The sequence below is a fragment of the Erinaceus europaeus genome, chromosome 13 (assembly GCF_950295315.1).
Source record: "Erinaceus europaeus chromosome 13, mEriEur2.1, whole genome shotgun sequence".
NCBI lineage: Eukaryota > Metazoa > Chordata > Mammalia > Eulipotyphla > Erinaceidae > Erinaceus > Erinaceus europaeus.
The window spans coordinates 70,886,346-71,131,327 of record NC_080174.1 but is presented as its reverse complement, the minus strand read 5'-3'; the positions used below and the strand labels follow the sequence as shown (position 1 = coordinate 71,131,327).

The 244,982-nt window shown below is 41.2% G+C and overlaps 3 protein-coding genes and 1 pseudogene across 11 annotated transcripts; 3 read left to right on the top strand and 1 right to left on the bottom strand.

Moving 5' to 3' along the window:
• Window positions 1–30,053: 30,053 nt before the first annotated feature.
• On the top strand, window positions 30,054–158,635 carry TUT4 (terminal uridylyl transferase 4). 8 transcript variants are annotated; one of them, XM_016193134.2, is made up of 31 exons: window positions 30,054–30,109; window positions 30,475–30,643; window positions 58,703–59,573; window positions 67,936–68,099; window positions 77,768–77,884; window positions 91,887–92,064; window positions 96,147–96,235; window positions 99,387–99,438; window positions 100,558–100,627; window positions 101,807–101,933; window positions 107,307–107,426; window positions 108,343–108,555; window positions 110,731–110,905; window positions 115,098–115,795; window positions 118,548–118,698; window positions 123,578–123,664; window positions 127,532–127,635; window positions 130,773–130,830; window positions 130,911–131,014; window positions 132,233–132,322; window positions 135,192–135,305; window positions 141,333–141,410; window positions 141,573–141,750; window positions 144,044–144,091; window positions 144,468–144,550; window positions 148,270–148,385; window positions 149,942–150,147; window positions 152,045–152,145; window positions 153,404–153,857; window positions 156,355–156,513; window positions 157,999–158,635. In XM_016193134.2, the coding sequence occupies exons 3-31, from the start codon at window positions 58,796–58,798 to the stop codon at window positions 158,085–158,087; spliced, it is 5,001 nt and encodes a 1,666-aa protein (XP_016048620.2). In that variant the 5' UTR covers window positions 30,054–30,109; window positions 30,475–30,643; window positions 58,703–58,795; the 3' UTR covers window positions 158,088–158,635. The 8 variants fall into 8 exon arrangements, with proteins under 8 accessions (XP_016048620.2, XP_060062193.1, XP_060062190.1 ...); XM_060206210.1 differs by having other exon boundaries at window positions 157,910–158,635; XM_060206207.1 differs by having other exon boundaries at window positions 149,930–150,147.
• A 7,271-nt stretch (window positions 158,636–165,906) lies between these two features.
• PRPF38A (pre-mRNA processing factor 38A) lies at window positions 165,907–181,545 on the bottom strand. Its single transcript, XM_007534474.3, has 10 exons — window positions 181,369–181,545; window positions 180,553–180,712; window positions 176,633–176,754; window positions 174,805–174,890; window positions 174,164–174,274; window positions 172,347–172,459; window positions 169,649–169,675; window positions 169,444–169,541; window positions 167,548–167,596; window positions 165,907–166,409 (listed from the first exon to the last, which is right to left on the bottom strand). The coding sequence occupies exons 1-10, from the start codon at window positions 181,496–181,498 to the stop codon at window positions 166,367–166,369; spliced, it is 939 nt and encodes a 312-aa protein (XP_007534536.1). The 5' UTR covers window positions 181,499–181,545; the 3' UTR covers window positions 165,907–166,366.
• A 320-nt stretch (window positions 181,546–181,865) lies between these two features.
• Window positions 181,866–216,884, top strand: ORC1 (origin recognition complex subunit 1). Of its 2 annotated transcripts, XM_060206211.1 has the most exons (17): window positions 181,866–182,017; window positions 186,058–186,157; window positions 187,095–187,222; window positions 189,450–189,632; window positions 195,819–196,133; window positions 201,089–201,458; window positions 204,058–204,162; window positions 204,930–205,131; window positions 205,950–206,047; window positions 207,111–207,212; window positions 207,619–207,790; window positions 208,626–208,733; window positions 209,475–209,624; window positions 211,204–211,323; window positions 213,521–213,687; window positions 214,182–214,269; window positions 216,514–216,884. In XM_060206211.1, exons 2-17 carry the CDS (start codon window positions 186,063–186,065, stop codon window positions 216,703–216,705), a joined length of 2,595 nt encoding a protein of 864 aa, XP_060062194.1. In that variant the 5' UTR covers window positions 181,866–182,017; window positions 186,058–186,062; the 3' UTR covers window positions 216,706–216,884. The 2 variants fall into 2 exon arrangements, with proteins under 2 accessions (XP_060062194.1, XP_060062195.1); XM_060206212.1 differs by lacking the exon at window positions 181,866–182,017 and having other exon boundaries at window positions 186,044–186,157.
• A 10,161-nt stretch (window positions 216,885–227,045) lies between these two features.
• Window positions 227,046–232,722, top strand: LOC103123807 (coiled-coil and C2 domain-containing protein 1B-like; annotated as a pseudogene).
• The last annotated feature ends 12,260 nt before the right edge of the window (window positions 232,723–244,982 follow it).

Here is a 244,982-nt window from a genome sequence, read left to right as displayed (position 1 = left end):
CCCTAGTTCAAACCCCAAATCCCCACCTGCATGGGGGAAGCTTCATGATTGGTGAAGTAGTGTTACAGGTATCTCTCTCTCCCCATGTATCTCCCCTTTCCCTCTCAATTTCTGTCTCTACACAAAGTAAATAAAATTTAAAATAAAGTGTTTTAAATTTTTTTGCAATGGGGCCAGACGATGGCATACTCTGTTAAGTGCACAGATTACTAAGCACCAGGACCCAGGTTTGAGACACACCCCCTTCTTCAGGAGGAACGCTTCACAAGTGGTGAAGCAGATCTGCAGAGTATATCTTTCTCTCCCTCTCTCTATCTCCCCTCCCTTCTCATATTCTCTCTGTCCTACCCAATTAAGAAAAAAAAAAAAAAGAGTGGTCCAGGAGGTGGCACAGTGGATAAAGCACTTGATTCTCAGCCATGAGGTCCTGAGTTCAATCCCTGGCAACACATGTACCAGAGTGATGTCTGGTTCTTTCTCTCCTCCTCTATCCCCATCTTTCTCATAAAGAAAGAAAGAAAGAAAGAAAGAAAGAAAGAAAGAAAGAAAGAAAGAAAGAAAGAGAGAAAGAAAGAAAGAAGGAAAATGACTGCTGCTGGGAGCAGTGGATTTTAGTGCCACCAACTGAGTCCCAGTGAAAACCCTATGGCAATAAAACAAACAAAACCAAAATAAATAAATAATCTTTGCAGCCATCAGCTAGATGTTCTAGCTCATATGTGAAATACAGATAATTGAAACACACGAACTTTAAGAAAGAGAAAAAATGGGTTAAACAGCCTCTAATACTGAGAAGTATGGTGGTTATGGGTGGGGCACACAACTTCGGTGAAGGGTGGAGCTCACGCTGGTGATCTTATAATATTTTTTAAAAAAAACATTTATCTGGGGGGAACAGGCAGTAGTGCAGCAGGTTAAATGCATATGGCACGAAGCGCAAGGATCAGCTTAAGGATCCCGGTTCAAGTCCCAGCTCCCCACCTGCAGGGGGATCACTTCACAAGTGGTCTGCAGGTGTCTATCTTTCTCCCCTCTGTTTTCCCCTCCTTTCTCCATTTCTTTCTGTCCTGTCCAACAACAACAAAAATTGAAAAAATGGCCTCCTGGAGCAGTGGATTTGTAGTGCAGGCACCAGGCCCCAGGTTCCAGCAATAACCCTGGAGGCAAAAAAATTTTTTCTTTCTTTATTATTGGATTCAGACAGAGAGAAATTGATAAGAGAAGGGGGGAGAGAGAGGGAGAGAGAGGGAGACACCTGCAGTCCTACTTCACCACTAGTGAAGCTTTCCCCTTGCAGGTGGGGACCGGGGGCTTGAACACAGGTCCTTGTGCACTGTCATGTGTGCGCTTAACCAGGTACACCACCGCCTGGCCCCCATAATCATATAATCTTATAAACCACTATTAAGTCACTAATAAAATTATATTTAATTAAAAAGGAGAAATGTTTTTGCACAGCCCAGGAGATGGTGCAGTGGATAAAGTATTAGACAAATTCTTGAGTTCAGTCCACAGCATCATATGTGCCAGAGTAATGCTCTAGTTCTTTCTTCTCTTTCATTTCTTTTCTTTCTTTTTTTAAAATTTTATTTGAAAAGACAGAAGAGACTGGGAGCCAGTATAATGGTTATGCAAAAGACTTGCATGCTTGAAGCTCTGAGTCCCTAGCTTCAGTCCTCAACTCCACGACATAAGCCAGAGCTGAGCAGTGCTCTGTTCTTTCTCTCTGTATTTTCCTCTCTGTTTCTCTCATTTAAAAAAATATATGTGTTTGTAATTATTATTATTTTAACCAGAGCACTGCTCAGTTCTGGTTTACGGTGGTGTTGGGGATTGAACCTAGGACTTTGGAGCCTCAGGTATGAGAATCTCTTCGCATAACCATTATGCTATGTACCCCCTACCTATATGTTTATGTTTATATTTATGGGGCCAGGTGGTGGCACACCCAACTAAGTATACACATTACTATGTGCAAGGACCCAAGTTGGAGCATGCAGTTGATACCTGCAGGGGAGAGGCTTCATAATCATGGAGCAGGACTGGAGGTGTCTCTCTGTCTCTCTCCTTCTCTACCTCCTCCTCCCCTCATGAGTTATCTCTGTCTCTGTCCAATAAATAAAGAAAATATTTTTAAAAAAAAGAAAGAAAGAAAAAGAAACTGAGAGAAGTGGAGATAGAGATCATGAAGTGTCTTCCTTGCAGGTGGGAAGGTACCACTCAAACCCGGGTCCTTGGGCATGGTCATGTGTGCACCACCACCTGGCCTCCTCCCTCTCTCTTTCATAAATAAATAAATCTAAAAAAATTCTTTGCATTGCCAACAGTTCAAGTCTCTTCTTCAACAGGAAAACTTTAAAATTTGCCTAACATCTCTGAAACCAAATTTATTTTTCTGATTTTTTTTTTTTTTTTTTAGAGAACAATTTCCAGGGACTGGGCAGTGGGGGCAGTGGCATATATCACTATGTTCAAGGACCCAAGTTTGAGCCCCTACCCCCTACCCACAAGGGGGATTTTTTTCAGGAGCGGGAAGCAGGTCTGTTTTTCTCTTCCTATCTCTAGCCCCCTGTCCTCTCTCAAATTTTCTCTGTCCTATCTAATAAAAATTAGGGGAGTTAGCGCAGTGGGTTAAGCGCACGTGGCGCAAAGCGCAAGGGCCAACATAAAGATCCGAGTTTCAGCCCCCCCCCCCACCTGCAGGGGAGTCGCTTCACAAGCGGTGAAGCATGTCTGCAGGTGTCTTTCTCTCCCCCTCTCTGTCTTCCCCTCCTCTCTCCATTTCTTTCTGTCCTATCCAACAAGGACGACATCAATAACAACAACAATAATTACAACAATAATAACTACAACAATAAAACAAGGGCAACAAAAGGGAATAAATAAATATATATTTTATTTATTTAAAAAAGGAGACATTAACAAAACCATAGGATAAGAGGGGTACAACTCCACACAATTCCTACCACCAGATCTCCATATCCCATCCCCTCCCCTGATAGCTTTTCTATTCTTTATCTCTCTGGGAGTATGGACCCAAGGTCATTGTGGGATGCAGAAGATAGAAGGTCTGGCTTCCGTAATTGCTTCCCCTATAAACAAATATATTTTTTTAATTATGGGAGGGGTGGAGGTAAAACTGGCCACCTGTAGCAATGGATTCATAGTGCCAGTACTGAGCCAGCAACAACCCTGGTGATAAATAAATAAATAACAATAAAAAAATAACAATTCCCACCTCCAAAGGTTGTTCTGAAATGGAAAGAAAATGTATGTGAATTTCCTAGCACTTATATTACTATTATCAATAAATACACTTTGGAACCAAAGGCTCAATTGTGCTCAGTTTTTGACTCAATCTTGACCACAATGGCAGCAGGCTGTCCTACCTTCAACACCAGGTGGGACTAAGAATTAGACTCAGTTCTGGAGAAGCCATCTGTAATCCTGGTTCAGTTTGTACAGCTGGTCTTCAGCTGTAGTTCTCCCACTTAATACACCTAGTTGACCCACGGTTGTCTGCCTGAGTAAACCCTGCTATTCCTAACCCAAGGAGGGAGAAGATATAGGTACTGCTCCTTATTTTATTTTATTTTATTATTGTCTTTACCAGAGCACCACTCAGCTCTGATTTATGGTGGTGCTAGGGATTAAACCTGGGACCTCAGAGCTTCAGACATGAAATCTATTTGCGTAACTATTATCCTCAGTTTAGCCACTAGCTGGTCTAGACCTCTAACTCGAATGATAACTCTGAACCACAATATTCCTCCCATGAGACACGTAGCAGAATGGATTGTTAACTAAATTCAGACTACCCTGTCTACTGACTTGGAGTTTCTTGCCACTTACACAACCCTACCTTTCCAGAGCATGTCCAAGCTCCCGACATGTTGTCATCAGGACTTCACTGTTCCAGACCAAAATTTTCAGATAGAGAGAGATGGTGCTAGGGAAAGACACCATAGCACCAAAGTTTCTCCCAGTGCTGTGGGGGCTGGGCTTAAGTTTAGGTTGCCTGCATGCATGGCAAAGTTGGCAGCCTCCCAAGTGAGCTATCTTGTTTCACCTTTATGACATGCTAAATAAACACTGTGGATTGGCATAATAAAATCTTCAGCTTTCTTATTAGATCTCTACTTCTGTCTCCTCATAATCTAAGAACTAAAAAAAAAGGGGGGGAACTAAAATTTATTAGACAGATTATAGCTTTATAAATGTATTCTTTGAAAAAAAAAAAAAAGCTGCTGGGAGCCGGGTGGTAACGCAGCAGGTTAAGTGCTATATCACAAAGCGCAAGGACTGGCATAAGGATCCCAGTTCGAGTCCCCAGCTACCCACCTGCAGGGGAGTCGCTTCACAGGCCACGGTGAAGCATGCCTGCAGATGTCTATCTTTTTCTCCCCCTCTGTCTTCCCCTCCTCTCTCCATTTCTCTCTGTCCTATCCAACAACAAAGCAACGTCAACAATGGCAATAATAACCGCAACGAGGCTGCAACAACTAGGGCAACAAAAAGGGGAAAAAAATGGCCTCCAGGGCCGGTGGATTCATGGTGCAGGCACCGAACCCAGCAATAACCCTGGAGGAAAAAAAAAAAGATGTATTTATTAATATGCAAGGGAGAACCAGAACATTGTGTGATGCCAGGGATCAAACGCTGGACCTCATCCTTTCAACTCCAACACTCAAGCTACTGTGCCGCCTCTCATGCCTCTCTCTCTCTCTCTCTCCATATATATATATCCTTAGTTTAGTCCTAATAACTTCATGAGTAAGGTAATTTTTTTTTATTTATAAAATGGCGATATGGACAAGACCATAGGATAAGAGGGGTATAATTCCACACAGTTCCCACCACCAGAACTCCCTATCCCATTCCCCCCACCACCACAACCAGAGCTTTCCTTTTCTTTATCCCTCTGGAAGAATGGACCCAAGGTCATTATGGGGTGCAGGTGGTGGAAGGTCTGGCTTTTATAATTGCTTCCCGGCTGAACATGGGCGTTGACAGGTCGATCCATACTCTCAGCCTGCCTCTGTCTTTACAATTACTTAAAATTAGAAAGTTAAGGGAGTCAGGCCGTAGCGCAGTGGGCTAAGCACACACGGCGCAAAGCACAAGGACCAGTGTAGGGATTCTGGTTCCAGCCCCCCCAAAATCCCCACCTGCAGGGGCGTGGCCTCACAAGTAGCGAAGCAAGTCTGCAGGTGTCTATCTTTTTCTTCTTCTCTGTCTTCCCCACCTCTCTCGATTTCTCTCTGTCCTATCCAACAACAACAGCATCAACAATAACAACAACAACAATGGGGAGAAAAGGATGGCCTCCAGGAGCAATGTATTTTTTTTTTTAATCTTTATTTACTTATTGGATAGAGACAGCCAGAAATCAAGAGGGTAGGGGGGGATAGAGAGGAAGAGAGACAGAGAGACACCTGTAGCACTGCTTCACCACTCGTGAAGCTTTCCCCCTGCAGGTGGGGACCGGGGACTCGAACCTGGGTCATTGCGCATTGTAACATGTACGCTCAACTAGGTGCGCCACCATCTGGCCCCCGAGCAGTGGATGCTTTTTTTTTTTTTTTAATATTTATTTATTTATTTTCCCTTTTGTTGCCCTTGTTTTATTGTTGTAGTTATTATTGTTGTTATTGATGTCATCGTTGTTGGATAGGACAGAGAGAAATGGAGAGAGGAGGGGAAGACAGAGAGGGGGAGAGAAAGATAGACACCTGCAGACCTGCTTCACTGCCTGTGAAGCGATTGCCCTGCAGTGGGGAGCCCGCGGCTCGAACCGCGGCCTTGCGTTTTGTGCTACTTACGCTTAACCCGCTTAACCTGCAGCGCTACAGACCAACTTCCGCAGTGGATCCTTAGTGCAGGAACTGAGCCCCAGTGATAACCCTGGAGACAAAAAAAAAAAAAAATCACAGAATTACAACTACTTATTATATTATTTCCTAGAATTTCTGCATATCTGGAATATGTCACTAAAAGTTGCATATATAGTTAAATGCCAAAATGAATATTCGTGATAAGATTTTCTATTTCTTTGGATAGACTTACCACTAAATAATATCCAAAATGTGAGTCAACCTCTCCTTGCCTTAAGCCTTTGACTTAAGGCCCAAAAAATGAGTTCTGGGAAGAATATTAGAAGGACCTTTAATACTTGTACTTTATTCTGAAAGAAATGAGAAATTGTTCAATGTTTTCAGCAGGGAAGGAACACAGACTTATGCTTAAAGAATATCATTAGCTACTCTAGAGAAAGATTAAATGAGAGTTGAGAACTGTAGATAAACTGAGAAGCTATTGCAAAGATTCCAGAAGAGAGTGTGTGAAATCCAAACCAAGACAATGGTGACAGGGATAATGAGAAAGGAAAAGATATAAGAAGCTAAAAAGGATATAAAAGCAGAAAGTCTTGGACAGTGTTTAGATGTGTAGTAAGAATGAAGAATCATGATGATGATTCCTCTGGATTTCCTCATAATCCTCTTTCCATATTAAAATTATTTGAGACTTAAGCATGTATGATGTGCTACAGTTACTTTGCTTTTTGTAGTCATTCATTATCTCATTATCTAGTTCATTGATGACAGAAAATGTCTTTTCTCTGCCTCCTCCTTACCACCTAGACCCTTGCCTGTGTCAGAAAAGTAAAGTGGTAGGAACCAGACAGGTTCTGAGTAAATGATTTGAAAGCAGAAACAATAATATTCTGTTGCTATGGAAAACACTGAGGAAAGATTAATCTTGGGGCTGGCCAGATAGGGAAATACTCAGAAGAATCTAGGAGGACCTCGAGTAAGAGATGAATTAAACACTGTTATAGGAACAGTAAGCTCTGAAGAAAATTTTGGTAGCAGAGACAGGATCACCAGACAGTGTTCAAGAACAAAGGAAAGAGAGCATTGTGAGGAGAGGTTCATGTATTTTTTTTTAATTTTAAATAAGGTGTTCTTCAACTACTTTTGTGCAGAGCAACAACCCTGATTTCTCTTTCTTTTTTCCATCCTCCTCTTCCGTTTCCTCCTCCTTCATCCTCCCCTCCCCCTTCTCCTCCTCTTCCTCCTCTTGAAGTGTATGTGTTGCCTGGGTCTTGCGTCTGCATGATTCCACTGCTCCTAGACTAATCACATTTTCCATTCTTCTTTGTTCTTGTTGCCCTCTGGGCTTCAATGCTCCAGGACAATTTTTTAAAATATTTATTTCCTTTTGTTGCCCTTGTTGTTTTATTGTTGTAGTTATTATTGTTGCTGTTGTTGTTGTTGGATAGGATAGGATAGGATAGAGAAAAATGGAGAGAGGAGGGGAAGACAGAGGGGGGGGAGAGAAAGATAGACACCTGCAGACCTGCTTCACAGCCTGTGAAGCGACGCCTCTGCAGGTGGGGAGCTGGGGGCTGGAACCTCAATCCTTATGCGTGTCCTTGCGCTTTGTGCCATCTGCGCTTAACCTGCTGCGCTACTGCCCGACTCCCAGGACAAATTTTTTTAGATAGAAAAAGATGTACAGAACAAAGAGACAGAGATGGAGAGGAAAAACACCATGGCACTAAAATTTCCTCGAATGCAATAGGTGCTGGGATAGAAACTGGGTCATGTGTATGGCATAAAGGACACATTACCCAGGTAAGCTATTTTGCTAGCCCCTTTTCATTCTTTTTATTTCAGAGAGATGCTGGGGGAGATAGAGAGATACTATAACACCACACCACCATCCATGAAAGTCACTCATTTCTGGTGCCATTCATGAGCCCTGTCTGGTGATGGGGATTGAACCTGGGTCCTTGAACATGGTGAAGTTCACGGTCTACTAGCGGTCCTATCCTGGCCCAACAATTTAGAGCTCCTTAATCCTAGGTCCTAAATAGCTCATCAGGTAGGGTAGAGATACTAACAATGGCTGTCCAGTATGATAAATCAAATGAGAGCAGTAAGATATTTTCCTGGTAATTCACAGGGTGGACACTTAAGAAATATAATTATTTGGGGAGTCGGGCGGTAGCGCAGCGGGTTAAGCGAAGGTGGTGCAAAACGCAACGACTGATACAAGGATCCCGGTTGGAGCTCCCGGCTTCCCACCTGTAAGGTAGTCCCTTCACAGGTGGTGAAGCAGGTCTGCAGGTGTCTATCTTTCTCTCCCCCTCTCTGTCTTCCCCTCCTCTCTCTATTTCCCTCTGTCCTATCCAACAACAACAACTACAACAATAAAACAACAAGGACAAAAAAAAGGAAATAAATATTAAAAAAGAAATGTAATTATTTAATTGTATTTTCATTTAGATTATCTTATATTCTTACACACTCTTTTCGATCAGTCAGTTGTAAGACCGAGTTTAGATTACTGCCAAGGGGATAGCATAATGCTTTATGCAACAGACTTTCAAGCCTGAGTCTCAGAGATCTCTAGCTCAGTCACCAGCACCACTATAAGCAAGAGCTGAGCAGTATTCTTCTTGAAAAAAAAACAAGACTAAGTTTAGATTGATATTACTTTTAGACATAAAAACAGTTGTTGAGGGAGTTGGGTGGTAGCGCAGCGGGTTAAGCACAGGTGGTGCAAAGCACAAGGACTGGCGTAAGGATCCTGGTTTGAGCCCCTGGCTCCCCACCTACAGGGGAGTCACTTCACAAGTGGTGAAGCAGGTCTGCAGGTGTCTATCTTTCTCTCCCCCTCTCTGTCTTCCCCTCCTCTCTCCATTTCTCTCTATCCTATCCAACAACAAAGACATCAACAAAAACAACAATAATAACTACAATAATAAAATAAGGGCAACAAAAGGGAATAAATTTTTTTTTAAAAAAAGACATTTGTTGACACATGTACAATTTCTCATCTCACTGTGATAGGTGTCTACAAAGTGCTCTCACCCCCAACCTAAGTCATTTTCTACCATCATGCACTAGCACCCCAGAGCCCCATCTCTAACCACCCCCAGTTCCTTCCCTTCTCTCCTTCCCCAGGGTTCTTTGCTCTGGTACAGTACACCCAGAAAAAATTTAAATATTTGTTTACTTATTTATTGGGGGGTGGGGAGAGAAAGGGAAAGGGAGGAGCTAGAGGACTACTTGGTGCCAAAGTTTGAACTTGGGGGCTCAAGGATGCACCTTTCCAGTCCTTGCTCAGATCTTTTAAGATGCTACTGAACTATATTCTCTGATCACTTTACTTCAAGTAGAATTAGAACTCCCCCCCTCTACTCCCCTAGAAGGCCCTAGCATATAACCTATCACAATATAACTGTTTTTTGTTTACTCCCCATGAAATGTGCTCCCCTGTTAGACTTCTTAGACACAAATTTGCTAGGCTCGTTCTTCAGCCATTCAACAAATATTGATCCAGTGCTTACTGTGTGCTGGTCATTGGGCTGGGTGCAGCAGATTCAATAGTGAGCCTGATACACTCAATCCTTGTTTTCATAAAGCTTATAGTCTAGTGTAAAAGGCAGATGAGTAAATGGACAAAAATAGTGAGGATGACAAATGCCACAATAAGAAGTATGTAAAGTACTATGGGGAGCCAGAGCAAAGGTACTTTACTTGCTTTGGAAGGATAATAAAAAGCTCTCAGAAAGAAGTAATTTTTGCTAAGTGAAGGATAAGAAGGAGTTAGTCAGACAAAGTGGTAGTCCTAGGTCCAGAGGTGAGAGGAGGTCATAGCACATTTTAGATGCTGAACAAAGTCATACATCCGGAGAGTTCGGTGGGGACAGAGTGGAGACTGGTTGTGGCACAGGGGGAAGGAGTGCAATCAGATATGTCTAATATGATGGCGTACACATAGCAAGCACAACTGAGGTGAGACCATTAGGAAAGTTGATTTTGTATATTGTTGTCTCCTTGTGGGAGACAGTGGAGTGTGTTGATTAAAAATCTGGACTCGGGCTTGAACCTGAATTCTTATGCATTGTAACATGTGCACTCAACCAAGTGTGCCACCATTCGGCCCCATTCTCCCCTTTTTTTGATAGAGGCAGAGAGAGAATGAAAAAAGATTACAGCTTCTTTCAGTGTGGTGGGACCCGGGCTCATACTTGGGCTGCACACATGTCAAAGAAGCACACTATCTAAGTGAGCTATTTTACCAGTTCTGTAGGACCTTTAAAAATTTTTTTTTGGGGTGCTGGCAGTAGCACAGTGGGTTAAGTGCACATCACGAGCACCACTATAAGCAAGAGGTGAGCAGTGTTCTTCTTGGAAAAAAAAAGAAGACTAAGTTTAGACTGATATTACTTTTAGATATAAAAACAGTTGTTGAGGGAGTTGGGCTGTAGCACAGCGGGTTAAGCGCAGGTGGCGCAAAGCACAAGGACGGGCGTAAGGATCCTGGTTTGAGCCCCTGGCTCCCCACCTGCAGGGGAGTCACTTCACAAGTGGTGAAGCAGGTCTGCAGGTGTCTATCTTTCTCTCCCCCTCTCTGTCTTCTCCTTTCTCTATTTCTCTCTGTCTTACCCAGCAACAATGACAGCAATAAGAACAATAATAACAACAACAATGATAAAAAGAAAAAGGTCAAAAAATGGGAAAAATAGCCTCCAGGAGCAGAGGATTCATGGTGCAGGCACTGAGCCCCAGTGATAGCTCTGGAGGCATACATATACTATATATTATATATATTTTGTGGGAGGGGGTGACCCAGGATGTGGCACAGTGGCTAGAGCTTTAGACTTCAAAGTCTAAATTCAATCCCTAGCATTTCATATGCCAGACTGATCCTCAAGTTCTCTCCCTTAGATAAATACATATATATTTTAAATTTTTATTAGTGATTTAATATTGATTTACAAAATTATAAGATAGCAGGGGTATGATTCCACACCTTTCCCACCAAAGTTCTGTGTCCCAAGTCCCTCCATTGGAAGCTACAGTAGTTCTCCCAAGGTTGTAGATATGGGCTGACTATTATTTCTATCTATATTTACATTTTTTTTCTTTTTTAATTTTTAAATCTTTATTTGTTTATTGGATAGAGACAGCCAGAAATTGAGAGAGAAGGGGGTGATAGGAAGGGAGAGAGACAGAGAGAAACACCTGCAGTCCTGCTTCACGACTTACAAAGCTTTCCCCTCCCAGGAGGAACTAGGGGCTTGAACCCTGGTCCTTGCACACTGTAACATGTACACTCAACCAGGTATGCCACCACCACCATCCCCCTTTCTACAGCTCCACCTTCCTTTCTAAGTCACACCTATTGCTTCTGAGTGTCCTTCCTTTTTTAATCTTCTGTGTCTGGGTCCTGATGGAATTGGAGTTCAGAGCCCTCTGGTCACTTTCCCCTAACATTTACCCCACTGGGAGTATGAACCAAAATTCTTTATGGAGTGAAGAAGGTGGAAGGTCTGGCTTCTGCAATTGCTTCTCTGTTGGACATGGGTGTTGGCAGTCCGATTCATAACTCCAGCCTGTTTCTAACTTTCCGTGGTGAATAAATACATATTTTTAAAAGCTAATTTTTGAGGAAGAGTTAGTGCCCTACATTGCTATATGAAGTGGAGATTACACGTTTGATTGACAAGCTAGCTAGTGTTATAGCTATGTGTACCCTCTATGCACATGCCTATAAGGCATACAGAAAACTGGGTGGGGGAGCAGGTGGTAGCGCAGCGGGTTAAGCGCACATGATGCAAAGCACAAGGACCGGTGTAAAGATCCCAGTTTGAGGCCCCGGCTCCCCACCTGCAAGGGAGTCTCTTCACAGGCAGTGAAGCAGGTCTGCAGGTGTCTTTCTCTCCCCCTCTCTATCTTCCCCTCCTCTCTCCATTTCTCTCTGTCCTATCCAACAACAATGACATCAATAACAACAACAATAATAACTACAACAATAAAATAACAAGGGCAACAAAACAGAATAAATAACTATTTTTAAAAAGTATTGAAAAGGAAAAAAACTGGGTGGAGGAGTGGGAAGCACAAAAACTTTAATGCTGATTTATTATAACGACATTATAATGAAGTGCAGGTCATTCTGGTACTTGGTCTTTCTGCAGTTGCAACAAAGGTAGATTTTCACAGATGGCTACACATCCTGCTTTGTCAGGGTATGCTGGATCACAGTCCATCTGAATTTGGGGAGGGGGTCTTAGATGGTAGTTGGTACTTCCAGCTATCTGGCAGCTAAACCCTGTCCCTCCATTTTGTGGTTGGCACTTCTAGCTGTCTTATAAGAGGAGTACTCCCTAAATTTCCACCTGCTCACTTGTAGATAGTATACCTAGTCTAACAAGATAAACGTAGACAATTGCATAAGCTGTACTGTGTCATTTCCCCTACATAAGATAACAATACTTCAGAGCATTGTTGTAGAGATTAAACGCGTTAATATTTGTAAAGCACTGGAACAAAGCCTAGAACTAAACACTGTGTAAGTATTTGCAATTATTAGTCCTCCATTCATCAAAACATTCACTGAGGGCCAAATACTGTGCTAGATGCTATGAAAATAAGATGTAGCTCCAGCCACTGAGAGGCTCATAAAATCTGGTGAGTGTGTGTGTGTGGAGGGGGGAGTCAGGCGGTAGCGCAGCGGGCTAAGAGCGCGAAGAGCAAAGAGCGCGTGGTGCAAAGCGCAAGGACCAGCATAAGGAGCCCGCTTAGAGCCCCCCCCCCCCCCCCCCCCCCCGCTCCGGCTCCCCACCTGCAGGGGAGTCGCTCCACAGGCGGTGAAGCAGGTCTGCAGGTGTCTGCCTTTCTCTCACCTTCTCTGTCTTCCCCTCCTCTCTCCATTTTTCTCTGTCCTATCTAACAACAGGACATCAATAACAATAATAATAACTATAATAACAACAACAAAAGACAAGGGCAACAAAAGGGAAAATAAAATTTTTTTAAAAATATGGTGGGGGAAAGATTAATATACACAATACAACACAATATAATCTAGGGAGATGCTAGTGATGAACACTGCTGAGTTGAAAAGATAATGACTCATTCTCTCAGAAGAAGCCAAGATGTTAGAGCGAAGGCTGCATTTCAGCTGAGTGACACAAAAGGAATAGTTTGCCAGCAAAGAAAGGCAGTAAGAGTTTATCCAACCAAAGATACATGTTGCAACTGAGCCATGTTGCAAAGGTTTTTAGTAGCTTGCAAGTCATATTTTGATAAAGCACGCTTAGCAACTGGAAGGATACAAATGTAAGAGGAATTTGAACATCTATTATATTATAGGATCTGTGCTTCACCAATAATAATAATGGCTATATTATTATTATTATTATTATTGCCAGGTTTTCTCTGTGGCTTTGTACCTGTACAATTTCCTGCTCTTGATGCCTGCCTGCTAGCCTGACTTCCTTCCATCCTTCCTTCCTTTTTTCCAGATAGAAGATGAGAGACAGAGAAGGAGAGAGAGAGGCAGAGAAAGTAAAACTCTACAGAACCCATTCATTGCTCCTAAAGTTTCCCTGCTACGTGGTGTTTACCCAAGTCTTCAAGAATGGTGAAGTGTACACTCTATGGGGTGAGTTATCTCCCAACCCCCATGTACTTGGTAATTTATATAAGTCATTTATTTTACTATTAGCCTATGCCCACTCCTCTTGATGTTTGGATAGTACTCATTGTTGCAGGCACATTACTTAAATAAACTCATTTAATCCTTACGACAATAGTGTTTGACTCCAGAATTTGTGTTCTTTAACCGTTGTTTTATTCTTGCCTCTTCCCCTTTAACTCTCACTCACTAGTTGTTGTTTAATTTGTTTGAGATGTGGAAACTCAATATCTAACCGTGTTGGAACTGTACATAAAGTATGGGTGGAAAGTCACTTCTGGGAGAAAAGCGCATGAGTCTACAGCATGTGCACTCTGCAAAAGACTGAACATAAAGTGCAAAAATAACTCCTCCCCACCCCTGCAGTTGCTGTAGCCAGCAAATTTGGGGTTGGGGGTGGGGTGAATATTTATTGGATTACACAGGATGTCTGAGGCCACTCATGTTTCTCTGGGGTCCATTTTAAACTTGTATTCTCCAACCAGCAAGTTGCTCTATCTGGAAACAAAGTGTAAAATACTCCCCTCACTGTAGGGGAGGACAAAAGTGGGTGGAAAAATGTAATGCAGACAAGACACATGACAAAGAGTTAGGATTAACTGAGCTAGGCAGATCCCTATTAGTTCAAAAAGGGAAACATCATTTTAGGGGACAATAAGGAAGACAAAGGGAGAGTTTTGCAGGCATACTGAGAAGCAAAATTGCTCAGGGAAATAGATTGGTTAGGTCTGTACTTAAAGTGAACTCTGAGCAAATGCAACTATGGAGATTTTTATTAAGGGTTCCAGATAAAGGAGAGTCAGCAGTATTTGGGGAATGGAAGAAGGAAAATTGGACCTGAAGAATTCATACCGGTTAAAAGATTTTCCCTAATATATATATATATATATATATTTATTTATTTGGATTTATTTGTTAATTTGGATTTTATTTATTTATTATATATAATATATAATTATATGATATATAATTTAATAATTATTTGTTTATTTGGATTTATTTATTAATTTGGATTTATTAAATGGATATATATATATATATATATATATATATATATTAGGAAGGAGGAACTGAAAGTTTAAACCAGAACCTACTGAACCATCTTTATACAAATTCATGTTTAAGTCAACCAGTACTAAACTAAACAGAGTATGGTTACAGTCTTTCTCAGTGAGCCCTTTTATCATCTTCATAAAGTCTCCAACTAAAATGCTATATGTATGATCTATAGATAGCAATCTGAATGACTAGATGGAAATTCTGATTCCCATAGTGGGTCAAATAGGAGAAAAATCTTTTTCAGCCTGAATATAATTTATAGAACAGAAACTTCTTGACAACTTTGAGAATGTTCAGATTTCTTCTGAGAGCTAGACTGTGAATAGGTGGAATTTAAAACATTATGATCCAAGTTTTCCACGACAGCCCGTATATCAAATGGGCTATCTTTTAAAAGTATTCTTATAAACTTGTGCTCTCATGTATCCTAATTTGGATAAAGAGGAAAGTAAGAACTAAAGACTTATAATCTTCCTGATGAACTTTATAATAAGGTTAAATACCAGAAGGAAAATATACATTGACTTAGAGGATCACAGTAGTCTCTCTCTACCAAGAGCACTCTTGGGTAATAGGGTGTAAGTACGCTAGTTCTGGTGGTCCCAGAAGTGGCAAGTGAATAAAACACTGGACTCTCAAGCATGAGATTCCAAGCTCTATCCTGACAGCACATATATCAAAGCAATGATCTGGTTCTCTTTCTCTCTCCTCCTCTTCTCTCATTAATATATAAATAAAAACTTAAAAACAAAACAAAAAAGCTAGCTCTGGTGTGAAAGGACCAGGGAGAAATTCCTACTTGAGGATGTGTGGGGGCCATTTGGAGAGAACAAAAAGTCTAGAGAAATGTAGGGATAAAATAGAGAAAGACTATTTCTAGTGAATGTCAATGGTCTCCTCTTTGAAGAATTGGAAAGGGGTGAACATTTGCAAGGACTAGAAATCAGATGTGGGGAGGAGAGAATGAGAGTGAGTAGCATTAAAAGAGACATTAGAGAATAAAAGGGTAGAGCCAGTTGGAGAGAAAGGAGAAAAAGACAATGAGAAAGGAAGGGGGTAAGTTAAAGCAAAAAAGTTCTCATGAGCTAGAAGACAAAGGGGAAATGTGATAATTTCTCCCTCAGTTGTAGAAATCTTGAGGGCCTCAGAAGTGCTGAAAAAAGATCTAAGACTGGGAAAGGATTTTGGAGCTGGATCAAGGGTTGTCCAAACAAGAAAAATTCAGAGCTGCATAGACCATCTGCTAGAACTGGCTGTCCCTCTGGGGATGGCTTAGAGAGTCTCCCCAAACCCAAAGCTGTTAAGTGATCTTGGTCATATTTTTTTTTCTTTTTTGCCTCCAGGGTTATTGCTGGGGCTTGGTGCCCCACAAATCCACTGCTCCTGGAAGCTATTTTTTTTCTCCCTCTTGTTGCCCTTGTTGTTTTATTGTTGTTGTGGTTATTATTATTCTTATCATTGATGTCATTGTTGTTGGATAGGACAGAGAGAAATGGAGAGAGGTGGGGAAGACAGAAAGAGAGAGAAAAAGACACCTGTAGACCTGCTTCACTGCCTGTGAAGTGACCCTCCTGCAGGTGGGGAGCTGGGGTCTTGAACCAGGATCCTTCCGTAGGTCCTTGTGCTTTGCACTACGTGCACTTAACTGGCTGCACTAACCGCCTGACCCATTTTGGTCATATTTCTAAGATCCAGCAAGATATTTGTTGATATTGTGCTGACTTGTGGGAATCTTTCTGAAGTATCATTGGATTATAAGCTGATGATGATACTTAGCTTTTTAAAAGGCATGTTTCTCAGATTTTTTATCTTTATATATTCATTTATTTGTGAAGAGTTCATCAAAGTAAAGTGTGGCTTGTCTTCCTCTTATCAAATGTGGAATTTCTATGTTACCATTTGTATTTGTTTTTCAAAGAAAATTAATTTGTAGATAACATAACCATTGCTTAAAGATTCTGACAAATCTTTTTTATTTATTTTACACTATATTATTTTATTTTATTTTTTCCTCCAGGGTTATCGCTGGAGCTTGGTGCTGGCACTATGAATCCTGGCAGATGTTTTTTCAAATTTATTAGAACAGAGAAAAATTGAGAGAGATGGAGGAGATAGAGAGGGAAAGAGACACAGAGACACCTGCAGACCTGCTTCACCACTTGTGAAGCTTCCCCCCCTGCATGTGGGGAACTGGGGGCTCAAGCCTGGATCCTTGCACAGGTGCTTGCACTTAGTACTATGTGCACTTAACCTGTGTGTGCCACCACCCAACTCCCCTCTTATTTTGTTTATTTTTTTTTTGTTGCTGGGTTATGGCTGCATATAATCCTGTGTTCAAGCCTCCTTGCTCTCACCTGCAGAGGGAAACTTCATGAATGATGAAGCAGTGCTGCAGGTATCTCTCTGTCTCTCTTTATCTCTCTCCTCCCCTCTCAATTGTCTGTCCTATCAAAGAAAAAAAAAAGTGGCCACCAGGAGCAGTCGATTCCTATTTCAGGAACCAAACCCCAGAGACAACCCTGGCAGGAGAGAGAGAGAAGAAGAAGGAGGAGGAGAAGAAGGAGAAAAAGGAGAAGAAGAAGAAGAAGAAGAAGAAGAAGAAGAAGAAGAAGAAGAAGAAGAAGAAGAAGAAGAAGAAGAAGAGGAAGAAGAAGAAGAAGAAAAGAAAGGGGAAAGTGGTCTGGGAGAGGTGGCGCAGTGGATAAAGCATTGGACTCTTCAAGCATGAGGTCCTGAGTTTAATCCCCAGCAGCACATGTACCAGAGTGATGTCTGGTTCTTTCTTTCTCTCCTCCTATCTTTCTCATTAATAAATAAATAAATAAAATCTTTTAAAATATATTTTTTTAAAAAAAGGAAAGAAAAAAAAATGACATTTATACCTGAGGCTTTAACGTCCCGGGCTCAACCCCCTACACCACTACGATAAGCCAGAGTTGAGTAGTGCTCTGGTAAATAAAATAAATAAATATTTTTTGTAATATTTACTTATTTCATTTATTTTATTATTTGTATTTTTTTTTATTTTCATTGCCACCAGGGATATTGCTGGAGCTTGGTGCTGGCACTATGAATCCACCACTCCCAGTGGCCATTTTTTCCTTTTTTTTTCCTCCTAATTTTTTTGTATTATTATTATTAGATAGGACAGAGAGAGATTGAGAAAGGACAGGGAGATAGAGAGGGGGAGAAAAAGATAAGACAACTGCAGACCAGCTCCACCGGTCACTCACGAAGCAGAGCCCCAGGTGGAGAGTGGGGGTTGAAACCTCTGTCCTTGCTCTTGGTTCTGTGTGCATTTAACTGAGCACACCATCACCCAGCCTCCTACTTTTTATTTTAATAAACTAGACAATGACTTCTGGAAACACACTTGTGTTATAGAGACTGTACAACTTTAGAAATGTTATCATTTAAGGTTAAATGTTATCATTTAAGGTTAAACAAAAAGAGCCAAAAGTTATTAAGATTGCACCTATTCAATTTAGCTCTTAAAGCAATGTGTTTTATCCTGACATTCTGTAGCCATCTGGAAAAAAGGTATTTCCATATTCATATTGTTCTCCAGCAGTGACTACCTCTTGAACCTCTCTACCTTTACACTTTTGCTTTTTGTTTCCTCATTTCAAACACATAATTTTGACTTGGCTTTCATTTAATTCTGCTTGGCTCCTGCCAAACTATGCTTAGAGACTAGTTTGGGTTATGCCTCTCCGTGTCCAGAGACTTTCCTACTAGTATAGGTCAATTGTGTCAGTTGTAAGGGCAGAGACTGATAGGAAATTCAGCAGAGTAAAACAGTAATAGTACTGACGTGGGATTATGGACAGCTTATGTCACTTTAAATTTTTTATTATATATTTATTCATTTATTGGATAGAGACAGCCAGAAATAGATAATGAGAGAGACAAAGAGACGCCAGCAACATTGATTCACCATTTGCAAAACTTTCTCCCTGCAGGTAGAGAATGGGGGCTGGAACCCGGGTCCTTGAGCACTGTAACATGTGCACTCAACCAGGTGCTCCACCACTCAGCCTGCTATATCACCTTTTGTAGGGTTAATATTTTTAATTAATTAATTTATTTATTAATGAGATAGGGAAAGAGAAAGAGAACTAGACCTCACTCTGGTACGTGTGCTGCTGGGGATTGAATTTGAGACTTCATGCTCAAGAGCCCAGCACTTTATCCACTGTACCATCTCCCAGACCACTGTAGGTTTGAAATTTTGTGGTGTTAAGCTTATTAAAAAATAAATTTTCGGGTAGGGCAATAATGCAGTGAGTTGAGCGCACATGGCGAAAAGCACAAGGACCAGCGTAAGGATCCTGGTTCAAGACCTTGGCTCCCCCTCCTGCAGGGGAGTCGCTTCACAAGCAGTGAAGCAGGTCTGCAAGTGTCTATCTTTCTCTCCCCATCTCTGTCTTCCCCTCCTCTCTCCATTGCTCTCTGTTCTATCCAACAACAATAACAACAATAATAACCACAACAATGATAAAACAACAAGGGCAACAAAAGGGAAAAAAATAGCCTCCAGGAGCAGTGCATTCGTGGTGCAGGCACCCCCAGCAGTAACCTTGGAGGCCATAAATAAATAAAATAAAATAATATAGAATTAATTAATTAATTAATTAATTTTCATGGGGAGTGGGTGGTAATGCATCGGGTTGAGCACACATAGTGTGAAGCACAAGGATCCCGGTTTGAGTCCCTGCTCCCCACCTGCAGGGGTGAAGCAGGACTGCAGGTATCTGTCTTTCTCTCTGCCTCTCTTTCTTCCCCTCCTCTCTTGATTTCTCTCTGTTCTATTCAACAACAACAGTGGAAAAAAATAGGGCCACCAGGAGCAGTGGATTCATAATGCAGGCACTAAGCAATAAATCTGGAGGCAAAATAAAATAAAGTTTCCTGATCCCCATCTGCAAGGAGGATGCTTCATGAATGGTGAATCAGTTCTGCAAGTGTCTCTCTCTTCCTCTTTCTCTAATTATTTTTTTAAATATTTATTTATTACCTCTTGTTTCCCTTGTTTTATTGTTGTAGTTATTATTGATGTCGTTGCTGTCTCTGTTGTTGGATAGGATAGAGAGAAATGGAGAGAGGAGGGGAAGACAGAGAGGGGAGAGAAAGATAGACACCTGCAGACCTGCTTCACCGCTTGTAAAGCGACTCCCAGGCAAGTGGGGAGCCGAGGCTGGAACCAGATCCTTACACCGGTCCTTGCGCTTCGAGCCACGTATGCTTAACCCACTGCGCTACTGCCCGACTCCAACTCTCTTTAATTATTATCTTTATTTATTAGATAGAGACAGCTAGAAATCAATAGGGTAGGGGGAGATAGAAAGGGAGATAGACCCATGTTCCGCAGGGAAGCAGTTACAGAAGCCAGACTTTCCATCTTCTGCACCCCATAATGTCCCTTGGTTCATGTTACCAGAGGGATAAAGAATAGGAAAGCTATCGGGGAGGGGATGGGGCAGGGAGTTCTGGAGGTGGGAATTGTGTTTTGCACCCCTCTTATCCTATGGTTTTTGTCAGTGTTTCCTTTTTATAAATAAAAATTATATATATTTTTAAAAAAGAAAAGAAAGGGAGAGAGAGGGAGTTGGGCAATAGTGCAGTGGGTTAAGTGCAGGTGACTCAAAGCACAAGGACCAGCCTAAGGATCCCGGTTCACAAGCAGTGAAGCAGGTCTGTAGGTGTCTATCTGTCTCTCCCCCTCTCTGTCTTCCCCTCCTCTCTCCATTTCTCTCTGTCCTATCCAACAATGACGACAACAATAACAACAACAATAATAACTACAACAATAAAACAACAAGGACAACAAAAAGGAATAATTAAAAAAAAAAAAAAAAGGACAAAGAGAGAGACATGCAGCATTGCTTCACCTCTAGTAAAACTTTCCCCCTGCAGGTGGGGACCAGGAGCTCAAACACGTGTGCTCAACCATGTGTGCCACCACCCAGCCTCTCTCTCTCTCTCTCTCTCTCCCTTCCCTCTCAATTTCTCTCTGTCCTATCAAAAAAAAAAAAAATCCATTGGGAGCTGAGGATTCATAGTCATAGTACTGGCACTGAGCCCCAGCAATCAGCCTTGTGGCAAAATAAGGAAGGAACAAGCGAACGAAAAGAGAGAAAAAAAATTGAATTAGGGGTTTCTCAGGTAGCTCACTTGTAAAAGTGGCTGTTTTGCCATGCGTGTCACCCAGGTACCAGATCCTGGTACACCATTTGGAAATACTATAGCCTTGGGGGAACACTTCATTGCTATGTTGTCTCTCCTTGTCTTTCACTCTGCCTGACTATCTAGATAGCTAGCTATCTAGCTATATCACTCCAGAACAGCGAAGCTCTAGCAATGACCAAAATAAAAATAAATAAGCAAATAAAGTTTGGATTAGTTTCTTGTATACTACTTTCACAAATTTTCCTTTCTTTCTTGATTTCCAAGAGTGGATATAGAATTGCTGTTCCTTTCAGCAAGGACATACTGGGTCTGAGGATTTATTTGATTCAGAAAAACTGATTTCCATCCATCTCTCTTCAAATCAGGTCCTAGGGGCTGGGCAATAGCACACCTGGTAGAATACACATAAAGACCTAGGTTCAAGTCCATTCATAAAGACCTAGGTTCAAGTCCCCACCTAGTCCCCATCAGCAGTGGGGAACTTCATAAGCTGCAGAGTAGTGTTTCATATGTCTTTTGTTCTTTTTTCCTGTCAACCCCCCCCCCATTACTGTCTCTTTAAAAAAAAAAAGGTTCATGAAGGTACTAAACCATGGCAGTAACCCGTGATAATAAAAATATTAAAAAATATTTTAAAACAAAACAAAAAAAGAGGTTCTGCACTGCCCAAGACATCACATTAAAACTGGATATTCCCCAGTACCTGCTGGATCATATCCAAACTTTTTAATATGACTCCTATTACCTTTCATAATTTATTTTCTTTGTTTCATAAGAATTATTGGTAACAGAGTTCCCAGACTCAAAGAATAATCTAATCAACAGAAACATTCCACATGTGGATTGTGGGGAAAACCTATAGACCTTTAGTTCTTTTCCTATTTTAGTACATCTAGTTCACATCCTTATTTTTATATATAAAAGAGACCCAGGAACCTTAGAACCCCTCATTTGACAATACAGTCCGTGCTCTTTTGCACATAGCCCTTGGACTTGAGTCCCAGGACTACATGGAAATGCCATAAACTGTACCAGAAGAGCCCTGTGGATAGTGGAAGGGTGCTGAGGTGTCTCCATCTCCTCCCACCTCCCACCCACACCCACTTTACCCTTTCTCAAAAAAAAAAAAAAAATGAAATTGGACCAAGGGAGGCCAGGCAGTGAGCACACCAGGTTAAACGCACATAGTACAAAGCTCAAGGATCCCGGTTCAAGCCGTGGCTCCCCACCTACGGGGGGGGGGGGGGGTCACTTCACAAGTGGTGAAGCGAGTCTGCAGGTGTCTATCTTTCTCTCTCCCATCTTTATCTTCCCCTCCTCTCTCAACTTCTCTCTGTCCTATAAAAAAAAAAAAAAAGGCTATAGGAGCAGTGGATTCATAGTACCAGCATGGAGCCTCAGCAATAATCCTGGTGGCAAAAAAAGAAAGAAAAAGAGAAAGAGCGAGCGAGAGAGAGAGAGAGACAGAAAGAGAGAAAGAAAGAAGAAAAGAAAGAAAGAAAGAAAGAAAGAAAGAAAGGGAAAGGAAGAAATTGGACCAAGTAGGTTATTCAGTGGTCTCACATAGGCATGAGATTCTAAGTTCACTCAGTGAGGTCAGAATTATCAACCGATAGACATAACAGAAGATTTTCAGTTCAGAGATGGAGAACTATCTAGTATCTAGAATAGACTCATAAAGGAATGAGCTCTGTTGTAACTACAAATGTTCAAACAGAAGTTAGATGGCCTGGTGGAGGGAGATAGCATGATAGTATAATGGTTAAAAACACTCATGGTAAAGCAAGTACCCTGCCAGGTAAGCTAGCTAACCAACCCTGAGTTCCTCCTGTTAGAATGGTACACATGACCTCTATGATACAGTTTTAATTACTTTTAAGGGATCATCTTTTGCCATGTATCTATATTCTTAATATATCCAACACTATGAATTCTTATATCCTTCATAACTCTTCAGGTCTTATTCACAGCAAAGGGAAAAAAAAAAAGACAGATAAAAAGAAAAAGGAAGAAAAGAAGGAATGGTCCAGGAGGTGGTGCAATGGATAAAGCATTGGACTCTCAAGCCTGAGGTCATGAGTTCAATCCCCAGCAGCACGTGTACCAGAGTGATGTCTGGTTCTTTCTCTTTCTCCTCCTGTCTTTCTCATTAATAAATAAAAATCTTAAAAAAAAAAATGAAGGAAGGAAAGGAGGAAGGAAGGGAGAAAGGAAGAAACGGCAGGGATAGATAGCATAATGGTTATGCAGTTATGCTGAGAGACTATCTTGCCTGAGGCTCCAAAGTCCCAGGTTCAATCCCCTGTAGCACTATAAGCCAGAGTTGAGCAGTGCTCTAGTTAGGGAAAAAAGAAGAGAAAAGAAAGGAAAAGAAAAAAAAAGAAAAGAAAAGAAAGTAAAAGAAAAAGCCTGACTGCTTCTACACTTCAAGGAAGTCAAAGGGTGTGGTTAAAGTTTAAAATTCCATACATAGAATCCTCAGAACAAATTGAATGGAATCAATGGGTAGCAAGTACACACACGTACTAAAGTGAATGTAAGGGCACAGGAAAATCAAACTGGGACAGATGAAAGCAAACTTGATTTTAAGGAGAAAGTGAATTTGTTTCTGTTGAATATTTATTGTGGATTAGGTATTTTAAAAAAAAACACATCTTGGGAGTCAGGAGGTAGCGCAGTGGGTTAAGCGCACGTGGCGCAAAGCTGTAAGAACCTGTGTAAGGGTCCTTGTTCAAGCCCCCGGCTCCCAACCTGCAGAGGAGTCCCTTCACAGGTGGTGAAGCATGTCTGCAGGTGTCTCTCTCTCTTCCCCTCTAACTCCCCCTTCTCTCTCAATTTCTCTCTGTCTCTATCCAATAATAAATAAATAAATTTAAAAAAACCACATCTTAGCTTGTTTAATCTTAAGAATGTAGACTTTAACATATACCTAAGGAGCTTTGGCATCCTGTGCTCTTGGCAAGTCACAAAAATTTAAACTTTTTTTTTGTTGTTGCCTTCAGGGTTATCGCTAGGGCTCTGTGCCTGCATTACAAATTCACTGCTCCTGGAGGCCATCCCCCCCCCCTTTGTTGCCCTTGTTTATCGTTATTGTTGTTGCTGTCGTTGTTGTTGAATAGGACAGAGAAATTGAGAGAGGAGGGCAAGACAGAGGGGGAGTGACAGACAGACACCTGCAGACCTGTTTCACTGCTTGTGAAATGACCCCCTCCCCCCTCTACACCCCCCCCCCCGCAGGTGGGGAGCTGGGAGCTCAAACCGTGATTCTTAAGCGGGTCCTTGTGCTTCATGCCATGTGCACTTAACCCTCTGCGCCACTGCCTGGCTCCCCATTTTAAGTTTTCTATAAGGCAGAAGCTTACATTAAAAGTTTAAAACTGGGGGAGTCAGTTGGTAGCGCAGCGGGTTAAGCACAAGTAATGCAAAGCTCAAGGACTGGCATAAGGATCCTGGGTCGAGCCTCCAGCTCCCCACCTGCAGGGGAGTCTCTTCACAGGCAGTGAAGCAGGTCTGCAGGTGTCTATCTTTCTCTCCCCCTCTCTGTCTTCCCCTCCTCTCTCCATTTCTCTCTGTCCTATCCAGCAACGACAACAATAATAACTACAACAATAAAACAAGGGCAACAAAAGTAAATAAATAAATAAATATTTTTAAATAAGTTTAAAACTGGGGGGCGGGTGGTGGCGCTGTGGGTTAAGTGCACATGGCATGAAGCACTAGGACGGGTGTAAGGATCTGGGTTAGAGCCCCTGGCCTGTGGGGGCGGGGCTGGTCACTTCATAGGCTATAAAGCAGGTGTCTTTCTCTCACCCTTTATGTCTTCTCCTCCTCTCTCGATTTCTCTGTCCTATCCAGCAACAATGACAAATGACAACAAGAACAACAACAAAATGGAAAGAAAAAAACTGGCTGCCAGGAGCAGTGGGGACCAGGTGGTGGTCACCTGGTTGAGTGCACATATTACAATGCATAAGGACCTGGGTTCAAGTCCTCAGTCCCCACCTTGGGGGGGCGGGGTGCTTCACAAGTGGTGAAGCACTGTTGCAGGTTATGTCTCTCTCCCTCTCCCTCTGTATCTCCAGCTTCCTTTCAATTTCTGGCTATCTGAAAAAAAAAAATCATGAGGCATAACACAACTGCTTACAAAACAGACTTCCATGCCTGAGGCATCAGTAATCCCAAATTCAATCCCCAGGATCACCATAAACCAGGGTTGAGCAGTGTTCCAGTTCTTCTTCTTCTAGCGTTTGCCCTTCTTCCGTAGCCAGTCAACAGCGTCAGGTTGAGCCTGATGTAAAGTTTCGAGACCTCCTTTGAATCTGGAGAGGTGGCAGTCGTTGACTATGTGGGTCATAGTCTGTCTGTAGCCGCAGGGGCAATTCGGGTCGTCTCTGGCTCCCCAGTGATGGAACATAGCGGGGCACCGGCCATGGCCTGTTCGATAGCGATTGAGGAGGGCCCAATCATAACGTGCTAGGTCAAAGCCGGGTTGACACTTGCAGGGGTCTGTGATGAGGTGTTTGTTCTTTACCTCAGCTGACTGCCAACTCTGTTTCCAAGAGTCTGGAACAGAGAAGTTCAGTGTAGGCGTAGGGGACCAGATTGGGTGATGAGACGTCAAGCGTTGGGCAGGGTGGGCGAAGACATCCGAGTATATTGGCAGGTCTGGTCGAGCGTAGACGTGGGAAATGAACTTAGATGATGCCGCATCCCGACGAATATCTGGTGGGGCGATGTTGCTAAGAACTGGCAGCCATGGAACCGGGGTGGAACGGATGGTTCCAGAAATTATCCTCATGGAAGAATATAATTTGGAATCGACCAAGTGGACATGGGGGCTACGGAACCATACTGGGGCACAGTATTCTGCAGTGGAATAGCATAATGCCAGAGATGATGATCGCAGTGTGGAAGCCCTCGCGCCCCATGAGGAGCTGGCCAGTCTTGCAATGATGTTATTCCTCGCGCCCACCTTTGCTGCAGTTTTTATGAGATGTTCGTGAAATGACAGAGTGTGATCGAGAGTAACACCAAGATAGACTGGCTGGGCTTCATGCCGGATTCTCGTATCGCCAAGCTGCACATTAAGCTCACGCGAGGCCGAGGCATGGTGTAGATGGAAAACAGATGATACCGTTTTTGCAGTGCTAGGGATTAGTCGCCATTTTTACAGTAATCAGATATCAGAGACATGTCTTTCGTGAGTGTTTCCTCGAGGATGTCGAACTTGGATGCCTGAGTTGCACAGCAGATGTCATTGGCGTAGATGAACTTCCTTGAAGAAGTTTCTGGGAGGTCATTGATGTAAATATTAAATAGTGTAGGAGCCAGAACAGAGCCCTGGGAGAGGCCACTTGAGACAAGTCTCCATCTGCTAGACTTGTCACCCAGATGCACCCAGAATCTTCTGTTTTGGAGAAGAAACGATATAGTGTTGGCCACCCATGGAGGCAGGCATCTTGAGATCTTGACTAGGAGACCACGGTGCCAAACCGTGTCATAGGCTGCTGTGAGATCAACAAAGACAGCACCCGTCTTTAAATTCTTCTGGAATCCATTTTCAATGTAAGTTGAGGCCCTCTCAACTTACATTGAAAAAAGTGTTCCAGTAAAACAAAAACAAAAAAAATCAGACCCCATATCATGGAAGTGATGTACACTTTTTGAATGCAGCTTTTTGCCATTCAGTGACTATAAAAGGTTACCAACTACTAAATTTTCTCTCCTTGATGAGATCAGATATATGAAAAATATAAAGGGGTGGGTACAAGCAGCAGAGATAAATTTTAGCAGATCTGATCACATCTCTCCCTTGCTGATATATATATATTCAGTGACTTGCCATTAGCACAGGATAAAGCTTGCTCTCCCCATCAGCTGCCCCAAGAGTATTCATGACCCTTTATGATCTATAAACAGATCTACTTCGCTTGAGTAGATTTATCTTGGATTTACTTTTCTTATTCCAATCTAATTTGATTATGTAATCACCTTTACATTTAATGATTATTTTTGTACTAAGCTCTCATCACTGAAGAAGTAAAACATGAATATTGATCCACTAGACAATTATATTTCTCATTGTATATAGTGAAATACTTTTTTCTTTTTTTTAATCAGTGTACAGTTAAGTTCCAGTTTATGTAGGGGCTGGGGAATGAACCTAGGACTTATGGTGCCTCAGACATGAAAGTTTTTTTATTTAAATATTTATGAATTTAATCCCTTTTTGTTGCCCTTGTTATTTTTATTGTTGTAGTTATTATTATTGTTGTTACTGATGTCGTCGTTTTTGGATAGGACAGAGTAAAATGGAGAGAGGAGGGGAAGATAGAGAGGAGAGAAAGATAAGACACCTGCAGACCTTCTTCACAGCCTGTGAAGCGACTCCCCTGCAGGTGAGGAGCTGGGGGCTCGAACTGGGATCTTTAGACCGGTCCTTGCGCTTTGCGCCACCTGAGCTTAACCCGCTGAGCTACCGCCCGACTCCCAGACATGAAAGTCTTTTTGCGTAACTACTATGCTATTATTCCACCTTATCTATAAATTTTTACCTGAATTTCTATGAAGTTGAGTTCCCTGACTAGAAAGTTAACTTTGGTGACAACTACACTACTGTGATTTTCCTTGAAAATGGGAGATATAGGTCCTCAGGGTGGTTTAACGGAACAGTCAGACATTATTTATTTGCCTCCAGGGTTATTGCTGGGGCGTGGTGTCTGCACTATGAATTCACTGCTCCTGGTGGCCTTTTTTTTTCTTCTTCATTTTATTGGCTAGGACAAAGAAAGATTGAGAGGGGGAGAGAGAAAAGTAGACACCACTTGAGAAGCAACCCTACCCACCCAACCACACACACACAGATGTGGAGTCAGGGGCTTGAACTCAAATCCTTGATCAGGTCCTTGTACTTTGTACTATGTGCGCTTAACCCGGTGCCACACCGTCCAACCCCTGACATTATTTTAGTTCCTAGTAAGATGTGTTTGAGTCAATGGAAAGAACACAGGACAGTGTAACTTACATCATGACTGCAGTTATTAATTGTATTTCTTGTGCACAAAGATTCTTCATTCCTGATGTAGGAATAACGCTATACATTCTTTGCTGTGATGGGAAATAAGATCATAGTTGCAAACATTTTCAGGCATTATGATGAATACAAACAGAATGATTTGTTCTTAAGTTTATTATATATTGTGGTCATACCTATAAAATAACATGTAGAAATTTCAGAGAAAGTAGGAATCAAGCTCAGTGGGGTGGGGAGAGATTGGAAGATTTAGTAAAGGTATAGAAGTTGAGTTTCAGTGAGAGAGGTGTTACAAAGGATAAGAGTACAGAAACACTAGGACTCTCTGGCTTTTGTTTCCAGACTCATTATTTGCTACACACACCAGACAAAATGATCTTCTCTTAATCACAGACATATATCTGGCACATAACAGACAAGCCTACAAGGTCCAGCTGTTCTACACTTGCACTGAAGCCTCACCCAAGTGAAATTTGTGATATTCTCCTCTGTATTTACCTCTTTTTATTTATATGACCTACTACTTTCATTGAAGTTCAACAGATTCACCTTCCTTGCCTAATAGTCAGCTTTTTAAAGACAGGAATCAGGTTTGTTTTTCTATCTGCAGGCACTTAGCTCAATGCTTTTTGCTCTAAGTAATCTATTTTATTCAATTGAACTTGCTCTAAGGGCACTGATATCACTCACTAAAGTGAAGAACATGTTGGTACCATTGTAATGTACTTAAAAGCTTTAAATTGGGGGTCCAGCGATAGCGCAGCGGGTTTAGCGCAGGTGGCGCAAAGTGCAAGGACAGGCTTAAGGATCCCGGTTCAAGGCCCCTGGCTCCCCAACTACAGGGGAGTCGCTTCACAGGCTGTGAAGCAGGTCTGCAGGTGTCTATCTTTCTCTCCCCCTCTCTGTCTTCCCCTCCTCTCTCCATTTCTCTCTGCTATCCAACGTTGAAGAACATCAACAACAACAAGGCTACAACAACAAGGGCAACAAAAGGGGAGAAAAAATGGCCTCCAGGAGCAGTGGGTTCATGGTGCAGGCACTGAGCCCCAGCAATAACGCTGGAGACAAAAAAAAAAAAAAAAAGCTTTAAATTTTGTATCCTGCTGTTTTCCTTATGCCATCCCTTTGAAGTATGTTTTTACTTTTAACAACTTGAGATGAGAATAGTAGATGCATTTGCCCTAAGTTATTCACTTGATAGGTGCTAGAGCCAGGGAGACTCTTCAGACCCAAAATTCACCAGATCACCTGAACCATGTGACACCAGACAGGTTGGGGGTAAAATGTACTTCTTTTTCTGAACTCTAGGTTTTTCATTTACAAATGTGAGCAATAGTATGGAATTGGTATGAAGATTAAGTGCTAAGATATGTGATTCCCTTGTTCAATAGCTAGCAGTTAGTGGGGAATGGCTCATTCCCTTCTCAGCTTCAGATTGGGAAGCAGATGGACTATGCAGAGAACAATACCCCTGTGTAAACTCTTACTAGCTCCAGTTTCTGAATCATAATTTATAAGGTAACATCTAAATGCCTAAAATTTAGCATCTTCCTTTCACCTTCGTGTCCACTCTTGCATCTTTTTTTCTGCCTAGCTTGTGTCAAATGCATGAGTTGTAGTTGTGTGATTTGTCCAGCTTTGAGGTCAGAGGTTGGTTTAATCATGTCCAGAACTTGGTCTTAAACCGTTAAGTTCTCTCTGACCTGACCGTGTGACTTTCCCAGGAGAAATCTAACACAGTAAAAGCAAGAGTCGAGGAAGGGGCCCATGGACCGTACATAATTTCAAATTCGAGTGTAACTAGAGAAAAGATTACTAAAATCTTTTGCGGGGTGGGCAGGGAGATTGCTCTTGATATTGTTCCGCTCAGCTCCTTAACTCCTAAATGGGCCACATGTTTAAAAGACTCCTGTGGGCTCGGCGGGCTGGTGGCAAAAGGCAGGAGTCCAGCCCAGTCCTGGAGAGGCTTCCTCCATGCGGCCTGGGGGTGAGGCCAGAAGGTCACGTCCAAGTCCCGCTTCCACCCTGGGTCCGGGGTGCACAGCTTTCCAAGAGGGGAACGGAGGTGGCTTTCGGGGGTCCTCGTCCCAGCAGCCAAGGAGCCAGACCCGAGCGGCACAGGCCGGCCCAGACCCCGGCCCTTCTCCCGCAGGCTGAGATCCCCGCGCCGTCCGACCGCGAGGCCCCGGCTGGCAGCGGGACCTGGGGAGCCGCGAGGGAGCGCCGCGGAGACTCGAGTCCTCCCGCCCCCCCCCGCCTCCCGGGTCGGGGCGGGGGCCCCCGCCCCCTGCGCAGGCTAACGAGAGCCCGCGCGCCCCTTCCTCCGCTAGAGTGAGTGCGCGCCCCCCTTTTGTTTCTCCTGGACTCCGCACCCCTCCCCCAACGCCGCCCCTCCCCCGCTGGCGCTCACGCCCCCTCCCCTCCCGTCCCCTCCCGTCCTCCTCCCCCTCGCGCGGGTTTAACCTGCATGGGCGGGAGGGGGGGGCACCCTCAAATCCTCCCCTCAGCGTTTCCTCAACTCAGCCTCCGCGTCCGCCCCCGACCCCCCTCCCCTCGGGACTCCATTCCCAACTCCGTCTCCCTTCTCCCCTCCCCCTCTCCCCCGGCGCCCCCTCTGCCGCGTCCCCCTCCCCTCAGCGGGTCCTCCTCTTTCTCTCCCTCCTCCCCCTCCCCATCCCTTCCCCCCCACAATGCAGTTCGCGGCGCGGCGGACATGGCGCTGGAGTCTTGAGCTCGTCGTGTCCCGGCCTCCAGCGGCGGCGGCGGCGGCAGTGACGGCGGCGGTGGCAGCGGGAGGCGGAGGGGGAGCGGGAGCCACTGAGATGAGGAGGCGCCGCGCGCGCCTGTAGCTCGCGGGCCTCGCAGGTACGGAGGCTCCGGCCGGCCGTCGCGCAGCCCGGGGTGCCGAGGGGGTGTGCTCGGGCAGGCCGGGCGGCCCCGGGCTCGCTCTCCTCAGGTGTCGCGCCCCGCAGGTGTCGGGGGCCCGGCCCGGGGGCGTCGCAGCCGCCCCCTTGGGGCCTGACACTTCTTTCTTTGATGTGACGGGCTTCGGGTCTCCCGGGGGGGAGGCGACAGATGGGGGTGGCGGGGGGAGGTCTGAATGCCGGCCTGGGCGGCCTGGGGAAGAGCATTCGGGCGCTTTGGGGGCCGAACTCCATCGCGAGGATGGGGCTCCGGAGCCCGGGCCGGAACCTGCAGACCCGGGCGGGAGAAGGGGCGGGGGGCGTGCGGATCGCGAGTTAACGGGATCGTCGTGAGCGCTGTCTCGGGTCCGGTACGACGGCCTGTCATGTGCCTTTTCTCCCACCCCTGCTTTAGAGGGGGACGCGCGTGGTGAGAACACACACACACACACACACACACGAACACACACACACACATGAACACGCACACACACGAACACAAGAACACGCGGGTCAACACACTGTTTGCTTTGCGCTCGGCCCTTGGCTGAGAGAAGACACAGAGGTGTCCGGATTTGGTTTCCAGCTCGCCCGCCTTCTCGGCGCTCCCGCCCCCCGCACCCCGACCCCCAGTCGAGCGGCGGTAATGAAAGCTTTTGACGTGGGAAACTGTGCGATGCGTATTTGTAAACAGACAGCGCTCGCCGAGCGTGGTGCACGCCTCCGCAAGAGGTTTCAGGTCCGTGGTTTTTTGTTTGTGTGTGTGTGTGTGTGTTTTTGTTTCTTTCTCTCTCTACCGCCCTCCCTCCCCCGTATCCGGATTGCGAAAGAATGTGATATTCAGACCTGGAAGAAGCGCATCAGTCAGGTTTTCTGATCGTACCTGAATCAGACACGTTGCTGTTATTTATCCTCGTTCTCTGTGAACATTTTTCTTTTCTGGAGGTTATCAGATCTTCAGGCAAATTTTGCACCTTGAGCGAGATTTCAGTTTCGGTAATACATATATATACATTTTTGGACACAAAAGTAGTTCCTTCTTGCCCATTTGCTGTTCTACTCTCTTTTGGGATCTTGGTGTCCAGAAATTTAATTTGCATTGTGTGTTGTTGGCATGCGTTTTTCAGTAATTAGCGGGAGTGGATCAGATTACCTTTTGTTTCCAAAGATTCCCTCCCACTCTCAAGTCTTGTAGTAGCAAAATGTGTGTAACACTTGGGAAAGACAACATAACCTGTTCCTGCTTTTAATGTAATGAAAGAGAGATTAGCAGATAAAAAGGGTAATCCCAACTGTATATGATAATTTAGAGAGAAGACCATGCTAACGTGGTGGATTATGGGATTTTAAAAATAAAAACAGGACTTTTTTTTTTTCTTTTATCAACGTTGTATGTATGAGTAAATTGTACGCTGAAAATTTCTTTTGGCTGGAACCGTTGTGTGTCTCCTTAGCAATTATTACACTGCTCTGCATTTTATTACTTGGTCATAACTTGTAAAATCATTGATTCATTAGAAAGCTGTGCTTAAGACAGTGAATTTACTCCTGTCAAGTGTGCCGTGATGCTTTTACAGATAGATTTTAGAATATTAAAATCGAAATACTTTGGGGAGTAAAAAAGTTAAATGATTATGTAAATAGGTAATACATATATTGCATGTCAACAAAAGGAAACTAGAAAAAGCGTCCATTTAGATAAAATTCCGTGCTGTTCCCAGTGTTTCCTTTGATAAAGATAAAAGATTTCTTGAAATTATGCAAAAGTGGAAGTGAAAGTTACTAACATTTAAAAACAAACATTAAAAGCAAAAAAGAAACTAGAGGTTGTTCATTGTCCTAGGGTAAGTTATGAATAATATAGGCAAATTAAAATGTTAATGTGCTTGTAAGTTCAGTTTAGTTTTGTAATTTCTAAATTACATCTAGAATTATATTTATTTTAATCTACCGAGAACAATAGTGTCTGCATCTTAATTATAGACTAAAGTAAAATTTTATAACAAAACCATTTGTTAAATAGAAAAACTTTACAATAATTTTTATTAGCTCAGAGCTGATTCACTTTACTGAGAAGAGCTTTTTAAAAAACATTTAAAAAAATCTTATTTATTGGATATAGACAGCCAGAAATCGAGAGGGAAGGAGGTGATAGAGAGCAAGAGAGAGAGAGACCTACAGCACTACTTCACCGCTTGAAAAGCTTTCCCCCTGCAGGTGGTGACTGGGGACTCAAACTTAGGTCCTTGCGCCACCACCTGCCCTGTGAGTAGAGCTTTTTTAACTTTAAATTTATCCTTTGACATGCATTAGGTTATGCTCTTTGAAGAATGTCAAATATGAATCTGTAGAGAAAAGCATTTACATTTAGTTTCTGCTTTCAGAGAAACAATTAACAAAACTTCTTTTAAAAAATATCTATTCCCTTTTGCTGCCCTTATTTTTTTTATTGTTGTAGTTATTGCTGTTGGGTAGGAGAGAGAGAAATTGAGAAAGGAGGGGAAGACAGAGAGGGGAGAGAAAGACACCTACAGACCTGCTTCATCACTTGTGAAACGACCCCCCCCCCCCCCCCCCCGCAGGTGGGGAGCTGGGGACTTGAACTGGGATCCTTATTCTGGTCCTTGTGCTTTGCGCCACCCGCTGTTCTACTGCCCGGCTCCCCCCTAAACAAGACTTCTAAATGCTGATGTTAATAAATTTTATCCTTCAGAAATGTTGTAACAATCAACCAATTAGTCCTGTTACTTTTTTATTTATTTATTTATAAAAAGGAAACACTGACAAAACCATAGGAGAAGAGGTATATAACTCCACACAATTCCCACCTCCAGAACTCCGTATCCCATCCCCTCCCTTCTTTAAAGAATAGGAAAGCTGTTACTTTTTTTTAAAACAGAGAACTGATCAGATCTGGTTTAAGGTGGTGTGGGGAGATTGAACCTGGGACTTTGGAGCCTCAGGCATGAGAGTCTGTTTGCATAACCATTATGTTAACTAACCCCGCCTTTGTGTTACTTTGTATAGTAAAATATAAATGCCTGAATTTATAACACTGGTGCAAAGTTCAGTTAAATTATTGCAGATAGAAATATTTTCTAAGCAGAGGAGATAGCATAATGGTTATGCAAACACAGACTCACGCCTGGGTCTCTGAGGACCATAGATAGTGTCAGTCCCCCTTCCCCCTCAGCCAGAGCCAGTAAGAAAAGAGGAGAGAGTTCTGACAGTGGTGTTCCTGGTGGAGCGCACACACTGCCCTACAGGAGGCCCCAGTTCCCCACCTGCAGGGGAAGCTTTACGAGTGCTGCTGGCACCTGCCGCCCCTCACACACACCTCTAGGTCTGTCTCTGTGTCCATTCCTCTTTTCCTCCCTCTCAAATTCTGTCTCTATTAGAAGGAAAGAAGAAATCTGTTCGAAAATGTGATTTTTAAGGAAGCCAAAATAGATAAGGGGAAAAGACTAGACTAAAGTTGAGTACATAGACTTAATCTTTGAGGAATTAGGATCTTTTGCATACATTCAGTAGCTCTAATTCTAGTTTCCTAATTAATTAATTAATTTGGGGAAATGTTTAAATAAACAACAGAATGCCCCTAATTGAATTTACAAATCCAAAATGTTTAAATGTATAAAGATGAGTACTTTAATTATTTTTCCTTAAATGAGAGATTTCATTTGTGTTGTAATGTGTATGGTTTCCAAATTGTTTTCATCTCATGTTATCTCATTGGATGCTCATAATTACATTGTGAATTAAAGGAGAAAAATGGGAACTAAAGTTTATTTGAACACTGATTTTATTCAGTGAATTGTGCTAGACATCCTCATATGTTTCAAAAAAACCTCTGAAGGGTCTTTTTTCTCTTAAACACACACACACACACATCTGATCCCTCTAGGTTTTAGAGATACAGGGTTATTGAAGGTAATTTCTTTCCTTCAGAACTCAGTCTACATATAATGCTGATACATTACATCATACTAGATTTTGGAAGTCTAAAGAGATGAGTGATGAATAGGAGTTTGCTAGGTGGAGAGGGGAAGAAATTCGAGGCCATTTTGTACCTCAGATGATGTTTGGGGATGTTGCTATGACTGGATGTATAAGGGGAGAGTGAGGAACTCAATGTGGCAGACATTCCTCTATTTTCATTTTGCCTCCAGGGATTATATGCTCGGTTCCACTGCTCCTGGCGGCCATCTTTTTCCCATTGTTGCTGCTGTTATTTATTTTTTTATTTTTTTGCCTCCAGGGTTATTGCTGGGGCTTGGTGCCTGCACTATGAATCCACTGCTCCTGGAGACTAATTTTTTTCCCTCTTTTGTTACCCTTGTTTTATTGTTGTTGTGGTTGTTATTATTATTGTTATTGATATTGTTGTATAGGACAGAGAAATCGAGAGGAGGGGAAGGTAGAGAGGAGGAGAGAAAGACAGACTCTTGCAGACTTGCTCCCTGCAGTTGGGGAGCTGGGGGCTCGAACCGACATCCTTATGCCGGTCCTTGGCGCTTTGTGTTATGTGTGCTTAACCCTCTGCACTACTGCCCAATGCTCTGCTGTTATTATTGGTGGATAGGACAGAGAGAAATTGAGAGAGAAGACAGAGAGGGGGAAAGACATTTGCAGACTTGCTTCACCACTTGTGAAGTAACACCCCCACCCTACACCCCCCGCAGGTGAGGAGCTGAGACTCGAACCTGGATCCTTGTGCTTTGCACTACGAGCGCTTGACTTGGTGCTCCTCCCCGTGGTCCCTGACATTGAGGATTTATGGATAGAGTGGAGAGAGAAATTGTTGAAAGTGCCTATTAAATTGTGAAGGTTATTATGTATATTAAGTCATGATATAAATTTTTGTCTTTTAAAGTGAGATCACTAAATGTGAGTGGTTGGGCTGAGATTGGAAGTATGCTTCCTGTGGTTGGGGAGGTGGTGCAGTGGATAAAGCATTGGACTCTCAAGCATGAGGTCCCGAGTTCAATCCTCAGCAGCACATGTACCAGAATGATGTCTGGTTCTCTCTCTCTCCTGTTTTCTCATTAATAAATAAAATCTTGTTTGGAAAAAAATGTATGCTTCCTGAATGTGTAGATAGCATAATGGTTATGCAAAGAGACTCTCGTGCCTGATGCTCCAAAGTCCCAGGTTCAGTCCTCTGTATCAACATAAGCCAGAGCTCATCAGTGCTCTAGTAAAAAAAAAAAAAAAAAGCATCCTTCTTCCTCCTCCTCCCCCCCTCCTTTTTTCTTCTTTCTTTTTAAAAATATTTATTCCCTTTTGTTGCCCTTGTTGTTTATCATTGTTGTTATTATTGTTGTTGTTGGATAGGACAGAAAGAAATGGAGAGAGGAGGAGAAGACAGAGAGCAAGAGAGAAAGGCACCTACAGACCTGCTTCACCTCTTGTGAAGCGACTCCCCTGCAGGTGGGGAGCCGGGGGCTTGAACCAGGATCCTTGCGTTGGTCCTTGGGCTTTGCACCACCTGAGCTTAACCCGCTGTGCTACCTCTCGACTCCCTTTCTCTCTCCTTTTTAAAATATATTTTATCGGGAGTTGGGCGTTAGCACAGCTGGTTAAGCACATGTGGCGCAAAGCGCTAGGACTGGTGTAAGATGTAAGGATCCTGGTTCGAGACCCAGCTCCCCACTTGCAGGGGAGCCGCTTCACATGCAGTGAAGCAGGTCTGCAGGTGTCTGTCTTTCTATCTTTTTCTCCTCCTCTCTGTCTTCCCCTCCTCTCTCCATTTCTCTGTCCTATCCAACAACGACAACATCAATAACAACAACAATAACTACAATAAAGCAAGGACAAAAGGGAATAAATAAATATCAAAAAATACATTTTATCTACTGAATAGGGACAGAGAGAACTTGAGAGGGAAAAGGGAGATAGAGAGGGAGAGACACCTGCAGCACTGCTTTACCACTCCTTAAGTGTTGCTGAGGAATTATTCTGATGCAGTCTCCGCCCCCAGGTTTTTCTACACCCCACAAAATCCTAGCAGTGCCCCCTTCAACCAATCCTGGCCCCACACGTCACCCCTGGTTGTCGCTCAATAAAAAGCCCCCTCACCCCCCCCCCCCCCGGGCTCTCAGCTCCCCCTCTCTCAGATCTCGCCCCCTTCTCTCCCCCCGAGGTCAGGTAGTGGGGACGGCCATTGCCGGCTGGCTCCACGTGGTCTGAACCAAACCCCCCCCATCCTATAATAAAGATTTGTGTACTCCTTTGCTCTGGACGTCCACTCTCTTCTCCGCAGTGCAGCCCGACACCAGACCGCCGCAACAACACTTAAGCATTCCCCCTGCAGGTGGGGGCCAAGGATTTGAACTTGGGCCCTTGTTCATGGTAATGTGTGCTGAGCCGTGGTCTGGTCTCCTTCTCTCCCCTACCCTATCCACCCTCCCTCTTTTCCCTATCCTCCTTCTCTCCTTTCCCCCTCTTCTTTTCCTTCCCATTATTTATATTACGGCATTGGGTGCTTGGTCTTGAACTGACTTCTTCATTTTCAGAAAGGGAGACACAGATAGCATTCCATCATTTGTGTAGTTTTCCACAGTGCTATGTTGCTCCCATGTAGTTCTGAGTAAAGCACAGGTGAGCCATACCCTGACTTTAAAGGTATGTTTTCTGACTCCTGGTTTTCTTTTGTCCTCTATTGCTGATTGGATATTGAGAGAAAAAGTCAAGAGGGAAGGGAGAAATAGGGAGAGACACCTGCAGCACTGCTTTACCACTTGTGAAACTTCCGTCCTGCAGGTGGGGATTGGGGCTTGAACTTGGGTCCTTGTGCATTATAACTTGTGTACTCCACCAGGTGCACAAGCCACCACTTGGCTGGCTGGCTTTCTTTCTTGCACCTGGGTTCTTGTACATGGTAATGTGTCCTCAGTCAGGTGTGACACTGCTCTGCCTTTTCTTTCCTTTTCTTTCCTTTCCTTTTTTTTTTTTTTTTAATATTTATTTATAAAAAGGAAACACTGACAAAAACCATAGGATAAGAGGGGTACAACTCCATACAATTCCCACCACCAGCACTCTGTATCCCATCCCCTCCCCTGATAGCTTTCCTATTCTTTATCGCTCTGGGAGTATGGATCCAGGGTCATTGTGGGATGCAGAAGGTGGAAGGTCTGGCTTCTGTAATTGCTTCCCCGCTGAACATGGGCATTGACAGGTCGATTCATACTTCCAGTCTCTCTCTGTCTTTACCTAGTGGGGCAGGGCAGTGGTGAAGCGGGGCTCTAGGACACATTGGTGGGATCGTCTACCCTGAGAAGTCAGATTGGCATGGTAGCATCTGGAACCTTGTGGCGGTGATTTGGTGGGTTCACAAAGTCGTTCTAGTCCTGTCTTGTTGCGGTCCCAGGTGATCTCCTTTGATATTCCTAGTTGACCTGGGAAAGGAGAGGAGAGAAACACAGCTGCTGCTGCTCCATAGCCCCGCCTCCAGAAAAACTCCGCTCTGCCTTTTTGATTAGTGAATTAACAGTGGTTACGAGATTATGCGATTGTAGGGGCATAATTAGTTCCACACCAAACCCACCACCAAAGTTTTGTCCTCCCTGCCCCATGATAACTGCCTTAGCTCTCATAAAGTCTTAGGTTGGCTATTTGCTTTTTAAGTATTGTTTTGCAAGTTCATATGTTTTGGTTGAAACAAAAATACCTCTAGAAGGAATCACCTTGTTGTGGGTATTCAGGAAACCTTTCCGCTCACATCGCCCCACTTTTAGGTACTAGAGGGTAGTAAGATAGGACATTGAGGGGTGTGGACTGGACAGAGGGAGAGACATTCTTGCAAGCTTGGTGTTCATCAGTAAAGATTAACCAAATATTTTTTAAAGGAGGCTATTTCTGAAAAGTAATAGGTAAGCTTTAAGTTGCACAATAGCCTGGTAGTTTTAAATGTTTTATTTATTTTTATTTTTATTTTAAAGATCTTGTTTATTAATGAGAAAGATAGAAAGAGAGAGAAGGAACCAGAAATCACTCTGGTACATGTGCTCTGGGGATTGAACTCAAGATTTCATGATTGGGAATTCAATGCTTTATCTACTGTGCCATCTCCTGGACCACTGTTTTTATTTATTTATTTATTTTTTAACATTTTAATTATCTTTATTGGATTGAGACAGTCAGTAATTGAGAGGGAAGGAGGAGATAAATAGGGAGGGAGAGAGACAGACAGACATCTGCAGCACTGCTTCACCATTTGCAAAACTTTCCCCCTGCAGTTGGGAACTGGGGCTCTAACCTGGATGCTTGTGCATTGTAACATGTGTGCTCAACCACCTGGTCCTGCATATTTGATTTATAATGACAATACATAACAACTGGATAGTTATTATGTACTAATGTTTTTCTGAAAGATTAATTTATTACATATGTTAAGAGTTTCCCATGAGGCAGAGAGGGAGAGAGAAATAAGTCAGAGCACCACTTTGGCACACGTGGTGCTGGGGATCCAACTGGGAACACAGACATGAAAGTTGAATGCAGGAATCGGGTGGTAGCACAGTGGGTTTAAGCGCAGGTGGCACAAAGCGCAGGGACCGGCACAAGGATCCTGGTTCAAGTCCCCAGCTCCTCACCTGCAAGGGGGGCTCGCTTCACAAGCGGTGAAGCAGGTCTGCAGGTGTCTATCTTTCTCTCCCTCTGTCTTTGCCTCCTCTCTCCATTTCTCTCTGTCCTATCCAACAACAGTGACATCAATAACTACAACAATAAAACAAGGGCAACAAAAGGGAATAAATAAATATTTTTTAAAAATCTTAAAAAAAAGAAAGTTGAATGCTCTATAGTTGAGCTATTTCCCTGCCTGCCTTTCTGAAGATCATAGATGTATACTCACAACAACCCTTTATATATATATAAAATTATTTACAAGTGAGGAAAGTTTCTCCTCTCACCTGGAATGCAGAGTGGTTTCTACAAGGTAATGTGGAAGTAGTATTACATTGGTAACTGATGGGATATAGTAGTTTATTTTTTCTTTGAGATAAGATTGTAAATCATAAAAGCAAACCCTGTTAAATTATAGAGTCACTATATACTTGTAAGACTGTGTAACCATTCTTAATAACTAATTTCTGGGGGCCGGGCAGTAGCGCAGTGAGTTAAGCACACAATGGCGTGAGTGCAAGGACCAGCCACTTAAGGATCCCAGTTTGAGCCTCTGACTCCCCACCTGCAGGGGAGTCGCTTCACAAGTTGTGAAGCAGGTCTGCAGGTGTCCATCTTTCTCTCCCCTTCTCTGTCTTCCCTTCTCTCCATTTCTCTCTGTCCTATCCAACAACAACAATGATAAACAACAAGGGCAACAAAATGAGAAAAAATAGCCACCAGGAGTAGTGAATTCACAGTGCAGGCACAAAACCCCAGTGATAACCCTGGAAGCAAATAATAAATAAATAATTTCCAGAACATTTCCATTTTCTCCCAAGAATCCTTGTGCTCATTAGATATCATTTCTTTTTTCTGTGTCCCCCAGGCCTTTGATGGTCACTAATTTGTCTTTTTATGATTTTGTCTATTCTGAGTATTTCATTTAATGGAATCATACAGCATGTGACTTTTTGTGTCTGACTTCTTTCACAAAACATATTTTTAAGGCTTATCTGTATTCATCATGTTTTAGCATGTCATGTCATTCCTTTTCCTGTCTAGGTAATGCTACATTCTTTGGAGATACACATTTTGTTTAGTCATGCATCATTTGATAGGTATTTCAGTGCTTTCTGCTTTTTGGCAGTTAGGAATAATGTTGCTGTGAATATACATGTAGAAGTTTTTATGTGAATGTATAGATTAATTTCTCTTGATTATATACCCAGGAGTGCAGCTGCTGGGTATTGATAAACTTATGTATAACTTTAAGTGACAGTACCAATTCTCCACAGACTATTGGTTTTTGTTGCCCTTGTTGTTTATCATTATTGTTACTGCTGTTGGATAGGACAGAGAGAAACGGGGAGAGGACAGGGAAGACAGAAGGGGAGGGAAAGAGGGACACCTGCAGACTTGTTACACCACTTGTGAAGCGACCCCTCCCTGTAGGTGGGGAGTGTGGGGGTGCTCAAACCGGGATCCTTGCACCCGTCCTTGTACTTTGCACCATGTGTGCTTAACCCGCTGCACTACCGCCTGGCCCCCAGACTATTGTTTTTTTTTATTATTATTATTCCTATCAGTAGTGATATAAGGATTCTTCACCAGTATTTTTTATTCATTTAAATTTAGCTTTCCTAAGTGAATGAAGTGGTATCTCATTTTGATTTTAATTTGCATTTCCCTAATAACTAGTGATGTTGAGCTTCTCTTAAGATGCTTTTTGACCACTAAGATTCCTGATTTGTAGAAATATCTCTTCAAATACTTTATCCATTAAAAATTAGACAACCCCATCAGTGTGTCCTGGAGCTCCACTTCCCCAGAGCCCCACCCTACCAGGGAAAGAGAGAGGCAGGCTGGGAGTATGGATTGATCTGTCAATGCCCATGTTCAGCAGGGAAGCAATTATAGAAGCCAGACCTTCTGCATCCCACAATGACCTTGGGCCCATATCCCAGAGGGATAAAGAATAGGAAAGCTATCAGGGGAGGGGACTGGATACGGAGTTCTGGTGGTGGGAATTGTGTGGAGTTGTACCCCTCTCATCCTATGGTTTTTGTCAGTGTTTCCTTTTTATAAATAAAAAAAATGTACTTTTTTTTTTTTTTTTAAATATTGTTTGAAGAGTTCTTCTCAATGGGCCAGACAGAGGTGGTGCATTGGACTGAGAAAGATAGGAGGAGAGAGAAAGAACCAGACATCACTCTGGCACATGTGTTGCTGGGCATTGAACTTGGAACCTCATGCTTGAGAGTCCAAAGCTTTACCACTGCACCACCTCCTGGACCACAGATGCATTGGACTGAATGTTGAACTGTCAAGTATGAGGTCCTGAGTTTAGTTGATGGCATTACTTGTGCCTTACTGTTTCCAGTGGCCATATTTGTTCATTCCCCCCCCCCCCCCCGCCTAAAAGCTTTTGATAGAGACAGAGAACAATTGGGGGCCATATTACAAGTGCAAGACCCAGGTTTGAGCCCTGCTCCCCACCTGCAGGATTTCTACTTCATGAGAGGTGAAATAGGTCTGCGGGTGTCTGTCTTTCTCTGTTCCTCTCTAGCTCCCTGTTCTGATTTCTCTGTCATATCTAATAAAAATTAGAAGAAGAAAAACAAAGAAAAGAAAAAATGGCTTCAAGCGTGGTGGGGGACTCATACTGCTGGCACTGAGTCCCAGCGATGTGCGTGTGTGTGCGTGTGCGTGTGTGCGTGTGCGTGCGTGTGTGTGTGTGTGTGTGTGTATATAAATTTTTTTTTTTTTGCCTCCAGGATTGTCGCTGGGGCTCAGTGCCTGCACCATGAATCCACTGCTCCTGGAGGCCATTTTTTCTTTTTTATTTGACAGGACAGAGAGAAATTGAATGAGGAAGGGAAGATAGGGAAAGAGAACAATAGACACATGCAGACCTGCTTCACTTGTGAAGTGCCCCCCCTACAGGTGGGGAGCTGGGAGTTCAAACTCAAATCGTTGCACTTGGTACTATGTGCTCTTAACTGGGTGGGTGCGCCACCGCCTGTCCTTGTTTTTTGTTTGTTTGTTTTAATTGGGAGGCTAATGGTTTACAATTGTTGGCAGATGGGTACAATTTCTCACCCAGTTTGCAGATGACTTTATAAGTATCTGCAAAAAGCATTCTCGCCCTCAGCCTAGGTCCTTTTCCATCACCATGTATGAGGATCTGAAAGGACCCTTCCCCCCCGCCCCCAACAATCCTCTTTCCCTAGAGTCCTTTGCTTTGGTGCAACACACAAAACTAGTCCAAGTTTAACTCAGTGTTTCTCCTTTCTGTTCTGCCCATGGGTGAGATCATCCCATATTTATACTTCTCTTTCTGACTTACAGACTTGAAAAAAATGCTCAAAATCACTGATTATCAGAGAAATGCAAATAAAGACAACAATGAGATAGTACTTCACTCCTGTGAGAGTGTCATGCATCAGAAAGGGTAGCAACAATAGATGTTGGAGTGGTTGTGGGGTAAAGGAAACCTTTTACAGTGCTGGTGGGAACGTATGATAAAGTTTTCCAACCCCTGTGGAGAATGACTGGAGAACTCTCAGAAGGATAGAAATGGACCTGCCCTATGACCCAGAAATTCCTCTCCTGGGGATATATCCTAAGGTAGCAAACACTCATCTAAAGAGATCTTTGGGGGGTCGGCAGTGGTGCACCAGGTTAAGCGCACGTAGGATCCATCACTCAAGGATCCTGGTTCCAGCTCCTGGCTTCTCACCTGGGGGGTCGCTTCACAAGCAGTGAAGCAGGTCTGCAGGTGTCTCTCTTCCCTCTCTGTCTTTTCCTCCCTTCTCAATTTCTCTGTCCTACCACCCCCCCCAATTGAAAAAAATGGCCACAGGGGCCAAACCCCACTAATAACCCTGGAGGCAAAAAAAAAATTGACTTGGGAAGGCTGCTCAGTGGTGATAGGACTCATTTGCAAGACCCTGTGTTCATTTCCTGCACCATTAATTAATAACTGGACAGTGTATGTAATGGGTAAAGTGTTGAACATGAAGGCATGAGAACCTGAGATTAGTCCCCACCATTCACATGTCTCAAAGAGGTGCTCTAGTTTTTTCTCATCTCTTCTCAACAAATAAATAAAAATCTTTAAAACATTATGGTAAATGTGTTACTTATTTTGAACATATAAGATGCACATTCGTTGATTATTAATATTTTGCAACCATCACCATCATTTATATTTAGACTTTTTAGTGAATCAAACCCCTTTACCCATTAAGCAACAACTCTCCATTTCCTCTCTCCCAGACTGCCTACTACTTTCAAGATGTTATAGCACTGTAGCATGTATTAGAATCCCCCCCCCCAACATAAAAAAGAGACCTAGTGGGAAAGACACCACGACACCAAAGTTTTACCTGGTGTAGTGGGGATCAACTTTAACCTGGGTTGCATGCCTGACAAAGCAGTCCTAATTGGAAGCATCCTCCCTGCAAGTGGGAGCTGGGGACTACAACCCGGATCCTTGCTCTGGTCCTTGTGCTTTGTACTATGTGCGCTTAACTAGGTGCACATTCCCCCTTCTTCCATATATACAAAGAAATAGAAGAGGAGAGGTAGAGCTATACCTGCAGCACTGCTCTACCCTGCATGAAACTGAGATCAGGGCTTTGAACCCAGACTTTTGAGCATGGCAGTGTCAGTTTTTCTGACTAGCCACTGCCCAGCCTCAACTGAGATGTATTCTGTTGTATATGTATACCACATTTTGTTTATCTGTCTCTCTCTTTTTTTCTCTTTACCTGAGCAATGCTCAGCTCTGGCTTATGGTGGTGTCATTGACTGAACCTGGGACTTTGGAACCTCAGGCATGAGTTTCTTGGCATAACCTTTATGCTACCTACTCCCACCCTTGTTCATCTGTTTCTTAATAGACGCTTTAGTTGTTGCTGTTTTTTTGGTTATTGTGAAGTAATGCTGCTGTGAATGTAGGTGTAAAAATCTGTTCTAGTTAGTCCCTTTCACTTTTTTCTCATATACCCAAAAGTAGAAATGCTTGATGATAATTAATATTTAATTTTTGAGGAGCTGCTATTTTTTTTTGTTTTACTATTTTTGAAACACAAGTTTTCAGTTTTGATTGATTTATATATATATATATATATATATTTTTTTTTTTTTGCCTCCTGGGGCTTGGTGCTTGTACCATGAATTGACTGCTCCTGGAGGCTTTTTTTTTCCCTTTTGTTGCCCTTGTTTAACATTGTTGTGGTTATTATTATTATTATTGATGTCATTGTTGTTGGATAAGACAGAAATGGGGAGAATAGGGGAGGGGAAGACAGAGTAGGAGAGAAAAATAGACACTGCAGACCTGCTTCACCACTTGTGAAGCAGCCCCCCTGCAGGTGGGGAGCTGGGGGCTCAGAGATCCTGCCGGCCCTTGTTCTTCAGGCCATGTGCACTTAACCCATTGCGCTACTGCCTGACCCTCTTGATAGTCAAATTTATCTATTTTTCCTTTGATTATTTATGTGCTTTGTGAGTCATGCTTAAGAAATTATTACCTAACCCAAGACTACCAAAATGCTTTCGTCTAACACTTTTATAATTTTAGCTTTTACATTCAAGTCTTTGATCTATTTAGATTTAATTTTATATTTAGTGTAGGATAGAGGTTCAACTTGATTCTTTTGCATGTTGTCCCAGTACCCTTCATTGATAAAATCTTTCTTTCTTTCTCTCCCTTTTGTTTATTGTTTATTATATAGAGACAGAGAAATCAAGAGGGAAGGAGAGCTAGAGAGAGAAATACCTCCGCATTGCTTCACCTCTTGTGATGCTTTCCCTCTGCACATGAGGGGCCAGGAGCTTGAACCTGGGTTCTTGTGCATTGTAGTGTACTCAACCAGGTGATCACTGGGCTCCCTGATAAAACTGTTCTTTCTCTTGTTAAGTGGCTTTGTTGCCTTTATTAGAAATCAGTTGACCGTAAAAGATTGTGTATTTTTGGATACTCAGTTGATTCTGGATTCTCTATGGATCTATCATATGTGGCCTTATGCTAGTGCTGTTCAGTTTCAATTACCATAGCTTTATGTTGTTTTTGAAGTTCAGAAATGTCTTCCTCTTAGTTGCTTTTCAAAATTTGACTGTTACTAGAGTCTCTTGTAAGTTGCTATGGATTTTAGGATCAACTTGTCATTTTCTGCAAAATGGGAGAGCTAGAGATACTGTTAAAAGCATTTTTTTTACATTGCCCTGGGGCATGAACTTGAGGCCATCTGTGTCCTCCCCTATCTATTTGTTGTCCCTGGTGCTTCAGTGCTCTGGGCTGGCTTTTTCAGATAGAGATAGGAAGGAAGAAGGGGGGGCGTGCTATAGTGCCATGGGCACATGGCATGAAGCTCAAGGACCCACATAAGGATCCCAGTTCAAGCCCCTGGCTCCTCACCCACAAGGGGGCCACTTCACAAGTGGTGAAGCAGGTCTGCAGGTGTCTGTCTTTCTCTCCTCTCGATTTCTCTGTCCTGTCCAATAACAACAAAAGCAATAACAATAACAACAATGATAACAAAGCCTCCAGGAGCAGTGGAGCAGTGGATTCGTAGTGCAGGCACCGAGCCCTAGAGGCAAAAAAAAAAAAAGGAGGAAAGATTTATTTATTTGATAGAGACAGAAAAATAGAGAGGGAAAGAAAGGAGAAAGGACTCCTACCCTCTGCAGGTGGAGGCTTGCACCTGGGTCTTCCTGCATTGTAAGCTGTGCACCACCACCTAGTTATTACATCCCCAACTTTATATATATGGTGCTGAAGAATAATAAATTTTGACAAATCATCTTTGTTGAAATAAGTTCTAGATTTATTTTTTGTCTACCTAAACAAATGCAGGTTGACCTATATAACCTGCTTAATGAAATTGTTAAAACTCTTGTTCATAAAGCCAAAACAAGTGTCATTAATATTGCTAAAATATAAAGCTTTTTTTTATTCTGTGGTCTTTCTCTTAAATTTGTTTTGGAATTGTTACATTTACCACCACCCCCCTTTTTTTGCCTTCAGTTGCTGGGGCTTGGTACTGACACTATGAACCCACCGCTCCTGGTGGCCATTTTCTCTCTCTCTCTCTCTCTCTCTCTCTCTCTCTCTCTCTCTATTTTTAATCAATAGGACAGAGAGAAATTGAGAGGGGAAGGGGAGATCAAGAGGGAGAGAGAAAGACAAGACCCCTGCAGACCTGCTTCACCCTTTGTGAAGTGTCTGTGCTGCAGGTGGGCCTGCCCCCCCATAAATTTACTTTTGAATGTCATCTAAATTATTTAAATTACTAAGTGTAAATTTTACTGTTTATCTTCATATTGTGCAACACCAGTTTTAAATTCGAAAGTGAGAACATTTGATTTCATGTGAAATTACTGGTATTTCACAGCTTGTACATGTATATTTTATTCTTATCAGAACAAACACTGCATAAAACTAACAGCTATTTTCTTCACTGCACAAAACTAACTCAACTATTTTCTTCCTTTCCTCCCTCCCTTCTTCCCTCCCGTCCGTCCGTCCTTCCCTCCCTCCCTCCCTCCCTTCCTTCCTTCCTTCCGACACCAGGGTTATGACTAGGGCTCACTGCTAGCACAATGGATCATGGAGACCATTTTTTCCATTTTATTTTTACTTTTTACTTTTTATTTATTTATAAAATAAAAAATAGAAAATATCGACAAAACCACAGAATAAGAGGGGTGAAATTGCACACATTTTCCACCACCAGAGTTCCATCCCCTCCATTGGAAGCTTTCCTATTCTTTATCCCTCTGGGAGCACGGACCCAGGGTCATTATGGGGTGCAGAAGGTGAGAGGTCTCTGTAACTGCTTCTCTGATGGACATGGCATTGACAGTTTGATCCATACTCCCAGGCTGTCCCTATCTTTCCCTACTGGGGCAGGGCTCTGGAGAGGTGGGGTTCCAGGGTACATTGGTGAGGTCATCATCTAACTGGGTGAGTCAGGTTGACATCATGGTAGCATCTGTAACTTGGTGTTTGGAACCTGTATTCCTTTGTTCCTCCTTTCTTGTGGGACTCAGTTCTTGATTATGGCAAATTCCATTAGTTCTTGAATATTTGAGAAAACCTTTATTTCTCCCTTATATTTGAAGGATACATTTTCAGGAAACAATATTCGGGGCTGGAATTCCCTCTCCTTTAGAACTTTGAATATGCTATTCCACTCTCTCCTTGCCTCTAGAGAAGAGAAAAGAAATAAAGAAAAGAAGAGAAATCTGATGAAATTCTTCTAGCTCTGCCTTTGTATGTAACTTCTTTCCTTTCCCTAGCAGCCAGCAAAATTTTTTCCTTGTCATCAACTTTTGATAGTTTTATAATAATGTGCCTTGGCATTTTTATTTTATTTTATTTTATTTATAAATCTGGGTGATAGTTATGCCTCTTGAATGTGAATGTTCTGATTGTTTCCTAAGTGAGGGAAGTTCTCAGCTAAAATTGCTCTGCAAATGGACTCTGGGCCTTTGGCCTTGTCCTCCTCCTCAGATATACCTATCACTTTTTAAAATTTTTTTTCAAAGAAAAATATATTTATTCCCTTTTGTTGCCCTTGTTTTTTTATTGTTGTAGTCATTATTGTTGTTGTCATTGTTGGATAGGATGGAGAGAGGAGGGGAAGACAGAGGGGGAGAGAAAGGTAGACACACCTGCAGACCTGCTTCACTGCTTGTGAGGCAACTTCCCTGCAGGTAGGGAGCTGAGGGCTGGAACTGGAATCCTTATAATGGTCCTTGTGCTTTGTGCCATGTGCACTTAACCCACTGTGCTACTGCCCGACTCCCACCTATCACTCTTATATTTGATCTCTTGATGGAATCTGCAATTCCACAGAGATTTGCTTCCGTCTTTCTGAACCATTCCTCTCCCTCATCTTTGAATTGAAAGAGTGGGCTGGCCGTATCTTCTAGATTGGAGATTATTTCTTCTGAATGTATGAACCTACTTCCTAAGCCTTCTACCTGGGAATGGATTGCAGTTAGAGTGTCCCTAGAGTTCTGACTGAAGCCCTTTCAAGATTTGAAGTTTCTTAGTGAACTCTTACAAATTCCTCTCTTGTGTGTTTTAATTCCATAATAACATGCTCTTTTAATTCTTGCTTAAATTTTGGAGAGTCCTCATAGTGAGCTTTCTGTAGTCTGTCTCTCTGAGAGTCTCTCTAAGTTTGTAAGTCCTTGGACTTGCTGTTTCATTTCTGTTTGGCTGATACAGTACACTTGGCTGTTTCTCTGCTTGCACATTTTTTTTGTGCAGGTTATTGATGGCCAGCAGGTGGTGCTATTGTGATCTCTAGGTTTTTCTTTTTGTATGATCTGCCTTGGGTGGGATGGGGTGGGGATTGCTTTGGGCTGTCTTGTGATCAGAACGCCCTGTTTTATGTTGTATCCTTGCCTTAAATCCAGAAGGTTACCTCCCCCCCAGTCAAAGACTGAGAGGTTTTAAGCCCCTCTCTTTTCTTCTGGCACTAGGAACAATATTAGTTGATTGCTCTGCTTAAAGTGAAATTGCCAGAATGGCATAGCTCAGTGCTGGTGCTGCCCGGAGCTCTGATTAGACTTTGCTGTTCTTCAGTCCGCACCCCTTTTCGCGAGCACCCACCTGAGGCTGCAGAACTTTCAGCTGTAGATTATGACTTCAGTTGGGTCTCTTGTATTTATTTTTTGTTTTGGGAGGAGAGGCTATTTGGTCCCAGTTATTTCATGGCCATGCCTCCCGGATAACTGGCCATTTTATTTTTAAATTTACTTTTACTTGACAGAAATTGAGAGGAGAAATATAGAGGGAGAGAGAAGATAGATACCTGCAGGCCTGCTTCACCTGAAGCTCATGAAGTGTCCTCCCTGCAGGTGGGGAGTGGCGGCTCAAACCTAGATCCTTAAGCATGGTGATAATGTGTGCTTAACCAGGTGCACCACTACCTGGTCCCCACAACTCAACTGTTTTCATTTTATTTTATTATTATTTTAAAAAATATCTTATTTATTAGATAGAGAGAGCCAGAAATTGAGGGGGTAGGGGGAGATAAAGGAGAGACACCAGCAACACTGCTTCACCACTCACAAAGGTTTCCCCCTGCAGGTGGGAACCATTGGCTTGGGCATTATGACATGTGCAGTCAACCAGGTGTACCACCACCCAGCCCTGTTTTCTTTTTCTTTTTAGATAGATACTGGATTATTAGAAAAAGCATGATGTGTTTTTCTATTTTCTTTTTTTTATTTCTTTATTGGGGAATTAATGTTTTACATTCAACAGTAAATACAATAGTTTGTACATGCATAACATTCCCCAGTTTCCCATATAACAATACAGCCCCCACTATGTCCTCTGTCATCCTTCTTGGACCTGTATTCTCCCTACCCACCCACCCCCACCCCAGAGTCTTTTACTTTGGTGTGATACGCCAATTCCATTTCAGGTTCTACTTGTGGTTTTTTTTTTTCTTTCTGATCTTGTTTTTCAACTTCTGCCCGAGAGTGAGATCATCCCATATTCATCCTTCTGTTTCTGGCTTATTTCACTTAACATGAATTTTTCAAGATCAGCTGAAAATGGTGAAGTCACCATTTTTTACAGCTGAGTAGTATTCCAGTGTATATATATACCACAACTTGCTCAGCCACTCATCTGTTGTTGGATGCCTGGGTTGCTTCCAGGTTTTGGCTATTACAAATTGTGCTGCCAAGAACATATGTGTACACAGATCTTTTTGGATGGATGTGTTGGGTTCCTTAGGATATATCCCCAGGAGAGGAATTGCAGGGTCATAGGGTAGGTCCATTTCTAGTCTTCTGAGAGTTCTCCAGACTGTTCACAGAGGTTGGACTAATTGACATTCCCACCAGCAGTGCAGGAGGGTTCCTTTGACCCCACACCCTCTCCAGCATTTGCTGCTGTTACCTTTTCTGATGTCTGACATTCTCACAGGAGTGAAGTGGTATCTCATTGTTGTCTTGATTTGCATTTCTCTGATAATCAGAGACTTGGAGCATTTTTTCATGTGTTTCTCAGCCTTTTGGATGTCTTCTGTGGTGAATATTCTGTCCATGTCTTCCCCCCATTTTTGGATGGGGTTATTTGTTGTCTTGTTGTTGAGTTTGGCAAGCTCTTTATATATGTTGGTTATTAAACTCTTGTCTGATGTATGGCATGTAAAGATCTTCTCCCATTCTGTGAGGGGTCTTTTGGTTTGGGTAGTGGTTTCTTTTGCTGTGAAGAAGCTTTTTAATTTGATGTAGTCCCATAGGTTTATACTTGCCTTAGTCTTCTTTGTAATTGGATTAGTTTCATTGAAGATGTCTTTAAAATTTATGCGGGAATGAATTCTGCCAATATTTTCTTCTAAGTATCTGGTAGTTTGTGGTCTAACATCCAAATCCTTGATTCACTTGGAATTTACTTTTGTATTTGGTGAAATACAGTGGTTCAGTTTCATTCTTCTGCATGTTTCAATCCATTGTTTCCAACACCATTTGTTGAAGAGACTCTGCTTTCCCCATGTAATAGTCTGGGCCCCTTTGTCAAAGATTAGAAGTCCATAGGTGTGGGGGCTCACTTCTGGGCTCTCAGTTCTATTCCACTGGTCAGTGTGTCCAGTACCAAGCAGTTTTGATGACAATGGCCCGATAATATAATTTGAGATCTGGGAGTGTGATGCCTCCAGTTCTGTTCTTTCTTCTCAAAATTGTTTTAGCATTTCTAGGTATTTTTCTATTTTCGACAGACAGACAGACACCGAAGCACTGAAACTCCTTTTAGTGAGATGGAGGCCAGACTTGAAGCTGGGTCTTACATGTGGCAAAGCAGAGCACTGTCCAAGCCAAGCAAGCTATTCCACTGGCTCTCTTTTGAGTATTTTTAAAAAAATATGTTGTTTTATTTAATATGATACACACACATATATGGAGACTGCAATTACTTCTGTACTTAAACTAAGTTATGGTGTCTAACTTTCTCTCCCCCTCTCTGTCTTCCCCTCCTCTCTCCATTTCTCTCTGTCCTATCCAACAACAACGACATCATCAACAACGATAATAACTACAACAATAAAACAACAAGGGCAACAAAAGGGAATAAATAAATAAAACATTAAAAAAAAAAGATATTCATAGGCCCACCAAAAAAATTGAGGTGTGTGATTCATGAACTGTTGTGGTAATAGAAAAATGAGAATACTCTGTTGCATCTTGCATCACAGAATTCTTAATATAAAGAGAGTTCTTGCTTGGTTATTTTTTATTTTACTTATAAAAAGGAAACATTGACAAAAGCATAGGATAAGAGGGGTACAACTCCCCTGGAAGCAAACCAGGTGTCCAACAACAGATGAGTGGCTGAACAAGTTGTGGTCTATATACACAATGGAATACTACTCAGCTGTAAAAAATGGTGACTTCACCGTTTTCAGCCGATCTTGGATGGACCTTGAAAAATTCATGTTGAGTGAAATAAGTCAGAAACAGAAGGATGAATATGGGATGATCTCACTCTCAGGCAGAAGTTGAAAAACAAGAACAGAAAAGAAAACACAAGTAGAACCTGAACTGGAATTGGCATATTGCACTCAAGTAAAAGACTCTGGGGTGGGTAGGTGGGGAGAATACAGGTCCATGAAGGATGATAAATGACATAGTGGGGGTTGTATTGTTAAATGGAAATTTGGGGAATGTTATGCATGTACAAACTATTGTATTTACTGTTGAATGTAAAACATTAATTCTCCAATAAAGAAATAAATTAAAAAAAAAAGAGGGGTACAACTCCACACAATTCCCACCACCAGATCTCCATATCCCATCCCTTCCCCTGATAGCTTTCCTTTTCTTTAACCCTCTGGGAGTATGAACCCAAGGTTATTGTGGGATGCAGAAGGTGGAAGGTCTGGCTTCTGTAATTGCTTCCCTGCTGAACATGGGCATTGACAGGTTGATCCATACTCCCAGCCTGTCTCTCTCTTTCCCTAGTGGGGAAGGGCTCTGGGGAAGCAGAGCTCCAGGACACATTGGTGGGGTCGTCTGTCCAGGGAAGTCTGGTCGGCATCATGGTAGCATCTGGAACCTGGTGACTGAAAAGAGAGTTAACATACAAAACCAAACAAATTGTTGAACAATCATGAACCTGAAGGCTGGAATAGTGCAGATGAAGAGTTGGGGGGTCCTCCGTTTTGTAGATAGCTAGTAGGCATATTTTAGTTATATTCCAAAGGGCTTGTGGCTATACTAGTTTTTTTTTTTTTCTTTTTCTTTTTTCCCCTGAGCCTGAAATCTGATATGCAGGTAGATCCAAGTTATTGCCTGAGGAGATGATGTCATGGCTGGAAAAGGACCAGAAAGTTGGATCAGGGAAGAGAGTAACTCCCTAATATGGGAAAGGGGTATAAATATTGTTGTCTGTACACCCCATCGATTTGATTTGGTCTGGGGCCCGTATTCAGCTTAGGAGCCTCTGTGACCTCTGCATCACATTCTCTGGTCATGAGTAGGAACATTCCAAGCTGCCCCAATATCGACCCATCTTCCTCAGGTGTAGCACAGAGTATGTTGTCCATCCTCCCTTCGGAGGATGAAGAACATTCTCTACTGTTGTTGATCTAAGTTGAGGGCAAGGTTCTATGGGGCGCACACAAAGTGACTCTTTTGTTGTTCCTGGTTGGTTATTTAGATAAAAAAAAGTAAAGTGTGGGTTGTGTAATTTGGCAACCCAGATGAACTCATCAGAAGGGTTGGTAGACTTAGGCTGTTATAACCAGCAAATTGCTTATGAAAGTGTTTGTTTGACCTTTGCCAGTGAATAAAGTGACCAAAATTATTTATCCAGATGAACCAGAAAAGATTTGACTAACCCAGAAACCTAGATAAGCAGATTTTGGGTGAGCATCTAGGTAATTTAATTTGAAATAATTTCTATTAACAAAACTAACTTAACATAAAGAAGACAGTTCCATTTACTCTTTCTTCCTTATTTATCTGAGCAAGAGGAGAGAAGGAAAACCAGATGATGACTCTTGGCATTTGCAATATCTGCTTGAGAGGTCAATGTCTTACCCACTGTGCCACCTCCCCCACCAGCATATGCAGTGTCTGGTCTGGAACTCAGGACTTCATGATTGCCAGTCCTGTGCTTTTATCCACTTAATCAACTCCTGGGTCGTTCTTTTAAACCTCTCACTGTCTTTTTTTTTTTTTTTCCAAATATTTATTTATTTCCTTTTGTTGCCCTTGTTGTAGTTGTTATTATTGTTGTTATTAATGTCATCATTGTTGGATAGGACAGAGAGAAATGGAGAGAGGAGGGAAAGACAGAGAGGGAGAGAGAAAGACAGACACCCGCAAACCTGCTTCACCGCCTGTGAAACGACTCCCCTGCAGGTGGGGAGCCGGGGCCTTGAACTGGGATCCTTACACCGGTCCGTGCACTCAACCCACTGTGCCACCACCCAACTCCCACCTCTCACTATTTTAATGAGAGTAATTAACATAGAGCTTGAGTTTCTGGGGTTGAATACAGGACTTGAAGGTGTGAGGTCCCAGGGTTGAGCCATGGTATCACATTTGCTAGAATGGTTTATTTTATTTTATTTTATTTTATTTTATTTTATTTTATTTCTTAAGTTCTGTGGTATATAAACACAATTTTAAAATGTTTATTTATTTTCCTTTTTGTTGCCCTTGTTTTTATTGTTATATTGTTGTTATTGATGTCATTGTTGTTGGATAGGACAGAGAGAAATGGAGATAGGAGGGGAAGACAGAGAGGGGGAGAGAAAGATACTTGTAGATCTGCTTCACCACTTGTGAAGTGACTCCCCTACAGGTGGGGAGCCAGGGGATTGAACTGGGATCCTTGTGCCAGTCCTTGGGCTTTGTGCCATATCCGCTTTACCAGCTGTGCTACCGCCTGACTCTACACAATTTTTTTTTAAACTAATCCATTTTTAAAATGTTTAAATTCTTTGTGTGTGTGTGTGTGTGTTTGCCTCCAGGGTTATTGTTGGGGCTGGGTGCCTGCACTACGTATCCACTGCTCTTGGAGGCCATTGCTTTTTCCTTTTTGTTGTAGTTGCCCTTGACATTATTACTATTGTTATTGTTGTTATTGCTGTTGTTGGATAGGACAGAGAGAAATTGAGAGAGGAGGGAAAGACGGGAAAGACACCTGCAGGCCTGCTTAACTGCTTCTCTATATTTCAACCTAATTTTTCCAATACTATTTGTTGAAATGACTTTTCTCTCTCTCTCTCTCTATATATATATATATATTACCTATTTATTTATTCCCTTTTGTTGCCCTTGTTGTTTTATTGTTGTACTTCTTGTAGTTGTGATTGATGTCATCATTGTTGGATAGGACAGAGAAAAATGGAGAGAAGAGGGGAAGACAGAGAGGGGGAGAGAAAGACACCTGCAGACCTGCTTCACCACTTGTGAAGCAACTTCCCTGCAGGTGGGGAGCCAGGGGCTCGAACTGGGATACTTCCCCGGTCCTTGCGCTTCGCTCCACCTGCGCTTAACCCACTGCACTACTGCCCAACTCCCTGAAATGACTTTTCTATCTCCATTTGATGTTTTGGGACCCTTTGTCATATTAGTTATATTTAGGTGTAGTGGCTTATGTCTGGACTCTTAGTTCTGTTTCACTAATCTGTGGGTCCATTTTTGTTTCAGTACCAGGCTGTTTTGATTATAATAGCCCTATAGTATAGTTTGAGGTCCATGAATACATGTCCTTCCACTTATGAAGACTTTGTTTTCAGTTACATTTTATAGTTTTCATTGGACAAATATTTTGTTATTTTAAATTTATTCGTTTTATATATTTTATTTACTATGGGATAGAGACAGAAATTGAGAGGGGAGGGAGAGATAGAGAAGTAGACAGAGAGACACCTGGAAGTAACCCTACTAAACCACTTATGAAACTTTCCCCCTGCAGGTGTGGAGCAGGGGCTCAAACCCAGGTCCTTGTGCACTGTAATGTGTGTGCTTAATCAGGTACACCACTGCCCAGGCCCCAAGCACACATCTTACTGTGCATGAATCCTTAGGATCCAGTCCCAGTACCACATGGAGTCACTATGGATGATTTTGAATAGCTCCAAGTATGTGGTAAAGTAGAGCTGTGGTATCTCTCTTATCTTTCCCTCCCATCTCTCCCCCCCAGTAAAGAAGTAAAATAAACAAAAAACACTGGAGAAGCTGCTTAGTGATGGTATCCCATGCTGCATGAGGGGAGGAGGGTAGACAGGCAGCTAGCATAATGGTTACGCAAAAGGCTTTCATGCTTGAGGCTCCTATGTCTCAGATTCAGTCTTCAGCACCACAGTAAGCCAGAGCTGAGTAGTGTTCTGGTAAATAAACCAACCCTGGGAGGTGATGCAAGTGGCTTTAAGAGTGCTGGACTTGAAGCATGAAGCGATCAGTTTAATACCAGGTATCACATTATAAGAACAATGCTACGGTTCTCTTTCTCCACTGTCTTTAAAATAAATAAAAATTTTAAAAATGAAAGGCTTGCTCCTTGGTGTTGATTCTATATTCGTTGGTGGGACTTTTTTGTTCAAAGCTGAGTTTTTCTGCTAGAAAGAAAGAAAGCACCAAAAAACTTCCTCTAGTGTGATGGGGGCCAGACTCAAACCTGGGCTGTTCATGATATAAATCAGGCACACTATCCAAATAGCCTATTATATTGCTTGTCCAAAGTTTCTTTCTTAAAGAGAGACATTGGCATATCTAGTAGAATGCACATTATAATCTCAAGGATCCCTGTCTTCTCCCGTGGGTATGGGGGCGGGTCATGAGTGGTCAAGCAGTACTGGTGGTATGTTTCTCTGTTTCTATCCAAAATGCCTAACAAAAAAAAAAGTGAAAGAGAGATAGAGACATCAGAGTACTACTCTAGCACACGCAGCAATGAGGCTTCAAGTAGAGCTGTCGGCTTGCAAGCTCTGAGCTCTACCAGCTACATTCATTTACTGGTCACACAAAGAAAAGTCTGATGCCTTTCTGTAGTTGCCCATCATTTACAGTTGGCAGGCTGTCTTACAAGTTCTGGGACCTTAGACTTTAAAAGAACTGGTAGGTACAGGAGCTAAGACAGTTTACCTGAACTAACTGTTGTATGACATAATACAGTAGCTAGGGTGGGTGGAGTGATACTCATAGAATCAGCTCCCAAGGATCTGGAGATTGAATTTCAACCTAGTCTTGGGGTCAGGGTGTTGGTGCAAGAATTCCAGATCCGAAATCCGGTTTCCCACCTGCAGGGGGGTTGCTTCACAAGTGGTGAGGCAAGTGTTTAGGTGTCTTTGTCTCTCTTCCTCTCTATTTCTCTCTTTCCTATACCACCACCACCCACCAAAAGAATTGAAAATACAGCCACAGTAGCAATGGATTCGTAGTGTAGGCACTGAGCCCCATCGATAACCCTGGAGGCAAGAAAAAAAAAAATCAACTTAGTCTTTACCAGCCCAACTTGCATGATTGCAGAGGTCATCAAGAAGACTGCTGGTTTGAGTTTACCACTAAATTTATAGCATATACTGGATTTTTGGAAAAGTCATGACATACTGTTTTCTATGTTTGTTTATGCAAAGATACGTCATGATCTTTCCAACAACACAGTAGTTTCTTGCCTCTCATTGCCTTGTCATAAGTAAAAGATCATAATGGTGGCTGTATGCTGAAAGTTCAGTATAATCTGACCTCTTATGCCCCAGAGTAAAGACTCACACCTTAGAGATCACTTCTGCTTGCAGACTGTTGTTTTACAGAAGGGTTTCATCTCTGGAGGAAGCCATCTGTCTGTCCCCCACCACCTAGATGGCTGGCTTTACCTCTTGTAGAAGATCTGCTGGATTTCAGGTTTATTTCTGTTCCATAAATTTGTGTAACTTTGCTATTATTGTTGTAGGATCTACATACAGGTCTTCCCTATTTGGACACTTGGACTCTGCCCCAGGTCACATTTTTTTGTTTTGTTTGTGTTAATGCATTTTAAAAATTTTATTTATTTTCATTTTTTTAGCTAAATTGATTTTTTAAATATTTATTCCCTTTTGTTGCCCTTGTTTTATTGTTGTAGTTATTATTGTTGCTATTGATGTCCTCGTTGTTGGATAGGACAGAGAGAAATGGAGAGAGGAGAGGAAGACCCGGGAGAGAAAGACACCTACAGACCTGCTTCACCGGTTGTGAAGCGACGCCCCTGCAGGTGGGGAACCAGAGGCTCGAACCGGGTTCCTTACGCGAGTCCGTTGTGCTACGGCCCGACTCCCTTTTTCATTTTATTTTATTTTTTTGTCTTCAGGGTTATTGCTGGGGATCGGTGCCTGCACTATGAATCCACTGCTCCTGGAGGCTGTTTTTTCCCTTTTGTGGCATTTGTTGTTAATCATTGTTTTTATTATTGTTGTTGTCGTTGTTGGATAGGACAGAGAGAAATCGAGAGAGAAGGGGAAGACATAGAGAAGGAGAGAAAGATAGACACACCTGCAGACCTGCTTCACTGCATGAAGCGACCCACCTGTAGGAGCGGCAGGTTGGTCCTTGGGCTTGGCGCTTTGTGCGCTTAACCCCTGCACTCCTGCCCAGCCCCCTTTCTCCATCCTTTATGGGATTGGGGGGGTGGTGCATAGAGAGGCAGATGAACAAGACGCACTGCTGCCCCTGTCCACCCTCATTGGTGCTCCCGTGTACCCAGGATTGGAACCAAAAACCTTGTGCAAGATAATAAATCACATGTGAACTCTCTCTTTTTTTAGCTTTGAGATTTTATTTTTAGATTTATTTTAGTTGAGAATTTTCATGTTGGTTTGTATATCAGCAGTAGAGAAAGTTTGTTATATCTTCCCATATTTATAGAGTTAAATTTTATAGTAGGTTTACAACATAAGTCAGTGTTTAGTGTTAATTTTATGTTCATAGGATCTTGTCATTTAGGTTTCTGTGTACTGATACCCTATGCTGCATATAGAATTATTGTGTCTTCTTTTTCCCATTTCCTTGTATTTCAATTGTGGTACATCAGTTCCAAGTTTTACATCCCTTTTATTTGAAAAAAAATTTTTAAATTTCTTTATTGGGGATTAATATCTTATAGTCTACAGTAAATACAATGGTTTGTTCATGCATAACATTTCCCAGTTAGGTGAAATTTTTACTGAGTAATGGAAAATACATTGTACTTCTAAAATTACTAGTTTTAATATTGTATTATCATAATTAGATAAGAATCTCCATTCTCAGCATTTTGCTATTATTTTCCAGAGGAATTTAACTCATTTAGTTTTTAGCATTTTAATGTTATAAGTCTTTCATGACATCAATTTTTCAAAAAATTGTTTTACATTTTTAATAACAGATTTTCTTTTTAACCCAATAGTTTTATTGCCTAAACTGGATTTGAAACAATTGAAACAACTGAAGATCTGACATTTTACAATATCACAATTGGGAAGAAGCAGGTTTTCAAATAATGGAAGAATCTAAGACCTCTAAAAATGAAAATCATGAACCAAAGAAGAATGCTTGGACTATTTCTGAAGAAAGCAAAGCAGTTAAAGTTATAACTAATCAAACTTTGAAAACTAGAAACGATAAATCCGTTAAAGAAATTGGGACCAGCTCTCCCAGTAGGAATAGTAGTAAAAAAAATAAACAAAATGACACTTGTTTAGAAAAAACAGAAGTTAAATCATGTAAAGTAAATGCTGTCAGTGTTCCAGGCCCTAAAGACTTGGGGTTAGTTCTTCGAGATCAAGGTCATTTTAAAGCAAAAAGGACGCCTAATTCACCAGTGAAGGCAGAAAAGTTACCAATTCTACAGGCAAAAGAAAAGGCACCCTGTTTATTAGCAAAAGCAGAAAAATCACCAAAATTACCTATTTTTCCAGTGAAAACAGAAAAGCCATCACAGTCAACAGCAGCAGAAAAGACACTTAGTTCACAAAGGAAAACCGAAAAAACTCTCAGTTCTCAGATGAAATCAGAAAAGGTGTCAAATTCACCAGCAGAAGCAGAGAAAGTGTCCAGTTTGCTATCGAAAGAAAATATGAGACAGACAGAATTACAACAGGTTGGGAAAAAAGTTCCAAGTTCCTTTACTTCAGTGGACAAAGTGAATATTGATGTTTTAGAGAGAAAAAAATCTCTAGAAAACTTACCACAATCTCAGAAACGACAAGCATGTACAGATAATACTGGTGACTCTGATGATAGTACTTCAGGAATTGAAGACATATCGGATGATTTGAGTAAGTACAGATTAAATTACTCCTCAAGTTACATTTTGGGGAAAAAATTTCCCTTTTGTTATTTAAACTATTCCTAGTTTTGTTTTTTTTTTAACTGCTTTATTTATAAGGAGGACATTATAGCTTTTCTCTTAAGTGGGTGTAGATAGCATAAATGTTATGCAAAGAGACTCTCATGCCTGAGGCTCCAAAGTCCAAGGTTCAATTCCCTACCACCACCACCAGCCAGAGCTGAGTAGTGCTCTGGTCTTTCTCTGCATTTTTCTTTCATTAAAAATAAATAGGTGGTAGCACAGCGGGTTAAGTGCAGGTGGCACAAAGCTCAAGGACCGGCATAAGGATCCCGGTTTGAGCCCCCGATCCCCACCTGTAGGGGAGTCGCTTCACAGGTGGTGAAGCAGGTCTGCAGGTGTCTATCTTTCTCTCCCCCTCTCTGTCTTCTCCATCTCTCTTCATTTCTCTATCCTATTCAACAACAACAACAATAACTACAACAATAAAAACAACAAGGGCAACAAAAGGGAATAAAATAAATATTTTTTAAAAAGTTATAAAAATAAATAAATAAAATAAAGAAAATAAGTTAAAATACAAAGGAAAAGAAATATATATATCTCCATGTGTGAAAGATGCTCAGGAAAGGAGAAAGCAAAAGTCAGCAACACTGTGCTTGCATCTATCTATCTATCTATCTATCTATCTATCTATCTTTCTATATCTCTCCTACCTCAGTGTCAAAAACTCAGGGTGTTTGCAAGGCTAATGCTGATTGGAACTAGTCCATTTTCTCTGGAGGACAGTTTTGCAGTTCAGTGCTGAGCAGTATGACTTATTAATTTACTTTTGGACCCTGCAAAACTCCCACTTCCAAGAATCTGTTCATATAACATGTTGGCAACATTCAAAAAGATTTATGTATAAGTCTACTCACTGCAACACCCTTTATAATAACAAAAGATTGGAAATAAACCAAATGATCCATGGTAAAAATGAACCATTTCCTTTAAAAATAAAGATTCCTGATGACAGATGTTTCAGGTCCTGGGGGAATTGGGGTTCAGAGCCCCCCTGATCATCTTTCCCTCTCATTTCTCCTCTCTGGGAGTATGGACCAAAATTCTTTTTGGTGTGCAAAAGGAAGGAGTTCTGGCTTCTATAATTGCTTCTCTGCTAGACATGGATGTTGGCAGGCTGATTCATACCGCCAGCCTGTTTCTCTTTCCGTAGTGGGGTATGGCTCTGGAAAGGTGATGCTCCAGGACACATTAGCAAGGCCATCTGCCTAGGGAGATCAGAGTTGAAGTAGCATCTGCAGCTTGGTGGATGAAAGGCAGTAAGATATAAAGTGGGACAAAATGTTTAGTAAGTAGAAACCAACAAGTAGGAATAGAATAGATGAGAATAGGAACCCTTGAGTGGAAAGAAGCTAGGAAGTCTGTTTTAGGTATGTTCCTAGGGGCCAGTGATTTTAGCAATCCTTACTTGAGTTTGATAGCTAACATGAAGGTGGACTAGAAATACTGTCTGGGAGGATGGTGTCAGAGTTGAGAATAGAACTTGAAAGCCTGATTTGGTGGCAGTTAAAAAAAAAAAAAAAAGGAGGGGGTCTGGCGGTAGTGCAGCGGGTTAAGCACATGTGGTGCAAAGCACAAGGACCGGCGTAGGGATCACGGTTCGAGCCCCCAGCTCCCCACCTACAGGGGAGTCACTTCATAGGTGGTGAAACAGGTCTGCAGGTGTCTATCTTTCTCTCCTTCTCTATGTCTTCCCCTTCTCTCTTTATTTCTCTCTGTCCTATCCAACAATTAATGGCATCAACAACAACAATAATAACCATAACAAGGCTACAACAACAAGGGCAACAAAAGGGGGGGAGGGGAAGAAAGGAGGACATAGGAAATGTTACTGGTGTTTCTGGTGATAGTATTTCAAATTTAAATTGTCACCAAGAAGATAAGATTAGAACAAATACTTGCAGAGATGAGAGAATGAGTGAGCAAACCTGTGAATATTTGAGGGGAAGGTATTTAGATGTATCTCATAGGTAGGTGTGTGTGGGTGAGTGGGTGTGAGAGAAAAAGAAGAGAGGGAATCACCTGCAAAAAGTATCAAAATGCAGATTCCTGGACTGCAGTTTCAGAGATTTTTGATTTAGAAAGTTTAGAACGAGGTCTGAAACGTTGGATTTATAATAAATTCCTCCTTGAGGTTGATGTCACTGTGCAGAGTCATGCTTTTGAGTAGCAACATTTAACTAGTTCATCCCTTTCAATTATACATTTCCTTCATTGTTTTTTAACATAGCAACCGGAATGATCCTATTAAAATTACTTAGGTCATGTTACTACTGTTCAGAATGCTAGCAGTGTTCTAAGTGTTCCCCATACATCAGAGTACAAGCTAATATTTTTATAATGAATGACCTGTAGGTCCCTGTATAATCTGTGACACTTTTTACATTCTCCCTTAAGTGTAGAGTCAAATGTCTATCTGTTGTCCTTCGCATTTCTTTTTCCCTTTCCTAGAATACTTTTCCCCAGACGACCATGGCTGTGTTACTTTTCCCAGCTTCTCAGTGAGAATTTTGTTAATTCATTTATCTAAAACATATAATCACATTATTCTCACCTCTGATACTCCTTTTATTTGTCTATTTTTACGTAATAGTGGGTTACGATGTTTTAAGATCACAATATATAGTTGTTTTTTATTTTTTTGTTTGTTTTTTTGCCTCCAGGGTTATTGTTGAGGCTTGGTGTCTGCACTACGAATCCACTGTTCCTGGAGGCTATTTTTGTCCCCTTTTGTTGCCCTGGTTGTTTTATTGTTGTTGTAGTTATTATTATTGTTATTGTTGGATAGGACAGAGAGAAATGTAGAGAGGAGGGGAAAACAGAGGGTGAGAGAAATATAGATACCTGCAGACCTGCTTCCTACAGGTGGGAAGTCAGAGGCTCAAACCGGGATCCTTAAGGGGCTGGTCCTTGCACTTCGCGCTATGTATGCCTAGCCTGCTGCGCTACCGCCCGACCCCCACAATGTATAGTTTTTTTTGTGTGTGTTTTTAATATTTACTTATTTTCCCTTTTGTTGCCCTTGTTCTTTATTGTTGCTGTAGTTTTTGTTGTTATTGATGTCACTGTTGTTGAATAGGACAGAGAGAAATGGAGAGAAGAGGGGGAGACAGAGGGGAAGAGAAAGAGAGACACCTACAGACCTGCTTCACCACCTGTGAAGCGACCCCCCTGTAAGTGGGGAGCCCGGGGGCTTGGACTGGGATCATTACGCTGGCCCTTGCACTTTGCGCCACCTGCGCTTAACCTGCTGTGCTACCGCCCCACTCCCACAATGTATAGTTCTGTGCCACTCTGTACCACTCCACCACTAAAGTTCTGTGTCCCCTACCTTCCCAGCTCCCAAAGATTACCATATAGTTTTCACAAATCTTCGAAAAAGTTTGATTGTGTGTGTGTGTTTGCAAGTTCATGTGTATCATCAGTTCTTTAGGTTCCACATATGAGTGTAACTATCCAGTAGTTGTCTTTCTTCTCTCTACCTACTTACTTCACTGAGCATACTCACCTCCAGTTCCATCCATTTTGTCCCAAAGGACAGTATCTCTTTTGATCACAGGGTAGTACTCCATGAAATACATATCCCATAACTTGGTTAGCCAGCCATCTGTTGCTGGTTATTTAGGTTGCTTCTACTCTTTGGCTATTGTGAGTAATGCAGCTATGAACATAGGCGTGCGTATGTCTCTTCAAATTAGTGTTTGAGTGCCCGTTGGATAAATGCCTAAGAGTGGTATTGATGGATCATAAGGTAATTCCTTTTTTTTTTTTTTGATTTAAGGACTCTACAGTTTTCCAAAGGAACGTGCGCGCACCGGTTTACATTCCCACCAGCACTGTGTCAGAGTCCCTTTTCTTTTCTCCACCACCTACCTCTCTACCACCTACCATCTCCCACTTTGTTGATATAAGCCATCCTCACAGGTGTGAGATGGAATCTCATTGTAGTTTTAATTTGCATTTCTCTAATGATAAGGACTATTTCTTCATGTGTCTGTGGGTCACATGTATCTTTTTTTTTTTTTTAAAGAAAAGTTCCTGTTTTGGCTGGGCAGTGGCGCACTTTGTAAAGTGCACATATCACTATGCGAAAGGACTTGGGTTCAAGCCTCTGGTCTCCATCTGCAGGGAAAGCTTCATGAAAGTAGTGAAGTAGTGATGAAGTAGTACTGCAGGTGTCTTTCTGTTTCTCTCTCCTTCTCTAGGCCTGTTCCGTCCCAGTTTCTTTCTGTCCTATCAAAGTTTTGTTTTTTTTTAACAAAAAGAGAAAACTGTTTGTTTATTTATTTACTTTTTTTGTGCCCCCCCCCCCCATTCTTAAGTTGCCACTGGGGCTCAGAGCCCACAGAGCCTGCACAACAAATTTCCCACTCCTGGCAGTCCCCCCCCCCCCCTTATTTGATAGGACAGAGAGAAATTGAGAGGGTAGGGGGTGGTAGAGAGAGGAGAGAGACACAGTGCTCCACTGTTCCTGAAGTTGCCTCTAGTGCCATTCATGGTTCACCTATATGGTGCTGGGCGCTCAAACCTGGATTCCCATGCATAGTGAAATGTGCACTCTACCAGATGAGCTATTTCCTGGCTTCTGTACTTAACTTTTAAAATTCACTCTTTCATATACTAGTTGTGTATGCATATGAGCCAGAGACTTAACACTTGTTTAATTTCAGTGCCCCAGGCCACTTTTTCTTTGAGTTAGAGAGACAGAGAAGGAGGGAGAGACATGAAACACCAGAGCTGCTTCAGTGCTATAGCACTTCCCTTGTGGTATCACAGGTTGAACCTGGAAATGTAAGGCAGCTATCTTTCTAACCCATTTATTAGTTTAATTGAAATACAATTCAAATACTGTAAAATTTGACCTTTTGAATTGTACCATTCAGTGATTTTTGTATATCCACAAATTCATTTAGATATTGCTAGCATATAGTTTCTAGACATTCATCATACTCATGTTAGCAATCACTACTCATTACCCTCTCTTCTTCCTCCTCCTCCTCTCCCTCCTCCTCTTCTTTTTATTGATTTAATAATGATCAACAAGACCATAGGGTGATAGTACATTTCCACACAATTCCCACCAATGGAGTGTCTGTATCCTAGCCCCTCCATTGGAAGCTTATCCTATTTTTTTTTTATTCCTTTAAGACCATGGACCCAGGATCATTATAGGGTGCAGAAGGTGGAAGGTCTGACTTCTATAATTGCTTCTCTGCTGGAAATAGGCGCTGGCAGGTCGATCCATACTCCCAGCCTGCCTCTGTCTTTCCCTAGTGGGGCAGGGCTCTGGAGAGGTGAGGTTCCAGGGTATATTGGTGAGGTCATCTGTCCAGGGAAGTCAGGTTGGTGTCATGGTAACATCTGCAACTTGTTGTCTGAAAAACATTAAGATACAAAGCAGAACAAATTGTTTAATAATCAGGAACCTAAAGGCAAGAATAGAGCTGATGAGATTTGGGGTCTCCATTTTGGAAAAAGCTAGGAAGTCAATTTTAGGTATATTCCAAGGGGCCCATGACTTTACTAACCTTTGCCTGAGCCTGACAGTTAACATACAGGTAGGCCAAAGGTATTATGTGAGGAGATGATATCAGAGTTGGAAATAGAACTAGGTAGTAGTGGGAGTCGGGCTGTAGTGCAGTGAGTTAAGCGCAGGTGGTGCAAAGCACAAGGACCGGCATAAGGATCCCGGTTCAAGCCTCAGCTCCCCACCTGCAGGAGCGTTGCTTCACAAGCGGTGAAGCAGGTCTGCAGGTGTCTATCTTTCTCTCCCTCTCTCTGTCTTCCCCCTCCTCTCTCCATTTCTCTCTGTCCTATCCAACAACAACAACAATAATAACTATAACAATAAAACAACAAGGGCAACAAAAGGGAATAAATAAATAAATAAATAATAAAATAAATTAAAAAAAGAACTAGGTAGTAGTGTCAAGGAAGAGAATAGCTCCCAAATATGAGAAAAGTATATAAATATCTTTAACTTCGAGCCTCCAGCTCCCCACTTGCAGGAAGGTCCTTTGCAAGCAGTGAAGCAGGTCTGCAAATGTCTATTTTTCTCTCCTCCTGCCTTCCCCTCCTCTCTTCGATTTCTCTCTGTCCTATCTAACAACAATAGCAGCTATAACAATAAGAATAACCACAACAAGGGCAACAAAATGGAAAAAATAGCTTCCAGGAGCAGTGGATTTGTTGTGCTGGCACGGAGCCCCAACAATAACCCTGGAGGCAAAAAAAAAAAATAAAATAAAAAAAATAAAACCTCTTTAACTGTAAGCCCCATTGATTGAATCAGGGACTTATATTAAGTGCAGCAGCCTGTGTAACCTCTCATATTCTGTGGTCATAGGTAGGAACATTCTAGGCTGCACTCATTGCAGTATCCATCTTCCTCCAGAGTACCATCTCTTTTTAGCTCCTGCTAATCACTAATCTACTGTCTTTGTAGATTTGATTATTTTATACAAATAGATCATACAATAAAGTGACCTTCCATATCTGATTTCACCTAACATGATTTCAAGAGTCACCCGTGTTGTAATACGTATTGGTAGATCATTGCTTATTGCTGAATAATATTCCATTTTATAGATATATCACATTCTTAAATACTTATATCAGTTGATATATATAGGATATATAGGTATATATTAGAATATATAGATATATAGGCGGAGGGTAGGTAGCATAATGGTTATGCAAATAGACTCTCATGCCTGAGTCTCCAAAGTCCCAGGTTCAATCCCCCGCCCCACTATAAGCCAGAGCTGAACAGTGCTCTGGTAAAAAACAAACAAAAAAAAGAAAACATTTTTTGGGGGGGTAGATAGCTTAATGGTTATGCAAAGAGACTGTCATGCCTGAGGCTCTGAAGTCCCAGGTTCAATCCCCCACACCACCATAAGCCAGAGCTGAGCAGTGCTTTGGTGGTGTTTCTCAGTGTCTTTCTCTGCATCTCTCTCAAAAATAAAAATAAATACTTAAAAAAAAAAAGAGTATATAGAGTATCACACTGTCTTCTGAAACAGCTGATGCTTAAGCTGAATTTTGTAGATCAGATAAACATTTATTTTTTTCATTTTTACTTTGGTATGACAAAGTGATTTTATGACATTACAAGATTTCTGGAGCATACTTTCATGTCCGTGTGTGTGTTCGTTCTCCTCCCACTCCCCACGCCACTCATAATAACCATAATTCTCACAAAGTCAGACAGTTTATTTAATCAAGCAGACGTAATTGAAGTGATGTGTGCCTTGATGATGAAATGCCCCAAATGTCTTGGGCGATAGCAGTGATCCATTCTGGCATATTTGATTGAGTGATATGATAATACTTACTATAACCTGGAAGTACTGTATTTATTGTCTACTGCAATAGTAAGGGCAATAACTGTATATAACATGCTAGAGAGTTTAAACTTTATTCTTTGAAAACCTTTTAAGCATTTTAATCAAGAGATTAACACAATTTGAGTTGGATTTAAATAATCACAGTGACTGAAGCTTCTTGTATGTCATATATAGACACTGCTGGTTGCTGGAAATTCAAAAATGAAAGTTCATTTTCTTCTCCTCCTCCTTCTCCTCCATCTCTTCTCCTCCTCCTCCTCCCTTTTTTTTTTTTTTTTAAAACCAGAGCATTGTTCAGCTCTGGTTTATGGTGGTGTGGGAGATTGAACCTGGGACTTCTGAGCCTCAGGCACGAGAGTCTATTTGCATAACCATTATGTTATCTACCCCTGCCTAAGAGTACTTCTTTTCTTTTCTTTTTTTTTTAATTTAAGAAAGGATTAATTAACAAAACCATAGGGTAGGAGGGGTACAACTCCACACAATTCCCACCACCAGAACTCTGTATCCCACCCCCTCCCCTGATAGCTTTCCCATTCTCCATCCCCCTGGGAGCATGGACCCAGGGTCATTGTGGGTTGCAGAAGGTGGAAGGTCTGGCTTCTGTAATTGCTTCCCCGCTGAACATGGGCGTTGACTGGTCGGTCCATACTCCCAGTCTGCCTCTCTCTTTCCCTAGTAGGGTGGGGCTCTGGGGAAGCGGAGCTCCAGGACACATTGGTGGGGTCTTCAATCCAGGGAAGCCTCGCCAGCATCCTGTTGGCATCTGGAACCTGGTGACTGAAAAGAGAGTTAACCTACGAAGCCAAACAAATTGTTGAGCAAAGAGTACTTATTTTCTACATAGCAATTGAATGAATGTTTTCTGTAGTAAAAGTTTTTTTTTTCCTTAGCTATATTGATGATGATGACTAAAAAAATGATTCCTTCCTTTTCTAGGTAAAATGAAGAATGATGAATCTAATAAAGAAAATTCTTCAGAGATGGACTATTTAGAAAATGCCACTGTGATAGATGAATCTACATTGACACCTGAGCAGAGGCTAGGCTTGAAACAAGCAGAAGAACGCTTAGAAAGAGATCACATCTTTCGACTTGAAAAAGTATACTATGTTGTTTTAGTTATTTGAATGCAGATACCTCTTTTTTCAAATTTTTTATTTATATAAAGGAAACATTGACAAAACCATAGGATAAGAGGGGTACAACTCCACACAATTCCCACCACCAGAACTCCGTATCCCATCCCCTCCCCTGATAGCTTTCCTATTCTTTACCCCTCTGGGAGTAGGGGCCGATGGTAATTGTGGGATGCAGAAGGTGGAAGGTCTGCGTCTGTAATTGCTTCCCCGCTGAACGTGGGCGTTGACAGGTCGGTCCATACTCCCAGCCCGCCTCTCTCTTTCCTCAGTGGGGCAGGGCTCTGGGGAAGCGGAGCTCCAGGACACACTGGCGCAGATGCCTTTCTTAACTTTTCTTTTCCAAGTACATCTCTTTTAACTTTTTTTTTTCCCTTTCATTTCTAAGGCAGAGATAGCATTCACTTTTCTCTACTTCTCTCTTCTCTCCCTTTATTTTTTCTTCTTTTCTCCTGTTAAATAATTTTGTGATTCTGACTTCATTCATTCCAGGGTTGTTAAACTGTGTGATCTACTGTTTTGTCTTTGTTTTAGATTATGGTAAAATACACCTACTTCCTTGTTTTTAGGACATAGCAATGTCTGTTTGTTCACATATTGTCTGTGACTGCTTTGCTATTACCATGAGAGAGTTGAGTAGTTGCTTCAGAGACTGACCTTTGCTGATTCCTGACTTACTTATTCATCAAATAGATACTGTGTATTTTGTTATTATTAGGCATTGGAGGTATTTTGATGAAAATGGTACAATCTGTTTATTAGAAATTAATAGTTCATTTGAAGTTAGAAACAAAATATATAGCATTATTACTAGACTATTCATCTCCCCTTCTTTTTTTCTCTCTCATTCTTTGTAGAGGTCTTGCATGTGTGCAGTTTTACTGCTCCTTGGCCAGCTTTTTCATTCAGATACAGAGGCAGAGAGAGAGGGAGTAATAACACAGCGCTGTAGTTATTCCCAGTGCCATGGTCTTGTATGATGCTGGGGTTCAAACCTGGGCTGTGTGTGAGGCAAGGCATATGCCCTAACTGGTGAGCTGTCTCTCTGGCCTTCCTCTTTTTTATTTTTCCCCCTCTCTCTTTTTCTCACATATTTACAAAATACCTGTGGTTTGTTACAAACTACTCTATCCATTGATACTTTGTTCATGAGTAATGAAAAAAAAATTTTTTTTGCTTCCTTTTTTTTGCCCCCAGGTTTATTGCTGGGGCTTGGTGCCAACACTATGAATCCACTGGTCCTGGTGGCCATTTTTTCTATTTTATTGGATAGGAAAGAGAGAAAGTGAGAGGGGAAATGAAAATGGGGAGAGAGAGAGACCTGTAGACCTGCTTCACCGCTTGTGAAGTAACCCCCCTGCAGGTGGGGAACTGGGGGCTCGACCTAGGATCCTTGTACAGGTATTTGTGCTTCGTACTATGTGCACTTAACCTGGTGCACCAATGCCCGACCCCATCAAAATTTATTTTTTCAAATAATTTTATTGTGGAGATAAAGGTTTGACACATGGCTATAGTTCCTCCTCTCCTACGATAGCGGAGACCACTCCCACCACCAACTTAAGCCCCTCTTCATCATATATTGGATCTTCCTTGCTGACTGATGATTTCTTAACCTAGAAATACACATTCCTAGTCTTAATACAAGCACTGATAGGTGTTGAAGGAAAGGATAATATGTACAGAAATTGGTACTTGGGATATTTGTGAGTATGTATACAAGGAAATAGGTCATTGTTGATACTAAATAGGAAAGAAAGAAGTGGTGTGATTTTGTGTAATTTAAAAATGAGATCATATCTACACTGAAGAAGATACTCCTAGGTCCATACTCCCAGAGGGATAAAGAAAGGAAAGCTATCAGGGTATAGGATGGGATATGGAGGGGAATTGTGTGGAGTTGTACCCCTCTTATCCTTTGGTTTATGTCAGCGTTTCCTTTTTATAAATAATTTTTTTTAAAAGTTACGACATAGCTACCCTAGAAAAATAGAAAAGAATATCAGTATGTGGTGGTTTATAGTATAGGGATGAGTTTAGGTTATATATTCAGCCTTATAAGAGTCTAGTTAGGGGAGTCGGGCAGTAGCACGGTGGGTTAAGTGCACGTGGCGTGAAGTGCAAGGACCAGCATAAGGATCCCGGTTCGAGCCTCCAACTCCCCAGGGGAGCTGCTTCACAGGCAGTGAAGCAGGTCTGCAAGGTGTCTCTTTCTCTCCCCCTCTCTGTCTTCTCTTCTCTCCATTTCTGTCTGTCCTATCCAACAATGACATCAACAACAACAAAAAACAACAGGGGCAACAAAAGGGAAAATAAATTTTTAAAAAATGTGGTCCCTTAGAAGAGTTGAATCTATACATGCAAAAGGTCCCAGTTCTACAAAAAATAAAACAAAAATTAAAAAAATACTCAAATTCTGGGCCATAATTTATATGTATAAAATAAAATAAAATAAAAAGTCTAGTTAGGGGGACCGAGTGGTGGTGCATCCAGTTAATTGCACATAGTTCCATGCTCAAGGACCCAGTTCTAGCCCCCCATTCCCCACCTGCAGCAGGGTGCTTCACTAACAGTGAAGCAGGTCTGCAGGTTTTCTCTCCCCCCCCCCCCCCCCGCTAAATTTCTCCCTGTCTTATCTAATAAAATAGAAAAAACAGCTGCTGGGAGCAGTGGATTCATAGTGCCTGCACCAAGCCCCAGCGATAATCCTGGAGGCAGTACAATAAAGAGTCTAGTTAAAAGGAAATCTTTCATAATTTGCTGTTTTCCCTCTATATTTTCTCTCATTTTCTTTCTTAGTTTTCTTGATTCTGTGTATTATCAAATAAACAATGAGTACTCTTTTTGTACCTTGACCTGGTGATTAAAAAGTTGACCCAAGGCATGTGTGGCATTTTAAAATCAAGACACTGCTTTCTTTCTTTCTTTCTTTCTTTCTTTCTTTCTTTCTTTCTTTCTTTCTTTCTTTCTTTCTTTCTTTCTTTCTTTCTTTCAGGGCCATTAATGGTCCTGACAGAGCAACAATTTTTTAGTTTTTCTACTGCCACCAGGTTTATCTCTGGGGCTTGGTTACTGCACAATGAATCCACTGCTCTGGGCAGCTATCCCTCCCTTCTTCTCTCCCCACCTCCTTCCCAAACTTCCTATAGGACTGAGAAATCGAGAGGGGAGAGGGAGAGAGTGAGGTACTTGAAGCCCTGCTTTATCTCTTGTGAAGCTTGCCTTCTGCAGTTAAGTACTGGGTCTTGAACATGGTACTGTGTGTGCTCAACCATGTGTGGCACTAAGAGGACACAGTACTGCTTCTTCTAAGCATTTACTAATCAGAGAAGAATGTTAGCACATAATACTTTTAACAGCAATATTGTTTGAAAATTGGATATTAGACAAAGGTGTGACTAACGTTAGTAGAGCTATAGCGGCATCAATTTTGGAGATGTCATTGGAACTGAATATAAAGGAATAGCCTAGAAGTTGACCAGGGGGATTAGTAAGAGTGTGAATATAAATGCATAAAGGAGACATGAAAAATATGTTTTCAAGAATAATAAGCAAAGGATAAGATAGAGATGGACAAGATCAAGATGCACAAGATAAAAAACAGGAAAGTGCATTTTGTGGGAGAAGGAGGAATTTGGGGATAGATAATTAGTATACAAAAGCACAGCCTGTGGTGAAAGAAAGGCTTGAAAGCATGGAAAGCATTTTGCTTAATTTAGACAGCTCTGATATGAAGTCAGGACACCAGTATACTAGTATAAGTTCTCTCGTTTCTTTGTAAATTTATGTATTTTGCCACCAGGGTTGTTGCTGAGGCTTTGTGTCGGCACTACAAATCCATCTCTCTTGGTTGCCCCCCTTCTAATTTTTATTATGACATAGAAATTGAGAGGAAAGTAGAGACAGACAGACTCAGGGCTGGGTGGTGGCAGATCTTGTTGAGTGCACGTGTTACAGTGCACAAGGACCCAGGTTCAAGCCCCTGGTCTCCACTTGCAGGGGGAAAGCTTTGTAAGTGGTGAAGCAGTGCTGCAGGTGGTGAAGCAGAGCAGTGCTCTGTCATCCCTTTTCCTCTTGATTGCTGGTTGTCTCTAATAAAACTAAAAAAAACGTTAGAGAGAGAAAGACAGACTTCTGCAGATCTGCTTCACTGCTCTTAAAGAGTACCCCTGCTGGTAGAGAGTGGGGACTCCTTGAGCTTAATATGTGCTCGTAACCAGGTGTACTACCTCTGGCCCCCAGTGTTCTCTAATTTCTTTGCTTTCTGATATCTCTTTGTTTCTTATGCCCTCCAAAATATCTGTCCTCCCTCTCTCCCTCTCTTCCCTCCCTTCCCTCTTAGATTTATTATACTTGAGAAAGTTTCACGTGAAGGTAGAGAAAACTCCCACCTGCAGGCGGAAAGCTTCACAAGTGGTGAAGCAGGGCTGCAGGTGTCTCTCTGACCCCCACTCTCTATCACCCCCTTCCCTCTAGATTTCTGGCTGTCTCTATCCAAATAAATAAATAAAAGTAATTTTAAAAACGATAAAGGAGAAAGGGGCGGGGTCGTGGTGGTGCCCCTGGTTGAGTGCACACATTACATACAGTATGCAAGGACCTGGGTTTGAGCCCCTGGTCCCCACCTGCAAGGGGAAAGCTTTGCAAGTGGTAAAGCAGTGTTTGCAGGTGTCTCTCTCTCTCTCTCCCCCTCTCTGTCACCCCCTTCTCTCAATTTCTGGCTATCTTTAGCCAATATATATATATATATATATATGGAGAAAGACACAAGCCAGAGCACCGTTCTAGTGCATGTGGTGACACAGATAGAATTGAGAGCCTCAGGCAGCAAGTGTCATGCTTTAGCAGCTGAGCTATTTCCACACCTGGTAAAATTTAAATGCTTTTATTTTCAATTCAGTATGCTCTTGATTATTTTTCTTTATTGACACTTTAGATACTCATTAAGAATACATATACGACAACAAGGGCAACAAAAAGGAATAAATAAATAAATATTAAAAAAAAGAATGCATATACCAAGTTGCTTTTGATTTCTTCAAGTCCTTTGGTTCATAGTGTACCCAAGATTATCTTTTTTTTTTTTTTTTTTTTTTCCTCCTCCAGGGTTATTGCTGGGCTCGGTGCCTGCACCATGAATCCACCGCTCCTGAAGGCCATTTTTTCCCCCTTTTGTTGCCCTTGTTGTAGCTTCGCTGTGGCTATTATTATTGCCCTTGTTGACGCAATTCGTTGTTGGATAGGACAGAGAGAAATGGAGAGAGGAGGGGAAGACAGAGAAGGGGAGAGAAAGATAGACACCTGCAGACCTGCTCCACCACCTGTGAAGCGACTCCCCTGCAGGTGGGGAGCCGGGGACTCGAACCGGGATCCTTACGCCGGTCCCTGCGCTTTGCGCCACTTGCGCTTAACCCTCTGCGCCACCGCCCGGCCCCCCCCAAGATTATCTTATTGAGATACTGAGATGTAGATTATTTTTAAGCCATGTTCCAAAAAAGGAGTAAGTCCCAGTTATAGTATCAGTAATAAAATTTCCTATAATGAATGATAAATATCAGCTAAGAAATACTTAGCCTTTCCATGACCAGAAATTTTTATTCAGGTAGGTCGTTAGAACTGTTAAAAGGTGTGGTCTGGAAGGTGGCACAGTGGTAAAGTATTGGATTCTCAAGCATGAGGTCCTGAGTTCAATCCCCAACAGCACATGTACCAGAGTGATGTCTGGTTCTTTCTCTCTCCTCCTATCTTTCTCATTAATAAATAAAATCTTTTTTTTTTTTTTTTAAAAAGAACTGTTAAAAGGTAGCCCTGTTGATCACACACATTATGCCTATGAACCCAGGTCCCAGCCCAGCTCCCCACCTACAGAGGGAAGTTTCACAAGCAGTATAGCAGGCCTCTCTCTCTCTCTCTTTCTCTCTCTCTCCTGCTCTCATTCCCCAACCCCTAATTTCCCTTTTTCCTATGTAATAAAGAATAAAAGGAAAAATCACGTCTGGGAGCAGCGGATTTGTCATGAAGGAACTGAGCCCCAATGGTAACCCTGTTGGCAAAAAAAAAAAAAGTTAAAGATTTATTAGTGTGTGTACAGTTGTAGAATAAAATCATCTAACTATACAAAAGAATTGTTTAAACATTTCTCACATCTCGTCTGTGATACTAGACACTTACCAGTGGTGAAATTATTTTTCCTTTTATATGTCATTGTTCTTAATACAGTACTTTGATAGTTGACTAGTAACAGAAATAGTGTGTTTAGTGCCTAAGTATATGGATTTTGTCATATAGCTGTGACACATACTGGTTTGACAACACTGGATAAGTAATTTATCTCTTTAAACCTCAATTTATTATTAAAATGGAGTTTGTAAAATAAAAACACCCTCACTGAGCTATTAAGGAGACTGACTAAGATAGTACTAGTATCCTCAGTAAAGTGATACTGGCGACGGGGAAAAATTCACACAGACACACACCAGCACTAGTAAAGTTCTTGGCACAGTGACTGCTATTTAGGTGATTATTTAGTTGATGTACTAAATAATTACCTATATAATTGAATTATTATTCCACAGAGGCATTTTTATTATTCCATTTTATAATGAGAAAGAAGTAGGCTCTCGGGGCCAGGTGGTGGCACACCTGGTTGAACACACATCTTACCATGTGCAAGGGCCTTGTGTTCAAGCCCTCCCCCCACCCCCTACAGAGGGGAAGCTTCATGAGTGGTGAAGCAGTGCTGACTGTGTATCTTCTCCTTCCCTCTCAATTTCTCTCTGTATTCTCAAAAAATTATGTATACAAAAATATTTAATTATAAAAAGCAAGATTGCTTGATATTCAGTGAGATGTCATAGACCTTCTGACAGTCTTATACTAAGCTTTTTCTTACTAAAAGAATCCAGACTTGTCTTTGCTAACACTTTACACTTGGAAATTTATTTTGATGGCTCCATTAGTGACCTTTTCAACATTTATCCCTCTAAATTATTTTATTTAATTTATTTGCCTCCAGGGTTATTGCTGGGTTGGTGCTGGCACTATGAATCCACTGCTTCTGGAAGCCATCCCCCCCATTTTATTTGATAAGACAAAGAGAAATTGAGAGAGAAGGAGATAGAGATGGAGGGAGAAAAAAAAGAATACAGTTTTCATTTGTGAAGTATCTATCAACATTACAACAACCTGATAAAAAACAAAGAAATTTAATCCTAAAGCATTACTTTCCCTAAACCAACAAATAAGAAAACTTTGCTCCATGTAGCCGTTCCAATTCTTTGTACAAAAATTCTTTTAGGGGCTGGGAGGTAGCTCACCTGGTAAATACACTTTACTATATTTGAGGACCCACCAACACTCATGGGAGTACCACAAAGGGCACCAAGAGAAGCTCCACAGATCATTCATTCTTTTATCAGTGATTTAATATTGATTCACAAAACCCTAAGATAACAGGGGTATAATGTCACACTGTTCCCAGCACCAGAGTTCCTTATCCCCATTCCCTCCATTGGAAAGTGGAGTAGTTCTCCCAAAGTCACAGATACAGGTTGATATATAATATTTGATGATTCTAGTAAGGGTTGTCAGTAATTGTCCTTTAGTTGATACAGTGTATTCATTTTTAGCTTGTGCTAAAACTGTTGCTAAATTTGAAGTTTGTTTCTTACTTAAAGAAAATGATACATTTTGAAGTAAAAGAACCTTTTTGTCAGGAACGATATAACCTATTTGAAGATTAGCCTGATGTAGAAATTGAATATGACTGCAATTTAAATATAAGACACTAAGTCAATGTGTTCTGGTTCAGTATTTCTTGTGTTTATAATTTGTGTGTATATGTGATCTTATGGGTAGAGAGCTGACTTTCAATTTAGAAATGCATGAATTTAAGTTCAGCATCTCTCACTTAATGTTGTGTCCTTGTGAAAATTGTAGGAGGGCTGGGGATATAGCATAATGATTATGCAAAAGACTTTCATGCCTAAAGCTCTGAGGTCCTAGGTTTGATCCCCAGCACCACCATAAGCTAAAGTTGATAAATGTTCTAGTATCTGTCTCAGTCTCTATCTATCTCTTTCATTAAAATAAATAAATGAATAAATAATAAAAAAGTTGTAGGCTCTGTGAGCTTTTTTCTCATCTGTAAAATTAAGGTTTTATTATATCTTAAATTGTATCACATTGAATTAATTGATAGGGGAATTAAATTTGTCTAGCATAGTGATTGATAATACAGTATGCATTTGAAAATCACCTCAAGAATTACATGTATGAATTATAACAGTACTGTGACTAATAAATTTTGTGTACAGCACTGTTCTCTTCAGGGTTGTTAACTGAGGAAGTTATCTATTATCATGAGGTTATGACTGATAGAGGATTTTTAGAACTCAGCTTTTGGGAATACCTTCCTTAATTGTAATTTGTTCTTTTTAAAATTTTACATTTACTCTTTGAGTTGCTGGGTCCTTATGTAGGGTTTTACTACTTCTTGGACAACTTTTTTCATTCTATTTATTTTAGATAGAGTGTGAGACAGGGAGAAAGGGAAAGATATCCCAACACTAGAACTTCACTTAGTGCCATGCTATATCCTATGTGTAATGGGACTTGAACCTGGGCTGTTTGTATGGTAAGGTCCACACTGTAGAGGGGTGAGCCACCTCTCTAGCCTTTGTAATTCACTCGCTTGCATTCCCTGTTTGAGGATAGATACTTCCTTTTTGAGACTGAAATTAAAATAATTTTTGGTAAGCATTACAGTAAGATAAAATAATGAGACTGCCTTTATCTTATTTTTAAGATTATCTTTATTTGATAGAGACAGCCAGAAACTGAGAGGAAGGGGGCTATAGAGAGGGAGAGACTCAGACACCTGCAACATTGCTTCATCACCCGAGAAGCTTTCCCCCTGCAGTTGGGGGCCAGGGATTTGAGCCACATTCTTTGCACATTGAAACTTGTGGGCTGAGCCAGGTGTGCCATCACTCAGCCCCCCCTTTATCTTACTTTTTTAAAAAAAATCTTTACTGGGAGATTAATGCTTTACAGTTGACGGTAAATACAATAGTTTGTATATGCATAACATTTCTCAGTTTTCCACACAATAACACAACCCCCCACTAGGTCCTCTGCCGTCCTGTTCTAGGACCTGAACTCTCCCCTCCACCCACCCCAGAGTCTTTTACTTTGGTGCAATATACGAACCCCCTTTTATCTTATTTTAATTAATTATTTTTTAAAAATAGAGTCCTTATCTTGAGTATGGTAGTGCTGGGAATTGACCCTGGGACCTCTCAGCCTTAGGCATAAAAGATTTTTCCATAACCACTGCTACCTCTCCAGCCTTCCTTTTAGTTTTTAATCTTGCACTGGATTCTAACAACTATGTTGTAAGTATCAAGCATGTTTAATAGTGTTATGATAGTGTTGAAAATTTTTTATTTTCATGATGACTGCTTTGAATAGGTAAGCCATCTTTTGGTTATGTAAGTTATGATTTATTTACTAAAATCTTTTCCCTGATTGTCGATTTTATGTCATGTTTACATAATTACATTATTCACTTAAGTAGTTATAATTTTACTTCTCTGTTTTCTGAAGAAAATGTATTTGTAACTTCTTTTCAGCGTTCACCAGAATATACCAACTGCCGTTATCTATGCAAACTTTGCTTAATTCACATTGAAAACATTCAGGGAGCTCATAAACATATAAAGGAGAAGCGACATAAGAAAAATATTTTGGTAAGTTCGTTTTACAATTATTTTTTCAGTGATAAAACTATACTGTGTTTATTAATATGTGAAACTGAAAATGAGATATTTGTCCAGCCTTAAATAAGTAGCTGAAGTTATGATACTGCAAACTGGAATTGTCCTTCTTGGGTAGTTTGAAAGGAAACCTTTGCATAGATCAGTTTACTCCCCCTGAATGTTTAGTACTAATCTTAAAGCTATAAAATACAATTAGATCTGCTGATATTTATTGAGTTATAGTATGCTAGATCTGGGCAGTGGTGAATAAGATATCCTTGGCTACTACCCTCAGAATTTCTAATTTATTGATGAAGGCATGTCAATATGGATTTTGAGTATGATGAATTTCCTTAAGTGTGTGTAGGAGGGGGGGCTGTGATAGTAAAAAAGTGTAGAAAGATTATATTTAGTCTAGGTCTCAAGCATTTTTTCTTGGAAAATATAAATCGAACCTGGAAGTAGTAATTAACAAAGAAAAAGGTGTGTGGCATAGAGGTTATGGTGATAGTGTTTTGTACTAAAAAAAATGAATAAAGGGGAGTCGGGCGGTAGTGTAGTGGTTAAGTGCAGGTGGCACAAAGCACAAGGACCGGCGCGAGGATCCTGGTTCAAGCCCCCGGCTCCCCACCTGCAGGGGAGTCGCTTCACAAGCGGTGAAGCAGGTCTACAGGTGTCTATCTTTCTCTCCCCCTTTCTGTCTCCCCCTCCTCTCTCCATTTCTCTCTGTCCTATCCAACAATGAAGACATCAACAACAACAACAATAATAACTACAATAATAAAACAACAAGGGCAAAAACAAAGGGAAAAATGAATAAATAAATATTTTAAAAAATGAATAAAGGTCTCTAAATCAGGAAAAGATATGGTACGTGTCAAATTAAAAAAGGCTTGAGTAATTGGAACAGAGAAAAATAGTATAAGATGAAACTCACAGAGTGCCTTGCCTTGTAAAATTTAGATTTGGGAATCATATTTAGTTATTTTTAAAACATTTCATAAATATAGTTATGATTAGAGTGCCTTTCTGTTTAAATTAGTATATTGAGTATTGATTTTTTTTCTTTTAAAAAACATAATGTGGATATGATATGCTTTTCCTATTTCTGTGTTTCTGCTTGTATATTTTCTCTGAGAATTACTCTTGCCTGACCTTCCTAACATGTTTGGGTTAGCCATGCCTCTGTGCTTTCATAGCAACTTAAGCGGAGAATCAGCGCACCGTATTAGAAACGTCTGCCTCCATTAGCCACCAGTATCTAGTGATCCAGAGAGCAGATTTCATGCTTTCTTTTTGTTTCTGCATTGCTTAGGACAATGGTTAATAGATTGGTATATAATACTCCCCCCCTTTTTTTAATGTAATACCAAGGATTAAACCTAGAGCTTCATATATGAGAGGCGTGCATTCTGCTGTTGAGCTGTTCAAATGAATGCATTGAAGAATCACAAAGATACCTCAGAATTTATCAGCCTATTATTTTGCTTTATCTATTGGTTAAGTCTTACTTGTTCAAGAAGACTTACTTGAAAAGAGGCAACGTAGTAGTAAGGAGATAATGATAGATATTTTCCAGAAATGGTGAAAGATGCTGATCGTTAGTTCAGGGGGCTAAGGGAACTAAAAAAATACATACTACAGACATTATAGGGAAATTAAAAAAAAAAAATCTTTAAAAGTAACCATAGGGAGGATGTTGACTTTGAAGTGACTAGATTTGCCTGGATACAACAAAACTAAAAAGATAAAAAAGGAAAAACAGTGTATTTGCTTTGGATCACTTGAGGAAATACTGGTTTACAGGATTTTTGTTGTCACGAGGTACACCTTATCTCCCCAAGATAGGTTAACAGTGCCTTTTTTTTTAGGCAGTGAAGGGCAGGCAGTGTGTAAAAAACAATGAAATAAGGCAACTTGGAATGTCTTCTTAGCCCACACTATAGGGAGGTGGGGTGACCTGGTTGACTACCAGAGTTGAAGAGAATGAATGACTTGGTCCAGAGCTCAAGGTGACTAGAATTTGTAGGACAGAATTACAAAAAGCAAACTGTTACACAGAAAAATCCAGAGCTCTATGGACATAGACAGAGTACTTATCCAGTATTGATTGTCGAGTGCATATGAAAAATTTGCTTGAAGAGAGGGAAGTAACCATGTGACTGAACTTGAGAGAACAAATTTCAGTGGCCATACATGACTGGGAATAAAACCTTCCTGCTACTTACAATGGAGTCCTGTGTACTTTATGGGGACATTGGGTAGAGTACTCAGAAGGTACTTGTTTGATTAGTGGATTCAGTTTAACCCTAAACTAAATGTAGAGTAATCCTGACTAAAATATTTAAAAGGCAAATCCCAAATGATAAACTTTTTCCTAAATATTTGATATCATTATAGAATAAGAGTTTGAAGAATTTATAGAAATACAAAATAAACCAGAAAGATAATTCATGTGATGTGCATATCTGAAGCCTCAGAGGCTCTTTAGACTCAGTCCTTGATACCATCATTAATCAAAGCTAAGCAGTGGTCTGGTCTTTCTTTCATAAGTGCTAGTAACAATATTTTAAATTTTGATTATCAGGAAAAAGTTCATTGATACTCAGATTATCAGGCAGAAAATACTATAATGAAAAATTAATCAAAAATGATCTTAAACCAACAGAGTAGGGACTGTGTTGTAGTTGATGTAATACATATACAGTTAGTTATTTATTTGATAGGACAGAGAAATTCCAAGGGGAGGAGAGATAGGGAGAGAGACCCCTGCAGCATGCTTCAACACTTTGTGAAGCTTCCCCTTCAGGTGTGGACTGGGGGTTTGATCCCAGGCACTTGCACATGGTATTGTGTGCACTCAACCAAATGTGCCACTGCCTAGGCCAAGATGATTTATGTTTTAGGAGTGTGATTTTTTAAAAATACTTACTTCCTTTTTGTTGCCCTTGTTTTTATTATTGCAGTTATTATTGTTGTTAATGTCATTGTTGGATAGGACAGAGAGAAATGGAGAGAGGAGGGGAAGACAGAGAGGGGGAGAGAAAGATAGACACCTGAAGACCTACTTCACAGCATGTGAAGCGATTCCCCTACAGGTGGGGAGCCGGGGGCTCGAACTGGGACCCTTATGCCGGTCCTAGCACTTTGCGCCATGTGCGTTTAACCTGCTGCGCTACCGCCTGACTCCCAGGAGTGTGATTTTACACCTCTGAAATGTGACTACATCACTGTTCCCACCAAAGTGCCAGTGCTACTCCGCCACAGTCCATTGGACCGCTCTCCTTTCATCCTTCTCTCTACTTTGCCAGCCTCAGATCTGTGGTTAGAGGTGTTTTTGTTTGAGTCTTCTCCCTTACTTTTATTACTATTATTATTTTAAAGATTTTATTTATTTATGAGAAAGACGGGAGGAGAGAGGAAGAACTAGACATCCCTCTGGCACATGAGCTGCCGGGGATCAAACTCGGGACCTCATGCTTGAGAGTCCAAAGCTTTATCGCTGCACCACCTCCTGGACCACGCTTACTTTATTTTTTTATAACTTCTTTATTGGGGGATTAGTGGTTGACAGTCGACAGTAAAATACAGTAGTTTGTACATGCATAACATCTCCCAGTTTTCCACATAACAATAGTTATTTTTTTTTGTACTATATGTTTGAGTGAGATCATCCAGTATTTTTCTCCTTCTGCCTTATTTTGCTTAGCATGCCCCTCTCCAGTTCTATCCACGTTGCAGGAAAAGGCAAACTTTCATCTTTTCAAAGAAAAACATATCGATCCATACCTGTATGATATTGGAAAGAGTAACTCAAAATGAATTGCAGACCTAAATGTAAAGCCTAAAAGTATAAAATTTTAGGAACAAAATACAAAAGAAAATTGTTGTTGTTGCTCCCTGCCAGGAACTCATGCATATATGATTCCTTTGCTCCTAGCAGACTTTTGTTTCTTTTAATTTCAGATAGAGACAGAGGAAGAGAGAGAGAGAGGAAGAGAGAGAGAGAGAGATACCCTAGCTGTTTTGCCAACTTCCCCTGGTGCTGTATATGATACTTCGATGTGTTGCTGGGAGCTCGAACCAGTGTCCTTGAGCATGATAAAGTTGTGGGCTCTACTGGATAACTTATCCTGGTCCCAAGACAATCTTTATGATAATTGGATTAGGTAAAGAAAAAATGATTGTGCCATTTCCTCAGAATCATAAACTCTGGGGTGGGTGGGATGGAGAGTACAGGTCCTGGAAAAGGATGGCAGGGGACCTAGTGGGGGTTGTATTGTTATGTGGAAAACTGGGAAGTGTTATGCCTGTACAAACTGTTGTATTCACTGTCGACTGTAAAACAGTCCCCCAATAAAAAAAAAAAAAGACTCAGCTGTGGTGGTTATTTCTGGGAGAATAGGGACACAGAAATTTGGTGGCAGATACAGTGTAGAACTATATCCTGTAATCTTACTGTCTTATAACCTACTACTAATTATAAGTAAAAAAAAATCATAAACTTCTGCTTTTATTTTTTCTGTAATGTGTTGGGAAATAAACCCAGGGCCTCATATTTGGAAGGTATGCACTCTACCACAGAGTCACCTCCCAGACCCTAGAATTGCTCTTTGAATGATGCTGTTAAAACAGTGACAGTATGCGGCACAGACTGTTAGAGAATATTTGCAAGTTATATCTTTAGCAAATGTTTTGTATGTGTAATATAAGCAACTTTTCAAAACTCAGAAATTAATAAACAGACAACCCAATAAAAATATAGGTAAGAGGTGGTCCGGAAGGTGGCGCAGTGGATAAAGCAAGGGACTCTCAAGCATGAGGTTCTGAGTTCAGTTCCTGGCAGCACATGTACCAGAGTTATGTCTGGCTCTTTCTCTCTCTTCCTATGCTTCTCATTAATAAATAAAATCTTAAAAAAAATATATAGGTAAGATATTTGAACTTAGACTTTGTTAAAGAAGTTACACAGTAAATCCCCCGCACCACCATAAGCCAGAGCTGATTAGTGCTTTGGTTAAAAAAAAAAAAAAAAAAAAAAAAAAGCTGAAGAAGTTACACAGCTGTTATATATAACACATGAAAAAGATGCTGAACATTATTTGTTATAAATTATTATACTTACTAGACTAGTTAAGTAGAAAAAGTTTGACTATACCAAGTGTCAAGTTTCAGATACTTGTGAAAATGTAAAATAATTAATAGTATATATACATATATATATATATATATATATATTGTTTGCTTGTTTTTGTTTTAATGCACCAAGGGTATCTATGGGGTTTGTTACCTACATGACTCCACTATTCCTGGTAGCCGTTTTAAAATTTCTTTTTGGTAGAGAGGGAGAGAGTGACAGAGAAGGAAACACACCCACAACAGTGTTTCACTACTCATGAAGCTTCCGCCTTGCAGGTAGGGACTGGGGACTTTAATCTGTGTCTTTGCACATGGTAATGTCTGTGCTCTGTTGGATGAGTCACAACTGTGCCTCTCTCTCTTTCTTTATTCGTTTATTTATTTATTTTAGGTTTTAGGTTTATGCTATTATGTGGTGCCAAGAAGTAAGCCCAGGGCTTTGAACACATATAATACTGCTGATTAGCCTCTTGGGATGAATTTTTTATTTTATTATTATTTTTTTTTTGTGAGAGGGAGAGGTGGGTTCAGGGAGGAGTGACACCTAGCACTGATACCTTATTTGAGTCTTTGCTGGTGCTGCCATGTGGTGTCCAGACTTGAATGTATGGCCTCACATAAGACATACAGTCTTTCAGGTGAGCTATTTCCTGGCCCCTGTAGCTTTTTAAATTTTTGTTTTTTGCCGTCAGAGTGTGCTCAGTGCTTGCACAGTAGCTCCATCATTTCCAGGAGCTGTCTTTCTTCTTCTCTCCCCTCTCTTTCTTCCTCCTTCCCTCCCTCCCTCCCTCTTTTTATTTCTTTCTTAACATTGAGAGGGACAGCTCTCTGCCTAGGTGAGCCTACTATCATGTAAGGGTTGTAAGATTCTCTCTTTCTTCCTCTTAGCCCACATGTATTCCAACATGTGTGTGTTCTCAATGTTCCTGAATAAAGTTTAAAATTCCTGGGAAAAAAAAATAGAGGGATAGTGACAGTTAAAAGGAGAAATACCTGCAGCAGTGTTCTATTGTTCATGAAGCTTCCCCCCTGCATATGAGGACTGGGGGCTTGAGCCTTGGTCCTTATGTATGGTAACATGTGCTCTACTGGTTGTCCCTCCTCCTAACCTGCCCCACCTTCATTTTTTTTTTTTTTAACCAGAGCACTGCTCAGCTCTGGTTTATGGTGGTGTGGGGGATTGACCCTGGGACTGAGAGACTCTTTGCATAACCATTATGCTATCTACCCTCTGCCCTTGAATTTCCTTAAATTGAAATATAATTGACATCTGTATAATGAGTCAGTATATGTATATATACTGTGATCACAACAAAGTGATCACAACAGTAATTCCTAATTTTTCTTTATATAGTGCAAGTACTATTAACTGTAGTCATTATGATGTGCATTATAATTCAGGACTTTAAAATTTTTTTAAATTATCTTTATTTATTAATTGGATAGAGACAGCCAGAAATCAAGAGGGAAGGGGGAGATAGGAAGAGAGAGACACCTGCAGCCCTGCTTCGCCACTGGCAAAGCTTTCCCCCTGCAGGTGGGAACTGGGGGATTGAACCTGTTCCTTGTGCATTGTGACATGTGCATTCAACCAGGTGCACCACCATCCGGCCCCCAGGACTTATTTTATAATTGGAAATTTGTACTGCTTGACCACATTTGAATTTACCTGTTTTTCCCACTTGGATCTCAAAATCACCACCAGTATGTTACCTGTATCTTTGTGTATTTTTATTCCACATGTAAGCAAGACCACAAGATAATTTGACTCTGACTCACATATTTTCTTTCTACCTTTTTTCCCCCTCCCTCCCTTCCTTCATTTTTTCTTTGTTTCTTTCAACTTCTTTTTAATATAGCATAGTAGTATCCTCAAGTTCTATTCGTTGTGTCACAAATGTCAGAATTTACTTTGTGGTTAACTGACATTACTATTCTTGTGTGTATGTTTCTGTGATTTCCTTTATTTTTCCATTGATAGTTGCTTAAGCTGTTTTCATGTCTTGATTAAAATATATATATAATTTAAAAAATTATCTTTATTTATGTATTGGGTAGACAGCCAGAAGTCAAGAGGGGAGAGGGAGAGAGACACCTGCAGTACTGCTTCACCACTTGCAAAGCTTTTCCCCCTGCAGGTGGGACTAGGGGCTCGAATCCAGGTCCTTGCACATAGTAACATGTGTACTCAACCAGGTGTGCCACCAGCCAACCCTTGTCTTGGTTATTATAAATAATGCTGCAGTGAACATGGAAGTTCAGGTATCTTTTAAGTTGTTGTTACTGTTTTATTTGAATAAATACCTAGAAGTGGGATTCTGGATCATAATATCACTTTGAAAAGCATTGTCACAGGCTTTTATTTGTTTGTAAAGACAAACTGAGATGGAAGGAGAGAGACACCTGCAGCACTGCTCCTACAATCATGGAGCTTCCACCTCTTGCATTTGGGGACTGGGAACTTGAACATGGGCCTTTTCCCACCACCTGGTCTCCATTTGGACAGTTAAAAAAAATTAAGCATATGGACACCAGGATGTGGTCACGCTTGGTTGAATGCACGTATCATATTCAAACCCCTGTTCCCCACCTGTGTAGGGAAGCAGTGCTGCAGGTTTCTCTCTCTCCCTTTCTACCTCCCTCTTCTCAGTTTCTTTTCTTTTTTTTTTTTTTTTAAGATTTTTTAAAACTATTTAATTATTCCCATTTTTTAAAATTGTTGTTGTTGATGATGTCGATGTTGTTGGATAGGACAGAGAGAAATGGAGAGAGGAGGGGAAGACAGGGGGAGAGAAAGATAGACATCTGCATACCTGCTTCACCACCTGTAAAGCAGACTCCCCTGCAGGTGGGGAGCCGGGGGCTCGAACCGGGATCCTTATACTGGTCTTTGCACTTTGTGCCACCTGTGCTTTACCCACTGTGCTACTGCCCGGCTCCCCTCAATTTCTATCTTATCAGTTAAAAAAATTAAGCATAGGTAGTCGGGCGGTAGTGCAGCGGGTTAAGCGCACGTGGCACAAAGTGCAAGGACCGGCTTAAGGATCCTGGTTTGATCCCTCGGCTCCCCACCTGCAGGGGAGTCACTTCACAGGCGGTGAAGCAGGTGTGCAGGTGTCTGTCTTTCTCTCCCCCTCTCTGTCTTCCCCTCCTTTCTCCATTTCTCTCTGTCCTATCTAACAATGACATAAATAACAACAACAATAATAACTACAACAACAATAAAAAAACAAGGACAACAAAAGGGAAAATAAATAAATATAAAAAATTTTTAAAAAGAGTTAGAGGAGTTTTTTTAATTAAGCATATACCTTATATGCAATTTAGCTATTTCATTGCTATGTATTTTCCAAAGAAAACATATGTTGATACTAATAATTATAAATGAATGTTCCTAGAACTATAAGGCATAATATTTAGCCCCAAATTACAAAGCCAAGTGTACATCATTAGGTGGATGAATATACAAATTACTTTTCAGCATTAAAATTGCTGGTGTACATAACAATATAGATGAAGCTTAAGATAGTTATCTTGAGTAAAAAACTAGATAAATGAGAATGTACTGTGTGATTCCATTTCTAAAGAGTTCTCGATAACGTAGACTAATCTGTAGAAAGCAGATTATTGTTTGCATGAGTGATATGTGTAGAGGAAGGAGTGAGTAGAAAGAGATGAGAACATTTTTATGTGATTACTACATTTACTATCTTGATATGAGTGGTAGTTTTGTGGTTGTATATATGCACACATTTTAATATGTGTAGGGTTTCTGTCACTCATATCTCAGTAAAGTTGTTTAAAAAAGTTAAAGGTAGTGTAACTCACAAAGGGGCAGCAGTTGGGAATGTGCATAGCAGTCATAGAAGTCTGAAGACAGTTGAATAATATCTTTAGAGTAAAGAAGAAGAAAAAAATCTGTCAGATTGATTTCTATATCCAGAGTGAGATTACCTAAATAATGAGCATGGATATATAGATAAATAAGTGGAATATGGTAGCTTACATGCAAGAGACCCATCATAAAGAGAGTTCTAAAAGATGTATTTCAGATTGAAAAACTGATCCTGGCTCTTAAAAATTATAGCCAGGTAAAGAAGTGGAAATGCACCTTTACAGAAGAGAAACCGGCATGTGCAGTATCACTGAAGAAAGAAATGCCAAGTTCTGCTCAGGTAATAGTAGCTTAGAATAACTGTGACACAAAGGGAAGGCGGAAATACACAATTTTAGAAAGTTGGGTCAGAGCCTAACCTTGAATAAATATGTATACTATGTGAGAGTCTTTTATTTTGAAGTTTTTGTAGCTTAATGATCGTTATTTTGGAAGACTGCTTGCCCTAGTATTAGCATGGAAGAGACTTGAAAAGTTTGAGTTAAGGACCCGTTAGTCTTTCATGGTAATCTAGTCAGTGATGAGTATTTAGTATGAAGAAGCAGTTAGTGAAAATAGAATTCAGGTGAGGGCTTTAGGATGTAAAATTGTCCACGGAAGCCTGGAATGTCTAGAATGATAAGGTATTTGACTTGAGATCTCACAGGTCATGCCCCTGTTCACTTAGAAGAAACGTTAAGAAAAATACTTTAGTATGCACTCAGTTTGAAATACTTGGACATTTGAAGTAAAGATTCAGCAATAAATTGAATATAAAGTTATTTATATTAAGGAATGGAGATTAAGATTTAATAATTTTATTATTTTTTTAATATTTCCCTTTTGTTGCCCTTGTTTTTCGTTGTTGTAGTTATTATTGTTGTTGTTGTTGATGTCATCGTTGTTAGGTAGGACAGAGAGAAATGGAGAGAGGAGGAGAGAGAGGATGAGACACCTGCAGACCTGCTTCACCACCTGTGAAGCAGCTTCCCTGCAGGTGGGGAGCCAGGCGCTTGAATCGGGATCCTTAGGCCAGTCCTTGCTCTTTGCGCCACGTGCACTTAACCCGCTTCGCTACCGCCCGACTCACGAGATTTAATAATCTTAAGCATACTCAAGTCATTCATGTTGGTGCGGTATCTTCCAGGGAAACAAGAAAGAATATCAAAGAACCAATAAACAACTATATGGCACAAAACTTGAGGATCAAAATTGCTGGATAAGTTCTTAGAAACACAACCTCCCAAAGTTGAACCAGAAGAAACTAAAAAACAAATAGACCAGTTAGTTACAAAGAAGAAAATAGAAACAATCACTAAAAGCTTCCCAAATAACAAAAGCCCAGGTCCAGATGGCTTTACCAATAAATTTTATAAAATCTTCAAAAATGCTACTTACTGTTGTTTAAATTTCTTCCAGAAAATTGAGGACAAAGGTATACTGCCGTGGCTGGGTGGTGGCACACCTGGTTGAGCACATATTACAGTGCACAAGGATCTGGGTTTGAGCCCACGGTCCCCACCTGCAAGAGGAAAGCTTTGCTAGTGGTGAAGCAGTTCTGCAGGTGTCTTTTTGTCTCTATTCTTCTCTATCACTCCCTTCCCTCTTGATTTCTGGCTGTCTCTATCCAATAAATTAAAGATAATAAAAAATATTTTTTAAGTTGTCTTAATAATAATAAAAGGTGTACTGCCCAACACTAAGTAGGAAACTAACATTACCACCCTGATACCAAAAGCAGACAGAGTTGAAACAAGAAAATTAGAAACTAACCCTGATGAACATAGATGCTGAAATTTTGAACAAAATTCTAGCAACCCACACACAACAACGTGTTAAAAAGATAGTACAACACTGCCAAGTGAGATTTCCCAGGGATGAAAGGATAGTTCAACACAAGAAATTCAGCAAGTGTAATTCATCATGTTAATAAAAGGAAAAATAAAAACCACACAATGATTATTTTAATCGATGCAGAAGAAGCTTTTGACAAGATCCAGAGCCTTTCATGATCAAAAATTTTTTAAGAAATGGAATTTGGGGGTCAGGCAGTGGTGTACCCAGCTAAGTGCATATAGTAAGTACTAAAGTGCAAGGACCTTTGTAAGGAGCTGGGTTTGAGTCCCCGCCTCCCTCCCCAGGAGATCAGCTTCACTAGTGCTGAAGCAGGCCTGCAGGTGTGTTTCTTTCTCGCTCCCCCCTCTCTTTTTAAAAAAATTTATTTCATTATTATTTTTATTATCTTTTTCATTTATTGGATAGAGTCAGAGAGACACCTGCAACACTACTTCATTACTCGCAAAGTAATGCTGGGGACCAGGGGCTTGAACCTGGGTCCTTGTACATTATAACATGTACACTCAAGCAGGCGCGCCACTACCCAGCCCCCCTTCTCCTTCCCTCTCTATCTCCCCCATCCCTTTCAAATTCTCTGTCCTATCAAATAAAAATGGAAAAAATTGCCATTAGGAGCAGTGGATTTGTAGTACCACTACAAACAGCAATAATGCTGGAGGCAAAAAAAAAAAAAGGAATTTGGGGCTGGGTGGTGGCACATGTGGGAGAGCACACATTAACATGTTATCTTATAATCTTGTAAATAATATTAAATCACTAATAAGAATAATAAATAAAAATGGGAATTGAGAGGCCTGGTGATGGCGTGTGTGCGTACACATACACACTCCTCCCCCACCCCACCCCCTCTCTGCAAGGACTGGGGTTTAAGGCTTGGTCCCCACCTGCAGTAGGGAAGTGTTGCAAGGAGCAGTGCTCTGGATATCTGTCTATCTTATCTCCTCCTTACCTCTAAGTTTCTCTCTGTGTCTATCCAACAAATAAAAGGGGGTAGGGAGGTTGATGGAAAATTCCTTAATCAGGGCAGGGTTAGATAGCATAATGGTTATACAAAGAGTCTCTCATGCCTGAGGCCCTGAAGTCCCAGGTTTATTTCCCTGCACCACCATTGGCCAGGGCTGAACAGTGCTCTGATAAAATAAATAAATGAAAACAAACAAGAATTTCTCAATTTAGTCAAGACTATGCATACCACACCCACCACCAGAAGAAACTGGAAGTTTTTCAAACTCCTAGATTGGGTACAAGACAGGGCTGTCCACTGTCACTGTTACTATTCCCCAGTCTTGGATATCCTCACTATAGTAATTAGACAAGGGAAAGGAATAAATGGATACAGATTGGAAGAGAAATGGAATTGTCACTGCTTGCGGATGATATAATAGATTCAATTATGTTTAAATCAAAGAACATAATGAAAATTTAGGTGCTTTTTTTACTTTAGCATTTTTCTGAAATTTCATGTAGCTTCTGCATTTAATATGGATTTTTCACATTAGAAAAATCTTTTTAAGAGTCATTCTTCAGATGTACTACAGTTCCTCTATAGCTTCTTGGTTTAAATTGGCTTTCAAACTTTCATCAAGGGATGTGAGGGCAATCTGGCTACGACATCTGGCTATTGATCACCATGCTTTATTCGACTGATCGGGCTGACTAGGCAGGTGTCCCCTCCACTCTCACTGCTCCATGTATCTCCTTGAAGCTGCGTATTTGAAGAGGACAACCTTCTCCCAGGAGAGATGGGCTGGCCTTTGGTCAGGGGTACATGAGTAGCTGCACTCTCCTGCAAGAACCTCCAAACAGGCTCTCAAACTTCTAACATAACAGAGGTTGTTTTTGAACATTTTGCTTAGTGTTGGGTAAAATAATGGGGAAATCAGTTACTAATGCTATGTAGTATATGAGATGTGATGACAGTGTCTAGTAATGATTGTTGCAGTAACTCAATGTAGAAATCTTTGGTGCCTTAGAAGATAGAATTCAGCTGCCTGCCAGAAGTGAAAGTAATAAGCAGAGGTGTGTGTGTATGTTTGTTTCACCACAAGCAAGCAATAAGCAAACAAGTTTAGCAACCCCAACACAGGTAGTTGCATTCTATAAACTTGCTGTTTTAAGGGCAGGAATACTCACGTTCTTTTAAGGGAAAGGGGTTTGATTTGGGGGCTTATAGACAGCCCGTTATCTGATTGGCAAAGTTCAGAGGTTGCTGCCCTGTTTGTAAGCTATCACGGTGTAAGTGGGTATGGTTTCTTCTATGTTGATATGTTAATATGTTGATATGATAACAAGGGCTGGAATTACTTGAAGATTGCTTTGTGGTTCCAGCTTGAACCATGTTTTGCTAGCCCCCCCCCCTTATTATTTTGGATGGAGATTGAGAGACTGAAAGGGAAGGAAGAGGTAGAGAACCACCTGTAGCACTGCTTTGTCACTTGTGCAGCTTCCCCTCACCCTCACAGGTGGGGACTGGTCCTAGTGCCTAGTAACATGGACACTCTGTGCTTGCACTATCACCTGCTTCCCTTGCCCCATTTTTCTTTGTCGCCACAGTGTGGTGACCCTTACCCAGTTGTTGCTTCCTGGCCCCTGCCATATCTCAAGGGGTTTTTCTGTGTCTTTAAATTGAAACTTTCTATTTATGGTGATTCAAGGCTGGCTAATGAATGGTGGGGGTAGGGTAGGGTAGGGGACATAGGACTTGGGCAGTGGGTGCTGTGCAGTCACATACACAGACCATGAATGGATGTGAAACTTTATCCCTGGAATTTTACAATTTTGCAAGCCACTATTAAATCACTAACAATAATAGATTTAAAACAACTGCTGTGTATAAAATAATCTCTTTGCAACAAGATTCAGGTATAGAGTATCCTGACTTTCCCAATTTCTGCAGACAATAAAGTAGAATATGTTTTTTAAAATGGTTAACATCACTCTGTCACCTTTCATTCTTTCATTCCTCCTTCACAAAAGCAGAGATCTCTATTTCTTCTGTTCAGTTCATATTCTAGGAGGCACATTGATGGTGAGTATTTGTTGAGTTAGTATGTATCTGTCCTTCCATCCTTGGTACAAGGACATTAGAATTAATATTTTTGTTTTTAAATATTATACTGATAGGAAAAACAGGAAGAAAGTGAGCTTCGTTCTCTGCCACCTCCTTCCACTGCACACGTGGCTGCCTTAAGTGTCGCAGTTATTGAATTAGCAAAAGAACAAGGAATAACAGATGATGACCTCAGAGTCCGTCAGGAGATTATGGAGGAAATGTCAAAGATTATAACGGCATGTTTACCAGGTACATGTACATCTTATGGTAATAACCTTTTAATTGCCACCAAGATGATCCCTAGAGCATGATTCCCTGCACAAAGAAACCACCGGCAGCCTTCCCCTACCCCCTTTCTTTTTTGCTAGGGCCAGAGAGACCGTAGGGAGGGAGAGATAGAGATAGAGAAAGAGAAAGAGAGTTGCTTGGAGCACTGCTTTACCATTTGTGAAGCATCCCTCTTGCGGGTAAAAACCAGGGTCCCTGTACATGTGTGCTCTGCAGGGTGTTCCACCACCTGATCCTGTAATAATTTTATAAAATCACACAACTCTTTCCCTTGCATTGCCTTGGACTTAGGATAAAATTTCTTTTCTCTCTCTTTTTTTTTATATTTATTTATTCCATTTTGTTCTTTTTTTTTTAATTTAATTTAATTTTATTTATTTATTCCCTTTTGTTGCCCTTGTTATTTTATTGTTGTAGTTGTTATTGTTGTCATTGTTGGGTAGGACAGAGAGAAATGGAGAGGGGAGGGGGAAGATAGAGAGAGGGAGAGAAAGATAGACACCTGCAGACCTGCTTCACTACTTGTGAAGCGACCCCCTGCAGGTGGGGAGCCAGGCCTCGAACCAGGATCCTTATGCGGGTCCTTGTGCTTAGTGCCACCTGCGCTTAACCCGCTGCGCTACAGCCTGACTCCCCTGTCCTTGTTTTTTTATTGTTGTAGTTACTATTGTTGTTATTGATGTCGTTGTTGGATAGGACAAAGAGAAATGGAGAGAGGAGGGGAAGACAGAGGGAGAGAGAAAGATAGACACCTGCAGAACTGCTTCACTGCTTGTAAAGCGACTCCCCTGCAGGTGGGGAGCTGGGGGCTCGAATCGGGATCCTTACGCTGGTCTTTGCGCTTTGCACCACATGTGCTTAACCTGCTTCACTACCATCCAAAGATTTACCTTAGGGTAAATTTCTTTTTTTAATAGTATTCTTTTTTTTATTTTTTATTTTTTAATATTTATTTCCCTTTGTTGCCCTTGTTATTTTATTGTTGTAGTGATTATTGTTGTTGTTGGATAGGACAGAGAGAAATGGAGAGAGGAGGGGAAGACAGAGACGGGGAGAAAGACACCTGCAGACCTGCTTCACCGCTTGTGAAGCGACTCCCCTGCAAGTGGGGAGCCGGGGACTCAAACCGGGATCCATACACCGGTCCTTGCGCTTTGCGCCACATGCGCTTAACCCACTGTGCTACCGCCCAGCTCCCCAGGGTAAATTTCTTAATGTTTTCATTTTGTTTCCTTAAAAAGCAAGATACTTTGTTACTTAGTGGGGTCATATTTTAGAAAGGAAAATGGAAATTTAAATCATAGCATAATTTTTGTAGTAAAGGAAAAATGATATTTTTATTTGACAGATTATTATTTTGCAGTACCATTGATTTCTGAAAGAAATTTTAGTTAATATTTTTCGTATGTGCATCCCAGTTATCACTTGAGTAAAATTCCCATGGCCTGATGGTGGGGAAAACTTAACTTACTTTAAGTAGGGGTGGTAGGGATAAAGTTTCTACTTTCATTCTTTTTTTTTTTTTTTTTTTTAATATTTATTTTTTTATTATTTATTTATTCCCTTTTGTTGCCCTTGTTGTTTTATTGTTGTAGTCATTATTGTTGTTGTCGTTGTTGGATAGGACAGAGAGAAATGGAGAGAGGAAGGGAAGACAGAGAGGAGGAGAGAAAGATAGACACCTGCAGACCTGCTTCACCGCCTGTGAAACGACTCCCCTGCAGGTGGGGAGCCGGGGTTCAAACCGGGATCCTTATGCCGGTCCTTGTACTACTTTCATTCTTGATCCTGTTTGTTTTTTACACAAAACTTAGGTGGAGCCAGGTGGTGGCGTACCTGGTTGAGCACATGTTATAAGGGACAAGGACCTGGGTTTGAGCCCCCTGCCCCCACCTGCAAGGGGGAAAGCTTTGCAAGTGGCGAAGCAGTGCTGCAGGTGTCTCTCTGTCTCTCTCCCTATCTCCCCTTCCATCTTTATTTCTGGCTGTCTCTATCCAATAAATAAATAAAGATTAAAAATTTAATAAAAGGGATTTAGTATTAAAAAAACTTTAAAAAATAAAACAGGTTTTGAGTGTGAAGGGGAGTTGGGGCAAATTTATTGTAGACATTTGTGTATACATTATTAGTATAGCACTCCTTTTTCTTTTTTTTTTGTATCAATGTTGAATTTAAGTAAATGTGTATTAAATATTTTTTATCAAACGTATTTTGAACAGTTGACAAATTACACTTTTCATACATCCTCGTTGTGGGATTTATAAAAATGAATTTGAAATTTAATATGAAAAACTTTTTAATTTCTCTTTGTTACTTCTGTAATAATGTGTTTACCTAAAATATACCTAAAAATAATGTGGTGTGGGAGGTGGCACAGTGGTTAAAGTGTTGGACTCTCAGGACTGAGGCCCTGAGTTGTGTCCCTGTCCGTGCATATACCATAGTGATGTCTGTTTTTTTTTTTTTTCTTTCTCTCCTATCCCTCTCACTAGTAAATAAAACCATATATATATATATATATATATAGAGAGAGAGAGAGAGAGAGAGAGTGAGGCTAGGTGGTGGCATAGCCAGTATTGTGCACATGTCACCATCCCCAGGGACCCAGGTTCAAGCCTTCCTCCTTGGCCCCCACCTGCAGGGTGGAAGCTTCATGAATGGTGCCTCTCTATCTTCCCACTTCCCTCTTAATTTCAGTTTCTTTAAAAAAAAATAAAGACAAGTGGGAGCGGTAGATTTATAGGCAACAAGTTCTAGCAATAACCCTGGTAGCAGTATATATTGAGTATTCATTTAAAGTATACATCAAAATAATATTACTTTAAGAATAAAACTTTTGTGATATTAGTAACTTGTATGGTTTTCAGATATTTTATGAACATGAAAAGTAGACTTGGGACCAGGTGGTGGCGCACCTGGTTGAGCGCACATATTATAAGGGGCAAGGACCTGGGTTTGAACCCCTGTCCCCACCTGCAAGGGGGAAAGCTTTGCAAGTGGCAAAGCAGTGCTGCAGGTGTCTCTCTGTCTCTCGTCCTCACTATTACCCCCTTCCCTCTCAATTTCTGGCTGTCTCTACCCAATAAATTAATAAAGATAATTTTTTTTTAAAAAAGTAGACTTTCCACCCATATCTGTGATCTTGGGGGGGACTACTGTAAATTCCAGTGGAGGGGATGGGGACACAGATCTCTGGTGGTGGGCCATTATGTCATAATTTTGTAAATCAATATTAAATCACTAATAAAAAGTAGAATTTTATACATACAATTAAGTGTGAAGTACTTCTTCTTCTAGCATTTGCCAAGTGTGAAGTTAGACTTTAAGAAACTAAATCTACCTGATCAGTTCCCATCATGTTATTTTTCAACTTGCTTTCCATTGAGATCCATTTAAAATTTGTCTTACAGTTTTGAAGTAACATATTTGTCTGATAAATGTATGCATAGTCTATTTTTTTCTCTGAATTCTTGAAAACTACAGAGAATTGGGTTTATGTTTATCATGTAAACCAACTTAACTTTGTCTTTGTAAAGAAAATTTTTTTTTTTATTAAAGATAGAGATAGAGAGGAGAGAGTCAGAGCATCAGTCTAGTACATGCAAACTTGGGACCCCATGTCTGAGAGTCCAATGCCACCTCCCAGGTATGGTTTCACTTTGCATTTTTTAAAATCATTGGTATTAAATGTCTTAAAGTGCTGTTTCTTAAGTAAATATAAATATGTAACAGCAAATATTGTGTGACAAACTATAGCAAGCCTAGTGTAATATTTACTGTTAAATTTTAAATACTAGATGTACTTCTAGTCACTCCTAAATTAACTGTTAATAAGATTTTATTTAAACACAACTTTTATGAATGTTTCTTTTTATATTCTTAAATCTCACAGCTGAGAAATATTTTTTTTAATTTGTAGATGACTTCGAAAGGATGTCATTGTCATGTTGTACTTGAATTTAAATACAACTTTCCTATTATTTAATTTTCTTTATTTGTACACTGTTTCATACTTTGATTTTTTTTTCTTTTTTAATTTTCAGAGTGTTCACTTAGGTTATATGGCTCATCTCTGACTAAGTTTGCTCTGAAAAATAGTGATGTTAATATTGATATAAAATTTCCTCCCAAGGTAAGTCTTTCCTTTGTGATTCTCCTCCCCTCTTATTTGATATGAAAGAGAAATTGATAGAGGAGGGCGGAAATAGAAAGAGAAACACCTGCCTTATTACTTCAGTGTTTGTGAAGCTTCCTACCTGAAGGTGGGAGCCTGGGCTTGAATCCAGATCTTGGTTCATGGCAATGTGTGTGCTTAGCTGAGTGCACTACTACCTTCCCACCCCCCTTGCGGTTCTTAACTGATACTTTTTATTACCATCCTTTTAGAGAAGGCATCTACAAATCTCTGGTTTGTAGAACTTAACATTATGAGTCCAAAAGTGCTTTTGGAAACTATTGATGTGTCAGGTACAGGTGGAATAAAATAAGAAATAGAAAGAAAAACGTAGAAGACTATGATGGTGGTGAGAGGGAGAAAAAAGAAAATAGAGAATAGCAGTTTAAAAATATGCTTTTATTGACAGTGTTGAAGAGTTCTTGATTACTTAGTTAAGCACTATAGAAAGTGATAAGAACTGTGAAACAGTATTCTGGGTTGAAATCTTGCCTACAGTGAGCAAGTGACTTGATCTTTCTGCACATCAGTTTTTTAGCATCCAGAATACAGATAATAACTTTTATATTAAATAAGATGATACATATGACAGTTTGCTATAATCATTGTACAGTGTGGATATACTTAATAACTATCATCATTAGCAAAAAAAAAGCAGTTTAGCACTGCTAACATTGCTTATTTATTAATATAATCAGTTGATATTTTATTTATTTATTTTTAAAGATTTTATTTATTTATTAATGAGAAACATAAGAGAGAAAAAGAGCCAGACATCACTCTGGTACATGTGCCGCCGGGGATTAAACTCAGGACGTCATGCCTGAGAGTCTGATGCTTTATCCATTGCACCACCTCCCAGACCACTGATAATTTATTTTTTAACTTTTTGTTGATATTCAAGCACTATTGAGTAAAAATTTGGTGTTTTAATTTCTAGCATGAGAGTCATTTACTTATAATTACCATATGGTCATTTATTTATTTTATTGAGAGTATTGCTCAGCTCTGATTTATAGTAGTTTGGAAATTCAACTTGGTACTTTGAAACTTTAGGTTTCAAACTTCTTTTTGAATAGCGTTTATTATTTATTTATTTATTTATTTATTTATAACCAGAGCACTGTTCAGGTTTGGCTTATCATGGGGGGTTGTGAGCCTGGGAGCTTGGGGCCTCAGGCATGAAAAACTTTTGCCTCTTACCCTCATTTAAATATTTTTTATCATTAAATGTCTTTTAAGAAGCAGTAAAGTATACATTAAATTAAATAGCTGATGGTCTTGGGAGACAGCTTTACAGTTATACAAGAGACTACTCAGCTTGAGTCTCCACAGCCCCAGGTTCAATCTTTGGCATTGGCACTACTATAAGCCAGAGCTAATCAGTGCTCTGGTGGTAGTGGTGGTGGTGGTGGAATAATAATACTTAACAAACAGTTGATAAGCTTGTACTAAATGTACATGAAATAGTATTTTTTTTTTGAGCTTTTTGGTCAAGCTACCAGTTGTCAGAATTCCTTAAATTTCTGATCTCAACACCTTTATCTAATAGCTGTTTTACTTGTCTTGCTTTGAAATTCTAGAACTTTTTAAAAAATCTTTATTTATAAAAAGGAAACTCTGACAAAAACCATAGGATAAGAGGGGTACAACTCCACACAATTCCCACCCCCAGAACTCTGTATCCCCTCCCTCATCCTCTTTTCCTGTTCTTTATTCCTCTGGGAGTATGGACCCAGGGTCATTATGGGGTACAGAAGGTGGAAGATCTGCCTTCTATAATTGCTACCCCGCTGAACATAGGCATTGACAGATCGATCCATACTCCCAGCCTCTCTTTCTTTCCCTAGTGGGATGGGGCTTTGGGGAAGCGGAGCCCCAGGACAAATTGGTGGGGTTGTCTGCCCAGGGAAGTCCGGTTGGCATCATGTTAGCATCTGGAACCTGGTGGCTGAAAGAAGAGTTAACATATAAAGCCAAACAAATTGTTGAACAGTCATGAACCTAAAGGCTGGAATAGTTCAGATGAAGAATGTTGGGTGCAGGGGGGGGTCTCCGTTTTGTAGATAGTAGGCCTATTTTAGTTATATTCCAAAGGGCCCATGACTATACTAGTTTTTTTGTTTGTTTGTTTTGTTTTTTTCTTGAGCCCAACATCTGTTATGCAGGTGGGTCCGAATTATTGTCTGGGGAGATGATGTCATGGCTGGGAAAAGGACCAGAAAGCTGCATCAGAGTAGAGAGTAGCTCCCAAATATGGGAAAGGGGTATAAATATTGTTGACTGTAGACCCCATTGATTTGATCTGGGGCCCATATTCAGCTTAAGAGCCTATGTAACCTCTGCATCCCTGTTGGTCTGAGCTCACATTCTGTGGTCATGCGTAGGAACATTCTTAGTTGCCCCAATATCTGGACCCATCTTCCTCAGGTGTAGCATAGAGTATATTGTCCAGCCTCCCTTCGGAGAATGGTATATTCTCTACTGTTGTTGATCCATGTTGAAGGCAAGGTCCTATGGGGGCCCACAAAGGGGTCTATTGTATTGTTTCTGATAGAGATGACCGGTAACCATGGAGAGAGGGATTTATTCAAGGTCTAGGCCCATCATATCTGTTTGGGAATCTCAGGACTCCCTGACTAGGGCCCAGCTGATGGAGTGGCCTGATAGTGACTAAAGAGTCATCATCAAAGTATGCCAGTCTCTTGCCCTTATTCAGCTTTTGCAGTCCTTACTTTGATAAGGTTAACTTTGGAGTGACTAAGGGAAGTATAATAGGAAGTAGGTGAGGAGGGTATCTAAGTCTAAGTAGACACTATTTCATTAGGAACTTTATGGTGTCTTTTTAGGTCTTTCTACTTGCTTGCTGCAGAAATTCTAGAACTTTCCCTCTAAGAATTTAGTGTTACTGGAATAGTAGTATTACATCATATGTCAGTTCTGTCTCCATGAACAATATTTGTTACCATAAAGTCAAAGCAATATTCTATTTTTACTACTTTAAAATACAGAATGATTTTATCTAATTGATAAAACTGAATTCTCTTTAATGTTCTGCAACCTGAATTTTGAAATTAGTGTGTTGATTTAATTTGAAATCTTTTTTAAGATGAATCACCCAGATCTTCTGATACAAGTACTTGGAATTTTAAAAAAAAGTGGTGAGTTTCTTTTAAATTTGTCTTTCTAAAGTCAGTTTTTCAAAGTTACATGCATTGTGTGGTTAATATAGGAGTATACAAGTTAAACTAAATTTAGAGTATTTGATTCATTGTATTGCATGTATGTATATTTGTTCAATATTCTAGAAAATTTACTTGTTGGTTAGGTCAAAGGTGTATTTTAAACTGCTATGTAAAAATGACTGCATTTAGGGTCGTTTAAAAATGTTTTGAGTATTTGGGGGGAATTTCTTGTGTAAAATAAGACATAAAAACAGTAATTATTAGTAAATCATTGATGAAGGAGGACTAGGGAGAGACTTGGGAATAAAATGACTAATTTTTACATCCTACTTAGTATTAGCTTAATGTGTTCATTAAATACATTAACCAAATCATACCATGTCTTTCTGGGTTGCTTTTGATGGAAACAGGACATTCATATAAGGAAAGTACATTTTAAAAATATATTTCTTATATTTAATTTATTATTTTATTGGAATGAGGCAGAAACTGAGATGAAAGGGGAAGATAGGGACAAAGACAGATATCTGCCACAATTGAGCCCTGGGTCTCAGGCATGTAAGTGCAGGTTCTACTTCCGAGCCTTTTCAGGGCCCCAATTTTTACTTAGGCATTTTGTAACTTATGTGATCTGCCAGATTTGCCATTATGTGGCCCCTACTTAGGCATTTTTGTTTCTTTCTTTGTTGTTATTTTTTGCATGTGATTTACCTTGGAGTTGAAAAGAATAATTTTATAATGGAAGTCTGTCTCACTAGTTAATTCTACCTTAGGAATTGAGCAACTCTTAGACACCTATCTTTGGCTGAGAAATTTAGAATATAGTGCCTTTCTTGGAAATGTAGAGAAAAGAGTTCAGAGTGGAAGTTATGCTTCAGTCTCTTAGTTTTTTCTTAGGAGCTTTGATTGGGCGGACTCTTCCTGTACTGTCAGGAACTGGGGCCTCCCATGTTAGCTCCTTAGCACAAGTGATTTAAAAGAACTAATGTCAAGGCATTGTAGGTGTTATTTAAAAGGAAACTGAGTATTTACTATAGAGTAAATATTTGAGAGACATTGACATCAGCTTACTTGTTTATTTTTCTCTTTTACTAGTATCATATGTAGATGTGGAATCTGATTTTCATGCTAAAGTTCCTGTTGTGGTGTGCAAAGATCAGAAAAGGTTGGTACCACTGAGGAGAACATGAAATATTAAGTGAAATAACCAAATATGCAGTGAACATCTCTGATTTTTAAAAATATTTTTCATGGGGTTAATGTTACAAAACTAGTTTCTGTTTATTATTAATTAATTGATTAATTAATTAAGTCAGAGCACTCTTCAGTTCTGGCTTATGGTAGTGCCAGGTATTAAACCTGGGACATTGGAGCTTCAGGCAACGAGAGTCTCTTTGCATAACCTGTATGCTATCTATCCCTGCTCTATTGTTTTTATTTTTAAAGATTCATTTGCTTGTTAATGAGAGAAAACTAGGAAATCAGAATTAAAATTGAGTTCTAATTTAGTTTTCTTTCATAACATTGGGTCAGAATCTCTGTGTGACAACACGCATATGTTTTCCTTGTACCATAAACATCTTTACAGCTCTGTCAACCTGGTTAATGTAGCTACAATTTTCACTTATATATGAGTATTACTTGGGGGTTTAAATGTAAATCTTTTCTAATGTAATCTGAAAATAATGTATTAATAAACCCATGAAAACTTGAATAGGAAAAGTTATAGGTAAGTTATATAGCTATTTAGTTCAGTATTTGATATTTTGACTTCATCATATGCAGATAAAAGCATGAATTAGGAAGATTTCTTATACTGTTTGGTATAATTGACATTACTATCCTTTTTTTTTTCTTTTAATATTTATTTATTCCCTTTTGTTGCCCTTGTTTTATTGTTATTGATGTCGTTGTTGTTGGATAGGACAGAGAGAAATGGAGAGAAAAGAGTAAGACAGAGGGGGAGAGAAAGACAGACACCTGCAGACCTGTTTCATCGCTTGTGAAGCGACTCCCCTGTAGGTGGGGAGCCAGGGCCTTGAATTGGGATCCTTATGCCGGTCCTTGTGCTTTGCACCACGTGCACTTAACCCGCTGCGCTACCGCCTGACTCCCAACATTACTATTCTTATGTAAACCAAATTTTGGTGAAGTGAAATTAATTTTGGAAGTACAAGTTTATATTTAAAACATTTTTAATTTCTATAGAATGCCAGTGATGGAAATGCAGTTTATTTGAGCATTTGCTTTTATGACTTAGATATTAAAATAAGGTGACTAAATTTGAAGTATTTTGAATTATAAGGTATCAATGGAATGAACTTTGTTTCTTTCTCATTCGCAGTGGTTTACTTTGTAGAGTGAGTGCAGGAAATGATATGGCATGCCTCACTACTGACTTACTTGCTGCTCTTGGAAAAAAGGAACCTGCCTTTACACCCTTGGTATTAGCTTTTCGCTATTGGGCTAAGGTATGTGGAACAAAAGGAAAAAAGCACTTAACCTTTAAGATAACTCAAGACTATGACTTCTTACACTAGCAACAATGAAAAACAACAAGGGCAACAAAAGGGGAAATAACTAAATATAAAAAAAAATAATGTGACGGCTTCCAAATGTGGGCATTAATATAGTTTCATATTGACATATTTTAGAATTTTTAATTGTACTTTAATCTCCTTATTTAGTGTAGAGACACATAATGATACCTTAATATAATACAAAAGCTCAAAATTTCATTCCTCTTATTAAATATGTTAGGTATGCTTGTGACCGTTAACAGTTTGCTAATTTTCCTTTCTATCTTGTAGACCATTTTCTCCTTCTCTCTACTTTATTGTTAACTTGTGGTTATTTATTTATTTATTTATTTTGTTACCAGAGCACTGCTCAGCTCTGTCTTATGGGGGTATGGCGGATTGAACTTGGGACTTGAGAGCCTCAGGCATGAAAGTCTCTTTACATAACCATTATGCTATACCCCCACCCAACTTGTGGTTATTTCTAACTAGGTAACTGCTGAAGCTTAGTTATCTAAGTCTCCCAAATCAAAATTAATTTATAATTTCAAAAGATTCATTCCCTACTTTGCTCATTTCTTTGATATGAAGATACAGAAGAGTGATAGTTTACAATATTAGCTTAAATGACTAAAGATTTTTAACTTTAAAAATTTTCTTAACCTATCAGAATAATATATATCACTTCTTAAGCCAGTGATGAGCAAATTCCTAGTTTTTCACAAAGAAAAGGTTTTAAAGGAGTAGGAATGGAGTAGAAAGCTGAGCAGAAACATCTGTAGAATTCTCCTTGGAGGGAGTCGGGCAGTAGCGCAGCGGTTAAGCGCAGGCGGCGCAAAGCACAAGGACCGGCATAAGGGTCTCGGTTCAAGCCCCCGGCTCCCCACCTGCAGGGGAGTCGCTTCACAAGCGGTGAAGCAGGTCTGCAGGTCTATCTTTCTCTCTCCCTGTCTCCCCCTCCTCTCTCCATTTCTCTCTGTCCTATCCAACAACAAAGGCATCAATAACAACAACAATAATGACTACAACAATAAGACAACAAGGGCAAAAACAAAGGGTAAATAAATAAATAAATAAATATTTTTTAAAAAAGAATTCTTGGAATTTTCTGTATGGTCTGTGACAAGTTAGTCACCCATTGTAGGGGTAGAACTTATAAAGGATGGAAAAAAGAGAACATCTTGAAAATCAAGGAATATTCAGAAAGCCTGTAGTGGTTTTTTTTTTGTTTGTTTGTTTTTGTTTTTTGCCTCCAGGGTTATTGCTGGGCTCGGTGCCTGCACCATGAATCTACAGCTCCTGGAGGCCATTTTCCCCCCTTTTGTTGCCCCTGTTGTTGCCCTTGTCATTGTTGTTATTGTTGCCATTGATGTCGTCATTGTTGGATAGGACAGAGAGAAATCAAAAGAAGAGGGAAAGACAGAGGGGAAGAGAAAGATAGACACCTGCAGACCTGCTTCACCACCTGTGAAGCAACACCCCTACAGTTGGGGAGCCCGGGGCTGGAACTGGGATCCTTACATAGTTCTTGCGCGTTGTGCTATGTGCACTTAACCCATTACACAATTGCCCGACCCCCATATGGTTGGATTTTTGTTTGTTTGTTTTCCGTGCTCAAGCCCTTTCATTTTCTGTTCCTTTCAGCTTTCTTTTGAAATTTATCCTCATTTTTGAAATGTTCTTATCCCATATCCAGGATGGTTCACTCGTTTACTCAAGTTTCTGTGCAAAACTTATTTTATTGGAGCTTTTGTGGCTACTCTATTTAACACATTGCTCCTGTTAACTATTTCTTTGCTCTACTTTATTTTTATAACACTTAACTGTCACCTCGCATACATATTTGGTTTTATCTTTTGTTGTTCTAGGAATTTCTGAATTCTATGAGGATAGGGATTTTAATCTATTTTATTCATTGATTATTGGACCCTAATGCCTTTTTTTCTTATTGTGCCAACCAGCACATAATAGGTATTTAATATATATTTGTTGGAATATGTGACCCAGGTTATTCAAAAAGGAAATTTTTGGAACCCTACAGAACAAAGATTTTTTTTTTTTAATTTTACTTATAGAATGGAAATACTGACAAGACCATAGGATAAGAGGGGTATATTTCCACACAATTCCCACCACCAGAACTCCATATCCCATCCCCTCCCTTAGAAGCTTTCCTATTCTTTATCCCTCTGGGAGCACGGATCTAGGATCATTATGGGGTGCAGAAGGTGGAAGGTCTGGCCTTTGTAATTGCTTCCCTGCTAAACATGGGCTTTGGCAGGTCTATCTATACTCCCAGCCTGTCTTTCTCTCCCTCCCTCCCTAGTAGGGCAGAACTCTGAGGAGGTGGGGCTTCAGGACACATTGGTGGGGTCATCTGCTCAGGGAAGTCAGGTTGGCATCATGTTATCATCTGTAACCTGGTGGCTGAAAAAAAAGAGTTAAAATATAAAGCAGAACTATTGTTGACTCACCATGAACCTAAGAGCAAGAATATTGCAGATGAAGATCTGGAGTCTCCATTTTGGAAAAAGCTAGTAGGTCTACTTTAGGTATATTCCAAGGGGTCCATGAGTTTACTAATTTGTGCCTGAGCCTGACATCTAATATGCAGGTGGACCCAAGATATTGAGGACAAAGATTATTAGCCCTTAGAAATGGTAAGCTAGGCAAGGGAAGATGAATATCTCCTTTTACTTACCTCATTTTACTCAGTGCCTAGCATAATGCCTAACATACTATAGGAATTCAGTGCTATGAAATTAAATAAACAAATTCCAATTCATTTCCATGCTAAAATTTACATGATTTTAAGTTACAACCTGCCTGAGCCTTAATTTTTTTTTTTTATCTTAAGCAGTTGTTTCAAAAATAATGTTATGGTGCCCATGAAAGTACTCGAGATTCTTAAGTGCCTGTACAAATATAAAGAATGAAGGAATTAAGAGCTACCTCTGGAATTGTATTTCCTTACTATGTCCAGTATTTTGTCATAAAATGTGTTACTTTGTTTCATAGACATTCTTAAAACTAGTTAGTTGTAGAAGAGTACAAATACCACTCATATAAGTTATTGTCATTTGGAAAAAAAATGTAGCCTTTAAATTTTCTTCACTAAGATGACTTTAAGGCAGAAAAGATTGTTCAAATTTATATTGATTGTGGACATAACATAAACATATTCTTTTTTTTTTAATATTTATTTTTGTCACCCTTGTTTTATTGTTGTAGTTATTATTGTTATTGATGTTGTTGTTGGATAGGACAGAGAGAAATGGAGAGAGGAGGGGGAAGACAGAGAGAGGGAGAGAAAGATAGACACCTGCAGACCTGCTTCACCTGTGAAGCAACTCCCCTGCAGGTGGGGAGCTGAGGGCTTGAACCGGGATCCTCATGTGAGCCTTGTGCTTTGCGCCATGTGCACTTAAACTACGGGCCTTGTGCTTTGCGCCATGTGCACTTAAACTACTGCGCTACCGCCTGACTCCCAACATAAACATATACTAAACATTGAAGAATACTAGTGATGACATGACAAAGCCTATGGTATAGTTACCCAGCTGAGTTATCTTACTAGCCTGTCTGCAGTATTTTTATTAGAAATTAAGGATATCATTTTTAATCTAGACAGTTTTCTTGAAAATAACCACCAATAGTTAGGAAATATGTATAACAGTAAATATTACAGCATTGTTTAAGATGGCAAAAGCTTAAAGTGTAAATGTTTTTGATTGATGTGTGCTATTAAGTATACATCCAGATCATAGACTATAATTTAACTGTGTGTGTGTGTGTGTGTGTGTGTGTGTGTGTGTGTGTGTTGAATCTGTACTAATAGATTTAGAGGGATTTTCTTAGCAAACTGTTAATGGGAGAAGAGTATATAGAGCGATGTCTAAAATAGACATTCTCTAATCTTGAAGGCAAAAAATATTAAAAATAAATAAATAAAATAGACATTCTCAGTAAAACTGTTTTAAAAAGTATGCCTGCATTTACATGGAAAACAATACACATGAACCAGAAGGTATGGGAGAGTATATACAAGGCTGTTAACATTAAAGTAGCAGTAGAAAACAAAAAAGTCTTTTTAAAAAAAATTTTTTTTCAGTAAACTGTATGATATAATTTCACTTAACTTAAAATAACTTTAATTGCAACAAAGAAATTCCTGGGGAGGCTTGCAGTGGTACACCTGCTTGATCTCACATATTACAGTGTGCAGTGACCTGGGTTCAAGGCCCTGGTCTCCACCTTCAGGGGGAAATCTTCACAAATGATAAAGCAGCGCTACAGGCATCTCCCTTATCTACTTCTCCCTCCTTCTCAGTTGATCTCTGCTCTATTCAGTAAGTAATAAATAAAGTATTTTAAAAATAGGGGCCGGGTGGTGGCGCACCTGGTTGAGCAACATGTTACAGTGCGAAAGTACCCAGGTTCAAGTCCCTGGCCCCCACCTGCAGGGGGAAAGCTTTGCAAGTGGTGAAGCAGTGCTGCAGATGTCTCTCTGTCTATCTCTTCCTCCCCTCTGAATTTCTGGCTGTTTCTATCCAATAAATAAAGATGATAATAAAAATTTAAAAAGTATTTTAAAAATAATGTTGGGGCCAGGGAGTTGGGTGGTAGCACAGCAGGTTAAGTGCAGGTGGCGCAAGCGCAAGGACTGGCGTAAGGATCCCAGTTCGAGCCCCCGTTCCCCACCTGCAGGGGAGTCGCTTCACAGGCGGTGAAGTAGGTCTGCAGGTGTCTCTTTTTCTCTCCCCCCTCTGTTTTCCCCTCCTCTCTCCATTTCTCTCTGTCCTGTCCAACAATGACAGCATCAACAATAATAAGTACAACAGCAATAAAAACAGCAAGGGCAATAAGAAGGAAATAAATAAATAAAATTTAAAAAGAAAAAAGAATAATGTTGGGACCTGGTGGTGGCGCACCTGGTTGAGTGCACATGTTACAGTGCACAAGGACCCAGGTTCAAGCCCCTGGTCTCCACCTATAAGGGGAAGGCTTCACGAGTGATGAATCAGGTCTTCAGGTATCTCTCTGTCTCTCTTCCTCTCTGTCTCCCCATTCCTTCTCAATTTCTGGCTGTCTATCCAATAAATAAATATAATGATAATTTTTTTTAAAAATAATGTTTAAAAAATCAATGGAAAGGTGGTCCACAATGTGTTGTTAGTTATTCACAGCGGATATATTTTCAGGTCTTGAATTTTCACTGTTTGAACTTTTTGTAATAGTTTTGACTGGAAAAGAGGGACTATTATTGTGAGGATAATATAGAAAATTAAAGAAAGGTAAATTATTTTTTCCCCTTCTGTTTTGCAGTTGTGCTATATTGACTCCCAGACTGACGGTGGAATCCCCTCTTACTGCTTTGCTTTAATGGTGATGTTTTTCCTACAACAAAGAAAGCCCCCTCTTCTTCCTTGCTTACTTGGACATTGGGTAAGCTTAAGTTTTGACATACATGTTCATGTTTGTATATATTTTATTTTTACAAAGTGATTCCTTTACATATTTTAGTCTGGAATTTAGGTTTGTGTTTTATTCATTCATTTATTCATTCATTTATTTTGCCTCCAGAGTTATTGCTGGAGCTTGCTGCCAGTATTACCAATCCACTGCTTCTGGATGCCATTTTTTTTTCATTTTTTTACTGGATAAGACAAAGAGAAATTAAGAGAGAGGGGGAAAGAAAGACACCTGCAGACATGCTTCACCACTTGTGAAGCGTCCCCCCTGCAGGTGGGGAGATGGGATCTCGAACCGGGACCCTAGCATAGATCCTTATGCTTTGTACATTGTGTACTTAACCTGGTGTGCTACCATCTGGCCCCACTTTTAACAAATTTTTGTACTGTCACCAAGGTTATCATTGGGGCTCGGTGCCAGCACTATGAATCCACTGTTCCCAGAGACCATTTTATCCTTTTTTTTTCTTTCTAAAAAAACTTTTTTTTTTCATTAGATGGGATAGAGAAATTGATTAAGGACAGAGAGAGAAAGGGAGAGAAATCTAAATACCTGCAGACCTGCTTCACTGCTCATGAAGCAGACCCCCTGCAGGTGAGGAACAGAGACTCGAACCTGGGTTTTTGCACTTGTTTATATGTGCCCTTGACCAGGTGTGTCACCACCTGGCCCCCAGTTTGTGTCCTTTCCAGCTTTTCCCTTAAGATTTTTTTCTACTGGTGGCCAGGAAAGTGGTGCAGCAGTATAGCACACGACCTGTAAGTATGATGTCTGAGTTCAACACCATCATTGCAGATGCCAGATGATGGTCTCGCTTTCTCTTTCTTAAGTAAGTAAATCTTTTGAAATTTTAATTTCCACTAACAATTTGGAATGCCTTCTTATACAGATTGATGGCTTTGATGTGAAAAGAATGGATGACTTTCAGCTGAAGGGCATAACAGAAGAGAAGTTTGTAAAGTGGGAATATAACTCAAGTAATGCAATTGAGAAGAACTCGGTTGCAGAGGAAAGCAAAACGAAGGCAGATCAGCTGAAAGATGATGCTAAGAAGACAGAAACAGGCAACCAAAGTAATGCCATGAAGGAAAAGCATGGCAAAGTAAGTTTCTGGTTTTGTCTTTGATTTTCCTCTGTAAAATTTATAATTTCTTTGATTGAAGCTATTTTTAATAGTCAGCTGACTGATGTAGAAAGAGTTCTTAACCTTGTTTTCCATGTCTATGAAACAAGCGATTGATTTAGTTCAGTTTTTTTAGTACTGTGGTTTCCTAATAAATTTATACTTCCAGAGTATTGGGACACCTACATTGTTTGAATCATATCAAGTTATTTATTTGCATTTTCAGTGTGCCCCCCCCCCCAACATTTCTTTTAGGATTTGAGCATTAACCAGAACTTCAGTTATGTGGAAACTATATTGCCTGATTAATAGCACAGCTAAGGCTCTTTGTTCATTTTGTTCTAACAGGTGTGGGGAAGCTTTTTTTTTTTTCTGAGAAGGGCTATTTGTTTTTGCATTTCCTTCCCTCCCTCTCTCTTTTGTTTTGTTCTTTTTTTTTTTTTTTTTGATAACGACAAATTGAGAGGGAAGGGGGTACTAGAAAGAAAGGGGGTTGGGCGGTAGGGCAGCAGGTAAAGTGTAGGTGGCGCGAAGCACAAGGACCAGCGTAAGGATCCCAGTTCAAGCCTCCTGGCTCCCCACCTGCAGGGGAGTCGCTTCACAAGCAGTGAAGCAGGTCTGTAGGTGTCTGTCTTTCTCTCCTCCTCTGTTTTCCCCTCCTTTCTCTGTTTCTCTCTGTCCTATCTGGCAACAACAACATCAATAACAACAATAATAACCACAACAATGATAAAAACAACAAGGGCAACAGAAAAGGAAAATAAGTGATTCTCTAAATAAGTGACTCTCCTATTTTTAGTATTCACACAATTCTAGAGACATAGTAGGTGTTGAATAAATGTTTGCTGAAAGAAGGAATTAGTTTTTTAAAAACTTAGGGCATTTACTTAGATTTATTTTATTTTACTTTATAAGACAGAAACTGAGAGGGTAGTGGGGGTAGAATAGAGAGGCAGAGAGAAAGAGAGACACCTGCAGATCTGCTTCACCACTTGTGAAGCTTCTTGCCTGTAGGTGGGAGCAGGGGCTCAGACCCCGTCCTTGTGTGGTGGTAATGTGTGCACTCAACCAGTTGTGCCACAGCCTGGCCCCATGTACTTAAGAGTTTTACCATGAGAAGTTATAGTGCTTGTTATTCAGTAGTTTATAAATTTGGCTGAGGGGCAAGGGAGACAGCATAATGGTTATGCAAAGGACTTTCATGCTTGAGGCCCTGAGGTCCCAGGTTCAATCCCCCACCCACCATAAGCCAGAGCTGATTAGTGCTCTGGTCTCCCTCCCTCCTTCCTCCTTCTGTATCTTTCTCTCATTAAAATAAATTTAAAAACATTAAAAAATTAATTTGCCTGTGCATGAGAATCACTTAGGAATTATAAAATTCCTATGTGGGAATGTGGTGGTGAGAGTGGGTGCAGCACGTGGTGGCACACCCAATAGATAACACACATTACTGTGTCTGGCAACCTGGGTTGAAGCTTCTGGTTCTAACCTGCAGAGTAGTGCTGCAGGTGTCTCTACTTCTCTCCATCTCTCCTCCCCCTTCTCTGTCTCTCTTACTTTCTGTCAAAATAAAGATAATGGCACTGAGAATGATGGAGTTGTGCAGGCTTCAAGCCCCAGCCATAAGCTTGAAGGCACAAAACAAAAACAGACAGACAAAAAACCCAAAGTGATTTTAAAGGTTGTCCAATGGGTAAAATGTTGAACTCTCAAGCCTGAGGTCCTGAACTCAGTCTCTAGCATCACGTGTGCTAGAGTGACCCTCTGATTCTCTTTTATTAAGTAGATAAATAAATCTTTAAAAAGTAAAAATAAAAACTCAATGTCTAGTCTGAAGCTGCTATAGCTGAGGTCACAAGTCAAAATCCTAGGAGGGAGCTATAGGAGGTAGGAATAGTATAGTATTTTAGTGCCCTCACTATGAGTGTTGTGTATAGCCAGTGTTAGGAAGTACTGCTTTAGTGGGGGAAATCTTAGAATTACCCAAGTATATGTACTTAGTGGAACTCTGTTCCCAGCTATGTTACCAACTGCTTCTTGACATCATACTGCTTTATGCTTTAAGTTTGAAGACATGATCTCTCTTGTCTTTTTAAATTGAAATTCAATATAGTTTTGTGAAGCTTGAGTGGAATGAATTTTTTTCTTTTCCAGTCACCTCTGACTTTGGAAATACCAAATCAGGCATCACTGGGACAATTATGGTTAGAGCTGCTAAAATTTTACACACTGGATTTTGCTTTGGAGGAATATGTCATATGTGTACGGATACAAGATATTTTAACAAGAGAAAATAAGAACTGGCCTAAAAGACGAATAGCCATTGAAGGTGAGATGACGTATTTCATTTGGAGAATACTTTTGTGTGTGTGTGTCACTTATTGTCTGTTTCCAATACATGGTTATGAATTTCAACCCTTTGTGTGCTGCCAATGCCATGAAGTTGTGATTATATAGTTCATAGAGTTTTTTTTTTTTTTTTTTTTTAGCCAGAGCCACTGTTCAGTTCTGATATATGATTATGATGGTGTCTGGGGTAGAAATTTTCCTTGGAGCCTCAGACATCTAAATTCAAAGGTTTTAAATCTATAAATATTGCCTAGGGCTACTAGGTTATTTGTATGCCTTCACTTTTATTTTTTGTTATGAAAATTAATATAGAATAAAAAACAGTTGTAGATTTTTAAAAATATTTTATTTGTTTTTTAAGATTTTATTGATTGATTGATGAGAAAGATAGAAAGAACCAGACATCTCTCTGGTACTTGTGCTGCCGGGGACTGAACTCAAAACCTCATGCTTGAGAGTCTACTGTTTTATCCACTGCGCCATCTCCTGGACCACTAGCTGTAGATTTTTAATAAGTCTGTGCCATAAAGTTACATCTATGTATATAGTTAAACATACAGTTTTGACATCAATTTTTCGTTGTCACATGAAGTACTTCATATTTTAAATTTGACTAAGCTAAACAGAGAAATACTAATTGATGCAGATTGAGTTTCACATCAGATGCTAAGAATGTTAAGATCATTAGAGAAGTTACTAGAATGACTTTTAAATTCTGTACAAAAATAGCTAAATTTAATAGCATTTCAGACATCCTTCATAAGTAGGAAGAAAGTTGAATTTTTTTATATTTATAAAATGGAAATATTGACAAGATCATAGGATAAGAGGGGTACATTTCCACACAATTCCCACCACCAGAACTCCGTATCCCATCCCCCTCTTGAAAGCTTTCCTATTCTTTATCCTTATGGGAACATGGACCCAGGATCATTATGGGGTGCAGAAGGTGGAGGGTCTGGCTTCTGTAATTGCTTCCCTGCTAAACGTGGGCTTTGGTGGGTTGATCCATACTCCCAGCCAGTCTCTTTTTTTTTCTCTCTCTCTCCCTCCCTAGTGGGGCAGAGCTCTGGGGTAGTAGAGCTCCAGGACACGTTGGTGAGGTCGTCTGCCAGGGGAAGTCAGGTTGGCATCATGGTAGCGTCTGGAATCTGGTGGCTGAAAAAGCATTAAGATATAAAGCAGAACTAATTGTTGAATAATCAGGAACTTAAGGGCAAGAATATTGCAGATGAAGATTTGGGGTCTCCACTTTGGAGAAAGCTAGTAGGTCTATTTTAGGTATATTCTAATAGGTCCATGACTTTACTAGTTTTTACCTGAGCCTGACAGCTAACATGCAGGTGGGCCAAAGGTATTGTCTGGAGAGATGGTGTCAGAGTTGGAAAAAGGACTTGAGAGCGGTGGGTAGATAGCATAATGGTAACTGTAACCCCCATCAATTTGATCTGGGACCCATATTCAGCACAAGAGCCTGTGTAATCTCTGCATCCCTGTAGGTCTGAGTTTGCATTCTGTGATCACAGCTGGAAACATTCTGAGCGGCACCAATTTCAGGACTCATCTTCTGTGAGTGGTAGAGTATGTTGTCCAACCACCCTTCGGAGAATGGAACATTCCCTACCTTTGTTGATCCACATTGAGGGCAAGGTTCCATAGTGGCCCACAATGGGGTACATTATGCTGTTCCTGATAGAGGGGACTGGTGACAGTGGAAAGAGGAATCTGTTAGAGGTCTGGGCCCATCATGTCAGTGTGGAAATCCCAGGACTCCCTGACTAAGGCCCTCAGGTAATGGGATGGCTTGGTAGTGACCAAAGAGCCATCATTAAAGTATGCCAGTCTTGGGGCCCTAGCGGTGGCATAGCGGGTTAAGTGCACATGGTGCATAGCGCAAGGACCAGCTTAAGGATCCCTGTTCGAGCCCCTGGCTCCCTACCTTTAGGGGTTTTATTTCACAAGCAGGTCTGCAGGTGTCTATCTTTCTCTGTCCCTCTCATCTTCCTGTCCTCTCTCGATTTCTCTCTGTCCTATCCAACAATGACAGCAATAACAACAGTAATACTAACAACAACAATAAACAACAAGGGCAACAAAAGGGAAAAAAATAGTCTTCAGGAGCAGTGGATTCATGGTGCAGGCACCGAGCCCCAGCAATAACCCTAGAGGCAAAATAAATAAATAAACAAACAAACAAACAAATAAATAAAGCATGCCGGTCTCTTGCCCTTATCCAGCTTTTGTAGTCTTTACTTTGTCTGACAAGGTTAGCCTTGGAGTGATTAAGAGAAGTGAAATAGGAAATAGGTGAGGAGGATATTTAGGTCTAAGCAGAGACTATTTGATTAGGTACTTTATGGTGTCTTTTTTTTTTTTTTTAGGTCTTTCTACTTGCTGCATTTATTGACTCACTGCCAACTATTGTGCACTTTTGCTTTAAGATAGATGTTTTCCACTAACTTACAGATACATGTGTACATATGCCCTATCTAATGAGCCCTGGTCTATTTATAGGTTTTGAGGCTTTGTTAGAAAGTGTGCTATGAGAAATGGAATTAAGGAGTCCTACGAGCTAGGAAAGGTCTCACCAGAGTAATGAAGCTGGAGGGTTGACATTCCATGCCTGATGTCTCTGGACAAAATCCGAAGTGAAACATGCTGAGGTGGTACTGGTTGCATTGATTAGGTTGAGACCAGCAGGTGCAATATCAGCTGGTATGAATTGAGAGAAGCACGTAGGAAAGAGGTTCCAGGACTGGGAAAAATATGGGTTATATAGATAATGGGGAAGGTTTCTGCTGCCTTAGTGTTTAAGAAGGCAATAGACAGTTACTGTTATAATCAGATTATTTGGAAATTGGATTGACTTTGAAAACCCCATTGTCAGGATTCACTGTATCATATAGCTGTATTTTGTAAAGTGATGCCACCAGTTGCTTCTGTTCTCCCTGGACTAAGATTATAGGGGATTTAATATCTCAAAGAAAAAAATCATTATTAGAAATGTATTAACAATTTGAACCCATTGTTAAAAATTAATTTTATTTGTTTATTGGATAGAGATAGCCAGAAATTGAGAGGAAGGGGGAGATAGCTAAAAAGAGAGACACCCACAGCACTGCTTCACTACTTGTGAAGCTTTTCCCCTGCAGGTGGCGACTGGTGGCCTGAACCTGGGTCCTTGTGCATTGTAACATGTGCCCTCAACCAGGTATGCCACCACTGCCATAATAATAATAATAATAATAGTTATTATTTTTTTGTCAGTAGGGTTATCTCTGGGACTTAGTGCTGGCACTATGAATCCATGACTCCTGGCAGCCATATTTATTTATTTATTTATTGTCCTTTCTATTTTTGACAGGCCAGAGAGAAATTGAAAAGGAAGAGGAGGGGAGATAGAGGGGGAGAGAAAGCCGGGCACCTGCAGAGCTGCTTCACTGGTCATGAAGCATTCCTCCTGCAGGTGGGAGGGGAGTGGGGACTCAACCCCTATCCTCACACACAGATACATGTGCTTAACTGGGTGCGTCACTGCCTGCCTCTGGAAATCGAATTCCTTTTTTCTTTTTTTTTTTTTTTAAACAATTTATTTATTTATTCATGAGAAAGATAGGATAAAGAAAGAATTAGACATCACTCTGGTACTTGTGCTGTCAGGGATTGAACTAAGGACCTCATGCTTGAGAGTCCAGTGTTTTATCTGCTGTGCCACCTCCTGGACCACTGGAAGTTGAATTTCTATCCATAGTTTTATCTATCTATTTATTTATTTTATTTTGACACTGGGAACAAAAACTGCATGCTGAAATCCACCACTCCCTGGCAGACTTTCTCATTCCTTTCATTTAAGACAGTCAGGGAGAGACAGCATAGTTCAACCATCTGTGGAACTTACCCTGGTACCATGGTGCTCCTCTGTTCGTTAGGGCTGAAGGTTTTGGTCTTGATCATAATAAAGTGTGTGCCTTGCCAGGTATGCTAGCTCTTATTCCCTTTCTATCAATCATTTAAATCGATTTAGATTACCAAGTTTATTGTTTGTTCAGTTTTCTGCTGGTCTTCTCTACTGGGAGTTGGATCCACAAATATTGTCATATGCTCAAACATATGTCTTGTACTGTCTTACATGTGGTAGATGGGCTCTGATTGTCATTTTCTTTTTTTACTAGATCCATTTTCAGTCAAGAGGAATGTTGCACGGAGCTTAAATAGCCAGCTTGTTTATGAATATGTTGTGGAAAGATTCAGGGCAGCATATCGTTATTTTGCATGTCCTCAGAGGAAAGGATATAAATCAACAGTGGGTTCCTTGAAAAAAGAAAAAGGAAAAATAAGCACTAAGAAACCAGTGAAGTCTGACATTATATCATCTGATTGTTGCATTCCACTTGGGAAAAACACAGAAAAAATAACTGTAGAAACAAGCCAAACTGGTAACTGTGATGAAACAGAATGTATGTCACAGAGATGTATTACTGAAAGTGACAGTTTGTTGATAAGTGAACTAGATATAGCTGAACATGGACAGGACTCATCATCGGTTTCTACCAGTGAAAGCAGTGAATCAGAACCGAAATCAGTTCAGAAGCAAGATGGTTTAGCACCTTCAGAAACTGGTTTTAAAAAGGAGCTCAATCAGTGTAATTGCATTAATTATAGATCTCTTGATTCTGATGGATCTGCTGGTACAGACTGCGGGTCAAATTTAGAAATAGAGAGTTCACATCAGACTGTGTGCTCCACCACTTCTGCTACCTCTTGTCACTGCAAAGCTACAGAAGATGCTTCTGACCTTAATGACGATGGAAACCACCCCACCCAGGAATTGCATTATGTGTTTGATAAATTTATTTTAACCTCTGGCAAGGTAGGTACAGTTTCTAAACACTCCACTGTGGTGGTTGTATAGGTTTTAGATTCAGAAATGTAAAAAATCACCTTTGTGATGACACTTGTTGTAGAGTGATAGTTTTCATGAAATCAGTCTGACTGAAACTGCACATGCTTTCAAGTCTGAAAGTCTGCTCGTTGTGTTAATGTGTTCTGCGACCTCACACCTACGTGATGCTACTGCTCCCACAGTCTTTTTCTTCTTCTTCCCTCCTTTCAGTTTCAAATAGAGGTGGGGGTACAGAGAGAGAGAGAATGAGAGACACCACAACACCACTCCAGCATTTATGGTGCTTTCCTTGGTGCTGTGTTTGGTACTCCCATGTTGTTCTGGGAGCTTAAGCGCAGGTCCGTGAGCATGGCAAAGTGTCTGCTTTACCCAGCCTCGAGGTTGCTTATTTTTTTTTATTTATTTATTTATTTATTTATTTATTTATTTATTTATTTTGTTGCCCTTGTTTTGTTGTTGTAGTTATTATTGATGTCGTTGTTGGATAGGATAGAGAGAAATGGAGAGAGGAGGGGGAGACAGAGAGGGGGAGAGAAAGACAGATACCTGCAGACCTGCTTCACCGCCTGTGAAGTGACTCCCCTGCAGATGGGGAGCCGGGGGCTCGAACCGGGATCCTTCCGCTGGTCCTTGTGCTTAGCGCCGCCTGCGCTTAACCCGCTGCGCTACCGCCCAACTCCCGAGGTTGCTTATTTTTATACCTTAGTTTAATTTTTCCCATGAAGGAGAAAGTAAGTTTTATAAATTCTAATAGTGTTATATAAGTTAACACCCCCACCCTTGAGGTGAACAGGAGTGGGGATAGAACCCTGCTAAAGTCACTTGAGTGAAAGTTACAGTAAACTAAACTAAAGTAGAAGATTTAGGGCTTAGTTCTGCCACTGAGCTGCAGTATATCCCTTGTAACTTAGAGGAATCATAACTTTTCTATTTTGAAAAGGATAGCATAGATTTTAATTTGGTATATTGTAGAAACACCCCCAATGAACAGAAAATAAGTGTCAACTAATCTGTTATCAATAACAAATTTTTAGTTGTTATGTCACTTTAAATGTGGTGTTCATAACTGAAATATCAGTACCGAGGATGAAAAATGACTATGCAGATTATGCCTAAACCAACTGGAGAGCTGGTGAAGCAGCTCACTTGGATAGTGCACTGCTCTGTCAAGTGTGCAGCCCAAGTTTGAGCCCAGCCCTGCCCCATTAAAGGAAACTTCTTAGGTGCTGTGGGGGTCTCTCTACCTCTCCCTCCCTTTATCCCTCTATCCAATAAATAAATAAATAGAATACTAAAAACAAACAAACAAACAAACAAAACCTGGAGGGAGTCTGGCGGTAGTGCAGCAGGTTATGCACACATGGTACAAAGTGCAAGGACCGGCTTAAGGATCCCAGTTTGAGCCCCCGGCTCCCCACCTGCAGACTAGTCACTTCACAGGTGGTGAAGCAGGTCTGCAGGTGTTTATCTTTCTCTCCCCCTCTCTGTCTTTCCCCTCCTCTCTCCATTTCTCTCTGACCTATTCAACAACAACGACAATAATAACTACAACAATAAAACAACAAGGGCAACAAAAGGGAATAAATAAATATTTAAAAAAAAAACAACCTGGAAAGCTAATTAGTTTTATTTTGTAAATAATTATAAGCTTTAAACATTTTAACCAGGAGTTGGGCAGTGGTGCAGCGGGTTAAGCAGGTGGCCCAAAGCGCAAGGACTGGTAAGGATCCCGGTTCGAGCCACCAGCTCCCCACCTGCAGGGCGGTCGCTTCACAAGCCGTCAAGCAGGTCTGCAGGTGTCTTTCTCTCCCCTCTCTGTCTTCCCCTCCTCTCTCCATTTCTCTCTGTCGTATCCAACGACAACAACATCAATAACCACAGCAATGTTAAACAAGGGCAACGAAAGGGAAAATTAAAAAAAAAAAAAACATTTTCGCCTAATTATTAAGCATTGTTTCTTTATGTTTTATGGATATAGAATAGCATTTAAGTGCACTAAAGTAATGTTTTATTTAGGTTACAGTTTTTAGAGAATGAGAACAATGTGAGAAATTAATGTGGCCTGGTAGGCACACTGAGTATAGCACTGGACTTGTGGTTATAGTCTCAAGTCAGATCCCCTGTACCATATAGCCAGACTAGTGCTTTTGTGCTCTCTCTTTCCTTTTCTTGTCCCCCTCTTCTCACTAGTAAATACATAAGAAATGATTATTGTGGTGCAACAGATTGAACCTGGGATCTCAGAGCCTTGGGCATGAAAGTCTTCTTCCATAACCACTATGCTATCTCCCCAGACCTAAAAATCTTTTTTCCATTGAAACAGAGATTGAGACACCAAAGCACTGCTCAGCTCTGTCTTATGGTGGTGTGTGTGTGGGGGGCCAGACTGAACCTGGGACTTGGGAGCTTCAGTCATGAAAATCTTGCGGAACCATTATTCTATCTCCCAGCTTGTTTTGTTCTATCATGCATTCACTAAAATAGAATTTTTGATAGAATCGTTTTAATGGGGTAAGGAAGTTAAAGTGGTTGGCTCAAAATTTGGTTTTTACTTTTAACACTGTACTTCATTAACATGTCCCCCCCTTCCTTGAATCTCCTGAAGACATAGCTTATCAGAGCTTCCAATAAGCTCTTTTTGGACACATTTACTAAGTAATGAGTATGCCCCTCAGTAGTTCATTAGATTATTAGTTCTGTTTTGTTTTACTTTGCACAGCCACCAACAATAGTATGCAGCATCTGCAAAAAGGATGGCCATTCAAAAAATGATTGCCCAGAGGATTTCAGGAAAATTGATCTAAAACCTCTACCACCTATGACAAATCGATTTCGGGAAATACTTGATTTAGTATGTAAAAGGTGTTTTGGTAAGTTTTTTTTTTTTCCTAGAACTGCTCAGACTAGATTCTTGCTTAAATTTTGATAATTTATTTTCTTGTTAAAAAACGATTTTTCTGTTTTTTGCTTTGATGGAGGTTTTTGAACAGGTTATCGACCTAACCACAGACACTGACAATGGTATACACTAACTGCTGGTCACTATGGCAAATGGCAGGCAGAATACAGAGGGGAGTTTAGATCAGACCTTTGCTGTCTACTATAGTCACCACTAGTATGTGTGCCGTTTGAATTATTAACATTGGGGCTAGGCAGTGGTGTCCCCTGATAGAACACACACCTTAGCAAGTTTGAAGACTCAAGTTCATCATCGCTTGCATGGGGAAAACTTCATAAGCAGAGAAGCAGTGCTGTAGATGTCTGTTGTCCTCTCTGTCTCTCCCTCTTTTCCTTTTGCCCTATATGAAAATGGGGGGGGGGGGAATCACTGGACATGGTGTTGTGTACATACTAAATCCCTGTAGTGACCCTTGTGGCAAAAATAATTATTATTAAAATTAAGAATGTTAGTTTCTCAGTTCTACTAGCCGTGTATCAAATCCTTCGTAGCTATATATGACTGGTGGCTACTGACAATATTCTAGACAGAACATTTTCATCTTTGCAATGCCCTTGCATAGCTCTGATTTAGGTAACTCTATAAGACAGGAAAATTACTATAATGGAAGCAGCATGTGTTGCCGAGTATAGTAGATGTCAACAAAATACGGTGCAAACACAATTTTAATGGGGGCAGATCAGAATACTTAAAATTGATGTGATATTTGAGATGGTCTTTGAACTGTATTTTTGGATGTAGGAATTTATACATATAAACATAGAGTTTAATTTCAGTTTTGATGACAGTTGCAATTGATTTGGTGGTATATGAAAGAGATAAGGTTATAAAAGTAGTTTGGAAAAAGAAAAACTTTTTTTTTTTTGCCTTCAGGGTTATCGCTGGGGCTTGGTGCCAGCACTATGAAATCCACTGCTCCTGGAGGCCTTATTTTTTTTTCTTACGGTTTTTTTTTTTTTTAAAGATTTTATTTATTTATTAATGAGAAACACAGAGAGAAAGAGCCAGACATCACTCTGGCACATGTGCTGCCAGGGATTGAACTCAGGACCTCATGCCTGACAGTCCGATGTTTTATCCACTGTGCCACCTCCCGAACCACCTTATTTTTTTTTCTCCTTTTTTTCATTTTATTAGATAGGACAGAGGGAAGTTGAGAGAGGGAGGGGAAGATAGAGAGGGAGAGAGACACCTGCAGACCTGCTTCACCACTTGTGAAGTGACCCCCCACACACACACCTAGGATACTTGCAGGTGTCCTTGGCGCTTCATACTACGTGCACTTAACTCGGCGCCTGACCTCCCCCAAAAAACTTTTAGGTAGCAAGTAACTGTGGTGTAATGGGTGAAAAATTTCACTCAGAGCAAGTATTACTGTATTATTTGTGTCTTACATAAGATGTAATTTCTTTTTTTTAATTTATTACTATTTTTCATTTATTTATTGGATAAAGACAACCAGAAATCAAAAAGTTGATAGAGAGAAAGAGAGACACCTGCAGCACTGCTTCACCACTTGCAAAGTTTTCCCTCTGCAGGTGGGGTCTGGGGGCTTGAACTCAGGTCCTTGCACATTGTAACGTGAGTTCAACCAGGTGTGCCACCACCCGACTCCAAGATGTAATTTCTAACAAAATAGCATTTGCTGTCCTATTATAATACCTCCTTCCTGCCCTTTCTTATCTGTCCCCATTTCTTGCAAGGTAACTATCTGCTTTTGTTATTATAAATTTTGTAGAGATCTATAAAATAGAATCATATACATAGGATTTTTCCTCTGTGTGTGTGTGTGTATGGTGAGGTCTGACTTTTACTAGGGTTTTCAGCATTATTTTGAGATCATCTATGTTGTGTATGTCAGTGTTCTCTCCTTTCCTCCTTTGTCTTTCTCTACCCCTCCCCCACCATGGATATTGCTAGGGCTCTTCAGGCACAACAGCTCCTCTGCTCCTGCTGCCATCTCTTGCTCCCCCCCCCCCATTTTTTTCATAGAGGATTAGAGGGAGGGAGAGAGGCATAAGCAGCTCTGCTTGACTACTAGTGGAACTTTCCCCTGCTGGTGGAAGCCAGGGACTTGAATCCAGGTCCTCTGTGCATGGTAATACGTTTGCTCTACTGGGTGAGCCACCATTCGACCCTTTTTCTTTAATTCTGGTCATTGTGTATTTGGCTTGTTTCTAATTTTGTTTTCTATTACAAGTTTGCTGTGTACTATCATGGATGTGTCTGTGTAAAGATAATATGCTTTAATTTCTCTTTGGTAACTAAGTAAGAGTATAATGATTTGATGTTGGCAATTTTTTAGCAGCTTTATTATGATATAATTCACTAAATTTGTCATTTAATCCTTTATTTGTCTCAGAGAGGACTTGTTACTATTTTAGGTTTTGAGTAATACCCTGGTACTTCAATATTTTGCTCAAATTGTTCCACGTTTAACTATTGTAAACTCTTCCAGTTGGTCCCCATATCCCTTTGATGTGCCCTTATCCATGTCGGAGGCTTTTGTCCATTTTTGTTTTTATTTATTATTTTTATGTTTTATTTTGTTCTCAGCTCTGGCTTATATTGATACTGGATATTGAACCTGAGACTTAGGAGGCTCAGGTTTGAAAGTCATTTGTATAACCATTATGTTATTTCCATGGCCCATCCTTACTTTTGTGTATTACGGAATTCTTCGGGCTTATTGTGTTTATTTCCTGCCCTGCCTTTTGAATTATTGCCCCAAAAGAGCACTAATTTTTCTTATTGGAGAATGGTATTAGAAACCTGTGGTTACTCTGGTACTTGTTGTTATGATATATCATTGCTTCTGGTCCCTCTCAGCAAGAAAATGTTTATGTACACCAATCTATATTTGTATACACATACACATGCATATATATAATTATGCATACCAGTTCATATGTGTGTATATATTTTTATATCACCGTGACTACATTAAGCTAAACATGACTTTGTATCATTACTGTCTCCTAATGTATTACCACATAACTATTCTAACCCTTTTCCCCTGATACATGTACATTTCCCACTGCATCTGTGAAAAACTTGGCTCCTACCACTTGTCACTCAGTTAATTAATTGTTCCACTTAAGTTCATGTGTATAGCATTATTGAAGTTGGAAAATGATTAAGAGTACAGTATTGATGTGCAGTTTGTTTTTTATTTAATCTTAGATACTGCTCATTTGCAAGGTTAGGCCAGCATCATTTCCCCTGTTCCCTTGAGTGGTACTTGTTATTATGAGATGTCATTGCTCCTGGGCCTTCTCAGAACAAGAAAATGTATTTATGTACGCCAATCTATATTTGTATACCAATTAATATGTATATCTAATTATGTATATCAATTTAAATATGTATATATTTTATATCACCTATATAGTAGAGTTGGATTAATTTGTTACAATCTATATTTCATCCTGAGAGTCTCTAAACCTCCTTGATTTTTAGTATTTACATAAATACAATTCATATTTTTCTATGGCAATGTATTGTGGGGTTTGCCATATGTATTGTATCTTGTATTACCACTTATCCTATGGTCTTGTCAATACTTCCATTTTATAAATAAATAAATTTTAAAAAAGAAAATTATACAGAATAATTTCATCACTAAAAAAAATCATCTGGGAGGCCAGATGGTGGCACACCTGGTTAAGTGCACACATTACAGTGCACAAGAACCCAGATTCAAGCCCCTGGGGCCCCCACCTACAAGGGGTAAGCTTCATAAGTGGTCCAGGTGTCTCTGTCTCTATCTCCCTCTTCCCTCTCAATTTCTCTCTGCCTCTATCCAGTAATAAATAAGTAAATAAAAATATTTAAGATTTTTTTAATTACCTGCATTTCAACTATTTAATTGGTATCCATCTTCTAAAAGTAATGATACTACATTTGTTTTTCAAAAGCTGAATATTTAATTCATTATAGTGAGTTACTACTTTATTCCTATTTCCTTAAGGTGACTCTGGAGGAAGAACTACGGGGGAGAGACTTATGTTATTGTTGGGGAAAATGAAATGAAAATAAATGGTGTAACTATAAAATCTAAAAAGACTGTGTGATGGTTGGTGAGGTAGCTCATCTGTTAGGGTGCCTGCCATTCCATGTTCATGACCCAGGTTCAAGCCTCTATACCACATGCGAGTTGCCATGACATTAGGAGAAGCTCTAGTGCTATGGTCTTTCTCTCTGTGTCTCTCTCCCTCTCTGAATGAAAGAGTGACCTGAGAACTGTAAGATCATACATGTACAAAGCCTCTGCTACACACACACAGACACACACACACACACACACACGTGTACACATAAGTACATGTGCACACACACACCAGTGTGAATTAAACTGGCAAGCCATTTGAAAAGCTAAAGAAAATACATTAGGGAGAGAAAGCCTGGTTGGACTCAGTAGCTTATAAGGGAGTATGAATCTTGATCAGGCATTTGAGGGAATTATTAGATCAGAATGGGCCATATGCCTGATGCAATAATACAAATTATGTGCATGGAAGAGAGTAGAAGATCTGACAGAAACAGTGAGTAGTGATAGTAGATATATTTTGTAGACATAATGGAAAATCATTGTGAAAGTTAATAGATCTATTAAAATTATATTTCTGCTTTCCCTCTGTATCTTTGCTCTCCAGTATAACATGATTTTAAAGTCAGAGAAGTCAACAGTTAAGGAATTTTTAGCTTTTAGAGTATAAAAAAATTGAAGACAATTCCAGATTCTACTTTGCTTACTTTGTTCTCTCTCTCTTTTTTTTTTTTAAACTTAGATGAGTTATCACCACCTTTCTCTGAGCAACACAACAGGGAACAAATTTTAATTGGCTTGGAAAAGTTTATTCAAAAAGAATATGATGGTATGTCATGTTAAAATGCTTTTATTATTTTAGTCGGTCTGGGTTTTATTTATACCAAAATGTTTAATGTTTTATACAGTTATTCTGGATGATGAAGATATAGTGCTTAATAAAAGATTGAATATGCTTTCATGAAGCTTGTAGAGGAGACAGATTGTCAACTAAAAGTATGTAATGTAACACCAGGAAATAATATGTGCTGTTAAATTACAAGTCTTCACAGAAAATTGATGGGGGTATTATGCTTGTCCTCCCTGCTAAGTTGACCTATTTGATCAGGATTATGAATAATATGAGGGGAAAAGTTATATGAATATTTAAGGAAAGAACATTCTAGAGAGGAAGGGTAACAAGCACAACCACTCCATGCCTGGATTATGTTTGGCATATTTGAAGGTCAGCTAGGATATCAGTTGGACTTCAGTGGATTGTTAGAAGTAGATAGGTCAGAGAGGTATCCTAAAGATTGTGTGATTAGTGTCTTACAAATGTTGGTGATGGGGCTGGGCAGTAGTGCACCGGGTTAAGCTCACATAGTACAAATGTTGGTAGAAGGACTTTGCATTTTATTTTGAGTGTCTAATGAGCTTCTGGGGGCCTTTAATACTCAAGTGACTTATTCTGAGAGAAAATACTGGAATTTCTTAAGCAGGGCTAAGGAAACAGCATAATGGTTTATGCAACAGACTACCATGCCTGAGGTATCAGAGGTCTCAGGTTCAATCCTTTACACCCCCATAAGTCAGAGCTGAGCAGTGCTTTGGTGAAAAAAGAAGAAATAAGCAACACATTTAGAAGATTGTTGAGTAAGTTAATATGAGACACAATAGTAATTTGGAATAGGTTAATAATAAGTGGTCATATTTGGAATATTTGTATTTTATTTTTTAGATGGAGACAAAAAGAATTTGAAAGACAAGAGGGAGACAGACACACATACACATACATACAGTCCTATTTCACTGCTTGTCAAGCTTCCCCACTGTAGGGGTGACCAGGGGCTTGAATCCATCTCCTTGTGCATTATAAACTTATGTGCTCAACCAGGTGTGCTACTACCCAACCTCATAGGATATATGTTGAGAGTAGAGTCAGCAGGATTTTCTGATGCATTACATGTTAAATCTGAGAAAAAGAAAGAATCAGGGAGGGCCAGGCAGTGGTAAACGTGGTTAAGCACAGGTTACAGTGCGCAAGGACCAATGTTCAAAACTGTCTCCACCTGCAGGGGAGATGCTTCATGAGCAGTGAATCAGTGCTTCTCTTTCTCTCTGCTACTCTATCTTCCTCTTCCCTCTCAGTCTCTCTCTGCCTCTATCCAACAGATAAATAACAAATAAAAAAATGTCTAAAAATAGAAAAAGTTTTTTAAAAGAATTAAGGATGGTGTAACATTTTTATTTCAATAATTGGGTAATACCGTTCAGCTGAGATGACAAAAGTAGCAGGTTAGTGGCATAGAGTTAAATCTAGAGTTCTGTGGTCAATTCTTCATGAATTTATATTTTTACAAATAATAATTGTTGTGGTTGTTGTTATTTTACCAGAGCACTACTGAGCTCTGGCTTATGGTGGTGCTGGGGATTGAACCTGAAACTTCAGGACTTTTGAATAATCACTGAGCCCATCACTATGAATTTTAACTCTATTTTTTAAAGATAGTACAGATGTGAATTGTTGGTGTTTATTTTAAAGATTTGTTGTGAAGAGACCCAGGATGTGACAGAAGGAACAGCACAACTAGGACAGCATCAAATTTTCATGCCTGAGATTCCTGATTTGTTTCCCAGTACTGCACATACTAGACTGATGCTCTGGTTTATCATCTATCATCTGTCTGTCTGTGTCTCAGATGAAACTCCTCTCCTTATCCCCATGTAATATACAAGATATATATATATATATATATATATATATAATTATATATAAAATTATATATACATATATATAATTTTAAATTAATTATTGGACAGAGAGAAATTGAGAGGGGAGAGGGAGATAGGTGGGGGCCCAGGGCTTGAACCTGGGTCCTTGTGCACTGTAATGTGTGTACCTAACCAGATGTGCCACTACCTGCCCCCTAACAAGATCAGTCTTTACAAGAAAGGAAGAAAGAACCAGAGCATCACTGTGGCATATGCAATGCCAGAGAACAGTGTTGGAACCTTATGGATAAAAGTTTTGCACTCTACCACCTGAACCATTTCCCTGGCCAATGATTTTTACATGTATATAGTACTGACAGAGAGGGCTTCACTCCCAGTCACATACACTACCAGGGATCCAAGTTGGTACTTAATACTTTTTTAATACAGTGCTCTAGCCACTGCGCCACCTCCTGGCCACACTGATTTTTACTTTTAAAAGATGATCTGGGTAGTAGGTGGGTAAGTGAGAATAGCTCCCCAGATAGAACACATGTCTTACTATGTGAGAAAATCTGGATTTGGGCCCTAATACCACATGGAACCATGACGGATGCAACAAGAGATCCATGGACAGTAGAACAGTGCCATGGTACCTCTACTCTCTGGCTTCCTGTCTTATCTCACTCCTGTTCTCTATGTAAAAAATGATTTTAAAAAGGGGGGTGGTGAAGGAGGCAGCTCAGCAGTGTGGTGCATGCTCAATACCCTGTTTCCACATTTTGAAAAAGTAAATAACAGCGTGGTAGGTAGTGTGATCCCTAGCATTGTGCGGCTCATCCCCACCACCGCCCTTAATAGATATATACGTCTCTTAAAAGTAAGGAATAAAATATCATGTATATATGTTATGAGTCTGCTTGAGAAATTGTTTGTGCAAGATTTAAAATACTGTATTTAAAGTGTGGCCAAATGTTTCTATCCCTCTTACATTAAACTCATGCAGATTTGTATTTTCTCAGTTACCACTGCAATTTCAGCTAAAGCATTAGAACTGAATGAGGGAAGGGACCAGCTGGTTGTGCACCAGGTTGAGTACATACATTATATTGTGCAAGGACCTTGGTTCAAGCCTCCAGTCCCACACACAGGGAGGAAGCTTCATGAAAGCAGTAGAACATTGCAGCAGGTGTCTGTCTCCCTTCCTTTTCTTTCTCCCTCTTTATCTCCCCCTTCCTTCTCAATTCCTTTCTCTATCCTTAATAAACAAGTATTTTTTAAAAAGAACTGAATCAGGGAATTGTGTCTGAAAGTAGAGAATTTGTTATTTAAGCGTGCAGTTACAAATATATTATTGGAAGAAAAATCTCTAATTTTACTTAATTAGCTCTTTTCTGAAGTGAGACCTACTATTAATTGGTACTAAGTATGGAGGGATAACCCTACCACAGTTCATATCAAATGGACTGGTCACTCTTTGTGAAAACAGAGTATTTGTAAGTTCTGATATTTGTAAATCAGCTTGAAGTCTCCAAGAGCAATATCTCTATTGATCTTAACTCTTGGTAGTAATATTAGGAATCATTAAAAGTAGATAAATTTATGATTATTGGGATGTGGGAGTTGACACATATTAAGGGCAGTCCATCCCGTATTTTTACTTTGACAGCTGAGTATACGGTGATGCTACTTGCTGGTGCTAAGAATGATAGGAATTGTGGAGCGTTGGAGATAAAGACAGTTGTTTTGCTTTTAATTGCAAAGTTTATGATGTTTGGGAAGTTGGAGGGGAAAAACAATTAGATGTGAGCATTGGAGCTTGGCTAAAAGCTTGGACTTTAGCATTTTATAGTTTCCCAAAATATCTGCCTATGGTAGAAAGTCATAAGCCTTCAGAATTTGTTTGATGAGATCATGTTGCATTAGGTCATTAGTAGGTAATATAAAATTATTCTTCCCTTCTAATTATAAAGACTTATCTTCCTCTCCTCTATTTGCTTAGAAAAGGCAAGGTTGTGCTTATTTGGCTCTTCTAAGAATGGATTTGGATTTCGTGATAGTGATCTGGACATTTGTATGACTTTGGAAGGCCATGAAAATGCAGAGGTAAAAGTGTTTAAAAAGGAATGTGGAAATTTATTTTCTTCCAATGATTAATCTACTTTTTATTTAGTATGTAGTATTAAAAGTATATGGTACCTTTTTTGTATAGCTACACTAGAAATAGTATTTCAAATGTAAAAATATTAGCATTGCTAATTTAGAGGAAATATAAGTGAATTTACTGTTTCAGTTTTTTATAATGTAAAAATCACATTGCTGACTCAGTGTTGCAAGTGCTTTCTAATGAATTTTTTTCCCTTTGGAAAGTTAATATACAGTTGCATTGGAATTTCTTCATTAGAACTCATGTTTCATTTTTGTAGTGAACATTGATTTCATTCTGTCTTTTCATAACTTCTACTATGTAATTTCTCTGTATCAATACAGGTCCACATCTAATCTATAAATAGGTTGTTTTCTACAAACTGACTTCCGTGTCTGGGCATTCAAAACGCATATTTTTCATTAGTTGTAATGTTATAACTGATATGCCCTAAGATAGCTTCTAGAAACTCATTTTGGGTGGGAGTTGGGCGGTAGTGCAGCGGGTTAAATGCAGGTGCCGCAAAGCACAAGGACCGGTGTAAGGATCCCGGTTCAAGCCCCTGGCTCCCCACCTGCAGGGGAGTCACTGTATAAGCGGTGAAGCAGGTCTGTAGGTGTCTTATCTTTCTCTTCCCCTCTCTGTCTTCCCCTCCTCTCTCCATTTCTCTCTGTCCTATCCAACAACAACAACAAGGGCAACAAAAGGGAATAAATAAATAAATATAAAAAAAAAAAAAAAGAAGAAACTCATTTTGAGTGGGGAGGGTAACTGACATTTACTGCATCCCCAGTGTACACTTACATACATTATCTCTTCTCACTCTTAAAACCACCTTCGAGGTAGATATTATTGCCCCCATTTTACAGATGAGGAAACTGAGACTTTGAGAGATAAACTGACTTGCCCAAGTTCACACAGCTAGTAAATGTTGGAGCCAGGATGCATACCCAGGTGTGTCTGACTCCAGAGTTCATGCTCTTCCATTGTATATCATTTTTTCCTATAATCTACTTAACCCCTAATGTAGCTGAAATACACTACTAATAGTACTGAGGAACCTAACCACTACTTCCTGAAATTTAAAGCTTTCTGAGTCCCACTGTGAGATGCCAGGAGCAGACCTTCCCCAAGAGTAGTCTTAGCATTGAGCGTGGTACTTAGGATTCCCTCATTCCCAGTGGGAAAGAGATCATTGACGTTCTGGTAAAGAAGGGAACTGATTGAGCAGGGAAGAAATGTGCCAGGCCTTCCTAGCAGCAATTCAAAAGGATGGGATCGCTTTAGTTGCTCATTCCTTTAACATGGCATAGCTGTTGGTATTTATGTTTCAGAGTTAGGCCTGCTTACAAGATTGGGATGAGGCCAAGCTTCTGGCATCTGTGGTGGTGCCAGTGTAGCCTTTGTTGTATTTTTAAGATAATTCATCAGAATAGTTTACCTATAGTTCCTGAAATTATTTTTTCAAAAGTTGGTTTTAAAATTGTTAGAACTAGGGTAAAGGTGACAGTGACACTTGGGTCGATCTTTATTTCTGATCCTAAGAAATTGCTTCTGGTGTTAATTAACATCTTTTTGTTACATAAAGAAACAGAAATTGGGGCCAGTTGGTGGCACACCTGGTTAAGCGCACATCTTTCAGTGCTCAAGGTCTTAGGTTCAAGCTCCTCATCCCCACCTACGGGGGGGATGTTTCACAAGTGGTGAAGCAGGACTGTAGGTGTCTCTCCAGCTCTCTCCCTCCCTATCTCCCCCATCCCTCTCAATTTCTCTCTGTCCCTATCCAATAATAAAATAAATAAATAGATATATTAAAAGAAAGAAACAAATTGTTGGGGCTGGGTTGTGGCGCACCTGGTTGGGTACACGTCATAGTGCACAAGAACCCCCGGGGCCCCACCTGCAAGGGAAAAGCTTTGCAAGGGGCGAAGCAGTGTGGTCATGGCAGGTATCTTTCCGTCTCTCTCCCTTCTCTGTCATCACGTTCCTTCTTGATTTCTGGCTGTCCTACCCAATAAATAAATAAAATAAGAAATTAAGAAAAAATAAACTGAGAAATTGTAAATAATTTAGTTCTCTCAACTAACTTCTATACAGTACCATCTTCTTGGAAAGAGGCTGCCTCTCTCCATTTTGAACAAGAATTGAAGGAGTAGGAAAATTATTTTTAAACAGGACGGGAGTCTAGGATTTTTGTTTTTTGTTTTTTAATACCAGAGCACTGCTCAGCTCATGGTGGTGCAGGGGATTGAACCTGGGACTTTGGAGCCTCAGGCATGACAATCTCTTTTTATAACTAAACATTACTATCTACTCTGCCACTAGGGTTTTAGGTGCATATGTGTATATATATAATCTTTAATACAGTTAGTTGATAAAACCAATATCTTCCCTGCCCCTTGCATTTTAGTTATCTTTACCATATCAACTTTGCTGTCTCTGGCTTTTAAAAAAAAAAAAGTAATGCAGTAAATTGTTTTTCTTTCTCTTGTCAACATGTAGTAAATAGCTTACAGAATTAAAGAATGTACTTTGTGCCAAGCATGCTGCCGATATTTTCCATTCCTATTTTGTGTACCTTCCAAATACTCTAGCATAGGTGCTTAGAATTATCTTGATTATATATTTCAGCAGGAAGCTCAGCTGGATTAAGGATATGGTCAGAGTCACATAGCTAGTCAATACTTAGTTCAAGATTTGAATTCAGTTTTCCTAAATTCAGAGCTTAATGTCTTAATTGACTGTCATGTTTTGACTTCACCAAAATTGTTTATTAATGTATTTGAAAACATTTGTCTCCAGTCTTTGTGCTTCTCAAACTTTGTTGTGGGTATGAATTACTTTTGTTAAAGTTTAAATTATGGTTCAGTACACTGAGTTGGGGGCTGAGATTCTGTAATGTTGTTGTCTCCAGATGATGCTGATATTGCACGTTTATGAACACCATACTTTGAGTAGCAAGGCTATATAGTGCTTGTTGCTAGAGATTTTAAATGCTTAATGTGTTACAAACGTAGATTAAAGTAGACTTTTTAAGGACTATTTGAGCCAGACAAACTTAAATGCATTTTTTTGCACTTCTTTTTTGTTTTTTTAGAAATTAAATTGTAAGGAAATAATTGAAAATTTGGCGAAAATTCTTAAAAGACACCCAGGTATGAGTTTTATTCAATAGTTTAAAATATGTTTTTAGCTTTGAAAATGATTTAACTTAGTTACAACTTTTTTTAATCAGGTTTAAGAAACATTTTGCCTATAACTACTGCCAAAGTGCCTATAGTGAAATTTGAACACAGACGAAGCGGGTTAGAAGGTGATATCAGTTTATACAATACATTGGTAAGTTTCTCTTTATGTATAGACCTAGTTGTATTACACTAGTCATATAAAAAACTTAAAGATCACTGACTATATGTTTATGTTTATAATTTTCAAATAGGAGCAATATAAGAAAACAATTTTTATTGGGAGGTTAATGGTTTTTAGTACAGTTGTTAGCACATGAGTACAATTTCTCATCTCACTAAGATAGGTGTCTGCAATACACTCTTACCTCCAACTTAGGTCCTTTTTCACCTCATGTATTTGGACCCCAAAGCTCTGCCTCCTCCCACCCCTCTCCCTGCCCTCCTTCCCCAGAGTCCTTTGTTTTGGTGCAGTACACCAAACCAGTCCAAGTTTTACTTTGTGTTTCACTTTTCTGTTCTTGTTAAGTTCATGGGAAGAATTGAAGAAAAACATTTTATCAGTCATTCTCATATTTCAGATTAGAGATTATTTTTATATGATTCATTTATAGACATTTAAAATTTACATTTATATATCTGTTCTCTTTGGAGTATAGTATATCTTATTTATTTATTTATTTTTGCCACCAGGGTTATTGCTTGGGGCTCGGTGCTTGCACTACAAATCCACTGCTCCTGGGGGCCATTTTTTCCCATGTTGTTGCCCTTGTTAACCTTTGTTATTATTATTGTTGCTGTTGCTATTGTTGGAGAGGACAGAGAGAAATAGAGAGAGATGGGGAAGACAAAGAGGGAGAGAGAAAGATAGACACCTGCTGACCTGTTTCACCACCCATGAAGCGACCCTCCTGCAGGTGGGGAGCCAGGGGCTTGAGCCGGGATCTTTTCACCATTCTTTGCACTTCGTGCCATGTGTACTTAACCCACTGCGCTACTGCCCACCCCCCCCTTTTTTTTATTGCCACCAGGGTTATTGCTGGAGCTCGGTGCTGGCACTACAAATCCACCGCTCCTTGTGGTCATTTTTTTCCCTATTTGTTTCTTTTCTTTCTTTTTTTTTTTTTTTTTTCTTTTTGATAGGAAATTGAAACGGTAGGGAAGACTGAGACGGAGAGAGAAAGATAGATACTTGCAGACCTGCTTGTGAAGCATCTCCCCCTGCAGGTTGAGGGTGAGGGCTCGAATCTGGGTACTTTTGCATGGTATTAAGTACTTAACCCAGTTTGCTACCACCCTGTAGTACATCTTTTTATCCGATCTAAATGATTTATAAAAGTGAAATGCTTTTAAATGTGGAATTCTTTTTCAGGCTCAGCATAACACAAGAATGCTAGCTACGTATGCAGCTATTGATCCTAGAGTGCAGTACTTGGGGTATACCATGAAAGTGTTTGCTAAGGTATTTATGAAAAAGATAATAATGCATTATAATACTTACTGTAGCTAAAATGAAATGTACTATTGCCCAACTTGTGAAAAATATTGTCTCAGCTTTGTTTAGCTAAACTTTGAAAAGGAAACATTCATCACTAAATGAGCAGGGAGGTTTTTGGTGGTGGTAGTTTTTCATATGTGTCCTCTTTTCTTAGGCCTAGCACTCCAGTAAATTTCTGGGAGTAAAATTTCTCAATGTAACAATGATTTTCAACCTCAAACTGGGGAGTTAGCTTTCCATCCTAATTAAGACTCTCTGGGGGGGGGGGGGAAGAATCTCTGGATCTTGGGTCCATATTCCCAGAGGGATAAAGAATAGGAAGGGGATGGGACATGGAGCTCTGGGGGTAGGAATTGTGTGGACATGTACCCTTCTTATCCTGCAGTCTTGTCAATATTTCCATTTTGTTAATAAAAATTTTAAAAAGGGGGGCTGGGTTGTGGCTCACCTGGTTGAGAGCACATGTTACAGTGCACAAGGACCCAGGTTCAAGCCCCCGCTCCCCACCTGCAGGGGGAATGTTTTGTGAGTGATGAAACAGGGCTGCAGGTGTGTCTCTGTTTCTTCTTCGCTATTCCCCCTCCCCTCTCAATTTCTCTCTGTCTCTATCCAATAAATAAGTAAAGATAATAAAAAACTAAAAAGATATAAAAATTAAATAAAAGAATCTCTGGGTTAGGAAATCCTTTATTTGGGTTTAGTAGCAAAATTTTTGGACCAAGAAAACAAAACAAACAATACCAATAAAGCCTTGTATTTCTTCTACTATAACACACAACAGTGGAATTTTCTTTTTGCCAAGTGTATAAAGTCTAAAGGCTGGCACTTTTGTACCCCTTGCTTACTTAAGTGTCTGCTTAATCTTAGTTGTCTAATGTTTGTGAATGTGATGGAAGTGTTTTCTTTTAGTACATGAGTTGCCTGATTATATTTTCATATCAAAAAACCAACTCAATAAAGGGGAGTGAGTTTGTATGTGTGTGTGATTTACTTAACTATTTAGTGAGAAAGAACTAAAGCATTACTCTGACATTTCTGTATGCCATGTGTTTTGGTAATAAAAACTAGTGGTTCATATCAGAGTAGCAACTTCTCAACTTTTTTTTAAATATAATAACAGCTATAGTCTTGGTAAAGGGAGCTTTTTGGGGATTCTTTTAAAAATATTTTTATTACCTTTATTTATTTATTGGATAGAGACAGCCAGAAATCAACAGGGAAGGGGTTATAGAGAAGGAGACAGAGAGACACCTGCAACACTGCTTCACCACTTGCAAAGTTTTCCCCCTGCAGGTGGGGGCTGGGGACTCAAACCCAGGTCCTTGCACATTGTAACATATGTGCTCAACCAGGTGTGCCACCACCAGGCCATTTATTTACTTATTATTGTATAGAGACAGAGAAATTGAGAGAGGAGAGGTGGTAGAGACAGACAGAGACAACTGCAGCCCTTCTTCACCACTCATGAAGATTTCCCCTTGCAGGTAGGGACCGGGGCCCTAGATATAGTGAAGTGTGTGAATCTCCCAGCACAGTTTTGCTGTTGTTGTCATTTAAGATTTATTTATTGGGGGTCGGGGGGTAGTGCAGCGGGCTAAGCGCAAGGACCGGTGCAACCCACCTGCTGGGGAGTTAGTTGCTTCACAAGCGGTGAAGCAGGTCTGTAGGTATCTTTCTCTCCCCTTCTCTGTCATCCCCATCTTTCAATTTCTGAGAAAATTTTCTGGGGGAAAAGTTTTCTGGGAAAAAAATGACCTCCAGAAACAGTGGGCTCATAGTCAGGCAACAAGCTCCAGCAATAACCCTGGAGGCAAAAAAAATATTTATTAACTAATGAGGAAGAGAAGGGGAGAGAGAAAGAGAACCAGAGCATCACTGTGGTACATGCAAATGCTGGGCATTAAACTTGGGACCTCATGCTTCAGAATCCCAACATTTTTATTTACTATACCACCTTCTGAGCCATTATATTCTATTACTATGCAAAGAACCTTCTTGTTCTTTTCTAATAGTTACACACTATTTTATTGTAATGTGAACGTTTAACCAGGTTTGCCTCTGCCCAACGCCCAGCACACCTGCACACCTTTGTGTAGATACTTGTCACTGTACCTCAGTTAAGCCTATGCTTTACCAATGAGCCGTACCCTGTTTGTGAGCTTTTTTTTTTTTCCTTCAGGGTTATGACGGGGGCTTGGTGCCTGCACTTTGAATCCACTGCTCCTAGAAGCCATTTGTTCACTTTTGTTGCCCTTGTTGTTTATCGTTATTATTATCATTATTATTGTTGTTGCTAGATAAGACAAATCGCGAGAGAAGGGGAAGACAGAAGAGGGAGAGAAAGATAGATACCTGCAGACCTGCTTCACCACCTGTGAAGTGACCACCCCCCGCAGGTGGGGAGCCAGGGAGGGGGGTGCTGGAACTGGAACTGGGGTCTTTATACGGTCCTTGAGCTTTGCACCATGTGCACTTAACCCGCTGAGCTACTGCCCAGCCCCCGTTTCTGAGCTTTTGCTATTAAAATGGAACTTTATTTCATGTATTTTTGGAGATATTTGCAAGATAGGTTCTTAGAATAGAATTCCTAGGTTAAAGGAAGCATGCTTTTATAATGTTGATAGTGCCAAATTAATCTTCACAAAATGTGTGTCAATTTATATCCTATCTGTAATGTATAACTATGCCATTTACCTATACCACCTGTAGTAGTTTTTTATTACCTCTGGACCATTTGCTGCTTTAATGGGTTTAAAAGTGACATCTTTAATGTAGTCACTAGTTCTGCATGAAGTAAGATTCTGAAGTGTAGTGTGTATTTATATTTCTTCAGCGATGTGACATTGGAGATGCTTCTCGCGGAAGTTTATCTTCATATGCTTATATCCTCATGGTGCTGTACTTTCTGCAGCAGAGAAAACCGCCTGTTATCCCAGTTTTGCAAGAGGTAGGTGTTTAAGGAAACTGTAAAGGAGTTTCTCATGAAAACCATAAATCTGTACTCAGTAGATTTCACCATGGAGAACATTTCATATCATGGATGTTATATGATTTTCCCCTATGAGTGGTTTAATCAGTGAACCTTTTTATAAAATATATTATGGGAGAGTGTACCCCAGCAAAAGGGTACTAGAGGAACAGAACTATTGAATACCTTTTGTAACATTTTTGTTTTGTCACAGTATTGGAGAAGATTATGAATTTCTTATTTTAAGTATTTGATTTTTAGTTAAAATAAATTTAAAAAGATTAAATCTTAGTCACTCCCCACCTCATTTTGTCTTAAATGCAAATACATAAGTTTCTTTCCCTCAGATTATTTTTCCTCCTCCTGCCTGGCAAATGAAGTTTGATGTGTTCCTTTGTATATTTTGGTCAACTTTGAATTTGGGTTAGGAGAAAAACCCAAGGAAATTCGTCTTCATTTCTGTAAGGTCATGTGAATTGCAATAAGAATATACGTTAAAATATACAAATTATACTCATACTCACTTAGACTTGTTGACTCATAAAATCTCTTTAGCAAACTTATACTTTCTGTAATAGGTTCAAAGGAGTTCTTAATTATCCATCTGTTTCTCCTCATTCTGGCACAAAGTGGATTTGCAAGCACTAGGGAGGACCAGTTCTAATTTCTTAGAAAGGTGGGTTTTTTTTTTTTTTTTGAGGTGTAAGAAGATCATCAAAACTGTTGAGCAAAAGCAGGAATTACTTAGAAAAGCACATACTCTTATTTCATATAAACTTCCATAATCATGATAAAAAAATTAAAAATAACAAGCTATATGGTGGATGTCAGATGGCCATAGTAAACCTCAAAAAGTTCTAATGCTATCATGTGATTGTAGCAGCATTTCCTAGACTTTAATTTGCTATTTTTTAGTAATATACTTTTTAACAAAATTGTTCACTATGGGATATTTAACTTTAGCATGAATTAAGTCTACTCAATTCAGGTTATCCTGATAATTGTTAAGGCTTTAAAATTTAGGATTCTTTTGCACGATTGCTCTAGTAATACCATAGTAGCCATCATCACGCTGACAGAGTTACAGTGATAAGCACAGATGGAATACAGACTTCTTTTCATAGTGATTTTTGTTCTCATTCTGTCATTCATGGTTGAGACAGCATGATATAATAAAAAGAGAAGATCCTGATTTTGGAGCTAAGAGATATAGATTGTAATTCATTTAGATTGTAATTTCTGACATTTCTTAAACAAGCTACCAATCTCCACTTATCTTGAATGTTACCATCAATCAAAAATGTAGGAACATCGTTATTTCACTGTTTATATGATGAATAGAGACATCAGATACCTTTGAATTTGCTAAGTGCTAAAGTAGGTGTTTATAAATAAAGGTTGTTTTATTACTTTTATTGTAATTATTATTAGCAACTGCATTAACATTATTTCTCGGAAAGCGTAGGTAGAATTGCCATAGCCAACTTCAAGAACTTTTCCGTTATCTGCTTAACAGACAGTGAATGATGAAATGAGACAGTCCCTGGAATGTTTTCCATCATATTGAGCTATGATTGTGGGGGGATTTGTGATACATATGAACTGATGATATATGGATTTTTACTTCTGGCCTTTTTTGCTTGTCATATTTGACCCCATTGTCCATTGCTCTCGCATCATTTAAGTATTGGTCATTGGCATCGATCAACTTTTAAGGGTAAGGACATTTTCTAATGAAGCTGATGATCTTTGACTCAATTTGTAATTGAACCTAGACTTTGAGTGTTTTTCATGTTTCACAGTACAAAGTTTATTGGGTCAAAAGGAGCTTTCTGAGCAGAATGCATTTGTGTTCTGTGTAGCAAACTGCCATAAGTAAAAGTGATTTTTTTCATATAAAAATTAATATTAAAAGACAATCTAGGTTTATTAGTTACACTTGATACTATGAATTTGTATGTTTCTTAGCTCATACCAGCTAATTTTTTTTGCAGTTTAATGGATGAAATTTGAAGACACTGTGCTAAATGAAATAAGCCAATCACAAAAGGATAAATATTATATAATTTCCCTTATGTATACCTAGAGATACCTAGAGTAGTCAAGTTCATAGAGCTGGAAAGTAGAATGGTATTTGCCAGGCACTAGGGGACAGAGAAGTAGGGAATTACTGTTGAATAAATTTGGGGTTTCGTTTTTGCAAGTTGAAAATAATTGTGTAGATGATAGCGCGACTATGACTGCACTTTATTTTACTGAGCTGTACACTTAGACATTAAGATGGTAAATTTTTTAAGTAGAACTTATTTGAGTTAATACTAGTTTGCAACACTGTACAGATTTCAGATGCACAGTTTCTAACCTTAGCGACCATAAATATCACACCATACATACCTAGCACCAAGGAGTTGTTCTGTCACCACCTGCCACCAACCAGTTGGTTCCCTTGATCTGTTTCAGCCCATCTCCCTTGCTCTCTGGTAACCACTGTTCTGTTATTAGAGATTAGTAGCTTGCTTTATCTTTTCATTCAGTGAGATGGTGATTTTTATAAAACTAAAGTGTATTTTGCCACAAATTAAAAACTTCGATTTAAACATATCAGTAGGTCTTAAGGTATTATAGTAGAACAAAGTAAATTTGGGAATATATAGGACTACTTTTCCAAATAACTTGCTTGGCGAGGTTCGAGAAGATGGGCTTGAATATTTAAGTTGTAGATCGGTATTAAGAGGAAGAGAAAAGAGGGAAACAGAAAAATAAATGTGTGTGTGTCCAACAACAGATGAGTGGCTGAGCAAGTTGTGGTCTATATACACAATGGAATACTACTCAGCTGTAAAAAATGGTGACTTCACCGTTTTCAGCCGATCTTGGATGGACCTTGAAAAAATCATGTTGAGTGAAATAAGTCAGAAATTGAAAGATGAATATGGGATGATCTCACTCTCAGGTCGAAGTTGAAAAACAAGATTAGAAAAGAAAACACAAGTCGAACCTGAAATGGAATTGGAGTATTACACCAAAGTAAAAGACTCTGGGGTGGGTGGGTGGGGAGAATACAGGTCCATGAAGGATGATGAATGACATAGTGGGGGTTGTATTGTTAAATGGGAATCTGGGGAATGTTATGCATGTACAAACTATTGTATTTACTGTTGAATGTAAAATATTAATTCCCCAATAAAGAAATAAATTATTAAAAAAAAAGAATACAAAAAATAAAAAAAATGTGTGTGTAAGAGGAAGAAAATAGCATTGGTGTTTCTAAGGGCTGAAACAAATTGTAAACTTAGGCCCTGTTCATAAAAACAGACAACTCAGCGAAAAGATATGTTCCAAAGTTGATGGTTCCATTCCGTGTTTACCAGCCAGCATATGTGGGTTTGGATCATAGTGGTTAGTCAAAATTAAGAGTAGTTTTTAAAACATTAAAGTCTAAAGAATGAGCTTGGATTCATTCCATCTAATACCTATAACAGTATTCTAATATATGAAATATACTTTGGACTTTAAAAAACTTTTATTTCTTCTCTGGGGATATTGTGTCTGTTTTTTTTTTTTTTTTTTTCTTTTAAATGCTGTGTGGCACCACTGTATAGCACTCACGAAGCTTCTCCTTTGCATGGGTACTCCCATGTGGTGACAAGGGGCTTAAACTCGGTTCTCAATCATGGTAAAATTTGTGCTCTACCTGGTGAGCCAATGTCCCCCTAGTCCCTTTAGAACTAATACTTATAATTGTTAGGTTCCCCTTTTTTGTATTTATAAATATTTAAATCCATGCTGGCTTATTTACATGTCACATATTAATATAAAAATACCTTAAATAGCTTAAATCCCTGAAAACTTTATCTGTTTTTGAAACTTACATAAACATGCTTACACAATAAATACATTCATTCAACAAGCATTTCAAGTATTGTTTATATGGCAAGCTAGTCATATAATAGGGATTTTTGGGGGGGCTTGGGAGGGCTCCAGAGCTAAGTTCTTACCCATAAGTAAACCTGAGTGATGATCTGGGCATGTAGTTAATTTTGTAAATCACTATCCCATCTAAAATGGAAAGAGCTGTGTGAGCCTACTCATCTAGTGGTGTTAAAGTACATTCTTACTAACTTTTGGGAGTTCATTAGTGCATGTATGAGGAATGGAAGAAGAAGATGAGAGATTCATTATCTCCACTCAGAATCCAATCAGAGTATCCCTGCTTTCATCTGTGTTACGTATTGAACTTTTTGGAATGTTCAACATTAGGAAAGTAGAAAGTTTAAACTAAAGGGAATCGGGCAAGTTAAGCACACGTGGCGTGAAGCGCAAGGACCAGTGTAAGGATATCAGTTCGAGCTTTTGGCTCCCCACCTGCAGGGGAGTCACTTCACAGGTGGTGAAACAGGTCTGCAGGTGTCTGTCTTTCTCCCCCTCTCTGTCTTCCTCTCCTCTCTCCATTTCTCTCTGTCCTAACAACGACGACAGCAATAACAACAACAATAATAACTACAACAATAAAAAACAAGGGCAACAAAAGGGAAAAATAAATAAATATAAAAAGTAAAAAAAGAACGTTTAACTAAAAATAAAACTTGGAAACAACTGACCTAAAAAAATTTAATAACATTTTCATTGAGAAAACTGAGTATTTATGTGGTCTGGGAGGTGGTGCAGTGGATAAAATACTGCATTCTCAACCATGAGGTCCTGAGTTCAATCCCCGGCAGCACATGTACCAGAGTGATGTCTGGTTCTTTCTCTCTGCCTATCTTTCTCATAAATAAATTCGAAAGAGAAAGGAAGGAAGGAAGACAGGAAGACAACAGTATTTAGGAGGCTAATTGTCTTACCCAGGATCATTTTTAAGTATAACTGAGATCTGCAAACTACGAGTCAACTGTAATATTTACTTGACTTCATCTTTAATACTCTTATAGAAAGACCAAAAAGGTAACTCGTCTGGATAGTGAGCTTGCTTTGTCATATATGTAGCCACAGGTCAAGCCAAGCCACTACCATACTAGGGGAAGCTTTGGTGCTTTGGCGTCTTTCCCTCTGTCTCTATTTGTTTCTCTCATACTGTCTGAAAAAGTCAGCCCAGAGAGACAAAGCACTGGCAACAACAGTATTTTAAAAAAAAAAAAAAAAAAAAAAAGAAATGTCTCACTAAAAAAAAAAAAAAAATGTCTTAGAATTGCTTGTAGAAGTTACTTGTGTCTATACAATAATCTAACAAAATTAATAAAGTAAACATTACTGCTTCTACCCCACTCCTTCCTAAGGACAGTAAATTGTTATAATTCTGAAATATTTTAAAGTCTTCATAAGAATATCAGGGAAAATTACATAATTTTATCTCCTTAAAATCACTGATCCAGGGTGGGGCCAGTTGGTGGCACCTGATTGAATGTACACATTACTGTGTGCAAGGACCTAGGTTCTAGGCCCTTTCCCACCTAAAGGAGGAGAGCTTCACAAGCAGTGATGCCAGTGTCTCTCTTTCTCCCTCACCATCTCCCACTTCCCTCTTGATATCTCTATGTCGATAGCCAGTAATGATAATAATAATAATAGTAAATTAATCAGGAGCATTTTACCCCTTTTCTGTCACAAATAACTGAGTAAAAGGCACCAAATCCGTTTCCTAAAGCAGTTCTAATGATTCTCTTTGGATACCAAGCAATAGGCACTATATGTGATCCTTGATGACAATGCATTTTTAGTTTTTCTCTTGTATTTTACTCTTTATTGATCTGTATATGCTTTCATAAAGCAAATAGATTTATGAAATCATTTGTAGACTGTGGTGGTCTTAAGATACCACTTTCCACTTTTAGTTTTTCTGATATGTCTTATTTATTAATAACTTGAGATTAAATTAATACCATTCTGACATGCAACTTTGGGGGGGGAAATCTCGATGTCTGTTCTAGGCAAATTCTAAAATGATATGAGAGTATTTAGCTTTTTGGGTTGAGTGATCTGAAATAATAAAATCAATCTTTTATACAGATCTTTGATGGAAAACAGATTCCACAGAGAATGGTTGACGGATGGAATGCATTTTTCTTTGATAAAACAGAAGAACTGGTAATGTTTTCATAATCTATATTAAATAATATTCTTTGATTCCTGCATGATTTCCAAGCTTTAATAATTTCACCTGGACTCTGGGTCTATATTTTGAATAGGTATAATCATCTTTCACTGTCTGTGTATGTTATGTGTATTTTTTTATTTTGCCACCTGTAGAAAAAGCGTTTACCTTCACTTGGAAAGAACACAGAAACTTTAGGAGAGCTTTGGTTGGGACTACTTCGTTTCTATACTGAAGAATTTGATTTCAAGGAGTACGTAATTAGCATTCGCCAAAAAAAGCTGTTGACAACTTTTGAGAAACAGTGGACATCAAAATGCATTGCAATTGAAGGTAATCAGTAGCTGGTATTAATTCAGTTATAAACCCCCCCCCCCAAGAGAAAAGAGAAAGTTAGAGTTTTATTTGGCCAAGGAAATTGAAGGGAGAACTGAAGCATATTAGAAACAGAAAAGGTAGTCCAGAAAGTGGTACAGTAGGTAAAGCATTGGACTTTCAGGCATGAGGTCCTGAGTTCAGTCCCAGGCAGCACATGTACCAGAGCGATGTCTGGTTCTTTCCTCCTGTCTTTCTCATTAGTAAATAAAGTCTTTGTTTTGTTTTTGTTTTGTTTTTTTAAAGGAGGAGAGAAAGAACCAGACATCATTCTGGTACATGTGCTTTGGGGGATTGAACTCAGGACCTCATGCTTGAGAGTCCAATGCTTTAGCCACTGCACCACTTCCCGGACCACAATAAATAAAATATTTTTAAAAAAAAGAAAGAAAGGGAGGGTCAGGTGATAGCACAGCAGGTTTTAAGTATACATGGCACAAAGCCCAAAGACCAGCATAAGGATCCCGGTTCGAACCCCAGCTGCAGGGGGTCACTTCACAGTTGGTGAAGCAGGTCTGTAGGTGTCTGTCTTTCCTTCTCTTTTTCTTCCTCTCCTCTCTCGATTTCTCCCTGTCCTATCCAACAACAACAATGACAGCAATAACAACAACAATAGCAACAACAACAAAAAAACGAGGGCAACAACGGGGAAAAAAATGGCCTCCAGGAGCAGTGGATTCGTAGTGCAGGCACCAAGCCCCAGCAATAACCCTGGAGACAAAAAGAAAAGAAAGAAATTGAAAGGTACCCAAAAGCCACAGTTGAATAGTGCTTTACTTAAAAAAAGTAGGGCTGGAGAGACAGCATAATGGTTATGCAGATGGCTTTCATACTGGGGACGCCAAATTCCCAGGTTCAATTTCTAGTACCACCATTAGCCAGAGGTGAAAAGTGCTCGGTATTAAGTGGGTGCGTGTATGTGTATGTGTATATGTGTACATGCACACATAAATATCTAGTTTGTATATACATATTTGTAAGATTTTTCCCCCTGACTTTAAAAAATTATTTTATGTGGTATGGAACTATACATTGTAATCTTATAACATACTATTAAATTTTTTTATTAAAAACTAGATGGCTGTGGTATCTAGGTTTTCTTTTTTATTATTAACTTCACTTATTGGCTAGAAACAGCCAGAAATCAAGAGCAGCGGGGGAGACCGAGGGAAAGGGAGAGAGAGAGAGAGACACCTGCGGGACTGCTTTACCACTTGCAAAGCTTTCCCCCTCAGGTATGGACCAGGGGCTCAAACCTGGGTCCTTGCACATTGTAACATGCTCAGCCAGATGTGCCACCACCCCATCCCAGGTATCTAGATTTTAATTTTCATGTCTAAATAATGTAGTGATTATTCAAACATGAACTGTTACCATTGAAAATAAAAAATACAGAGAATTTATAATATATATAATTTTATTTGATAGAGACATAGAAATCAAGAGGGAAGCAGGACAGAGAGAGAGAGAGAGAGACAAAGGCAGCACTGCTTCCTCCTGCAGATAGAAACTGAGGAATAGAACCCAGGCCCTTGTGAATTATAATGTGTGCTTTTGCAGAGGGTGCCATCATGTGGCCCTTTTCTTGACTTTTTATTGCCTGCCTTTTTCCCTCCATCCCTTTCCTTTTCCCCTCCCTCCCCTTCTCTTTCTCCTCCTCCCCTCTTCCCCCTTCTTCTCCTCCCCATCTCTCCTCCCCTCCCCTCCCCTCTTCTCTCCTCTCCTCCCTCCCATCCTCCCTGACCTTCTTCCTTTTTTCCATGGAGAGGCAATGAGAGAAAGTAGTGAAAATGTCCACAGCACCAAAGCTTCTTTCAATGCAGTGGGCTCAAACCTGGGTCACAAACATGCCAAAGAAGTGCACTGTTTATTATTTAAATAATGAACTATTTTGCTAGCCCAATTTCTTAGCAGTTTTTGGCCTTTGTTATCTTAATAATTTGTTCACTTGAATGATCTAGATTATATAAATTTTTGTTTGTTTTGCTTTGTTTCTTGTGGAGCCATAACTTGCTCCTGGGCCAACACTTTTTTATTCAGAAAGAGAAGGGGGGTGGAGATATCATAGCACCAGCTCTCCCCCGGTACCTCCCATATGGTGCCGGGGCTTCAACCTGGACCACACACATGGAAAGACACGTGTGTGTCTTTGGCTTTAACTGATGATGCTTTGAATTCTGTAACTACTAAGTGTATTTTATGTTACAGTGAATATAATTCTCAATTTAAAAATAAAATATTTCTTTTCTAGATCCTTTTGACTTGAATCATAACCTTGGTGCTGGAGTTTCTAGAAAAAGTAAGTTTTGAGGGGTAGATAGCTTAATGGTTCTGCAAACAATTTCTCATTCCTGCGGCTCCAAAGTCCCAGGTTCAACCCCCCCACACCACCATAAGCCAGAGCTTAGCAGTGCTCTGGTTTAATAAAAAAAATAAAAGAAAGAAAAAGTAAGTTTTAAATACAGAGATTATGGGCAGGGGAGATAGCATAATGGTTATGCAAACAGACTCCCATACGTGGGTTTCAAAGGTCCTAGGTTCAATCCCCCACACCACCATAAGCCAGAGATGAGCCATTGCTCTGGGTAAAAAATAAATAAATAAATATAGAGATTACATCTAAAGCTTTGACAATTAAGACTTTTGATATTATTGTTTTCTTCCCTTTTCATCAGTGACCAATTTTATCATGAAAGCATTTATCAATGGAAGGAAACTTTTTGGAACTCCCTTTTATCCACTCATTGGCAGAGAAGCTGTAAGTTTACATGTTTGAATTTTTAGTCTTTTTTATAGTTTTCTTTTAATTGTTTTCATACTCCAGTAATCTTGTTGCCAAGTTGGTTTTAGGAATGGAGAAATCATTCTATTGTAGTTGTCTACTTTTTTTGTTTTAGCCCTTATGGTCCATAATGAGAAAACTGTTTCCTAAATGTTGTTCATATATTTTAAATTGGAATACAGCTCCATGAGTACAGGACCTCCTAGAGGTTCACCATCTGCTTGCTGTCTAGCGACTCTCATGTTGTTTGATACATAGGTTACACCTAAGTAAGCATTTATTGAGTAAATGAGGTGGGTACTCAAGACAGGTCTTTAATTTGAGATGGTACTGGCCCTCTTCAGATCGCTAAGCCCCTTGATGAAAACATGCAAAGAATTACTTCATTATTTGCTAAGATATCTGCTCTTGTGCATTTTGATGTTGCCCTGGTAAACTGAATTAGCTCACATGTAACTGCAAAGATTCCTTTTGCCTGAACTGTGTGGCATAATCATGTCCCTATATCCATGATCTCATGCTGGTTATCCCTTGTTTTCTGATGGGTGGAGGCTTGTTTCATAGAGAAATTTCTAAGAGAAGAATTCTGAAGAGAGAAGCCATTGCATATTGCATACTGAATGTCCTTAAACCTGTTCAGTCAAAGTTCAGTATTCGTTTTTTTAAACTTTTTCTAAGTATTCTTGAGGCTTTAATAAGTCTAGCTTTTCTTCCCTGGAGCAGGCTTTCCCCCGTGTTCTCAGGGGAGTTGTTGTTGGGGTTTGTTTGTTTGTTTTTGGTCCTTCCACGTAATGATGATAATAATTACAAAGAAGAAAAAATAACATTAAAATTTCAAAAAAAATTATGCAAAAACAAAATGCCTAACAAAAGGAAAATTAAAAACTTTTTTTTTTTAAAACCATACCACTGCTTAGTTCTGGGTTATGGTGGTGCAGGGGATTGAACTTGGGACTTTGGAACCTCAAGCATGAGAGTCTCTTTGCATAACCATTATGCTATTTACCCCCGCCTGGAAAATAATTTTATTAGTCTGACAATAAATTTTAAAAATTTAGATCAAAGCAAATCTGGTTTTATGGTAACAAAGCATTTCACTTGAAAATTGTGAGAATTCCAACTAACATATCTGTGGATGTTCAGTAGGAACTTAGTAGTTACATACAGTCTTTTTAGTAAATAACTAAAAAGACTCAGGGAGATGTTACAGCAGGTGGAACATCACACTTGCATGGAAGAGGTCCTAAGTGCAATTCCCAGCATCATATATACTAGAGTGATGCTTTGACTCTTTTTAATAAGAACAATTTTTTTAATGAAATCTTCACTGGAAATGAATTGACTTTAGTCTGAGTACAAAATTTTAGCACTTCTTAGTTAACTGCCACAAGCAGTCCTAACAGATGTCAAGGCCTTTGGATATGATTTAGTTTAGAAGCCAAACAGTAGTTTGCACTTTGTGAAGGCACCAATGCCTCTACCATTTTTTTTTTTTTTCCTTTTCCTTTCCCAGAAATGAAGTCTCACCCACATGTAACTTCACCACCTTGGGCTGCTTTTTCATGCAGATAACAAGGCAGAAAGAGTGAGGAAGAAGCACTTCAGCATTGGAGACTCTTCTAGTTCCATAACATCTGTCATGTGGTATTGGGCTCTAGGCTAGGTTGTTCACATGACAAGCTATGTGCCCTGCTGTTGATTTGTTCTGTTTCATTCAGTGAGACAGACAGAAATTGAGAGGGGAGAGGGAGATAGGGAGAAAGATAGACACCTGCATACCTACTTCACTGTGTCCCTGCCACAGGTAGGGAGCAGGGGCTCAAACTTGGATCAGGTCCTTGCGCATAGTGCTGTGTACACTTAACTGCTGTGCCACTGCTTGCCCCTCCCACCGTTTATTTTAATTTCTTTACTGGAGGATTAATGGTTTACAGTAAAATGCAATAGTTTGTACATGTGTAACATTTCCCAGTTTTCCACCTAACAATTCGGCCCCCACTAGATCCTCCTCTGCCATCATGTTCCAGGACCTGAACCCTCCCTCCCTCTCCAGAGTCTTTTACTTTTGTGCAATACACCAACTCTAGTCCAAGTTCTGCTTAGTGTTTTCCCTTCTGTTCTTGTTTTTCAACTTCTGCCTTTGAGTGAGATCATCCCATATTCATCCTTCTGTTTCTGACTTAATCTCACTTAACATGATTTCTTCAAACTCCATCCAAGATGGGGTGAAGAAGGTAAATTCACCATTTTTAATAGCTGAGTAGTATTCCATTGTGTATGCATACCATAACTTACTCAGCCACTCATCTGTTAATGGACAACTGGGTTGCTTCCAGGTTTTGGCTATTACAAATTGTGCTGCTAGGGGGTTGGGTGGTAGCGCAGCGGGTTAAGCGCACAAGGTGCAAAGCGCAACAGCCAGCCTAGGGATCCCAGATCGAGTCCCCGGCTCCCCACCTGCAAGGGAGGGGGTCTCTTCACAGGCAGTGAAACAGGTCTGCAGGTGTCTGTCTTTCTCTTTCCCTCTCTGTCTTCCCCTCCTCTCTCCATTTTTCTCTGTCCTATCCCAACAACGAAGACAGCAACAACATTAATAACTATTACTACAATTAAAAAAAGGTCAACAAAAGGGAAAATAAAAATAAGCAATAAAATATATATAAAAAATAAATTGTGCTGCTATGAGCATAGGTATACACAAATCTTTTCAGATGGGTGTGTTTGATTCGTTAGGATATATCCTGAGGAGAGGAATTGCAGGGTTATAGAGTAGGTCCACTTCTAGCCTTATAAGAGTTCTCCACAGAATTTGGACCAATTTACATTCCTGCCAGAAGGGTTCCTTTGTCCCCACAACCTCTCCAGCATTTGTTGTTGCTATCCTTTCTGATATATGACATTCTCACAGGAGTGAAGTGGTATCTCATTTTTGTCTTTACTAGCATTTCTCTGACAGTCAGTGATTTGTAGTGCAGTGGATTTGTAGTGCAGGTACCAAGCCCCAGGGATAACTCTGGAGGCAAAAAAAAAAAAAAAAAAAAAGATATTGATGTTAATCATTCTGAATCTTATTTTTCATATTATGGTTTCAGTGAAATCAAATATTTGTTGCTATTTCCATTTTAAAAGTCTACTGGTATCTTATTCTCCTTTCTATTTAGATCCAAAAGTATAGTTCTTTTGTTTTTTGTTTTTCTGTTGTGTCTTCAAGACTTGGGAGGCAGTGCAGTAGCTAACGTGCTAGGCTTGGAAGCTTGAGGTCTTGACTTTGAGCCCTAGCATTGCGTGTGCCAGAGTGATGCTCGGGCGCGTCTTCTCTTTCTCTCCTTCTGCCTCCCAGCCCCAGTCAATGAATATGCATAAAATCTTTTTTTAAAATTATGTTTTCTCAGGAGTCGGTCGGTAACGCATTGGGTTAAGCACAGGGAGCGCAGAGCAAAAGGACCGACGTAAGGATCCCGGTGCAAGCCCCCAGCTCTCCACCTGCGAGGGAGTCGCTTCACAGGCGGTGAAGCAGGTCTGCAGGTGTCTGTCTTTCTCTCCCCCTCTCTGTCTTCCCCTCCTCTCTCCATTTCTCTCTGTCCTAACAACAACAACATCAGTTACAACAACAACAACTACAACAATAAAACAACTAGTGCAACAAAAGGGAATAAATAAATAAATATTTTTTAAAATATATGTTTTCTCTTTAGGAATACTTCTTTGACTCCAGAGTATTAACAGATGGAGAACTTGCTCCCAATGATCGATGTTGCCGTGTGTGTGGAAAAATAGGCCACTACATGAAAGACTGCCCTAAGAGGAGAAGGTTGGCAACTGTCTGCTTATTGTCATTTCAGGGAAAATAATTGTAGCTTTTATCTGTGTTCAGAAATGTTTAAATGAGAAAAGCACAGTTTTAAATTGGACCTTAGTGAAATATTAGGTTAGAACTTTATGATTATGCAAGGTTTGTGTTACAGTATTATCTCACAAGATTCATTTATTCACATATTCATTAACTCATAGTTTTTAAAAAATACTTATTTGGGGAGTCGGGCTGTAGCGCAGCGGGTTAAGCGCAGATGGCGCAAAGCACAAGGACCGGCATGAGGATCCCGGTTTGAACCCCGGCTCCCCACCTGCAGGGGAGTCGCTTCACAGGCGGTGAAGCAGGTCTGCAGGTGTCTATCTTTCTCTCCTCCTCTCTGTCTTCCCCTCCTCTCTCCATTTCTCTCTGTCCTATCCAACAACAACAACAACAATAATAACTACAACAATAAAACGACAAGGATAACAAAAGGGAATAAATAAATAAAATAAATATAAAAAAATACTTATTTGATAAAGACAGAGAAATTGAGAGGGAAGTGGATGATAGAGAGGGGGAGGGAGAGAGAGAGAGCACTGCAGCACTGCTTCACCACTCATTAAGCTTCCTCCCTGTAGGTGGAGACCAGAGCCACAAACCTGGCTCCTTGAGTTGTAGCATGTGCACTCTGCTGGGTATACCACTGCCTGCTCCCAACCCCCTCCCTCTTTTTTTGTTGAAGAAGCACTTAAACCTACTGTGTGCTGAGGATTGTGCTAGGAATAAATTTTTAAAAAGTATCGGGAGAGGGAATTCTTGCTGAGTGCCTCACAATCATACAAACCAATAGTTAAAAACAAAGTGCATTTGTGAGGTATATGCTATGGGAAAAGAAAGAAAAAATATACACATGTATACCTACCTCTTAAATACTCTGAAAAAAATTTTTTTTCTGTGTTCTGTTATTAATAGGTGAGGAAAATCACTATCTACTTACTTACATTTTACTTGTAAAACCTTACCTAATATAAAGAACTTAAAACTGTTAAGACAAAACAACCTTTTAACATCCATTAGTACTTTTTACTAACTTAAAATACTTAACATTTGTGAGCGTTACTTTAATCTTTTTTTTTTTTTTTTTTTTTTTTTTTTTTTTTTTTTAATACTAGAGCACTGCTCAGCCCTGGCTTATGGTGGTATGGAGTTTGAACCTGGGACCACTGGTGCCTGAGGCACAAGAGTCTCTTTGCATAACCATTATGCTGTCTCCCCTTTACTCCTTTTAGAGTGAGATTATAAATACAAATAGCTAAGGATTGTTACAAGCTAGAGTTTGATATTAAAACATTGACACTTTTGATATAAAGTCATTGTAGTACCCGGTACTTGCCGTTTAAAAAGGTGTGCTCTAACTGTGCTTCCTCTTTGCTTCGAAAAGCTGCATCAAACAGTGGGCATGTTAGTTCCTTGGTTATTCAAGACACTCTTGTAAAGTTTAGTTTGTCTGTGACTCAAACTCAGTTGACAAGTCCCTAGCCCCACATTATTGGTATCAGCAGTTTACTGTTTAGACTAAAGAAGAAAGACAGTGAAGAAGAGAAGGAAGGAAATGAAGAGGAGAAAGATTCTCGAGACCTTGACCCCCGAGACCTCCATGATGGTCGAGACGTCAGAGACCCTAGAGACCTCAGATGTTTTATATGTGGAGATGCAGGGCATGTGCGAAGGGAGTGCCCAGAGGTCAAGCTGGCCCGTCAGAGGAATAGCAGTGTGGCAGGTAAATGGACAAGCTCAAAACCAGTTTTTAGTGGAAATAAAATAATTTATGTTTCTGTCATGTCACTATTTTTCTTTATTCTTATTTTGAACATTTTAATTATTTTTTTAAAAGATTTATTTAGTTATTATTGGATAGAGACAGAAATTGAGAGGAGAGGGAGAGGTAGAGAGGGAGAGAGACAGAGGAGACACCTGCAGCACTGCTTCACCACTTGTGAAGCTTCCCCCCTGCAGGTGGGGACCCAGGGCTTGAACCTGGTTCTTGTTCACTGTGATGTGTGCATTTAACCAGGTGCACCACCACCTGACCCCTGAGCATTTTAATTCTTAAGTGCAACGGGTTACGTGCACATGGCGCGAAGTGCAAAGGCCGTTATAAGGATCCCAGTTCAAGCCCCTGGCTCCCCACCTGCAGGGGAGTCGCTTCACAAACAGTGAAGCAGGTCTGTAGGTGTCTATCTTTTTCTCCCCATCTCTTGTCTTCCCCTCCTCTCTCCATTTCTCTCTGTCCTATCCAACAACAACGACATCAATAACAACAATAACTACAACAATAAAACAACAAGGGCAAAAAAAAGAAATAAATAAATATTTGAAAAAAAGAAAAAAACTACAGTTTAGGCAAGCAGGCTTTTGAGCATACATTGATATGTTCACTATCAAAGGTCTTAGCAAGTTATTGTATTTAACGAACTTCCTCTTTAACCCTTTGGATTTGAGACAATCTCTTTTCTCTTTCACTCACTGTTCTTGATGTTTTTCAAACATTCATGAGTTTTTCTCAAGAAACATACAGGGGAAATTATAGTTTTTTTCACTGCTTACTATGGAGGTGGGAGTCCTGTTCTATTATATTTGATATAATATTTTAATATTTTTATATTTATTTTCCTTTTTGTTGCCCTTGTTTTTTATTGTTGTAGTTATTATTGTCATTGTTAGATAGGACAGAGAGAAGTGGAGAGAAGAGAGGAAGACAAAAGAGGGGGAGAAAGATAGACACCTGCAGACCTGCTTCACCGCCTGTGAAGCGACTCCTCTGCAGATGGGGAGCCGGGGCTCGAATGGGATCCTTATGCTGGTCCTTGCGCTTCGCACCATGTGCGCACAACCCACTGTGCTACCACCCAACTCCCAAAATATCTTAATATTCAGTAACCCAAATTGAGATTTTATTGAATGAAATAAAGTATTTTAGAAATGATGAGGCTCAGTGCCAACACAATGAATCCACTACTCTCAGCAACCTTTTTTTTTTTTTTTTTTTTCTATTTTATTTTGTTTTACAGGGTAGAAAGAAATTGAGAAGGGAAGGGGGATGGAAAAGAGGTGAGAAAAATAGACCTGCAGGAGGGAAGCTTCATAAGTGTGAAGTGGTGCTGCACGTGTCTCTCTGCCCCACTTTTTTTTTTTAATAAAGATTATTTATTAGAAAGGTAGGAGGATACACAAAGAACCAGATATCATTCTGGTGTACGTGCTGCCAGGAATCAAACTCTGGACCTCATGCTTGAGAGTCTTAACGTTTTATCCATTGCATCACTTCCTGGATCAGTTTCTTTTCCTCTCTATCCCCCCTCCTCTCTTTAATTTCTCTCTGTCCTATCATATAAATAATTACAAATAAATAAAAAAATAATTGGCTGTGGGACAGAAGGGTTGAAGTGGATGGAGTGTTCTGAGTTTGATCCTCCCCAACATCTGGTGTGCTTGCTGCTCTCCTTTCTCTAATAAATATTTTCTTAATGAAAAACAATGTCATACATATTTCACTAAAATCATCGCTACCAAGTCCAAGCTTACAGTCACTGAGAGATTTAAAAGACTCTCACTCCCTTGGAGTTTATTGGTGGTCATTTCTATCTGTTGATTTTCTTTCTGATGTGTTCTCTTAGCAGCCCAGCTGGTCCGAAACCTTGTAAATGCCCAGCAGGTGGCTGGTTCAGCCCCGCCACAGGGAGATCAGACTGTAAGGACCCGACAGTCCTCAGAATGTGTAAGTACTATTAACTGCAGGCAAGTTGGTCTTAGCAGGTTAATGTACTGTCATTGGCAGGAATGAGAGGTGGGAGAGGGAACTTCTGGAGCAAAGACTAGAGGAGGAGTTTAGCAGAGCATTCATACACTCCAGCCCTACCCACAGGGATTCCCCTGCCCCATGATTTCTTTATCCAGTCATCAGTGGATGGGTATTTCAGTTGCTTCCTTGAAGTTATGAATAATGCAGCTGTGAACGTAAGAGCACATATAGCCCTTCAAGTTAGTATGTTCATGTCTTTGGTAATCCCTGCTCTCTTAGCAGACTGCATCTGTTTACTCTCCATTATATTATACTTCCTTTTCCTAAAATGGGTTTAGATGATCCTTCTTCAGGAGTTTCTTTCCCTTTTTTGCCTCCAGGGTTATCACTGGAGATGGTGCTGCCAGCAGTACAAGTCCGCTGCTCCTGGGGCCTTTTTTTTTTTTTTTTTTAACATTTTATTGTATAGGACAGAGAGAAATTGAGAATGGAGGGGAATATAGAGGGGGAGAGAAAGACACTTGCAGACCTGTTTCACCGCTTGCGAAGTGACCCCCTTGCAGGTGGGGGGCTGAGGGCTCAAACCGGGATACTTGGTGAATCTTTGCACTTTGTAATATATGCACTATGGCCCGCCCCCCTCAGGAGTTTCTTTATACCTTGTACATTCTTTATCATAGTAATAATGTACTTTGACTGTGTAGTTGTCACCTGCTCCTTCTCTCTTTCTCTCATAAACTTTAAACTCCACCAAGGCATACATAGTAGTATTGTATTTTTAGAACCTAGAACAGTGGCTAGTATACGATCGATATTCAGTAAATACTTGTTGAGTGATTAAATGAAAGTGACTGTGAGATACTTAGTACAAGTTTCTCTTTAGTACTGGGAATGTGGGTTCTGTGTGATGGTAATAATGTCTAGGCACTCTCTTTAGACAGTAAGATTATTTATGAGGTGTTATTTCCTCTGTGAGAGAGTGGTTGTGAGCCTTGGTAAAAATTCTGCCTTAATGTAAAATGAGGTTCTGTTATTATTTTTTACACTTGATCTTAGCCAAAAGGCCAAGAAGTGATCTGTTACCAGTTTTTATTTTATTATGTGCATTGTAGAATTCTTTTTACAGTGTTCTAAGGAAATAACTTCATGTTTTTATTTTGGTAAAGTTTTGCTTTTATAAAATTAAAATGTTTGTAAATTAATTTTAAAATATACTTTTTTTTCTTCTCTGCAGTCTGACTCACCATCTTACTCTCCTCAGCCTCAGACTCAGCCATTTCCACAAAACTCTTCCCAACCAACTGCCATTACCCAACCTCCATCTCAGCCAGGATCCCAGCCCAAGCTTGGCCCACCTCAGCAAGGAGCCCAGCCGCCCCATCAAGTCCAGATGCCTTTGTATAACTTTCCCCAGTCACCACCAGCTCAGTATTCTCCCATGCACAACATGGGGTTATTGCCAATGCACCCTCTTCAGATCCCTGCCCCATCGTGGCCTATCCATGGCCCGGTGATCCACTCAGCACCAGGCAGTGCCCCCAGCAATATTGGCCTGAACGATCCCAGCATTATTTTTGCGCAGCCTGCAGCCAGACCAGTGGCTATTCCTAGCTCCTCTCATGATGGACACTGGCCTCGTACTGTGGCTCCAAATTCCCTGGTCAACAATGGTACAGTAGGGAATTCAGGTAATTTTTCCTTTTATCCTTTTATAAAAAGGTAGAGTTATTGGTATTGCTGGTTGAATTTGGAAGAAATCAGAGGGAAAAAATGGCAAGCAATGTTTGGGGAAGAGGAAGTATCGGATTAAATAAAGAGAGTGAGCTGTGCATCTGAAGATACAGTCCAACTGGGAGAGCACAGGACTGTGGCACTCACTTCATTCTCTGCTGCTGCATGTACCAGAGTGTTGCTCTGATTTCTTTCTCTCACATAAAACACTTTTTGATATGAGATAGTTTTTTTAACTAAAAATTAAACTATAGCCTTAAATGGTGGATTTTATTATTAGCTCTACCATTTCTTTAATTTTGTGTTCATTGATAGTCATTAACATAATAGTGATATTATTAGCATCCAATTTACAGGGATGTTGTAATATTAGCATGTATAGAAATGTTAAAACGTATAGCAATATACATGAACTTGTCTTTTGTTTATTTTAAAATTTTCCTAGTGTGGTCCAGGAAATGGCGCAGTACATAAAGCATTGGACTCTCCAACATGAGGTCCTGAGTTCAGTCCCTGACAGCACATGTACCAGAGTGATGTCTGGTTCTTCCTCTCCTTCTATCTTTCTCATTAATAAATAAAATCTTTAAAAACTTTTTCCTGAAATATGCTTGTTGTAGGTAGCATTAACATTAATTTTATAGTTGAGGAAATTAAAGAGTTAAGTGAATCATCTTTCATGATTAATTATAGTTGTCTCAAGGCTATAAACAAATTCTTTGTTCAAAACCTATTCTGACTATATCTCAGTAAGGAACAATTCTATGAAAAGAGAAAGATTGGTTGCATTTCAAAAAAAGTTAATAGTTTTTTTCCTGTCATTTAATTACATATTCACTATAGATCATTTGAAAAAATTAATAACCTCAATTCCTAGGCATACCTTCTAGGAAATAATTTGTTGTACTACCATTGGATGGTTTTTTTATTTGCATATCAATATATTTAATAGTTGATATATGCCATAAATACGTCTGCTTTTATTTTTGTTTTAGTGCTATGGCTTTGCTCCTTCACATTTTTATTTGCTGCTAGAATACTTTTTTCTCTTTTAATTTCATATATAGAGAGGAATAAAAAGAATAAGGGCAGGGGTAGATAGCATACCGGTTATGCAAAAAGCCTTAGTGCCTGAGGCTCCAAAGTCCCAGATTCAATCCCCCACCCCACCATAAGCCAGAGTTGAGTAGTGCTCTGGTAAAGAAAAAAAAAAAAAAAAAAAAAAATGAGAGAAACACTAGCACTGCTTCACCACTCATGAAGCTTCCGTAGGATACACGTAGTACTCCCAGGTATTGCTGGGGGTTGAAATTTGTTTTCTCGTGCATGGTGAAGGATATGTTCTGCCAAGTGAGCTGTCTCCCAACCCCTCTAGTTTTTTTTCCATGTGCAGGTCCCAGCTCCACAAAAACCTCCATTACTGAAAATTTGAAATATATACAAAATGGTCTGGGAAGTAGCATGGTAGATAAAGTATTGGACCCTCAAGCATGAAGTTCAGAGTTCAGTTCCCAGCTTTGCATGTGCCAGAGTGATGCTCTGGTTCTCTCACATTTTCTCTGTCTCTTTCATTAATTAATTTAAAAAATAGAAATAACAAGTAAACTAGTAAAATAAATATGAAAAAGAATGGTATACAAAAAAGAGTAAAAAATAATGAATTTTGCCACTACCCAGCTTTAACAGTTACCATGCACAGTACTGTGTGCATAGCAGAGTGCACGCACCATACAGGTGAGCTGTTTTACCTGCCCTGCTTTTTGTCTTTTTAGGATGCTGGACCTTGTCTCAAGTTGTATTAGTTATTCTTTAAGTCGTATGAGTTCTCCAATTTTTTAATATTTATTTATTCCCTTTTGTTGCCCTTGTTTTATTGTTGTAGTTGTTGTTGTTATTGACATCATCATTGTTGGATAGGACAGAGAGAAATGGAGAGAGGAGGGCAAGACAGATGGGGGAGAGAAAGACAGACACCTGCAGACATGCTTCACCGCTTGTGAATTGACTCCCCTGAAGGTGGGAAGCCAGGGGCTCGATTGGGGATCCCTCTGCCAGTCCTTGCGCTTTGCGCCATGTGCACTTAACCCACTGTGCTACCGCCCGACACAGTATTCTTTATTTTTTGCAACTCAGTGGATCATCTTATTTTAGAAAAATCTCTATCCTCGAACCATCAGGCTTCCCCCTCTTTCAGACTCCATTTATCTGTTTGCTCTTGCAGTTATCAGCATTATTGCATATGGCTCCTTGGATGTCTCCTTTCTAAGTAATTTGAGCCCAGTTAGTGTTTGATTCCTTTTTTTTTTTTTTTTTTTTACATTTAGCAAAGTTCTTAATTACAGTGGTAAATATTGAATGAATCTAAAGAATAAAAACATACTTAAATGAACTAAATACATGTTTATTTTCTAACATTCTAAAATAAATGTTTTATTTTTCCTTGTTGAAATGCAGAGCCAGGATTTCCAGGACTAAATCCTCCAATTCCTTGGGAGCATGCACCACGTCCCCATTTTCCTCTTGTCCCAGCTTCGTGGCCTTATGGTTTGCATCAAAACTTCATGCATCAGGGAAATGCCAGATATCAGCCCAACAAACCTTTCTATACTCAAGGTACTATTGCTTATAAAAGTTTAATAGGTTGAGTGGTTTTAGTGTTGGGAAAAGGAGCCTTTTTCCGTGTGAAGATTCATATATTCAATTAACATTTATTAAGAGCACATACTGTTGTCAGGCTGTACAATGTGCTTCAAGCCATGAAGTAAATATAATGGACATTTCCTATTGTATTATAATATTTTACATATAAGTCTCCTAACGTATGTTAGTAGGAGACCTAGACAAATAAGAGAGATAAATAGGAGTTTAGAAGAATCTGTAGATATTTTCCTAGCAGTTATGGACATCAGGGATCAACTCATAAGATTTTGACATTTGTACTAGATTTTGAAACAGATTAAGAGGTTATTTTTTCTAGAGATTAAAGTAGTTCTATAGCTGAGAAGACATCAAAATCACTGAGTTTTCTCTGGCATAAAGAGCTTAAGAGAATAGAACTCCAAGATGAGGTAAATAAATGGGTAACATTTATAGACGAGCTAGAGAATAGAGAGGATAGATTGAAACAGTATAATGAAGAAGTTGAACTTGAGCAAGCAAACAGGGTTCTAGTCATATTTTTTCTAGTCAGATTAGTTTAGTACAAGAGACTTGAAAGACATTAGAATTCATTATATTCTATTGGTGCTGATATACCAATAATGACTTTTATTGAAGAATATTGTGAATTAAGAAGCATTCCAAGGACCTTTAAACATTTTGTGTATCCTGCTTGGCTTAATATTATCTCAGTAATATTAAGGAATGTATGAGTAGGGCCTTCAGTTCTTGGGTAACCTAGCTGTTGAGAAAAACTATAGCCAAAATCATTACAGTTAAGTTAGGAGTTTCAAGAAATTACAGAAAGGCACAATTTTAAGAAGACACTAGTTTTGAATCTCAGGCTTGGTATATTTAAGACTTCCTAAACTATGTTTTCTGCTGGGTCATCCCTTTAGTAAAAAGTGGCAGAATCTTGACTCTGGCTAGTTTCTTATGAGCAACGAATTAGGGCTGAGGAAAGTTACTGTTGCCCATATAGTTCTTTGGGGGCTGAGTGAGGGACCCGATATTCTCCCATAGTGGGTTTATTCCCCCTTGATTCCTCTCCTCCATTTCCTTTGTCTCTTCTTTCACGTACTCGCTTTCCTTCTTTCCCTTTCCCCTAAAAGTTTTGTGGAATAGCTCATTTCTTCTTTACTATATAAACAGACTATGTAAATAGTCTTTACTGTATGAACAAACACACACTCAAATATATACTTTTTATACTACAAATCTGTATACTATATAAATTCGTCTTTACTATATAAATAGAAAAAAAAAAAGAGCTGGTTATGTTAATTCTTAAGGGATTTTCAGATAAACAGGCACAAGCCTTTCAGTTTCCTGTCTGTGTTGTGTCCAACAGACAGATGTGCCACTCGTCGGTGTAGAGAGCGTTGTCCCCACCCACCAAGAGGAAACGTGTCGGAGTAATGCGAGTCCATTTTCTTTCAGCTGGTCTACCGATGCACAGCACCCAGCCAATCCTGCTGTCTCAAGGGTATCCGTACCTCAGTGTCAATTACATTCACCAGAAAAAGTGACATTTAATGGAAAGCAAAACAAATCAGGTTCTGGTTTAAAATTTTAACACGTTTAGATAGCTTCTTTAAATTCTAAGACTGTTTTTAAAGACTGTATTATTTGTATATAAATATGAACTATAGTTTTTACTAGTATCACCAAATTGAGTGATACAAATTTCATCTATTTTATTACCCTATTTTTAAGGGAATTTTACGTTTTGTTTAACCTCGATGAATTGTATAAAGAGAGAATTTAAAAAATTACATTCTTTATTTTCTATTAGCTGTATTCATACTTTGGTTGCTTCAGACTTTATATATATTGTTCTTAAGAATTAGGAAAGACTTTCATGTGTTTTAAATTTGTCACTTCTATTCTTTACAGAATCTTGTAGTGCCAAAAACTTTTTAAAGTGTAAAAAAAAAGAAGAAAACTACAACATGAATATTCAGAATTTTTCCTTTTACATACTTGTATATTGGAAATACTCAGACTTGAACAGGAAGTTGCTTTTGTCTGTATTTGAAGTAATTCTATTTTAAGTTAATAAATCTTTTTGACAAAACTCAGGTTTGGTTAATTTACCTGGTTCAGATGATGAAATACATTGTAACATTTGAGTTTTACTTTGTCAATAGAATAATTTAAATCAGACATAGCTTTAGATACCCAAGGATCTTTCCACAGTCTGTATTTTGTTATATGTTCATAATACACCCATATGAAGTTGCTATAAACAGATACTATCTCCATATTAGAATTAAGAAAATTGAAACAAAACAATAGATTGAATTTCACACATATTGAAAATAAAACATCATTTGGAGGAATATGTATTTATTTAGCCACTAGGGTTGTTGCTGGGCTTTGGTATCTTCACAAAGGAGACACCTGCAACACTGCGTGTGAAGCAAGTGTGGGGACCAGGGACTTGAACCCAGGTCCTTACATATGGTAATGTGTGTGTTCTACTGGGTGTGCCACTGCCTTTGAAGGAGCTTTTAAATAAAGACTGATACTATCAGGAGTCTAGAGAAAATTAAAAAAAAAAAATTGTGCTGGGGAGATAGTATAATTGCTATGCCAGTAACTTTCATGCCTGAGGTTCCAATGTCCCAGGTTTAATTCCTAGCACCACCATAAACCAGAGCTGAGCAGTGCTCTAGTTAAAATAATAAGTGAAAAATAATACATAATTATTTTATTAGGAAAATTATTTACAAAATAGTTGTTGTCACATGGTAGAATTTCTTATCTCCATTATGTCTGCACACCACTCTCACAGTTGTGCACTGGGATTCCCAGTGCCCACTCAAACCCTCTCCCAGAGTCCAGCAGATGAGTGGTTAAGAAGGTTGTGTTATATATATACAGTAGAACACCACTCGTCTGTAAGAAATGATGAGATCTCCTTTGCCTCATTCTGGATGGAACTTGTTGTAATCATGCTAAGTGAGGTAAGCCAGAAGGAAGAGTGATCTCAGTTACAGGTGGTACTTAAAGAAGCAAAGAAAGACAAAACACAGGATAAAACTTGGATTAGTCCTGGCATCCTGCAGCAAGGTTGTGGTGATTCTTTAAAAAACAAAACTATTAATGAGAGATAAAAAGAGCACCTCTCTGGTAAATGTGATGTCAAAATCAAATTTGGGATTTCATACCTGCCTGAGAGTCTCAATTCTTTATCCACTGTGTCACCTTCAGACCCTGGTACTACCTTACGGCAGAGCTGAACAGTGCTCTGGTTTTAAAAAAAAAAAAAGTGTGTGTGTGGGGTGGCACACTGGGTTAAGCACACATAGTACGAAACACAAGGATCCTGGCTTGAGCCACTGGCTTCCCACCTGCAGGGGGTTCGCTTCACAAGTGGTGAAGCAGGTCTGCAGGTATCTTAGCTTTCTCTCTATCTTCCCCATCCCTCTCAATTTCTCTGTCCTAGCCAATAAAATGGGGGTGGGGGGATAAACCTCCAGGAGCAGTGGATTTGTAATGTGGCACCAAGCCCCAGTAATAACCCTGGAGGCAAAAAAAAAAAAAAAAAAATACGGGGGTGTCATTTAATAGATTTTACATGGATTTAACGAAAAGAAAAATATAAAGTGAAGGGTTATTCAGCTTTATGATTTTTTTCCTTCAAGAAAATCTAGTTGTGAAAGTCAGGGACGATTATAAAGAACAAGAGGTTGGCGCTTTTTCTCCTACCAGAGCCTTCCTCCGTGCTGATACTGGGGGTTGAGCCTGGGACTTTTGGAGTCTCAGGCATGAAAGTCGTTTTGTTGTTGTTTTTAATGCAGTGATAGGGAATAAGCCCTAGAACCTGGTGCCTCACACAGGCGGCAGGCATACTGCTTAGCTATATCCCTGACCCACTTTTCATTTCTCTTTGTTGAGAGCTCCAGAGACTAAACATGGAACTCTCAAACGCTGCCAGTGACCCCATCCAGGGTCTGAGGCATGGTGAGTATAAGACATACACTTTAGCCCACCGAGCCATCTTTAGGGTCCCTTGAGTTTTTGGTTATGTTATTTCTACATTAATAATGTTCAAGTATTAATTTGAGTGTCATAATTTCCTATTATTTTCTGTTTATTACTTGAGAGCTTGTTTGTAGGTTCTAGCTGGGGAGTGCAGCTACTTATATACCCTCAACCAAAGAGTGGTCTGTCTCTATTTGGGCAAGTCATCCTCTTCAGTCAAGAACACAGCTGCGGGAGGGGCGCACATGGAGCAGTGAGGAAGGAAGGGGACACCCACCTAGCCTGTCAGATAATGAAGTCAACCCTGGTGATCAGTGGGGTGACATGTTGCAGCCAGATCGCCCTCACATCCAAAAATTTATTAGTATTATTTTAATATTTATTTATTCCCTTTTGTTATCCTTGTTTTTTATTGTTGTTGTTTTATGTTGTCGTCATTGGATAGGACAGAGAGAAATGGAGAGAGGAGGGGAAGACAGAGAGGGAGAGAAAGACAGACACCAGCAGACCTGCTTCATTGCCTATGAAGCAACTCCCTCGTAGGTGGGGAGCCGGGGGCTCGAACTGGGATCCTTAGGCTGGTCTCTGTGCTTTGTGCCACCTGCACTTAACCCGCCCAACTCCCCAAAAATTTACTTGATAGAAGACAGATTGAGAGGGAAGGGGCGGAGCAGAACACCCACAGCACTGCTTTATCCTGTGATGCCTTCCCTGCAGGTGGGGACTAGGGGCTTGGACCTGGGTTTTTGCACATGGTAATACTTAATTTTTTAAAGACTATTATTTATATTGTATTTATTTATTTATTTATTGGATAGAGACAGCCAGAAATTGAGAGGAGGAGGGAAGCTAGAAAGGGAGAGAGACAGAGAGACACCTGCAGACCTGCTTCACCACTTGCAAAGCTTTCCCCTGCAGGTGGGCATCAGGGGCTTGAACCCGGGTCCTTATGCACTGTAGCATGTACACTCAACCACGTGCGCCACCTCCCAGCCCCTTTAGGACTATTATTGAGGAGAGGACTAGAGTATTATTCATTTATATGGTATTGGGAACTGAATTGAGACCCTACACTTGCAAGCACTTAGCTTCACTGTCTCACAATCTCCTAGACGACCTCAAGATACCTTCTTCAGATAGAGGGCCTGGGAAACGGCTCACTTGGAGAGAGTGCTCCTTTACCGAGTGGTAGGTCAAGCCTAATCTTCACTGCACTGAAGGAAGCTTTGGTGTGTCATCTGTCAGAAAGGGAAGAGGGAGAGGGGGTAAAGCCAGCTAAAGACGGAGGAGAAATGCACTGCATTAGAATATCCACCAGTGCTATGGAATTCCCCACACGGTGCTGTGGAACTCTAACCTAGGTCATGCACAGTGTAAGACACCACCACACTCCTGGGTGAACCTTTCTACAACAGGTAAGATACAAACACACACACTTCCTATGGGGTGGGGGTAAAAGGAGGGAGGGAGGCAGGCATTTGAACCAGACGCCTCAGGCATTAGAGCCGTATTCTAAACCAGTTGGACTTACTCTCCAGCCTAATATTTCTTGATAACTTGTATTATCACAAGATTTTCACCTAAATATCTCTAGTATGATTTATTCAGTTTTCTATTAGAACTTCTTTTCATATATATTTTTCAAGATTTTATTTATTAATGAGAAAGATAGGAGAGAGAAAGAACCAGCTGTCACTCTGGTACACGTGTTGCCAGGGAATGAACTTGGGACCTCATGCTCGAAAACCCAGTACCCTATCCACTGCACCACCTCCTGGACCACTTCTTTTTATTATTATTATTATATTTATTTATTTATTGGATATAGACAGCCAGAAATTGAGAGGGAAGGGGAAATAGTGAGGGGGAGTGACAGACACCTGCAGCCCTGCTTCACTACTTGCAAAGCTTTCCCCCTGCAGGTGTGGACTGGGGGCTCATACCTGGGTCCTTGTGCATTGTAACGTGTGCTCCACCAGGTGCACTACCACCCAGCCCCCTGGACCACTTTTTTTTTTTTTCACCAGAGCACTGATCAGCTCTGGTTTATGGTGGCCAGGGGATTGAACCTGGGACTTCGAAGCCTCAAGCATGACAGTCTGTTTGCATAACCATTATGCTATCTACCTCTGCCCACCACTTCTTTTCATATATTTTATCTCTCGTTTCTCCAGCCTATTTTGGTTTAATATTTTGGGGCTTCTGATAAGTCTTTTTTTTTTTTTCCCTTTTATTGCCCTTGTTGTTTTTCGTTTTTACTGTTGTTGTTATTGCTGTCATTGATGTTGGATAGGACAGAGAAATAGAGAGAGGGGAAGACAGAGAGGGGAAGAGACAGACACCACAGACCTGCTTCACCGCCTGTGAAGCGAACCCCCTGCAGGTGGGGAGCTGGGGGCTCAAACTGGGATCCTTACGCTTCACGCCATGTGCACTTCACCCACTGTGCCACTGCCCTGCCCCCCAAATTTCTCAAGTCTTTATTCAAGTATGTGCCCCTGCATATGCCAAAGTGATGCTTTGGTTCTTTCATTATAAATCTTAAAGGAAAAATAAAATTGTACACTTGATTTTTTTTCCTTTAAGTAGAGCACCTTGCTGTAGGTAACTTCTATTATCTTAGTGTGGAGAGAAACAGCCTGCATCTATGATGGATGTACCCCATAGGACATCTTTTATGTGAACTGTCATAACACCCTGTATGAAATCTTTTAAGTACAGTTCGAATTTAGAACATGAGGTCAATTTAGCAGCCAGTTGTCTGTGAAAACCAGAATGTGTTTCTCCTGAAGCCTGTTTCAGTACAGAGTGTATACACACAAAACATGCTCCCTAAACGAGGCTGCATTCAAAAACAGCTACAGGACTCATGTAGTAGGCATGCACATGATAGAAAAGTCTCTAGAGCCTGGGAGGTGGGAGACTGGACAAAGTGTTGGACTTTCAAAGACAGGCCCTAGGTTCAGTTCCTGGCATCCCATATGCCAGAGTAATGGCCTGTATTTTTTTTTTTTTTTAAAAAAGCTCTTAGCAAGTTTTTCCTTAAACTTTGTCTGCAACTGTAATGTACCAAAACAAACTCCAGAGATATTCATTGTATCCTATTCACTTTTTTGACTAAACACATAGGAGACATCTGCTTCCTACTCTAGGCTGCCTGTTGTGTCCTAAATTTGGTCCAGATTTCATGATAGGCCTCAATAAGTTTCCTGTAGTTATCTTGGGGGAGGAGGTTTGTTTCTTGGTTAAGTATGACCCAAAAGTGTATTAATGTTGCTGCAGAAACCTTTTTGTCAATAGTAAATGACTGAATGTTTATCCCCATGAAATGATCCTGTGGGGCAACTGGTCTTTACAATTGCAGTCAATTTTTCCCTTTAAAATTTTATTTTTATTAGATACAGAAATTGAGAGGGAAAGGGGAGACGGAAAAAGGCAAGAGAAACACTTGCAGCACTGCTTCAGCCCTCATGAAGCTTCCCTTTTGCAGGTGGGGACTTGAACCTGGTGTTTTTTTTTTTTATATTTATTCTTTTTTGTTGCACTTGTTGTATTGTTGTTAGTTATTATTGTTGTTGATGATGATGTCATTGTTGTTGGATAGGACAGAGAGAAATGGAGAGAGGAGGGGAAGACAGAGGGGGTGAGAAAGACACCTGCAGACCTGCTTCACTGCCTGTGAAGCAACTCCCCTGCAGGTGGGGAGGCAGGGACTTGAACCAGGATCCTTAACGCTGGGTTTTTTTAAAATTTTTAAACCAGAGCACTGATCAGCTTTGGTTTATGGTGGTGCAGAGGATTGAACCTGGGACTTCAAAGCCTCATACACGACAGTATGTTTGCATAACCATTATGCTATCTAGCCCTGCCCTGAACCTGTATTTTTTGTTTTTAAAGATTTTATTTATTTATGAGAAAGAGAGGAGGAGAGAGAGAAAGAACCAGACATCACTCTGGTACATGTGCTGCTGGGGACCGAACTCAGGACCTCATGCTTGAGGGTCCAATGCTTTATCCACTGCGCCACCTCCCAGACCACTGAACCTGGGTTCTTAAGGATTGTAATGTATATTCGTTCTACTGGGTACACAAACACAACTGTTCTTAGATCTTTAGCTTCTTTGATCTACTCTTAGAAATTGAGTGGGGAGAGGAAGCAGGCAGACACAGAGGGGAGAAGTAGACACTGCAACCTGCTTCACCACCTGTAAAGTGAACCCCTTGCAGGTGGGGAGCCGGGGTCCTTGCACTTGCGCCATGTGCGCTTAACCCGATGCACCACCGCCCGGCTCCCCAAATTTCTCAAGTCTATTTATAGAGAGACACGTAGCACTGTTCCACTGCTTATGAATCTTTCCCTCCTTCAGGTGGGAACTGAGGACTTGAACTCTACCCAGTACTCCCTTTTTCCTACCTTTCTAAATTACTTATCTCAATTTTTAAAAATACTTTTTTATTGGATAGAGACAGAGAAATTGGGAGTGGGAGGGAGAGGAGAAAGACAAACACCTGCAGCCCCGCTTCACCATTCATGAAGGTTTCCCCTGCAGATGGGACCAGGGACTTGAACCTGGATCCTTGTGCACTGTTATGTGTGCACTTTACCAGGTGTGCCACCACCTGACACCCTCATTTCAGTTTTTAATTCGATGTACTTGTTGTTCTCACCAGTTTTCATTCCTTATGATCCAACTGCTAACTGCTTAAATATATACAAACTTGATGAGCAATTTCATTGAATTCTACATCGCCACACTTAATTAAATATTGGCAGCTTAAGCTTAGGTCACATTGTTCAATTCTAGTGCCTATTCCCAACTTTCTGGGCTTTATCTTGTCAAAAAAGCCATGATGCATTTTTTCATAGAAAAACAGAAAAATATGTCACAACTTTTCCAAGCCCAATACCTTATCTTTCTCAAATCAAATTTAACATTTCATTTTCACTGCAACCCCCAGTACTGGAGCCTTTAAAACCTGGTGGTCTTTCTGCCTTTTTTTTTTTTAACTTTCTGAATAGAACAATACTGTCCAGCAATTCATATAAAAACCATTAGAGGATTTTCTTTGTATCAAACCTTTTTAGTTTTACTGCCCTATTAAATTCAATGACTGAGCTTTTTTGCACGAGCCTCCTCAGGCAGTCAGTTTTTTGGATGACCATTATGCGAAGGCTGGACATCTTAACCTGGAATTAAAAGGTTCATGAGGAAAAAAAGCATTCCATGAGAGTATTGTAGAAAAAAGTATTGTTTACTATTTGTTGAAATGTTCAGTACAACTGGATTTAGATAAACCAGAAGTTTCATTTTGGCATTAACCTGTCCTTACAAAGATGCTACTAGTTTTTTCTCTCACTTTTATTGCTACTTGCTGCTGGAAGAAAAAAAAAAGCTAGTATACTTTACTAACTTGACCAGTAACAGCAGCAGCACGAATCTTAGGATTCTCAATATAGTCCCAAATACATTAAGACAAAAAAATAGAAACTACAGAAAAGTGGGAAATGGCTATGTCATTAATAATAAAAATGTCATCTGGTGGTCATAGCCTCTTATGACAGTCAGTCTAATCTTCCACATTCCAACCCTTTCTATCCCCATTAATTTGAGTAAAGTCAAGGTTGGTAGTACAAAACATGTGGATTATAATTCAAAGAGATACAAAACTCAGCACCTCTTACATTGAAAAACAAAAAGTGACTTGATTAAAAAAAAAACTACAATATTCTCATAGCTGCCCATGGTGTAGCTTCTCATCCTTCTTCAGAGATGCCTTCAAATCCTCAGGTCACCAGACTAAAACCAAAGTGAATCCACTATTCATTTCCTCTCCGGCTTTTCTTGTGGCTTTTCTTAGATCTGAAATGGCAACACAAAAACAGGTTAAATTTAACAGTTGTATCACTGACCCTAATTACCTAGGTCTGAATTTTGAAACGTATTCTCCCCTCCTGGAAGATACTGGCTCCAAGCTGGACTTTTGGGAGGAGCACATCTTTTCTGCTCTTGGCAACTCTTGAGCCTTCCTATGGGCAATTCAGGACAAGTTGTGAGGATTCGTGACTAACAGCCAGGGACACATCAGAAATCTCTCGTTGACTTCCGTATTAAGGACACATCCATGCTAGCCTCACGGTGGAATTTCTAGCCATCTCTCACCTGGGAAGCTCTTGTTTCAAGAGTTGTTGACCTCTCCATCCTCAACTTTTAGAGAATTATTATTGAGAACTCTGCAGTAGCCTCTGATTCGCTATAGTGTACACAAACCTTGCAATCACTGTCCCAGAGCAGAGTGAGGCAGCTCTGCAGGTCTGAGGGTCACCCTTCCACACTTTACGCCTGTCTCAAAGCCGACGCGCAAATTTTGGGACCAAGTGCTTACCTCCCACTTGCAAGGTATTTTGATGCCCTTCCTTTGTTCTAAAGGCTGAAATGTACTCTGATTTTTGTACCTGTTATTTCAATCACTTCAGTGACACCTTTAGCACTTGTTACTGTACTTCTGTGCAGCTCTAGTGGATTCTTAAATGTTTTCCACAAATGAAAAAAGACTATTTTTAACAACTGTCTAAATACCTGGGCAAGGACTTGTGAGGAAGACTGGCGTATGCTGACTATTAAAGGGGTGGAGATGACATCCAACACTTATTCAACATGCTTGGTGTTTTTATGTCTCAGCGACAATGGCTGAGGTGTTACTCTTCAAAACATACTATTGAGGGAATAGTCTGAAAGGTTAAAAGTGCACTTAATAGTATATAGTCTATAAAGGCATCTAATAAAAGCTTATCAAAGTGACCTATCCTAAGTGCCTCAACTATTAATGTTGCCATACCACAAGGAAAACCAAAACCAATTCCATTAATTTTCAGGGCAATAAGGCAAATTTTCTCTGAGAAGTATCTTCATGAAAACAAGAAAGTTTTAGGTATAACCTAGTTGTGTTTTGGACTTTTCTTTCTAAAATGAAATTCTTAAAATAGTGGGCAGACCATACCTTTCAGGAGACTTTGAATGGCTCCTATGTCTGTGACTTCGGTGATGAGCTGAAGAAGAAAAGGCCGTTAGATAAGTGAGCCTCTACCTTCCTGCTCCTCCACTGTCTTCCAGCCCTTCCCCTGACTCTGTCTTTAAAAAATAATAATAATAATAATAAAGCATATGGTGGTACTGGGAACTGAACCTGGGACCTTTGAATCTTGGGCATGAAAAGCTTTTCTTCATAATCATTATGCTGTCTCCCCAGCCCTCCACTGCTATTTTACCTGTGTGTGTATTTGCCAATAGTCCTTGCACACCACACCACTCCTGGTAATCATCCCATTAACCTCCCCCCACAACCCACTCTTTTTAAGATAGTGACAGAAAGGTAGAGAAGATACTACACCACTGCTCACAAAGCTTTTCATCTGCAGACACTGTAATCAGCCCCCTAACTTTCAAACCTTTTGGGGGGCTATGCTAGGAACACCTCTTGCTGTGTTCAATATCTGAAACCATGTGCATTTGGGGCTAACTGCACAACTGTCAAGTTGGGTATGTACTGCTATTTCATTAGCTCTTATGCCTGTGATTTTAGAGGAAAACATAAGCTCATCCAATTAGCAAAGTTTATTTTTTTTTTTTTAAATTTTATTTATTGGGAGTCGGGTGGTAGCGCAGCGGGTTAAACGCACGTGGCGCAAAGCACAAGGACCAGCGAAACGATCCTGGTTCAAGCCCCTGGCTCTCCACCTGCAGGGGTGAAACTTCACAGGCAGTGAAGCTGGTCTGCAGGTGTCTCTCTTTCTTTCCTCCTGTCTTCTCCATTTCTCTCTGTCCTATCCAACAGCAATGACATCAATAACAACAATAACTACAACAATAAAACAACAAGGTCAACAAAAGGGAATAAGTAAATAATAAAAATAATATTAAAAAAAATTATTTATCAATGAGATAAAAGAGAGAGAAAGAACCAGACATCACTCTGATACATGTGCTGCCGGGGACTGAACTCAGGACCTCATGCTTGAGAGTCTGATGCCCTATCCACTGCGCCACCTCCTGGACCAAAGTTTCTTTCTTTCTTTTTTTTTTAAGCAAAGTTTCTAAGTGAAAGTTAAGTGCACTACCAAATGGGAATGCCACAGTACTGGTGGAATTTCTGGGGCTGTGGTATTTCTGTCTTCATCTGAATGAAAAATATGTACCAGCCAAGGAGTGATGAAATGGTGTATGTGCAAAACCCTAGGTCTTTACTGTCAACTATAAAACATTAACCCCCCAATAAAGGGAAGAAAAAAAAAAAACCCTAGGTCCACAAACAAGGTGAGAATCAAGATGTGAATTCTTTTTTTAAATATTTATTTCCCCTTTTGTTGTCCTTGTTGTTCTTTATTGTGGTTATAGTTATTGTTATAGATGTCGTTGGATAGGACAGAAGAGAAATGGAAAGAGGAGAGGAAGACAAGAGAGGAGAAAAAGACACCTGCAGACCTGCTTCACCGGCTGTGAAGTGACTCCCCTGCAGGTAGGGAGCCGGGGGCTGAACAGGGATCCTGAAGCTGGTCCTTGTGCTTGACGCCACGTGCACTCAACCTGTTGTGCTACCACTCAACTTACAAGATGTGAATTCTTTTTTTTTACCACAGCACTGCTCAGCTCTGGCTTATGGTGGTGCAGGGGATTGAACCTGGGACTTCAGAGCTTCAGGCATGGGAGTCTTTTTACATAACCATTATGCTATCTACCCCCACCCAAGATGTGGGTTCTTCATTTGTAAATTCTAGGTTCACTTCTTTTCCCTTTAGGCAATAATATACATAGCCAGCTGCTCCTGCACTATAGGAAACAAACTATTCCTATTACATTTCTTTAAGACAACCAATAGCAAAAGGCCCAAATACTACACCTGGTGACTTGGAGCGAGATCTGTGCCTTCTATCTCGGGATCTGCTTCGATGTCGTCTTGGACTCTTACTCCTGTGCCTTTCTCGGCGAGGGGAAGGGCTACGGAAATGATTTGTGAGACTTTCAGATGAGTTTTACACAATAATAGTAACACCAACCCTCCTCCCACAATCTCTATCCTTCACTGCAAATCACTGAAGGCTTACCTCCTTCTCTTCGGAGACCGACTCCGCCTATATGGAAGGGGGAAAAAAAAAGAAGTAAAAGCCTTATTCAGCAGGCACTGAACACTGGAGATTACAGGATCCATCCACATTCTTCATTCATTTATTTATTTTGTTGCCCTTGTTGTTTTATTGTTGTGGTTATTATTGTTGTTATTGATGTGGTCATTGTTGGATAGGATAGAGAAAAGTGGGGAGAGGAGGGGAGACAGAGGGGAGGAGAGAAAGACACCTGCAGACCTGCTTCACCACTTGTGAAGCGACTCCCCTGCAGGTGGGGAGTCAGGGGCTCAAACTGGGATCTTTATGTCAGTCCTTGAGCTTTGCGCCACCTGCGCTTAACCCGCTGCGCTACTGCCTGACTCCCTCAAGTAACTTTTTAACACCCTCCCATTCTAAGTCAGGGAGTAATCATTTCATCGGGGAGATATAGCAGCTAAGATACAAAAGGACCCTAAGAAATATACTTTTATGGGGCTGGGGAGGTAGCATGATTATACAAAAGACTTGTGCCTGATGCTCTGAGGTTTTAGGGTTTTTTAAAAAAAAATTTAAAAATATTTACTTATTTATTCCCTTTTGTTGCCCTTGTAGTTATTATTGTTGCTGTTATTGATGTCGTTGTTGATAACATTGTTGGATAGGATCGAGAGAAATGGAAAGAGGAGGGGAAGACAGAGAGGGAGAGAAAGACAGACACCCGTAGACCTGCTTCACCTCCTGTGAAGCGACTCCCCTGCAGGTGGGGAGCGGGGGGCTCGAACCTTATACCGGTCTTTGCGCTTTGCGCCACCTGCACTTAACCTGCTGCGCTACGCCCGACTCCCGAAGTTTTAGGTGTAATCCTGGGTACCACAAAGAGCCACAATTAAACACGGCTTTGAGAAATGGAAGGAAGGAAGGAAGGAAGGAAGGAAGGAAGGAAGGAAGGAAGGAAGGAAGGAAGGAAGGAAGGAAGGGAAAGAAGGAATTTGTACGATTGGGCTTGTTTAATATGGCCATAAGAACATGCCTAACCTAGCCTACACAGACAAGAAATTAGCTGCCTAGTCACCCAAATAAAGGCCATACTATGTTGGCCAGTGACGTCCAATGAATAACCCCCAGTGAATAAAGAAAACACATACTCAAAAAACCACTCAGCCGATCTTGGATGGACCTTGAAAAAATCATGTTGAGTGAAATAAGTCAGAAACAGAAGGATGAATATGGGATGATCTCACTCTCAGGCCGAAGTTGAAAAACAAGATTAGAAAAGAAAACACAAGTCGAACCTGAAATGGAATTGGAGTATTACACCAAAGTAAAAGACTCTGGGGTGGGTGGGGTGGGTGGGTGGGTGGGTGGGGAGAATACAGGTCCATGAAAAATGATGAATGAAATAGTGGGGGTTGTATTGCTAAATGGGAATCTGGGGAATGTTATGCATGTAAAAAAAAAAAAAAAAAAAGTAGAAACGCAAAGCAGAAATTGACTGAGTTTGGAGTATGGCACCAAAGTAAGAAAGCAGAAGTATACTAGAGTTTGCAGTGAGTACCTCCCTAATACTTCCTCTCCACTTTTCCAAGCTTTGGGTCCATGATTGCTCAACAATTTGTTTGGCTTTGTATGTTAACTCTCTTTTCAGTCACCAGGTTCCAGGTGTCATCAGGATGCCGGCCAGACTTCCCTGGATTGAAGACACCACCAATGTGTCCTGGAGCTCAGCTTCCCCAGGGACCCATCCTACTAGGGAAAGAGAGAGGCAGACTGGGAGTATGGACCGACCAGTCAACGCCCATGTTCAGCGAGGAAGCAATTACAGAAGCCAGACCTTCTACCTTCTGCAACCCTCAATGACCCTGGGTCCATGCTCCCAGAGGGATAGAGAATGGGAAAGCTATCGGGGGAGGGGGTGGGATATGGAGATTGGGCGGTGGGAATTGTGTGGAGTTGTACCCCTCCTACCCTATGGTTTTGTTAATTAATCCTTTCTTAAATAAAAAAAAAAAAAAAAAAAAAAACCACTCAGATGGCTTGGCAGGTTGTGTGCTGATTAAAGCACTGAACCTGCCAGCAGGATGTCCTGACAGACTTGAGCCCTAACATACACCACATATGCCAGAGCTTGCTCTAGCTTTCTCTCCTCTGTCTCATCAACAGATTCTTGGAAAACAAAAACTATGGACCAGTTTAAATAGCTAACCAAAGACTTGTGACCTACCTTTATTTTTAAGCAGAGAACTGCTCGCTTCTGGCTTTTGTTAGTGCTGGGGGCATTGAACCCGGGACCTCTGAGTCTCAGGCATGGAAGTTTTTGCATAGCCATTATGCTAGCTCCCCAGCCCTTATGAACTATTTTATTCTATTTTTTCTTAATTTTATTTATTTTAATGAGAAAATAAAGGACACCAGAGCACTGCTCAGCTCTGGCTTATGGTGGTACTAGGGATTGAACCTGAGACTGCAGAACCTCAGGCATGAAGTCTTTTGCATAACCCATTACGCTATCTCTAGCCGTGAACTAATTAATTAGATTGTCATAATCTGCTATTGAGGTTTTGTGGGTGGTAGTTTTGCAGTAACTAACATGATGGAAAAGCAGATTTTCTCCAAAGGCTGGCACTTTTTCTTCCTAAAGCCCAAACTGTTAGGCACAGATCTTAGTCACCCTGGAACAGACCTGTAACTAGGGCCTTACCTTCTGGGAGACCGGCTCCGACTTCTCCTGTAGCGCAGTGTGGGAGAGCGGCGGGGCTTGTCCAAGTCTCTATAGCTTCTCCGGCGGTGGTCAGGGGATGGTACTCTCTCCAACTAGAAGTGACATGGGTGGGTCGGGTGAGGAGCACAGGAATAAGGAGAGCTGTGTAAGAACACTGGTGGCATCATGGACAAAGTGTTTGACACACGAGGTTCCAAGTTGGATCCCTGGCACCACACATGCCAGACTGATGTGTTGGTGTCATCCCTACCCCACCCCCATTAACAAAACTTAAAAAGCATTGTTTTATATTATTTTAAAAAAACAGCAGTGAGCAGGAGTTGGGCAGTAGCACAGTGGGTTAAGCACATGTGGCACAAATTGCAAGGACCGGCGTAAGGATCCCAGTGCGCACTCCGGGCTCCCCACCTGCAGGGGAGTCGCTTTATAAGCGGTGAAGCAGGTCTGCAGGTGTCTGTCTCTCTCTCCCCGTCTTCCCCTTTCTCTCCATTTCTCTCTGTCCTATCCAACAATAGCATCAATAACAACAACAATAATTACAACAACAATTAAAAAAATAGACAAGGGCAACAAAAGGAAAAATAAATTTAAAAAAAATAGCAGTGAGCATTTACAGTGCCTGACTGTAGTTATCTACCACACCAATCCCTATAATTTTTTTTTTTTTTTTAGAGAAAGGCTCCTTGGAATAAGTGGATAATTTCGGGCAGAAGACTGATGCAAACAAAACACGGTTAAAACTTATCCCTGGCATCATCTGTGCCAGAATCACACATTTTTTCCTACCATGATGCCATCCTGACTTCCCTGGGCAGATAACCTCACCAATGTGTCCTGGAACCCCACCTCTCCAGAGCCCAACCCCACTAGGGAAAGACAAAAACAGGCTGTGGGTATGTATCCACTTGTTAATGCCCATGTCTAGCAGAGAAACAATTGCAGATCTGCACCCTATAAAAATCTTAAGTCCAGGAGCTGGGCAGTAATGCAGCAGGTTGAGAACACTTGGTGCAAAGCGCAAGGACTGGTGTAAGGATCCCGGTTCGAGACCCTGGCTCCCCACCTGCAGCGGAGTCGCTTCATAGGCAGTGAAGCAGGTCTGCAGGTGTCTATCTTTCTCTCCCGTCTTCCCCTCCTCTCTCCATTTCTCTCTGTCCTATCCAGCAACAACGACATCAATAACAACTACAACAATAAAACAAGGGCAACAAATAGGAATGAATAAATATTAAAAAAAAAAAAATCTATGGTCCATACTTCCAGAGGGATAAAGAATAGGGCAGCTTCCACTGCAGGGGAGGGGATATGGAAATCTGGTGATGGGAATTCTATGGAACTATGCCCCTCTTATCCTACAACCTTGTTATCATTATTAAATCACTAATAATAATAATAATAAAAACTCGGGGCCAGGTGGTGGCACACCTAGTTGAGCACACGCTACAGTGCGCAAGGACCCAGGTTCAAGCCCCAGTCCCCACCTGCAGGGGGAAAGCTTTGCGAGTGTTTCTCTGCCTCTCTATCTTTCCCTACTCTCAATTTCTGGCTGTTTCTATCCAATAAATATAATTGAAACAATTTAAAACAAAACTCCAAATCACCAGAAAAAAAGAAAGGAAAAAGAATGGGACCTCAGGCATATAGGTTCTGCACTCTGCCTTCTGAGTCTCTTTGCTAGCTGTCTCCTACAGTTTTGATGGTTGCCTAGTTGTCTGCTAAGTAGACTGAAATTTGATAACAAAAAAAAATGTCACTCCCACCCCACCTTCAAACCCTTAAGCTCTCAGGTGCCTGACCTTTTCATCCTCCTCTTCCTCTTCTTCACTGGACTCCACGTCATCCATGTCTTCTTCTAGAGCACTAACCCGAGGCTCCAGCTGTTCAGCTTCCTCTAACACATAGCGTTTCTATAGTGAAGATGAGGAAAGTGAAGAGGTCTTATAAGAGTCTGTCCTAAAGCCCCAACACAAGGCTTTTTCTTTAAACTACCTACTGTCTGTTTTCCCTTTGTGGTCTACAATAGTTACTAACATATGTTAAAAACTTTGTTCCTGAAAGGTGTGTCGTGGGCATGAAAACTACTTAAGGGGAGTCGGGCAGTGGCGCAGCAGGTTAAGCGCAGGTGGCACAAAGCCCAAGGACGGGCGTAAGGACCCCGGCTCCCCACCTGCAGGGGAGGTTGATTCACAGGCGGTGAAGCAGGTCTGCAGATGTCTATCTTTCTTTCCCCATCTCTGTCTTCCCCTCCTCTTTCCATTTATCTCTGTCCTATCTTTAAAAAAAAAGAAAGAAAGAAAGAAAAGAAAATGAAAGAAAAAAGAAAAACTACTTAAGGAGGTGTCCCATGGAGGATTTAGTGCCTCGATATGTATATGTATTTGTTTGACTGTCTTGGCATGAAAGAGGGTGACTGAGGTGTGAGATCTTTATCTCTTACCTGTAGTCGGGGCAGAATAATGTCACAGACTCTCTCACTGTGTAGGAGATCATCAATGAACTCATCTACATGCATCAGTTCAAACTCTGAAAGAAAAGTTTTAAGATCAAACAACTTGGAAATGAATTTGGGTAACCAAAAAGTTCAAGAGGCACAGAGTCTCTCTCTGTAATATCTTTAACAGTATACCGAAGGCACTGTGAACCCTGGGCATGAACTACAGCCTTTCTTCAAGCCTTGGCATCACCAGCGTCCTATTTTATTCAGTTAATCTTTATTAAGTTGGTTAAAATGTGTCCGCTTCCTCTAAGATCTGGGGAATAAAGGAGGGGCTGTCCTAATAAGCATTAAAGACATGCACAAAAACAAGCAGAAACAATCCTAAACAGCAGCAACTTTCCGAACAGATCGCATAAAGTGTGCGGCTTCTCATGTAGACCCACTGTGTTTGAGTGTAGAACATGCATTTTATATAATAAATGGAGCAACAGTTTTTCACACTTTCCATAGTAAACACCAAGTTAAGTTGTTCTCAACTGGAGTGAATTTGCGAGTCCAACCCGTCCCCCTCGGGATGCTACTGCTATCTAGAAGGTGGAGGCCAAGGGTGCTCCTTAGCATTCTATCTACGAGTTGTGGAAACAGCACCTTACAGCAAAGAATCAGCTGGCCCAAACTGTCAACAGGTGAGAGATCCAGTCTCATTACAATATAATACAATGATAAGGAATTCCAAGATGGCCAAGACCATATACCGTAGTATTTGGCATGAGCATTAGCAAAATCCTATACTTAGTCAACAAATGAATTCAGAAAATAACCATCGCTTAAAGTGTAACACCAAATTCTCAACCTTCTACTGATGATGGATTAAGCACACACATTACCATGCTCAAGGACTTGGGTTCAAGCCCCAGCTCCCTGCCTGCAGGGGGGTGCTTCACCAGCGGTGAAGCAGATCTGCAGGTGTGTCTCTTTCTCTCCTCCTTCCCCTCCCATCTCAATTTTCATTCTTTTTTTCTTTAAACTTTATTTACTTATTTATTCCCTTTTGTTGCCCTTGTTGTTTATTATTATTGTTGTTATTATTGTTGTCAGTGATGTCATCATTGGATAGGACAGAGAGAACTGGAGAGAGGAGGGGAAGACAGAGAAGGGGAGAGAAAGATAGACACCAGTAGACCTGCTTCACCAACTGTAAAGTGACTCCCCTGCAGGTGGGGAGCCGGGGGCTCAAACCAGGATCCTTAAGCCCGCCGGTCCTTGCGCTTTGTGCCACGTGCGCTTAACCCACTGCACCACCACCTGGCTCCCAATTTTTATCATTCTTATCTACTAAAAATAGAAATAATTTAAAAAATTGAGGAGGCTGAGAGACAGCATAAAGGTTATCCAAACAGACTCTGAGACCCCCAGGTTCAATCCCCCACACCACCAAAGCCAGAGCTGAACACTGCTCTGAATAAATAAATAAATAAATAAATAAATAAATAAATGTGACTTTGGGGGATCTAGGGAAGGCATTTATGGAAAAAGTCATTGTGCTGCCAAATCACATGGAATGGAACATACACAGTGAGAGCACATCATGCAAGGCAAAGGCTAACATAACATGTAAACGAAAAGGTAGGTCAACTGGTCTGACTGGCTAAGGCCAATGAAAAGCCAGTAGACAGGTAGACCAATCCCCAACAGGGAGAGGGAAGGTCCAGACGAAGACAATGACAATACTGAACACTCAATGTATGTGGAAAATTGAGGGCAGAGATACTAGAGAAATAAAGACTGGCTCAGGGAGGAAGGCACAGGCATCTGACAACACACTCACCCCCATTACGGTTCTGGCTCTTGATTTTCCTATAGTCATTGTACAGAGGCTCCAAGTACTTGTAGCAATCAATTGCAGTGCCTGTTAGTCTCATGTAAAGAGCTCCCAGCATGCGGACATACCTAGCAGAGAGAAGACAGTGAAACATACATCCTAAGTCTCCTAAGCCTTAAAATTGCCTTTTCTTATGACCTTGGTAGTAAACAAGTTTTTTCTTCTTGACAAATGGCATAAGAAAAAGCTGCTATTTATTTACTATGTCACTGTTGGGGCCTAACCACTATGGGGTGACTTTTCAGATAAAGACACAAAGAGGCAGAGTGAAAGAAATCACAGCACCAAAGCTTCCTCAGTGTGGTGGGGGCTGGGCTCTAACCTGGGTGATGTGCATGGCAAAGCACTGACTGCACTGTCCAAGTGAGCTATTTTGCTGGCCAGAGACATTAAGGCACAATAAAAAGATAGCTAAAATATTGACTTCTGGGTTCAACTTCCTAGTCTACTGTCTACTTGTTGTGGATCCAGTACATACTGCTCAGCTTTGTCATATGTAAAACTAAAAGTTTACTAACTCCACAGGATTACAGTAAGAGTCAACTGAGAAACTTCACAATAGCTAAGCATAGAACAAGGTTACTAACAATATACAAAAACATGTTGAACGGGGCTGGGTGGTCGTGTACTTGGGAGAGCACAAGTATTACACTGTATAAGGACCCAGGGTTAAGTACCTGGTCCCACTTGCACAGGAAAAACTTCATGGATGGTGAAGCAGAGCTGCAGGTGTGTCTGTCTGTCTCTTCCCTCCCACCCCTCTCAATTTCTCTGTCTATCCAATGAATAAGTAAAAGCAAAAATACACATAAATATGAATATATACTGTTTCGAGGCAGCACCATGCTGATTCTGGAAAAACAATCATCTGGGTCCGAATCCTAATTCCATTATATACTAACTTTGTTACAATGGGAAAATTAATCTGTTTTTTCAATATACTAGTAATACCCAATTTGCTGGCTTGATGTACTAAGAAATGTGAAGTGCTAAGCATAGCACATAATAAGTGCCGAATGAACATCAGCTATCTTCTCAGCATCAGTGGTGTTTAAAATCTTTCCTTTCCCCTTTCTTCTATATCCAATGTGCCCAAATCTCCATTCAAATAATGGCAACTGAAACTGAAGGAGATTTATTTTAACATGAGAGGGAGAGAGAACTGGAACATCTATCTGGCACTTGAAGTTCAGGGATCAAACTTGGGACTTCAAACTCAAGTTCTGCGCTCTACCAGTGAGCTACTTCCCTGGTCACTCAACAGCTGATGCTACCTGCTGATAGTTTTGCTTAGCCAGAGTCTTACATGTGTGCAATTTCACCACTCTGGGTCATTTTCCATTCATGCAGGGGGGGGCCGGGGGGAGGGCGCTTGAGAGTGAGCCACCAAAGCTTCCTCAGGTATCACAGCACCTTCCATATGGTACCAGGGCCTAAAACATGCCACATATAGCAAGCATTTGTCTTACCTGGTGAAGAAAGTGATCTCTCCAGCCCTCAACAGCTTTTTTTAAAAAAATATTTTATTTATTTATTAACGAGAAAGATAGGAGGAGAGAGAAAGAACCAGACATCACTCTGGCACATGTGCTGCCGGGGATCGAACTCAAGACCTCCTGCTTGAGAGTCCAAAGCTTTTTCACTGCGCCACCTCCCGGACCACAAAGAAGTACCTCAACAGCTTTTTTTTTTTTTAAATTTATTTAATTAATTATTTTCCTTTTGTTGCCCTTGTTGTTTTATTGTTGTAGTTATTACTGTTATTGTTGTTGGATAGGACAGAGAGAAATGGAGAGAGGAGGGGAAGACAAAGAGGAGTAAAGGAAGACAGACACCTGCAGACCTGCTTCACCTCCTGTGAAGCGACTCCCCTGCAGGTGGGGAGCCAGCGCCTCAAACCGGGATCCTTTCGCCAGTCCTTGTGCTTTGCGCCACCTGCGTTTAACCCGCTGCGCTACAGGCCGGCTCCCCTCAACAGCTTTTTTAATGACAAAAATAACTGTGTAGCAAAGATTAAGGATCTTCAAATCAGCTTTGTGATTTACAAGTTGTTTGAGGAAGCTACTTAATCTCTGTGCCTACATTTTCCTTTTTGTATAATGGAGACGGCAATTTTACAGGTTTGTTAAGGCAAAAAAAAAAAAATTACTATATATAAATCCCTTAGAACAGAGAATAGTAAGGTATTTTTAGCGATATCATGTCTGTCTCCCCTATCTGTGTGATCTCTTTCAGAATGGATAATAAAATCAGAGCAGACATTCTGCCTGCAACACACACGTTACGAATTTTAAAGCAAATCTCCTTTAACACATCAACACTGAATAGTATTGTCCCATTTTTAAGAGACAGTTATTCATTTAAGAGAATGCAAAACACTGCTTTTAAAAAAATATTACTTATTTATTTCCTTTCTGCTGTCCTTGTTGTTTTATTATCATAGTTATTATTGTTGTCGGTCTTTGTTGTTGGATAGGACAGAGAGAAATGGAGAGGGATGGGGAAGACAGAGAGGAGGAGAGAGACCTGCAGACCTGCTTCCCCACTTGTGAAGCGACTCCCCTGAAGGTGGGGAGCCAGGGGCTGGAACCGGGATCCTTACACTGGTCCTTGCGCTTTGCACCACGTGCGCTTAACCCACTGCGCTACTTACTGCCCAACTCTTTTTTTTTTCTTTCCTTAACTGTTTGCAGCACAGTCAGGCAGAAAGGGAAAGAAAACACAGCACCACTGCATCCTTCAATGCAGAAGCCAGGCTTGAACATGGGTTGCACACATGGCAAAGCAGTACTCTATTCAAGAGAGCTAAGCTCACCCTGCTTTGCCATTTGAAAAAATATTTTTAGATAGAGACAAAGTGAAAGAGAACACAGCACTGAAACCTCTTTCAGTGTGGTGAGTGCTGGGCTCCAACTGAGGTCACACACACTGCAAAGCAGGACACTATGCAAGTGAGCTATCTTGCTCCCCCCACCATGCTTGTTCTATTTGTTTTTTTCTTATTTTTATGTGATGTTGGGGCTCAACTGGGGCTCAACCTCAGTGCCTGTCACATGCAAGGCATATGCTCTACTGCTGAGCCATCTCCGTGAACCCTAGTGTCTCCATCTTATAGGTAAACATAGAAAATCAAGTCACTGCAAGATCACAGTTAATTAGTAACAGGGTTTGGACACAAACCTAACTTGAACACCAAAGCTTAGCCTCTTATCACTACAATGCACTGTTTCCTTCATTACTGAGTGTCCACTGCCATTAACAAATTATACACTCTGCTTATATATGTTCAATGAGTTTATGAAACACTATTTGGGTAGCAGCAGTGGGATGGTGGTGGACCCACTAGCACATCTTGCTACTGTTCAAGCCTTTGGTTTCTGCCTGTAGGGGGAGCTTCACAAGCAGTGGAGCAGTGCTGCAGGTGTATCTCCTCTGTTTCTCCCACCACCCCACCCCCAGGTGTCTCGTCCTCTAAGGCAAAAAATCTTTTAATACTATTATTGGGATGCATTGGATCGACCTTCTTGTGGTGCATCCCGTGAGTACCCATTTATTGGGGAAACTGACGATCCTTCCTAGCCGACTGAATCCACATGGATCCCAGTCACTTTCAAAGCCAGCAACAAGCAGACATCAGGCTCAACCTGACGCTGTTGACTGGCTACGGAAGAAGGGCAAACGCTAGAAGAAGAAGAAGATTGGGGAGAGGCTTCCAAAAATGAGAAAATACCAGAGAATTTCAATTTGAACAGGCAACATACAAACTGAAGAACCAGAATAAAATGAAGTAAGTAATTATACTAGTATTGATCAAAGCCAAGTTTTGGATCACTGGAATTGAAGTTATTAGTCAATATTTTACTCACTTGAAATCTTCATTTTTTATAAATTCTACAATGATATCCTTTTCTGGCTGAATCTGAAGCATCTTCAAGGTCAAACAGAGAAATGGTGTTGGTTTTATGTTTCCACCATACACACCGCCCACAAACCTTAACTCCATTGCTTTGTCAACGACAAGTTCAGCTAGAAACAAGAAAGCAAACAGAATGGCATCTTAGATATATGAAGACTGTTTTTCCTGTTCTGATACATAGAGAAACTATCCCAACACTGAGTACTCTTCAAACCTTTAATATTCAAACAATTTAATATTAGGAGAACAAGTTTGGCTAGTACTGCTACTACTAATACTAACAGCAGTCAATACACATGGATCTTACTGTATGTCAGGTACTCTGCTACTTATTTCAAACTAGGAGCCACAGGCATGCAAGCTTCTTGCTCTATCAGCTGACTCACCTCCCCTGGATTTAAGTCTACGAAGTGTTAACCCCAGAATCCACACACAACTATCAGGGAAAGCACTGTCAGATTAGGAATGAATAAAAACAAAACAATCACTAAAATCGTAGTCTCATAACGCTGATCCAATCTTTTATTTATAGGATGGGGACAACTTTCCAGTGTTGGCAAAATCAAACACTAGTTTTGTGACCTAGACAAGTCATTTCACCTGTCTTTGAGCCTAAGGAGTCTAAATTTGAAGGGGCCGGGCAGTCGCCAGTGGCTGAGCGCACACGCAGGCCCGCAGCTCTCCCGGGCACTTGGAGCTGCAGCTCAGCCCCACTCCCTGGTGAGTCCCACAAGGCGCTCTACGTGGTCCGCGACATCCCACTCACCTGTAAGTCCAAAGCACTCCTCCTTCCAGTATTTCGATTCATAAATTCGAGTTCGAATAATCTTCTCAACTAGATACTGCGGGTTAGTGCCGTGTATGCTGTGGGCATCCTTCACTGTACGGTTCGCCATTTTAGAACGCTTTTAATTCTATTTCCGTCGGGCCTTTTAATACGTCACATCCAACCTGAAATTAAAAACTAATAATAACCTGAAAGGGATTTAAAAAAACAAACAAAAACAAAAACAAAAAAAACGGAGGGAACCTCTCTAAACAACTCAGGCGACCATCTTGAATCCGGAAACGCTGCCACATAAATTACTTCCTTCCGCGAACTGTGTCGCCCAAAGAATTCAAGAAACCGGACAACCACCCGCACTTCTGCTGCACGTCGGCGGACGTACGTGCGTCACGCGACTGGGGGCGGGGCCACTGGTGACGGAACGTGGAGCCTGCCTGGGGGCGGGGCTACGCCGTTTGGCGCGAAATTTTCTTTTCACCTTCCTCTCCCAGTTAAGTAGAGGTCTGCTTAGGCTCCTGCGCGCGGCGGGTTACTGTGAACGAAGTGCTGCTGGGGTCCACTGGAGTTGCTGCAATCCCGAGAGTTCTTGAAGCAGAGGCGTGGGAATCAGAGGGAACTTCGGCTCCGGGTGAGTGCGGCGGGCTGGAGGGGGGACGTGAGCCGCTGCAAGGAGCAGCTTCTCTGAGAGCCGCACAGGCATGGAGTCAATCATCCAGCGGGTGTTCACCCAGCTCTGATGAGGTGCCGGACACTCGATAGCGGAGCGGGCTTCTTTCTTTCATCCTGACTCGGGAAAGGTGCCCTGCCCCGCCTGGCATTGGGCTTTGCGGCGGGGAAATGTGAGCTTTCCTCCTGCCCTGGGCGCCGGGCTCTTCCGTCCCCTCCAGCTGCCATGGCCCCTGCTGACCTCTTTTTTTTTTTTTTTTAATACCAGAGCACTGCACAGTTCTGGTTTATGGTGGTGCGGGGGATTGAACCTGGGACTTTTGAACCTTAGGCATGAAAGTCTGTTTGCATAACCAGTACGCTATCTCCCACCGCCCTCCCTGCTGACCTTTTGCATTTTGCTCCTTCGAACCCTGGTGTGGCAACCACAGGGAAGGCGGGTCCGCAGAAGTCCGGAAAGAAATGCGTCTAGGTTGCTTTAAGTGACCAAGCAGCCTGATTTCTTACCCAGGTCTTATCCTCCTTCTTTTTCTCCCTCCTTCCCTTATTTCTTTCTTTCCTTCCATCCTAGTTCTATACTTCCACCTTTTAATTTTTGTCATCGCCGGGGGTATAGCCCCTCCGACTTGACTTTTTCAGATAGAGACAGGGAGAAAGGCAAAGACAACACCACCCAAGCTTCCTTCCGGTGCGGTGGGACCTGGGCTCCATCCTGGGTCCTGTGTATGGTGGCAAAGCAGGCGCTCTATCCCAGTGAGCTACTTTACCGGCCCCACCAGCTCTTTTCCAGATGACCTGCTCTTAAGTGCAGGGTTCTGGATTGCCATCTTTGCGAGAGAGTTGTCAAATTGGCACCTCTTCCATTTTAGTCTAATCCTGGAATAGTTTAGTCTAAACCTTTAATAGAAGGCCTACTGTTTTGACAGTTAAAAAAAAAAAAAAGCACTAGTCTTAAAAGGAATGAGACTCTAATGTTGGCCACAGTCTGTGAAAATGATGATTAAAGAGGTCAGTTTTCGATATTCATTCTCTAAAAATGGTGCGGTCTCCATACTGACCATAAAATATGTGGTCTTGGGGGGCCCGCTGGTGGCGCACCTGGTTGGCGCACATGTGAGAGTGTGCAAGGACCCAGGTTTGATCCCCCGGTCCCCACCTGCAGGGGAAAGCTTTGCGAGTGGTGAAGCAGGGCTGCAGGTGTCTCTTTGTATCACCCCCTCCCCTCTCGATTTCTGGTTGTCTCTAGCCAATAAACAAAGAAAAAAACATTTTTTTAAAATATATGGTCTTTAAGGTATATACATTTCCAGATGCAAAATTTAATGTGAATTGTCCCATAACACTCATCAAATTAATGACAAATTAGACCTATCCTCCCCTCTTTCAAAGAAATTAATAAATATTTGTTGAATAACAGGAAATTTAGGAGATTTCATATTATCCCCATCTTGTGAGTTGGAAAGCCTAACTTACTGTAATCGGCCAGAGGCAAGCTCACTTGGGTATTTATTAACACTGTCCACTTTCACACAGAGTGGTTGTAAAGTGAAGTGATTAAGAGCATAATTCATGGAGTCCAGCTGTTTCAGGTTTGGATTAAACCTGTGCTATCCAATATAATATTGGGAAAAATTATCATCTTGCAGTGATAATAATCATCTACCTTTCATTCAGCGAGTACTATGTTATTTGTGCATTTAGTGTGTACTAGCACTGCTCCACAATTATTATGAGGAGTATCTGTGATAAGTATATCAGAAGTTTGGTTTCATTTTGTCATATGACTAGTATCTGCTATCATTTTTACAGCCACTCCTTGGGTGTGGCCCCCTAGCCTGAGTAGTGTGTTTGTTCTAGATTTCTGGCATCTACAACATCAAGAGCCTATAATGGGTATCTTGTAGAAACCAAAGTCTCAGCCTGGGGAGACAACATAAGTGTTATATGCAAAAGACTTTCATGCCTGAGGCTTCAAAGTCCCAGGTTCAGTCCCCAACACCAACATATTCCAAAGCTGAGCAGGGCTCTGGTAGCTCTCTGTGTGTCTCCTTCTCTCAAATAAAATATTAAAAAAAGAAAAAGAGTAAAAAAACCTAAAGTCTTTTTTATTTTATTTATTTATTTTTTTTAGAGGGGGGACCTCTTGTATTTTTGGAACCTTGGAACCTTTGCCCTGGCCATTCTCCTGACAATGGAAGGATAGGTTCACCCAGAGCAGCCAGTTCTTTTTTTCTTTTTTCTTTTTCTTTTTTTTTTTTGAGAGAGAGAAACACCAGAGCACTGCTCAGCTTTGGCTTATGGTGGTGCAGGGGATTGAACCTGGGACTTAGAAGTCTCAGGCATGAGAGTCTGTTTGCATAACCATTATGCTGTTTCCCCTGCCCCAAAGTCTTTTTTTTTTCTAACTTTTTAATATTTATTTATTCCCTTTTGTTGCCTTTGTTGAGAAATCAAAGTCTTAAGTAGGCCTGTCTTTCAACCACAGTGAACACCTCTGTTGGGGGACTTCTTTGCTAATGGCAGATGAGATGAAATGTTTTGTTGAAGGACTCTTGACTCATGTTTTTGATTTTTTTTTTTTAATGGAAAATTACACATGCAGAAAAAGGGCATAGTCATATACAGTTCAATGAGTTTTCTTAAAAAAAAAAAAAAGTTGATTTCTATGCCATAGATGTTGATATGAAATGAGAAAGAGAGAAGCTAAAGCACTATGCATTCCATGTGGTCCCAAGGATTGAACAAGGACGGGGGTGGGGGGGTGGGAGGGAACCTTAGACAAGCAAGTCCAGTCCTCTGCCAGCTGAAATATTTGTCTCTGTCATCATTGAGGGTTTTGTTTTTTTTTAAGAGAGCATACTTATGTAACCAGTACCCAGATAAAGAAACAAAATGACATTATCCCCAAAGCACCTTATTCCCCTACCCAGTCTAATTTTAATGACCTTTCATTCTGACTTTAACACCTGTGTGTTAGCTGGTTTTTAACTGTGCCTGAATGGAATCGATATGTATTGTATGTACCTTTTTCTGTTGGGCATATTCTATTGGATATTGCTAGGCCATAGGATTTGCATCCTGTCAGCTTTAGTAGAGCTACTAGTTTTCCAAAGTAGTTTCACCGACTCTGTCCAATTACATGCCCTCCAGCCGTGTCTGACAGTCTACCTGCTTTAATGCTTGCCATATTTGGAAATGTAGTGGTGATTTTTCTTCCCCCTGCAGCTACTATCTCTCACATGTATGATAAATTGCTTCAGGCCACTTTTTTCATTCAAATGGAGAGATGCAGAGAGACACCACAGCACTTACATTTCTTCTGTTGCCACTGCACCTCCCACGTGGTACAAAGGCTCAAACTTGGGAAGTGTGCATGGCAAAGCAGGAACCTTGGTACCCTGATGAGAATCTCTCCAGTCTTAGTGATTTTTAAAACTGATTTATTTGTTTTGTTGCTCTCTTAGTATGTGCCAAATCCTGAACTATAGGCTCTGGGATTATGGTTGTGAATAAGATAAACAAGGCCCCCAAACTCATGATATTGAGAGTTTATATTCTGGTGTGGAAAACACAAGGTAATAAATAATACAGTGGTTATTGCTTTGCTAATAGGGCTATAAAAAGGGGATACAAACCTGAGCAGCAGGTAGTATAGGTGTCAGAAGACACAACCACTGTCTTCTAGCCTCAAGATGCTTCTACCTATTACTGTGTCTTGTACCTAGTAAGTGCTTCAAAGCATTTGTAGTTTCATGCATACTGACCCTCTGGTTTCTTTGGGTAGTGGGGAGGTAAAAAGAGCACAGTACAAGACATACACAGGTGACACTAAAATGTCTGTTAGATCGTCACAGAACTTGACTTTTCCCTCAAAATGTTTTCTCAGTATGGGAGTGTAGTTGAGACAGAAAAGAGACTAAACTGATTGAAGGGCCTGAACTGTATTCTGGAATCCATCAGATTTAACATTGTCTTCTTAACTAGAATCACTAACTTATTCAGGAGCCATGGCAAAATACTCCACAAGGCTGAAGAGCAGACAGATTTATTCATGGATTGGCAAGCCTTTGCTGGATCGAAAGCAACATTGTCAAACTTACAAGTGAGTGATGGGACACTTTGGTTGATTGGAACTATTAACACCTGATGGATAACCTATATTAGTTATTATTGACTGAGGATTAAAGAATGTCAATTGATTGTAAGGAAGAATTTTGATTCTAAAGACTGCATGAGGGAGTTGGGCGGTAGCACAACGGGTTAAGCACAGGCGGTGCAAAGTGCAAGAACCGGCATAAGGATCCTGGTTCGAGCCCCCAGCTCCCCACCTGCAGGGGAATCGCTTCACAGGCGGTGAAGCAGGTCTGCAGGTGTCTATCTTTCTCCCCTCCTCTCTGTCTTCCCCTCCTCTCTCCATTTCTCTCTGTCCTATCCAACTAATGACGACATCAATAACAACAACAGTAATAACTACAACAATAAAACAAGGGCAACAAAAGGGAATAAATAAATATTTAAAAAAATTTAAAAAGACTGCATGAATGATGCTTAATGATAGAGGAAGAAATTGTCAGGCTGTTGTCATATCTAGTTAAGGTAGGCTCTGTATAATACTACATAATAACAGGGTAGGATAAAATATTCTCTACCTAGCCCCAGAGATCTCAGAAAATCTTGTGTTATTGGATAGTTTTCATACCTTGGGAAGCCTTTGTTTGTCTTTCTTGAGAAGTTAGATTCATATTAAGATCTCCAGACTAATCATTTATGGTAAAGCAATTCATTGAACCCATCTCATTTGCCTTGTTTGCTTATTTAAGATAATGGCAGAGAGAGAGAGACTATAGCACAAAGCTTCCTTCAGTGCAGTGGGGACTGGGCTCAAACTGGGCTTGTGCATATGACCAAGCAGCGCACTATCCAAGTGAGCTATTTTTCCAGCCGTCTTTTTATCTGTTCTTACATATAATTGTGTGACTTGGTTTCCTTGTAGGATAACTGAATATCTTCTAACATGATTCTGTTGTCCTCATTCCTAGAGAAATGAGTGTGAAAATGACAGGTTGTTCAACTGAAATTCACATCCAAGTTGGGCAGTTTGTACTCATCAAAGGGGATGATGATGAAAATCCTTATGTTGCTAAATTGGTTTCGTTGTTTGAAGATGGTAAGTCTAGGCTGGATGGAATAAGAACCATACTTAACAGGAATGTGCTAGGTGGTGGCAGTAGGGATAGCTGCTGATTCCTCTGTTTATAGCAATATTTAAGGTATGCTCCCTAGGTTCTGAGATGGGATCTAACTTTGTACCTTCATCCATCTGGTGAACTTCTTTACGCAGTAGAGCTGTAATCAGTAAAGTGACTAAAGAATGTAACTTTCTATTATGTTTAAACGTGGGGAAGAAGGCAGAGTTCTTGGAATGGAGGGGAAAAAAAGGTAAATTCAGGTAGAAAGGAGAAAAAAAAATGGTAACTTGCACTATGATGGATAGAGACCCTTAATTTTGGCATGAAATTATTAGTCTGAAAATGCAGTTTATTTACAAATGAGGAGGTATAGTGGGATGGGAAGACATATCATTTGTTACTCACCTATGTTGGGTAGTATGCCAGCTCTCCCTGGCTTCTGCTTAACCAAGCACCGATATTGCCTATATAGAGATTGGTTTGATCCCATTCAAAGCGGTCTATTTAAATCACTTTTACATTTACATAAAGCACCACAATCCCTCCAGGGCATTAGTGGTTTAGTGGTAAAATTCTCACCTGCTCTGTCCCCTCTCCTTGTCACACCCTGATCCTCTCCTTGTCACACCCTGATCTTCCACCAGTCACTTCGCTCCACCCTCTCTATGTCACATCCTGTTTCCACCCTACTTGGAGAGTATAAAAACAGCGGCTCTTCTGATTAAAGACACTTGGAAATTGCTTTCCGGCTCCGAGAGTTCCAGAGTGTATCTCCTGCGAAGTTAGTGCAGCACGAGTTCCTGATCCCTCTCCCACTCAGCAGCCTAGATCGGCTCCAGTTGAGTTCTCTCCAACCCAGAGAGCACTAGCTCGGGAAGAAGCACCTTCAGGCTATCCCGGCACACCTAGGAAAGCAAAAGTACTTTGGGTATTTTACCCAGAGGGAATGTGTATATAAATACTGAGAATGCTAGAGGAACAGATTGTGATATTTCCCAGAAATCAGTAAGTCTGGAAGACCACTATTGGAGACTAGAGGAGCAGAAGGTGAGATAGTGTGAACCAGAACCTGCAAGTCTACACTTTCTTCTTCAGTAAAGTAGAGCAAGATGGGAATGGCCAGGAGTCTGTAAGGAAGCCATTTAAAACTTCCAAGAAGTGCTTTTTCCAAGAGCTAAGAGAATGGCACACTAAGTAGATAATACTGTGGCATTTTGTATGCCCCAAAGAAGGAACAGATAGACTGGGTAAATGTACAGAGGGAAACCTCATCACACTAATATCCATTAGGAGGAGCATATCACCATGTGCATGTGTGGCTTTTGTATCAAAACCACAGGGCTTAGGTGTACACATTTTAGAATCCTAATGTAGTTAGTATTCCTTTGGGTGAACTCCCAGTCTGGGAAGAAAAGAACCAATGACGATGAACTAGTGAATGTGTGTCCTTTTACTTGTAGCTAATGCTGGTATAGAGCTATAGTATTTGTATATCATAGTAATACTGAAGACTACAACCATTTGTTTGCCAGAAGTCTTCTGTGTAGCTGATCTTGATTCTTATAGAATTTGTTTTGCTGCTGTTTTGGCAGTTTCTTTATCAATCACTGACTTGTAAAAACCATTCGATACCTATGTTTAAAATGGATTATCTCAGAATACCAATTGTAATTTCTTTAACTAGTAGTACCGATAGAAAGCAGAACAAAGAGAAGGTAGGTGCTGAGTGGTGCTGGACTACTGCTGATTGACACTGGGCTTTAACAGATTATTTAAGGCTTCTTACTTGATTAATTCTCAAGATGAAAGGAAAATAGCCATCATGCCTGCTGTGTGGGGTGATTGTGAGAATTAAGGATAAAATGCTCATAGAGCAAAGCGCAAGGACCAGTATAAGGATCCCGGTTCTAGCCCTCGGTTCCCCACCTGCAGAGGTGTCGCTTCACAGGTGGTAAAGCAGGTCTACAGGTGTCTGTCTTTCTCTCCCCCTCTGTCTTCCCCTCCTCTCTCCGTTTCTCTCTATCCTAACAACGATGACATCAAAAACAATAATAACTAAACAACAATTAAAAAAGGAAAATAAATATGAAAAAAATGCTCATAGAGTATTATCAAGTGCTTAGCACCTTACCTGTCACATGGAAGTACTCAGTAAAATGTTTCTACATTTGCTTAACTTTTCCCTCTCTGCTGAATCCCTCCTAGATTCTGAACCTCATTTTAAGAAACATGCACAAGTACAGTGGTTTATCCGATTCTGTGAAGTTCCTGTCAATAAACAGCACTTGCTAGGCCGCAAGCCTGATGCACAGGAGATATTCTGGTATAATTGCCCTGACTGTCAGAGCAACATTAATGCCGAGACCATCATCAGCCCTGTGCAGGTAGGTGTTGTCTTGACCCTCAGGTCTATCTTGAAGCCTACTTCTCTCTCTGACTGCCTTCTAAGATGTATGAACTCAAAGATTATGTGTGGAGGGGGTGAAGGAGGTCACTGTTGCAGGCCAACTTTTTCAAATAAGGGAACAAGGGTACCCTTCCCACGGTGTCATGTACTCTCATGTGCTCTGCTAGGGGCTAACACCTATGTCACTCACTTGAAAAAGCTGATATCCTCTTAGCTAAGATATCACACCAGCTCCTCAAAGATACTGACTCAAACTTATCCTGTAGAAATGAACTTTTTATTTATTTATGTATTTATTTATTTTTGTGTGTAATGTCTGCTCGCCTGACTGCTTCTTCTCAAGAAATATTTATTGGAAGTACTTAGGTATTAGGAGTCTCGTAAAGGAAGTGACATTTAGATTGTGAACTTAGGGGACAGCAAGAATTAGCAAATATATCTCAGAAATTTATACTTAGCTAAGGCATAAAGTATTTGGAGGTTAAGCATGCTTTCTTTTTTCCTGTTTTTTTTTTTTTTTTTTAAGATTTTATTTATTTATTACTGAGAAAGATAGGAGGAGAGAAAGAAAGAACCAGGCATCACTCTGGCACATGTGCTGCTGGGGATCGAATTCAGGACCTCATGCTTGAGAGTCCAAAGCTTTATCCACTGTGCCACCTCCCAGACTACTGAACATGATTTCTTATATGAGGACTTTACCTTCAGAAATCAATACAGAGCACTAGTTGCTACAGTCATATTTGTAATTTGAGATTTTATGATAAACTTTAAGCTAAATGGAGACACAGCATTAGAGACAAAGATGCAGGTTATTCTTCAAGGTACCTCATGCCCCAAAATAAATTAGCTCATAATGTGAACTATGGTTACATGGTAATCGGATAACTGCTCTAACGTTAGGGTAGAGATCTTTTGGTCTGGTAGGTCTTTGGTGAGATTCTTCCAGTCTGTGTACCCAGCATAAGATAAGCCACAGAATAATTTCTTTCCGCGTTATATAAGTAGAAGGCAATAAAGTATTGGAAGCAGGAGAATCAATAGATTTCAAAGGTGGAGAAGGAGGTACTTAGTTAAGAGCATGATGGCAGAAATGAGCAGGACCAAATCTGATTTTGCTGTGGTCGGAAACTATAAGCTATTGATCAGGAGCTGGGGAGCATGCTTAGAAGAAATTTTGTAGGGTAATTTAGCATGGGTGAATAGAATGGACTGGAAAAGAAATTACTGAGGATATGGGTGTCAGTGAGGAGGAGTCTGGAAATACACTGTGCCATATATACCTCTGTAATTCAGTTCTATTCAGGTGAGGACACAGATTTAAAATTTTAAAAGAAGAAGAAGAAGAACTTGGTGTGTGTGTGCAGGCCTGCCTGCCTGCATTCAGGGTTTTTGTTGGGTTTTAATTGACTTATATAGAGGGTGAGAGACAGCACAACTCATGAAGCCTCCCATTTGCAGGGGGCTCACATATTGTGGCCAGAGGCATGAATGTGGATTCTTGTGCATAGTAAAATGTATGCTATACTGGGTTAGCCACTTTCTTTTTCTTAATTAGTGATTTAATATCAATTTACAAGATTATGAAATAACAAAGGTATCATTCCACACTGTTCCCACCACCAGAGTTCTGTGTCCCCTTTCCCTCTTTTGGAAACTGTAGTAGTTCTCCCAAGGTAACAGATATGGGTTGATTATTCTTCCTGTTACATACACACACACACACACACATATATATCCTATGGTCTTGTCAGGGTTTCCATTTTATAAATAAAGACTGTGTGTGTGTGTGTGTGTGTGTGTGTGTGTGTGTGTGTGTGTGTGTGTGTGTATGCCAATTTTATTCTATAGTATTGCCTTCTGTTCTTTTCTAAGTCACACCTATACCTGTTACTACTTCCAAATGTCCTTCCTTTTTTTTTTACCTCTTCTATCTCTGGATCTTATTGGAATTGACAGGGCTTCAGAGCCCCTCTCTCTAGTCATTTTCCCCTAACACTTCTTCCTGTCTGGGAGTATGAATCAGGATATATCCCAAGGAGAGGAATTGCAGGATCATAGGGTAGATCCATTTCTAGCCTTCTGAGAGTTCTCCAGACTGTTCTCCACAGAGGTTGGACCAATTGACATTCCCACCAGCAGTGCAGGAGGGTTCCTTTGACCCCACAACCTCTCCAGCATTTGCTGCTGTTACCTTTTCTGATGTATGACATTCTTACAGGAGTGAAGTGGTATCTCATTGCTGTCTTTATTTACATTTCTCTGACAGTCAAAGACTTGGGGCATTTTTTCATGTGCTTCTCGACCTTTTGGATCTCTTCTGTGGTGAATATGAATCAAAATTCTTTATGGGGTGCAGAAGGTGGGAGTTCTGGCTTCTATAATTGATTCTTTGCGGGACATGGATATTGGCAGGGCGATCCAGACCCACCCCAGCCTGTTTCTGTCTCTAGTGGGGTAGGGCTCTGGAGAAGTGGGGTACCAGGGCACATTGGAGAAGTCATCTGCCCAGGGAGTTCAGGATGGAATCAGAGTAGCATCTGCAAGTTGGTGGCTAAAAGGTGGAAGGTATAAAGCAAGGCAAAATACCTAGTAAACAGGAACCATAAAGTAAGAATAAAGCAGATAAGAATAGGGATCTTGGAGTGGATAGATGCCAGGAAGTCTAGTTTAGCTATGATCCCAGGGATCCATGACTTAAATAATCTTTGCATGAGCTTGGTAGCTAACATGCAGGAGGACTGAAAATATTGTCTGGGAAGATGGTGTCGGAGTTGAGAATAGGGCTAGAAAGCTGGATTAGGGCAGAGAGTAGCTACAAAATTCTATATATACAGACCCTGGGTGAGATTGATGGGATAAATATGTAACTATTTATCCCATCAATCTCACCCAGGGTCTGTATATATTCATATTGTACAGGAGCCTGTGTAGCATCTGAGTCACTGTCAGTCTGAGGTCACAGCTGGGAACATTCTAGGCTGCACTCATTCCAGGGCCAGTCTTCCTCAAGTGGCCTAGTAGGATGACCAGCCTCCCTTTGGAGAGTGGAGCAGTCCCTACCATTGTTAGCCACTTTTTTTTTTTCTTCCTCCAGGATTATTGCTGGGCTTGGTGCCTGCACCATGAATCCACTGCTCCTGGAGGCCATTTTTCCCCCCTTTTGTTGCCCTTGTTGTTATAGCGTCTCTGTGGCTACTATTATTGCCATTGTTGATGTTGTTCGTTGTTGGATAGGACAGAGAGAAATGGAGAGAGGAGCGGAAGACAGAAATGGGGAGAGAAAGACAGACACCAGCAGACCCGCTCCACCGCCTGTGAAGCGACTCCCCGCAGGTGGGGAGCCGGGGCTCAAACCGGGATCCTTATGCCAGTCCTTGCGCTTTGTGCCACATGCGCCTAACCCTCTGCGCCACCGCCCGACCCCCGCCACTTTTTTTTTAAGTATTTATTTATTTATTTCCTTTTGATGCCCTTATTGTTTTTATTGTTGTAGTTATTATTGTTGTTGGTGTCGTCGTTGTTGGATAGGACAGAGAGAAATGGAGAGAAGAGGGGAATACAGAGAGGGGGAGAGAAAGATAGACACCTGCAGACCTGCTTCACCGCCTGTGAAGTGACAGATGGGGATCTGGGGGCTCGAACAGGGATCCTTAGGCCGGTCCTTGAGCTTTGCGCCACATGCGCTTAACCTGCTGCGCTACCGCCCAACTCCCTCTTTTTTTTTTTTTTAATTATCTTTTTATATTTATTTCCCTTTTGTTGCCCTTGTTTTTTACTGTTGTAGTTATTATTGTTGTTATTGATGTCATTGTTAGATAGGATAGAGAGAAATACAGAGAGGAGGGGAAGACAGAGAGGGGAAGAGAAAGACACCTGCAGACCTGCTTCACCGCCTGTGAAGCGACTCCCCTGCAGGTGGGGAGCCAGGGGCTAGAACCAGGATCCTTATGCCGGTCCTTGGCACTTTATGACACCTGCGTTTAACCCGCTGCGCTACCCCCCCCACTCCCTCTAGTCTTTCTTCATCTCTTACCCCTTCTTCCACTTCTCCAGATAAACCCACCAAACTTCAAGTTCAACTCTGGTGACACCTCTTTCTAGTGGGCTCTCTAGATGGTTCAGTTTCCTCCTTCTCCCTTCACTATCTGAGTCTCAGCCACAAGTTAGTACCATACAGCTCAGTACTCAGTACTGCTTTCAGACTGTTTCAGGGCATCAATGTTGTCTTCCCAAATAGAAGGTAAGTAAGTCCCCCTTTTTTTTTTTTTAAATAAAATTTAAAAAGTATTGACAAGACCATAGGATAAAAGTGGTGCAGTTCCCACTACTGGTAGTATCACATCCCCTCCCTTGAAAGCTTTCCTATTCTTTATTCCTCTGGGAACATGGACACAGGGTTATTATGGGGTACAGAAGGTAGAGGGTCTGGCTTCTTTATTTGCTTCTCCACTGGACCTGGGCATTGGCAGGTCAGTCCATACTATCAGCCTGTCTCTCTCTTCCCTTAGTGGGACTGGGCTCTGGAGAGGTGAGGCTCCAGGACACATTGGTAAGGTCATCTGCCCAAGGTAGTCGGGTTGGCATCATGGTAGCATCTGAAACTTGGTGGCTGAGAAAGAGTTAAGATATAAAGCAGAACAAATTGTTGAAAAATCAGGAGCCTAAAGGCAAGAAGATAGCAGATGAAATTTGAGGTCTCCACTTTGGAAAAAGCTAATAGGTTTATTTTAGGTATGTTCCAAAGGGCCCATGACTTTACTAGTTTTTGCCTGAGCATGACAGCTAACATGCAGGTGGACCAAACGTATTGTCTGGGGGAGATGGTGTCAGAGTTGGAAAAAGGACTAGAAAGTTGGATCAGGGAAGAGAGTAGCTCTCAAATATGGGGAAATTATGTAAATATTAATAACTATAAACCCCATCAATTTGATCTGGACCCATGTTCAGTGGTAGAGCCTGTGTAAACTCTGCATCCCTGTGGGTCTGAGCTCGTGTTATGTGGTCATAGCTAGGAACATTCTAGGCTGCACTCATTTCAGGACCCATCTTCTTCCAGTGGTAGAGTATGTTGGCCCAACCTCCCTTTAGAAAATGGGGCAGTCCCTACCATTGTTGATCCACATTGAGGGTAAGGTCCTGTAGGGGTCCACAAAGGAGTCCATTATGTTGTTGCTGCTGGAGATGACCGGTGACAGTGGAGAGAGGGATTTGTTAGAGGTCTTGTTAGCCACTTTCTGACTCCTAAAAATATTTTTTTTTAATTTTTTTTTTTTTATTTAAGAAAGGATTAATTAACAAAACCATAGGGTAGGAGGGGTACAACTCCACACAATTCCCACTGCCCAATCTCCATATCCCACCCCCTCCCCCGATAGCTTTCCCATTCTCTATCCCTCTGGGAGCATGGACCCAGGGTCATTGAGGGTTGCAGAAGGTAGAAGGTCTGGCTTCTGTAATTGCTTCCTCGCTGAACATGGGCATTGACTGGTTGGTCCATACTCCCAGTCTGCCTCTCTCTTTCCCTAGTAGGGTGGGTCTCTGGGGAAGCTGAGCTCCAGGACATATTGGTGGGGTCTTCAATCCAGGGAAGTCTGGCCGGCATCCTGATGACACCTGGGACCTGGTGACTGAAAAGAGAGTTAACATACAAAGCCAAACAAATTGTTGAGCAATCATGGACCCAAAGCTTGGAAAGTGGAGAGGAAGTATTAGGGAGGTACTCACTGCAAACTCTAGTGTACTTCTGCTTTCTTACTTTGGTGCCATACTCCAAACTCAGTCAATTTCTGCTTTGCGTTTCTACTTCTTTTTTTTTTTTTTTACATGCATAACATTTCCCAGATTCCCATTTAACAATACAAGCCCCACTATTTCATTCATCATTTTTCATGGACCTGTATTCTCCCCACCCACCCACCCACCCCAGAGTCTTTTACTTTGGTGTAATACTCCAATTCCATTTCAGGTTCGACTTGTGTTTTCTTTTCTAATCTTGTTTTTCAACTTCGGCCTGAGAGTGAGATCATCCCGTATTCATCCTTCTGTTTCTGACTTATTTCACTCAACATGATCCTAAAAATATTTTTAATCAGAACTCTTGTGGAGCATTCAGTGGCTCTTTTGATTATAACTTTTTCTAATCTATTCTTCCTAAATTCAGGTAGTAGCTTTAGCCCCTGATGAAGTGATACCTAAGAGTCTGAAAAACGAGAAGACTCTCTTTGTCAAACTCTCTTGGAATGAGAAGAAATTCACACCACTATCTCCTGAACTATTTGCAAAGCTGGATAATCTACAGGAATACCACAGTAAATGTCAGAAGTCTGTGGAAACCAAGACTAATGGCATAGAAAGCCCTTCCTGGACCACAACAGAGCATGTGGCTAAAAGGATTGAATCAAAACATTCTACCTCCAAATCCCGCCATGCTCCTACTCATGGAATAACCCCAAGGGCAAGGAAGAAGCTGGAGCTAGACAGTAAGTATAAACTGAGTTACTATAAACTGAGTTACTATAAACTGAGTTACTATAAACAATATGGAGGCTAAATGAATATGATCAAATACTAATTCATACTATAGTGTTGAATCAGTGCACCAGTGAATCAGATACTGGCTTATAACATGGAACTTACCAACTACATCCCTTTTCTATGTACTGTTTATCAGCATTGAGTATATTTGCATTGATGTACAGCCATCACCAAAATCTGAAACTGACACTCTTCAACTATTGGACAACTTCCTGTCCTCCACCCCAGTCCCTCCCTCATCCTCTGGCAACTACTTTCTGTCTCAAAATTTTGACACCTGTAGATAAATTACTTAACTGCAACAGCATTAGTCCTTTTCTGAAAGACTTAGGTTAGCTAGCATGATGTCATCAAGGCTTGCCCATGTTGTAGTAGTATGTGTCAAAATTTCCTTTCTTTTTCTCTGGCGGAAATTGAACCCAGGACCTCCATGCATGCAAAGCATGTGTTTGCTCTATTACTGAGCTATTTCACCAGTCTCACAAATTACCTTGTAAGGTTGAGTAATATACTTTTATGTGCATATTCCATGTTTTCTTTATTAACTCATCTGTTAACGGTCACTTGAGTTGCCGCCATCTTTTGACTGTTGTGACTGATGATGCTGTGAGCATCAATATGTTCAAAGTAAAAATAGCTGCTCAGTTCCCTGATTTTACATTCCCAGACACGGAGTTGTGGGATCATATGGTAATTGTATTTAAAATATCCTTTAAGAACCACCATGCTGTTTTCCATAAAAACATAGTTTTGCATAGTTTGATACTCCCACCACCATTGTCCAATGTTACAGTTTCTGCACAACTTCTCCAACAGTTGTCATTTTCTGTGCTTTTGATGGTAGCCGGCATAATATGTAGGAGCTGGTATGTCATGATCACTTTTTTTTTTTTTTGTATTTCCCTAATGATTAATGATATTGAGGCAACCCGAGTATTGCTCAGCTGTGACTTATGGTGGTGCTGGGGGTTGAACCTGGAACCTTTGGTGCCACAGGCATGAAAGTCTTTTTATGTAACCATTATGCTGTCTCTCCAGCTTCAGCCCTGTACTTTCTGACTAGTGGTAGAACTATGAAATATATCTTTAAATTCTTGAATTCATACTGGTTTTAGTAATCTGTACCACAAGGTTTTCCGACTCTTTCCCATATTCAAGTTGTAGCTCCCTTCTTCTGGGAGATCCCTGGTTTTCAGGAACAATCCTGAATTTAGTTATAGTTCTTTATAAAGATCTGAGTTCAAGCCCCCTGCCCCTATCTTCATGAGCTATGAATCAGTGCTGTACCTCCCTCCATATATATTCCCCAGGTGGCGCACCTGGCACACACTATATTCCCCTTCCCACGCAATCTCTTTTGTCCTATGAAATAAGAGAACACAGGAACAAAAGGAAAATATGGCTGCCAAGAGTGGTGGATTCGTTTGGCAAGCACTGAACCCTGGTGGCAATAAAATTTTTTTTTACTCCCTTTTGTTGCCCTTGTTATATTGTTGTAGTTATTATTGTTGTCGTCATTGTTGGATAGGACAGAGAGAAATGGAGAGAGGAGGGGAAGACGGGGGAGAGAAAGATAGACACCTGATAGACACCTGCAGACCTTCTTCACCGATTGTGAAGCGACTCCCCTGCAGATGGGGAGCCAGGGGCTCGAACAGGGATTCTTAAGCCAGTACTTGTGCTTTGCGCCACCTGCGCTTAACCTGCTGCACTACCGCCTGATTCCCGGCAATTAAAATTTTAAAAAATGATTCCTCTAAGAGAAGTTACTTAATTTTTCAATCTGATGAATTATTTAGTTGATAATATATTGTGAGGTCCTTTTTATTTGTTTAATTTTAGACTTTACTCACCTTTGATTTAATTTTTTAAAAATTCTATTTATTGGATAGAAACAGAAATTGAGTTGGATGGAGAAGATAGAAGGGAAGGGTGGGGGAGCCACCTGCAGTGCTGTCTCACCACTTAGGAGACTTCCCCTCTCCTCTCCAGAGGGAGACTGGGAACTTGAACCTGGATCCTTGCAGCACACTCCACTGAGTGCACCACCACAAGAGAAAAGAAAGGCAGAATGAGAGCATGATTCTGGCACAAGTAATACTAGGGATCAGACTTAGGACCCACTGCACCACCTCCTGAGCCACAGATTAAAAAAAAAAAAACATTTTATTCTTTTTTTCAGAGCGCTGCTCAGCTGGTGTGTGGTTGTGCTAGGGACTGATCCTGGGAGCTTCAGGCATGAAGGTCTTTGCATAACCATTGTGCTATATCCCCAACTATTGCTCCTAATTTAAGAATATTTTGTGTTAAGGGCAGGGTAGATAGCATAATGGTTATGCAAAGAGACTCATGCCTGAGGACCCAAAGTCCCAGATTCAGTCGCCCATACCACGATAAACTAAAGCTAAGCAGTGCTCTGGTAAAAGAAAAAAGAGAGAGAGAGGGAGAGAATATTCTGTGTTGTTTCGGGTGGTGATGAATAAAGCAACCATAAGCAGTACCAGGTGGCAAATGACTTTTCTGTCCTTACCTGTAACTGTTCCCCACACACAGCCATGTGCTGTGGTCAGAGTGAATTCTTTTTTGCTTAGTCTTTGTCAGTTATGTTGCCTTAGCACACACTGGTCTGCACTTTTGTTTGTTTAGATTTTATTAACGAGAAAGACAGACTCTGGCATCACTCTGGTATACATGCTGCTGGGATTGACCCCCTGGCCTCAGGCTTGACAGTCCAGTGCTTTATCCACTGCACCACCCCCTGGACCTTTTGTTCTCCTGTTTTCCCTCCCTTCCCTATTTAAATTCTCCTTAAATTTTCTCTTCCTTCCCCATTTATTTCACTGAAATTCTTTCAATGCATTGTCTAAAGCCTTACTTAAATGCTTTGGGATTATTGCTTTATGATAAAGTTTTATGTATATTGTCTCCCAGTTAGACTAGAATATCTTGTGGCTGAAAATCAGGATTGAGTTTCATTTAACTTTGTTTCTTCCCATCATATGACATGAACTTTGCTGTTCTAAGAGTTCAGTTGGTATCTATAAATGCATGACTAATGTTCTTGGTGCCTCTGGTCAGGTTGAAAGAAGCAAATCTAACTGATTTTGACTGAAACTCATCTTCTCTCCTCAGGAACTACCTTCCCTCTATTGGAAGATAGATAAAAATTTGGGTTAAAATTTTCGGCCAGGGCTAGGGAATCATTATAATGGTTCTGGAGACGACTTTCATGACTGAGGCACTGAAGTCCCAAGTTCAGTTCCCAGCACCACAAAAAGCCATAGCTGAACAGTACTCTGGAACTTCTCTCTGTTATCTCTTGATCATTAAAAAATAAAATATTGGGAGTCGGATAATAGCGCAGTGGGTTAAGCGCAGGTGGCGCAAGGACCGGTGTAAGGATCCTGGTTCAAGCCCCCAGCTCCCAACCTGCAGGGGAGTTACTTCACAAGTGGTGAAGCAGGTCTGCAGGTGTCTGTCTATCTTTCTCTCCCCCTCTTTCCATTTCTCTCTGTCCTATCCAACAATAACAGTAATAACTACAACAATAAAACAACAAGGGCAACAAAAGGGAATAAATAAATTTAAAAAAATATCTTAAAAAATAAAATATCAAAAGAAAAATTTAGGTCTTGGTGTTAATCAACTAGAACTTAATTTGTTCTACCAGAACATTACTCAGCTTTGGCTTATGGTAGTACAGGTTAATAAGCCTAGGACCTTGGAGCCTCAGGCATGATAGTGTGTTTTCGTAACCAGTATACTACCTCCCCTATCTCTAGGTTTTTTTCAAATGATGTTGAATGGGAGTTGAAGGCATGTGGTATCACTCCTGGTTGAAGCTACTCGTATGGTAGATTACTGAAGGAAAATCTTAATGAGCATCTATCCATAAGAGCTGACTTAACAGGAGTCGGGCAGTAGCGCACGTGGCGCGAATCTCTACTACCGGTGTTAGCATCCTGGTTTGAGCCCCCTGGCTTCCCACCTGCAGGGGAGTCGCTTCACAGGCAGTGAAGCAGGTCTGCAGGTGTCTGTCTTTCTCTCCTCCCCCTCCTCTCTCCATTTCTCTCTGTCCTAACGGTTGTAGTTATTACAACAATAAGAAAAAAAGAGCAACAAAAGGGAAAATAAATATAAAAAAACTTTTTAAAAAGCTGATTTAACAGTTAATGTCTAGTTCTAAGTAGGAAAATCATGTGTTGGTATTTAGGAGAAAGGAAAAAAGTGATTAGAACTATTTCGCTTGGCTTGCTTGTGGGTATTAGGTATGTGGATATAGATAGGTTGTGTCCTTGTATAACTTCAGTGGGTAAAGGTATTTATAAAGAGATTAGAGATGCCATAAAAAGCAGTTTGCTTATGAAATTAAGACTATGCAGATTATAATTTACTGAAAAGGAGAAAACCACCCACACTGACTTGACAGACAACTCTGACATCTGATGAGTTCCTGATTTGAGAGTAATTTTTGGCTGGAGGTACAATTCCAGTATACTCACACAAAGGAAGATGAGTGACAAAATTTATCACTTACAGAGTCTAGAAGCAATGAGGAAGGGTAAACAAAGTACAGTGAGCCAGGAAAAACACAAGCCTTAGTCCCAAATTATGAGCCACCATGAGGCAGAGGGCAGGTTTCCAGGTACCTGCTTTCAAGGTGGTTGGGGCTAACTCTGCGTGGTTATTTTGAAAGGTGCACTGGCAAGAGCAGAACATATACTTACATTGGGCATCCTAGCTGAAGTCCTTTTCTAAATGTCTTGGACTGTAGCAGGATTATCATACTGGAAAATACCTAGGCAGCAGCTCAGAAAAACTAGTTATTTTTCTTATCACGAGGTATGTGTAGTGCTGTTTATAAAATCAATCTATCTGTGGTGATTTCTCTTGGACTTAGGTTGCCCTAGGACACCCAACACTAGGAATTCCCATCAGACTTCACAGATTTCACTGGAGTCTCCAGGACGAACTAAACGGAAAGTGAACTGCTCTGAGGTGACTTCACCTTCTAAGAGATGTCAACCTGACGAACACCTGGCTTTGTCTCCACTTCCGAAAGACTCACAAAAACCTGGAGGCATTGAACACTCTTGTACGGAGGATGACAAGAATGCTTCATCTGAGTGTCACAGGGCTCTGAGAACTCGAGTTCCAGCTTTGACAGCTACAGACATTGTTAAGGAAACAACAATTACTCCTGTCAGGGGACAACAGAAATCCTCAGTGGTGCCTTCTGTGACTCTGACACCAGAAATCATCAAAAAGAGGTGACCAGGGACATTGCCCTGTCTCCCACAGAATTTATTTATTTGCAAGAGCACTGTTCAGTCCTGGTTTATGGGGGGGGGGGACCTGGGGGGGTGAACCTGGGAGCCTCAGGCATGAAAGTCTGTTTACATAGTCATTGTGCTATCTCCCGTGCTCCTGCCTCCCACAGAATAAATCAAGCTTATCATAGCTGATAAAGTTGTAGAAGTGAGATGCATATCTGTGTCACAGAATTACTGGGAGATTTTTTTCAGAATAAAGATTTCTGAGCGTTTTCTCAGGCATAATGAATTGATCAAGATATGGAACCAGAGACCAGCATATTTGAAATGCTTTCTTTTTTTTGTAAATTTGAGTCAAAGGTTTATTTGTGGGACCAGAGAAGGTGTGGGAGTGGCAGGGATAGATAGAATAATGGTTAATGATGGTTATACAAAGAGACTCTTATGCCTGAGGCTGCAAAGTCCCAGGAGCTGAGCAGTGCTCTAGTAAAAAAAGCTAAAATACAAATAAAATATTTAAAGAGAGAACTAGGACATCACTGTGGCTTATAGTGATGCCAGGGATCAGACTTAGGGCCTCATGCTTGAGAGTTCCAACATTTTATCCACTGAACTACCTCCTGGGCTGCCTTTTGGATGATTCTGATATATCTATAACTATCCGTTTAGACTTGGAGAAATAGAAAATTGACCAAAACCAACTTCTGATTTCAAGGTCTAGATTTTATTACTTGCTGTGACTCTTCATCACATTCTAAGTAATTTGTTAGTGTTTTATTTTTAAATACATAAATAAACAATAAAATAAACCATATTCAAGCATGTAGCATGAGAAGACAGTGGATTTAGAAAACCTACCATAAGCACCAGGCAATGTCTGTAAGTGATGGGGTGTACAAATGAGGTGGCATGCTTGGAAATTATACTTTGCAGTGTTCCTTGATCAGAAACTCCAGTACATGGCTCACAGTAGGTTTCTTCATAAGATGATTTATGTTAAATGTATAGCTACATGTTGATAATCTTGAGTCAGACTAGACAATAAACTCATATCTCAGAAACAAACAAAAAGACAAAGTGGAGGGTGGTGAGTCTGATTTAAATGGTAAACTTTAGAGAAACTTAAATCAACTAGTTGTCCCTAGGCAACAAAAGGCAACAAAAGGGAATAAATAAATAAATAAATATTTAAAAAAAAATTAAAAAAAAAAAAAAAAAAACCAAAAATGTACACTATGTACTTCTGCCTGCACTGAGCATATATAGAATTTTGCCACTATTTTCTAAAACAAGAGACAGTGGATTTACACTATACTAGATACTGGGGCCTGGAAGAGGCGAACCTGGCAGAATGCACATATTACCATGCACCCAGGTTCAAGGCTCTGGTTTCCACCTTAAATTTTTTTAATTTTTTTTTTAAATATTTATTTATTTATTTATTCCCTTTTGTTGCCCTTGTTGAATCAATCTGCTAGAGATTGATTCTAGAACCCCTCAGATATCTAAGTTCAAATGTACTTGTCACTGATGTAAAATGGTGTAGTATGGGCTTATAACTTATGCATTTTCCCATGTACTTCAGCTAATCTAAGTTACTTAAAATAACTAACACACACACAGAGACAAATTTAAGAGGAATCAGGGGGAGGGATAGAGAGCAAGAGGGGTGGTCTGGGTAGTGGTGGCACAGTGAATAGATAAAGCATTGGACTCTCAGGCATGAGGTCTTAGGTTCAATACCTGGCAGCACATGTACCAGAGTGATGTTTGGTAATTTCTCTCCTATCTTTCATATTAATAAATAAATAAAATCTTTTAAAGAGAGAGAGAGAGGTGGGGAAAGACACCTGTAGTACTGCTTCACCATGCCCCAAGTTTCCCCTTGCAGGTGGAGGTGGAAACCAGAGCCTTGAACCTGGGTGCATGGTAATATGTGCATTCTGCCAGGTTCGCCTCTTCCAGGCCCCAGTATCTAGTATAGTGTAAATCCACTGTCTCTTGTTTTAGAAAATAGTGGCAAAATTCTATATATGCTCAGTGCAGGCAGAACTACATAGTGTACATTTTTGGTTTTTTTTTTTTTTTTTAATTTTTTTTTTTAAATATTTATTTATTTATTTATTCCCTTTTGTTGCCCTTGTTGTTTTATTGTTGTAGCTATTATTGTTGTTGTCATTTTTGGATAGGACAGAGAGAAATGGAGAGAGGAGGGGAAGACAGAGAGGAGGAGAGAAAGATAGACACCTGCAGACCTGCTTCACCGCCCGTGAAGCCATCCTCCTACAGGTGGGGAGCCGGGGTTCGAACCGGGATCCTTATGCCGGTCCTTGTGCTTTGCGCCACCTGCGCTTAACCCGCTGCGCTACAGCCAGACTCCCCATAGTGTACATTTTTGTACGACAGCAGTTGAATCCAGGAATGCAGAACCCAGGGATATGTGTTGATTATCTAGGCTTTTTTTTTTTTTTTCAAGCCGAGTGTGATTAGGTTTTTCCAAAGTAATTATAAAAGCAATAGGAACTAGTTAGGCTACCTCACTGTCTTCTAGTGCTCAAACTGTTCGTGTAACCTTACTTTGTGTGATGTCTTGCAGGGAAACAAAAGAAACTGAAGCTCAGAATGATGCTACCCCTACTCCCCACCGCACCCACCGAAAGACTTCTCTCTTGACTTTGAGTCGGATTAGGCAACAGCTTAGGTATGACTGTTTCTTAGCTTGCAGAAAAACACTTAACCACGGCCATCTATGACACCTAATCGTATTTATTAAAGCCTCTTAAATTGTTTGTTATGTGCTAATCTTAAAATTGACCTTTTACCTTGTTCTGTATGAAATTGTGTTAGTTTCACATGGCTGTCATAGTTTCAAAGGAACAAGAAAACTGCGGTGGGCTTGGATGACCTGTAATCATACCCAGCAGGACTGTTCATGGGCACTGAAGAGCATAAACTTTGATTCTGACAGACTTGAACTGGAACTGAGTTTTCTCTTTTGTATATATAAGTTATAAAACTATCATAAGGGCTTATGAGCTAATATTACTAATTAATTAATATTACCCTTACTAGAATGTGTATAGAATGTGCCAAAGAGCACCAAAGTAAAAGTCTCTGGGGTGGGCTGAGGGGGGGAGCGTATAGGTCCTGGAAAAGGATGACAGAGGACCTAGTGGGGGTTGTATTGCTGTGTGGAAAACTGAGAAATGTTAAGCATGTACAAACTACTATATTCACTGTCAAATGTATAACATTAATCCCCGAATAAAGGGGGTTGGGAAGTGCCAAAGATAAAGAAACAAAAATTAAAAAAAAAAAAAAAAAAAAAGGCGCCAAACAAAATGGCCACACAGCCTTATTTTTTGATCATCAGAATGTGGTGCCTCTCATCTATGCTGGTCTGGTAAGGATCTTCTTGTTTAAACATCAAACAGTGAATATCAGATAATAATTTGCCTTATCATTTAGGTTTTTAGGTAATGCAAAAGATGACCAAAAAGAGCAAGATTTCCTGCCTACTGCAGAGATCTCAGACTCTGACAGTGAGGAGGAGGAGGCGTCGGTGTCCACACCACCCCTTCGTAGGAGGACTGCAAGTAGTGTGTCCAGGAATCTCCATTCTTCCTTAAAGTCGTCCTTGCAGACCCCTTCCAAAACACCGAAGAAAACTGTAAGGTTCTTTCAGGTTATTTTTCAGTGAAGCATTTTTTTTTTTTTAATATTTGATTTATTTTTAATGAAACAGATACAGAGAGAGACCAGAACACTGCTCAGTTCTGGCTTATGATTGTGCAAATTGTTTTCCGTGGGGCCAGAAAAGTGGCTTGTCCTTGCATGAGGCTTTGTGTGTGAAGCCCAGCACCATATGGAACTCTGTGGATGGAGGAATGGTGCTTTGGTCCCTCCCTCTCAAAATACATAATTAGAAAAGTTCTAGAGGGGGAGTCGTTGGATTAAGCGCACATGGTGCAAAGCTTAAGGACCAGCATAAGGGTCCCGGTTAGAGCCCCTAGCTCCCCACCTGCAGGGGAGTCGCTTCACAAGTGGTGAAGCGGGTCTGCAGGTGTCTTTCTCTCCCCCTGTCTTCCTCTTCTCTCTCCATTTCTCTCTGTCCTATCCAACAACTACAACAAGAAAACAACAAGGGCAACAAAAAGGGAATAAATTAAATATATAAAAAAAAAAAAACTTCTGGAGGGAATTCTGTGATACCACAAATGCACAAGGTCCTGTGGGGGGAAAAAATGTGTGATGGCTGGGTCACACAGTTACAGTGACTGGATTCTCAGTATGAGTCTGCTCCGTGCAAAGCTATTCCTAATAGCATATTTGTGGTGGGAAAAGCCTACGTGCATATTAGAACTAAAATCATTCCAACAGCCGGTACTTTGATTAGGTCAAGTTCAGAGTCTCATGAGTCAGATTTGTTCCAGATGTTGCTTTCCTTTCGTTTTTCCCTCTGAAATATGTTCTCTTTTTTAATTGCAGCGCAATCCTAGAACACCACGTCAGGCCACGCCCCAGATTCGCAGCCGAAACCTGGCTGCCCAGGAGCCAACCAATGTGCTGGAGGAGGCTCGGTTGAGGTAATGCCCTTTCCAAACAGGCAAAAATGGGCTCTGCCTTCGTTCGCATAAAGTGGAAGTATTTCTCAGTTACTTGTACATCTTAAAGATAGAGAGTAGGGTCCGGGGGCGCAGCTCATCAGTGGACCACATGCCTCCCACGCGTAAGGCGCTGAGTTTGATACACAGCACCTTGGGTGATGGACCAGTGCTTGGGTGTCTCTTTCTCTCTGTAAAGTGCGTGCCTGGGAGGTGGCTCGGCAGTGTTGCTCATGTGCTACAAAGCCCTGGGCTCGTTCCTCAGCACTGTATAAGAAGATAAAATTGAACATAAATATAAGATAGAGGGTAAAACGGATTCACTTTAGAAAGAAGAAACCTGGGAGCTGGGTGGAAGCGCAGGAGGTTAAGCGCAGGTGGCGCTTAAGGATCCCGGTTCGAGCCCCTGGCTCCCCACCTGCAGGGAAGTCGCTTCACAGGCGGTGAAGCAGGTCTGCAGATATCTTTCTCTCGTCCTGTCTTCCTCTCCTCTCTCCAGTTCTCTCTGTCCTATCCAACAACAATGACATCAGTAACAATAACTACAACAATAAAACAAGGGCAACAAAAGGGAATAAATAATAAAATATTTAAAAAAAAAGACAAGAAGAAACCCCTCAATTAGTACCTGGATGTGTCAACATGGGCAGTACCTGGAAGGAGTACCCTCTAGTGTATTGCCCTAATAATCTCAGAGATAGCAGATGATTAGTTGGACCGGGCGGTGGCGCAGTGGGTTAAGCACAGGTGGTGCAAAGCTCAAGGACCAGTAGAAGGATCCCAGTTCAAGCCCCTGGCTCCTCACCTAAAGGGAAGTCGCTTTATAGGCAGTGAAGCAGGTCTGCAGGTGTCTTATCTTTCTCTTCCCCTCTCTCCTATTTCTGTCCTATCCAACAACGACAACATTAGTAACAACAATAGTAACTACAATAAAAAACAAGGGCAACAAAAGGGAATAAATAAATAAATAAATAAATAGAAATTTGTTAAAAAAGAAAGAAATGCTTCTAATGCCCCACTTTCTTTCATTTATCACCAACTATAGGCTGCATGTTTCTGTTGTGCCTGAGTCTCTTCCCTGTCGGGAACAGGAATTTCAAGACATCTACAATTTTGTGGAAAGCAAACTCCTTGACCATACTGGAGGGTGAGTCATACTGAGGCATGCAGAATGTCTTAGCTATTTATAATAACCACCTCAGGTATTAAAATTCAGCCACAGTCTTTCCCCAGTGTCACGAGCACACACAAAATCATTGCTAAAACCTAAAGCTTCTGAAGTAGCTTTTGTCAAAATTATTTTATAGGAATAAAAATTCCTTTAGGGAAAAAAATGAAACTATATTTCTTTGGGTAGGCAGTTTTCACAAGCATTGTTGTGGAAATGATCGATTCAGCATAGGTAGTCCCTGCTCTGACCGCCTAAGAATGGTCCACCTTCCCATTTTGGGGAGCTCATCCTTCCGCACGTACCCCCCCCACACACACACACACACACTTAGAAGGAAACACTGGCACAGACCTAGTTCACAAGTCTTCCCTTCTGGCTCTAGGTGCATGTACATCTCAGGGGTCCCTGGGACAGGGAAAACTGCTACTGTACACGAGGTGATACACTGCCTGCAGCAGGCGGCCCAAACAAATGACGTACCTCCCTTTCAGTACATTGAGGTCAATGGAATGAAGCTGACAGAGCCCCACCAAGTTTATGTGCAAATATTGCAGGTAAGCAAAGCTTTCGGGGGCACCTTAGAATATACATTTTTGGAGTCAGGTGATGGCCACTTGGTAGAGTGAGTATACCATGTATAAGGACATGGGTTCTGCCCCTGATCCTTATCTGCAGGAAGGAAGCTTCATGAGTGGCTGCTTGGTGCTACAGAAATCTCTATCTATGACCCTTTACTTTAAAAGGAAAAATGTTTCCAGGAATAGTGGGGTCATATTATCTTAGAAAGTTTCTTTTTCTTTATTAGATAGAGACAGCCAGAAATTGAGAGGGTAGAGGAGGAGACAGAGAGGGAAAGAGAAAGAGAGATGCCTGCAGCCCTGCTCCACCACTTGCAAAGCTTCCCCTCTGCAAGTGGGGACTGGGGGGCTTGAACCCAGGTCCTTGAGCACTGTAACATGTGCGCTCAACCAGGTGCACCACCACCCGGTCCTTGAAAGTTGTAAATCTAGTTCTAAAGAATCATGTAATCCAGTCCCACTCATAGTGGAACTTAATAAACAAGGACAGAGATGGAAGACAGGGTGTAAAATGTGGACTGGGCTTGGCATATCATATGAAAGCAGAATGGGAGAGTGGAAGGCTCTTGGGATCCTGGTGCATGATGGTAGAAAAGGATCTAAGTTGGAGTTAAGAGTGTTTTCATAGACACCTCTAATGGGGAGAGGAGAAATGGTACCCACAACTCTGAGGCCAGCCTGTGGCTCCTTTGCATCTCAAACATCTACTCTTCTCTTCTTCCAGGAAATCCTCAGGAAAAAAAAAATAGCTTCCTCTACTTAAGTCTAGGAAAACCCTTATTTTACCATTTTTGTTTTCCCCACATTACAGAAGTTAACAGGCCAAAAGGCAACAGCTAACCATGCTGCAGAATTGCTGGCAAAGAGATTCCGTACCAGGGGGTCCTCTCAGGAAACCACTGTATTGCTCGTGGATGAGGTAAGGAGTTTCGCGTGGGAAAAACTAGAGCCATGGAGTGTTCCAGGAGCAAATACCGTGTGGGAGGAAAATCATGGCTCCTTTTTTCATTCGCCTGAGCCTGTTCTCTAGTGAGAGATGTCTCACGGTGTTGAGGGGGAGCGAACAGCTAACTGGGGCCACTTTCCTCCCGTAGAGTTCTAGACTGGTTCTTTTGTGATTCCATGTAGGAATCACGAGACAGTCATGTTTCAGGGAAATGGGCATTTATTGGGGAAAAGTAAGGACTGAAAAGAAGAAAGTATAAGCCACGTAGGATTGCAGACACCCGAGACACAGACACGCACATGCGCACAGACCCAAAGCTTCCTGGTCTTCCAAGTTTTATAACCCCTTCTGGGGAAGGGCAGGATCCTCAGGGGGAGATGCTTCAGCTTTGCCTTCAGGTGCTCACATCTGCCTCCATCTGCATGTTACATTATAGTCTTGGCAGTTGGGTAGGGAGGAAGTGCCGGGGCAGGATATATGGATACACTGGTGTTTCTGGCCCCTTCTCCCAGCTACCTGCAGGGTGCCAAGGGGAGGGGTGCTGCTTTCCGTAAGCTGACCTCCAGCAACACTGCGTATTCATTGATTTCCTTCCCGCTTAGTGGGATCTGGGAAACACCTAAAGCAATGTAACTAAAGTAACTGAAGCGATGATAGTGGGGGGTCCGGCCTGGTCTCTGGTTGTCCCTGCATCGTTTTCTACTTCCCCGACAGCTTGACCTTCTCTGGACTCAGAAACAAGACGTAATGTACAATCTCTTTGATTGGCCTACACACAAGGAGGCCCGACTTGTGGTCCTGACCATTGCCAACACCATGGACCTGCCAGAACGCATCATGATGAACCGGGTGTCAAGCCGACTGGTAGGTCCTAGGGCTGTTCTCAAACTGTTCTCACAGATTAGTAAGTTTGGCCAAAGAATGTGTGAACATAAGCGCGTAGAAAACGAAAATCAGCTGCTGGGTCAGTTTGGAAGCTGGCGGAGAATCCGACTTGCATAACTACGGATCCCGGTTCAGCCCCTGGTGCTACATATACTGGAGTGCTGCTGTGGGCCTCACCCGCTCGCTGAACTAAGATGATCGCGTGTGAAATTAAATGCTGTCTTTTTGGAAAAGTCATGGCCTATTTTGGCATAGAAAAGTACATCATAGGGGTTGGGTGGTAGCGCAGCAGGTTCAGTGCACATGGCACAATGAGCAAGGACCGGCATAAGGACCCCGGTTCGAGCCCCCGGTGGGGGGAATAGTTTTCTTTGACAAATAAAAAATAATGTGACAGGGAGTCAGGCGGTAGTGCGGCGGGTTAAGTGCATGCAAGGACTAGTGTAAGGATCCCTGTTTGAGCCCCCAGCTCCCCACCTGCAGGGGAGTCGCTTCATAGGCGGTGAAGCAGGTCTGCAGGTGTCTATCTCTCTCTCCCCTTCTCTGTCTTCCCCTCCTTTCTCCATTTCTCTCTCTCCTATCCAACAACAACGACATCAACAACAACAGTTATAACTACCACAATAAAAACAAGGGCAACAAAAGGGAAAATAAATAACTAAAAATAATAATTAAAAAAGTACATCACGGCATTTTAGACAACCCAATAATCAGACTGGGGAGATAGAGATAGCATAATGCTTATGCAGGGAGGGGAAAAAAAAAAACCTTTCATGCCTCAGGCTCCAAAGTCTCAAGTTCATTCCGTAGCACCACTACTATCAGTAAGAGCTAAGCAGTGTTCTGGTTAAAATAAGTAAATACATAATATATTTAAAAACTAAAATTAACGAGGAGAGATTTAATTTCTGAAATTCTTAGAATTTCTGTGTTGGAATTAAACGTGCCACCACTGCATGATTTTCTGTAAACATATCCCCATCTGTTGCTGCTTTGCACCTTAAATTGCACAGCGCAATTATTCTAATTTAAGCACCTTGCCAAGCACTGTGAATTGTGTCCATAGACAAAGGAGAGGTGCTCTCCACTTGTGTGAGCCTTGGAATTCAGCAGGAAATAGAGCATCAAGTACCTATAAATGTGGGATATGAAACCAGAAATGATGCCTGTACACATTGTAGGGCCAAAGAGCTTTACACCCATGCTAGTTATTAGGTTGGCAGGAAAGTCATGACTCAGTTTTACATAGAAAAATACATCCTGACTTTCCCAAGAATCCAGTAGAATACTTTTTGCCTCTACCTGGCTCTGGATGATTCTGACAGAATAAAAGCCTCTTTAAAAAGAAAATTTAAAATAGTTGGCAGCTACTACTCTCCAAAACACCACACTGAGCACTGTATTTAGCAGAAGTTGCTGAAAGCATTGGGGGTGGGGAGTGAGGGGACTGTGTACCTTGCTATATAGGACTTGGAAATCAGATTCGGGGACTTGTGATCGGCTGACTTTCAGTCAAAGTGGGCAGTCAGTGAATTCTTCCTCTCTGTCATCTCCCTAGGGTCTTACCAGGATGTCCTTCCAGCCTTATACTCATAGCCAATTGCAGCAGATCCTATTGTCTCGACTGAAAAATTTAAAGGCCTTTGAGAGTGATGCCATCCAGTTGGTAGCCAGGAAGGTAAGTCACTTTCAAGGAACTCTCAACTGAGCTTACAGACAACTTTACTGAGAGCTTGCTGAGTGACGTCCTAGGAGAACAAATAAAGAAAAGTAGAAACAAAATTGCTCATTGTTTTTAGTGCATAATTCATTTCCAGGCTATGACTGCGGTAGGCTTAGATACATTCCTTCATTCCTACCAGGATATGCACTAGGGCTTGCTACCTATACAACTTCACCATTTTTTTGTGGCTAATTTTAAATCATTTTCTTTTGATAGAGGGTGAGAAATTGAGACAGAGAGAAGGAAACTTACAACACTGCCCCACCTGCCTATAAAGCCTGCTCACTGAGGGTATCGGCCAGGGCCGTAAATCCTCATCCTTACAAATGTTGACATCTGCATTCTGCCAGGTGAACCCCCACCTGGCCTGGTTTATATACAAATTAAATTAATTGCTTTACAGGGCAGGCAACTTTCTGTGATGCAATAGACTAGTCAGACAGACAAACCTGCTTTCAGTTCTGGTTCTGACTCTCAGTAGGCATATTACAGAAAACAGAATGAGGGCCAGGACCTGGGTTCAAACCCCCAGTGGCTACCTGAGGGAGGGGGGGAGCTTTATGCGCAGTGAAGCAGTACTGCAGGCTTCACCCCACCCTCACTGTCTATCAAAACAAAAAAGGGAAGGGAGGTGGGGTGGGAGGTTGCCACCAGAAACAGTGGAGGACTCATGTAGGCACGAAGCCCCACTGATAACCCTGGTGCCAGAAAACAACAACAGGCTGTAGGAAAGTTACTTAGAACTTCCGAAGCCTGAATTTTCTTCTGGAAGATGGGAATAATAATAGCTACCTCATAGGGTCATTGGAAGAATTAAAGGAGATCATGCATATGATGTGCCAGCATGGTGTGTGCTCTATGGTAAATATGACTTACTGGATGCCTAGTAACATCTTCCAAACTCACTGGGAGAATATCATCAAAGATTTCCAGAATTCTGAGGAACAAAGTAGACATCTTATTACCTTTAGTTCTAGTACCACTAACTCTCACGCATATTGAGCATTTTTAGTAGAACAATTTGTGCTTGGATTCCTTTCTGTTGACTTAGCTATGGCTTTCTTTAACCTGCTAATAATAAACCACTAATTCTATCTCTTTCCAGCATACCAGATTATATTACTCTTCTTTCTTTTTTTAATCTTTTAAAATTTTTTTTTTAATTATCGTTATTGGACATAGACCATCAGAAAAGGGAGAGGGAGAGAAATACCTGCATCCCTGCTTCACCACTTGCAGAGCTTTACCCCTGCAGGTGGGAACCTGGGACTCATACCTGGGTCCTTGCACATCATAACATGTATGGTCAACCAGGTGTGCCACCACCCAGCCCCTTATTTACTCTTCTGTTGTTTTTCTCTTCTGAGGTTTCTTGGTCTTGTTTGGTTTCAGAGGGCATCGAATTTGGATTCTACCAAACTTCTACCTAAATTTCTTGCTGTGATTTAATTGCTTCTACCTAAACTTCTTGCTGTAATTTAATTCAAGCCTCTTGTTTCTATGACCTCTTATTTACTGTAAAGAAACAACCTGTTTATATCCTGTCTTGTAATTATGATATCTAAAGTCATTTTGGGTCTGAGTCTGCTGTTTTTGTGCCTTGACCTTTTTTTGGGGGGTGGGGGGATTGTTTTTCTTTTTACTGTATGTTAATGTCCTTAGAAGTTTATCTTAGAATTGAAGCTCAAGTTAAAATTGACTTCACTTAGACTTTGTTTTGCTTCTGTCGGTTATCTAAGAGTACTACTAACTGTTCATGTTAAAATATTTTCCACTTGGGAGTCTCTTTCCCTCTCTTATCTTCCCTCCCCTCTCAATTTCTCTGTGTCCTGTCAAATACAATGGACAGAGAAAAATAATAAACAAAATGGAGAAAAAATGGTCCCTGGGACAACTGGATTGGCAGTGCTAGCACCAAGCCCCAGCAATAACCTTGGTGGCATTAAAATTAACTCCAAGGGCTGGGGAGATAGCATAATGGCTATGTAAAAGACTCTCAGGCCTGAGGCTCTGAACTCCCAGGTTCAATCCCCATAAGCCTTCTATACCAGTATTTTTCTTTTTAGATGAACATAGAATCTGTTGGTTTTTCTTCTAGACTCAAGTGGCAAGGGAAGGGGAGCCTCAACAAATAAAATGTTCTCTCTCCTAGGTAGCAGCCCTCTCTGGAGATGCACGACGCTGCCTAGACATTTGTAGGCGTGCCACAGAGATCTGTGAATTCTGCGAGAAACCCAACTCCTCTGGCCTAGTCACTGTAGCCCACTTACTGGAAGCAGTTGATGAGATGTTTTCATCTTCATACATCACTGCCATCAAGTAAGATCCTTGAGCTGCATATCCCTAACTAACTTTCCTGGGAAAACCAGGGGAGTGGTTCATAGTCTGGGATAACTATGAGCTATGTTTCCCTTCCTAAACTTTTGCTGAATCTGCCTTTATTGAACACACTGTCTTTCTTTTTGAGGTTGTAATCTAGTCAGGGAGACAGAAATGTAGCCCTACTATAGTAAAAGAATAATTACTCACTGCTGAGTTATCCTGTCGGTGTTTAGTGATACACGGAGAACATGAATAAGGAAGCAGCTGCTTTTTTTCACACTGATAAATCATGTCATGAAATAGCCGTGCTAGTATATTTCCAGATAAAGTAACTGTATTCCTGTGACATTTTCCGTGCAATCTTTTAAGACTTTGAAGAGTGGGGGGGGGGGGGGGGCATTTTTGCCTTCTCTGAAGACACAGAAAAAGTTTGACTCCTCTGGGCTTCTGGTATAGCCGCTTGTGACAACTTTCATCTTGTCTTCTTTAAGAAATTGCTCTGTCCTGGAACAGAACTTCCTGAGAGCCATCCTTGCAGAGTTTCGTAGATCAGGACTGGAAGAAGCAACATTTCAACAGGTAACACTTTTTTTTTTTTTTTTTTAATACTGGTCTCGGTATTTTAAAATATTTCTAGATTTTGATCTAGAGTGTGATTATAGTTTGAACTATTTTGAGCAGAAGTAATCATGACTTCTGCCACAGTGATCTACTTAACTCTTCACAGACTGTTTTAGAACAGGAATTTTTAAAAGTACTTGAGTATATATTTGACAGTATGACTGTGTGCATAGGTAGGTATGTTTTAGACCTCCATATAGCGTCAAGTAAACATTACGTTGTCAACACTTCCTTTTGACTTTTCCTCTTTAAATTCTTCTTTAAACTTTTAGTTGCTGGTTGTATTATTTGTGGGTTTGTTTGTTTGTTTGTTTGTTTTGCCCCCAGGGTTATTGCTGGGGCTCGGTGCCTGCACTATGAATCCACTGCTCCTGGAGGCCATTTTCCCCATTTTGTTGCCCTTGTTATTGTCATTATTATTGTCTTTGCTGTTGATGTTGTTGGTTAGGACAGAGAGAAATCGAGAGGGGGAAGAAAAAGACACTTGCAGACCTGCTTCACCGCTTGTGAAGCGACCCCTACCAGGGACTCGAACTAGTATCTTTGTGCCGCTTCTTGCCCTTGGTGCTATGTGCACTTAACCTGCTGCGCTACCGCCCAACCCCCTATTTTTCCTATTATTATTTAGCTTTAGACTTTAGTGCTTTTCCTTAGGTCATACATAAACTATATCTAATATGTATATAAAACTTTAACTAATCTCTTGAGGGATGTGGCAGTACATTTATTAAGTAAAGTGCACTGAAAAGTTACTATGTAGATGGAGAAATTGCCCACCTTGGTGGAGTGCAGGACTTGCATGGCTGAGGCTCTTCCCTAGATCACTCCCAGTACCACATGTAACAAAGTGGTTCTCTGACTACTCTTTCGCCACTTTTCTTTTCTTATGTGAATATAACTCATATGAAATAACTAGAATAATTTTTTTTAATTTTCCCTTTTGTTGCCCTTTTTTATTGTTGTTGTAGTTATTCTTGTTGTCATTGTAAGATAAGACAGAGAAATGGAGAGGGGGAGAGAAAGACACCTGCAGACCTGCATCACTGCCTGTGAAGCGAACTCCCTGCAGGTGGGGAGCCAGGGGCCTGAACAGGGATTCTTATGCCCGACTCCCAACTAGAATAAATCTTTTAAAAAATATTCTTAAAAATAAATAAATCTTTAAAAAAATATGGCCTGGCAGGTGGCTCAATGGAGAAGGTGCTAGACTTGCGGATATGAGTTCTTGCGTTTGATCCCCATGGCCACATATGCTGGAATGACACTGTATTTCTCTCCCTCTCATTATTAGTTAATTTAATTATTTTTGCCTCCAGGGTTATTGCTGAGGCTTGGTGCCAGCACTATGACTCCACTGCTCCTGGTGACCATTTTTCCCATTTTATTGAATTAGAAAGAAATTGAGAGGGGGTGGGGGGAGATAGAGAGGGAGAGAAGGACAGACACCTGTAGACCCGCTTCACTATTTGTAAATAAATGATTTTTTTATAATCACATTACTTTTTTTTTTCTGCCTCCAGGGTTATTGCTCGGGCTTGGTGCTTGCAATAAAAAACTCCTGGGAGCTTTTATTTTTTTGTACTTTTTGCCTTTTGTTGCCCTTGTTTCATCGTTGTTGTGGTTATTATTGTTGTTATTGATGTTGTTGTTGGATAGGACAGAGGAGGGGAAGACAGAGAGAAAGACAGACACCTGCAGACCTGCTGCACCACTTGTGAAGCGACCCCCTTGCAGGTGGGAAGCCGGGGGCTCGAACCAGGATCCTTATGCTGGTCCTTGTGCTTTCTTCCATATGCCTTTGACCTGCTGTACTACCGCCCACCCCAATCATACTACTTTTTAAGAAAATACTGATTTACAAGCTTATGGTTATCACAGAGATACTTTTTCACATCTCCCCAAAATAGGTATCTATAGTGATGTATGTTGACATTGTGATGAACATATTAAAAACAAACTTCTGAAATTCAAAAGATGAAATCATTTGCCTGTGCATGTTTACTATAACTAATAAAACTAGGCTTCAGATTTCTCTTCTGTGACTCTGAGGCTAGTCTTAGGGTTTGATAGCTTCTGGGATAGTACCATGGACAAGTGTCTGATTTTTTTCCTAAATGTAGAATTATTTCCATATAAAACCAAGACCAACTTTTTTTTTTACCCTTTCTGGCAGCTGATCTTGAATTTGTTTTTTGTGTTTAGATTTACACTCAACATGTGGCCTTATGCAGAATGGAGGGACTGCCATACCCCACCATGTCTGAGACCATGGCTGTGTGTTCTCATCTGGGTGCCTGCCGCCTGCTGCTTGTAGAGCCCAGTAGGAACGACCTGCTTCTTCGTGTGCGCCTCAATGTCAGCCAGGATGACGTTCTGTACGCGCTCAGAGAGTGAAGGACTTCACACAGAAGGCTGGTGGCCTGCTGTTTGTCAAGAGCACATGGGACTGTTGGAGAAGAGGAGCCTGAATAGAAGTGAATGTCATGTTTTGTGCTGTCTATTCAATAACTGACTTTCCCTGGGTGTTTATAAAATTCATAAAGACAAACTATCCTGTACCAGATGCCCTCTCACTTTTGTTTGTAACCTTGTTTTGGGGGATTTTTGATTATTATTATTATTTATTTATTATTCACCCCACCACTAGGTGGGGCCTCTTGCATGTAGTTTCACCTCTCCAGACTCTTGTCACTCAGATAGTGGAGAAACTACCCCTCCCCCCAGGGTCATTTCTAACATCGTTTGTGGGCTATGCAAAGCTATCAACTTAGAAACTAGCACTTAGGGCCTGGTTGTGGCACACCTGGTTGAGCACACGTTACAGTGCACAAGGACCCAGGTTGGAGCCCCCAGACCCCACCTGCAGGGGGAATGCTTTGCAAGAGGTGAAGCAGTGTTGCAGGTGTCTCTCTGTCTCCCTCTCTATCACCCCTTTCCCTCTCGATTTCTGGCTGTCTCTAAAAAAAAGAAAGAAAGAAACTAGCACTTAGGGAGTTGGGCGGTAGTGCAGCAGGTTAAGTGCAGGTGGGTGGTGCAAAGCACAAGGACCAGTGTCAAGATCCTAGTTTGAGCCCCCAGCTCCCCACCTGCAGGCGAGTCACTTCACAAGCGGTGAAGCAGGTCTGCAGGTGTCTTTCTCTCCCCTCTCTGTCTTCCCCTCCTCTCTCCATTTCTCTCTGTCCTACCCAACAAAGATGACATCAATAACTACAATAAAACAAGGACAACAAAAGGGAATACTTTTTTAAAAAAGGAACTAGCACTTAATGTTGCTATGGAAAAAAAAAAGCTACAGGCATTAAACAGTGGTGCACCTGGATTCAAATCCCCATCTCCACCTTCAGGGGGAAGCTCCACAGGCAGAGAAGCAAGTCTGCAGGTGTCTCTCTGTATACCCCTTCCCTCTTAATTTCTCTGTCTTGTATCCAATAAATAAATAACTTTAAGTGGGAGAACAAAGCAAAAGCTCCTACATTGAAGTTTGAGTCCTTCCTGTGGTTGGTTATCTTAGCAAGGTCAGACAAATTGATTCTGCCGACTGTATACTGTCAGTGAAATGTTTCTGATTCCTGAGATGACACTACAGCACCAGAGCTTTTTCTGGTAACCTTTCTTGTGGGATTTGAACGTACACTTCATGCTCCTAGCAAGATACACACCCTCCCCAGTTAGCTAGCTCTCTGGCTCCCTATTATGTAACATACTATGTTTTTAAATGTGTACCGTTTCTCATCCATAGATAGATGATGGTATATAAGATTTATCAACAGTTGGAAACTCCAATAAAACTAGGAAGATCAGGGAGTCGGGCTGTAGCACAGTGGGTTAAGCGCAGGTGGCGCAAAGCGCAAGGACTGGTGTAAGGATCCCAGTTGGAGCCCCAGGCTCCCCACCACCTGTAGGGGAGTCACTTCACAAGCGGTGAAGCAGGTCTACTGGTGTCTGTCTTTCTCTCCCCCTCTGCCTTCCCCTCCTCTCTCCATTTCTCTGTCCTATCCAACAAGGAAGACATCAGTAACAACAATAATAACTAGAACAATAAAACAAAGGGCAACAAAAAGGAATAAATAAATATTTAAAAAATAATTAAAAAAACTGGGAAGATCTTTGAAATTGCAAACCATGAAACAGAACTAAGAACGTTAAGGAAATCAACAGATGCAAGTTGCTGGGTTTTGTTTGTGCCAAGCAGTGTTCTCCAGGTCTAACATTTGCATGAGGGACTTCCCTTTTTACATATACCTTCTACACACACAAACACGTGAAGATTTGTTAAAATAATTATGGGGAAAGTTTATTTAGGAAATAGTGATAGTTTTTAAATATATTTTTTATATTTATTTTCCCTTTTGTTGCCCTTGTTTTTTATTGTTATAGTTATTATTGTTATTGATGTCGTTTTTGGATAGGATGGAGAGAGATGGGGAAGACAGAGGGGGAGAGAAAGATAGACACCTGCAGACCTGCTTCACCGCCTGTGAAGCCACTCCCCTGCAGGTGGGGAGCCGGGGGCTCAAACCCTGATCCTTAGGCCAGTTCTTGCGCTTCGTTCCACGTGCACTTAACCCACTGTACTACCGACGGACTCAGGGAAATAATTATAGTTATAACCACCAATTCCACAATGGGATGTAAAAAGGGGGAAAAAAGCTTATTTTTAGATAGCTAGACTACACACCAAAAGCACCATTATGCCAGATACCAGGATCAGAGCCATGGTCCAGCATGAGCTGGAACTGCTTTTTTTTTTTTTTCTTTTTGCCTCCAGGATTATTGCTGGTGCTCAGTGCCTGCACTAAGAATCCACTGCTGCTGGAGACCATTTTTCCCCCATTTTGTTGCCCTTGTTACCCTTGTCATTATTGTCATTGCTATTGTTGGATAGGACAAATATGGAGGGGGTGAGAGTTGGGCGATAGCACAGCGGGTTAGGCGCAGGACAAAACTCAAGGACTGGCATAAGGATCCCGGTTCGAGCCCCCAGCTCCTTACCTACAGGGGAGTCACTTCAGAAGCGATGAAGCAAGTCTGCAGGTGTCTTTCTCTCCCCCTCTCTGCCTTCCCCTCTCTCCATTTCTCTCTGTCCTATCCAACAACAATGACATCAATAACAAGGGCTACAAAAGGGATTAAATAAATAAATATATATTTTTTAATATATTTATTTATTCCCTTTTGTTGCCCTTGTTGTTTTATTTTTGTAGTTGTTGTTGATCCTTACACTGGTCCTCGTGCTTAGCGCCACCTGCGCTTAACCCGCTGTGCTACCGCCCGACTCCCATAAATATTTTTTAAAAATCAAGATGGGGAGAGAAAGACCTGCTTCACCGTTTGTGAGGCAAACCCCCCCCCCCCAGTAGGTGGGGAGCCAGGGTTCGAACCGGGATCCTAATGCTGGTCCTTGTGCTTCGCCTTCGCACCACGTGCCCTTAACCCACACGCTTAACCCCCTGCGCTACCGCGGATCCCAAGAACCACTTTTTAAAAAGCATTTTATTTGTTTTATTTTGAGAGAGATGCAGAGAGAGAAACACCAGAGCACCGCACAGCTCTTGCTTTTGGTGGTGCGGGGAATTATTATTTTTATTTATTTTTTACCAGAGCATTGCTCAGCTCTAGTTTATGGTAGTGCGGCGATTGAACCTGGGACTTGGGAACCTCAGGCATAGGAGTCTCTGCACAACCATTATGCCATCTACCCCCACCCTGGACCGCGTTTTTATTGCACTACATTGATGCCTGTGGGGTTAGGGAGGAACTTCGGGTTATAATGATTTCAGAAAGAGGTGCCATGGGCACTGAGTGTTGTACTGTCCTCTAGTTGCAGAGCTTGTTTGGAGGTTCTAGCAGGGGGCGCAGCTACCCGACCAGCGCGCAGCTTCAGGAGGGCCGCACATGGGCAGGTGAGGAAGGGGCCACCCGCCGCCAGCCAGGTCAGCCTAATCAACCCTGGTGATCAGTGGGGTGACAGGTCGCCCTCACATCCCTGTCTTCTAATTTAAAAAAAAAAAAAAAAAAAAAAAAAAGATCCACTGCTCAAGTTTGGAAAAACACTCCCACTTCCCCCGAGACTCAATTATAAATGACCTATGCAGATAGATGTTCCTCTCTCCAAGAGGTCCAGAAGTCAGGCCCGGGGCGCATGCGTCAAAGTCTGGGCAAGAGGGAGGGGGCCTTAGCACAGAGATTAAACCCGTCCCGGGCCGTGGCGTATCTACTGCGTCTGCGTGAGCCACGCGGAGACATCCAAAAACCCTCCGCCAGCCTCAAGCTACCTGGCTCAAAGCGCCTGCGCACCGAGTACCCCACCCTTCGAGTCACCAGCTGGGGCTCTACACCCGCTTCGCTTTGCGCATGCGCCTGGCGGCCGTAAGGGCCGTAAAGTCACGTGTTGAGGCTTTAGGCATCTCCTGAAGGGGGGGGGCGTCCTGTCACTGCTGGGTGGCCTGGGGCCGCGGAATCCCTGGGCGGTGGCAGGCTAGAGAAGGCCCGGTTTGGCCTCGGATCCGCCGCGATATGCCGCGTGCCCGCTCTCCCACCGTGAGGAGACCTGGGGACAGCAAGAAAATGGAGGTGGCGTGCCTGGGCGTCCCCGGCTTCGCCTCGTCGGCACAGCCCGCCACCCTTCCCGGCCCTGAGCCGAGGCCTGGGCTCCGCACGGCCGCCCCGGAGACGCAGACGCAGACTCGGCGTGTCTGGCCGGTTCATCTTCTGTGTCTGAGGCGGGGTTGCGCGCCCACAGTTCCCCGACCAGCCGCCCGCGTGCAGTGCACCTGGCCGCCCTGCTGGCTGCGCCCCGCAGGAGTCCCCTCACCCCTGCCCGTGCCAGAGCCGCCCCAAGTCCCCGGACATTTTTGCAAAAAAAAAAAAAAAAACCGAGTGCTGCAGACGCTGCCTTGCGAGCTGCTTGACAGGGTACCAGCTTCGCAGGAAGTTCAGCACGGCTGCACTCTCCAGGCCAAACTGAAACCATCTTGCCTTTCGCCATGTATAGGGCTTGGGATTAAGCTCTGTGTGGTCTGAATCATCTTTACCTGTGGCCAGGCTCAGAGCCTGATCAATACCAAAAGTAATGACAAAACCTGCACTACACTCTAAGAATGATCATAATGGAACAAGCAATATCAGTAATGCAGAATTTTTCAGGAGACTCCAAGAGGAAGAAATGTTTTCCCCTTTATCTACACCACTTCCTTTAGTATTCGCCCTAAAATATAGAGAAAGGTTGGTGCTTCCCACAGTGGAGGGGCCACCTTACATCGCATAGTTAATTAATGGACAGTTATGGTACCTGCCTAGACACAATGGGCCTTTTAATCTACCATCCACCACTATGCTCCCGCTTCTTATGCAGGAATAGTGCACAAGAACATAGCATACACAGAAGATGGATTCCAGCTAGAGAGCTTAACTTAATGGAGAGGCTGGCCAGGTGAGCACCACCTTGGTACCTTCTCAGTAAGCAACAAAAGTCCTTGATCAAGCAATGTGTCAGGAACAGGAAAATTCAGGCATTCAGTCAGGTGTGCCCTGTATATACCAGAAGAAAACAAGGTACCCTCAAGACAGAGGCTGAGACCTCAAATCCCTGAACAGATATGTTATGACCAATGCCCAGATCTGGAGTAGCATTAGAATGACTGAATATTTAAAATGTTAAAATACTTAGTTAAGTGACAAAATAATAAGAAGTGTGTACTTATATATAAGAAGTGTGAACTTAGAATGATATTTGTGTGCCTAGGAGTAAAAAGTTTTTGTAATGAAATGTGTGAAAAATATCTGTGAAACTACTGGTAAATATTTGTGAGACGTTGGTGGTAAATATTTGTCAAAATATTTTGGAGAATGAGAAAATTATTTTCCTCACAAACAGCAACCAGCAGCTCAAACCTGAGATAACAGATGCGCCTGTTTGGGTTGATAAGTTTAGTCTGATGTGTTAAACAAGCCCGAACCGAATTGGTTGGGAGGTTGTGTAACTGTAACCCCACACCCCCAGCCGGGGAAGCATAGGATAAAAAGTCAGTGAAAGACACTGGACAGACTGAAGCAGAGCAATCCTTGATGTCACTCCCCTGTGCCCATCCGCTTGTCACACAACCACTTCAGCTCAACCCTTGGGTGGTCGTGGTTTACTGATTCCTAAGCTGCACCCAGGCGGACTGTTCTTCAGGCTGACCACATCCAGACCTGCTAGAGAGACCAGGCTGCCTGCTATCTAGACTGACCACAGACTGCCGGACCTGCTCTAGGCTGACCACCAGCATCCGGACCTGCCAGAGACCAGACTGACCAACCTGTTTAAGAGGACATCACTCGTGAGACTGTACCTGCGCTGTGATAGTTCATAGGAGAGGTACTGGGGAATTGGGATTGTATGTGTATTGAATAAAGTGTTGTAACAGCATCATAAACAGCCTCGGTCTCATTAAAAGGGGGAGGGTCCTTTCCCCCTGTCCACCGGCCTAATTTAACTCTCCAAACCTTTAATGTTCTCGTCACAATGGAACAGATCTTATGAAAAATGCTCAATTTGTTTAAGGCCCCTAGAAACATAACAAGCTTGAACTTTCTATGACGCATTGGCTTCTGATGCATAGGGGCAAGAGAATGGCATAAACATACAGGTAGAATATGAATCTTAATCAGTAGGACATCTGCCTAGCACACAGGTACAGAAATAACAAAAGACATAGAAACTGTGATGTGATCTCTAGGGAGAAAAGTGCCCCTGGAATGTGAATGTTCCACAAAGCAGGAGGTGTTCCCTACCTGTGCTGTTCTTACTTGGTGATTTTTGTTTCAATAATCAAAGCCTTGGTGATTTTTGTTTTAATAATCAATACCTTGGTGATTTTTGCTTGAATGATCTAAGCCTTATGAGACTATACAAATAAAGTTCTGCTTAAGTAAGACAGAGATGTCTGCTTGAGCTTGATTCAGCATCAATTCACTCGTCTTTCATTCTTCATTTTTCGCCGACGCCCCTCCTCCTCCAGGTTACCCTAATAACCTGCTGGGGCTGGCCCCTAGCAGCAGAGCCGGCTCCCAGCCTCTACTTCTCCCTCCCAGCTCCCATCTCCTTCCCATTTGCAGCCAGAAGGCAGTTAATTTCTGCATCTCTCGCTTACCCGCTCCCCATCTGCCAGACTGGTGTCCCGTGGCCGGAAGGATTTAACACACACACACATACACACACACACACACACACACACACACACACACACACACACTTCAGCTTGACTACCTGCTGACGTCTTCTGCGTCTCTCTTCTGGGCCCAGGTCCTGAGTGCCCGGGTGGAGACCAAACATATTCCACCTCGGGACACTGAGCAGCTGATTCCCCCTGTTTGGAATCAGTTCCCACCCTCCCTGCCCAGCGGCTTTATGGCTCAGCACTGGCATAGCCTTCTCCAAGAAGGCTTCTTTGTGCCTGATAAGGAGCAGCCCCCCCCCCCCCCCCACGACCCCGTAAGGTTTTTCCCCTTTGATGAGGCTGCCTTCAGCACGGAAATACCCCTGGAGGGCCTGAGACATGTCGTTGCTGCGCTCCCAGTGTCCAGCAATGGCTCTGACACATAGTAGGTCCCATGAATGAAGAGCTCGAGGGGACAGAATGCTGAGTCAGGTTTCTCTATTTATTATTGGATAGAGACAGAAGTTTAAGGAGGAGGAATGAAGATACGGAAAGGGGCAGGCACGCCTGCAGCCCTGCTTCACCACTCATGAAAGTTTCCCCCATGCAGGTGGGGATCAGGGACTCGAACCTGGGTCCTTGTGCTCTGTAATATGTGTGAGCTTAACCAGGCGCGTCACCGCCTGGCCCCCTCAGAACTTTACTGATGAAAAGGCTTGACATTTGTGCAGACCAGACTGCATGTGGCCACTGGGCATTTGAAATGTGTGGAGCTTGCCTCAGTAACTGGATTCTTAAGTTCAACTTAAACTTAAGTAGTTACAAATGGCTACCTATCTGATTTTGTTTTCAAAGACTTTCTGAATCCTGCCACCCATGCCTAGTGTTACTTGCTTAAATCTGCCTTTCACAGCCTCACCATACTTGGCCTCTTTTTTATTTTAATCCAGATCTATCATCAGCTCCATAACTTTTGAATGTGTATCTGCACTTCCCACTTAAACCATTAACAAGTGGTCCCTGTCTCTTCCAATTCCCACATTTCCAATTCCTTTGCTGCTGGATTTCCTTGGTTAGTTGTTGTTTTCTCCGGGCTATGTTGTTTTTGCCGGGCTGGCTTCACGGGCGGGTAACAGACGACCAGGGACTTATGGTTAAGCTGTAGGCAGTATCTCTTTATTCATGCAGGACGCAGCACAATCTAAGATGAGCTAAGCTAAACTCAAGGTAAAGTAAAACTCACAATGCTGTCTTTATATATACTTGCCAAGTAGGGTGGAAACAGGATGTGACATAGAGAGGGTGGAGAGAAAAGTGGTAAAAATCAGAGTGTGACAAGGAGGGGGCAGATTAGGCGAGAATCCTATCACTGAACCACAAATGCCCTGGAGGGAGGGTGGAACTTGTTAACAGTGGTTATGTAAATAGAATGAAGTGGTTATGTAAATAGAATAGTGTTAAGCAGGGGGGATTTAAACCAAATGAAACAGAAAGGGTCTCATGCATACCAACAGTTAGTGTTTTTTTTTTTTTTATTTTTTAAATCATTTTTATTTATTGGATAGAGACAGCCAGAAATTGAGAGCGTAAAGTTTTGTTTCTGACCATACCCATTACAAACTAAGACAAACTGAGGCCACACAGGACATAGAGGAAGATGTGTAAGCACACTTCTGATCTGAATCCCACACAAACTGACACAATTCCCGTATATAAGTGAAGTATAAGGAATTTATTCTTAAGTTTGAAAGAGTGAAAATAAGGCCAGTCCACAGACTTACACAGAGACAACACCAAGAGGCAAGACAAATCTCAACTGAGAGATCCCAGGCCAGTGCACCAAATTTGGTCCTGTTGCTCTGAGATATTGAGGCTTGAAATTCGTCCTCCTTTAAAGGGAAAAGTGAGTGGGGGGTCTACATGATGAATATGTCCTTGCTAATTTTGGGGGTTAAAGTTTCAAGGAAAACACTCCATTTCTTATCTTCTGGGGAGGAAGCCAGCAGTGTTTACCGAAGCCAAATGGACAAGTTAGCAGATAGCTGGGGGTGGGGGTGGTTGCAGGGTATGCAGCTTCAAGGCAAACATTTGTATCTGCCAGGTGCAAAGCTGAAGCAATTAGTGCATTTGTGTAATTTCATCTTATCTAGTTTCTTTTTTTAAAAGTTTTATTTATTTACTTATTCCCTTTTGTTGCCCTTGTTGTTTTATTGTTGTAGATATTATTGATGTCGTTGTTGTTGGATAGGACAGAGAGAATGGAGAGAGGAGGGGAAGACAGAGGGGGAGAGAAAGATAGACACCTGCAGACCTGCTTCACTGCTTGTGAAGCGACTCCCCCTGCAGGTGGAGAACCAGGGGATCGAACCCGGATCCTTATGCTGGCCCTTGCGCTTTGTGCCATGGTCCTTGTGCTTTGTGCCACATGCACTTAACCCGCTAGTTTCTAAGAGATCTTCTCTTAAATGAACTTAAATGAACTAATCCAACTGGGGAATTCCATTCTTTCACAGAGAGGGAAGGAGGTGATAGAGGGAGAGAGACAGAGAGACACCTGCAATCCTGCTTCACCACTTGAAAAGCTTTCTCCCCATAAGTGGGGACCAGGGACTCGAACCCAGGCCTTTGTGCATTGTCATACACTCTCTCAACCATGTGTGCCACCACTTGGCCCCCCTGCTTAGAGTTTTGCCCCTTGATGTTAAGCTTTGACTTCTTTCTCCAGGTAGGGAGTTTTAGTAACAACTAGCTTCCAGGGGAGCATTGTTGGGGATGAGGCTTGTAGGCTGCTCCAGTCTGAGTCTCTTCTCTCCCTACCAGACAGGCTCCAGAGTTCCAGGTTCAATGCACCACCATAAGCCAGAGCTAAGCAGTGCTCTGGTTAAAGGAAAGAAAGGTGGTCTGGGAGGTGGTGCAGTGGATAAAGCGCTTGACTCTCAAGCGTGAGTTCCTGAGTTCAAGCCCCAGCCGCACATGTACCAGAGTGATGTCTGGTTCTTTCTCTCTCTCTCATAAATAAATAAATAACATCTTTTAAAAAGGGGGGAGTCGGGCGGTAGCGCAGTGGGTTAAGTGCGGGTGGCACAAAGTGCAAAGACTGGTTAGGATTCCAGTTGGAGCCCCCGGCTCCCCACCCGCAGGGGAGTTGCTTCACAGGTGGTGAAGCAGGTCTGCAGGCGTCTCTCTGTATCTCTTCCTCTCCCCCTTCTCTCTCAATTTCTGTCTCTATCCAATAACAAATAAATAAGTAAATAAAATTTTTAAATCTTTTTAAAAAAAAAAAAGGAAAGACACATTTAGTGTGGTTAATGTGGTTACCTGCATTTGATAGGTTCAATAGAAGAATGTTTGTTTTAAGGTTTATTATTTACTTGTGGTATAGAGAGAACACCAGAGCATCGCTCTCACACTTGCCAGGGATCAAACTCAGAACCTGGCTTTCATGAGTCCAGTGCTTCATCTACCTCCCGGGCCACTCACTAGAGCAATTATCTGCTTCTTGGGGCCCCCTGAGGGACTTTGTGACTTGATCAGGTACCTTCCTCATTCACCTGTGAAGACCTGTGACTTTCCCAGAAAGCTTAGGAGGTATATGCCCAGCTGCAAAAGATGTTTCTGGAACAACATGAGGTCAGTAGACTGCTGATCTTGTCAGTTCTACCTCCCCCCTTCATTGCCTACAGACTCTGTGTCTCAGACCAGACCTGAATTCACATTCTTTTTATATATATAAATCTTTTTATATATTTATTTATTTTCTCTTTTGTTGCCCTTGTTGTTTTTTGTTGTTGTAGTTATTATTGTTGTTGTTATTGATGTCATCGTTGTTAGATAGGACAGAGAGAAATAGAGAGAAGGTGCAGACAGAGAGGGGGAGAGAAAGACACCTGCAGACCTGCTTCACCACTTGTGAAGTGACTCCCCTGCAGGTGGGGAGCCGGGGGCTTGAACCGAGATCCTTATGCCGGTTCTTGCGCTTTGTGCCACAAGCACTTAACCCGCTGAGCTACCGCCCGACTCCCCTGAATTCACATTCTAACTCCTCTACTTACTGTGTGATCTTGGGCAGCTTACTTTTCTCTCTGAATTATTTCCGTCATCTGTAAAATAGGATAATTAATCAGTATCTCTCTCAGAGGGGTTATGGAGTCCAAACAAAAGAGTGAAAGTGAAGGTACTACTGTTGATTTGTGCGCTCAGCCAGGTGCGCTGCCACCTGGCCCCGGTAGTACTGTTAGTACTGTCCTCACTATGTGAGGATAGACTGTTAGTAGAGACAGAGTCTCTCTCTCTCTCTCTCTCTCTCTCTCTCTGTGTGTGTGTGTGTGTGTGTGGTGTGTAAGTCTATGTGGATATGGGCTGGCAACATAGCTCACCTTGATATAGTGCACTTGTGTTGTCATGTACATGATCCAGGTTAGAACTCAGCCCTCACAACCCCCAGCCTCCATTGTTCTCCTTCCTTCCCATTCCTCCCTTCTTTTTGAGGCAAGAGAGGCAGAGTATGAAAGAAACTATACCACCAAATCTTCCTCCAATGCTAGGCTTGGACCTGAGTTGTGCACATGAAGTTGTAGTTGTTTATTTATTTATCTTTATTTTTAAAATTTTTTATTATATTTATTTATTCCCTTTTGTTGCCCTTGCTGTTTTATTGTTGTTGTAATTATTATTGAAGTTGTTATTGTTGGGTAGGACAGAGAGAAATGGAGAGAGGAGGGGAAGACAGAGAGGGAGAGAGAGAGACACCTGCAGACCTGCTTCACCACTTGTGAAGCGACTCCCCTGCAGGTGGGGAGCCGGGGGCTCGAACCGAGATCCTTATGCCGGTCCTTGTGCTTTGCGCCACCTGTGTTTACTGCTGCGCTACCACCTGGCTCCCTATTTTTTAAATTTTTTTAAAAAATTATCTTTATTTTATTTACTGGCCAGAGACAGCCAGAAATTGAGAGTGAAGGGGGTGATGGAGAAGGAGAGAGACACCTGCAACACTGCTTCACCTCTGGCAAAGTATGCCCCTGCAGGTGGGGGCTGGGGGCTCCATTTATTTATTTATTTATTTATTTATTTTTCCAACAGAGCACTGCAGTTTGATTTATGGTGGTGCAGGGGGTTGAATCTGGGATTTTGGAGTCCTGGCACAAGCCTTTTTACTTAACCATTACCTCCCCTGCCTGAAATTGTTCATTATTTTTACAGTTTGTTTATTTTAAAGAACAATTAAAAAAATTTTTTTTAATAAATTAAAATTTTTAATTTATTTATAAAAGAAAGATAGGAAGAGAGAGAGAGAGTGAGTGAGAGAGAGAGAGAGAGAAAGAGCTAGACATCACTCTGATACATGTGCTGCCAGGGATTGAACTTGGGACCTCCTGCTTGAGAGCCCAGTGTTTTATCCACTGCACCACTTCCTGGACCACTATAGTTCTTTAATTTAGTGATAGGACAGAGAGAAATTGAGAGAAGAAAGTAAGACAAGGAGAGAGGCACCTGCTGCTTTCTTCCTGCAGTGGAGACCAGGGGCCTGAATCCAGTTCCTCACACATGGTAATGTGTGTGCTCAACCAGCTGCACCACTGCCTGGCCGATGTGTTTGCTTTGTGATTACTTATTCACGAGAAACGGGGAGGGAGAACAAGAACTAAAGAACTGGCATGTGTTCTTCTGGGGATTGAACTTGGACCCTTATGCTTGAGGGTCTAACTCTTTATTCACCGTGCCACCTCCTGGGATGCACGGTCTCTGTCTTTGAATAAGTTGGCCCTGAGCAGTGAGACCCTGGTGATAACCAAATTCCCCTGCCTCCATTCCCACATACATTTCTGTGTATAATATATATATGCATCTGTCTGTGTGAACCTCTGTCTGTACATCTGAAGTGATACTTCTGTTTGGCTTTGAAGGAACAGTATTTGCTAAGTAAATTTTAGAGAATGACCATTCTTAAGATAGTCAAAACTTAATAGCAAAAGCTTGGGGAACTTGGAGATTATGGACTTATGGTATGAGCTGGGAAAACTGAGGGGTGAGACTGCAGGGGAGAAGTCCAAAAGTCCAAAAAAGGGCTTGAGTGCCAGTCAAGGCAGGTTCGGCTGTAGTCTCTGAAGTCACTGGAGGCTCCTCTTTCCAGAAGTGTCTGCTGTTCTCCAAGCAGTCCATGCACCAGGGCAACGTGGCTGAAACTACCCGGTGAGTGTGTAAGACTGAGGCTTGTAGGGCAGGGAGCAGAAAACCAGCCTTGCTGTGTTGACATTTGTACCTGCTCCTGTCAGGTTTGAAAAGCTTGCTTGGGATCACAAGAAACAGCTTGAGGTCCTGCAGCTGGTCAGGGCCTTGACTTGAGGTCCTGCAGCTGCTCAGGGCCTTGACCCTCCTAACCACCACTTTGAGCTGAAGACATTCCAGACTGTGAGGTACCAAAGCCTAATGGAGACAATGGCTTCCTGCAGGAATGGAGCACAAGGCTGGGAGCCATAGTTGTAGGAGGACATACCTACTTACGAGAACTCTTAGCTATGTGGTGGCGGGGAAGGAACTTGACCTTTCCTGGCCTGTCCAATCTTTGCCTTCCTGGCCGACTCTCCTATTATCCCGCTGGGCAGGTGCCGGGGGGGCCAGCCCCAGCAGGTTATTAGGGTTAGCCTGAAGGAGGAGGGGCGTAGGCGAAGAATGAGGAATGAGAGACGAGTGAGTTGATGCTGAATCAAGCTCAAGCAGACATCTCTGTCTTACTTAAGCAGAACTTTATTTGTATAGTCTCATAAGGCTTAGATCATTCAAGCAAAAATCACCAAGGAATTGATTATTAAAACAAAAATCACCAAGGCTTTGATTACTGAAACAAAAATCACCAAGTAAGAACAGCACAGGTAGAGAACACCTCCTGCTTTGCGGAACATTTACATTCCAGGGGCACTTTCCGCCCTAGAGGTCACATCACCGTTTCTGTGTCTTTTGTTTTTCCTGTACCTGTGTGCTAGGCAAATGTCCTATTGATTAAGATTCATATTCTACCTTTTATGCCATTCTCTTGCCCCTATGCATCAGAAGACAATGGTTTATAGAAAATTCAAGCTTGTTATGTTTTCAGGGGCCTTAAAAAATTGAGCAGCCCATTTTTCACAAAATCTGTTCCAAGGGGCCGGGTGGTGGCGCACCTGGTTAAGCACATGTGTTATAGTGTGCAAGGACCCAGGTCCAAGCCCCCGGTCCCCACCTGCAGGGGAGAAGCTTCAGGAGTGGTGAAGCAGTGTTGCAGGTGTCTCTCTATCTCTCTCCCTGCCTATCACCCCCTTCCCTCTCAATTTCTGGCTGTCTCTATCTAATACATAAATAAAGATAATAAAAAAAAATCTTTTAAAAAAATCTGTTCCATTGTCTGATTAAGGAGTTTTGTTTTGTTCTGTTCCAAGTTAAACTCTCTAGCTAGAATCCATCTTCTGTGTATGTTCACTATGTGACGTAGGTTCTTGTGCACTATTCTTGCATAAGGAAGTGGGAGCATAGTGGTGGATGGTAGATTAAAAGGCCCACTGTATCTAGGCAGGTACCATAACTGTCCATTAATTATTTATGTTACGTAAGGTGGCCCCTCCACTGTGGGAAGCACCAACCTTTCTCTATATTTTAGGGCGAATACTAAAGGAAGTGGTGTAGATAAAGGGGAAAACATTTCTTCCTATTGGGGCCTCCTGAAAAATTCTGCATTACTGATACTGCTTATTCCATTATGATCATTCTTACAGAGTGCAGTGCAGGTTTTGTTACTGGTCAGGCTCTGAGCCTGGCCACAGGTAAAGATGATTCAGACCACACAGAGCTTAATCCCAAGCCCTATACATGGCAAAAGGCAAGATGGTTTCAGTTTGGCCTGGAGAGTGCAGCCGTGCTGAACTTCCTGCGAAGCTGGTACCGTGTCAAGCAGCTCACATGGCAGCGCCTGCGCCAGGCAGGCAAGCAGGCTCTGGGAGAGGGGAACCTTTCTCTACTATTGGCTTGTGTTTTGACCCCTTTCTTAATGCTTTTGGTTATAGGATCTCTTCAGAACTCAACAGAACAGAAATGCATCTGATCGTTGTCTGGGGAATGAACCTCCTAGCCCCTCTAGGTAGCCCTACGGTCACCTCAATTTCTGAAGACTGTTTCCCAGACATTCCTCCCCTGGCTGCTCCCTCTGACACTGAGTCACATTCTTTCTTCATAGGGTAACTTGGATGCTTTTGTGCGGTTTGAGTTCCACTACCCTAACTCGGTGAGATTCAGGTAGAGGTAGGTAGGTTCCTCTGAAGTTCATTTTCATTCCAGGATCCTGTGCTCCTTTGTCCCCACTGGGATCTGTGGGAGGTCTGGTGATAGTGAGGGCTTTGAAGGTCCTAGGGCCCATTCCCTTAGGGTTCTTTACTCAACACTCAGCCCTGTCCTAGCGATCCCACCCCTGGCTATTGTTTTTTTTAAGCTGATTTCTTACTACTTTAGGACCAAGCTCAAAAAAGAAGAGAGTTGTGGTAAAGAACACAAATTCTCCAGGTAAGGGTTCACACGAGGGCTACTTTTCCCTTTCTCTGAAATCTCTGTGCAGCAGTTGCTTCTAGAGTGTTTTCAGATGTGTTGACTTCCTTGGTGAACTCAACTCAGGATATAAAGACAGGTATCATTCCTTTTACACTTCTCAGTTGAGGAAAATTGACGCTTAAAGAGGAAATGGGACTTGCCCATGGTCTCATCACAAAGGAGGTGGTGGGACTTAAATCCAGGAATCCTCACTGTAAATTCCACATCTTTCCCACTTTGGTAAAAGTAGTGGTCTTCTCTGACCGGAATCTGCTCTTCCACAGGTAGCAGTCACTCTACGCTGCAGGCAGAGAGAGAAGAGAAGCCAGCCGGACCTGATACTCCTTTTCACTTTCCTCTGAAAACTCACCTTCTCCCCTTCTTGCAGAATTTGATCAGCTCTTCAAACTAATCATCAACCGAAACCACCGTGGTTTTAGGAGGGTGATCTAAAGCAAAGGGATGAAATTTGTAATCTTCCACAAAGGGTGAGGTTCCTGACTGTCACACTGCTTGGGTGGGCTGGAAGGAAAGCATGGCTTCTGGTGCCTCACTGCTCTGTGCCCCTGCCCAGTGCTGGCTGCCCTACCCAGTCCAATGCTCTTATTCTTCATCCCCCAGATCCTTCTTCAGAAGTGACAAGCTGGTTGGCACAGCCCATCTGAAACTAGAGCGGCTGGAGAATGAGTGTAAGATCCGAGAAATTATGGAAGTAGGGTAGAAAAAGAACTTGATAAGAGCAACATCCATCCATGGGATGTCAGTCTCTAATGTAGGTTTTTGTGTGCTTTATTTAAAAACATCCTTAAGTGTGGTGATCAGTGCCATTAAGTGTACTTTATTTCACAAATGAAGAAACCCAGAGGACCTAAAGGGATTCAGAGGCTTCTTCTTCTTCTAGCGTTTGCCCTTCTTCCGTAGCCAGTCAACAGCGTCAGGTTGAAAGCTGTCAGGAGCTGCTTGTTGCTGGCTTTGAAAGTGACTGGGATCCATGTGGATTCAGTCGGCTAGGAAGGATCGGGATGCACCACGAGAAGGTCTATACAATGCATCCATTCAGAGGCTGAAAGGCTAGCTTACAGGGGCTCAGATTCCATCCCTTGATGCCACACGGGGGTGCCATAGCATGGGGGAAGTGTCAGCGCCATGGTGTCTCCCTCTCTCTTTCTCAGAATAAAAAAGCAGACAGGGAGTGGTAAAATTGTGTGAGACCACAACTCTCCCCAGAGAAGCACAGGTAACATCACCCAGAAGCTACATTTCCTCTACAACACTCTGGGCCACTCAGTCTTACAATGATAGCAGATTAGAAGACTATGATCAGGGAGTCTGGCTAGGGGCTGGTCCTTGTGCTTTGTGCCACCTGCGCTTAACCTGTTGTGCTACCACCAGACTCCCCCACCCACGCCTCACACACACTCTAAAACAATGCCTGGCAAGTTAGCTCACTTCAATAGTTTTCTTCCTTTGCCAATGCACAACCCAGATTTGAGTCCAACCACACTACACTAAAGGAAGCTTTTGATGCTGTGATTCTTTGTCTCTCTGTCTCTGTCCTTCTATCAGACAAAAACAACAACAACAACAACAAAGATTTCATCAATATATCTCAGAACCATACCTCTCCAGAGAAGTATAAGCATAGAAACAGTTTGGGGATATGGATTGACCTGCCAACACCCATTCCCAGAAAAGAAGCAGTTATAGAAGTCAGACTCCCACCTTCTGCAACCCATAAAGAATTTTGGTTGGAGCCAGCTGGTGGCACACCTGGTTGAGTGCACATGTTACAATGCACAAGGACCTGGGTTTCAGCTCCCGGTCTTCACCTGCAGAGGGAAAGCTTCACAAGTGGTGAGGCAGTGTTGCAGGTACCTCTCTCTCCCTCTCTATCACCCTCTTCCCTCTTGATTTCTGGCTGTTCAATAAAGATGATAAAAAATTTTTTAAAAATTCAGTTTGTATTCACAGAAGGGGAGAAATGATAGGGGAAGGTGACGAGAGGGCTCTGAACTCCAATGACATCAGGACCTAGAGAGAGAAGAGGAAAAAAAGAAGGACATTTGGAGGTAGTATCAGGTGTGGGTGTGACTTAGAAAGGAAGAGCCTTGCGCTCACTGCCGAGCAGCAATGGTAAGGACACACATGCCTCCATTGTCACCTTCTTTCTTGCAGAGTCGATTGCTCTCTCAGCTGTGTAAATGTTCTCTAGTACCTCCCATCTTTTTAACTTAAAGTTATATATATAAGCTCCAGGACTATCGCTGGGGATCAGTGCACTATGAATCCACTGCTCCTGGAGGCCATGTTCTCCATTTGTTGTTGTTGTCATTGGGTAAGACAGAGAAATCCAGAGAGGAGGGGAAGACAGAGAGGTGGAGAGAAAGATACACACCTGCATGCAAGGAGTCAAAAGGCAGACAAAATAGTACCTTGCTGAGATGTAATTTTTTTTTCATTATTATTATTAATTTTTTGCTTCCAGGGTTATCACTGGGGCTCGGTGCCTACACTCAAATCCACTGCCCCTGGAGGCCATTTTTTCCCTTTTGTTGTCCTTGTTGTTTATCACTGTTGTTATTGTCATTGTTGGATAGGACAGAAAGACATAGAGAGAGGAGGGGAAGATAGAGGGAGAGAGAAAGAAACCTGCAGACCTGCTTTACCGCTTGTGAAGCGACTCCCCTGCAGGTGTGGAGCCAGGTGCTTGAACCCCCAATCTTTAAGCTGGTCCCTGTGCTTTGTGCCATATGCGCTTAACACGCCACCGCCCGCCCCCCCTAGTATTATTATTGTATAATGGTTATTATTTTTTCTTTTTCCTGTTTTTTTTAATAATTCCTTTTGGATTTGTAATTTTTTAATATTTATTTATTCCCTTTTGTTGCCCTTGTTGTTTTTTGTTATAGTCATTATTATTATTTATGTCATCATTGTTGTTGTATAGGACAGAGAGAAATGGAGAGAGGAGGGGAAGACAGAGAAGGGGAGAGAAAGATAAATACCTGCAGACCAACTTCACTGCCTGCGAAGCGACTCCCCTGCAGGTGGGGAGCTGGGGCCTCAAACGGGGATCCTTACACTGATCCTTGAGCTTTGTGCCACGTGCACTTAACCCGCTGCGCTACAGCCCAACTCCTTTCTTTTTTTTTTTTAAATATATTTATTCCCTTTTTGCTGCCCTTTTTTCCTTTTATTGTTGTTGTTATTGATGTCAGCGTTGTTGGATAGGACAGAGAGAAATGGAGAGAGGAGGGGAAGACAGAGAGGGGGAGAGAAAGACACCTGCAGACCTGCTTCACCGACTGTGAAGTGACTCCCCTGCAGGTGGGGAGCCAGGGGCTCGAACCAGGATCCTAACGCTGGTCCTTGTGCTTTGCGCCACCTGCGCTTAACCCATTGCGCTACCACTTAACTCCCCCCAGTATTATTTTTTAACGAAAGCACTACTCAGCTCTGATTTATGGTTCTTCTTCTTCTAGCGTTTGCCCTTCTTCTGTAGCCAGTCAACAGCGTCAGGTTGAGCCTGATGTAAAGTTTTGAGACCTCCTTTGAATCTGGAGAGGTGGCAGTCATTGACTATGTGGGTCATAGTCTGTCTGTAGCCGCAGGGGCAGTTTGGGTCATCTCTGGCCCCCCAGCGATGGAACATAGCGGCGCACTGGCCATGGCCAGTTCGATAGCGATTGAGGAGGGCCCAATCATAACGTGCTAGGTCAAAGCCGGGTTGACGCTTGCAGGGGTCTGTGATGAGGTGTTTGTTCTTTACCTCAGCTGACTGCCAACTCTGTTTCCAAGAGTCTGGAACAGAGAAGTTCAGTGTAGGCATAGGGGACTGTTAGCGAGCATAAATCAAACCACCATCCACTGTAAGGAAGCAAAGATGTTTATTGACGAATTGCAATCCAGGCCGAGATGGTGACTGGTGTTAGTCTACCAAGCTCGACCCCGAACAGGGCTCAAACCATACAATTTATAGGAATTCAGACTACACTCAGGGAGGGGGAGCACATCACCTTATCAACCTACATCCAATAACAGGCTATAGCAAACACAAGATCCAATCATTTCAAACTTAGCAAAAGCATGATCCATTCAAAGCAAAGCGCGGGCTAGTTTCAAATATAGTAAGATCACACAACCAATAGAATTCAACCAGGCAGGGTCGCCACATCCTCCTGCCATCGGCTATGACCACCCATCCGGCAGACAGCACACCACAAAGTCTGTGCAAAGGTCCTGATAAGGCTTGTCCCCCTGCAGGGTCCTTCAAACAACTTACAAGACAATGGGTGGCCTTCACTGATTGGGTCCTGATAAGGCTTGTCCCCAGGCAGGGTCCTTCGAACAATGGGTGGCCTTCACTGATTAGGTCCTGCTTATTCAAGGGGGAAGGGGCAAGGAATTTTCCACCTCATACTACAAGCAACTCATACTAAAAGCACTTAACAAACAACGGCATAAAAAGGGAATTTCAAGGCTACTGCCTTTTACATTCCCCACTTGTCTTAGCCGAGAATCAAATCTTTGATTCATTTTCATCTTTTTTTTCTTTTGGGTCAGTGGGATCAGCAACTGTCCTCTTCAAAGGAGTGTGATGAATCTAGTGGCACTTTCCGGCAACCTTTGCAGCAGTTGGTGTACTCAGGATCACAATATAAGGTCTTTCTCACTGGGTGTGCCTTGTGGAGCAGGCAGCAGGTGACAGGGTCCTTCCCAAAGGCTTGTAGCACAGCATTCTAATTGTCCTGCAATATAGGCTGGAGATCTGTAAGAACTTGGTATAACAGTTGTGGAATGGATCAGAGACAAGAGCATCACAGATCATGACAGCAGCAGTCTGCCAAAAACCATTTCAAAGGGAGACAGTTTGTTTACAATGGGAGACAGTGTACTCTCAGAAGGGCCTGAGCCAGGAGCGATACCCATCCCCTGCCAGTTTCAAGGGTTAATTTAGTTAAAATCTCCTTTAAGGTCTAATTTATCTCTCTACCTGCCCAGGGATATGGGGCTCGTTAGCATAATGAAATTTCCAATTTGTTCCCATTTCTCGGGCCACTAACTGAGACACAAAAACAGTGAATGTCTTCTTACCAGAACCAATGGTGAGAGGGAACTCTCCACCTGGGCACTGTTTTATCTAAAATTTTCTTGCTCACCATCTATGCCCCCTCAGACTTTATTGGTTAAACCTCTACCCAACTTGAAAATGTGTCTATAAATATCAGCAAGTACTTATACCCAAAAGTCTCTGATTTTACTTCTGTAAAATCTATTTAGTCTCTAGTCCTAATCTCTTGCCCATCTTATTTCTCCTTACTGTATCCAGGGTCCTTTGGAAGCAGGGAGCCTAATAGAATCAATGTCAAGGCTGGCTCTGCTTGTTGTGTAGCTGCACAAGTGGCTTCATCTGCCCTCTAGTTTCTTTTCTGATGTCCGGAACAATGGGTCACGGCTGCTTCTTGCAGCCTCCAGTAGGTTCTTTTGCTGGATCATCTTCCCGGTGGGAGTCAGGAATCTTCTCTCCCCACATGCTCCATGCACACGCCATGTAGCAAAGGCATACCTCTTGGCAGTCATGCTTTTGTAGGGAGCCTCAGGATCCGTCTCCAACATCAGGGTGGCAGGGTTCAGGCTGGTGGCAGCACTGAATTTCACTCATGGCTGGTCTAGGAACAGAACTTGGTAGCAGGTTAGGTGGGCATTGGACTTGCCCCAGTGATGGCTTGTCTGCTTTCCTTACCAGCTGTGCCACAGGTGCTATTGTCCTCAGGCATTTTGTCCATCCAGCAGCTACAGGGTCCAATATTTGACAAATAGGCAACGGGTCTGTGCCATGGCCTACGTTTTTGGGTCAGCACTTCCCGGCTTATGCCTTTAAGTTCATCCACAAGCAGTCTAAATGGCTTGTTGATAAAACAGCCTTTCTTCCAGTGTCCTTTTTCTTTGCAGCAACATCACTGACCTTTCTCTTCCCTTAGCCCCAATTTTCTGACTTTCCTTTTCCCTCTGGGCACTGCCCCAACTTTCTCTTTCTTTCTTTCTTTCTTTCTTCCTTTCTTTCTTTCCAAAGTCTAATGTCAAAACATTTACCAACTTCTTAAAAACCCTCTGAGCAATCTCTCAGCTTTTCTTTAAAATCTTTCTGTCTTCTGTAACTTTTTTTTAACACCTGGGGCAGATTTGAGCAACAAAACACATCTCTATGTAATTTTAGAAGGTCTTTTTAACAAACAGATATACCAGTATAGTATATAAAGTCAATATCTAATGTGTTGACATAATAAAATGATCACCATTTTTTAGCATTATTTTAAACTGCTTGGACAATTTAAGCACAATATCAAAACAGTTTTTGTTAAGATCTTTACTCATCACAAAGCTATCATGAATAAATGTAGATATAAAACTCTTAATAGATTTTACCCCTTAGAACTCTAATATGGCAACTTAAAAGGCTAAAATAAACCTCATAACTTAAATATTCAAAATAATAATTTTGTTAAATCAGGATTTGCCAAAACAAATCTTCTATCAGACCAAAAATACCATTTGTCAAGAATAAATCTCTGACAGTGTCTTAAAACAAACCAGATAATTTTTAAAAGCAGAAAGATATAAAGAGGAAAACCAGAGCAAAAGTCTCAGGCTAGAAAATCATTAATATAACCACTGTGTTATTTTTCACTCACCTAAGCCAGTTCTACTTCTCTAGTTGAGAAGGTATTTTAAAACGTTTACATGTCAATAACCTTCCTGCCATTTTTCACACAAGAGATAGAGACACATCTTCAGTATGTGATACCTAACTTGAGAGACTCTGTTTGAATTTTAAAGAGCATACATTTAAAAGTTATTTTTTTAACCTCCTGTAGCAATTTCTATAACCAGGATCTCTAAACCAAATTCAGTTTAACTAAATTTTTCCTTAAACTTTAAGCAAACTCTAATTACTTAGAGAGTTAACACATACTAGTGACTTCTCAAAGCATTTTCAATGTCAGACAAATGCCAAATTTGCTGTGGACCAATATCTATAAAATAGATAATTTGCATATCAATTTGGAGAAGATGAATTGTCACATTAAATACTTAAGACTTTAAATCTTTAGCTGTCTTAGCAAATGAATTTTTACCCTTATATTACCACATAAGAACTGTATTGAAAACTCTTTTTTTAAAGAACTTTGATAAGAATGCAGCTTTAAAGTTACTTACACTTTTAATGTTAAGATTAACATTTTTAGGCCACAAAAACAAACCTAAAACACACATATAAACATGTAAGACATCTCATAGCCACCTTTTAATCATTTATATATCTGGGCTGATTGCTTAGGGGAAAAGAGCAGCTTTTAACCAGTACAGACACATCTTAGCAACATACCTGGTCAAACACAAATTTAGATCTGCACTCACACAGTTTTTCAAGATGAAACATCTCACATTTATATACTAAGATTTTTCTTTTATCCAATAGCTCCTAGGACAACCTTAACTAGCCCTAAATAAACAAAGAGGAAGAAACAAATTCTTTCAGCTTCTCTCCACGAGGAGCCCAAGAGGACCAAGGACAGTTTTTAGACAGTTCCAGTCAGCTCCGGGGGCATGGGTAAAGCCACACACATGCCTAGCACTATCACCCATCTGCACCCATGGGCCCGTCCCAGGTCACAGCCACACCAGCCACACCGAGGCAGGGCGGGGTGTCGCCCCTGCACTAGAGCTGCTGCCTGGCCCGGCTCCAGGCCCCTGCTGTGACCAGCCAGCCTGACTCCTGTGAGGGCGGGGTGGCACCCTCAGGGTCCTGCCTGGACTAGCCTGAGGACATGATTCTGCTACTCAGGCTTAAAAGAGAGACAAAGACAAGGCAAAATTCAGCTGGCAACTTCAGGCCGGAACCAAATCTGGTCCCGTCGCTCTGAGATGATTTCTTAATGTTGACCAAAAAGACACAGGGACACAAAAAAGCACAGAAACACATCTTACATCGAAGGTGAGCCTCTCTGAGGAACAAAAAGTCATGAGTTTATATTTATGCACTCCTACCCCCAAACTATGAGTAACCAGGTCCAGTGGGGTAGATGCCACCTGGCCCATTCCTGCAAAGTGGAAGTAAGTGAACACGAAACACAGACTGACAAACAGACAAGACACACACAGACAGACAAGCGCGCTTAACAAATGTCCAGACAATACCTAACACCCCAGATTTCACGGGTTCTTTTTATACTCTTTCTTACAGCCAGCTGGCACACCGTTTTCTCAGTCTTGCAATGATGTGATTCCTCGCGCCCACCTTTGCTGCAGTTTTTATGAGATGTTTGTGAAATGACAGGGTGCGATCGAGAGTAACACCAAGATAGACTGGCTGGGCTTCATGCCGGATTCTTGTATCGCCAAGCTGCACATTAAGCTCATGCGAGGCCGAGGCATGGTGTAGATGGAAAACAGATGATACCGTTTTTGCAGAGCTAGGGATTAGTCGCCATTTTTTACAGTAATCAGATATCAGAGACATGTCTTTCGTGAGTGTTTCCTCGAGGATTTATGGTGATGCAAGGGATTGAACCTGGGACTTTGGTGCCTCAGGCATGAGAGTCTCTTTGCATAACCATTATGTCATCTACCCCCACCTCTGAAATGTAATTGTTCACACTAGCAAAGATAAAAATGCCTGTTCAACGGTGGCCCAGGAGGCAACTCACTGGATGAGGCTTTGAACTCACAAACATGAGGTCCCCAAAACTGTTTAGCATCACAATTGAAAGAGTGATGCTCTGGTTCTCTCTCCTTCCCTTTTACTCTCATGAATAAATAGTAAATAAATGAACAAACTGGGGCAGGGGGTGAGGGGAATAGCATAATGCTTATGAAAAAAACTTGTATGGGGCCAGGTGGTGGCGCACCAAAGTGCAAGGTCCCACACAAGGATCCCAGGGAGGTCGCTTCACTAGTTGGTCCCCTCCCCTCTCAATTTCCCTCTGTCTTATCAAAAAAAAAAAAAAAAAAATAGCCACCAGGAGCAGTGGATTCGTAGTGCAGGCTCCGAGCTCCAGCGATAACCCTGGAGGCAAAAAAATGAAAGAAAAAAAGAGAAAGACTTTCATGCCTGAGGCTCCAAAACCTGAGGTTCAATCCCCAGCACCATCATAAACCACAGCTAGCAATTTTTTTTTTTTTTTTTTTACTCAGCTCTGGTGGGAGGTAGGGATTGAATTTGGGACTTTGGAACCTCCGACAGGAAAAGTTCCTTTGTATAATATCCATTATGATACCTATCTAGCTGGCCCCAACCCCATGCCTATTCAAGTTAATCCCCCTCACGGACTCAGAGCCCCCACGGACCCAGGGGCTGCTGGTTTTACCACCGTCCGTTGGAATTAGCAGTAAAACCTGTGGCCAGAAGCCAGCCTGACTAGGGCCTGGGCCTAAGACACCCATCAGTGGAATTGGAAGAAGAAAAACCTGTGGCCAGAGGCCAAAAGGAGTCATCCTTAAGTAGTAGAGAGTTGGTGTAGCTATAGCTAGCGCTCCAAATACCAATACCCATACAGGTCAAGAAGTAAAGAAAGAAGGGTGCCTGTGTCCTCATAAGAGCCCTCCAGGCATTTGGGGTGTCTTTTAAAAAAATTTTAAAAATTTATTTATTTTCCCTTTGGTTGCCCTTGTTTTTTTTTTATTGTTGCAGTTATTGTTGTTGTTGTTAGATAGGACAGAGAGAAATGGAGAGAGGAGGGGAAGACAGAGAGGGGAAGAGAAAGATAGACACCTGCAGACCTGCTTCACCGCCTGTGAAGTGACTCCCCTGTAGGTGGGGAGCCGGGGGCTCGAACCAGGACCCTTACGCCAGCCCTTGCGCTTGGCACCACGTGCGCTTAACCCGCTGCACTACCGCTGACTCCCCCTTTTTCTTTTTTTTTTTTAACCAGAGCACTGCTCATTTTTGGCTTATGGTGGTGCAGGGGATTGAACCTGGGACTTTGGAGCCTCAGGCATGAGCGTCTCTTTACAAACCATTATGCTATCTACCTGTGCCCATTTGGGGTGTCTTGTCTGGCTTCCCTGCTTGAGAGGTACCTGACCTGGACTGGCAGTCAGGAAGGGCTTCCTGCAGGAGAGGACAGCTGAGCTGAGCCTTAAAGAGTAGCTGGGTGGTCCAGGGGAACTTGATGGAAGGTGGAGTGGTGCAGTGGTGCATCTCCTTCCTGTCTGTCTCCTCTCCCTTTCTCACTCTCTCTGTATTTCACTCTAAAGAATAGAGCTGGAGAGCTAGAATAATGGCTCTGCAAAATCTCATGCCTGAGGCTCCAAGTACCCAGGTTGAATCTCCCACACCACCAGAACCACAGCTGAGCAGTGCTCTGGTAAAAGGGTGAAAGGAAGGAAGGAAGGTGGTCCGGGAGGTGGCGCAGTGATAAGGCTTTGGACTCTCAAGCATGAGGTCTTGAGTTCGATCCCCGGCAGCACATGTGCCAGAGTGATGTCTGGTTCTTTCTCTCTCCTGCTGTCTTTCTCATTAATAAATAAAATCTTTAAAAAAAGAAAAAAAAAAGGAAGGAAGGACGGATAGACAAACTGGGTTGTCTTCCTCTATTTGTCTCAAATACCAAGGAACCAGAAACCCCCAGTACATCTGCCTGTAGACCAGTGACTGAAGATGTTCCTGATTCAGAGGCAGGGGGAAGGGTTCACTGGGCAGAGCACCAGGCTTATGTAGGTGAGGCTCCAGGTTCCATGGCCTTGTGGGGTGGCATGAGACAGAAGAAGGGCCCTGGAAATCTGCCTTTGTCTCCCCCCCCCCCCCCGTCTCGCCTTCTGGGAAAAATGATTGGAGCACCTGTGCTGGGCTGCTGGGTGGTGAGGAACCCGCTGGAATTCCCAGACTTCTGTGCATAAGGACCAGGGTTGGAGCCCTGTTCGTTCCCCACCTGCATGGGGAGGAGAGGTAAGACAGGTCTGTGGGGGTCTCTCTTTCTCTCCACGCCTCTATCTCACCCCTTCCTCTCAATTTCGCATTGAACTTTAAAGTCAGAGAGAAATAACAAATGGGAGGTTGTTAGGTGGCGGGAGGGGGGTGAGCCATCAGCATCACTGGCTTCCCCCACCCCACACACACCACCATAAACCAGAGCTGAATAGTACTCTGATCTCTATCTCTCTCATTAAAACAAAATCTTTTTAAAAAAAGATATGTGGTCCTGGGAGGTGGGGCACCTGGTTGAGTGCACACATTACAGTGCACGGGGACCCAGTTTCAGTCCCCTGGTCCCCACCTACAGGAGGAAAGCTTCCCAAGTGATGAATCAGGGCTGCAGGTGTCTCTCTCCCTCTCTATCTCCCCCCTCCTCTCAATTTTTATGCCTTTATCTAGTAATAAATAAAAATAAAAATGTTTACTTGCTAATGTGAGAGAAACAGGATGGAGGGAGGAGAGAGAGAGAAACAGCCTGGCATCACTCTGGCACATGCAATGTCACGGTTCAAACTTGAGACTTCATGTTTGGGAGCCCAACAATTAATCAGTCCACTGTTCCGTCTCTCAAGCTACAGTGATTTGTTTTGTTTTTATAGAAAGGAGCAGGTAGAGTCAGACAGTGCTGCCTGCACCCAGTGGAGTACACACATTACTGTGCACAAGGACACAGGTCTGAGTCTCTGCTCCCCACCTGCAAGTGGGAAGCTTCATGAGTGGTGAAGCCAGGCCTCAGGTCTCTCTCTCTCTGGGTCTATCTCCTTATCTCCCCCTCTCCTCTCAGTTTATCTCTGCCCTAAATAGAAAGAAGAAAAAAAAAAGGGGGGAAGGGGAAGTAATGAACTCTGGGAGTGGTAGATTCATAGTTTCATAACCAAGCCCCAGTACTAACCCTGATAGCATATATATATATATATATATATATATATATATATATATATATTAAAATAATAAAAAGTAAGTAAATAAATAAATAAATAGGATCAGGTGTCAGCATGGCATAGAGGGAGAGAAATATATCCCAGACAAGAGGAAGAGCACATATGAAGGCCAGGAAGTGAGAGAAAGAGCTTGATGTTCACAGCAGGTACTGGGAGCCAGCCCCTCTATGTAAACAAGGATGGGAGAGTCCCCAGTGGAAGGGTGTGGACAGCTTCACACAGAAGAGCACCCACACGGACACACCTGCTAAGGATGCCACACAACAACCCCATGGTGCACACAAGTAATGCTGCTTCCACTTCAGAGAGGAGTAAACTGAGGCATGTTTGTCCAAAGTCACATGATGGTGGGGAAACTGGGCCTGAGAAGGGGTGAACCATACAGGTTTCCTATTAGGTGGGACAGTCCCACCCTCCCCAGATGTCCTGGTACAAAATGATCCTCGTTCCTAGGAAAACCCACACTTGAGCCCAAGCAAGAATATGTGGGTGGGAATGAGAAGAAATGCTCAAGGACTGGATTATTGGGAGGGGGTAGATAGCATAGTGGTTATTCAAAGAGATTCTTGTGCCTAAGGTTCAAAGTCCCAGGTTCAGTCCCCTACACTACCATTAGCCAGGGCTGAGCAGTGCTCTTGTTAAAAAAGAAACAAAAAAAGAAAGAAAGAAAGAAAGAAAGGAAGGAAGGGAAGAAGGAAGGAAGGAAGGAAGAAATAACTGGGTTGTCTTTCTCTATTTGTTACAAATACCAAGGAACCAGGAAACTGGCTCTGTCAGGAAAAGCAAATGAAGAAAATATTGGGAGAAACACAGGAGCCCTTTGGTTGGGTCGTCTCCAGTAAGGTGCATTCTTCTCCGTGTCCACAAGGCGGCGACATAACACAGCAGGGCCCGCTGCACTGCTGGATGGATGTGGGGGCTGGATGCTATCACCCACGATGCTTCATACAGTCACCACACAACCAAAAAAAAAAAAAAAAGGCCTGAGAAGAGAGCATAATGGTGATGCAAAAAGACTTCCATGACTGAGACACCAAAGGTCTTAGGGTCAATCCCCAGAACCAC

Excerpts from the sequence above, each read along its gene's own strand:
- ORC1 (XM_060206211.1), top strand. The coding sequence starts at position 186,063 with ATGGCAAAATACTCCACAAGGCTGAAGAGCAGACAGATTTATTCATGG. Across the intron at positions 206,048-207,110 it reads CTGGAGGAGGCTCGGTTGAG|GCTGCATGTTTCTGTTGTGC; the intron begins GTAATGCCCTTT and ends CACCAACTATAG. Across the intron at positions 214,270-216,513 it reads AAGAAGCAACATTTCAACAG|ATTTACACTCAACATGTGGC; the intron begins GTAACACTTTTT and ends TTTTGTGTTTAG.
- PRPF38A (XM_007534474.3), bottom strand. The coding sequence starts at position 181,498 with ATGGCGAACCGTACAGTGAAGGATGCCCACAGCATACACGGCACTAAC. Across the intron at positions 176,755-180,552 it reads ATAAAAAATGAAGATTTCAA|GTATGTCCGCATGCTGGGAG; the intron begins GTGAGTAAAATA and ends TCTCTCTGCTAG. Across the intron at positions 166,410-167,547 it reads CATTCAAAGTCTCCTGAAAG|ATCTAAGAAAAGCCACAAGA; the intron begins GTATGGTCTGCC and ends TTGCCATTTCAG.
- TUT4 (XM_060206204.1), top strand. The coding sequence starts at position 58,796 with ATGGAAGAATCTAAGACCTCTAAAAATGAAAATCATGAACCAAAGAAG. Across the intron at positions 123,665-127,531 it reads TATTCAAAAAGAATATGATG|AAAAGGCAAGGTTGTGCTTA; the intron begins GTATGTCATGTT and ends CTATTTGCTTAG. Across the intron at positions 130,831-130,910 it reads AATTCTTAAAAGACACCCAG|GTTTAAGAAACATTTTGCCT; the intron begins GTATGAGTTTTA and ends TTTTTTAATCAG.